The sequence below is a fragment of the Haliotis rubra genome, unplaced genomic scaffold, assembly GCF_003918875.1.
Source record: "Haliotis rubra isolate DU_JTF1 unplaced genomic scaffold, ASM391887v1 Scf510, whole genome shotgun sequence".
Taxonomy (NCBI): domain Eukaryota; kingdom Metazoa; phylum Mollusca; class Gastropoda; order Lepetellida; family Haliotidae; genus Haliotis; species Haliotis rubra.
Genome location: NW_025767203.1, coordinates 280,274 through 485,000, shown reverse-complemented (window position 1 = coordinate 485,000; position 204,727 = coordinate 280,274). Strand labels below are relative to the sequence as shown.

The 204,727-nt window shown below is 41.5% G+C and overlaps 7 protein-coding genes and 1 long non-coding RNA gene across 8 annotated transcripts; 4 read left to right on the top strand and 4 right to left on the bottom strand.

Annotated features, from left to right (window-relative positions):
* Positions 1–3,444: 3,444 nt before the first annotated feature.
* LOC124292264 (UPF0047 protein YjbQ-like) lies at positions 3,445–9,727 on the top strand. The gene is made up of 7 exons (XM_046729327.1): positions 3,445–3,671; positions 4,116–4,150; positions 4,910–4,929; positions 6,487–6,526; positions 7,142–7,183; positions 7,553–7,670; positions 8,869–9,727. Exons 1-7 carry the CDS (start codon positions 3,455–3,457, stop codon positions 8,913–8,915), a joined length of 519 nt encoding a protein of 172 aa, XP_046585283.1. The 5' UTR covers positions 3,445–3,454; the 3' UTR covers positions 8,916–9,727.
* Positions 9,728–10,786: 1,059 nt separating this feature from the next.
* Positions 10,787–15,577, bottom strand: LOC124292263 (hemagglutinin/amebocyte aggregation factor-like). Its single transcript, XM_046729325.1, has 5 exons — positions 15,066–15,577; positions 13,784–13,985; positions 13,306–13,452; positions 11,597–11,720; positions 10,787–10,904 (listed from the first exon to the last, which is right to left on the bottom strand). The coding sequence occupies exons 1-5, from the start codon at positions 15,135–15,137 to the stop codon at positions 10,850–10,852; spliced, it is 600 nt and encodes a 199-aa protein (XP_046585281.1). The 5' UTR covers positions 15,138–15,577; the 3' UTR covers positions 10,787–10,849.
* Positions 15,578–22,248: 6,671 nt separating this feature from the next.
* LOC124292270 (116 kDa U5 small nuclear ribonucleoprotein component-like) lies at positions 22,249–26,396 on the bottom strand (the record flags this gene model as incomplete). The annotated part of the gene is made up of 3 exons (XM_046729332.1): positions 22,249–23,686; positions 25,056–25,163; positions 26,286–26,396. Coding segments are annotated over 3 exons (315 nt in total), but the record flags the coding sequence as incomplete, so codon positions are not given.
* Positions 26,397–26,428: 32 nt separating this feature from the next.
* LOC124292262 (116 kDa U5 small nuclear ribonucleoprotein component-like) lies at positions 26,429–76,247 on the bottom strand. The gene is given in 26 exon segments (XM_046729324.1): positions 26,429–26,450; positions 32,852–32,946; positions 33,665–33,783; positions 34,933–35,020; positions 35,491–35,704; positions 36,736–36,826; positions 38,311–38,404; positions 38,837–38,977; positions 40,038–40,149; positions 41,235–41,428; positions 43,061–43,188; positions 43,585–43,720; positions 58,220–58,310; positions 58,749–58,794; positions 58,797–58,811; positions 61,910–62,037; positions 64,980–65,146; positions 65,311–65,393; positions 66,866–66,956; positions 67,703–67,738; positions 68,220–68,285; positions 69,213–69,288; positions 72,648–72,763; positions 74,458–74,574; positions 74,980–75,126; positions 76,145–76,247. Coding segments are annotated over 25 exon segments (2,574 nt in total). The 5' UTR covers positions 75,097–75,126; positions 76,145–76,247; the 3' UTR covers positions 26,429–26,437.
* A 415-nt stretch (positions 76,248–76,662) lies between these two features.
* Positions 76,663–85,204, top strand: LOC124292269 (rRNA N6-adenosine-methyltransferase METTL5-like). Its single transcript, XM_046729331.1, has 6 exons — positions 76,663–76,826; positions 79,504–79,624; positions 80,420–80,534; positions 82,211–82,275; positions 84,161–84,243; positions 84,380–85,204. The coding sequence occupies exons 2-6, from the start codon at positions 79,510–79,512 to the stop codon at positions 84,542–84,544; spliced, it is 543 nt and encodes a 180-aa protein (XP_046585287.1). The 5' UTR covers positions 76,663–76,826; positions 79,504–79,509; the 3' UTR covers positions 84,545–85,204.
* Positions 85,205–89,454: 4,250 nt separating this feature from the next.
* Positions 89,455–132,404, bottom strand: LOC124292268 (deleted in lung and esophageal cancer protein 1-like). Its single transcript, XM_046729330.1, is given in 38 exon segments — positions 89,455–90,223; positions 91,618–91,741; positions 92,526–92,679; positions 93,581–93,646; positions 93,741–93,809; positions 95,570–95,758; positions 97,113–97,188; positions 98,286–98,411; positions 107,400–107,421; positions 108,387–108,518; positions 109,096–109,166; positions 109,976–110,082; positions 110,926–110,993; positions 110,996–111,076; positions 111,719–111,792; positions 112,068–112,241; positions 112,728–112,858; positions 113,181–113,291; positions 114,386–114,539; positions 114,798–114,940; positions 116,026–116,181; positions 116,847–116,977; positions 117,956–118,049; positions 119,125–119,264; positions 119,730–119,967; positions 121,762–121,960; positions 122,565–122,727; positions 123,271–123,454; positions 123,595–123,728; positions 124,032–124,205; positions 126,127–126,214; positions 127,245–127,326; positions 128,308–128,525; positions 128,898–129,079; positions 130,080–130,190; positions 130,474–130,627; positions 131,278–131,534; positions 132,315–132,404. Coding segments are annotated over 37 exon segments (4,872 nt in total). The 5' UTR covers positions 131,506–131,534; positions 132,315–132,404; the 3' UTR covers positions 89,455–90,099.
* A 50-nt stretch (positions 132,405–132,454) lies between these two features.
* Positions 132,455–140,812, top strand: LOC124292274 (dynein regulatory complex subunit 6-like). The gene is made up of 3 exons (XM_046729335.1): positions 132,455–132,513; positions 134,171–134,241; positions 137,211–140,812. Exon 3 carries the CDS (start codon positions 137,780–137,782, stop codon positions 140,060–140,062), a length of 2,283 nt encoding a protein of 760 aa, XP_046585291.1. The 5' UTR covers positions 132,455–132,513; positions 134,171–134,241; positions 137,211–137,779; the 3' UTR covers positions 140,063–140,812.
* Positions 140,813–142,857: 2,045 nt separating this feature from the next.
* On the top strand, positions 142,858–155,145 carry LOC124292275. Its single transcript, XR_006902403.1, has 3 exons — positions 142,858–144,344; positions 144,378–144,696; positions 155,110–155,145. It is a non-coding gene; the product is annotated as an uncharacterized LOC124292275 (long non-coding RNA).
* Positions 155,146–204,727: the final 49,582 nt, after the last annotated feature.

Sequence of the window (204,727 nt, the reverse complement as noted above, 5' to 3'; positions counted from 1 at the left end):
TACATTATTGTTTTCTGTGTCCAAATTATGATAATTTATAGAAATGGATACAACTTCAAATCAGCCCTATATGGAAATATTGAGGCATTGTTAAATCTGCTCATTGTTTTATTGAAAAATCTTGTCGTTTTAAGATTTAAGGAATAATGTACCGAATGCAATATAATACAAAACTGAAACCTACTGTAAATGAATTTATTTCATTTGACCAAATTCAATGTCATTCTTTCTATGTGTTACTGTTGATATGTCAGATACATGTATAAAATCAGTGCTTTTGTATTGGATCGCCATTAAGATAAGCCTTTTGCTTGTTTGCCAATCCTGTTCATTATTCATATGAATAAAATTTGTTTAAACCAGATGTTGCTGGCGATATATAGCCCATTTTCACATTGTATTGTCCACACATAGTTTTCTACTTTTAAAGATATATGCTAGCTAGTTTTAACTCATTTTGTGATAATCTAGTAATTTTACTGTCCTTCGTTGACAGGGTTTTATATATTATATGTATGCATTATGAATTTAGAACTAGTTTTAGTCACGATATGGCTGAAACATTGCCAATGTGACTTTAAATTTTAACTCACTCACTCACTTAAACCAGATGTAACAAGTGCGCGTTGTTGGTTGGCTGGTATTAGAATTGGTCCACTACATGCTTTTCGTAAGAGGCGACTAACGGGATCGGGTGGTCAGGCTCTCTCTGACTTGTACCCCATCTGCGAAGATCAATGCTCATGATTTGATCACTGGATTGATCTGGTCCGGACTCGATTATTTACAGACCGCCACCATGAAGCCGGAATATTACTGAGAGCGGTCTTAAGCAACAAACAAACTACAGATTTAGTTGAGCAAACAGTGATCATATTTCTGGTGAAATGCAAGCGTCATCACTGAAGCAAGCTTTCTGTTCAACCAGAAACTATAGGATGTGAGTAAATTGGGTTCTTACATTACTTTAAGGCAGATGCGCCTTGCATAGATTGCTAATTTTGAAACTCATCAAGAATCGAGTATGAAAGTAATTACACACAGGTGTTGCCAAATGGCGGACAGGTAATCAGGAACAATAGATTATACTGTCACATGTTAAACATTTACACATGAATGAACATTCAAATCGTCATAACGTACAGAACGACTTTGGGGACTTACTCAAAGCATCAATATTAAAATTTAATAAATTTATTGAAATGAACGTATAATATAAAACATCAATGGCGGACAATAGCCAGGCTCGATTTCCCGATGAAACAGACAAAACAGCGGTGACAGTTATGTCATTGGATCACTGGATCACTGAAAATCTCTTATGAGTACTTGCTCTTGACGATCCGGGTTGGAATGTGAAATATGTTGATTTCTTTTCAGGGGCATTAAGATTTTTGCCCAAAGTCTCCTCTCTCTGGTGTAGTGGTTAGAGCGTCCGCCCGGAGAGCGGAAGGTCGCGGGTTCAATCCCCGGCCGCGTCATACCAAAAGACGTTAAAATATGGTACATGTTGGTCGCTCGGCATTAATGGGTACAACAAGGACTGGTCGGCTCGGAGTCAGTATAATGTGTCTGAGTGGGGTATTCATGCTTAACTGCGGCATGGTATCTCAGTGAGCTAGCACTATAAACCAGTTTAAGTCTAGTCTAGTACAAGCAGCCGCACATACACATACACACGCATGCACGTCGTCATATGAGCGAAATATTCTTAAGTACAACGTTAAAACTCCATTTCACCTCACCCCTTTACCAATATTTATCATACCCATGAAGATACCGGGTAAGAATTGATCTTCAGCAACCCATGCTTGACGTAAGAGGCGACTAACGGGATCGGGTGGTCAGGCTCGCTTGCTTGGTTACACGTGTCATCGTATCCCAGCTGCGTATATCGATACTCATAATTTGATCACAGGATTGCCTGGTCCAGACTCGATTGTTTACATACCGACGCCATTTTGCTGGAATATTGCCGTGTGTGACGTAAGACAAATAAACAAACGAAACGAATCTTATGACACCAGGTGTTTGCTGAAAGGGTCAGCATGTCCTGCACTACGGGTCGCCTAGCCACACACTCAGTTCTCCTGACATACATCGATTCCTTGTCTGGCGAACATCGCAAAATTTGAAATTACAAAACAAACTCAATTATATGTTCGAAGAAGAATATTGTATATTTTCGACAGAAAATGGCTTCAACGTAACAAAATAAAGAAGATTTACAAAACTTTACAATTTGTAAAGTTCATATTTACAAAAAATTACAAATCTCGTAAAAATGTTATTTACAAAGCTTGTACATGTTTGTAAATTTAGTATAGATTTTACCGCTACTTCTGTCAGTTTCTCCTGTTCCCATGTATCCAGTTTCAACGTCTCTCCAATTTCAAGCATCTTTTGTTCTGTTTGAGTTCACATTGTGCAAATACATAATGCTTCTTGCGTGACATATTTATACATTAAAACTGTAGGAACAAGCCGTATTTTAAAACTATCCATTTATGCTTTATGTTAATGCAACTGTATCTGACGCATGAAGAAATATAAATATTGTCTTTCAATACAGTTATAAAAGTAAGGATAAAGTTTAATGCAAGTATTTTGCTATTGGCATTCCTCTCTGATCAACTGGGAACCAGTTCTATAAATTATTCAAAATGTCAAACATTGATATTGACTGGATTATAAATATTAACAATGTTATATTTGCCACTAGTATGGCTGGTATATTAAAAAATACCATTTTAAGTGTATGATCTAGTTCTTATCCCACATACCCCTGAAGATCCGGGTTAGAATTCGTCTTCAGTAGCCCATGCTTGTTGTAGGAGGCGACTAACATAATCGGGTTGTCAGGTTCGTTGACTAGGTGCTGTCTGGTCCAGAGACTCCAGACTCGATTATTTACAGTCCGACGCCTTACACCTGGAAAATTGTTGAGTGCCGCGTTAAACAACAAACCAACCGAACCAACTTCACCCCCTTGTTTCCCCAGACAGTGTTATGTCCATGACTCCCCACTCACTGATCTCCGTTCTTTACTGACCCAGAGACTATGGTCTCTGACTGGTCCCATCTTTCACGGACTCCTCTGCTCGTCACGCCGAAGGTCCGAGTTCGATTCCCCACATGGGTACAATGTGTGAAGCCCATTTCTGGTGTCCCCTGCCGTGATATTGCCGGGATATTGCTACAAACAGCGTAAAATCCAGCTCATTCACTCACTCCTAGCTTTTACGAGGGTCCAGTGTTAAATAATCGTTCAAGACCGAGGTGAAGTTGACAGTTTGGTCAATCATGAATTATCATTTAGTTTGCATTTTGCGGTAAGCTACAGTCGTTTACTTTTTAAAACTGCACATTATTACTATAAATCAGTTCATAAAGCATCACAAACGCAGATTTTCCAGGTATTACTGCATATGTAAGGGACGTAACTCCAGTCAAAATGGCATTCGGAGGAAAGCACAGCTTTATCCGAGGTAGCCGAAACTTCATAGCATTGTTCCGATCGTACAATATGGCTGCTGGTGGACCGAGTATGTGGTATCAGAAGGAGGTAACGATAGCCGCAAAGAAACGAGGTTGTCATCTCATATCAGACGATATTGTGAAACAGTTTCCTGAAATAAAAAAGATATCCGTTGGACTCTTACACATTCACAGTGAGTTACTACCTGTCTGAGAGCATTCGTATCCACTTGTTCAGTATTCGATCACCTTATTTACCAACAAATTTACCAACCAATTTCAAGAATAAATATTACGTTGGAGATAGATCATAGAGCATTAAGTGGAAAGAGTTCCTTACGTACCCCCGCCTATTTGATAATGTACTTTTCATTACTTGGTTATCTTTGTATTTTTTTAAAAATTAGGTGTGGGTATCTACGTAAGGGGCCTCTTAGTCTTACCTATAGTATAAGTATTATCAGGACTTCAATCAATTACGAAACCCTCAATTTTAGGTAATATTTTAATTTGTGTACATGAAATTCGCCCAGTCCACACATTTGCATTTTGGAAAGAATTCCATGTTTTATGTTGTAATACAATGTTTAATGTGAGATGATGGAAAACACTGACAAAACTTTGTTCTTACTTTTAAGTCAAACATACGTCGGCAAGTGTGGCCCTGAATGAAGTAAGTAAATGCAATAAACCCTGCAAAAATACCATGACAGATACAAAGTCTTTAATTTATTTCATAAATAATGGTCTCAATTTATGTGAAACATCTATGTTCTTTACATCACTAACTCTGCATGAAAAGAAACACAAAAACATTTTTAATCAAACAAGATCATTATTGTTTCTTCATAAATACTGCGACCCGTGAAGATCCGGGGTAGAATAGGTCTTCAGCAACCCATGCTTGCCACAAAAGGAGACTATGCTTGTCGTAAGAGGCGACTAACGGGATCGGGTGGTCAGGCTCGCTGACTTGTTTGACACATGTCATTGGTTCCCAATTGCACAGATCGATGCTCATGCTGTTGATCACTGGATTGTCTGGTCCAAACTCGATTCTTTACAGACCGCCACCATGTAGCTGGAATGGCTAAAAACTAAACTCACTCACTCACTCATAAATACTGCATTTGACTGTTGCTAAAATAAATCTTGAAGAATAAATATACTGATTAAGACTTGATGTGATGTTTGGGTTATCATATATATGTCACAAGCAACCTATGCTTGTCACGAGAAGCGACTGACAAGAATGGGTGATCACGCTTGCTGTCTTAGTTGATTAAAGTTGTGTCTATTGATGCTCATGACGTCTATCACAAGATTGTCCTGTAATATAACTGGAATACTGGCCTCTTGAAGCAATGCTAACCAACAAACAACATGCTGAAACTCCTGTTTTGAAAGCTTTATTACTGTTGTTTTGTTCCAGAACTGGGACCCTGATGTCAGGTATGGACAGCGACCAGTAAATTATTATTATTATAATTGGATAGTGCATGCTCAAGGCGCTGGTATCTTTTTCCCACGATCATTGGATGTCAATCTCAGTGGCTCTTATTATCAATCTCAACTCCCTGGGGATCATACAACTCTTGCTGCCACAAGGTGCACCGAGTTATTGCGGCTTTCCCATCTTTTAGAGGTACCCATTCATGGGTGGTTGGACTGGGACACATAGTCACAGTACTTAGTCGAAGTTTACTGCACAATGCTGTACCCGCAACTAGGTGTTTGCACGTATTCATGTGGCCACCATCTGATCATATACCAACGGATTCGTGGGTTTTTTTAAGTGCACAGGGTTGTGTACTGTACACTAGGGGTTGTGACAACACTGAAAGAGCCTGCACACAAAGTTGACTCCAAGGTTTATAAACCCGGTCACAGGTAGGCTCGATCCCGGCACGTCATACTCGCTGGATCACTATTCTGGCGCCTTACCCAGCTCGCCCACCATGCCCCACTATGTAAAGTGTATTTTTTGTTCACATTCTCTGTACAGCTTCTCATTAGCCAAAGCTGTGCTGAACGCCTCCGTGGTGTAGTGGTTAGAGCGTCCGCCCGGAGTGCGGAAGGTCGCGGGTTCGATCCCTGACTGCGTCATACCAAAAGACGTTAAAATATGGTACTTGTTGGTCCCTGTCTGGCGCTCGGCAGTAATGGGTACAACAAGGACTGGTCAGCTCGGAGTCAGTATAATGTGTCTGAGTGGGGTATTCATGCTTCACTGTGGCATGGTATCACAGTGGGCTAGCACTATAAAACCAGCTTAAGTCTGGGCTAGTACAAGCAGCCGCACATACACATACACACTCATGCACGTCGTCATATGAGCGAAATATTCTCAAGCACGACGTTAAATCCAATTGGCCGTATGGCCTTGGATTACTTAGCCATTTAATTGCATGGACTAATTTGTCTAGGCACTGGATTTTCGGGTAATACTTTAGGTAGCATTTAAGTCATGTCACAGATTTAATTCTGTTCAAACAAACTGATTGTTCACATCATGTTTGGCTTTTAAGAATAAATATCACATTTTGAAAAATATTCATTTTCTGTGGTAGTCTGATGTTTTCTGGTTGTATGTCTGGTGAATGTAAGGGAGTGTTTTTGTCTTTGTGGTCTCAAGGACTGGCTAAAAAGATCGATAATTGGAAATATATCATCTTTGGGCAAAATTGTTATTGATTACCAATATGTAGTCAAACCCAAAACCGTTTGGATTTTGAATTCTGATTATATTCCTTTCAGGATTTCCGCTATGTTTTCCACACTGTGACGCTCTTCATATATAGCTGGAATATTGCTGAGTGTGGCGTAAAACTAAACTCACTCACTCCAATATTTATCAATAACTGATCGGTATATATTTGACCATTATCGATCAATATCGATTCGCAGATGTCGTTCTTTGAATATATATGTAATTGTATTTCTCTCAAGATGCATATAAAATACATACCCATGGTGTTACCATGGTTACCTTATTCTTTACCCTTCCAGGGTTGACATGGAAATGATGCTCAATAAAATCGTTCCTGAGGTTTGTAAACATTTTGTTATTAAAGCTTGGTGTGTTTGAAACATTTTGCAAGGTAATCATCACAAAAGATTTAAAGTATATTGGAAAGATAGACATATCACAATAATTGCTTATTGTCATGTGTTTGTTTTTAGGGATGAAACGATACGCTCTTTACCACTGTACAGTACATATGGTGGTACAAGGCCTTCGGTTCGGTCCATTTCGGTTTGGTATATGAGAACTTACTTCTGGGAAAATAGTGGCCGTCTAGCAAAGAAATGCATCTATTTTGATAAAATTATTCAATTTCTAGACTTTAAAAAGTATGTATTTATCGATATATAAAAATGGTTAATAAAATGACGGTACAAAAACCGAAAATTCTGAATTTTCGATTGCATTACGGTATACCGAACCCAAAGTATTTTTGGCAAAATACTGCGGTTCTACTAATACCGCAGTATACCGTTTCATCTCTGTTAGTTTTACGCTATGTTACATTGAATGGTACCCAACAGATTTAAGAAATCGTGGTAATGTAAAAGTGTTACTAGTTTCATGTTAAGGCATTGACTCCTATCGATTCCTGTCCTGATCAGGCTTGTTAAAGCATGTTTTGTTTTATGTTCTTAGGGAGCTGGTTACTTGCATTCCTGCGAGGGCTCAGATGATATGGTGAGGAATTTGTATATATGATAAGTTAGTTCTTGAACCCTGGAATCTCGATGACATGTGTAGATCCACCTTAGAATGGTCTTCAGCAACCCATACTTGTCCTAAGAGCGACTAACAGGATCAGATTTTCAGGCTCGCTGACTTGGTTGACACACTTTTTATAGTTTACCATTTGTGTAGATCGATGCTCATGGTGTTGATCACTGGATTGTCTGGTCCAGATTGGATTACTTACTGACCGCCGCCAAATAGCTGGAATATTGCTGAGTGTGGCGTTAAACAACAAACCAATAACATAGTAGCATTTGTCATAGAGCAAATATGTTGCATAAAATAACATTCCCCCTAAATGTGATGCCTGGGTTTCAGCCAGCACATGTGAAGGCGGCTCTGATCGGAAGCAGCGTCACAGTGCCGATCACTGACGGGAAGATGAACATGGGAACATGGCAGGGAGTGTGGCTGTGTGAACATCGCAACCGTGCAGGTCAGTTGGTGATTATGTCTATCATAGATGCAGGGCTCGATTTAAGCATGTAGAACTTGCACTGGTGCAACCTGAAACTGCTAAATGCAACCTTGTATTTATATCAACTTGCACCCAGTGCATGTTAATATTTTGTGTTCAACTTGCTTCAGCCAGAATGATGAGGAACTGGCTTAGAGCAGTGACTCTGACTGCTCCGTGAACAGCGACTGAAGGATTTACTTTACTGTTCATGAAAGTCTAGGAAGTAAGAGAACTAATCTTATCAGACCCAGATTTCTTTTGTTATAATAATGTTCTAAACCGTCTTTACCACAACTCAAGCATTGTATAAGATTTTATATTGAGCAGCACGTGCAGCCTGTTTTTGTTTGGTGCAACAAGGTTGGTTAGTGCTCCAGGGTCAGTGTTGGTGAGGTTTTTTCTTGGTTAAAATATGGGAAGAAAATCACAGAATTCTTCAGAGTGCTTTTGAGTTTCAATACACTATGCTGTTGTGCACCCTGACAAGCAATACTGTTGAAGATCAAGAAACAGTATCAGGTACACTTGGTTGATGTGTCATTCTATCCAATTTGTACAGATTGTCTAGTCCAGACTCGACTATTTTGCAGACCACCAAGAAGATCCTGTTAAAATTGGTCTTCAGCGGTAGAATGCAATGAAATTTTGTATTTGTACTGCTCATGTTTCACGTACTTCATATTTCCAATGTTTATCTTGAATTGACCTATCTTTTGAAATGCTTGTTCCTGCATCTGGATTCATCACCTCAGAAACAACTGGACCATTGAAGCTTAGACTATACATGCTATTCCCATCACAATTTGTTGACACATTTGTTAAAAGTCAATCTTTCTTGATATACTGAACTGTGTGGGTGGGTGGGGTAGCCTAGTGATTAAAGCGTTCGCTCATCATGCCAAAGACCAAGGTTCGATTCCCCACATGGGTACAATGTGTGAAGCCCATTTCTTGTGTTCCCCGCCATGATATGGCTGGAATAAAAAAATATACTCACTCTAACTGCATATCCAGATGAGCTATATGGCCTTGACAGTATGGTTATTAGTTCATATATGTCATTCTCTTATTATATATCATAACAGAATGAAGATATAATATGCGATAATACAGTAAAAAACAGTTCCATAACGAATAACAAGTTTAATAAGTGAAACAAATCTCTCATCTACAGGTTCTCGTCATCTGGTTGCAACCCTACAAGGAGCTGCGAAACAATAGCAATATAGATGTATAAAGAAGAATTCCACTGCACCGTTCCATGGCACATCGATCTTTTAGGTGCATGAAGACACTTGTATATATTCATGTTTTGTTAGGATTCTTTGTTAATGGATCCAAACGAATGGTTTGCGTACTTTCCTGTAACTAACAGNTCTGTAGAACAGTTGGCAGTGTCTGACAGTTAAAGTTGATTGTATTCTCTCCATAAAGACACAAGTTCACAGTTGCTTCCTGAAGGAGAAACATGCTACAACTGGTCTTCAGCAACAAATGCTTGTTGTAAGAGGCGACAAATGGGAGTGACCGGCGTGCGTGATGAATTGGTTGACACATGTCATCGTTTCCCAGTTTTGAAGGTTGAGGCTCATGACGTCAATCATTGGATTGTCTGTCATCATAGCTGGATTATTGCAGCATGTTGCATAAAACAAAACAAAAAACAACAGTCTGCCGAATTCTCCTCACAGAGGATGTCGAAAGAGGTCAAGTTTTTCTTAAACATTTGAGTTTATGGTTTTGAAAATATATTAGTAGAGCATTCAATTAATAGCTTAGATGACTTTGGTATTTCATGTTTGCCTGCAAGATTTTGAGGTAGAAATTTGGGAAAAAGCAACTGGGGTTACCAGGTAAAACACACATACAAGAGTTACTTCCCTTGCCTTATTGTTCACATTCAACTGACGAATTTTATTTTATTCTGTTGATGTTCTTGCTTAATAGCATTAACATTTTAAGCGACAGAATGTATTTCTGTATATAAGTTTATCACCTGAAATATTAATGACAAAAATAACTCATGTTATGTATGATGTTGTATATTGTGTATTGATAACAGGATCAATTTATTCCCCAAAAGAAAAAATGTTTCCAATAAAAAAAAATGTACTATTATGTGATGAATAACTGTCTGTGTGTGTGATGTTTATCTATGGCAAGAGTAGACAAATGGTCTGGAAGGGCTCTTGAGAACAATATGTTTGCACAAACTATAGATCCCTGAAGATCCAGCAAACCATGCTTGTTGTAAGAGGCGACTAATGGGGTTAGGTTGGTCTGACTCGCTGACTTGGCTGACACATATCATCGTATCCCATTTGCGTAGAACGATGCTCATGCTGTTGATCACTGGATTGGCTGGTCCAGACGCGATTATTTACAGACCGCGCCATATAGCTGGAATATTACTGAGTGCAGTGTTAAACAACATACCAACCGACCAACCATAAACTAAAGTCTGCCAGGAGAATGGAAGTGGTTTGAACCCTGGTCATGTCATGTGCAAAGACCATACAGGGATGAAGTTCCGACATTATGGAAACCTTGGCCATTCTTTCTGTAGCCATGGCCTGCCATGACTGTTGCAAGTTCTGGGACCCTTGAGGTTAGTGACAAGCAGCTACAGTGAAGGAGTGAATGACGCTTTAAGAAATATTTCAGCAATATCACGGAGACACGAAAAATGAGCTTCACAGATTGTTCACATCTGGGGAATCGAACACTTGTCTCCTGTGACAGGCGAACGCTTTAACAACTAGGCTACCCCATCGCTCTGTACAGTGAAGGAACATATGTGATCGTTTGACACTATCTTCGACAAAACTAGTTGACATCTAAAGAACGCATCTCTGTAGCTGACATTGCTAATCAGATGTCTCCTGGGCATGTAACCTAATTCCGATGTAGGCTGATAAGCTCACAGAACATTTAATAGCTTCACCACAAGGAGTGATAGAGTTTTATATAAGGCTGCCAGTAAGAGTGCTCAAAATAATCTGGCCAGGGCCAGACTCTATGGCAAAGCAGGTCTGTTTGACTATTTTTACTTATCAAAGTTCTCACTCCCAAACGAACAAAAAAGACGCCAAGAGTGTGTATTTTCCCGTTTTATTTGACATGGATACGCGCTGTGCTACCCGATGGCTGCTGTTCTACGACTGTCGGACAGGTACAGTGGAACACACTGTGAAGACCCAACGTCGATCCCTGTCGAAGGAAGGAGATAATGTTACAAAGTGACAGTATACAATGCCCACGAGGTTACGCGCAAGTCGTAATACCATTTTAACTCAACTTGGCACAGAATTAATTTCCCTTATAGGCGTGATTCGAATGGATGGCTGGGTTTGACAGCGTCATTTGAATAGAGCATGGTGATGCTTTTTGTCTGGGTCATTTAAGGAAGTCTGTGGATTTATTACTATACTGGACAAAATAAGTTAGGGATATTGGTATTTTTATAATTGATATTTTATTAGTGTGTCAATGAATAAATAGATTATTATTCATAATTTAAAAATTTACATATATCCCTAACTATTTTTGTCCAGTATACTTTGATAGGTGACCATGTATTTCAGCTTGACTTTGAGAGTTTCAAGGACCTCAGTCCTGCGTCACAACGAAAACACGTGGCACATGTGGTCTCACCTAAGGCAAGTGAGCTTGTTCAGCATTGCTATGGTCACATAGCCGAAAATGGGTACCCGGTGGGATACGTCCTATGACTATTAACCTTCTAGCGCCACACAGGCAGCTTGGGGTAATAATGCCCATCATGTTGTATGCGCTTAGAGCATGTCCCTGTTGTATCAATAACTAAATATGTGTTCGTGATTTATCACGTTTTCATTCTCAGGGATGGTAAACACGGTTCAAGTTTTGAAAACGGGACTTACTCTTTTTTGTTGTCATGGAGACTGAATGCCCCACGTAGGACCTTCCCGGCGGGGACCTTGAAGTCCATCGGTCTGTCGTAGTCGTTCTGCCACCCGGTGTAGGTACACTCCGTCAGCACCACGTCTACAAGCATAGCCATAGTGAGTGAGTGAGCGTAGTTTTACGCCGCTTTTAGCAATATTCCAGCAATATCATCGCAGGGGAAACCAGAAATGATTTTCACACATTGTACCCATGTGGGGAATCGAACCAGGTCTTCGGCATGACGACCGATCGCTTTAACCACCACCGGCCCCAACGTACCACGCTAGGTACATATGCATGATTCCATGACTCAGAGTCAGAGAAATAGATGCCAAAATATTTGAATTCATGAATGAATGAAATGTGTAGCGGGTATTAGACATTAATCACTTTGGGAGAACCCAGCCACGAGTGTGGATGTGGTGTCGACACACCTAGAAACAGACCGCCTCCATGGTGTAGTGGTTAGAGCGTCCGCCCGGAGAGCGGAAGGTCGCGGGTTCGATCCCCGACCGCGTCATACCAAAAGACGTTAAAATATGGTACTTGTTGGTCCCTGCCTGGCGCTCGGCATTAATGGGTACAACAAGGACTGGTCGGCTCGGAGTCAGTATAATGTGCCTGAGTGGGGTATTCATGCTTCACTGCGGCATGGTATCTCAGTGAGCTAGCACTATAAAACCAGCTTCAGTCTGGGCTAGTACAAGCAGCCGCCGCATTCACATACACATACACATGCATGCACGTCGTCATATGGGCGAAATATTCTCAAGCCTCACCCTCACGTACCTTAAACCCAATTTCACCTCACCTCACCTCACACCTAGGAACATGTCTACAACACTAACTAAAGGACCGGGATTGGAAAGCACGATCATAGATTTCTGGTACGGGTAAGGGACACAACTCTACACTGGTCAGTTGTGTACCATTTGACTAAAATGAAACTTAAAATCAAACAGGACTGTTTGACCTTCAACTAAGATGTTGTTTTAGATGATTCTTAAACCCACGTGAACTGGGTTCAACAACACCTACGTCTCTTTGATCACTGTCTCTGGTCCAGACTGCATGCCGTGACTATTGATGTGATAATGAACTGGGTTCAACAACACTTTTTCTTTGACTGTCTTGCTGAACAATTGTCGCAGATCGCACGAGTAAGTGAGTGGACACGGTTTTGCGCGGGGAAAAACAGAAATGGTGCCCATTCACACGTTGTACCCATGTTTGGTATCGACCCTGGGTTTTCAGGGGACGAGCGAACGCTTTAACCACTAGGCTACAGCACTCTATCGAATACTGAAATTATTGACATACATGCAAGTGTACAAGTGCCGCAGAACATAAACAAAGACCAATTCCCTGAAACCGACAGTAGTGAGTGAGTATGGTTTTACGCCGCGTTTAGCAATGTTCCAGCAATATCACGTCGGGGGCACCAGAAATGGGCGTCACACATTGTACCCATGTGGGGAACAGAACTCGTTCCTTCGGCGCGACGAGCGAACGCTTTAACCACTAGGCTTCATCACCGCCCCGAAACCGACAATAACTATGAGCAGTACCGGGCCGAATCTGAGAGTCTAATTCTAGATCAGCATATCCTGGGACAGTCAATATGACGTCATTTCTTCATATCTAATTCACCGTCTCTAATGGCTAGTTGACAAAAGCAACTCACTTGGGATGGCGCAACACCTGAACTTGAACTGTCTGTCCTCGCGACGGTTGCTATGGCGACTGTCTATCCCCGTGATGACGCCTTGCCCGCTGCATTGAAACAGAAGTAGTCCATCGTAGTTGTTGGCGTAGGAGTCGCTTTGGCTTGCTGCCCAAAAGAAGATTAATACACAATAGTTGGTTGGTTTGTTGTTTTACGCCGCACTCAGTAATATTCCATCTGTATGTCAGCGGTCTAAATATTTGAGTCTGGATCAAACAATCCAGTGATCAACAGCATGAGCATCGATCTACTGGGATACGATGACATGTGTCAACCAAGTCAGCTAGTCTGACCACCCGATCCCGTTAGTCGCCTCTTACGACAAGAATGGATTGCTGAAGACCAATTCTAACCCGGATCTTCACGGGTCTTTTGCAGAATGAATACTTACCCCGAAAAGGCGGACCAGCACTGGCCGTCTTGGCAACTCACTTACGTGTCCAGGCGCACGACTCCGAGGCTCCCGTCCTGGCACAGGCGAGTGACCAGCGTCTGTCCTCCTTCTTGTTGTCGTGCTCGCTGTAGATGGAGCTGAGAGACGTCCCTGACGGACACTGGCGTTTGAAGGACTGGTCCCAGTCATTGACAAATACCGCGTTACTCAGGCAAACCGTTGCCAACACAACCAGCACATATACCTGTTGGAATCGGTAAGAGACATGTTGGCACTACTTTAGTGTATATAATATATTATATACTGTAGCGTGGGTCGATCTGTATAACTTATTATCCACCCATCATCAGCCACCCTTAACACCAGCATCCCCCACTCCCCCTGCCCCTCCCCAACTCCCAATAGAATTACAGTATCCTGAAGTGACGGATCCAGAGAGGGGGGGTGTAGGGGTAGGGGTGCACACACACCCTTTTTTCCTGAAAGTTTATTAAAGACCACTGAAACACTCGTGGAAATGAAGTGTGTAAACCCCCATTCCCCACCATCCCCTTTCTCAACAGCGTGCACCGCTCCTTTCTCCAAAAGCTGTATCTGCCCTTGAGTGAGTGAGTGAGTGAGTTTAATTAAAGCAACAGTTGCTCAATATCTAGGTGGGTGAAACAGCTATAGGCCTCACTGTACCCACGTTTGGAACGTTTGCGTGAGTGAGTATGGTTGTACGCCGCTTTTAGCAATATTCAAGCAATATCACGGCGGGGGACACCAGAAGGCTTCACACATTATACCCATGTGGGGAATCGAACCGGGTCTTCGGTGTGATGAACGGACGCATTAACCATTATGCTACCCCGCCGAGCGGAGTATAAGGATACATTTCATGAGTGATGATTGATTGACAGAGTTCGCGTTAACGCAAACACCTATGTGTTTCATGCAAATAAATCTACATTTCACGCACGAAATTTTCTACCTGCGTGTTCTGCACTATGTTCTGGGAACAAGTAACCGAAAAATCTATTTGCCCATGGAAACAACAAAATAAAATAAATATTCTCTCAGCTAATTTGACTTGCAAATGAGGACAACATGCTCTAAAATGGAAGGGAATGACGTCTAAATTTCAAATTTGTTACAGGGGGACCCCGTACCCGACTAGAGACCTCGCTGCTTTCTGGCTGGGGCATACACCTTCGGTGCATGCACACGCAATATTCTTGGGGCTATGCGTTTTAGGAACGCAAAGCTTTTTTTCCTACCGCGAACACTGACCACAACAGTGCTGGAATTGGAAATATTTCATCTGCTAACAAAACAAACTTACCATAAACGTCATGTTTCTCTTGTCGTGAACGAAGGATGCACGCGCATTAAAAAGGCAGGTTGTGCTGCACATTTGCTCCAAGAACCTTTATATAGATTCACAAACGGATGTAGATGTATTTGCACGTGGAAACGTTACCTGTGTTTATCGAGCAATAATTAATTATTCGCCGAAATTATTTCTTTGATGGCCGTTATGATACCACCCTGTTCACATAAGGGATCCAAATATGGAAAAATAATTCGAACCACTCGTACTTTGACGACAAGGCTTTGAACATTATTTAATTATCCACGATGTGATTTTGTATTTTGTTCAATACCATGTAAATAATTTCATCGTGAAAAGTATGAACAGGTAGCTCGTGTGTCAATCGATGTATCAATTGCGACCATGTGGAGATGTGTATTCGGAAATTCATATATCGATTAGGTAAAATGGAATGTTTAAATCATGTTTGTTAATACGATCAAATTATATAGGTTAAAATCATTGATCAATAATAAATATATGTACACCTAAATTGTAAAATAAATGGAAAGGTTCTGGATCATTTATACACAGGGATAGACTAACATCTAGTCTCTGAAATGAACATATTTTTCACAAAAAACGGTTTATAAATAATAATTATGAAATATAATGAAAAGGAGCCTAGAGACATTGATAATTTAGACTTGCCACATATTCTAGACAATCATGGGCTGCATTGGGTATATTTGTTTCAGCATCTACATGCATGCCAGATTAACACAGGGCCTGCATGCACAAAGCGATCTTAGCGCCATACGATGATCGTAACTCTAACATAGAATTAAGACGGTCTGAGCTCTGCAATCGCTTTGTGCAAGAGGGCACAGGTCAATAAGGAAAGGTCGTGATGACAAGGTTTATCTGCCTATTACTACATTAGAATCTATGTCGAAACATCGCCTTTCACAGAATATAAAGAAGTTGTTTATCCATAAAATTATAATCATTTGTTCTCACTGAAAAACAGAAAGAGACCCCCTCATCAAGACCATTTTCAAAAGCCGCCACACAAGGGAAACATATCTCATAATTTGTGTGCGAAATTTCATAAAAACAAAATTAATTATGCTTATCAGATTATTGAAAACTGACGCAAAACTGTCACGTGGGGATTTCTAGAACATGACCCCCCAAATCTCATAACGTAGTTAAGAATATGTTCAAATCTTACAACTAAAATCCCAGATCCACCTCGTAGAATAGCGGTGAGTAAGTGAGTGAGTTTAGTTTTACACCACACTCAGCAAAATTCCAACTATATGGCGGCGGTCTGTAAATAATCGAGTCTGGACCAGACAATCCAGTGATCAACAGCATGAGCATCGATCTGCGCAATTGGGAACCGATGACATGTGTCAACCAAGTCAGCGAGCCTGACCACCCGATCCCGTTCGTCGCCTCTTACGACAACATCACATATAGTCCCTTACCACAACGCAATCCCAGTAGGTATGTAAGGAGTATCCATGGTCACCTCAAACCAGATTATAGATACCAAGATTAATTCCCAGCCATATGATGTCGCTAGTGGTCAGATGTGTGTTGTTTAATGCCGAACCCAAAGTATTCCATCGATATTCACACTGATATTCTCACGCCTCGACTATTGCAATAGCCTACTGTGTGGTGTGTCACAAGAATCTGTCTCAAAGTTACAAAAAATACAAAATACTGCAGCTCGAATTGTGTGCCTTGCTCTAAAGTTTGCACATATACAGCCACTTCTACGATCCCTACACTGGCTGCCCATCTCAGCTAGAATTGAGTTTAAAGTTCTTGTTCTCGCATACCAGTGCCTTAACGCTATCGCGCCATCCTATTTGTGTGAACTTGTAAGCCAGTATAATCCAACTAGAACTCTCAGATCCCAGTCACAAATTATGTGCACAGTGCCCAGATACAGACTAAAACGATTTGGATTCAGATCATTTGCCTACCAATCAGCTGTTCTATGGAATTCTCTGCCTGAAGATCTCAAAACAGCCCCAAGCCTGCACTCCTTCAAAACTCTCCTCAAACCGTTTTTATTCAAGAAGTACTTTGTCTAGACTCTCACCCAAATAACTTTACTTGTAGCGCCATGAGCATACCAGCTGGCGTGGAGATTGGCGCGTTACAGATTCACTCATTATTATTATTATATGACGGCGGTCTGGGTCTGAAAATCTCGTGATTAACACTACGAGCATCGATGTAGGCAACAGGGATGCAACGCCCATCCGATCCTGTTAATCGCCTTTTAAAACAAACATAGCTTCATGAAGATCAGTTGTATCCCGGATCTTCACGGTTCGCACTCCTTAGTGGGTGCCGGATCTATATTTACCTATTACCGAAATCCCATTGGTTTGACCGTTGTGAACACATGTTGGCTCGATCTTAGGTTGAAGAAGGTGCTTTGTATACCATACCCCTAGAGAACGGTTAGTCCAATTAAGGGCAAATTTAGATGTCCGAGATTATTAGTGATATTCCGATTCGTACAATGGCAATTATAATTCAACTTCCTAGGAAGCCGTAATCACTGGCAATATTGTTGAAATAAAAGAAGACGATTGACAAATTCAATATAATGTAAAATTTATTGACACACTGAAACGTTTGGCGTTGGCTCGTCACGCCGAAGACCCGGGTTCGAATCCCCACATGGGCACATTGTGTGAAGCCCATTTCAGGTGTCCCCCCGCCGTGATATTGCTGGAATATTGCTAAAAAGCGGCGTAAAACCATACTCACTCACTCACTGAAACGTTTGAAAGTGGTGAGGTATGTGTAATGTCCGACTAAAGCACTAATACACTCGTATTCAAAAGTCTTCACCAGTTCGTGAGATCGGTGGGTAGCCAAGTAGTTACAGTGTCCACTCGTCACACCAAAAGCTCGAGTTTGTTTCCGTACTTCCAGTTCTGTGGTTTGTTGGTGTATTCCTAAAATTGAGGTAAATAGTGAGCCCCTAGAGTTCGTGATCTATGAAGGTTGAAATTACACTTTTAGCCCAAACTTAGGAGTGTCTTATAACTACGATATCTTTGTGAAACGGGACATCCTAGGCCTGTAAATATCATATTGGCCTCGTTGGTGTACAAAGATGCCAGTGTGTGAGGCACAGGGAGGTAGAAGTCATCACCGTAGTGTCATCTTCATGTACTCCACCATCTTCCTCATGAACCAGCTCGTGGTCGTCAACACTTAGCCTCATCATCCGACTCTCCAACATAGAGGCGTCTTCATCTTCTTCATCAAGGTCAACCTGAAACTGCTCACTGTTCGCGCCTGCTTGCGTCCCCTGCCGTGCCAGGAAACTGTTGATGGCGTCCGTCTGTTGCAGAAGGTAGAGGCTATACATAAAGAACACGGCCTTAGTGATCTCGTACCGTTGACCGAGGAGCTCAGACCCAGATATATGACCAGACCTATTAGCACGCTGTTTCCGAGAGGATATGTTCTCCAACCGGGCTATTAGGTCGTCCATCTGGTGGTGAGCTCTTTGGGCGACCGTCTCCGCCCTCTGCACGATAGCAACGGTCTGAACGAGGGCTGTGATGGCGTCCAGGCGAGAGTTGAGGTCGTTCAACTGATGTAGATCTCTGTCAGTGAGAGGCTCTTGTCTTTGCATTATTGAGGGATGTGTGGGGCAAATTGGAATATATCCCGTAGTTGCGTTTTCGGGGACTCGCATATACTAATTAATTTGAAATGGAGCTACAGAGTGCGAAGACGCAATACCTGGAAGCGATCGTATAATTGTACACGTTAGGTGCTCAGACTGAATGAGCGAGCCCGGTGCGATTTTATATCAAGGAATTATTCAATCTCGTTACCTATAATCCACGTGGTGATCTCATAGCTTCTCCGAACATGTGATTCCTGTAATTGTCCTCAACCTATCAGTACATCAGTCGGAGACAATGATTGCGATACTTCTCAACCTGTTAATCCTGTAAATTAGTTATAATCTATTAACACTGTGTTTACAACTGGATACATGGTGCTGAAACCCGGATGTATCTCAAGGATGATGTTCGTGAGGAGACTGTGTGGTTCTTGACCGGGAATTCCACTTAATCCTTCGCAAACAGTCATTCTTATGCTCATTACAGCATATCCGTCTGTGCTCATTACAGCATATCCGTCTGTGCTCATTACAGCATATCCGTCTGTGCTCATTACAGCATATCCGTCTCAAGACAAAGATATCTGGGATTTTAAGTTCTTTGTTCTTTCAATCTGACATTGTCGGCCTCCTTATCAGCCAGTGCTGGTCACAACAGATTACCAAATACGAAATTGGGTCCACCGCACGTTCTCTCTTTGTATCAACTTCATTTTTTAACCTTTTATATGTTTATCATTATTCACTAAATAAATATGTTTTTAAACATGGGTTGGGTGTTAAAACAATAAATAATAACAATAACCATTTATTACACTACATCTACTAGTATATTAAATTCCAAATCTCTATTACCCTTTACCTATTTAATATTTTTTACCTTTTTAATTCGGCCTCACATTCAAATTTCCCTTATTACGCAGTTGTTTTTTTGGGCTGTTTTGGGGTTTTTTTTGGTAGTAACACCACTCTTTCAAAATTTCTTGTTTTTGTTCCCCTTCATTTCTTAATATGTGTACTACCCCGTCGCCGAAATACCTTAGTTGTGCGTGCGACGTTACATAAAGCAAATAACAACTGCATGCACTCGCTTTAAACATATTTATTTCCAAAGAAAGGAACCTGATTGGTAAACAAGCATAAGCTTATATGAAAACCGCTCCGGGATACAATGGAAGGAAGAGTAAACATGTCATGATGAATGTACAATATGAATGATATATAAATGTTGCAAAAACGAGAAATAACGCCAATCATTGTTAAACAGTGTATGTCATATGAAGAAATTATTTTGGATCAAATCTGCCTGTTAAATTTATAAACGAGTGCACTGTACTTACTATCGAAGAACAGCTTTGGTTTCCAAACAAAATTGATTTTAGGTGAAATCCTTTAGTATAAAAATACATAATTTGACGTATATCGTTGTAAATAGTACATGAAAAGAAATAATGAGCAGAGTCTTCATAGTTGTGGCCACAAGAGCAAGATGATGTTGGAGATATAAATCTTTCATATTTGTGCGCATTAAAGGTCACTACATTCAAGTCGGAGACGAGAATGTATGATTTGACAAAATCTGCTACCGAAATTTAAGTCAAAATGACTGTAGATATTAGAATCATTTAAAAGTACATTTTTGAAACTCGATAGGCACGGTGATGCTCTATGTTCAGCTGGTAATAAATTCCATAATTTAACAGTATCTGGAGGAAAGGACCTCGCATAATTTACAGATTTACAGTTTATAGTCTGAAGATTTGAATCACTGCGCAGATTATAACCAACGATATCTGATACTCTAGGCGGAACAAGGTTACTAAGGTAACTTGGCGTAGTGTTATTAACCATTTCGTAAAACATAGCCATTTTATGAAGGTACCTTCTACGACACAACGGGTGACAATTAGTTTCTTTGTATATTTTATGATGGCTGGTACCACGAACAGCACCACGCACGGTTCTTAGAGCATCAAGATTGAGCTTTTCAAGTATATCTGCTTGCTGTTTAGTACAATTATCCCATATATGGCTGCAATAATCAAAAACTGGTAATATGAACTGTTTGTACATGGTTTCAAATGTTTTTCGGTTTAAACGATATTTGAGACTTCTTAGACAATTCACCATTGGTGCAACTTTTTTAACACAGTCGTTAATGTGTTCATTCCATGAGCAATCATGCTGAAGTATAAGACCTAAATGTTTATGGCTTTGTACGGAATTAATGACATTACCATTCATGGTTAGGTTCGGCATTGGAGTTGGTTGCAATTTACGAGTAAAGCGTATTGACTCTGTCTTATTGGGATTAGTAATACTTGCCATTTTTCTGCCCATTCGTCATTTCGTTGTAAATCATCGTGCATTACAATAGCAGTTACCCCAGGATCATCAATGATCGCATTTAAAGAAGTATCATCTGCAAAAAAGGCGTATATTATTTTTCATACCTTCAACTATATCATGTATATAAACAATAGCGGCCCCAATACTGAACCCTCTCCAGCAAATACAGCTTTACTCCCTTGCTTCCAACCCTGGGGTGGGGTACTCCAGCAAAACCCGGGTTCGATTCCCCAGGGTACTTTATCATTTCTATCTAAAAGCTCCCTAAACTGCTTCAGACACCTCACATGGACACAGAGCGCATGTGCGTGTGCGTGTTTGTGTGTGCGCGTTGATTATGTGAAATGTGCGAATATTACGTCAAGAATAGTATATAAAGTAAAGGGTGCGGGGATTATGTCAAGAGATAATAGATTATACAGGTGGGTGTTGATTGTTTCAACTGTGCGTACATTCTGTAGTGCGTGTCTGTTATTTAGAAGAGCGTGGGTTACTTAAAGGGAGTACAACATAAAACATTGAGAGTAAAGTATGCCAAGAACGTGCATGCGTGTTATATTAAGTGCGGCTGCTTGTAGACAATGCTCAAAGCATATAGCCAGCGAGATACATTATGCAAACAGTCATGAACATGTAAAGGGTCGTAAACATGCAAACTCCGTGGTAAAGTCATGTGTTGTACCCATTAATGCAGTGCACAGGCAGGGAAACATGTAAACAGTGCATAAACATGTAAACAGTGCGGTAAACATGTAAAGAGAACTTAAAACATGCATGCTTTGATTATGCAAAAGAATGTATTGGTTATGATTCCTAAGGAGTCACAAAGTTAGCTTGCTTCATCATTGACACTTGCATTTCCCCGAAATATGATCCTTTGCTAAGCCTAAACTTTTGGTTTGGTTGTTGATTAAGGCCGCACTCAGTAATATTCCAGTTTCATGGCAGCGGTTTGTATATAATCAAGACTGGACCAGACAATCCAGTGACCAAATCATGAGCATCTATCTATGCACTTGGGATAGGATGACACTGTCAACCCAGTCAGCGGGCCTGACCACCCGATCCCCTTAGTAGCCTCTTACCACAAGCATGGGTTTCTGAAGACCAGTTCTAAGGCAGACTTCACAGGTCTGGTCAAGTCATAGTAAAATACTTGTTTGCTTCCAAGAAAAACAAAAAATGATACAATTTTCATGTTATTTATTGTTTCATGTATTTTACATATCATACACCTTCATAGTTGACTGAAACAAAAATGGGAATGAATCTGTCTCATCGGTTCCTTATGATTCATAGTGAACATTCCACAAAATGTCTTATTCTGAAAGTCTATACCAATAGAAAATGACCATTGATGATTTATTCACAGATGTGAATGACGGAGGTAATATACACAAGCTATGTACAAATAACACAAGACAGTGCTTAGTGTTCAATGTCCTTGGTCACAAAGTGTTACAGCCTGCACATTAATGTATATAATAAGTCAATATATTCCAAGTTTTCATGATTTCAATATCTGAAGTGACTTGAGGTTCAGAACTCCATGTCAGCTATGTAACAATCAATGATACAATTAAACTATACAGCTCAACACTCCATAGGGACATTGTGAAACTCTGATCAACACTGAGACATGTACTATTTTTATGCTTGCTGGTTTCACGCTGCTTTCAGCAATATTCCAGCAATATAACTGCGGGGAACACCAGAAATGGGCTTGTACCCATGTGGGGAATCGAGCCCGGGTCTTTGGCGTGATGAGGAGGACATTTTAACCATTAGGCAGCATCCCTCTGCCCCTCTGTTATTGTATGCATTCATAGATATTTTAACTTGAAATCAAGCTGAAAGTTGTTCGTTCCATGACTACTATTGAAAAGGCAATATCTCCAAAAAATAAGTGACATTCATCTTAAACATATGCTATCCCTATGGAACGTTGGGCAGTAAATTTCCAAACTGTGTGTCTGGCATTACAGTATTCATGGAAAGGTGTGGAGCCTTCCTGGAAGATGTCCCAATCAAGGTCTTGCTGTTGATGTGGATGTTCTGGGAAAGAAACCTTAAAAAATTTCCCACTTGACCACATGACCAGTGAGTGGACAATAATTAGTGGTCCTATCTGTACTTCACTGGTCCAAAATAACATTCGTATATTTACTTTAAAAATTCACTGGCCACCAGGACCACTGCAAATTTATTATTTAGTGGTCCTGATGAATCTTTACTAGCCAGGGACCAGAGGACCAGCGTAAATTTTGAACACTGATGTTGACTTGCCTAAGGTTACGTTACGGCTACCTCAAGGTAAAGCAACACTTTAGCTGTAGACAGTCACTAACGATTCTTGAAAAACACAGATTTGCTGCCCTCACACATCAGGCATACTATCTTGAATCTGGCCTCTTCATCTTAATTCATTTTCTGTTATCTTCTATGAAAAGTTTCCAATAGTCTTCTGGACCAGTATTAAAACGTCAATTTTCTGAGGCTGTGCACACACTGTGAGATGGGAGAGACGAGTCTACATGGGGTAGTTGAGCATCACGTCCTGTTTGGCCAACTCCAGCAACATAGGGTCGTCGAAGAACTTGTTGATGGATACATCCTCGCTCAGACCCTGGAGACAGTTTTATATTCACAATTAATATCATGCTGATCAGACGATTCACAGACATGGAACATCTTCATTGTATCACTTGCTAATGGTATAAATATCGTTCTTTGTGTACACTACAAAAGGATTGGTTGGTTGATGTGCTGTTTAGTTTTGCTCAGCAATATTTCGACTATGTAGCGGTGGTCTGTAAATAATAGCATCTGAACCAGACAATCTGGTGATCAACATCATGAGCATTGATCTTACACAATTAAGATACGATGACAGGTGTCAACCAAGTCAGTGAGCTAGGAGTGAGTGAGTGAGTGAGTTAAGTTTTACGCCACACTCAGCAATATTCCAGCTATATGGCAGCGGTCTGTAAATAATCAAGTCTGGACCAGACAATCCAGTGATCAACAACATGAGCATCGATCTGCGCAATGGGGAGCCAATGACGTGTCAACCAATCAGTGAGTCTGACCACCCGATCCAGTTAGTCGCCTCTTACGACAAGCGTGGGTTACTGTAGATCAATATTCTAACCTGGACCCAGTGAGCTCGGAAGCATGGTAGACTCAAATTATGGACAACTCCCTTATTCTACTGTAACTGCTTTTACAATAAATTACCAAGACTGTGTGGTGTGGTGTGGTGTGGTGTGGTGTGGTGTATGGTGTAGGTAATAGATAGGGGTGGGTATTGCAGAGAATTTTCATATTGCGATATATTGCGATGTGGAAGCATATATTGCGATTTATATTGCAATATATTGCAAGGATTATTTTTTTAACAAAACATACTTATAATCGAGTTAATGCTTGATTATAAAGCAAAAACACAACAAAATCACTATGATTGATTAACCTTTTATAAAAACTTTTAATCATGACAAAATAAAAATGTAAGTAACATTTGGCACTAATGAAACAGGGAAAAGAACAATTAATAAAACGGAAATATCCGAAGATTTCCGAGTGTTACGAAGTTTTCCGAATGCATGTCAAAATACCGGTTTTCGATCAGCGTATCGCAATATGTATCGTTTTCATGTCTGAACCGGTAAATACCGGTAAACCGGTTACATTGCGCAGTCCTAGTAATGCATGTTGTGTAATACTGTCATATTCAAGCTACATGAAATCATGCCAATCCAGTGATTGATAAGAAGAGCATGTCATCGGTGACCGTTGACACCTCGTCAACGAGTCTGACCTCTCTATCTATTAGGTCACTTCTTGACAACCTGGAGACCAATTCTAGTATCCATAGGTGATAACTAAGAAAGAACTGGGGACATTCTGGCACAGGTTTGCACTCCTTCCAGGAACACGACTCCATTTATCCTGCACAACAGTTTCCTTGTATCTGAGTAAAAAGTCTGTCTCACCTTGCGTCTCCTCGTCTTGATCATGAACTCCCGGGCGAGATGCGTTGCGGGCTGTGGTTCCAGGGGCCTGATGATGATGGACTTGTCCAGGGGGTCACCAGGTACGATCTGAAGACCACCACGACACAGGGTTATTGTCAGGTGTCTTAAATTGTGTAACATTATTAGGGCGTTGTGGTAGCCTAGTGGTTTAAGCGTTCGCTCGTCACGCTGTAAGATCCGGGTTCGATTCCCCACATGTAGCCCATTTCTGGTGTGCCCCTGCCGTGATATTGCTGGAATATTGCTAATAGCGGGGTAAAACCATACTCACTCACTCTATTGCTATTCATGTGGATATCAGTCAATGATAACAAGTATCCTTGGATTCGTTGTACAAAGCAGCATTAGCACTATGGAGGCATAGTTCCATGTTAAGGTGAAACTGGGTTTAACGTCGTGCTTGAGAATATTTCGCTCATATGACGACGTGCATGCGTGTGTATGTGTATGTGCGGCTGCTTGTACTAGCCCAGACTGAAGCTGGTTTTATAGTGCTAGCCCACTGAGATACCATGCCGCAGTGAAGCAGAAATACCCCACTCAGACACATTATACTGACTCCGAGCCGACCAGTCCTTGTTGTACCCATTACTGCCGAGCGCAGACAGGGACCAACAAGTACCATATTTTAACGTCTTTTGGTATGACGCGGTCGGGGATCGAACCCGCGACCTTCCGCTCTCCGGGCGGACGCTCTAACCACTAGACCACGAAGGCGGTCAGTTGCATGTTAAGTTAAGGGACATGTTAAGTTAAGGGAGTTTCGATCAGTTCAGTGCTAACATTGCTTTGTACGTAGACACCCAGGCCTGCTGCCATTCATTACTGTCCTTACTGATCAAAATATTGACAAGACAAAGTGTTTGTAGTTTAACACCGCACGCAAACAATATTCCAGCTATATGGAGTCAGTTTGTAATTAACCAAGTCTGGACCAGACAACCCAGTGATCAACACCATAAGCATTGATGACATGTGTCAACCATGTCAGCAAGCCTGACCACCCGATCCCGTTAGTTGCCTCTTACGACCAGCATGGGTTGCTGAAGACCAATTCTAACCCACATCTTCACAGGTCGACTAGACACAGTGATGCTCCCTAGCTAACAGTCTCCAGTGATGCTTTTCTGTGTCGATTGACCCCAGTGAACCATTAAACCCTCTGTTGATCGCCTCGAATGGACTCACCTGCCAGTGATGGAAGACCGAGAGACAAAACGCCTGGCCCTGTGTGTGTGTTCTCAGATCGGTCTCAAATCCAAATGAGTCGATCGCGGGGGCAGGAAAGCCTTGATCAGTATGTAATTTTTAGATCCAATTGATATTTTATACATCCTGGGTCATGCGTGACCTCTGAAACAGAAATTGTATGAATAATTAGTGATTTTGTATAGATATACTGTAATATTCTCCCCACGGAACTTCTGAAGCCTTTAGGATTTAGGATGTTTCCTGTATAAAGAAACCATAGGTTATATAAAGCCATTAAAGGGAATTACATTATGAATATATTGAACAATACATATAAATTATATATATATATATATAGGTGACTCTGATAGAGGGCACTGAAATTGACTATATTCAAGTATATGCTTTAGGTAGAATACTTAAGCTGAACATATATACATAGCCCTAAAACTCCTTAGAGTTATAAGCTAGATGAGTATGTATAAAATACATATTAATCTTGTGAGGCTAATATTTTAACGCCACGAGGGACTGTCAGTTGCTGGCGAGAGGACCAGTGGTCCTGAAATGGTGGTATGCCAGAGACATCTTCTGTAGTGATGTCTCTTAGGTAGTGATTAGCAAATACCATGTTAGATTTCCAATAGCATCCTTCCATAATCGTGTTCAAGGAACAGTTACCGTGTAGAGGCCGAGGGTAGAGGCCAGTGCCCTGATCTCATGTGGATTTGATGCTGTTGGTGGGTCCAAGCCTGCTGCCTTGTAGGCACGGAGAATGACAGTCCTTATCCAAATAGATATTGTAGGTCCGGTGACACTTGTTTGATTCAGTGGCTTATAATGGGATGAATAAACGTTTGAAAATCTTCTCCTTGTTTTGGATCGTCGTAAATAAACTTTGGCGCTCTTGCGGACACACAGTGATAGGTCTTGTGTATCTTGTGATCCGAGAATAGAGGATAGCCGGGATGTGGAATAATCTGTCTGGTTGACCTGGTAGTTGATTCTTTGCAATGAAATCCCATCTTAATCCGAGGTGCTGCTGTGTTATGATTGTCATCAAACTGTATCCTCTCGTAATCCAGTAGCGTGAATTTCAGACATTCTTGCTGCTGTGGCTAGCGATAGCAGAAACAATGTTTTCTGTGAGAGAAATTCAAAGTTTGTCGATTCCAAAGGGTTCATAGGCCTCACTGCGTGAGGTGTTGTAACACTACATTCAGATCCCAAGCTGGGGCGTGGAACTTCCGCTTTTGGTCCTCCAATCGAAAGCTTCGTAGTAAGGCCAGTAACTCTGGAGATCTTGTCAATTTGACACCGTTCTCATGGTGATTACAGAGCTAAGCTAGCGCAAGATATGTTGATATCGTTGAACCTTTTAAATGTTTGTTTTGGCGTAGGTAACACAAATAGTCTGCCACTTGAGGTTGTGAAGCCTCTCTTGCTGTAAACCCTTTCTTTGTTGCATAATTTTCAAACTGTGCCACTTGTCGCTTACATTACAAGTTCTGAGTTGAGTAGCGTAATGCGCAAGCGTGACTGCTTTTACCGCCCTGGCAGAATATCCTCTCTTGTTTAAAACACATTTGTATACAGTCCATACGCAGTAGTTGGAACATTGCTGGGTTTCCGTGCACTTGTTTGGTGTGAGGATGAATTAACAGGTTTGCGCCGCCACTAAGGTAGCTCCAGTGTTGGTTGACCGATTTCTTGAATTAGTATGGGAAACCGTTCTGGCCGACCAGTAGGGCGACCAAAGTGAGTTGTAGGCTCTGTGTTTGTCTGATTTTCTGTAATACTTGAGGTATTATTGCTGGCGTTGCGGAAGCGCCGCGACGCATTGAGGCCTTCCCATGATAGACTTAGAGCGTCCGTTGCCCGCTTGGGGGTCTGGGACTGGTGACACGAATGTCGGTAGCTGATTGTTGAATCGCTGGCGAATAGGTCTATTAGCTGCTCTAATTGCTTGATTATCTGTGCAAAAATTTCGGTTGATCATCCACTCTGTCGGGTGATGGTAGATGAGGCCGAGAGAAGCGTCTGCTAGTATATTTCTGGCTCGGGAATGTGCACTGCTCTGGCATGTAGATTTAGATCTTGTATTAAATCGAACAGTTGAAAACTTAGGTTCAAAAGGTTCATCGATCTCGTTGAGCCTTGCTTGTTTATGTAGAACATGCACTGTCGAATTGTCTGTATGGATCATTAGGGCGCATTTTGTAGAAATGTGCTCCAATGTAGAATGGCGTTGATTACAGCTTTCATTTCTAGACTGTTTATATGGAGTTTGCATTCTTGCTGATTCCATAACCCTGATATCGTGGTTGTTGGTGATGAGCTCCCCAACCTTGGAGTGACGCTGCGTCTACATACAGATGGGTTTTGTATTCCTGCTCTGCTAAAACATCCCTTCAAGAGACATTCGATTTCTTGGTCCACCATAGTAGATGTGGTCTGAGATGTTTCAGGTAGACTGAATGGTTGTACATCGCAGAGATGTCGTTGATGAGGACCTGTAGGGGACGTAACTGTAATCTGCCTGCCTGACAGTCATGTCTTGGGCTGATGTGAGAAGACCTAGTAGGCTCTGCCATTATCGCAGTGGTAACGGAGAGAGTAGAGCTGGTGGAATGGTCTGTTGTATCTTGAGCCAACGGTCTTCTGGTACCATAATACGGTTGCGATTTGTGATGAATCGAATACCTACAGAGACTGTAGGTCTTGGCGATGGTACTAGGTCCGACTTGCGTAAGTTTACTAACCAACCAACCTAGTTGTGTTAGTAGCTTTATGATGTAATTTAACTGTAGTTTGAGGCAGCAGTGGATCTTGATCTACTTGTATCCCGTCGTCGAGGTAAAACGACTCGTAGTGCCCTTTGACGATGTAGAAATTTGATAATCGGTTTACGTTATCCTCGGAATAGCCAGGGCTGATGATATTCGAATGGGAAGTACTTTCCACTGGTAATGTAGCCCTTCTAGAGTAAATCGTGGAGGTATTTCCTGGAATCGGGATGAATGGGGATGTGCAAGTAGGCATCCTGTAGATCTATGCTGCCCATGTAGTCCATAGGATCGAATCATCTGGCGAATCTGAGGTAAATGTATCATGCTTAAAACTTCGGTGGTTTCGTAGATAGTTCTTGTTGAAAAAAGCTCATGTTGTAGATGATGAGTCTGTATTTCTCGTGGAGTTTTCTTGGGAACTAGGAAAACTGGGGAGTAGAAACCTGGTTCGACGTTTGCTTGGTCTATTACTTCTATGGCCTGTTTGGATAGGGTGATGAGACAGCCTCTTTATCTTTGGTAGTTGTTGGCTTTGTAAATCGAACTTGGGGGTTTGATTGTCAGCGGAGGCTTGTCCTGTAGAGGGATACTGAAATCCGTGGTTGAATAATGTTGGAGACGTAAGGATCTTGCAGTATTCCCCAGTTTTCCCAGTGTAGTTGGAGCGTCCACCCACTTGAGCTGGTTGTACTGGAACGGCTGGGGTGGAAGACTCCAGTCGTTCGAACCTGTGTTTCAAAGCGTCTATAATTGCGGGGAACCTCTGGGTGTCCTGCCTCTTCCTGATCCTCCTCTATAGTTGCCATATGGGCGTGAAAAGAATCTTTACCTCTAGAGCTGGCTATCTTCCTGTCTCTTGCTCTTTGTAGGCCCGTGAACTTAGATCTGCCTGAGTATCTTTGTGAAGTCTGACGAATGGCGCTGGCTAGTGTGTCCATCGATCTAATCATAAGGACTTCCCTGGAATCCTTAGAGACTTCCTTTGGCGACCTTGTCGATTTCTCCGTCAAAGATGGATGTTGCTCCGACCACGGGCTGTATAAAGTGGGGCTGTAAAGTTCTCCCCAATTACAGGAGGCGTAGGAGGCCTTGACGACGAGCTAAGGTCAGTGCTGCTGAAACAGATGTAAGATGATCCATTAAAACTGCTGATCTTTCTTTTGCATAAGTAAGGCAGAATAAATCATTCTATCATCTTCCGCCGTGGAATCGAATCTAGTAATAAGAGTCTCATTGATCGTCCTAGATCTATTTAACCCAAAGAACATAATGTCTCGTCATGGTTTCTATATGAGCCAACTTAGCATCATCCATCTTGTAAATCTTGTTCTTTACATGCGCTGATGATCTTATAGTTCTCATCGATGTCCTGGGCCTTGTAGAAGGAGTCCATGTTATCGTGGAGAACTTCTTGGCTTGAAAGTTGGGTAGATGTGGTATCTGAACTTTAAGTAGCTTTCTGGAAGCTGCATCTAGATTCTGTGGCACTGCCGCAATCGGTCGATCGGGGTAGAGTGATTGCATCTGGATCATCTTCCTTCATCAAATCGTCTGAGCTGTATTGCCACTTTTAGATGGTGATGTGAGATCTAGGTTATTGACCATCCAATACCGTATCTCTGCATCAGAAAATATGATTCCTCCATCATCCTCAAAACCATCATCATTAATAAATTGTAGATGCTCTTCGGGACTGCGTGTAGCTGTCTGTATATCTGATGAGGTTTGTGGCGATCTAGTTGACTTGTCGCGCTCTATGTGGGAGATCTGATGGGTGATCGACCTGGTGATGAACGGAGTGGAGATGCGTCTATGGGATGATCTTCTCGGAGACTTGTGAGGTGAATGTTGATAGCTTCGCCGAAGCTCTTCGGCAGTCCCTCGATGTTCTTCTAGGCGATGAAGATCTGGAATCATATGTCCTTAGCGAATGCCTTAGCGAGAAAGCACTTCATTGCGTCGGTCCGGGGGATCGATGATATGACCTTAGCGAAGGCTTCGTGATGTCTGATGGTCTGAGTCCATATCTAGAGATGAAATCGAAGATGGTGATGATCTCTCCGCCTTAAAGGCCTTCACGAAGAGGCTGTACATCTAGGTCCTTCGTCAAGGTGGTCGCGGGACTTCCTTCAGCGAAGGTGACATCGTCTTGGCTGCTACGTTGATGAGGGGTGCCTCTGGGGTGCTGTCTACGTTGGAGCCTTCGCTGGCTTTCGGACCCTGCTAGCGCAGTTTGTAGTGGTCCTCCATGATGTTCATAATCTGCATCATGTCTTCTGGGATGATCTGTAGCGAAGTCGTCGGGCGTCTTTTCTGATGGGGTTCACATCAATGGCGTCTGGCGTCCGGTGTAGAGGCATCAGGCTGCATGGAGATCTCTGCAGAAGTCACAGTCGCTGACACCGGTCAGCTTCTTCTGCCGTAAGTCGGGGGATGATTATCGGCTGATCATCGTTAGAGGCCCAACTCTGCTGCTGGAACGATCTCGGCTGAGAAAGTTCTTGCTGTCTTCGTAGATTTCCCTTTGGAAGTCTGCGCTGCCCTGGGTGTCCTCAATCTGCGTTGAGGCGGCGATGAGAGCCCTCTTAGACTTAGTCTGCAATGGCGGGATGTCTGGGGAGGCCGGTCGTTTCTTGAGAGTAACGGACTCGCCCCCCACGTTCCTCTGCGCAGGGGTCTCTAGCAGAACACCAGGCGGAGAGGGTCGATCGCTAACAGCTGACTGGAAGGAATATCTGGACTCTCTGCCATGTTTTGCCCTTGTTTTGCGTGATCTATCTGCAGCACGTCTTAAAACGCAAAGATGATATTTATTAAATGCAGAATGAGATAAATTAATGCAGTAACTGCAACGTGAATTAAGCGACACGGCATTAGAACAACTAGGGCATATTACATGTGGATCGGAGGCAGAAAACGTAATCTACAAATCGTACAGATTTTCATGAGCGTAAAGCTAGCTGAACAATCACGAATACACGTGAATAAACAGTAGAAATCGATAATTAATCAATACAAATAGTAAAGGATACTAGCTATACCTCTATAGTAACCTATGAGAGGTAAAACTAAGAGATTATCAAAGGATATGTGTGTAAGGAGACACAAGGCGCTCTCACATCCTGCTCACTGGGCGAAGAAGGAGAGAGTGAAGCACATGGCCAGAGGGTGGCGACACCTTTTCCCGCCAGGGGAGACAAAGGGGAGCAACTCATGGTGAGTACCAATTAGTGATTTTATTTTGAAGGGAGCTTCAAATAAGGAGATACAAGTGTTCCACTATGTTCGCAAGAAGAAGAAGACAAGCAAAAGAGCATGAGTCAGGATAAGGAAAAATATGTAATTTTCTGAATAAAATTGATATTTTATACTTATCCTGACTCATGCTTAATGCTTGTCTCCCTTTTTCTTCCGAATGCTAGTGGAACACTTGAATCCCCTTTTGAAGCTCCCTTAAAAAAAGCGGACGTAAAATCACTCAACAGGAGTCATCTCCCTTCCCCAGGTTTTGGCGGGAAACCGGCGCCACCTGTCACCATGCTCCTCACTCTCTCCTGATTCGCAATAAGCATGAGTCAGGATAAGGAAAAATATGAAACTTTTTATGCCAGCCAAACCCCCAAACTTAGAATTCTGAACACAGAATGTCAAATATAACATGCATGATGTTTGTATAAATGCTTCTTTGTAATGTGTATATTTCCAGTTTAAACAACACGACCTCTCACTGCCTGTGCAGCTTGTGCTGTTTAATCGAGACAAGAATAATTTTACCTTCTCTTTGCTAACACTGTGTAGACCGCAGACACACAGTCAGCCGGCGCCATCACCTCCACGAAGTTGTAGGGCTCCATCATACGTGGGGTGGCCTGATGATCAGAAACACAAGGCAATCATTCTCTATTCTTCTTTTACAATACTGTAGCAAGATTACTTGGTTGCTAGATTAGACATACAGTACTGGTTACGTCAGTGTGATGGATTAAGGGAGTTATTGGTTTAGACAGGGTGATGGATTGTTTGAGGCAGGTTGGATAATGGAGGTATTTGTTTTGACAGGTTGGACAAAGACATACTGGTGACAACAGTTGATGGATTATAGCGACACAGGTAGAGAGAGAGGACTGACTACCCAGATTCTGGTATTGGCAGATGTTGGACAACACATATGTTGAGTTAGAAAGAGGCTGGATTACAGAGATACAGCTACAATGAGTGAGTGAGTGAGTGCTGCACTCAGCAATATTCAAGCTATATGGTGGCGGTCTGTAAATAATCGAGTCTGCACCAGACAATCCAGTGATCAACAGCATGAGATTGGGAACCGATGATATGTGTCAACCAAGCCAGCGAGCCTCAGCACCCATCCTGTTAGTCGACTCTTACGACAAGCATGGGTTACTGAAGATTCATTCTAACACGGACTTTCACGGGTTACTGCTACAGACAGGTTATTACACTAACATTGGTTTAGATAGAAACTGGATTATAAAGATGAAGAGTATTGACTGAGGATGGATTACAGAAATACCAGTTTAGACAGAGGTTGGGTTACAGAGACACTGAGTGTCCTGACCAAGGACTGACCATGAGGAAGGCAGAGTAGGCCACTCTCCTGGCTGTGGGGATGATCTGACCGCCACCTCTGTGTATCGGCTCCCCGGCAATCATGGCATCCAGGATCTTGAACTTCACGTTACGGATTGCTGAAACAACAGAGTCAACATTAACATAAGATCTTGTAGTGCCATGATGTAGGTAATACAGTATCATGAGAAGGGTAATATAGCACCATGACATGGGTAATACAGCATCATGACATGGATAATACAGTACCATGACATGGGTAATATAGCGCCATGACATGGGTAATACAGTACCATGACATGGGTAATACAGTTACATGATATGAGTAATATGGTGCCATGACATGGGTAATACAGTACCACGACAGGGGTAACACAGCGACATGACATGGGTAATACTGCACCATGACATAAATAATACTGCACCACGTCATGGGTAATACGGCATCATGACATGGTTAATATGGCACCATGATGAGTAATACGGCATCATGACATGGGTAATACTGTACCATGACACTTGTAATACTGCACCATGACGGGTAATACAGCACCATGACATGGGTAACACTGCACCATCAAATGTGTAATATGGCACCATGACATGGGTAATACAGTTCCATGACGTGTAATACAGCACCATGAAATGGGATATACTGCACCATGACATGGGTAATATGGCATCATGACATGGGTAATACAGTTCCATGACGTGTAATACAGCACAATGACATGAGTACTACGGCACCATGACACGGGTAATACTGCACCATGACTGCACACCATGACATGGGTAATACTGCACCATGACATGGGCAATACTGCACCATGACATGGATAATACGGCACCATGACATGGGTAATACTGCACCATGACATGGGTAATACTGCACCATATGGGCAATACTGCACCATGACATGGATAATACGGCACCATGACATGGGTAATACTGCACCATGACATGGGTAATACTGCACCATGACATGGGCAATACTGCACCATGACATGGGTAATACGGCACCATGACATGGGTAATACTGCACCATGACATGGGTATTCTGCACCATGACATTGGATAATACAGCACCATGACATGGGTGATACTGCACCAAATGGGCAATACAGCACCATGACATGGGTAATACTGCACCATATGGGCAATACAGCATGGGTAATACAACATCCTGAGATGGGTAATACAGCAACATGTTGTTTGACTGGAGCTGCAACTGGGTATTCAGATCAGATCAGTGAAGACATGTACGTACGTTCATCACATAGTGGCCCTTCTCTGGTTGCCCACTGGAATCCCTGCACGATGCTGTCCTTCACCAAACCCAGAACTGACTTGTCAACCTGAATACATCAAACACATAGCATTAAGTAAGAATAAGGAATGAACTCGTCATGGGTAGGTTTTCTTCTCTAAACTTTCTTCCACAACAATATAACATTTTCTGTATCTTTCAAACGAAACATTAATGCCCTATTCCATTACAGTTCTACATTCTTCACTAGAGTCTAGTAGACTGAATACAAGAACACCAACAACTAGAACACTGTGTTGTGGCAACTACTAGCAATGACGGACTGATCATAGTCATGTGAAAAAGACCTGTTTAAACCTTTTGGTTCTTCTGATTATTCTATATTGTTTTTTATTTCTTCTGAAAGACTACAGCAGATAATAAAAAAGCAGATGAATAAGCATTAACAAAAAATAAGTATGAATCAGCAAAAGTCTCATCTTGTATTTAATAACACTGTCTACCAAGTCAGCATTTAAGCAAACATTCTCCTGCTTCCCAGATATTCTATTCACTGACCTCAGATGGCAGAGTATCGTCCACCAAGATGTTGGGCCCCATGGCGTCAGGTCCGAAGGCCCAGATAGATCGAGCAGCCAGCAAATCCCAGTCATATTTTGTCTGGAAGAACTCTCCCAGTTTCTTCCTGGGCCACGTGATCTGCACAACCTCGTTCTCGATGTCCTCCGCCAACCCCTTCTCCAGGGGCTCAGCAATCATCGTCAACTTATTCCTGGCAAATGTACGCACCATATAGCATTGATTGTTTATAGTTTAACACCACACTCAGCAATATTCCAGCTATATGGGGTCAGTCTGCAAATAATCGAGTCTGGGCCAGACAATCCAGTGATCAACAGCATGAGCATCGATCTAAGCAATTGGGAAACAACGACGTGTCCACCAAGTCAGAGAGCCTGACAACCTAATCCTGTTAGTCGCCTCTTACGATAAGCATGGGTTACTGAAGACTGCTTCTAACCAGGATCTTCACAGGTTTTCCCGAAAGCCATGTAAATTTAACATAACATTTCACTTACAGACCATTTTACATCTTTTATTTGCCACCCTCAGAAATATTCCAGCTAGATGGCAATCAGCTGTTGTCTGGACCAGTGATTGACATCATGAGCATCAATCAACATAGTTTGGACACAATGTCCTTCATGAAGTAAGTGAGGGAGACTGACAGCCCAGAATCCCCCCTGGTTATAATAGAGTATAGCACCACAAAAGATTCTGCTTTGAATTTACATCACTAAAAGCATATCAAGTAACATAATCCTTAGCTAGGCCAGACCAATCTTATTTCTTGTTTTACGGATCCGCCGGTTGTACTTTTTCAAGAATAAGAAAAAAAATAAAAGTTAATTTTCCCTGCTCAAAAAAAATAATCCTAATGTTTTGGGGCTTTTATTGGTCGAAAATGTTAATATACAAGAAAAGGTTTTTTTAGATTGTGTTTTGCCCCATATACACTTTATAAATCGACAAAAGATAGATACTTTTAGCATTTATTTAGTTTTAATTTTTTTTTTCCTCCTGCTTTTAGTTTTTTTGAGTACAAAAATCTGTAAAACAAGAAACAAAATTGGTTTGGCCTTATTGAGATTTCACTGCAACGTTCAATCATGACTTCCACTTGAACAACAGATTTCCACAGTAATCTCAGCATTGATAAAGTTCTAGTTAAAACTAAAAGCATGAAAATATTTACAAAAAGAATTTAAACAGTGATCTCAATGAAAGTAATCTGTGGCTTACTTTTTGTTGGGTGTTTCTGCGAAGCACTTGAGTGAAGATGTTTCCACCACCGTCTCACAGAAGGACACAACTGGGTCAGCCACCTTGATGTCTGCGCGATAAAACAGCTGCTTTGGTGACAACAATCACTACAACTCATTTTGTCAATATGCATTTTCTAAATCGTATAAGCAGTCATATGTTTAAAATCAGTTTCTTTCATAGTGGTTCACCACCATACTCAGCAATAGTCCTGTGACAGTGGAAACCCACCAAACCGGCAGCCCTCCAATCCGGCATGCCCTCAATATCGGCACTAGAATTTGGTCCTAGCAGAAGCTAGTTAATTTATGATAGTTTACACGCCCTCTAATCCGGTGTCAGTCTATTCCGTATTTCGGCACAACAAAGACCGCCCAATTGACCCTTTGTACAGTAGTTAACTCTCTAAATCAGCATTCGGTATCTCGGCTCTCCTGTTAATTGGCTGATTGACTGAACGTGTATTAACAGTTTCGGACTTGAAACTTCGGAGTTATGAATTATGACGTAAATGTTCTGGAAGCTGTACTGAACACCTACATTTGTGTTCTATACTTGTATTTTTGATGTTTTCTTTACTGATGAATAAAGAATAAGATGACTATCAACACGTTGTTCAGTCGTATTTTACGGCACACAGAAGATCATTCTCAGGTTGAAAAGGGAAAAGTTATCTAAACCGTCACGCCCTCTATAGGGGAATTTTTTGCCGGTCCCAACGCATGCCGGTTTAGAGAGCTTCAACTGTATATGAAAGGAGTTTGTAAATAATATTGTTGGGACAAGAAAATCCAGCCTGAGGAATAATGTGCATTGATCTACTGACTGACTGACTGAGTTTAGTTTTACGCCGCTTTTAGCAATATTCCAGCAATATCACGGCGGGGGACACCAGAAATGGGCTTAACACATTGTGCCCATGTGGGAAATCGAACCCGAGTCTTTGGCGTGCCGAGCCAACGCTTTAACCACTGGGCTACCCCACCGCCCCGCATTGATCTACAAGACTGGGATACACTGACAAGACACAAGCAGGTCTGACCATCTCACAGCTACAGATAACTTTTCGGGTTATTGAGTTATGTACTCACTTGTGTTTATCTCAATTGGGTATCCTTATTTTCCTTTGAGGAACCAAATAGATTGAACTCACATCACTCAAACTCAATTGGGTATTTTATAAATATAATAAAGTTTGAATGTTAGTGTTTGTTATTTATATTTGATCTGTAATATGAGAAAGTATAAGGACTTTCATGTCCTGAAATAGAACCTCTCAATATACCTGTTATTTTATCTATACACTGGTATGCAAGATAAGATTTGATATTTTTGTGTATACGCATGTAAGATCACATTTATTGAGTATTTACAAAAATTGAAGCGAAGTTGTACTCAATAGACTTAATAGGACTTGAGTTTTCACATAAATATTTGCGTAATTTACGCAGATATGCAGCTTATCTGTACCTCTGCCATCTTATCCCATTATGACAAGCATGAGCTGCTGAAGGCTAATTCTGACCCAAGCCGCATCAAATGTGACGTACTGACCTATCTCGGAGTACATCTTGCGGAGGTCGTGCATGACACAGTCCAGGTACAGCTCTCCAGTCCCCAGGATGATGTGCTCGCCCGACTCCTCAACCTGGTACACAAAGTATTCACTGTAAAACCTGACATGACTGTTTAATTCCTGAACAATGAGCATGATATAACACCGCTTTTAACAATACTCAATGCATGGCAAGGGACTTACAACATGTTGTTTGTGTGTGTCTCTGCATGTGAATGAGCGTGTGTGCGTGCAAAATGCAAGATTAAAGCTGCTTCCACAATATTCCACCAAAATGGCTGTTGCATGTAAAAAATTGACCTGACAATCCACAGTGTGACTTTTCAATCCGACACAAAAAGATCTGAGTAGCAACAGTACTCTTCAATGTTGTCATGTTTTTTATATATGTCAGCAATAGTACATTACTCCACATATAGTCCATTTTAATGGGTCACTTGAGGTACAACAACTTGCAATCATACAGTTTTAACAGAGGAACAGACAGAAGAAGTACTGGCTTACTTTCGTGGTCAGGAGGGGATAACTCTTGTTGACCTTTCTCAGCCCGTCCAACATTTTAGGCAGTTCAGACGGATTCACTGGTTCCACTGCGATCTTGATCACAGAGCTTGTGTTGAACTTGAGAGGACGGAATATATACACCTACAAGACAACAGAGAATTGAAGGGTGGAAAATCTAACCAGGGTTTTCTTCTAGTTGCTAAGCCTGGCACAGCTATTTTTACTGGGGAATAGAAAACTAAAGCAGATGGAAATCTAACTAGGGTCTTCTTCTAGTTGCTAAGCCTGACAGCTACATTTGCTGGGGAATAGAAAACTAAAGCAGATGGAAATCTAACTAGGGTCTTCTTCTAGTTGCTAAGCCTGACACAGCTATTTTTACTGGGGAATAGAAAACTAAAGCAGATGGAAATCTAACTAGGGTCTTCTTCTAGTTGCTAAGCCTGACACAGCTATTTTTACTGGGGAATAGAAAACTAAAGCAGATGGAAATCTAACAAGGGTTTTCTTCTAGTTGCTAAGCCTGACACAGCTACATTTACTGGGGAATAGAAAACTAAAGCAGATGGAAGTCTAACCAGGGTCTTCTTCTAGTTGCTAAGCCTGACACAGCTACATTCGCTGCGGAATAGAAAACTGAAGCAGACTTAAATCTAACCAGGGTCTTCTGCTAGTTTCTAAGAATGACACAACCACATTTGCTGCGGACAAGTGAAAATCGAAAAAGGGTAGCCATTGACTAAAGCAAAAATTCTGAAGCAGTTCTAAATGCTTCAATTTAACTGCAAATTGGAACAGAATAAATTAACAGAAAATGTCATTACAGAAAAAACTGTTTCCATTCAAGCAGGATTAGCTACAAACTATGAGAACTAGAATATGGATGACTTGATTGATTGTTGTTGCTTAACGCCACACTCAGCAATATTCCAGTTATATGGTGGCGGTCTGTAAATAATCGAGTCTGGATCAGACAATCCAGTGATCAACAGCATGAACATCGATCCACGCAATTGGGACACGATGACATGTGTCAGCCAAGTCAGCGAGTCTGACCACCCGATCCTCTTAGTCGCCGCTTACGACAAGCATGGGCTACTGAAGATCAATTCTAACCCGGATCTTCACGGGTCAAATATGGATGACACCAGTCCTGGCCTGGAGTTGTATAACACAAATTTCTGTTGCTGGGTCTCCATACCTCCTCGTTGCTGGAAGTGTCTGTGATGGTGGAGGTCTTAACTATGGGCTGGTCGATGCCTTCTATCAACACCCAGTTCCCTGCAGGGACTCGGTTCACCTCCACCTTATACCTGCAACACACACACAGCATAATATTTACTATTATATAGTATTAACGAGGATGTTTTGTATGACGTTTTATACAATGTATTATGACAACAAATTGATGACATGGATGTTGTGTATGATGTTGTGTATGATGTTTTGTACAATGCATTATGACAACAAATTGATGACGAGGATGTTGTGTATGATGTTTTGTACAATGCATTATGACAACAAATTGATGACGAGGATGTTGTGTATGATGTTGTGTATGATGTTTTGTACAATGCATTATGACAACAAATTGATGACGAGGATGTTGTGAACGATGTTTTGTACAATGTATTATGACAACAACAAATGTATTTTGGGAAATACAAATACAAAAAAAAAAAAATAAATAAATAAATAAATAAATAAATAAATAAATAAATAAATAAATAAATAAATAAATAAATAAATAAATAAACATAAATAAATATAAATAAATAAATAAATAAATAAATAAATAAATAAAAAGAAACTAAATAAAATAAATAAATTAATATTTACTATTGTAGCAGGAAGCTTGTAAATGTTAACATCTTTAAACAGGCTGTAAGTAATGATACTATCTTACATAAGGAATAGCAGCTGGTGGGTGTTGTTTAGCATACTATAACAAATTTCAAGGAAATAGTGAGGGAGTTTGGTTTTACGCTAGAAATTGGCTTCACACATTATACCCATGTGGGGAATCGAACATGGGTCTCAGTCGTGACGAGCGAAGACTTTAACCACTAGGCTACCCCACCGGCCCTTCAAGGAAATAAACCACCTGCATATGCATTTAGAGTCTACCCTGATTATAATGCCTTGTTATTATTTGTCCAGGTAGATTTATTGTGGTTTTAACCAGTGATTGGTTGGTTGGTTTGTTGTTTAACACCCCACACAGCAATATTCCAGCTTTATGATGGATTTAACCCGGATCTTCACGGGTTGCACATGGGAAGCAAAAACCAGGCAATTAATACCGAGTTTCACCACCTGATATATGGAGGTGTAACAGCAAGACTACATTCCTTAAAACTAGTTCCAACCTGGAAGTCCTGATCTGAAGTCACCTCACCTTGCTTCTGCAATCCAAAGACGTCCGACCTGCCCGAAACGCGAGTCCTCCTCGTCTTGCAGCGTGTAGTTCTCGCCAAGAATCCTCACTTCCTGGTTGGAGTAGAGTGTTCCACTCAACACTCGACCAAACACGTGGAAGCTCGTCCCATCTGACGTGGGGAACAGTTTTGTGGTGTGGATCATCAGTGGGCCCTGGGGAGTAGATACATGTTACTGACTGACTGACTGGGTGTGGTTTCACACCACTTTTAGCAATATTCAAGCAATATCACGGAGGAAGGACACCAGAAATGGGCTTCACACATTGTACCCATGTGGGGAATCGAACCCGGGTCTTCAACATGAGGAGCAGACGCTTTAACCGCTAGGCTACCCCACACGTTACTGACACACTGTGATAAAATGCATGACAGATATAGTACTCGATACACAGTAGGGGTCAAATGGTACACTGATACATTGTTAATTTTCACGCAGCAATACAATATCCCAACACGAGCTGAATTCGACGTTCTGGTGATTTCGAGGATTGCATTGCTTGCGCTATATCGGGTGGGTATGTGTGCGATCGGAGTGCACAAACAGTTTCACTGGTAGGGTGGGTGCCCAGTCGCTGTCGCAACCATTTTATTGACAAAGCAAATCGGGAAATAAAGTTATATAAAAAGCAAACAAACATCAATATTCTTTACCCGAGATCGTTAATACCACTTCAGATACAAAATCAGTTGCCTTTATAACAAAAAATAGCAAGCAAAAATTCAGTAAGATCAGTCGTCTACTGGTGACAGGCAATATATAAATAGGAAGCCGCATGATCACAACACTCCCTCGCAGTGCGGAGCAAAAAGTATGGCTCATCGACAAAAACCCATACAAAATACCCGGATGTTACGAGCGGCCACTGTTTCGCCGATACGATGTCGTCAACGCTATTTTTTTAGGAAACACTTGATATTTTTGTGTGAAATAGATGAATATATCCTTTATCACTTGAGGTTAGTAAAATAAAAACTTTAAATGATATTACAGACAAAATTACGTTTTTGTCTTACATCGTCGAAAACCCCTGACACCGGGATACATGATACATTTTTTTCCTGTACCAATAAAAGCCGACACATTTGCTAAAATACATGTGATGACATTTCTATCCCACACTGCGTCAGTCAAATATGGCAAAATGATGTGGAACTTGTGTTTCAAGTCTACTACTAAAACAGCTATAGTTTCCTGTTCTGAAATGTTCAGTCAACAAGTAGGAGCAGAAATAAACACAGCAGGGCGATAACTTGCAACATGATACCTAAGGTGCTACATTAAGTACGAGTTAGGTGAGTGTCAAATGGCATGTTAGAAGGGTGAGTGAGTGAGGCTGATTGACTGAGTTTGGTTTTACGCCGCTTTTAGCAATACTCCAGCAACATTACGGCGGGGGACACCAGAAATGGGCTTCACACATTGTACCCATGTGGGAATTCGAACCCGGGTCTTCGGCGTGACGGGAGTGAGTGATAGTGCGTGAGAGTGAGTGAGTGAGTATGACTGAGTTTGGTTTTACGCCGCTTTTAGCAATATTCAAGCAATATCACGGTGTGGGACATCAGAAATGGGTTCACACATTGTACCCATGTGGGGATTCGAACCCAGGTCTTCAGCGTGACGAGCGAACGCTTTAACCACTAGGCTACCCCATTGCCCCATGTTAGAAGGGGCCAGCTAATTAATATTACTGGGCTTTGTAATTGGGAGGGACCCGATATACCAAACCTATTGCTGCATTATCCCTGGAGTTAAAAGTACACTGAAGTACAATTTGCTTACATCTGGGTCACAGTGCGACATTTCCTCCGCCAGCTCCGAGTCTGATGGGCCGGTGTAGATGTGTTCGATTTTACTTTTTGCATTCTGGACTGGTGAGCTGAGGTGCTCCACACACATGTCCACAAAACCTGGAACAAACACTGACAGGTAAATGGCTACTTCTGATTTAGACTAACGACTTTATAAGCTGCTATGGAATTCCTACCAATTCCTACCCACTGTCCATTTTAAATTCCCACTACTATGAAAGCAGTGCCTAGTACATCTATGCATCTTTACTTAGTCCGTTCAAACAAGTATCTTGCACATCATGTATTCTGCTTCTGTTGGGCGAAACAAGTATCTATTACATCGTCCCAATATAGTCCATTTTCTTGTTAATTTTTTAAATAAACAACATAATTAACATTGGAATATCAACTGGACACCGGTACAGTGTGATATACAAATTTGCTTGCCCGACAGAAAAAAAACACTGGACTCGGGCGTCGGGCAATGGGTTATTTCCACCCCTGATTCTGTACCTGTGAAGTCCCCGAAGAACCGGCGTCCGATGAGCCTCATCAGAGGTTTGATGTTGAGTTTCTGCTCTTCTTTAGTGAGGTGGATTCCAAGCTCATCACACACTCGCGGCAGACACTCATCAACGTCCCCGACAATCTGTCCACAAAAAACACATATCCATGGGAACTGGTAAACAATAACATCACTACATAAAGTAAACTGTCTTTGTAATGAGTGAGTTGTGTTGAACAGGGAAAAAAGCATATTGTGTTATCAACGTCTGGAATTGTCAACCATGGGTTTTATTTTACTAAATTGAATTTGGACAATCGTGTACATTTATGCAGATGTAAAATCAGTTCATCAAAGCACAAAATTTCAGAGTAAACTGTAATTAAAATTACACAATGCTAGGATATATTTCTTTGGGTTAAATATGTAATTTTCTGAGTAAAATTGATATTTTATACTTATCCTGACTCATGCTCTTTTGCTTGTCCCCTTCCTCTTGCGAACATAGTGGAACACTTGTATCTCCTTAATTGAAGCTCCCTTCAATGTAAAATCACTAATTGGTACTCACCCACGAGTTACCTCCCCTGCCGTAAGCGCGGGAACAGGTGTCGCCACCCTCTGGCCTCATGCTTCACTCTCTCCTGATTTTTGCGGGCCCAACACTTGAATTTACAGGAAATCCAAAGTGTTATGTGGGGAGGATGGGAGGGAGCTAACCTCATGAGTCAGGATAAGTATAAAATATCAATTTTACTCAGAAAATTTACATATTTTTCCTTATCCTGACTCATGCTCTTTGCTTGTAGAATCCACCGGAGAGGTGGTGGGTAAACAGAATACTTTGGATTAATTAGTGATTTAAGTAAGTGATATTGTAATAACCCCTCGCGGGAACTTCATAAGGCATTGAGACTTAGGATATTTCCTTATAATAAGCCATAGATATATACACTATAAGTGGGGTATTACCTTACTAATATACTGATATATCAATATATATATATAAACTGCTACTCTAACGTAGCTGTACACTGAATATAACTCAGTATGAGCTTAAGGTTGAATAACCTAAGCTAAATATGTACATAGCCCTAGAACTCCATGGAGTTATAAGCTAGTGAATATATGTATCATATATCTAATAATCTCGTGGGGTGAATATTAACTACCACGCAGGACTGTCAATTGCTGAGCCGAGGACCAAAGGACCGAAAATGATGAATGCCAGAGACGCCCCTCGGTGGTGATATCTCTGAGATAGTGATTAGCAAACACCATGTTAGATTTCCAAAAGCATCCTTCCATAATTGTATTCAATGAACAGTTACCATGAAGGGCGCAGGGTGGATGCCAATGCCCTGATTTCATGAGGATTTGATGCTGTTGGAGGGTCCAGTCCTGCTGCCTTATAGGCCAGAAATGACAGTTCTTATCCATATTGATATGGTGGTACGAGAGACTTCTGTCTGATTTGTAGGCGATAACGGATGAACAATCTTCTGAGCGATCTTCACTTTGTTTTGGAAAACGACGAAATAGATTATGAGAGCTCGTGACTCGGGCATAGAGATAAGTCCAATGTATCTTGAGATCCAAGAATTGAGGATAAGCGCAGGGATGTGAAATAACCTGTCTGGTTGACCTGGTAGTTGATTTTTAGCGATGAAATCCCATCTTAATCCCAGGTGCTGTCTTTTGATTTTCATCAAACTGTATCCTCTCATAATCTAGAGCATGAATTTCAGATATTCTGGCTGCCGTGGCTAGCGATAACAGGAAGACTGTTTTCTGTGAGAGAAATTCAAACGCTAGTCGATTCCAATGGTTCAGTAATCCTCACTTGTGAGGTGTCGTGAAAAACTACATTCAGATCCCAAGCTGGGCGCGGAATTTCCGCTTTTGGTCCTCCAATCGGAAAGCACGTAGTAAGGCCAGTAACTCTGGTGTTCTTGTTAATTTAACACCCGCTCTCATAGAAATCACAGAACTAAGCTGCAAGATATGTTGACAATGTCGAGCCTTTTAAATGTTTGTTTTGCCGTAAGTAACACAAATAGTTCGCCACTTGAGGATGCTGCGAGCATCTCCTCGCTGTAAAACCCTTGTTTGTTGCATAATTTTCAAACTTTGCCACTTGTCATCGCACAAGTTACGCGCTGAGTATCGTAGGCGCGCGACCGCTTTTGTCGCCTCTGGTAGAATATCCCTCTTGTTTAAAACACATTTTAATACAGTCCATACGTGAAGTTTGAATACTTCTGGGTTTCTGTGCACCTGTTTGGTGTGAGGATGTATTAACAGGTTTGCCGCTTGGGTAGTTCTAGTGCCGGTTGACCGATATCTTGTATTAAGGCGGAAATCACGCTTCTGGCCGGCCAATAGGGCGCTGACCAAAGTGAGTTGTAGGCTCTGCATGCTTGGTTGATTTTCTGTAATACTAGAGGTGATTATTGCTGGGGCGGAAACGCTGCGACGCATTTCGAGGCCTTCCCATGAAATGCTTAGAGCGCCTGTTGCCCATGCTTGTGGGTCTGGCACTGGTGACACGAGATAATGTCGTAGTTGATTGTTGAACCTTGTATGCAATAGATCTACTAGCGCGCTTCCTATTTGCTTGATTATCTGTGCAAATATCTCTGTATTGAGCATCCATTCTGTCGGGCGACGGTAGATGTGGCCGAGAGAGAGCGCGCCTGCTAGTATATTCCTGGTTCGAATGTGGCATGCTTTGACATGTAGATTTAGATCTTGGATTAATTCAACAGTTGAAAGGTTAAATTCAAAAGGTTCGGGCGATCTCGCTTGGAGCCTTGTCTGTTCACATAAAACGCCACTGTCGAAGTTGTCGGTATGTATCATCAGGTGCGATTCTGTAGAATGTTGCTCCAATGTCTTATGGCGCTTGATTACAGCTTTCATCTCTAATGCGTTTATGTGGAGTTTGCTTTCTAGCTGAGTCCATAACTCTGATACCGTCCCGTTGGAGAGATGAGCTCCCAACCTTGGAGCTGACGCTGCCTACATATAGATGGGTCTTGAATTCCTGCTCTGCTAAACAAATCCCTTCGCAGACATTCGATTTCTTTGTCCACCATAATAGATGAGGTCTGAGATGTATCGGTAGACTGAATGGTTGTAGGTCAGCCGAGATGTGTATTTGACGAAGACCTGTAACGGACGTAACTGTAATCTGCCTATGACTGTCAAGTCTTGGGCTGATGTTAGAAGACCTAGTAAGCTCTGCCATTGTCGGTGGTAGCGGTGACAGTAGAGCTGGTGGAATGATCTGTTGGATCTTGAGCCAACGGTCTTCTGGTACGACTATACGGTTGAGATTGGTGATAAATCGGATTCCTAGGGAATTGCAGATCTTCGCGATGGTACTAGGTCCGGACTTGTGTAAGTTTACTAACCATCCCAGCTGTGTTAGTAGCTTTATGATGTAGTTTAACTGTAGTTTGAGATGCTGTGGATCTTGATCTACTTGTATCCCGTCAGTCGAGGAAGAACGCGACTGGCGTGAGTCCCTTGACGATGTAGATAGATAACAATCGGTTTCGCTATCCCTCGTGAATAACCATGGGGCTGATGCTATTCAATGGGAGTACTTTCCACTGGTAATGTAACCCGCCTAGCGTAAACCGAAGGTATTTCCTGGATTCGGATGTATTGGGATGTGCAGATAAGCATCTTGTAGATCTATACTGCCCATGTAGTCCATGGGGCTTAATCATCTGCCAGCTGGCGTAGATGTATCATAGTGAACCTGGGTGGTTTGTTTAAGTAAGTCTTGTTGAAGAAGCTCATGTTGTAAATGAGTCTGTATTTCTCCTTGGAGTTCTTCTTGGGTACTAGGAAAACTGGGGAGTAGAAACCTGGTTCGATGTTTCCTTGCTCTATTACTTCTATGGCCTGCTTGGTTAGGAGTAATGTAACCAGCCTCTTTAACTTTAGTAGTTGTTGTGCCTCTACCCTAACTTGTGAGGGTTGACTGTTAGTGGAGGCTTGGCCTGTAGTGGGATAAATGAACTGCTGCTGAAGAATGTTGGAGACATAGGTGTCTTGAAGTATTCCCCAGTTTTCCCAGTGTAGTTGAAGACGCCCACCCACTTGTGACGGTTGTACTGGAACGGCTGGGGTGGAAGACTCCAGTCGTTCAACCTGTCTTTCAGCTGCTTATAGTTGCGGAACCTCTGGGTGTCCTGCCTCGCCCTGACCCTCCTCTATAGTTGCCATATGGGCTTAATTTAAAAGAATCTCTTCCCCTGAACTGGCAATCTTCCTGTCTCTAGCTCTTTGTAGGCCCGTGAATTTAGATCTCCCTGAGTATCTTTGTGAAGTCTGTCGAATGACACTGGCTAGCTGTCCATCGATTTAATCATCAGGACTTCTCTAGAATCCTTGGTGACTTCTTTGGAGACTGTGTCTATTCCTCCGTCAAATATGGATGGGGAAGACCACGGGCTGTATATAGTGGAGCTGTAAAGTTCTCACCCCAGTTGCAGGAAGCTAGGAGGCCTTGACGACGCAGCTAAGGTCAGTGCTGCTGAGACAGACGCCAGATGATCTGTTAAAACTGCTGGTCCTTCTTTGCATCAGTAGGGCCGAAAATCATTCTGTCATCTTCAGAGGTCGTGTTCAAATCTGGAGATAAGTGTCTCATTTATTGTTCTAGATCTATTTAGACCGAAGAACATACTGGCCATGGTTTCTATCTGAACCAATTTCCGCATCATCAATCTTGTAGTACTTGTTCTTGGCATCGGAGATCAGCTTATAGTTCTCATCGATGTCTTGGCGCTTTGAAGAAGGGTTCCATATTATGCGGAGAACTTCTTGGCGCTTGAAATTTGGCAGATGTGGCGCCTGAACCTTTGTGGCTTTGTTAAATGCTGTATCTAGGTTCTGAGGTACCGCCGCAATCGGTCGATTGGGGGTAGTGTAATAGCATCTGCGCTATCTTCTTTCATCAGATAAGTCTGCTTCTATTGCCACTTTGGAAGGTGATGAGAGATCTAGATTATTGACCATCCAATATCTTATCTCTGCATCTGAGAAAATAATTCCTCCATCATCTTCCATTCCATCATCATAGATAAGAGGTTGTTGCTCTTCTGATGTAGGGCTGTGTGGCTCTATCTCTATATCGCTTGACGCTTTGTGGAGATCTAGTTGTAGGCTTATGTGCAGACCTGTGAGGTGATCGACGGGTGATCGGGCGCAGGTGATCGCCTTGGTGATCTATATCGATAGGTTGACCTTCTTGGCGATCTATGAGGGGACTGATAGCTTCGCCGAAAAGCTCTTGTGTAGTCCCTTGCTGATCTTTAGATGAAGACGATCTGGGTTCAGGGTGTCCTTCGCTAACGCCTTCGCTGGGCTTCAGATGCGTCCGGTCCTGGGGAACGATGATATGACCTTCGCCGGCTTGGCATGCGGTGGTCTGGTGATCAGATTCCATATCTGAGATGATGACCGAAGAAGGTGATGATTCTTCCGCCGCTAAGGCCTTCGCGAAGGCTGTACATCTGGGTCCTTCGCCGAGGTGGTCTGTGACTTCCTCCTTCGCGGCTGCATTGTCGCGGGCTGCTACGCTGACAGATGGTGCCCCTGGGGTGCTGTTCACGTTGGAGCCTGGAAGGTTGCGACCCTGGGATGGCTGCTTCTCCAGTCTATAGTGGCCTTCCATCATAATCATGATCTGTTTCATAAGATCGCTTGGGATGATCTGGCGACGAGTAGATGGTGCCCTTTCTGCTGTGTTAGCTGCTGGGGCCCTCAGCGATCTCGCTCCTGACATCAGTGTAGAGGCATCAGGCTGCTTGTTGATCTCTGCTGACGCCACTGTCGCTGTCACTGGTCAGCTTCTTGTGGCGTGATGTCGGGTATGATGATCGGCTGGTCATCGTGAGAGGCCTAATTCTGCTGCTGGAACGATCTCGCTGAGAAAGTTCTCGATGACTTCGTGAGATTTCCCCTTGGAGGAAGACACTGCCCTGGGGGTACGTAAGCGCGCGCTGAGAAGACGCTGAGGCCCTCTTGACTTTGTTCATGCGGCGACTGGATGTCTGGAGAGGCCGGTTCTTAGAGGTGACGGACTGCATCCCACGCCCCTTCCGATGGGGTCTCAAGCAGAACACCAGACGGGAGGGGATCACTCGACAGCAGCTGACTGGATGGGCAATCCGGTCGTGATCGGCCATGTCTACACCTAGTTTGCGCGACCTATCTGCAACACGCCTCAAGACGCAGTAAAGATGGTATTTATCAAAGGCAGAATTGGTTAAATTTATGCAGTAACTGCAACGTGAGTCAAACGCAAGGCGAAGTACAACTAGGGCATACCACATGCGGATCCGCAGCAGAAAAACGTAATCTACAAATAGTACAGTTTTTCATCAATGTAAAACTAGCTGAACAATCACTTAACTCACGGAATAAACAGTAGAAATACGCATTAATTATTAACGCAAATAACTGAAGGATACTAGCTATACCTTTATAGTAAACTATAAAAGGTAACTAACTAAGAAAACCAAAGGATATAGTGTAAGGAGACACAGGCGCTTCTCACATCCTGCTCACTGGGCTAAGAAGGAGAGAGTGAAGCATGAGGCCAGAGGGTGGCGACACCTGTTCCCCGCCACACGGCAGGGGAGGTAACTCGTGGGTGAGTACCAATTAGTGATTTTACATTGAAGGGAGCTTCAATTAAGGAGATACAAGTGTTCCACTATGTTCGCAAGAGGAAGGGGACAAGCAAAAGAGCATGAGTCAGGATAAGGAAAAATAATAGTATTCTGTATTATATTTTACTGATGACTGCGTCAGAATTCATCCCGTTATATTATTGTGCATGTTTGAACTTGTTCGCCGGGAAACGTTTGCACAGCTGATTGCTATTTCCGGCTCAAATACACACGGTAATCTTAGTTAATTTATAGAGCAAAAACTGTAATTAAAATTACACAATGCTAGGATATATTTCTTTGGGTTAAATAATAGTATTCTGTATTATATTTTACTGATGAAGGCGTCAGAATTCATCCCGTTATATTATTGTGCATGTTTGAACTTGTTCGCCGGGAAACGTTTGCACAGCTGATTGCTATTTCCGGCTCAAATACACACGGTAATCTTAGTTAATTTATAGAGCAAAAACTGTAATTAAAATTACACAATGCTAGGATATATTTCTTTGGGTTAAATATGTAATTTTCTGAGTAAAATTGATATTTTATACTTATCCTGACTCATGCTCTTTGCTTGTCCCTTCCTCTTGCGAACATAGTGGAACACTTGTATCTCCTTAATTGAAGCTCCCTTCAATGTAAAATCACTAATTGGTACTCACCCACGAGTTACCTCCCCTGCCGTAAGAAGCTGAACAGGTGTCGCCACCCTCTGGCCTCATGCTTCACTCTCTCCTGATTTTGCGAGCCCAACACTTGAATTTACAGGGAAATCCAAAGTGTTATGTGGGGAGGATGGGAGAGCACTCATGAGTCAGGATAAGTATAAAATATCAATTTTACTCAGAAAATTACATATTTTTCCTTATCCTGACTCATGCTCTTTTGTTTGTAGAATCCACCGGAGAGGTGGTGGGTAAACAGAATACTTTGGATTAATTAGTGATTTAAGTAAGTGATATTGTAATAACTTCATGGAACTTCATAAGGCATTGAGACTTAGGATATTTCCTTATAATAATCCATAGATATATACACTATAAGTGGGTATTACCTTACTAATATACTGATATATCAATATATATATATAAACTGCTACTCTAACGTAGCTGTACACTGAATATAACTCAGTATGAGCTTAAGGTTGAATAACCTAAGCTAAATATGTACATAGCCCTAGAACTCCATGGAGTTATAAGCTAGTGAATATATGTATCATATATCTAATAATCTCGTAAGTGAATATTAACGCTTCACGAGGGACTGTCAATTGCTGAGCGAGGACCAAAGGACCGAAATGATGAATGCCAGAGACGCCCTCGGTGGTGATATCTCTGAGATAGTGATTAGCAAACACCATGTTAGATTTCCAAAAGCATCCTTCCATAATTGTATTCAATGAACAGTTACCATGAAGGGCTTATAGGGTGGATGCCAATGCCCTGATTTCATGGGGATTTGATGCTGTTGAGGGTCCAGTCCTGCTGCCTTATAGGCGCCAGAAATGACAGTTCTTATCCATATTGATATGGTGGTACGAGACTTCTGTCTGATTTGTAGGCTTATAACGGATGAACAATCTTCTGAGCGATCTTCGCCTTGTTTTGGAACGACGTAGAAATAGATTATGAGAGCTCGCATCGGGCATAGAGATAAGTCCAATGTATCTTGAGATCCAAGAATTGAGGATAGCGCAGGGATGTGAAATAACCTGTCTGGTTGACCTGGTAGTTGATTTTAGCTTATGAAATCCCATCTTAATCCCAGGTGCGCTTGTCTTTGATTTTCATCAAACTGTATCCTCTCATAATCTAGAGCATGAATTTCAGATATTCTGGCTGCCGTGGGCTAGCGATAACAGGAAGACTGTTTTCTGTGAGAGAAATTCAAACGCTTGTCGATTCCAATGGTTCGTAATCCTCACTCTGTGAGGTGTCAGAAAACTACATTCAGATCCTGCTGGGGCGCGGAATTTCCGCTTTTGGTCCTCCAATCGAAAGCACGTAGTAAGGCCAGTAACTCTGGTGTTCTTGTTAATTTAACACCCGCTCTCATAGAAATCACAGAACTAAGCTGCAAGATATGCTGACAATGTCGAGCCTTTTAAATGTTTGTTTTGGCCGTAGTAACACAAATAGTTCGCCACTTGAGGATGCGTGAGCATCTCTCGCTGTAAAACCCTTTGTTTGTTGCATAATTTTTCAAACTTTGCCACTTGTCATCGCATAAGCTACGCTGCTGAGTATCGTATGGCAAGCGCGGACCGCTTTTGCCTCTGGTAGAATATCCTCTCTTGTTTAAACACATTTTAATACAGTCCATACGCGAAGTTTGAATACTTCTGGGTTTCTGTGCACCTGTTTGGTGTGAGGATGTATTAACAGGTTTTGCGCCGCTTGGGTAGTTCTAGTGCCGCTGACCGATATCTTGTATTAAGGCGGGAAACTGACGCTCTGGCCGGCCAATAGGGCCACCAAAGTGAGTTGTAGGCCTCTGCGCTTGGTTGATTTTCTGTAATACTAGAGGTATTATTGCTGGGGCGAAACGCTGCACGCATTGAGGCCTTCCCATGAAATGCTTAGAGCCGCCTGTTGCCCATGCTTGTGGGTCTGGCACTGGTGACACGAATGTCGGTGAGTTGATTGTTGAACCTTGTGGCTTAATAGATCTACTAGCTGGCGCCCTATTTGCTTGATTATCTGTGCAAATATCTCTGTATTGAGCATCCATTCTGTCGGGCGACGGTAGATGTACCGAGAGTGCGCCTGCTAGTATATTCCTGGCTCCGGGAATGTGGCATGCTTTGACATGTAGATTTAGATCTTGGATTAATTCAACAGTTGAAAGGTTAATTTCAAAAGGTTCGGGCGATCTCGCTTGAGCCTTGTCTGTTCACATAAAACGCCACTGTCGAAGTTGTCGGTATGTATCATCAGGTGCGATTCTGTAGAATGTTGCTCCAATGTCTTATGGCGCTGATTACAGCTTTCATCTCTAATGCTTATGTGGAGTTTGCTTTCTAGCTGAGTCCATAACCCTGATGCCGTCCGGTTGGAGAGATGAGCTCCCCAACCTTGGGCGACGCGCCTACATATAGATGGGTCTTGAATTCCTGCTCTGCTAAACAAATCCTTCGCAGACATTTCTTTTTGTCCACCATAATAGATGAGGTCTGAGATGTATCGGTAGACTGAATGGTTGTAGGTCGCCGAGATGTGTATTGACGGAAGACCTGTAACGGACGAATCTGTAATCTGCCTATGACTGTCAAGTCTTGGGCTGATGTTAGAAGACCTAGTAAGCTCTGCCATTGTCGGGTGGTAGCGTGACAGTAGAGCTGGTGGAATGATCTGTTGGATCTTGAGCCAACGGTCTTCTGGTACGACTATACGGTTGAGATTGGTGATAAATCGGATTCCTAGGAATTGCAGATCTTGGCGATGGTACTAGGTCCGACTTGTGTAAGTTTACTAACCATCCCAGCTGTGTTAGTAGCTTTATGATGTAGTTTAACTGTAGTTTGAGATGCTGTGGATCTTGATCTACTTGTATCCCGCCGTCGAGGAAGAACGCACTCGCGAGTCTCCTTGACGATGTAGATAGATAACAATCGGTTTCGCTTATCCTCGTGAATAACCATGGGGCTGATGCTATTCCTAATGGGAGTACTTTCCACTGGTAATGTAACCCGCCTAGCGTGAACCCGGCTGTATTTCCTGGATTCGGGATGTATTGGGATGTGCAGATAAGCATCTTGTAGATCTATACTGCCCATGTAGTCCATGGGGCTTAATCATCTGTCAGAAGCTGCGGTAGATGTATCATAGTGAACCTGGGTGGTTTGTTTAAGTAAGTCTTGTTGAATAAGCTCATGTTGTAAATGAGTCTGTATTTCTCCTGGAGTTCTTCTTGGGTACTAGGAAAACTGGGGAGTAGAAACCTGGTTCGATGTTTCCTTGCTCTATTACTTCTATGGCCTGCTTGGTTAGGAGTAATGTAACCGCCTCTCTTAACTTTAGTAGTTGTTGTGCCTCTACCTCGAACTTGTGAGGGTTGACTGTTAGTGGAGGCTTGGCCTGTAGTGGGATACGAACTGCTGCTGAAGAATGTTGGAGACATAGGTGTCTTGAAGTATTCCCCCAGTTTTCCCAGTGTAGTTGAAGACGCCCACCCACTTGTGACGGTTGTACTGGAACGCTGGGGTGGAAGACTCCAGTCGTTCGAACCTGTCTTTCAGCGATTATAGTTGCGGGAACCTCTGGGTGTCCTGCCTCGGCCCTGACTCTCCTCTATAGTTGCCATATGGGCTTACTTAAAAGAATCTCTTCCCTGAACTGGCAATCTTCCTGTCTCTAGCTCTTTGTAGGCCCGCGGTGAATTTAGATCTCCTGAGTATCTTTGTGAAGTCTGTCGAATGACACTGGCTAGCGTGTCCATCGATTTAATCATCAGGACTTCTAGAATCCTTGGTGACTTCTTTGGAGACTGTGTCTATTCCTCCGCCAATATGGATGGGGAAGACCACGGGCTGTATATAGTGGAGCTGTAAAGTTCTCACCCCAGTTGCAGGAAGCTAGGAGGCCTTGACGACGAGCTAAGGTCAGTGCTGCTGAGACAGACGTCAGATGATCTGTTAAAAACTGCTGGTCCTTCTTTGCATCAGTAGGGCCGGTAAAATCATTCTGTCATCTTCAGAGGTCGGTTCAAATCTGGAGATAAGTGTCTCATTTATTGTTCTAGATCTATTTAGACCGAAGAACATACGCCTGCGTCCATGGTTTCTATCTGAACCAATTCCGATCATCAATCTTGTAGTACTTGTTCTTGGCATCGGAGATCAGCTTATAGTTCTCATCGATGTCTTGGCGCTTTGAAGAAGGGTTCCATATTATGCGTGGAGAACTTCTTGGCTGAAATTTGGCAGATGTGGCGCCTGAACCTTTGTGGCTTTGTTAAATGCTGTATCTAGGTTCTGAGGTACCGCCGCAATCGGGTCGATTGGGGTAGTGTAATAGCATCTGCGCCATCTTCTTTCATCAGATAAGTCTGCTTTTATTGCCACTCTTGAAGGTGATGAGAGATCTAGATTATTGACCATCCAATATCTTATCTCTGCATCTGAGAAAATAATTCCTCCATCATCTTCCATTCCATCATCATAGATAAGAGGTTGTTGCTCTTCTGATGTAGGGCTGTGTGGCTCTATCTCTATATCGCTTTGACGCTTTGGGAGATCTAGTTGTAGGCTTATGTGCAGACCTGTGAGGTGATCGACGCAGATCGGCGCAGGTGATCGCCTTGGTGATCTATATCGATAGGTTGACCTTCTTGGCGATCTATGAGGGGACTGATAGCTCAGCTGAAGCTCTTGTGTAGTCCCTTGATGATCTTTTTAGATGAAGACGATCTGGGTTCAGGTGTCCTTCGCTAACGCCAAGCTTCTTCGATGCGTCCGGGTCCTGGGGAACGATGATATGACCTTCGCGAAGGCTTGCGCGGTGGTCTGGTGATCAGATTCCATATCTGAGTATGACCGGAAGAAGGTGATGATTCTTCCCCGCCGCTGCGGCCTTCGCCAAGGCTGTACATCTGTCCTTCGTCGAGGTGGTCTGTGACTTCCTCACGCGAAGGCTGCATTGTCGCGCGGCTGCTACGCTGACAGATGGTGCCCCTGGGGTGCTGTCTACGTTGGAGCCTTCGGCAAGGCTCGGACCCTGGGATGGCTGCTTCTCCAGTCTATAGTGGCCTTCCATCATAATCATGATCTGTTTCCATAAGATCGCTTGGGATGATCTGCGACGAGTAGATGGTGCCCTTTCTGCTGTGTTAGCGGTGGGGCCCTCAGCCGCATCTCTCGCCTGACATCAGTGTAGAGGCATCAGGCTGCTTGTTGATCTCTGCTGACGCCACTGTCGCTGTCACTGGTCGCTTCTTTGTGGCGTATGTCGGGTATGATGATCGGCTGGTCATCGAGAGGCCCAATTCTGCTGCTGGAACGATCTCGCCTGGAGAAAGTTCTCGATGACTTCGTGATTTCCCTTTGGAGGAAGACGCTGCCCTGGGGTAACGTAAGTCTGCGCTTGAGAAGACGTTGAGGCCCTCTTGACTTTGTCTCTGCGATGACTGGATGTCTGGAGAGGCCGGTCGCTTCTTAGAGGTGACGGACTGCATCCCACGCCCCTCTTCCGATGGGGTCTCAAGCAGAACACCAGACGGAGGGGATCACTCGACAGCAGTTGACTGGATGGGCAATCCGGGACGATCGGGCCATGTCTACACCTAGTTTATGCGGACCTATCTGCAACACGCCCTCAAGACGCAAAGATGGTATTTATCAAAGGCAGAATTGGTTAAATTTATGCAGTAACTGCAACGCGGAGTCAAACGCACAAGGCGAGTACAACTAGGGCATACCACATGGATCCGCAGCGAAAACGTAATCTACAAATAGTACAGTTTTTCATCAATGTAAAACTAGCTGAACAATCACGAACTCACGCGAATAAACAGTAGAAATAATGATTAATTATTAACGCAAATAACTGAAGGATATTAGCTATACCTTTATAGTAAACTATAAAAGGTAACTAACTAAGAAAAACCAAAGGATATAGTGTGTAAGGAGACACAGGCTCTCTCACATCCTGCTCACTGGGCGAAGAAGGAGAGAGTGAAGCATGAGGCCAGAGGGTGGCGACACCTGTTCCCGCCCTTACGGCAGGGGAGGTAACTCGTGGGTGAGTACCAATTAGTGATTTTACATTGAAGGGAGCTTCAATTAAGGAGATACAAGTGTTCCACTATGTTCGCAAGAGGAAGGGGACAAGCAAAAGAGCATGAGTCAGGATAAGGAAAAATAATGGTATTCTGTATCATATTTTACTGATGATTGCGTCAGAATTCGTCCCGTTATATTATTGTGCATGTTTGAACTTGTTCGCCGGGAAACGTGTGCACAGCTGATTGCTATTTCCGGCTCAGATACACATGGTAATCTTAATCCCTGCAAATAATACAATGCCCAGCAAAAACAACTTATAACTTAAAAGGTAAATAATCTTGTCTAGTGATGTTTAATTGCAAATTTGACATCTCTACTGACAAAGTCGTCTTCTGTTGTTTGTTCACGCGAAGTGATACGATGTTGTTTTCTTACCCCTGGAAAAAAGTTTGACGAAAGCTTAACCCATGGATAAGACGACCCCCTTCTACAGACTGCTTTTTTTGGTCCTCAAAATTCGGCTTATAGACGGTCATATACGGTAACTAATTTTAACAGTATTTTCCTGAGTCAAGTAACAGTATTTCAGTCAAACCATGGCATGCCATCCTATGCAGAGGCTCACATAATGATTTATAATACTAAGATATGTTTAATGACAAAGAGGTGATGAGGTGAAATTGGGTTTTACGCTGTACTTGAGAATATTTCGCTCATATGACGACGTGCATGCGTGTGTGTATGCGGCTGCTTGTACTAGCCCAGACTTAAGCTGGTTTTATAGTGCTAGCCCACTGAGATACCATGCCGCAGTGAAGCATGAATACCCTAATCAGACACATTATACTGACTCCGAGCCGACCAGTCCTTGTTGTACCCATTAATGCCGAGCGCCAGGCTGGGACCAACATGTACCATATTTTAACGTCTTTTGTTATGACGCGGTCGGGGATCGAACCCACAACCTTCCGCTCTCCGGGCGGACGCTCTAACCACTACACCACGGAGAAAACCAAGTCTGATACTAATTTCAATTCCATTCATTTGAACTTTTTACTTAAAAGCCTTATCTTAAACCGCTTTTGTGAGACTTTGTTACATGATATAACTTCAATCTGATATTAATATGTCAGACCGTGAGGCCATCTTTTAACAGGGGTGATGGCTAACTTCCAACATATTTACTGATAAGGGATAAAGTTCTCTTCAGTGATTATTCTTCCATACCTGGGCAAATATCTTGTACAGGGGTTCCAGTATGAACTCCACAAAGCTTCTCTGGGACGTGTTGTGGGCTGGCTTCTTTGTAAACTTCCTCCTGTGTAAATAAATCAGTAAGTTCATCACTATGAAGATGACTGGCATAGCAACAGAACTGCACCTGCATATGCAGACTTTGTCTTTCAAGAAATATACCAATTCTTTTCCCCGATAACGCAACTGGAAAACCAAACAGATATGCACCAATCCTTCCACCATACAAAGCATGTGTATCTCTACTGATACTATATCAATCATTGGAGTTGTTTGTTTAACACTACACTCAGCAATATCCAAGTTATTGTAAATAATCAAGTCTGGGCAAGACAATCCAGTGACTGATGTCATGAACATCCTGTCATTTAAACAAATTACATTCGATGACAGGTCAACCAAAACAGCAAGCCCGACCACCCAATCTCTCCACTTTTACCGAGCCTGTCTGCTGCAGATACACTTATAACCTGTTGTAGTAGAGATTTGCAACTTACCGCACGCTTTACTGTTGAAATAAATGTCTCCCCATACAGTCTTCGCAAACCCTTCTCATTGATGCCACCTGGTATATAAGTGAGATAAAGTAGGGGTGCGAGACTCAAGTGAGATAAAGTATGCATAAATATAAGTGAGATGAAGTAGGAATACCGAGACGTACAAATATAAGTGAGATGAAGTAGGAATACCGAGACGCATTAAATATAAGTGAGATGAAGTACAAATATAAGTGAGATGAAGTAGGAATACCGAGACGTACATATAATATAAGTGAGATGAAGTAGGAATAAAGAGACGCATAACATATAAGGAGATGAAGGAATGAGGCACAGAGACATACAAACATAAGTGAGATGAAGTAGGAATACCGAGGCGTACACATATAAGTGAATAAAGAGAGGGTGCAGAGACATACAAACATAAGTGAGATAAAGTAGGAATACAGAGACATTACATAAGGAGATAAAGTAGGACACACATAAGTGAGATAAAGTAGGAATACGGGGCACATATATAAGTGAATATGAAGTAGATGCCGACATACATAAGAGATGAAGTAGACACAGACACAAGTGAGATAAAGTAGGAATACCGAGATGCATAAATATAAGTGATAAGTGAGATGAAGTAGGAATACAGAGACATACAAATATAAGTGAGATAAAGTAGGAATACCGAGATGATACAAATATAAGTGAGATGAAGTAGGAACCGAGAGATGCACATAAGTGAGAGGATAAAGTGACACATATAAGTGAGGATAAAGTAAGTATAAGTGAGATGAAGTAGTAATACCGGAGATGTGCACACATATAAGTGAGATGAGAGGCGACATACAAACATAAAGTGAGAATACACCGAGAACAAGAATAAAGTGAGATGAAGTAGGAATAATCGCGTGACATACAAGTGAGATGAAGTAGGAATACAGGGACGTACACATAAATATAAGTGAGATGAAGTAGGAATACAGAGACGTACAAATATAAGTGAGATGAAGTAGGAATACAGAGACGTACAAATATAAGTGAGATGAAGTAGGAATACAGAGACGTACAAACATAAGTGAGATAAAGTAGGAATACAGAGACGTACAAATATAAGTGAGATGAAGTAGGAATACCGAGACGTACACATATAAGTGAGATAAAGTAGGATACAGAGACATACAAGCAGGAACATAAGGAATAAAGAATACCGGGACGTGCAAATAGGAATAAGTAGGAGATACGACGTGCACATATAAACAAGAATACCGAGACGATACAAGTGAGGAAGTACAGAGACATACAAACATAAGTGAGATGAAGTAGGAATACAGAGATAGCAAATATAAGGTGAGATGAAGTAGGAATGCGACAGACACGGTACAAATATAAGTGAGACAGAAGTACAAACATAAGAGATACAAGAGACGACAAACATAAGTGAGATGAAGTAGGAATACCGAGACGTACAAATATAAGTGAGATGAAGTAGGAATACCGAGACGTACACATATAAGTGAGATGAAGTAGGAAAATACAGACGGCGAACACACATATAAGTGAGATGAAGTAGGAATACAGAGACGCATACAAATATAAATAGATGAAGTAGGAATACAGAGACGTACAAACATAAGTGAGAGATGAGTGTAGGAGATACAGAGACGCATACAAACATAAGTGAGATGAAGTAGGAATACAGAGACGCATTGACATATAAGTGAGGTGAAGTAGGAATACAGAGACGCACAAACATAAGTGAGATGAAGTAGGAATACAGAGACATACAAACATATAAGTGAGAGATGAAGTAGGAATACAGAGATGTGCACAACATAATAAGGGTATAAGGGAGATGAAGTAGGAATACAGAGACACAAACATAGAGTGAGATAAGTAGAACAACATACAAATATAGTGAGATAAGAGGTAGAGATGCATAACAGGTGAGATAAGTAGGAGACGTGACATACAAATATAAGTGAGATGAAGTAGGAAGAGACACTACAGAGATGTAGGACAAACAAATATAATCAATTGAGACATAAGTGAGATAAGTAAGGAGCAGTGACACACAAATATAAGTGAGACGGTGACATAATTGAGTAGAGATAGAGATGCACAAACATAAGTGAGATGAGTAGAATACAGTGGACATATAGTGACATACAAATATAAGTGAGACGGGAGATAGTGGAGAGACAGTGAAATATAAGACAGATGAAGTAGGAGATAACATAAGTGGAGATAAGTAGAGCAGTGACATACAAATATAATTGAGACGGCGAGAGATAGAGAACACAAATATAATTGAGACATAAGTGAGGATATAGTAGGAGATAGAGATGCACAAACATAAGTGACAGTGACATACAAATATAAGTGAGATCGATAGAGACGAGAGAGAGATAGGATGCACAAACATAAGTGAGATAAGTAGGAGCAGTGACATACAAATAGAGATAAGTGAGATGGAGAGATAGAGACAGCACAAACATAAGTGATGATAAGTAGGAGCAGTGACATATAAGAGATGGAAGTAGGGTACAGAGCGTACATATAAGTGAGGACGACAGAAGTCAGATAGAGATGCACAAACATACAGTGACATACAAATATAAGTGAGATGAAGTAGGGTACAGAGACGTACAATTATTAGTTCGATGAAGTAGGGTACAGAGACGTACACATATAAGTGAGATGACACAGGAATACAGAGACGTACAAATATAAGTGAGATGAAGTGAAAATTGTGTTTCAAGTAACAATGCCATCCATGCATAGGATGCTCAACACCTGCTAATTCTCACCCAGGCTTTCCAGAGAACATCACATATTCACTCACATGTATTTACACAAATCATAGGTGCTAACCAAATTTCACCCAACATCAATGACGATTTGATGATGAATAACATAAAAGTCAATATAGAATACAGAAAACATGTGAATCAAGGCATGGCAAGTACTAAATATGTCTTGTTTAGACCACAGAGAGTAGTTCAGACAATCCAGTGATTGACATCATGAGCATCGATCTGAAGCTATGACTGCTGTGATGGTTTGTAGAGGTGATTTGTATTTTTCTGATAACAGGACCAATCAAAACGAAGAGGTTTATAGATATATCAGCACCAGATGATTTTTCCCCAATTCGTTTTCAATGGGCACTCACCATATGTGTCGGCATAGATCTTGCCGAAGGACTTGAGTGTGAAGCAGAAACGGTAGTACGAGCTGGCAAAGCAGACGTTGCCCAGCAGCGGTGAGATCATCAGCCCATCCTCCTCCTCTGAGTACATGCTGTGTGGTGGAGTGAGCATCAATGAATAACATATCAAATATCACATTCATGTCTACTGATAGCCAATATATAAACAGTAGGGGTGGGTATTGCAGAGAATTTTCATATTACAATATATTGCGATTTGAAAGCATATATTGCGATACGTATTGCAATATATTGCAAAAATATTTTTTTCATAATAAAATTTCTTATAATCGAGTTAATGCTTGATTTATAAAGCAAAAACACAACAAAATCACTATGCTTGATTAAGCTTTAAAAAAAATTTAATCATGTTAAAATGAAGGAAACAAGGAAAAGAACAATTTAACATCAACACAGTGGTTACTAGTTTGAACTAGTTTCTCCACTCTCAAAAAAGCCCTGAGATTTTAGACAGCAACTTGACCTGGTCAGGTCATATCAGGGATCACTGGTCAGTAATGAGTAAATATATATATAACATTCAGATCGAAAACATTGCGAAACACTTGAAACTTAACTTGATTTCCGGTGTGAAAAACGGAAATATCCGAAGATTTCTGAGTGTTACGAAGTTTTCCGAATGCATGTTGAAAAACCGGTTTTCGATCCGGGTATCGCAATATGTATCGATTTCATGTCTGAACCGGTAAATACCGGTAAACCGGTTGTATTGCGCAGCCCTAATAAACAGCAACAGTGTTGTGTGTTGACATATTTGATGACAAAAATATGACTCAGGGTTAAGCATCTGTTCCTGAAAATGGTTCATGTATTTTGAATTTGATACATATTAAACATAATTTAACCCTTTCAACACCGCAAGCCGCTTAAGCGGCCACAAAGTTATGAGTCCCCAGACACCGGAGGCCGCTTTAGCGGCCAGGCAGTAGTCACGTCAAAATGAGACATAAGTTTAGGAACTTACCTGACTTATGATTCATATATTAAATCCATCACATTTCACAATGTCTGGAAACACTTATTAAATTTCAATTGATCATATATTATCGGCAGAATTAAAATTATAAACTATTTTTCGCAAAGAGCAAAGTAACGATGTTTCGAGGAAATGATTAAATAAATAGAATAAACTAATGAATAAAATCAACAACAGCATTCATAAAAGTTGTCAAACGTACATATAAAATTACTTTTTCCATCTTTTTGTGCGATCATGTAATGCAAGTCAAGTCACTGACAAGTGACATCTCGGCTCTCGCCGCCTCAATCTTCACGCTCGGACACGATGTTTAATGCGAAAATATATGCATGAAGCATTTTTGTCACAGGTCATAACCTAGCACGATACGTCCAATAAGTCCCATAATTTACGTATATGTAGCGATTTCTTGCTTAATATGTTCAGAATAGCATTATTTTACCCAAAACTTTCGCCTAAATCTAAAAGTTTTCGTTTTCACGAGGACGGTATCCATTGTCGTAATATGATTGGCTGCCTTAGGTCAATGTGTCTGATTTTGACCAATCACGACTCTTATAGCAGACTGTAGCTTAAAAGCGCCATTAGAAACCAATTTTTATCCAATAAAATCGCTTCTTACAACTGTGAAAATATACTCGGCAAGGGTTCAGTGATGTTGTTGATGTTCAGAGCTTTAACGATACCGACATCAGACGATTCGCCTCCCATGTTATTCATACGAAGCTTCAAAACGGAGGTATTTTCCGTTGTTATGTCATGTTACCGGTGCCGAAAGCCACAGATATCGGGAAATAGGCTTACCATACATATTATTTAAGAAATCTTTTATAATAATTTTTCTGATTACGTAAAAGTGAAAATATAAAAGAAAAAGGCACGGGCATGTTATGACATGTCACAAATGGAAAAAATCATTAGTTTTGCTTCTTTAAAATGGTTTATCTGGACGCTATAAATGTAAGCTTGCATTTTCATTCAAAATAATTTTATTTAAGTTGTAGTTGTATTATTTGAATAATATTATAAAAATAAACTTCATATTTATCAACAGTAGGATTAGATCTTTTAAATGGTGTATGGGATGTAGTAGCAATAACGTTTTACAAGCTTATAATTTCCTTCATAAACATAGGCTTCATCTATGACCTCAGAGTCTCTGGGAACTTGGTGTCATGGCAGTAAATGCCTCTGGTTGACTGGTGTTGAAAGAGTTAAACAATTAAGGGGTAGATTTTCTGCCTCCAATGGTCAACAGACTGACTGAGTTTGGTTTTACGACGCTTTTAGCAATATTCCAGCAACATCACGGCGGGGGACACCAGAAATGGGCTTAACACATTGTACCCATGTGGGGATTCGAACCCCGGTCTTCGGCGTGACGAGCCAACGCTTTAACCATTAGGCTACCCCACCGCCCCTGGTCAACAGACACCTTTCTATTGCAATTATAATATATATCTAATAAAGCTATCACATTATGCTTCTCTCGTGGTTAGAAAACGGAAGGTTTAAGTTCTGTTTGTTTGCCTCGCAGCAGTACTGCAACCATAATAATCAAGTCTCGACAGACAATCCAGTCATTCATTGTTTGTTTCTTGTTTAAAGCCACTCTCAGCAATATTCCAGCTATATGGCAGCGGTCTGTAAATAATTGGGTCTGGACCAGACAATTCAGTGATCAACAGCACGAGCATCGATCTACATAAATGAGATACAATGACATGTGTCAACCAAGAAAGCAAGTCAGACCACCCGATCCGTTACTCGCCTCTTATGACAAGCATGTGTTGCTGAAGACCAATTCTAACTGGATCATTCAGTCAATGATATCTGGGTACAGGTCACAGAGACTGACCGTCAACACATTCGATCACTGCTTATAACAAGCATAGGCTGCTTGGGACCTACACTCTCATCCAGAATCACCACAGCATTCTGCATCATTAGCATCTTAATCTTCTGACACACTGAATATACATATCCCCTCCTAACTGAGGCCTCACTTATGAGGGTTTCTCCTATTTCTCCTACCTAATGATACCATTGATCTCATCCAGGATGTTGCGTAGCTTGTAGTAGGCATCAGTTGGGGGCAGTTTTAGCTCCAGAATGACGCGGTCAATCTTGTTGATGCAGATGGTGATGGCAAGTTTTTCATGGAGAGCATGCTTGATAAGCCGCTCGGTATTCAACATCACCTGGGGATTGGATATAGACTCTTCAGTCACATGGTTCATTCAAACATTTAGACACCAAGCATGCTAATTTCAAGACGAAAGTGTAATTTCAAAGAGATTTATTGGGACATCATCTAAGCAGTAACCATGACATCATCTAAGCAGTAACCGTGACATCAACTCACCCCTTCTGCAGCATCGACAAAAATGCAGACACCATCACTGAGCCTCATGGCAGCTGTAGCCTCATCTGAGAAGTTCACATGTCCTGAAGGAAACAAAGGAGAAATGTCATAGTAATAGTAATAGTCCGCTTATATGGTGTTCATATCCAGGCATATTGCCTGCTCATGGCGCTTACATACATAATGTAAAGACAAACTTGGACAACTTCATCCTCTCTTCATTCCCACCTCCAGTGCTGCACACCCTTCCCCCTCCATTACCAGCCCCCACCTGCTAATATTGACCCCCACACACAAGCAATTCCTAATGCTTACACCTTCACCTTCTCATACTGATCATACAACTCTTAATACTGTCCTAAAACATTTTTGACAATACTGATCTCGCTCTCCCCAACACACACACATACAGTCAAATCCCGATGATTCGAATCGCTGGGGACCAAGTAATTAATTCGACTTATCGATGTATTCGAGACATAGGTATGTCTATTAGGGTAGAAAAAAAGATGATCCAGTCCTAATTCCTCTGCCTAAGCATTTGTTTACCTAATGATTTCCCTATCACTAATAGGGGCACCTTATCAGTTCCAGTCTGATTAGCACAGACAGTGATTTCCGTAAAATCACTAATCTGCCTTTTGAACTCACCTGTCAATGGCGGAAAGGTGTGAGCCACGCTTTTTTTTGTTAATTGGATCAGTTTGCTACACCAATCAACTTCTCATTGACTGACTTCGGCTTATGTATACAATATTGCTGTTGTTTGAATGTCATGGGACCAAATTTCCTTCTCGAGTCATCGTGTGTATTTATGAGACGAATTCGTGTAACCGGAAATCAAATGATGACAACTATAACAGGGAATGGTCGGGACCGACAGGTACTTCGAGTTATGCATAATATTCAAGACACCGGCATTCGACTAATCGGGATTTGACTGTACCTCCCAATACTGACTTCTATACCACCCGGGGCGGTGGGGTAGCCTAATGGTTAAAGCGTTGGCTCGTCACGCCGAAGACCCGGGTTCGAATCCCCACATGGGTACAATGTGTGAAGCCCATTTCTGGTGTCCCCCGCCGTGATGTTGCTGGAATATTGCTAAAAGCGGCGGCGTAAAACCAAACTCAGTCAGTCAGTCTATACCACCCCATACTTTCCCACCCACACTGGCACCAATGTCCATATAGATAGACACTTTCTTCTCTACCCAAGCTTGGAAGCGACTTACAAATTCTTGGAGGTAAAAAATGTCTCCTTGGTACATAGTAAAAAGTAACATTTGATACACTCAACAACCAATCAGTATGAGATAATTCAACATTCTGTCAAGTGATGACATTTACATCTTTCAGGTGAATCAATTCTCAATACAATTCATGCAAATCCCTTGAAACAAAAACTACAACTTCAGAGCTAATAATCAATCAAGGCATAACCTAAATATCCCTGTATGATGTCTTATTTATCCACCTCCACTTTTATGTTATGTTCACCATGCGACATGTTCAACTCTACATTCTACACCAATGACGTTGGTAGCCTTACACACCTGGCGTGTCGAAGACGTTGACCAGGTACGACTTGTTCTTTGTGTCCTGCATCACAACAGTGATGGGCGTCGACTTGATGCTTACACCTCGCTGATAACAAAAACAAATTTTGATTGTAGCATTGCATGAATTTATACACGTTATTATCCATGAAGATTTCATATTTCAGTCATCATAAACATGACCTACATACACTGGACGCAAAACTGTACAGATGTTGGATGTGTGTGCGTGTGTTTAGTTTTACGCCGCTTTTAGCAATATTCCAGCAATATCATGATTCTGGGGACAGCAGAAATGGGCTTCACACATTGTACCCATGTGGGGAATTGAACCTTGGTTTTCGACAGAATGATGAACACTTTAACCACTAGACAACCCCACCGCCCCAGATGTTGGATGATGGAATAATATGAACTGCAAAGGTTTGAAAAGTCACTATTTCGCAATGACGCCCCCCAAAATCAGTAAAAGCTGACCAGATATTTAGGCCTGAGATAATCAAACACATTATTATTGTACCATTTAGAATCTTACTTGTGTGTAGAGATTTACCTGACCACAAACAAACAAGGAAATCTACAAATGCACTACACACATCTTGTATTATATTTGCCGTTAGTACATTGGTCACAGTGACACATTTTAAAGCTTGTGATCCAAAAACTTGAATGCCAGTCTCCAGCGCCCTTCTTTTTCATGACAATTAAAAGGTGTTTACATATCAGGAATGTTAAGTTATACATTACTGAATTTTAGGGTCTGTCGACCTTACGGAATTTATTAATAAACACAAGCACAGGCAGTACTGTATAATATATATGCCTCATCCATACCTCCTGTTCTGTGAATAGAGTGTCAGTGTATCGCATCTGGAAAAGATAAAAACATGGATTAGTTTAAATGTCTGCTTGTACTTATAAAGATTCAGGTTGGACTTGTTCATGCTTGTTGAAAGAGTCAAATAACAGGATTGGGTGGTCAGACTTGTTGAAAGTCAAATAACAGGATTGGGTGGTCAGACTTGTTGAAAGAGTCAAATAACAGGATTGGGTGGTCAGACTTGTTGACTTGATCAATTCATGTCATCATACTCCAATTCGGCAACTGTGTACATTGATGTGCATGTCAGTCACTGGATTGTCTGGTCAGTTTCGATCTTTTAAACACTAGCACATAGAGCTTGAATATTTCTATTGACAGATACAGCAAATGTCTTTATCACATTTTTACTTAAAATCAACAGATTTATATTTTTACACATTTTCCACCCAATTTCGATCAGTGCTGTTAGGTAGCTTACGCTAAAACAATTTTTAAAAACAGCATGGCCTTGGAAGCCAGACAACTTACATCCTTGTCTGCCCGGCCCTGGATGTCGGGGTGAGTCTGCTCCAGGAGGCAGTCCACGAACGATGTCTGGAGACAGAAGACATCATATTACCTGATGATAGTTTACACCTAAACTGTAAAAACTTATCACTTAAACAGATATACTGCAACAAGTATAGGGAACAATATTTGTTCCGTTTGCATCATGTGAGTGGATAAATGAAATATACATTTGAAGGAACTTTCAGAATACAAACTATAGATTCTTCTTCACTTTTCTGAAATCAAATGTGTATAAATTTGTATTAATACTGTAAACGTATTATATATCACGCAGGTTTTATTTTCGTGCAAAATATTTTACTGCGAAAATTTATACACAACGAATAAACCTTTCATTCATTCACGACTGATAGTAGCATAAAGAATCATACGTAACTGTCGCTGTAATTGATTTCCCAAATCATGTCCCGACATGTTCTATTTTGACCAATCGTAGTGACAGATGGTTCGATACAAAACGGATTACCATGAAACGACTCGGAAAGAAATAATACAGCAGTATTTTATTTATTCATTAAAGCCTGACAGGTTAAGCCACTCTGGTTGTTTTCATTGCTATTAGAGGCGGCCTAAGCGACAGCTGGCAGTTCCGGCAATTACTGATTGCGCGAATAATTGACCGCGCGATGCAGTCTAAACTGTCAATTCCGCGAAATTTGCACCAAGCGAAAAAAGTATGTTTACAGTATTTTCTTTAAAAGATTGGTTGAGTTGGGTTTGATGCTACTTTTAGAAATATTCCAGCAAAACCACGGTGGGTAACACCAGATATGGGCTTCACACATTGTAAACATGGGAATTGAACCTGGGTATTCGGCGTGACAAGTGAACGCTTTCACCACTAGGCTACCACTCTGTCCCTTCTTTAAAAGAAGACAAGGAACAAGATATTCTTAGAAAAATGAAGCGTAAACGGCTCCAAGACAACATGAGCTGAAGTAGCTTGCTTACCTTGCCATGATGGAGGTGTCCACAAAGTGTGACATTTCGTATCAGTTCTGGAGAGTCCATCAAATCAGCCAGAAATCTACAACGATGCTCAACATGAAGAATGGGACAAGAACATATAAAAACAAGTTATCTTGCAAAGATTACGATGGAGGCCGATAATTTATACAAACCTGTAGAGGTTATGAATTCTTTGAAGAAAGTACTCCTTGGGGTACATATATGCGTTAAAATGTCCATTTTAAATCCTATGACAGTTGTAACTATATTTTTCAATAAAATATTTACAGACAAAAACTCGTTTTGTCCTGTGAGACCACCCCTTCAGGGCCCAACCGGGCCCCCTTCAGCCAAGAGCAGGTAACTCTCGCCGTCTACCTCGTACCTCACTTTTCGTGCTGAACGTATCAGGCAGAATTCAAAGAATTCATAACCTCTACAGGTTTGTATAATTCTTTTTCACAGAAGAAGTCCTCCTTGGGGTACATATAAGCATAAGACAGACTCCCAAAGATATTTGAGACGGGAGTGGCATTCTGTCTGGCAACAACTAAACCCGTGGTGGAGTGAAATCTACAACCGATACGGAAATAGAAAAAACACACTTACCAAGCCACCTGACCTCTGATGTCAATCAGGCTGGGGCGTGGCTAGGGCGGGAAATAGAGAGCCCAAGCTTATATGTCAATTGGCTCAAATCAATTATGACATAAAACCCCACCCCCAACCATTACAATGGAAAGGAATGTATGGGGACATGCCGAAACAACTTCCAACCTTAATATCCCGAACCAGAGAAGCGTGGCGAGAGGATAAGGGTAGGGAAAGCGTAAAAAACGCTTAAAAGCCAAGAACCTAGGAGTTGAGCTAATAAGTACTGCAAACTAATGCTCGAATGCACCCCTCCTGTTTGGAAGAAGGCTTGACAGGACCTCGATAAAACCCAGAGAAATTATTAGCCTCACTAAAAACTTTCTGAGGAAATAGAACGAGTACCAACGCCATGCATTGTACGAGTGAAAAGCAGGATAAAACACCCCCACCAAACGCTCTCAGCGTCAGGAGGGTAAGTGTAACCACCATCACCCAAAGTGCTGATTAACACAGACTCCCAAAAACCGAAGTCTCGGGAAAAGGAAAAAAACTGTTAGCGTACAAAAAAAAGAAGCTAAAAGCATAGCCGAACATGTGTTGGCTCACTATTACACTAACCTGGTCATGTGTGTGACATGCGGCTCGAAGAGAGGCATACCAAACAGTGACCCGTAGGGTGTTCGAACCCAATTCTGTCGCAAGACGGGTTAATAGCATATGACTGGTTATAGTGTTCAAAACCGGCCCCGCCCTCTCTTGCCTTTAAGTGAATGGGATGTATGTACACCCAAACCCGACCCAACCCGAATGGGTGGTAAGGCTTATACGATGTAGTGATATGAACCATATCGACATTGAACACAGAACCGATACCAATGACCAGTTACTAACTTGGTCAGGGTGGCAGGACACTCTCCACTGGAGAGAACCGAAAGACTGAACCGAGCACGATCCTCAGAATGCATGTCAAGTCGGTAATGGTGAATGAAGGCGTTTTGCTGGCTCAAAAGAGCGACAGAACCGATCTCTTCATTGAGCAGTGCCGTTGTGTATTGCCAACAAAGCGGCATCTGCCCTACCCAGTCTACCTTCTTCAACCCCTCGGGGGAAGGTAAACCATAGCATTGTAACCGAACAATTACGGAAATAAGCCAATGAGATAAAGTCCGCTTGTTAGCAGTCTCCCCAGTCTTCCCGCCACCAAACAGAACACATGGGTACCCGTATGGATCCCATTTGTTTATTCGTTATAGTCACTCCAACTGGTGAGCAATCGAAAGATCGGTCCCCGGTGTGGAAGGTTGGGTAAGGGGTGGAAGTTCGGCATGAGCAGTCACGTGGAAAGCAATATCGAACTGAGAGTGGTAGGTATCCGGGAGGCGAATACGGACATGATCAGTATAAAATACTGTCAGTGTCGGGTCAGTGGGTATCGCATGGATGTACCCGACCCTTCTACCAGAGCTCACTACCACAAGTAAAGCCGTCTTCCATGTCAACAAGTGAAGTGAAAGAGACGATATACTTGAAAACTCAGGGCCAGACAGCCAATTGAGAATAATTGGCAACTTCAAGGTGGGCTGGGTCGCTGCCGAGACGGTCGAACCCTGTTCATGCCAGCTTCGAAGCGATGTACGAGAGTGTGCTGCCTAGGCAGGGCACCATCGAACGAGGTGTGAAACGTGGAAATAGCCATGGAGTACCCGGGAATGGTGGAGGTCATAAGGTTCTCAACCAAAACGAGGTTATAGTAACTCCAATATCCAAACTAAATCCGCAGAGAAAGGGATTATGGAATCCCCTTATCTGCACACAAGCGCGCCCCACCTATCAACACACTGAACGGGTGTCGAATCCCGCCTCGAAGCCAGAATTGTGTCTGCAACAGCTGCAGGAATTCCGCATGTCTGGGGGTTAGATCCGACAGAGACCAAGCCCCCAATGAATCCGAGGATTCGGGTGTGGCGCCCTGTTCAGAGTGAGAATGTCTGGTCGAAAATGTAATTCGAATCCTGGCGTGCAGGATCGAACACCAACCTGACTGCTGTCAATTCCAGCACATTAATGTGCAGGTTGTGACTTCGACGTCAAGAGAGGCTGGAAAACAGAGAACCCACGGCAAAGTTAAAACAAAAGATGAATGACAATATCAACATATGAAGTCCGTAAAGAAAGGAACCATACATACCGATTGAGACTCTTTTACACTCATCGTATCGGTAGGAGAGCAAACTCAACACGAACACCACGCACGTCTATTCAACAGAACGACAGCATGAAAAGTGAGGTATGAGGTAGATGGCGAGAGTTACCTACTCTTGGCTGTAGGGGGTCTGGTGGGGCCCTGAAGGGGTGGTCTCAAAAGACAAAACGAGTTTTTTGTTTTGTAAATATTTTATTGAAAAATATAGTTACAACTGTCGTAGGATTTAAAATGGACATTTTAACGCATATATGTACCCCAAGGAGGACTCCTTCTGAAAAAGAATCATCTGTTCATGGAGCAGACAGTAGTCACAGAAATAAAAAAGTGAGTGAGTGAGTTTAGTTTTACGCCGCACTCAGCAATATCCCAGCTATATGGCGGCGGTCTGTAAATAATCGAGTCTGGACCAGACAATCCAGTGATCAACAGCATGAGCATCGATCTGAGCAATTGGGAACCGATGATATAAAATGTGATAGGAAAACATACTTTCCTGAACATAAAATATACCAGTCAAAGAAATGTCTACATTCTGACTTATCACATGTATTCTAAGTTTGGATTGGGCAAGAACTTTCATCACACTCAAACTATCGGGTTATAAAAAATACTTCACACAAATCCATTCCTAGACTTACTCCATATTGTAAGTAGTTTCTGGAAGATCTTGCTCAGCCATGGAAAACTTTTTCTTCTTCACCGGAGCAATGATAGGTTCTGTTAAAGGTTGTGTGTCCTCTTCTTGTACAATAGTCTGCCAACAGAGACAATATCAGACATTTTGTCAGACAGAAAGGGTGAGTGAGTGACTTGGGTTTTACGCTGCTTTTAGCAATATTCCAGCAATATCACGGCGGGGGACACCAGAAATGGGCGAACGCTTTAACCACTAGGCTACCTCACCGCCCAGACACAAAGAGGTGAAGAGACCTTTGTCATACATAACACAATTTGGGATGAATAGTATTTAGCTACAGGTTATGTTTAGTTTTGAAAGTTGAAACACCCGATTCCTGGTACCCAGCCCCTATCAGTCGAGGTTTGAGGAGTTGCAGGGGTTAAAAAAAGTATTAAGAAAGTAACTTGCCCTGACTAATTTTCCACTTGCCCTGATTTTATGACATAATCATGATGATGTAATTATGAAAGAAGAAATCAACATGGTATTTGATGTTAATGTTTACTGGATTATTTATTGAAAAGTGATAAACAGCAAAGAAAGATAACTCTACTTTATCATCATTGCGAAATTTAATAGCTACATTTTGAGCAGATATGAAATTAAATCAAAGTTTATTTTCAGTTTGAAACCATAAGTGGAAATTATCTAGTAGCCCACAGACAAGTAAGATACTATTATCTGATTGCCCGAAATGAAAACTGACTTGTCCCGGGCGTCGGGCGATGGGATTTTTGAACCCCTGAGTTGGACACAAAATGTCTCAATGGTAATGTTTTACTGGAACCCTTTGAAAAACACACTTAGGAACAAGCATAAAACGTTTGGCTCATGTAAATGCTGAAATTGATTGAAGCCTTGTCTTAACTCAAACATGCATAAGTCAGAAGAAAAGTGTGTTTAGTCAGAAAGAAATGTGAACATGAGCAGTCTGTTATGTAAACATGGAGTTTTATTGTAGTGTTTTAAAAAAATATATGTGTCTAAACACAGGTACCTGTAGTCCTATGGGTGCCTGGTCCTACCCATCCCCAGGGACCACCCAACCCCCACGACCCACCCACCCCTGTGTCCACCAGCCCGGAGTACCTGAGTAGCATTTTACGTCGCTTTTATCAATATTCCAGCAATATCACAGTGGGGGAAACCAGAAAAGGGTTTCACATATTACTAAGGTGTAACGATTCACTCGCATATTCGGTGAATCGAACCGTAGCCCTTCATGAATTCAATTCGTTATTCGTGGTCACCAGAACCGAATATTAACGAATATTTATGATTTTTTTTTAAGGGAGCATGTTTTACTCTTGAACCCTTGTGTACTTTTGGAAAGTGAGATATGCAAGAATATGTACTAGCATTGCAGTAGTGCAAGTCATGTCAGTTTGCCAAGGCCGCACATGGTACTGTCGACTATAACTATTACATACCAAATTTGAGTGTCATGAGATCACTGGTTATTGCTGTTACAAATCAAAACTGTCAACATGGGCGTTCCATATTGTACATCAATCACTTAACTACAATTTTGTATTCGTGAATAATGATTCGTATTCGTTACCCAATATTCATGATACACGCCACATAGTGTATTTGTTGCAGCCCTACATATTACCCATGTGGGGAATCAAATCCGGGTCTGTGGTGTGATAAGCAAACACTTTAACCACTAGGCTACCCCACTGCTTCCCTGGCACCCCAGTGACTCCCACACTAAAACATGGATATTTATTTCTGGCCCTCCTGTTATCACAGCTAGTCGCACCCACCTCCACGTCCGGCCCATACACCTCCTCCGCTGTGGGGTAGTACTTTTTGTCCTCATGCAGCACTACGGACATCTCTGGCTGGTCATCCATGTCATCATGATCTCCGTCATCATCATCCTGGCCAAATAACAATCAACATCACCATTTTGGCCTCTAATACATTTCAGACATTCACAGGTAAATTCGGACAAATTGACAACTTGGATCAACATTCACATTTTTCAAGATTGGAATAATTTTTAAAGTCTGTCTTCAAAATTTCAACAATATCAATGAAAAGCTTTAACTCAATATACTTTCATAGGTGTTAACATGACAAACTTTTCTCACATGATCAACTTTTCACAAATACTGTCCATTCATAATAATATGTTGTATTTTGTTTGTATTTTTGTTATCATTGGATATTTATATAGCGCACATATCCACGCAATAGTGCATGCTCAAGGCATGTTAGTTTCAACATTATCAGGGAATAGTGTTACTGATGTTCATAATATCCTTATCTTATCCTTCACTCACATCTCTGTCCATGTATTCCTCATCATCACGATCATCTTCATCATCATCGTCATCATCATCACTGTCCAGTTCAGGGCCAATGTAGTTGCCAAACTCATCATACAAATCTGCATCCATCTTGGAGATATCTCACAGAAGCTGAAACAACTGATTTACTGAGGAATGAACATGTTAGCAAAATAAAGAGGTCAGAGATATTGAGTAGTAGTGGGAATGTGTCCCTGTCAGTCAGACTTCAACATTTGATTTTTTCCATGGTGGCTGCCTGGCACCTACCAATATTATCTTGGCAGCCAAAAACATTTAAGCCACTGAATTTGCTGGACACACACTTTCTCAACCACAGACAGGAGCCAAATGCCAAGTGTGAAAGAAAACAATCTGTAGGTCAAAATATCGCCAAGACAATTACATTTCTAAAATTATCTAATTTCATTTCAGACAAAAATATATTTCTCTTAATCAAATTTGTGCTGCTAAACAGCATTACTCAACAAAGCATAAATTGGTTGACACTGGTATTGGTTATGACACATATTGAAACCATTTATATACTTCAAGATTTAGAAATGTCCTGAAATGTCTGATTAACAAACTATTTTTTCCAGAGTGTTATCCTTTGTGCAATGCTGTTTACATGACATGAATACCCAAGAAAGCAAATACATATTGCACTAAGGTTTGGAGTTACCAGGTTCTCAAATTGAGGTTCGAGACCAACAGACTGTGGTGTAATTATTCAAGAGACTAGATCAAGTCGGCAGTTACCCCTACATGTTCCACATAAGTAAATGTCCTGCGGCATTTACTACTTTCACTAGTTTCAGTGGTTGGCATAAAATAAATGTTTATCCTGTTCAAATTCCAAAGATAATTCTTTGAGGTTTATAGTTTCAAGAAGTAGTTATGTAGAGAAACAACACAAGGGTGGGAGAAATCAATCTACTTCGGACTAACGTTTTATAGAATCTGAAAACAAAACAACACTGAGCCAGTTCAATTCATTTGCTTGGTAGATCGAAAACCGCACATACTTATATTTCTTTGTTCAGAATAAAATATGAAACATGATCAACGGTGAATTCGAATAGAATAAGGAACAGATACATATGGGAATACTATGGAAGTAATTTAAACGATGTTTTAACAACTACACCAAACTTACATGAGTTTTTGAAGATAGACCGGCTTTTCCAAAACAAGCGTGGGAAAGAACCGGAAGTCGTAGCTGAATCGTATTTACAAGGGTATACCCGGTGATAACATTAATTAGAAATGTGGTTGTAGTAATAAATATCAATTTACAATCAAATGGAGGTCTTACCCAGTATTAAAAAGATATTCGGATGTGTTGAGGAGGTGTATTTTATGGATTTTACAATATTTTGCAAAATATGTAATAACACACTAATTATCACTTAGTATGTTGTGCACCGACTGTATTTGCGAGGATACACAACTCTGTTCGAAGAGGTGCGTTTCAGGAACAGTGTTCTAGCATTATATACTGTACAGAAATAACAATAGTTACAGTAAACGATTCACACAACAATTTACACTAATGGTATCTTCGAGACAGAGGTTCGAAGAAATAATCTCGTCAGATATCAAGTAAATCACACAGATAAATAATTCTCGTTCCAATAAATGTTCTCGGAACGAAATCATCCGTTAAAACACGGTCGAAATGGCGACTACTCAGTTTGAGCTGTATTGATGTGGTCATGTTTTGAGTCGCTGTTAGAAACCCTTCACGACTTTGAGCTGTAAAATTAATGTTATATCGAACCCTGTTATACGGTACCCTATCTACTGTTTTGGTGTGAACACGTGTCAATGGATTCACAGTGAGTAATCACACCCGACGCGGCCTTAGCTGACCATCTCACTAAAGCTGGAAAACAGCAAGGTGTGATTTGTGTAGATGGTTGATATTAGTGTTGGGAAGTTGTTGAAATCTCATAATTGATGATTGGTTCATCACAACCGATCGATCATCGAAAATAATTGGTTAGCGTCATTTATCAAATTTTCCTGATTATGTTTGTTCTTTCGATTTTTTTAGCAAATTGCAAAACATTTGCAAATTTAACATCTTAATTAAAGCATGACTAATATGTTAGGAACCTAAAGCTCCTGGAGTCTTGAAGATAAATTCAATCCTGGCTTGGAACGAGCTGGTTGTGCTTATGAAATGTAACAGACAAAACCAACCTTGTTAAAAATATTGTTAAAGCAAAATAAGGGTTCCAAAATTGTTTGTGTTTGATTATGAGAAAACATGATCGATTGCTTGGTCGTTTAGTCATTGCGACCAATCTTCGATTATTTCAATTAATCAGACCACCACTAGTTGATATAATTTATAACACCTATCCACAATAATAGTTATGATAACCAACCCCGTATGTTGTCCCCAAGTAAACGGTTTATTACGTCATAACACGTGTGACTATTGTTGTCCTTCAGAATACTGACCGCCTCTATGATGTAGTGGTTAGAGCGTCCGCCCCGGAGAGCGGAAGGTCGCGGGTTCGATCCCCGACCGCGTCATACCAAAAGACGTTAAAATATGGTACTTGTTGGTCCCTGTCTGGCGCTCGGCATTAATGGGTACAACAAGGACTGGTCGGCTCGGAGTCAGTATAATGTGTCTGAGAGGGGTATTTCTGCTTCACTGCGGCATGGTATCTCAGTGGGCTAGCACTATAAAACCAGCTTCAGTCTGGGCTAGTACAAGCAGCCACACATACACATACACACGCATGCACGTCGTCATATGAGCGAAATATTCTCAAGCACGACGTTAAACCCAATTCCACCACCACCTTCAGAATACTTGAATTTGAAAAATGTTACTGGTATGCAGAGTCAAAGCATTTGTTCTACCACTGACATGAGATGATAGTTCCATTTTGCCATTCCTCCCGTCTAATGATGTGATTATTTTAGATATTACATTGGCTATAAATCTAGGTCATGTCATGTACATGTAGTTCTAGTTGGGTGGTGGTTATATACGTGCCAGCCTCTTATAACCCCCTTGATCTACTTTGAGGCAAATGTTTGTGACATGGAATTCTTTCCTTGGCAATCTTGCAATCTTGCAAATGAATGTTTGGATTTGAATCAGACTAGAAATGGTAGCAGATATGAATAAAATTTGCAAGAAGGATGACATGATTGAGAGAAATGGCCAGCAGTATCCACTTTAAGCTTAACTTTAAGATGCTGATCAATCTCACATAATGCTGTTTTAAGAAGTCAGAAAAACACCTCTATTCATAGACAGATGGAATCCTATTGGTATGCTTCAGTCTGGTACCTTGCAGGATGCTGCTGCTTTTCAATTCAACAACAATAGAAACATCATTTGGCCCTTACAACAACATTTTCAGCAAAATAAGTTATTGACCATCCCTGTAGTTGAGCATCAGTAATGGCCCAGTGTCAAGACCATTGAATTCGGACCAGGCACCTCTGACACAGGTTCCAGCCAACTACTCTTACAGCTTGTACCATACCTAGCAACTGAGGTGCATCTGCGAGAACAATTCAACATGTATGCGACTGCGGCATCCGTGCAAGATGCCCAGCCCAAAGGCCAATTCTGATGAGAGAACATCAACGTTGTTGTCCTTAGTGCAGGGGTTCAATTTTTTATAAAACGCCACTTGCCACAGGGCCAGTCACTTTAAGAAAGTAACTTGTCCTGACTAATTTTCCACTTGCCCTGATTTTATGACATAATTATGATGATGTAATTATGAAAGAAGAAATCAACATGGTATTTGATGTTAATGTCAAGCTGGGGTTACTGGACTATTTATTGAAAAGTGATAAATAGCAAAGAAAGATAACTCTACTTTATTATCATTGCAAAATTTAATAGCTACATTTTGAGCAGATATGAAATTAAATCAATGTTTATTTGCAGTTTGAAACCATAAGTGGAAATTATCTAGTAGCCCACGGACAAGTAAGATACCATTATTTGATTGCCCGAAATAAAAACTGACTTGCGTCAGGCGATGGGATTTTTGAACCCCTGTTTAAGTGGTGCAGACAACACAATGGAGAGAGTGAGCGGAAAAAAGGCTGATGAGTCACGTTTCCTGCTGATACTCTGATTTGCACCCACTGAACACATCTTGGATGAAATGGAATGAAGTTTATGACATCATCGTAACACTTTTAACAATCATGCATGAACTGTGCCAAAATCCTTAATCCGATATGGAATGATCTTCCCGAGGACTTTCATTTACGTTAATGGCCTCAGTTGGCCTCAATGATGCGATGGAGCCAGGCTTGCATCAATGCACAAGGTGGACACACTTGTTACTGACTGTGTGAACTTGCTTGTGAAACAACTCTTGTGTTGTGGCTCATTTGCACATGTCAGGTGTTCTGTTGATTGCTACCATACCTTAACTCAACACTCACTACATTACATTGTGTTTGTGTGTCATGATAACTTTGGTCTTTGAGTATTATCACGAAGCAATCATCGCTGTGTTTCAGTCCGCCATGCCTCGTACCAAGATGAAACTTAAGGAGTTGGAGAGCCACCTACAGGATGTTGACGTGTTTGAAAAACCCAAAGTTGTGCTGGAGCAGTATCCCACCACCCCACATATTGCAGGTACTCAGATCACGCTACCAATATCCTCGCACCAGACATAATACAAATTTCAGTGACACAGATCACACTGCAGATAAGCAATCGTAATCAAGAAGTTTGTCCCCTTTACTGATGTTGACACCACCCAGTTCACTTTTTGTAGTGGTTTTAACAGATATTATATATACCTTGAATATATAATCTTTGATTATTTCCTTGATGATGGGCCAGGCAGAATGTCTATTGCATAGCATTGGCACATGTGATCACTGGTTTGAATCCTGGCTTCTTATCACTATACCCACGTCACGGGTTCAACAGAAGATGTAGAGCTGCATCACTTTGGGCTTTCTGCTGGATCTATAGCACTTAAATGTAGTGTTTAAAGTATCATTCAACCACATTTGTAAGAGAACATTTATTTCTGTCTCAAGGATATTATTTTTGTGAAAGACCCGTGAAGATCTGGGTTAGAATTGGTCTTCAGTAACCCATGCTTGTTGTAAGAGGCGACTAACGGGATCAGGTAGTCAGACTTGTCACTTTATCCAAATTGCGTAGATCGATGCTCATGATGTTGATCACTGGATTGTCTGGTCCAGACTTGATTATTTACAGACCAGCACCATATGGCTATAATATTGCTGAGTGCGGCCAATCTTTTTGACTTTGCCTTCACAATCTTGGCTTTCTGAAGAAATTTGACCCCCTGCTACTGATTGTGGAAAGATGATTTTCATATCAATAGGAAAAGAGACATGACATGATGCATCAGCGTTTGGGACGTGCCAGTAACATTACTGCTGATATGTACAGGTTGTATGCTGCATACCATCCACACTCGGTATGATGACATTGAGGACAAGCTGATAGCTGACCTGGGAGTAGGCTGCGGTGTACTCAGCATTGGGGCCATCATGCTCGGGGCAGGGTGAGTGAGGCAACTGTCATGTCATGCTTGGAGCAGGGTGAGTGTGGCAACTGTCATGTCATGCTCGGAGCAGGGTGAGTGAGGCAACTGTCATGTCATGCTCGGAGCAGGGTGAGTGTGGCAACTGTCATGCTCGGATCAGGGTGAGTGAGGCATCTGTCATGCTCGGAGCAGGGTGGGTGAGGCAACTGTCATGCTTGGAGCAGGGTGAGTGAGGCAACTGTCATGCTCGGAGCAGGGTGAGTGAGGCAACTGACATGTCATGCTTGGAGCAGGGTGAGTGTGACAACTGTCATGCACGGAGCAGGGTGAATGAGGCAACTGTCATGCACGGAGCAGGATGAGTGAGGCAACTGTCATGCTCGGAGCAGGGTGAGTGAGGCAGTCTGTCATGCTTGGAGCAGGGTGAGGCAGAGGATGAGGTTGCATCTGGGTCATGCTTGGATCAGGGTGAGTGAGGCAACTGTCATGCTTGGAGCAGGGTGAGTGAGGCAACTGTCATGCTTGGAGCAGGGTGAGTGAGGCAACTGTCATGCTCGGAGCAGGGTGAGTGAGGCAACTGACTGTCATGCTTGGAGCAGAGTGAGTGAGGCAACTGTCATGCAGGTTGCAGAGTGGTTGGAGCAGGGTGAATGAGGCAACTGTCATGCAGGGTGGAGCAGGATGAGTGAGGCAGTCTGTCATGCTCGGAGCAGGCAGAGTGAGGCAACTGTCATGCTTGAAGCAGGGTGAGTGAGGCATCTGTCATGCTCGGAGCAGGGTGAGTGAGGCATGCTTGGAGCAGGGTGAGTGAGGTAGTGATCATATTGATTGAAGGTTGAGTGATACACCTGTCGTGTGTGGTGCAGAGTGAGTGAGGCAGTTGTAATGCAGGGTGCAGAGTGAGTGAGGCAGTTGTGATGCAGGGTGCAGAGTGAGTGAGGCAGTTGTGATGCAGGGTGCAGAGTGAGTGAGGCAGTTGTGATGCAGGTTGCAGAGTGGAGTGAGGCAGCCAGGATGCAGAGAGGATCGAGAGGCAGTGATGCAGGGCAGAGTGGTGAGGCAGTTGTGATGCAGGGTGCAGAGTGAGTGAGGCAGTTGTGATGCAGGGTGCAGAGTGAGTGAGGCAGTTGTGATGCAGGGTGCAGAGTGAGTGGAGGCAGTTGTGATGCAGGGTGCAGAGTGAGTGAGGCAGTTGTGATGCAGGGTGCAGAGTGAGTGAGGCAGTTGTGATGCAGGGTGCAGAGTGAGTGAGGCAGTTGTGATGCAGGGTGCAGAGTGAGTGAGGCAGTTGTGATGCAGGGTGCAGAGTGAGTGAGGCAGTTGTGATGCAGGGTGCAGAGTGAGTGAGGCAGCTGTGATGCAGGGTGCAGAGTGAGTGAGGCAGTTGTGATGCAGGGTGCAGAGTGAGTGAGGCAGTTGTGATGCAGGGTGCAGAGTGAGTGCAGGGCAGTTGTGAGGGGTGCAGAGTGAGTGAGGCAGTTGTGATGCAGGTGCAGTGAGGGAGTGCAGTGAGGTAGAGCAGTTGTGAGGCAGTTGTGATGCAGGGTGCAGTTGTGAGTGAGGCAGTTGTGATGCAGGGCAGAAGTGCAGAGGAGTGCAGCAGTGAAGCAGTTGTGATGCAGAGTGAGTCTGGCAGTTGTGATGCTTGGTTTGGGATAGGTGAGGAAGTTGATGGAGTATTAACTTATCACAAGTGTTATACACAAGAAGTTTGACACGGTCATCATGAACCCACCATTTGGGACCAAGCACAATGCAGGTAGGGCTATACCCTATTACCTGAACACTGCAATAAACTTTACAGAAAATAAATGCATGTTGCAGTGTCTTTATTTGTGTTCTGGTTGAGAAATACAAATACTGAAAAAAATTAGGGATCATTAATATATACTTGGCTGCATTAAAAACCGCAATACCTATTTTTTTTATTATATAGAATTAGAATTGTGTCGTCGACAGTAAATTGATACAATCACACAAGTTTGTCAAATAACTTGGCAACGTGACGGTCAGTGTTTTGAAGTCGAATCCAAACTCTGAAAGATACTGTCCTTGCATAAGCATAAAATCACCAACTGAAACAAATCGCCCAAACACAACAGATTCCTGAAATGCATGGAGTGCATGTGCAATCCCCATACCTTGGCCCTATAAAATCATCCACTCCTTGCTCCCCATCACTTGTCCCAATCAGAGGAACCAGGCCATTGGGATGCTGAGTGCAGAGGGGACAGGAGGAGCAGTTGCCAGGCACTTTAATGTCCATCCATCGACCATATCCAGACTTTGAAACCGATTCAACACAACAGGAAACGTTGCTGACCGTCCACGTCCAGGTGCGCCACGTGTAACGACGTTACGTCAGGATCGAAACATTCGCCTCCAGCACCTCCGGAAACGATTTCAGACGGCTGCACCAACAGCACAAACAGCCATAGGGACAAGACAGAGAAGGATCAGCGCACGTACCGTCCGTAGGCATTTTGCTGGTCACGGTCTACGCGCCCATACATCGGTCAGATCCTGACGCCACGTCACCGCCGCGACAGACTCAACTGGGCCCAGAACAGGGGTACTTGGGCAACACTCCATGGGGAAATGTCATTTTCTCAGACGAATCGAGATTCAACTTAAGCTTCAACGATGGAAGACGTCGAACCTATCGACGCCAAGGTGAAAGACTGACGCCGAACTGCATTGGTGAAGTGGACCGAATTGCTGGCGTAGGCGTCATGGTATGGGGAGCCCTAAGTTAACTTCAGATCATCCTTGATTGTAATCCATGGACCCAGGGGTACATTGACAACTTTCTTCGGCCAACGTTGCTTCCGCTGATGGCGGCGGAAAATGGCCACGGTCAGCTCATCTTTCAATACGATAACGCCCGCCCGCCCCCATACAGCAAGGTTCACCCGGGCTTTCCTAAAAAACAACCAGTGATGAATTGGCCATCTCGATCTCCGAACATGAACCCCATCGAGCATTTGTGGGGTGAGCTCAGTCGCTGAGTTCGAGCCCTTCCAAACCCACCCATTACCATTGCAGAACTGACAGCAGAGGTCCCATGGTGGCGTTATGTCCACAGAGGTGCAATGCTTGTCTGTGCACGTATATGCGCAGCAGAGTGCGGGCTCTCATCAGGACTCAAGGCAGACACACAGAATACTGAAAATCTGTGACCCCCTGCTTGTTTGCAGTGATATGACGTCATAAAGACACTTATCTTCTGTACCATTTGAATTTTGTTTTGTTCACAAAGGATAACTTTATCATTTTACATATCATGTGCTGTGTTCAATGTCGAGTTGTATTAAATATCTTTTTTTGGAATTTGTATTGCGTTTTTAATGCTGCCAAGTATATTTTGGGATATGGTAATGAAATTGTGTCTTCACTACAAAACATATCCCTCAAGATATTCCTGATTCCTATCATTTTTCGTTCAGTATGTGACACAATGAAATTGATTGAACAGTTGATTGAAAACAGGAGAAAAGTGGGAGTGTTCTTGCTCCTCCCTCCCTCCCACTCACTCCCTCCACCCTCCCTCCTTACTCCCACTCACTCACTCAATCCCTGCCTCCCTCCCTGACTCACTCACTCAATCCCTGCCTCCCTCACTCACTCACTCACTCCTGTTCCAGGTATTGATATGGAGTTCCTGAGAGCTGGTCTTGACCTGTCCTCCAACGCTGTCTACTCCCTGCACAAGACTTCAACAAGGGAGGTGAGTATTTTCTTCACATCAGCCACCCATGTTGCCCAACTAGACTATTGCATCAGTCGTTAATAGCAGATACTGTACTCTTGTGTTGCACTTGTTTATAGATGTCTGGTGCAAGTATTCTGTCTTTTGTCACCAGCACATCACAAAGAAGGCAAGTGACTGGAACGTAGATATGGAGGTGGTAGCCGAGCTCAGATTCGACCTTGTTAACACGCTCAAGTTTCATAAGAAGAAGTCTGTTGACATAGAGGTGGACTTCATACGATTCTGTCACAAGACTGGTGCCATGTGTAAATCATGACAGACAGTCAAGCTGTAGATGTCTCAACACAATTTTCATGAAGTTAGGTCAGCTGATATCTGTCAATGAGGTAGGTCATCACTTGTATGCAGATGACACGCAACTAATGAAGATGTTTCGTGCCGCTACACTCTCAGTCGAATCTTCTAAACATGGATATCTGCATTGATGACATAAAGCGATGGATGGACTCAAATATGCTCAAACTGAATGACAGCAAGACAGAAGCTTTACTAGTGGGCACTCGTTCCAATCGTACAAAAGTGAGGGAAACGCAGATACGTGTGGGGGAATCTGACATTCAGTTTTCAGACAAAGTCAAGCACCTCGGAGTCCTATTTGACCAGGAACTCTCCTGGGAAGCTAATATCAGTCAGACGATCAGGGCCTGTCACTATCAGCTACGAAGCATTGGGGCTATCAGACACCTTCTTCCCACAAATGCGGCCAATGCTCTTGTGCACTCTTTGGTGTTATCACGACTGGATTATTGCAACAGTCTCTTGGCCAACGTATCAAATGAGCAACTCCAAAGGTTGCAGCATGTCGAAAATACAGCAGAGCTCCAGATAAGATTTAGCTCATGTGGGTACTGTACCCACTGTATTTTTTTGGAGTGGGTATTATCAATGTTGTGTGGGTATTACCCACTGCTTTCAAATATGTGCATATTTCAGTCATTTTACTCACCTAAGTATTATGTTATTGAGTAACTTTACTAAGCAGGTATGTTCTGCCTTATATCAAAATCAAATCAAAACCAACTGAAATATAATGGAAAGGATTTCATAAAAAATCACTCATGCTATACTGACAGTACAACACTAGTCCTATACTAACAGTACAACTTGATAGCAATCGATGTCTTTTTCATTACGCAAGCGATTTGTATAAATATATTCCGTTCGCATTTGTTTTAAACTTTTTGCGTATCTAACATTTTAAATGCGTAATTGGTACGCAACAATTATTTTTCAATGCGTAACTGGAAATTTTCTATGCATATTTTACCCGGATACGCAGCTTATCTGGGCCTCTGAGCCAGGATTGTGATGAGGTGCAAGAAATCATCCCACATAACTCTGATCCAGCTTCACTGGTTCCTGTTCATGCAAGAATTGAGTACAAGATCCTGTCCTTAGCTTATCAATGCTATCACCATTCTGCTCCTGCCTATCTGTCAGAACTCACAAAACACAATGAACATGGTCAGACGCATATCAGTCTGACCATGTCTACTTAATAAAAGACAGAAAACGTAAATCTGTTGACACTACACATTACACCAATAATGGTCACTTCCTCATTACAGGTATCTTAAACCACATGTAATTATCTCTGGTCATTGTTTAAAGTCACTCAAGCACGTCAGCCAGACCGGACATTCTCCAGCCACCTGTTTGTTGCACCTTGGTAGATGACTTGTGTCTTTCAAGTCGGATTACGTTTATACATGTTGTCATAAGACAAGTAGTAGCAAGGAATCACGTGATCAAACAAGGCAGCGTAATCAAAACATCGTCAGCTCATTTCCATTCATTGCTTAATAAGCTCAATTCAGGTTATTTGGTAAATAACAAGTGTGAAAAGAAAACGAACAACACCAAAGATTCAGGGTGTCACATATTATCATCAACACAGATTCCTGAGCTCGCATTAATTTCGTGACGCATTTTAGACTAGACCCTCGCAATCGCATTAAATTCGTGACGCATTAATTTCATGATTTACAGTATGTTGAAGTTCGCTGCGTCATAATGTGATCTTTGAGCTTTAATTATTGTACATCTATGTTACAAAGCAATGTCAAGTTTTCGATGTAAATTTTTGGATTTATAGATCATACACATTTCGCTTCACCTTGACTGTTTCTGGCTTGATGAGACCGTGATCTGACAGCGGTGTTGCTCACTTGATATATACTATTCAACAGAAGTTAAGGATCATCCAGTTCTCAACTGTGGCTACAGTTCATCTGTCATGCCACGACACCAACTTCTCACCTTCGAACCGCTTCTAACTGTCTTGAGCCTGGAGATCTTCTTTTGTTTCTCCATTAGAACTTGTCCACTGGTCCTCATCAGTATAGATGGATGCTACGCCATGTGGTACTGGGAGCCATGCCAATTTACATTTATCAGATTGGTACCAAATGTGATCTAGACTGCCAGTTCTCAGACTTCAATTTTTGTGGAAGCTGCTAGTGGTGGTCCGATTAATTGAAATAATCGAAGATTGGTCGCAGTGACTAAACGACCAAGCAATCGATCATGTTTTCTCATAATCGAACACAAACAATTCTAGAACACTTGTTTTCATTAACAGTATTTTTCACTAGGTTGGTTTTGTCTGTTACATTTCATAAGCACTACAAGCTCGTTCCAAGTCATGATTGAATTTATCTTAAAGACTCTAAGAAATTTATGTTCCTCCATACTAGTCATCCTTTAAAGATGTGAAATTTTGCCCCAAATCCCCAAAGAACTACATGTTTTTTTCCTTATTTTTTTGTGCATTAACACATTTCATAAATGACGCTAACCAATTATTTTCGATGATTGATCGGTTGTAATGAACCAATCATCAATTATGAGATTTTAACTAATTCCCAACACTAGAAGCTGCAGTGGCTGAGGGGGCTAGATCACTGACGGGATGTGCTGGCGAATAGGCAGCCTCACCTTGACATCGTGGATTCAAATCCTGGATCGGACACAGCCCCCAAGGCACAAGTCTGTACTTTAATGAGAACGTGTAATCCAAAATATATGGTGTAAGCTAAAACAATCCGGATTATGGAGTGTTGGTTGACACTTATGTAAATTGTATACAAATTTGTAAAAGACAATGTAAAGATGGTTGTTTTTCTTGTTACCTGGGTATTAGCACTTGGTAATTGAAATGAGGCCAATTTTGTGTGGTACATAGTACAAACCCTACTATTACCTGACATAAAACCAGTGAGTTCAAACAGATGATCACAAAGATAATGTTGATGTTCCACGAGAATCATTTGTAATGCAAGCTGAACACTGTGATTGGTCGGAATGCTCAGTGAAACCAGGCCTTTACATGATTTGTTTAAAAATAGCAGTGAGTGGGAAAGCAGTCTAGTTTGTACACAAGTGATGAATTGAGGGAATTGTAAAATATTGACAATGACTTAATCCTGATCTTTGTTTTGTTTGTCTGCAGATATATCTGTTTGATCAGTGTGTTCCTCTTGCCAGCAAAGTGTTGCCATGCTCAAAATGGAAGTAATGATCATGTGTCATTATAACGATGCCATGTTGTTTATACCATGTTTGGATCAAAGTTTGTTACTGATTTTGTCATTCCAACCAACATATTCTCCATGGTTGTATCATATTGATTTATCATATTGATTTATCATATCAGCTTCTTTATTATGAGGAATGTTTCAGAGTATATGCTTGCTTATTCCTTCTTCAGGTGAAGTTGACATCCATAAAACTCTCGTTCATATGTGTATCACTTCTAAATGCCATTCAAAGACTGGATTTATCTTGTATGTAATTATACCCATACAAAAAGTAAATATCATTTACGTAGTACGTATACTTATCAAGAAAAGTTATGTGATGCGCAAAATACCTTGAGCTTGACTTATGAAAAGACTATTGATTGGAAAATGGATGTGTTTCTCACTTTTCTTTTTGAGAGCTTTCACAAACTTCTTCATGACATACATGGTGAGATTTTGTGAGCCATGTGGTCCCACTTTTACAACTAGTGAATGACTGTCAAGACTGAAGCACTCCACATGCATGTCGCAGGAACTTTTGTTGTTGAGTATATTTACAAATCAATATGGCGTTATGGCAGCCATCTTTAATTTCATATGACCATCTTCACACATGTATACCTTTCATGTATATACTCTATTATTATGGAATAAAATGACATCTGTTTTAAGGTATGGTTTTCCTGTCTCTTATGCTGCAGTTGGTATGTTATTGAGTTTGTTATTGCTGTTATTTACTCAAGTTTATAACCACAATTCTTTATCCAGTCTGGAAAGAGTTTCTTCTGATGAGCAAGATTCGAATATACTTTTTATTTTTTCAAAGTATTTTTTCATTCTGGGACTAGCATGGGCCCAAGCTGGCCAACGTCTGAAGGGATGGTGTAAATCCAGCTAGGGTCCATGCTAGTCCCCATGGTCCCTAGTATGGTGATCTACCTTCTGTTGTTGGTGATCTATAGCCTGTTTTTTATGTAGTCATATAATTTTAAGTTAAATGCTAGTTGTAATATCTCAAATTGCGATATTCTAGTTGTTTTACTGTCCTTTCACAACAGATTTCATACTCTAATGACAACAGATTTCAAATACTCTAATGTTAACTATTTTTTTAATGCTGCTTTGAACAGTACATAACCTGTTCTAGTCATAATCTGGCTGAAAATATTGCCGATGTGACTGGTTAGAGCGTCCACCGGAGAGCCGAAATGTTAACTCAGAGTGAGTGGGTTGGGTTTAATGCTGCTTTGAACAGTGTTCCTGTTCTACCACAGTGTGTGATGCGGAATATAGTGATGCCGGGTTGGTCGTGGTTAAAACTTATGGGAATAGATCTTGTTAGTGAGTGAGTTAAGTTTTCCACTGCTTTTAGCAATATTTCATCAATATCATGGCAGGGAACACCAGAAATGGGCTTCACACATTGTACCCATGTTGGGAAAGATATTGCCAGACAACACTGGACAACATAACTGGAGTGAACCAGTATTCAAACACACTTTGACAGGTTCCTGGCATGCCAAAGGGACATAACTGTGCAATGCAGATTGCAGCACTTTATACAACGTGACAATCTATACCCAAGTATCACCGAACTCGTTGGGCAATGGGTTATTTCCACCCCTGGGATGGAAGAAAACAACAATTACTATGGATATGATGTCTCTTTATTCAAACAATACAACACAGTCAATAGTTGAGAACTTGAAGAACTTTGCTAAAATATGAAGTTTTATCACAGATGTTAAGCCTTGGAAACAACAAACATCAATAAATAGCTGAATATATAAATAATAATGTGATCAATGAACTACCAAAGTTTAAACAAACATCAACCTTATGATGGCTGGTCCTTAAGGACTCTGTTGCAGTATATTGGTATAATGCAACACGCTCTCAATATACCAAGCTGGTCTGGCTAGTCTACAGCTTATTTCAGATAAAAGATGAATGTGTTCAAAAGAGAGCGATGGACAAGTGGCTGCATCTATCCTTGCATGTATTTTAGCCATTTAGCTGTTCCAAGCAACACTCCTAAACCAGAGGCCTACCAGTGACCACAGATGACTCCATTGTCTAAAATTTAAAGACAATGCTGAAAAGTTTATCCTCAAAAGTAAAATCCTTGCATAGTCGAGTTATTACTTACACTATTTATCTATCACATACATCTTATGTTTCTCCAGAAATACACCAGTATAATATTACTTTTTGGCAAAGATTTAAAAAATCAGAATGAGTTTGTACAGGAGCACTGTTATGCCATATGTCGAACATACACGTTGATGGACTATATATTGAGCATAGCCTCATGTTTGCCGTCATATGACCCTTGACCTCTGACATACAACCTCTTGGAGGACTCTCCCAGGGCCCCCTGGAACAGGAAGACTGCTTCGTAGTTCTCCGCGTGTCTGGAAGGGAGAATCAGAACATGAGAAAATTGTCCAGTTGACAATGGCACAAAATCACAAAATTACTCCAAGGCCAATGCAGAGATAGCATCAAAATCAGGTAATATGATACACCTGGACCCAATTTCTCGAAACAAACTTAAGTCTGAGTTTTGACTTAAGTTAGAGTTTTTACTCAATTTTGAGAAAACACAGAAATATGCATTTTCCAGAATAAACTGAAATCAATATTAAACTCAAACATAGTAGACAATTTGAGTTTGGTAGATAGATTACTTAAGTTGTTTGGGCTTTTTTATTTTAAAATGCAGTTGAGTTAAAATTTGCTGTTTCAAATTGTTAAACTCAGTTTTGAAATTTGAGTAAAAACTTAAGTTTGTTTCGAGAAATCGGGGCCAGGCCTTATCACCCATACTGCACATCTTGACCATGTTGAACACTAGTGCTTGTCACCATCCATTAGACCAGACCCGTGAAAATCCGGGGTAGAATAGGTCTCCAGCAACCCATGCTTGTCGTAAGAGGCGACTAACGGGATGGGGTGGTCAGGCTCGCTGACTTGGTTGACACATGTCATCGGTTCCCAATTGCGCAGATTGATGCTCATGCTGTTGATCACTTGAATGTCTGGTCCAGACTCGATTATTTACAGACCAGCGCCATATAGCTGGAATATTGCTGGGTGCGGCATAAAACTAAACTCACTCACTCACTCCATTAGACCATGTGGTTAATATTCATGCAGTTGATCTATGAACAGGTGGACACTTTTTCACCAATCCGGTAAACCTTGTTTGTTTTCAGTAAATTGATACATTCTGTGGCTAGTTCCATGACAAGAAGAATTTTGGAGGGTAGGATGTGTCCTACTAATTACTGGATTACGCTTTACTGCTGCTGAGAGATCCTAAAAGATAGGGACTTTTCTTGTATTTGGATGAGGACTATACTGGAAAGAGGCACGAAAGAGAAACAGGTCTTGTCGTGTTGAAAGGTTAATGTTTGGTAGGTAGACTCGTCACGATATGGCTGAGATATTGCCGATGTGACGTTAAATATTAACTCACTCACTAATGTTTGGTAGGTCCCAAGATTTAAGCATTATCGCAGGAAATCTCAAGGAACCCTATATTTTCAAACACTGCCACCAGGTAAAGTAGCACTCAGTTTTGATGCAATTCACAGATAGTTTTTAATAATTTATTTGTGCATATTCTCTTAACCAATCTTACACATCCTGAATTGTTTAAAAATTGTGTCCAAAACTGAATACCTGAAAAGAGAATAGCTGGTGTTACATTTAGAGTCTTACTCTCTGGAGAAACTATTGGTTCTGTATTGTAAATGGTTGTACAACTATTGTTTCAATATACAACTGTTATTGAACCACTTACTTGGCTTTGAAGTGAACCTTTATCAACATCTTGCTGTTGCTGACATGAGTGATGTGGGCATCCAGCAGCCCACTAGAGGGCAGCACCTTGAACGTCTCGTGTACACACGTGTCTGAGGGATTCTCTGGAATAAGCAAAATGAATGTCAAGCCTATGGACAATCATGAACACGTACAGGGTTTCTTTGTAGAACAGAGTACATCATAGAATAAAGTTTTGGAGTCGGACTTGGTGACTTTGTTTTGTTTGACTTTGCTTTGTTTGTTTACCCATTTGTTGTTTAATTAAACCACTAGGCTCCTTTTAGCAACACATACAGCTATATGGAACAGAGTACATCATAGAATAAAGTATTGAGTCGGACTGGTGAAATAATGTCGAGTCTGGACCAGACAACAGCTATATGGCTAAAATAATCGGTCTGGACCAGACAACCGCGAAAGCTCCCCGTCGCCTCTTACAACTGGACCAGATCAATCTACACAATTGGTGTGACTTTGTTGATTGAAGGTAATTGTCCCAAGCCCACACATGCATTTTGACCATGATATCAATCACATTTGGATTGACCATGATATCAATCACTGGATTGTCTAGTCTGGACTTGATGAATTACCAGGCGGCTATCATATGGCTGAAATATTGCATAAAGTAGCATTAAACAACATAGGATAATTCTAGCCTCGATTTTAACAGGCCTGTAATAGAAAACACCAAGAGGAAGGGTCCCATCCCACAAAAACTTTGCTGAAAGTACAGGACTTAAGATCTTTATGGTACAGGGCCCTGGGGTGTTAAGAGCTAATTGTGTGTTACTGACCAATGGTGGCCAAGAAGAAGGGTCCCGTCCCACAAACTGACTCTTGCAAAACTTTGCTTAAAGTACAAGAGTTACGATCTGTACTGACCGATGGTGGCCGTCCAGAAGCTGTGGGAGGATGTGTGGTTGGTGATGAAGAACTCCAGGACCCTCTCCTGTCCCACCAGACACGTGCCGAAGTCCAGCGACAGCTTCGACAGCTCGATCTCGGGGATGGCCAGCGTGGCATTCAGCGGCACTCTCTGTAACCCACAGCACTAGAATCAGTCTCATGGAGAACAACATGTGTTTACCCAATTGCAAAATATACCGGTATTCATATTATGCACAAAGACTGTACCCATACCTAAATTATGTTCAGGAATGGGTAAAGATAAAACTGAGCAGGAGTCATCGCAAGATGACATATCCCTCTGGTCTGGTGCGATTAAACAAAGGAGGAGTTTGGCTACTTATACCCACCTTTGGTTCAGTGCTGTTTAGGGCTGCGCAATATAACCGGTTTACCGGTATATACCGGTTTAGGCATGAGAACGATACGTATTGCGATACGCTGATCGAAAACCGGTATTTTGACATGCATTCGGAAAACTTCATAACACTCGGAAATCTTCGGATATTTCCGTTTTTTAATTTGTTCCTTTCCTTGTTTCATTTGTTCCAAAACATTATTTGCATTTTTATTTTGTCATGATTTAAAGTTTTTATTAAAGCCTAATCAAGCATAGTGATTTTGTTGTGTTTTTGCTTTGTAAATCAAGCATTAACTCGATAAGTAGTTTTTTTTTAAAAGAATTCTTGCAATATATCGCAATATGAAAATTTCGGCAATACCCACCCTTAGTGCTGTTAGATACCTTCTTTAGCTCAAAAATGCTGTTCGGTAATTTTCAGTAGATGAAATCTTCAAAATGCACCAGTTCACCACTATACTGATGTGTATAGCAAGATTCATCCAGAAATATTCAACAGTTTGGGAGTTATGCTCCAGAAATGAACATCCTTAATTTTCAGTAAAGTCAAACTGGTCATGAAAAAACTCCAAATCAAATATGTTTCCCAACTCATCAATGTAGATCTGTTCACCTCCAGCCTCATCTACACAGAATATCAACAAGAAATATTCAAAGGTCTAGGGCTGACCTGTATGGTGGTGTTGTTGAATTCGATGAGCAGGTCATCCTGTATTTCCAGTTTGCGACCTGACGGCTGAGTGTCAGTTTATACCAGCAGCTGTGGCGCCTGAGTGTCATCGCCGTCCAAGTAACAACAAGTTGTGTTCAGTCAGCATATCATGGTGAACCAGCTTGGTTTTTAGTATGGGTATAATTGTGTCCAGCAGCTGTGTGGTTGTCTGGAACGCCACCTTCACCTGCAGGGGAGATAACTGTGGTTACCAGGCAATGTAAAAGCATTGCGCTACATGCATTTTCGGACCACTGATTCCATGAGCTGCCTCGCATTTAAAAGCAAAATGTCAAACTTAAGTCTGACTTACGAGTTTTTACTCAAATTTGAGGACAAGTAACAACAAGCTCTGTGTTTTTGTGTTCAGTAAGTTGTGTTCAACAATGTTGAACAGTATAAATCAGCATATCATGGTGAACCAGCTTGGTTTTTTTGAAACAGGGTCCAGCATTCTAACCCGTATCTTCACCAGGCATGATGCTACCCATTAAGATCCAGGTTAGAAGTGGTCTTCAGCAACCTATGCTTGTCGTAAGAAGCAACTAAGAGGACCAGGCTCGCTGACTTTGTTAACACATGTCATCATATCTTAATTGCATAGAAGGGCGGTGGGGTAGCCTAGTGGTTAAAGCGTTGGCTCGTCACGTCGAAGACCCGGGTTCGAATCCCCACATGGGTACAATGTGTGAAGCCCATTTCTGGTGTCCCCAGCCGTGATGTTGCTGGAATATTGCTAAAAAAACAAACTCAGTCAGTCAGTAATTGCATAGATCGATGCTCATGACGTTGAACACTGGACTGTCTGGTACAGACTCGATTATTTACGGACCGATGCCATATAGCTGGAATATTGCTGAGTGTGAAGATAAACTAGAAACTAATCAAACAGGGTAACAGGGCTGGATCCAGGAGGGCTCCACATAAATCATGAAGTCCAAAGGTTAGGGGGAAATGCTCCTCAGGGAAAACAAATTCGGGGGAGAAGGGGGCACACACTCCTGCAAATGATGCTGATAAGTGAAGAATCACAATCAGGTGGAACATGGAATAGTGAGTTATATCAAGTCCTTGTAAATTGTGACCACACCCACCCACCTGGGTTAGATTGTCATACTCAGTGACTTGACTGATTGTGTGTCGCCCTGACGATGTGGATCATCGAACATTATCTCAGAATTACATCAAACATTGTCAATCTATATTCTTTGCCAGCAGTGTTCGTTAGTGGTGTGACGATTCACCGATACACATCGATACATCGATCCATGGGCCGCTGATACAGTGAATCGATACAAAGTTTTACATTGTCGTATATCACGATACGATACTTCAATTGGGCAATGATACATCGATGTTTTAACTTTGAATATTACCGAATCGCGATATCTGTCAAGAAGAAAGACTCACTTTTGTTTGATTAAAATATTTGCTTATTTATTTTCCCTTCATAAGTAAATGTTTTCTCGGAAATTCTTGCGTCAAGAACTGTGTCAGACATAGCACTCACATGTTATTATCGTTCACAAAGTCTGTGTATAAACTTAATTATCTCGTTTCCGAATGAACATTGAAAAACGCTGGCGGAATTTGACGAAATACTTTAAATGGTTTTGTTTTGATATTCAGGTGTATTATAGTTGGTGTTAGAATTAAATATTTTAGTATCGTGATGCGTATCGTATCGTCACCCTTATATCGGGATTTGTATCGTATCATCACCCTTATATCGGGATTTGTATCGTATCGTCACCCTTATATCAGGATTTGTATTGTATCGCAGCTTCGGTGCACGATACTTTGGCAATATATCGTCGTGACTAATATTTTAGCATCGTGATGTATCATATCGCAAGTTGTATGCCAATACTACCACTAGTGTACAGCTAGAATATTGCTGAACACTGTACTTAACAAAACACAAACAAAATAACAAAACTTTCTCACCAGCAGGTTGTGTTGAGGTCGAAGGGTATGGAAGCCAGTCTCCATCGCCCTGGAAGCCTTCTCCGGGTTTGTTGCTGGGTTCAGGTCAACCAGCATGAAGGGATTGTTGACCTGAAGCCTGAAGATGAGAGGAGTCTCTGTGTTGTTGGACAGCATGGTGCTGCACACCCTCAGTGACTCCGGCAAAGTCTGGAGAAAGAATGAAGCAGCGATATCAGGACATTTTTATGATGACCCCTTGATTTTCAAGCTAACTTTTGGTTACTGACATAGTTTGTAGGGGTGGGTATTGCAGAGAATTTTCATATTGCGATATATTGCAATGCGGAAGCATATATTGCGATATGTATTGCAATATATTGCAAGAATTATTTTTTTAACAAAAAACTATTTATAATCGAGTTAATGCTTGATTATAAAGCAAAAACACAACAAAATCACCATGCTTGATTAAGCTTTAATAAAACTTTTAATCATGACAAAATAAAAATGTAAATAATACTTGGCACAAATAAACAAAGGAAAGGAACAATTTATAAAACGGAAATATACGAAGATTCCGAGTGTTACGAAGTTTTCCGAATGCATGTCAAAATACCGGTTTTCGATCAGCGTATCGCAATACGTATCGGTTTCATGTCTGAACCGGTAAATCGGTTATATTGCGCAGCCCTAATAGTTTGCAACTAAAGGGGTATGGGGTGTCTTGCTCCTGTCGTGTTTGCAGTTTAAATAAACTTAGACTCAGTATTATTCGTTACACTGCTATACTGAGTCTAACAAAACCTTGTGAAAGGTCGCGTCAGGTAACCTTTGAGCGACCTATGACCGTCCAATCAAACGCGAGACGGCCGAACGGATTTAACCAATCAGACAACAGCTACTATTTAGGGTTTGGCGGGACTTACAAAATGGATTTTCTCTTCCCCGTTCGCCAACACTGATCTCCCAACAAATGAAAATTGCATAAAACACAGATATTTGACCTGCAGTATATACGCTTTGGGGTTTCTGTTGACATGGCTATCATTAGCTAATATTTCAGCAAGCTGACATGCTTGAATACTGACAAAACGCTATTTTCAGCGACTGTTTACTCACTGCTGTGGCTACCTCACTAGGAACCGATCGTACGGAAAATAGCATTTGGAATCAAACTTTTGGAGGTAAAAGTTCAAAAGGTATGTGCGAATGTCAACTTTCGCGATTTGGTAAGCTGTGTTCTGATTGGTCAATTGGAAAGGTTATCTGACGCGACCTTCCACAAGGTTTTGTTAGACTCAGTATAGCAGTGTAACGAATAATACTGAGTCTAAGTTTACTTAGACTGGTCGTGTTTGGATCCAGGGACCCTTAAATCTTCATCTTTTAACACAAGGGCAATGACCAGCATCCCTTGATTTTCATGCTTAATTTTGAACACTTTCTTGTAAAGGAATAAGGAGAAACACCACAATATAATAAGTCTATTAGTATTGCCGTGAACCTCCTACGGAAAATCTCCATGGAAACTGTGAGTGATAGTATAGACTGGCTACTTTACCTGTCCATCTTCCAAGAGGTCACTCATCGTTGACCGGTACCTCATCCCTTCATCGTCTGTGTACTCGATGCTGAGTCTGGTGGAGGAAATGCATTCAACCATTTATGCATTTATTTTTTTAGCGTTATGGAAGTGAAGAATTTGGTTTCTTAGAAAGGGATATCTGTGATTGTTGAAAAATCCATCACATTCTAACATGGAATTGAAGGGACATCTGTGATTGTTGAAAAATCCAACGCATTCTAACATGGGGTTGAGCTAACAGGCCCTCGTGTCTTTGTGTAGATTAAAGATTTAAAACAATAATTTTTGTAGATGACCCCTGACTCGAAATGCTTCACAGTACAATACATTATGACAAGGCCGGACACTTCGGTGTACCTCACCCACCTGCTTTGCCGATCGCTACGCTACCATCGCACGCAATCGATTAAAACTTAATGTAAACATAATCATGGATGATTGGCCTATCGAGCACCACTCATGACACCTACCAATTCTTTATTGTTATTTCTGCAAGTCGATTGAAACCCGATTTTGACCGTCAACTAAACGATCTTGACACAAATGGATGACGATATGTTCGGACAAAACGGGAATGTGGTCGAAGCAAGCTCTCTGATTGGTCAACGCTTGCAAATCTGCACATTCTTTGTAAATTCGCTGGAATTTTTCCTTTCATCAACTGCTTAATGTAAGAATATTTTTTGAGCAATGACTTTTCAAAAGAAAGCATCAGTTGTAAACGTCTCCTTAACAAGCAACAACCAACCAGAGGGCTTGCTTCGAGGGCCTGTGTTTGAGCTGAGTTGAGTTGAGCTGAGTGGGGTTGAGGTGAGGTTGATGTTGTGTTGTGTTGTGTTGTGTTGTGTTGTGTTGTGGTGTGGTGTGGTGTGGAGAGTGGTGAGGAGAATGGTGTTTTAACATTGTGTTCAAGATTATTGTGTATGTCTGTGTGAAAATTTACAAATCAGAATGGGAGTTCAAAGCTCTATGAATGCATATTTTAACAAGGTTCCAAATTCTAATCAGAGCCATAGATCAACCATATCCTCTCAGACTTTCCTAAGCTGGTATGGCTTACAGTACCAACATTTAATATCCGGAGCTTACGACTCGACAGCGACTTGTATCGATGTGACAACATTTGCATGGAGGGTTGGTTCAACTTACAGCGCTGGTTTTAGTTGGCCAGTCATGTCCAGACGGGTGGTAGCGGCATCAAAGGCCTCGGGGCGGTAGATTCGGCTGTCGTTGCCACGGGCCTGAGTTATACAACATGAAAACAGGGCAATGATACTGATTCAATGTTTGACTGGCACTTCACGCAGGGATACAACACTTTTAAGGAATGTGTGAACTCCAGTCAGACAAGTCTTGTTGGGTAGTCTTGTAGGTTTGTTTACATTTATTATCCAAAACTGTGTTCCACAGGAGATATTGCTTGTGTGAGATCAAACGATATCTCCTAGTAGATATCGTTTTGACAGTAGATTTTGTACAATGCCCTGACAATACTATGACGTCATGAACTTGATGACGTCACAATGCTATGACATCGCTGTACTGCAAGTCTAATGACAGTACCGTGTTCAGATATGTACATTTTTCATTGAAAACTAATGAAGAGTGTTTCTGGATGATAAATAGAATCTCACCCTCGTGTCTTCTGATATCAAATATATCAACACTTGTTGATAAATGTTAAAATATCCTCGGCAAGCCTCGGATATTTGTAACTTTATCAACACGTGTTGATATAATTGATATCAGAAGACACGAGGGTGAGATTCCCTATATACTTCCCATCAATAGTTTAGATTTGGTTACATCGAAGATTGATTTCTCCACTAACTTGGGGGATCCAACTGCAAACCTTATGCAGATGAATTGCTCGAAGATCATGCATCAAATTGCTGAAAAGCATGTGCAAATATCGTGGATGTGAACAGCTGCGTTTTAGTGTAAAGGTTTGTTAAGAATTCGCCAATTTTCACTGATTTTTATCATTTATTGAACTCGGGACAATAATTTTTCAACGTTACAAATTTGTTTTACAATACATCAGTTCACGTGTAAACAGCCTACGTACCTTTAAACAGTATGGACTATTTTGCAAATTTAGTTTAGAACAGTTGCCTGAAGTAAGTGGCTATATTTACACTAGTGAGTCTAAACTTTTAATGGGAAGTATATTAACAAAATAGTTAGTTATAGTGTTGGAATACTATTTACACTTAATACACCCCTGATCAATTATAAAAGTCCTCCATGTATTAATGTTCAGTATGCTTTAATTTAGACATGGGGAGTTGGCCCCCTGCAACCCCTCTGGATCTGTGTATGTACCTCAAGGATGTTTAACTTTATTTACCTACTCAGATATCCAGCTATTCATGTGTTCAGCTATTAGGATATCAACCTACTCAGATATCAAGCAACTCCTTTATCCAGCTACTATCATATCCAGCTATTCATGTTTTCAGCTACTAGGATATCAACCTACTCACATATCAAGCAAACCCTATAGCCAACTATTCAGATATCCCGCTATCATATCTAGCTAGTCTTGTTTTCAGCTACTAGGATATCAACCTACTCACATATCAAGCAATATCCTATAGCCAACTACAGCTACTAGGATATCAACCTACTCACATATCAAGCAAACCCTATAGCCAACTATTCAGATATCCCGCTATCATATCTAGCTAGTCATGTTTTCAGCTACTAGGATATCAACCTACTCACATATCAAGCAAACCCTATAGCCAACTATTCAGATATCCCGCTATCATGTCTAGCTAGTCTTGTTTTCAGCTACTAGGATATCAACCTACTCACATATCAAGCAAATCCTATAGCCAACTATTCAGATATCCCGCTATCATATCCAGCTATTCATGTTTTCAGCTACTAGGATATCAACCTACTCACATATCAAGCAAATCCTATAGCCAACTATTCAGATATCCCGCTATCATATCTAGCTATTCATGTTTTCAGCTACTAGGATATCAACCTACTCACATATCAAGCAAACCCTATAGCCAACTATTCAGATATCCTGCTATCATGTCTAGCTATTCATGTTTTCAGCTACTAGGATATCAACCTACTCACATATCAAGCAAACCCTATAGCCAACTATTCAGATATCCCGCTATCATATCCAGCTATTCATGTTTTCAGCTACTAGGATATCAACCTACTCACATATCAAGCAAACCCTATAGCCAACTATTCAGATATCCCGCTATCATGTCTAGCTATTCATGTATTCAGCTACTAGGATATCAACCTACTCACATATCAAGCAAATCCTATAGCCAACTATTCAGATATCCCGCTATCATGTCTAGCTAGTCTTGTTTTCAGCTACTAGGATATCAACCTACTCACATATCAAGCAAACCCTATAGCCAACTATTCAGATATCCCGCTATCATGTCTAGCTATTCATGTATTCAGCTACTAGGATATCAACCTACTCACATATCAAGCAAACCCTATAGCCAACTATTCAGATATCCTGCTATCATATCTAGCTATTCATGTTTTCAGCTACTAGGATATCAACCTACTCACATATCAAGCAAACCCTATAGCCAACTATTCAGATATCCCGCTATCATGTCTAGCTATTCATGTATTCAGCTACTAGGATATCAACCTACTCACATATCAAGCAAATCCTATAGCCAACTATTCAGATATCCCAGCTATCATATCCAGCTATTCATGTTTTCAGCTACTAGGATATCAACCTACTCACATATCAAGCAAACCCTATAGCCAACTATTCAGATATCCAGCTATCATGTCTAGCTATTCATGTATTCAGCTACTAGGATATCAACCTACTCACATATCAAGCAAATCCTATAGCCAACTATTCAGATATCCGCTTATCATATCCAGCTATTCATGTTTTCAGCTACTAGGATATCAACCTACTCACATATCATCAAAAATCCTATAGCCAACTATTCAGATATCCAGCTATCATGTTCTAGCTATTCATGTATTCAGCTACTAGGATATCAACCTACTCATATCAAGCAAAACCCTATAGCCAACTATTCAAATAAAGAAAAACCCTGTAGTTCTTGGTTTTTTGCAAATTGCACAAAAGGCATTGGGTAAATTTCACATCTTTAAAGGATGACTAGTAGGTTAGGAACACTAATTTCTTGGAGTCTTGAAGATAAATTCAACCATGACTTGGAATGCGACCTTGTAGTGGTCATAAAATGTAACAAACAAAACCAACCTTGTGAAAAATATTGTTAATGTAAACAAGTGTTCCAGAATTGTTTGTGTTCGATTATGAGAAAACATGATCGACTGCTTGGTCGTTTAGTCACAAATGTAATTTTTGTTGAGTAAAATTGATATTTTATACTTTATCCTGACTCATGCTCTTTTTTTTGCTTGTCCCTTCCTCTTGTCATGCAACATAGTGGAACACTTGTATCTCCTTAATTGAAGCTCCCTTCAATGTAAAATCACTAATTGGTACTCACCCAAGAGTTGCCTCCCCTGCCGTAAGCTGAACAGGTGTCGCCACCCTCTGGCCTCATGCTTCACTCTCTCCTGATTTTGCGAGCCCAACACTTGAATTTACAGGGAAATCCAAAGTGTTATGTGGGAGGATGGGAGGGTTAACTCATGAGTCAGGATAAGTATAAAATATCAATTTTACTCAAAAATTACATATTTTTCCTTATCCTGACTCATGCTCTTTGTTTGTAGAATCCAATCGGAGTGGAGGTGGGCATAAACAGAATACTTTGGATTTATAATTAGTGATTTAAATAACTTATACTGTAATAACTTCATGGAACTTCATAAAGGCATTGACTTAGGATATTTCCTTTATAATAAGCCATAGGTTATATATTACCATAACTGGGGTATTACATTACTAATATACTGATATACCAAATTATAGATATAAAAAGCTACTCTGATAGAGAAGCTGTACAACTGAACATAAAACTCAGTATGAGCTTAAGGTTGAATAACCTAAGCTAAATATATACATAGCCCTAGAACTCCGTGGAGTTATAAGCTAAATAATGTATGTATAATATACATAATAATCTCGTGAGTGAATATTAACGCCTACGAGGGACTGTCAGTTGCTGAGCGAGGACCAAAGGACCGAAATGGTGAATGCCAGAGACGTCCTCGGTGGTGATATCTCTCAGATAGTGATTAGCAAACACCATGTTAGATTTCCAGAAGCATCCTTCCATAATTGTATTCAATGAACAGTTACCGTGAAGGGCGAGGGGTGGAGGCCAATGCCCTGATTTCATGGGGATTTGATGCTGTTGAGGGTCCAGTCCTGCTGCCTTGTAGGCGCAGAATGACAGTTCTTATCCATATAGATATGGTGGTACGAGAGACTTCTGTCTGATTAGTAGGCTTATAACGGGATGAACAATCTTCTGAGCCATCTTCGCCTTTGTTTTGGAACGACGTGAAATAGATTTTGAGAGCTCGTGACTGGGCATAGAGATAAGTCCAATGTATCTTGAGATCCGAGAATCGAGGATAGCGCAGGGACGGAAATAACCTGTCTGGTTGTCCTGGTAGTTGATTTTGGCGATGAAATCCCATCTTAATCCCAGGTGCGCTGTGTTTTGATTGTCATCAAACTGTATCCTCTCATAATCTAGAGCGTGAATTTCAGATATTCTGGCTGCCGTGGCTAGCTTATAACAGGAAAATTGTTTTCTGTGAGAGAAATTCAAAGGTTGTCGATTCCAATGGTTCATAATCCTCACTTGTGAGGTGTTGTAGCACTACATTCAGATCCCAAGCTGGGGCGGGAACTTCCGCTTTGGTCCTCCAATCGAAAGCACGAGTAAGGCCAGTAACTCTGGTGTTTTTGTCAATTTAACACCCGCTCTCATAGAAATCACAGAACTAAGCGCCGCAAGATATGCTGACAATGTCGAGCCTTTAAATGTTTGTTTTGCCGTAAGTAACACAAATAGTCTGCCACTTGAGGATGCGTAGCATCTCTTGCTGTAAAACCCTTGTTTGCTGCATAATTTTCAAAACTGTGCCACTTGTCGCCGCATTGCCACGCCAGTTGAGTATCGTAAGCGCAAGCTGACCGCTTTTGCCGCCTGGTAGAATATCCTCTCTTGTTTAAACACATTTTAATACAGTCCATACGCGAAGTTTGAATACTTCTGGGTTTCTGTGCACCTGTTTGGTGTGTGGATGTATTAACAGCTTTGAGCTTTTTGGGTAGCTCTAGTGCCGGGTGACCGATTTCTTGTATTAGAGCTGGAAACCACGCTCTGGCCGCCAGTAGGGCGCACCAAAATGAGTTGTAGGCTCTGTGTTTGACTGATTTTCTGTAATACTTGAGGTATTATTGCTGGGGCGGAAACGCTGCACGCATTGAGGCCTTCCCATGATATGCTTAGAGCCCCGCTGCCCATGCTTGTGGGTCTGGAACTGGTGACACGAATGTCGGTAGTTGATTGTTGAATCTTGTGGCTTAATAGATCTACTAGCTGGCGCTCCTATTTGCTTGATTATCTGTGCAAATATCTCTGTATTGAGCATCCATTCTGTCGGGCGACGGTAGATGTGGGCCGAGAGAGAGCGCCTGCTAGTATATTCCTGGCTCCGGAATGTGGCATGCTTTGACATGTAGATTTAGATCTTGGATTAATTCAACAGTTGAAAGGTTAAAGTCAAAAGGTTCGGCGATCTCGCTGAGCCTTGCCTGTTCACATAGAACGCCACTGTCGAAGTTGTCGGTATGTATCATCAGGTGCGATTCTGTAGAATGTTGCTCCAATGTCTTATGGCGCTGATTACAGCTTTCATCTCTAATGAGTTTATGTGGAGCTTGCTTTCTAGCTGATTCCATAACCCTGATGCCGTCCGGTTGGTGAGATGAGCTCCCAACCTTGGAGCCGACGCTGCCTACATATAGATGGGTTTTGAATTCCTGCTCTGCTAAACAAATCCCTTCGCAGACATTCGATTTCTTGGTCCACCATAGTAGATGAGGTCTGAGATGTTCCGTAGACTGAATGGTTGTAGGTCGCCGAGATGTGTGTTGATGAAGACCTGTAAGGGACGAAACTGTAATCTGCCTATGACTGTCAAGTCTTGGGCTGATGTTAGAAGACCTAGTAAACTCTGCCATTGTCGGCGTGGTAGCGGAGAGAGTAGGGCTGGAGGAATGATCTGTTGGATCTTGAGCCAACGGTCTTCTGGTACCACTATACGGTTGAGATTGGTGATAAATCAATGCCTAGGAATTGCAGATCTTGGCGATGGTACTAGGTCCGACTTGTGTAAGTTTACTAACCATCCCAGCTGTGTTAGTAGCTTTATGATGTAGTTTAACTGTAGTTTGAGATGCTGTGGATCTTGATCTACTTGTATCCCGTCAGTCGAGGAAGAACGCACTGCGAGTCCCTTTGACGATGTAGATAGGTGACAATCGGTTTCGCTATCCTCGTGAATAACCATGGGGCTGATGATATTCAATGGGAGTACTTTCCACTGGTAATGTAACCCGCCTAGAGTAAACCGTAGGTATTTCCTGGATTCGGGATGTATAGGGATGTGCAGATAAGCATCTTGTAGATCTATACTGCCCATGTAGTCCATGGGGCTAATCATGTGCCGTAATCATGTAGATGTATCATGGGAACCTCGTGGTCTGGCGAGATAAGTCTTGTTGAAGAAGCTCATGTTGTAAATGAGTCTGTATTTCTCCTTGGAGTTTTTCTTGGGTACTAGGAAAACTGGGGAGTAGAAACCTGGTTCGATGTTTCCTTGATCTATTACTTCTATGGCCTGCTTGGTTAGGAGTAATGTAACAGCCTCTCTTAACTTTAGTAGTTGCTGTGCCTGTACCGTCGAACTTGTGAGGGTTGACTGTTAGTGGAGGCTTGGCCTGTAGTGGGATACTTAAACCGCTGCTGAAGAATGTTGGAGACATAGGTGTCTTGAAGCATTCCCCAGTTTTCCCAGTGTAGTTGGAGACGCCCACCCACTTGTGACGGTTGTACTGGAACGGCTGGGGTGGAAGACTCCAGTCGCTCCAACCTGTCTTTCAGCGCTTATAGTTGCGGAACCTCTGGGTGTCCTGCCTCTTCCTGACCCTCCTCTATAGTTGCCATATGGGCTTACGAAAAGAATCTCTTCCCCTGAACTGGCTATCTTCCTGTCTCTTTGCTCTTTGTAGGCCCGTGAATTTAGATCTCCCTGAGTATCTTTGTGAAGTCTGTCGAATGACACTGGCTAGCGGTCCATCGATTTAATCATCAGGACTTCTCTGGAATCCTTGGTGACTTCCTTTGAGACTTTGTCTATTCCTCCGCCAAAGATGGATGGGGAAGACCACGGGCTGTATATAGTGGAGCTGTAAAGTTCTCACCCCAGTTGCAGGAAGCGAGGAGGCCTTGACGACGAAGCTAAGGTCAGTGCTGCTGAGACAGACGGAGATGATCTGTTAAGAACTGCTGGTCCTTCTTTGCATCAGTAGGGCCGAGTAAATCATTCTATCATCTTCAGAGGTCGTGGTTACGAAATCTGGTGATAAGTGTCTCATTTATTGTTCTAGATCTATTTAGACCAAAGAACATACTGGCCATGGTTTCTATCTGAACCAATTTTCGATCATCAATCTTGTAGTACTTGTTCTTGGCATCGGAGATCAGCTTGTAGTTCTCATCGATGTCTGGCGCTTTGAAGAAGGGGTCCATATTATGCGGAGAACTTCTTGGCGGAAAGTTTGGCAGATGTGGTGTCTGAACCTTCGTGGGCTTTGTTGAATGCTGTATCTAGGTTCTGTGGTACCGCCGCAATCGGGTCGATTGGGGTAGTGTAATAGCATCTGCATCGCCTTCTTTCATCAGATAAGTCTGCTCCGAATTGCCACTTTGAAGGTGATGAGAGATCTAGATTATTGACCATCCAATATCTTATCTCTGCATCTGAGAAAATAATTCCTCCATCATCTTCCATTCCATCATCATAAATGAGAGGTTGTTGCTCTTCTGATGTAGGACTGTGTGGCTCTATCTCTATATCGCTTGACGCTTGTGGAGATCTAGTTGTAGGCTTATGTGCAGACCTGTGAGGTGATCGACGGGTGATGTACGCGGAGATCGGCGCAGTGATCGGGCGAGGCGATCGCCTTGGTGATCTACATCGATAGGTTGATCTTCTTGGCTTACCTATGAGGGGACCGCTGGTAGCTTCGCTGGGCTCTTGTGTAGTCCCTCGATGTCCTTTTAGATGATGACGATCTGGGTTCAGGTGTCCTTCGCGAACGCCTTCGCTTCCTTCTCTGCGCCCGTCCTGGGGAACGGTGATATGACCTTCGCCGAAGGCTTCCGTGAGGTCTGATGATCAGATTCCGTGATCTGAGTATGACGCCGGCTTAGGGTGATGATCTTTCCCGCCTTCCGGCCTTCGCTAAGGCTGTACATCTGGGTCCTTCGTCGAGGTGGTCTGTGACTTCCTTCGCTGGGCGCATCGCCGTGGCTGCTACGCTGACTGGGGTGCCTCTGGGGTGCTGTTCACGCTGGAGCCTTCGCTGGCTCTCGACCCTGGGATGGCTGCTTCTCCAGTCTGTAGTGGCCTTCCATCATGATCATGATCTGCTTCATTAGATCGCCTGGGATGATCTGGCGACGTAGTAGATGGTGCCCTCTGCGCTGATAGCGGTGGGGCCCTCAGCCATCTCGCCTGACATCAGTGTAGAGGCATCAGGCTGCATGGTGATCTCTGCTGAAGTCACTGTCGCTGTCACTGGTCGCTTCTTGTGGCGATGTCGGGTATGATGATTGGCTGGTCATCGAGAGGCCCAATTCTGCTGCTGGAACGATCTCGCTGAGAAAGTTCTCGATGACTTCAGATTTCCCTTTGGAGGATGACGCTGCCCTGGGGTACGGTCTGGCGCTGAGAAGACGCTGAGGCCCTCTTGGACTTTATCTGCGATGACGGGATGTCTGGGGAGGCCGGTCGCTTCTTAGAGGTGACGGACTGCATCCCACGCCCCTCTTCCGATGGGGTCTCAAGCAGAACACCAGACGGGAGGGGATCGCCGACAGCAGCTGACTGGATGGGAACTGGCGTATCGCCATGTCTACACCTAGTTTGCGCGACCTATCTGCAACACGCCTCAAGACGCAAAGATGGTATTTATTAAAGGCAGAATTGGTTAAATTAATGCAGTAACTGCAACGCGAATCAAACGCACAAGGCGAAGTACAACTAGGGCATACTACATGCGATCCGCAGCGGAAAACGTAATCTACAAATAGTACAGTTTTTCATCAACGTAATACTAGCTGAACAATCACTTAACTCACGCGGAATAAACAGTAGAAATAATGATTAATTATCAATGCAAATTAATGAAGGATACTAGCTATACCTTTATAGTAAACTATAAGAGGTAACTAACTAAGAAAACCAAAGGATATAGTGTGTAAGGAGACACAGGCGCCTCACATCCTGCTCACTGGGCTAAGAAGGAGAGAGAAGCATGAGGCCAGAGGGTGGCGACACCTGTTCCCGCCTTACGGCAGGGGAGGCAACTCTTGGGTGAGTACCAATTAGTGATTTTACATTGAAGGGAGCTTCAATTAAGGAGATACAAGTGTTCCACTATGTTCGCAAGAGGAAGGGGACAAGCAAAAGAGCATGAGTCAGGATAAGGAAAAATAATCGAGTCTGGACCAGACAATCCAGTGATCAACAGCAACAGCATCAGCATCGATCTACGCATTTGGGATACGATGACATGTGTCAACCAAGTCAGCGAGCCTGACAACCTGAAGACCAATTAAGCCCGGATCTTCACAGGTCTCCCCAAAACAGAGGAATTCCCTTGATATATTGATATATTTTGATTAATCTATGTATGTACAAGATTCATTTCAGCAGTGGTGTAGCTTTTGCTGCTGCTGCTGCAGTTCTCACTCGGCATTGTGTTGTGCATTTGTTATTTGCATTTTGACATCTTCTGTCTACATTAACGTTATTAAATATATTTTATTAACAAACCTCAAAAGACATATTCAGTCACTTTGTTTTGACACAAAAAATAATGTGAACTACCATGGGTCAGAAATGACAAATATTGATTTCAGACTCTCATTACTGATAGCTTTATTTTCCATCTTTATGCATTGTGTCACATATGTTGTTGATATAGAACAAGTCAAATTGTGGTAGAACTATGTAGGGGCATATTTATATATGTATCCGTCTCACCATCTTCTCTCGGTGGAATCTCCATTCCATCTTCATCACGGGGTGGGAAGGGTCGACCGTAACACACATTGAGGTCAAGAAGTTGGTCATCCTGCGCGTCCACAAGGAAAACTCGCCAGTCAACACGGATATCTGATGGTCACAACGAAGAGTCAATCAACATGGAAGACATGCAAGCCAACATAGGACACTGTTAAGGCAGCTTGGGACACTTGCAAGTTTACATGGGACACTGTCAAGGCAGCATGGGACACTTGCAAGTTTACATGGGACACTGTCAAGTCAATAATGGGACATCTGCATGTTTACATGGGACAATGTCAAGTCAATATGGGACACTTGCAAGTTTACATGGGACACTGTCAAGTCAATATGGGACACATGCAAGTTTACATGGGACACTGTTAAGGCAGTATGGGACACTTGCAAGTTTACATGGGACACTGTCAAGTCAATATGGGACACTTGCAAGTTTACATGGAACACTGTCAAGTCAATATGGGACACATGCAAGTTTACATGGGACACTGTCAAGTCAATGTGGGACACATGCAAGTTTACATGGGACACTGTAAATCCAACATGGGACACTAAAAAATGTCTCACTCTCAGGAAGACATACCCAACCACTTGGCCATGACCTAGATCTGGCCTTCCAAAATGGCTTTCAAGTTTCTACAAATGCTACTGTCATGACAACCACACTGACCGTGGGGACTGTTGTTATTGATCCTCATTCCTCTCTTCACAGCAGCCACACCCGACACATGCGTCCCGAATCTGAACATAGAACACAGGGACATATGACTGTCGAATAACAAGGTCACTATGCATCCTCTGAAAACAAGTAAATTACAGATTTAATTTTAACATTTGTCAGAGGAACTCCTCTGTATATTGAATTGAATCATCAGACTGTTACAAAAATGTTCACTTGGAAATATTTATATTCATGAGTATTAAGATAGGGGAACAACATGTTTTATGCTACAACGCAATCCCTGCTGTGTTATGGATGGTATGCAACAAGTAAAATTCAGAGTTGGTACTGACTGACTACAAGATTGAGTTTGTCAACGAGGGCTTATACGAGTTCTGTCTATAAGAAACGCTTGCGCATCGCGCGGGAAAGGGGTTCTAGTTTTCCGAAGCATTTGCTTTGTGGTCATCTTGAGACAACGCCGCTGATTGCACAAGTATTACAGCAACATGAAAGGCTCACTAGCGGGGGACCACTACCGACAGATGTTGAATGGGCTTCTCAGCTGACAATTGTACCCATGTGGGTGCATAATCGAACAGATACAGCTGATGGCCAGACATTATTAACGCAGAATTGTACTGAAACGCTGCTGAATGTGCATGTGTCTATGTTGTACGAACTTCTAAAATGTCAGGGCGGTGGGGTAGCCTAGTGGTTAAAGCTGCTCGCCATTCACAGACCCCCGGTTCGATTCACATGGGTACAATGTGTGAAGCCCATTTCTGGTGTCCCCCGCCGTGATATTGCTGGAATATTGCTAAAAATGGCGTAAAACCATACTCACTCACTCTAAAATGTCACTCAAAGAAGTTACTGCTGACCATACCTGACCACTGGGTTCTGTTCCGGCTTGGCTGCAGTCATCTGAAACTGGAGCGGACAGCCCACAACTGTCATAGCGAGAGGCACCTCAGTTGGCGCCATGTCTCCAATCTGGAAAGTGTTCAAGGTCATTATTGCGACGATCCATCATGAAACTTTATCTATTGAGACAGACACTACTTGGCTATATTTATTTTATTCCAAATATATCATGGTGCAAGTTTCAAATACATCATAGATGTCATTTTCTTACCACCAGAAAAAAACAGTTCGATGAAAGTGTAACCTTCAGATTGACTGACTCCTTTCCACAGAATGCTTGTTGGTCTTAGAAATTTGGCTTCTCTGCGGTCATATGTGGTGAGGTGAGGTGAAATTGGGTTTAACGTCGTGCTTGAGAATATTTCGCTCATATGACGACGTGCATGCTTGTGTATGTGTATGTGCGGCTGTGTGTACTAGCCCAGACTGAAGCTGGTTTTAGAGTGCTAGATCACTGAGATACCATGCAGTGAAGCATGAATACCCCACTCAGACACATTATACTGACTCCGAGCCAAACAGTCCTTGTTGTACCCATTAAGGCCGAGCGCCAGGCAGGGACCAACAAGTACTATGTTTTTTGGTATGATGTGGCCAGGGATCGAAACCATGACCTTCCATGACCTTTTGGTATGATGCGGGGATCGAACTAGCGACCTTCCGGGTGGACTCTCTAACCACCACAGAGGCAGTCGTCATATGTGGTAATCAAATCTGGATAAGAAAATCCAGTGATTGATATCATGAACAACAAATCCATGCCATCAGGGTGAAAGGACACACCACTGTCAAACAGTCACCAAGTCAAGGACATTTTGCTGAGACCAAGTTAACATGGAATCCACCGTGGGTCCGACCAAACCTAAACAAACATGAAAATTAACATTCACTTCCTCTCATCCCCACACCAACCTTGACCACCAGCTTGTCCGTGTAGCTGCCCCACATGTCGCTATAGGCTGTGATGTCCAGCCTCTGCGTCCCAAAGGCCGCAGGATGCCTGTTGCTGGGGTAACTGCAAAGGCAGCACCATTGCCTTGGGACAACATGGCTCGTTTCAAGTCTGAATAACAGGAACAAACACATAGGCTATCATTAATCAATATACTCTGTGTCCACTCAAACAATACTTATCATTATTATTAATTCCAGGAAATACTGCCTCTATTACTTCATTGCAAAAATAATAATAAAATAACAGGAACAAACACATAGGTTATCATTAATCAATATACTCTGTGTCCACTCAAACAATACTTATCATTATTAATAATTCCATGACATACTGCCTCTATTACTTCATTGCAAATATAGTAATAAAGATGTTCTTGCTGGCACACACAAGAAAGTAAGAAGGAAGAAATGTGCCCTTAATGTACAATAGTCTGTCGGCAGCAGGCTACTGTTTGTTGTACAACTGATTATAAATAGCTGACAGTGAACAGGACTTCTGTTTAAATTTTTAGATTTTGTCGTGTGATGGCAGCCAAAATACAGGATATAATTGAAGACGGACATTCATAGCTATTATTAGATGAACAAGGCAGAGCAAAGGAGGGCAAGAGAGAGTTTGTTTATGGAGTCAATCATAATGGACAGCAAGATTTGATATTTTAAGTTTTGATCAAAGGCTAGATATCAATATCAGAAAAAAACAGGTTTGATTTAAAGGTGTGAGTTATTGAGATGATCGGTAGAAAATTACCTGCTTCAGCTTTCTCTGAAGTCTTACTGAAAGGGTCTGCCAAGTTTGGTGTGCGACCCAACAGAGTTCTACGACTAAAACGAAACAACAATGAATTATATTTTAAAAAATATTGGAGTATTTTTATGCTGTTACTGAGATCCTGTAATTTGAATGAAAACACTTTTCAGGTTCAGGTGTTAAATTAAATATTTGCCACATTTAGCTAACTTCTGCTGAAACAAAGTGTCTGTTACTTACTTTATCAAAGCTAATTTACACCAAATCTTCAATGTTTTCGGAGTTGTCTCCCCCTTATATGTACAAAAACTGTTCATAACATTTAGAACAAAACTCCTATGTGACCCACCTTATGTTAGTTTTCTCCCCTTGTTTCTCAGGTGGTGTAGGTGGCCTGGCAAACAGGAAGTCCACATTGACAGTGTAGGGAGCATTAATGGCAGTCTTGTTCTCGATGAAGAGATAACGCTGAGGGGAACTACCCAACTCCACAGCTTGACCAAAGTGCAAGATCAGTTGATCACTGAAAAATAAGACAATGCTGACTTAAAACCTGAGTGTCAGGTTCCAATTTGATTGGCTACAGTCATTTAATATCTTCCTAATACGCTGTTTGTTGTAACGTGTATCTGTTGCCTTTATCTACATCTCTCAACTAAACGTCTGCTTCGTAGAGAGCCGGTCTAATTCTGGGGAAGGTGGTAAGTTTTGGTCAGGGCTGGCAAGTTTTACATCTAACCAGCCCTGTGGTCTGGCTGAAATGTTGGTGAGTTTCATACCCTGGTCTAACCAGCTGATACAGTTAATCACATCGGATCTGAACAAATAGAATCATGAACAAACATAGCAAGATATTGATCTTACACAGCTTTTGTGACAGTTCATTTATCAGTAGTTTGTACATCAGACGTGGTTTTACATGACACAGATATATGTATCCAGTACAAAGTATAAACAGTTCTCCTCTCATGCTCAACACATAATGTTTATGTCCAAAAATGATACGTACCTCTTGATCTCCCCATCCTCTGATGTAGATAACTGAACAGACATTCCCCTGACGTCGCAGGACACACTGAACACCTGCGGCACCTCCATGCCGTCGACATACACCGGGAAACGCACGTCGGAAAACACACCCTGTTGATAAAAGATATCAGTGCTACTGAGGTGCAAAAATTCATTTCTAGACAGAACAAAAAATACAGACAGTGAGGTGCTGGTTCTATATTAGAGTCCCTTTCTTCAGTAATGAGCAAAAATGCATTTGAACCCAGAATTGAACCCAGGAGTTATCCAAGATCAGCAAACACACTACCTATTTAGCCACCCTTTTAAATCAGGTTTTGTAGAAATAAGACAAAAATGGTTAACAATTGTCATGCAAATGTTATGCGATTTTTAGTTTATATAATATCACTTAATGTTGTTAGATTTTAGTATATGAGCATGGAACTGGTACCTCTCTCATGGCGACAAAGTCAAGGTTGATGACACACTCTTCACGTGGTTTGATGAGCGCTGCTGTCTTGTCCATTTCCACACTGCACTCCTCCACATCCTCCCCCTCAACCTGAAGACATCGCATACCACATAGCAACTCACATAGGATATCAACTCACATGTATTGATTGGTACCTGGCTTGCTTTCATGACATAATTTTTCAGGTGATAGATAAAAAGTTTATTTTAATTTGGGTATCATGGTAATTTAGGACTGGCATTAAGTGGGAAAGCCTGGAAGGATTACACATTCATCGACTCATGTTGATATATTTGATATCAAAAGTATGTTTGTTGTTTAACACCACTCTCAGCAATATTCCAGCTATGTGGTGGTGGTCTGTAAATAGTAGAGTCTGGACCAGACAATCCAGTGGTCAATAGCATGAGCATTGATCTACGCACTTGGGATATGATGACATGTGACAATGATGTGTCAACAAAGTCAACAAGCCTGTCCACCTGGCCCCGATTTCTCGAAACAAACTTAAGTTTTTACTCAAATTTCAAACTGAGTTTGACAATTTGAGACAGCTGAATTTTTAACTCAACTGCATATCAAAAATAAAAAAAACCCAAACAACTTAAGTAATCTATCCACCAAACTCAAATTGTCTACTAAGTTTGAGTTCAATGTCGATTTCATTTCATTCTGGCAAATGCATGTTCTCAAATTTGAGTAATAATTCAGACTTAAGTTTGTTTCGAGAAATCCGGGCCTGATCCCATAAGTTGTCTCTTACGGGAAGCATAAATCGGATCTTCACATGTAAATATCAAAAGACATGAGAATAATATAAAAAGTACGAGGAAAGAGAGAAAGAGAAGGGAAAAAAAGAGGAAAAATCGAAGAGAAACAGATGGTTATTCTTTTATGACATCATACATATACCCAGATGATATACATAAAAATCTTATATCTTTCAAAGCAGCATGATAACATAAAATCACTATCTAATCAAACCAAACAACATGTCATCCACTTCCATCACAATCAAATAACCACACTTCTACCTTCCACATTCAAATTACAGTAATATGAAGACATATATCAATGCTTTCCTTCTATTGTTTTGTAAGAAAAGAGAGATTGCAGAAGAAACAAAGAGAGACAGAAAGGAATGGGAAGAAAATGAAGCATGGAAAGTGAGGATGATGACCCACCTGTCCGATGTGGAAGCGGGTCGGTATGAGACCCTGGTTGATCAGCACGACCTCTGACCTACACGGCACCCCCAGGTACACCTCGGGCAGGACCAAGCAGCTCTCCTTCAGGCACACTGATGGACTCTGAACTTCTGCATACGCTGCGATAGAGCTGTCACAAGCAGAACAGGTACATCGTCATATGAGCGAAATATTCTCAAGTACAACGTTAATCCCATTTCACCTCTCCTCATGTATATAAAGTCCGTTCTCAAACACAAAAATCTTGAAGTCAATTCTTATATAAGACAACAACATAAAAAGTTACAAAAGGTTGAGATCGATTAAGTCTTAAGTCAATAATGATGCAGAATCAGCATTTGCTCAGTGGAATACTATAGGTCAGTTTTACACACAGAGGCAACTCTACCTTTTGTTTCCATCCTCGATGTCTATCTCCAACACCCTCTTGACAGTCTGCGCTGATTTTGGGGTGAAGGTCACAGTGATGACCTTCCTCTCCAGAGGTCGAAGTTCACCAGACTCTGGACTGAATGTGAACTCACTGGGAGCCTGGATAATCAGGAAACAAATTGTCATGAAAAACTTCCCTTTGTAGCAGACACCAGAGGTTCTACAATGAAGCCTTCAAAAAGTAATCGTTTGATTTTCCTCACAGCCCATAAAACACCTTTACTCATCTACTGCCTTAAAAAAGAATTGTCTTACACACAGATAAATCATGATGTTTGTGCTTATAAAATTACACATATAGGTCAGTTTTAGAGTGTTAATAAATGTTCGTTTGTCTTGCATTAACATCATTGTCTTGAGAATCCACAGATATAGAGGAAACTTTATTGTCGAGGGTTACACTAGGCATGGGTAGTAAGCAGTAGTGGTGGTCCGATTAATTAAAATAATCAAAGATTGGTCGCAATGACAAAACGACCAAGCAATCGATCATGTTTTCTCATAATCGAACACAAACAATTTTGGACCACTTGTTTTAATTGTGAGTCGAGCGGAACAATATTTTTCAAAAGGTTGATTTTGTCTCGACATTGCATAAGCACTACAAGCTCTTTCCAAGTCATGATTAAGTTTATCTTAACAACTCCAGGAAATGTATGTTCCTAACACCCTAGTCATCCCTTAAAGATGTGAAATTTGCAAATACATTTTGTGCAATGTGCGAAAAAAACCGAGAGAACTACATGTTTTTTCTTTATATTTTTGTGCATTAACAAACATAACCAGGAAAATTTGATAAATGACGCTAACCACTTATTTTCGATGATTGATCGGTTGTAATGAACCAATCATCAATTATGAGATTTACACCAATTCCCAACACTAGTAAGCAGTTGGCCAGAGGATGTCACATGATGCTGTCACATGATGCTGTGTTATGACTTTATGTGGCACTGCAGTCATGACAGTTGACAAAATATGCATTTTTTTAATTCTATAATGGTGCCATGTTAGGGTGCGTAAGAAACACAATACTTCATACGCCTAATACCACCAATCTTGCATCTTGCTGTAACTTGCTGTCACTCTTTAGATACCTTCTGGCTGTAACTTGCTTTCAGTCTTTAGATACCTTCTGAAACAATGGTATCTGACTGACACACGTGTAATTTCTATGGACGTACCATCGGGTCATCAGACAGTGGAAGCGGTGAATCCTGTATGTGCCACTTTGTGATCAGCTGGGACTGGTTGTACAGGGTCACTGTCTGCTGTACCGTCTGGCCGAGTCGCACCAGGCCGAAGTTGACGTCAGGTTCCTCCACCGTGATCTCTGGACCCTGCATTGCGAGGCAAAATGGTTTAACATTGAGCTCATGATTATGAACTGACTAAGCAATGTGCTTGCATGTGTGTGAGCATGTGGTGGCGCTTGTACAGTATGACGTGATGCCAGTTTTATGGTGGTAGTACATTAAGATGCCAAGCTGCTGTTTACAGTAAAATAATATCGTTGTTGCGGTATGAAACAAATCTGACGACAGCTGCCAAGATCACGGCCATGTGACAGCATGCAAGTCATGACATGTAGGACTGAACACCCTTTCATCAGCGGACCTGGTTGCTCAGTGGGAAAACAAACGTGAAGATCTGGATTAGAATTGATCTTCTCAGGGGTGGAAATAACCCATTGCCCGACGCCCGAGTCCAGTGTTTTTTCCAGTCGGGCAAGCAAATTTGTATATCACGCTGTACCAATGTCCAGTTGACTTTCCAATGTTAATTATGTTGTTTATTTAAACAATCAACAAGAAAATCGGCCGGTATAGAGGAAAAATTATCAGGGCAAGTGATTTTACATGTGCCACTGTACCGGAGTACACTAGCAATTTGAAAGTTATTTTCACCCCTGATTCTGCAACCCATGCTTGTCGTAAAAGGAGACTAATGGATCGGTTGACAGTTGATGTATAGTCTACAGTTTTAGACCAGAGCCTGGTTGTACCTTCATGTCAGCCTCTATGTGGAGAGCCAGGGGGTCGTCCATGTTTAGGACCAAGCAGTACAGTGTGGTGCTGATCTTCCCCGGTTCCACACCAGTCAGACTCAGCTCCAGGTCCATCGCCATACCAGGGTCTGGGGAAATAAGGGAGTCAGTGAAGGATGGGGGTCAGTGATGGGGGACACATGAACATACCAGGGTCTAGGGAAACAAGGGAGTCAGTGAAGGATGGGGGTCAGTGATGGGGGGACACAGATGAGTATCATATACCTAGGTCTGGGATAACAAGGGGTCAGTGAAGGATGGGGGTCAGTGATGGGGACACATGAACATTCCAGGGTCTGGGGAAACAAGGGAGTCAGTGAAGGATGGGGGTCAGTGATGGGGACACATGAACATACCAAGGTCTGGGATAACAAGGGGGTCAGTGAAGGATGGGGGTCAGTGATGGGGACACATGAACATTCCAGGGTCTGGGGAAACAAGGGGTCAGTGAGGGATGGGGGTCAGTGATGGGGACACATGAACATACCAGGGTCTGGGGAAACAAGGGGTCAGTGAAGGATGGGGTCAGTGATGGGGACACATGAACATACCAGGGTCTGGGGAAACAAGGGGAGTCAGTGAAGGATGGGGGTCAGTGATGGGGGACACATGAACATACCAGGGTCTGGGGAAACAAGGGGAGTCAGTAAAGGATGGGAGTCAGTGATGGGGGGGACACATAGATATAGTATCATATACCAGGGTCTGGGATAACAAGGGGGTCAGTGAAGGATGGGGGTCAGTAAAAAAACAGGGATCAGTGAAGGGGGATACATCTAGGGTCTGCATGGGGAAACCAGAGTGACAGATATACATATTCCCTCAAATCCCCCATACGAAATGGTCACTTGGCTTTCCCTCTACAAAAAATAACGGATTGAATGAAGTCATAAACATTCATTAATCAAAACCAAAACAAAGTATATACCTAGACTTGGTAAATGTTCATGACACCCGACATAATACAGTCCTCAAACCCATGGTGAAAGTGATGTTTCAGCCCCCCTGACATTGAATGCATGTTATGTAGTTCTACCTGTCTGACAGGACATCAACTGACCTATTACCTAGTTCTCCAAAAGGAGGCTCCACCTCGATGATGTGCTTGTCGCTGTGAGGCTGCCACTGGAAGGTGATGGTGGAGAAACTATGGTTGGCCATCTGAAAATAAAACCCATGAAGTCAGTACGTGACAAAATAAGTCTAAGTAAACTTAGCCTAATGATTATTAGTTACACTGCTATACAGAGTCTAACAAAACCTTGAGGAAGGTCGCGTCAGGTATCCTTTGAGCGACCTATGACTGTCCAATCAAACGCGACACGACAGAACCGATTTAACCAATCAGACAGCGGCTACTATTTAGGGTTCGGCGGGACTTACAAAATGGATTTAATCTTCCCCGGTCGCTAACACTGATCTCACAACAAATGAAAACCCGCATAAAAGACAGATATACGACCTGCAGAATATAAGCTTTTGGGTTTCTGTTGATATGGTCATCATTAGCTAATATTTCCCCAAGCTGACATCCTTGAATACTGACAAAACGCTATTTTCAGCGACTGTTTACTGACGGTTGTGGCGTGCTCCATGTGCATCACTCGGAAGCGATCGTACGGAAAATAGCATTCGGAATCGTTCGGGTACAAAACCTTTTCGAGGTAAAAGTTCAAAAGGTATGTGCGAATGTCAACTTTCGCGATTTGGTAAGCTGTGTTCTGATTGGTCAATTGAAAAGGTTACCTGACGCGACCTTCCACAAGGTTTTGTTAGACTCAGTAAAGCAGTGTAACAAATAATACTGAGTCTAAGTTTACTTAGACTGGTGACAAAATGCACTCATCAGAAACAACGGATTATAACTTCATGCTCTGCAAATTATTCTGACTTGATCTGATATATATTTTCACCCTGTTATGACCAGGCCTTGAGAATTCTTCAGCATTTGCAGAACACAAAGTCAGACATGTTTCTTTACCCAAAGGATACCTTCAAATATGAACGTGATTGGCGAGTTTTTCACCAATTTAGAAAATGCAATAAAAACCAACAGAAAAGATGCTGGAAAAAATCTTTTTAACATTTTAATTATATTTCAATAAGTAAAACAATAGAACCAAATTAAGAAAAAACAATGACATGATTAAATTGACATAAACTAATGGGAAGTGGAAATCCCAAGAACTGTTTCTACACATATTGTTAGTTGCTAGGGAGATAGTATTTAACATACAGTGAAGAGTTTCTTGATGGTGGTGCCGATGGGGTTCTTCCCTGGCAGGAAGATGGCGTAGGGGTGGAGGACAACATTGAGGGGGACACTCTTCCCCTTCACCTCAATCTCCAGGCCAACAGTGTCACAGTAGATGGGACCTAAAAACACAAAATAATAACAAGTTGTAAGCCATCATTTGAGCCCTCGAAATTTGACTAGGTTCACCTCTGATCCACCATAACCCAAACTGTAGGGTTATTGACAGATACTCACTGGGAAGTGTGAGTATAAATATTGCTTGTATCAACACATGATCAAAAACGTGAATGTGAGACAGGTCTACTACCTTAGAGAGGGTCACTTAATCATGTGACCACCTCTCCATGGCAACAGATTCCTGCATGAAGCACAGAAATGTGTCTCCAAGATTTATCTATTGTAATATAAAAACTTAGCACAATTATTAAGAACCACTTATAGAATAACACTGATGGAAATGAACAAAGAAAATCCTAAATGTCAAATTTTGAGAAAAATATGCAGAAATTGGTCAAAATTGGCTGTAGTTTACATCAAATTTCTCTTTTAACTTAGCAGTGATGCATCATTAAAGGTCAACTCACCATCTATGGGAATGATGACTTCTCCATCTTCGTCTCCAGAGGATTCAGATGACCTGTCAGATGACGCTGACCTTGACCCTTTCATGTGTACCGAGCTCTCATTGCTTGACACTGACCTCTTCTGTGAAATGGCTGTAACTGACCTTGCACTTGACCTTCCAACTATGGCCCTCATGCTCTGGCTTGTGCGTGGAACTTGTTGAAGCACCATGTGGAGGATACTGTGGAAGGAGTTCAACTGGAACCAACAGTAACTCCATTAATGATGTGGAAATATTAGACACTATCACAACCAAACTAACTATGTAGTGTATTTGTGTGAGTTCTGGTCAGCATAGGGAACAAGTTCTAACCATGAATCCTGATATAAGTGTCCAACTGATAGTTTGACCAGGTCGTTATGGAAAGGTGAGGTGAGGTGAAATTGGGTTAAACGTCGTGCTTGAGAATATTTCGCTCATATGACGACGTGCATGCGTGTGTATGTATGTGCGGCTGCTTGTACTAGCCCAGACTGAAGCTGGTTTTATAGTGCTAGCCCACTGAGATACCATGCCACAGTGAAGCATGAATACCCCACTCAGACACATTATACTGACTTCGAGCCAACCAGTCCTTCTTGTACCCATTAATGTTGAGCGCCAGGCAGGGACCAACAAGTACCATATTTAAACGTCCTTTGGTATGACGCGGTCGGGGATCGAACCCGCGACCTTCCGCTCTCTGGGCGGACGCTCTAACCACTACACCACGGAGGCGGTCCGTTATGGAAAGATGCCGATGACATATGTCAGTAATGTCAACTGATTATAAGACTGACACATTTACATGTATCTATCATTGTCTATTCCCAGTACACACAGTGTTAAAATTTCACTTTGTGGCTGAGTATAAGTAACGGCGAGGGTAAAATGTCTGGCTCAGTTTCTTGAGTTGTCGCTTTACAAAAATCAAGTGTACATAATATTTCTGATTACACATGTTTGGATGATAGGGTCTAACAATAGAGAGCTGTGACGACATCAGAGGTTGTGTAGCAGCCATAAAATGTCCCAGTCCCATCCAGGGATTCGAACCACACCTTCTGACACGAAGTCGTACGTCTTGTCCACATGATCAAAGAGGTTAACCCTGTTAGCGAGCCCGCAGACAACATTACAAGAGATCAGCCCAAGTAGCTCCGCTCGGACGTTCGTTTTACATATTAACCTTGGAATGAGTTGCTATTTCCTACTTTCAGGGGTTCAAAATTTTCTTAAAAAGTCACTTGCATTAAGAAAGTAACTTGTCCTGACTAATTTTCCACTTGCCCTGATTTTATGAAATAATCATGATGATGTAATTATGAAAGAAGAAATCAACATGGTATTTGATGTTAATGTTTACTGGACTATTTATTGAAAAGTGATAAATAGCAAAGAAAGAAAACTCTACTTCATTATCATTGCGAAATTTAATAGCTACATTTTGAGCAGATATGAAATTAAATCTAAGTTTATTTGCAGTTTGAAACCATAAGTGGAAATTATCTAGTAGCCCACGGACAAGTAAGATACCATTATTTGATTGCCCGAAATGAAAACTGACTTGTCCCGGGCGTCGGGCGATGGGATTTTTGAACCCCTGACTTTTCACAAACCAATGGAGGTTGCAGGGCCATGTTCACAAAACAGTCTAAGCACTGTGATGACTGTATGTTATGTTCAAGAGTGGGAGTTAAAAATGTTTTGCTGAACTGGATCCAGGATGCTTGCTTGATTATAGTCTTGATCTGAGGGGGATGTGAGAGTGCGTCAGTATGGTTTTACGTCACTTTTAGTAATAGTCCAGTAATATGATGGCGGGAGACTCCAAAACTGGGCTTCACACTGGTCTTCAGCGCGACGAGCGGATGCTTTAACCATTAGGCTATCTCACCGCCCCAAAGGGGTGTGTGTGAATTACTACGAAATTGTCTGATACCAAACATGAAGCAGCTGGTTCGATGCTGTATTTATTACTTTGACAGTTGGACAAGGTTGTCAATACATACCAAAGGAGGAGCAAATGTGACCTTGAACTCCATCTTCTCACTAGCAGGAACCATTCCATTGTTGGGGCTGACACTGAAAGCAGTGTCAAGGTCAGGAATGCGATCTCGAGGTTCTGCATTTTCTGCATCAACAGACTCGTTATCCGGTGGATTTAGGTGTGGTTTGTAGGTCAGCCATTGGAAGGGAAGGTCAACATTCCTGAAAAAATATATTTGTATTAATTATTGTTTTATTTCTTATCATGTAGCTCATTGTGTTGCCTAAAAACACTTAAACTCTGATTTGAAACTGACGGCCAGCTGATCAATGGAGGACTAAAAGCCATAACATTGCACAGTAAATTGCAGCGTATTTCACTATACCCCGAACAGAGACAATAGCACATGAGGGAGTTGGGTTTAATGCTCACATAAACAGTATTCTAGATATATACTGAGGGAAACAAATAAGGGAACACCACTTCAAGGATGTTTCTTTATTTATTCTCAGATTTCCTCCAACAGCACTATTCAAAGCTGGTGATGAAAAATTGAAAATATTAAAGGAATGCTTGAATTTTCCTGTGTTCCCTTACTTGTTGCTCTCAGTATATAATGGTGGGTCAGTTTACTGTTGAAAGAGCACAAAACCTACGCAGGTCTATGAGATTTACCACTTTGGTGAAACCCAGAAGAAGCATGGTGCTGACAAACCTAAAAATATAATTGGTGCTAAACAGGATTCAAACACCTGATCATTGCACGGTAGTTTGTGGTGCCTTAGACGACCGAGGGAACAGCCCTTGAACAGAGTGTACACTTACGTCAGGTTCTGCACAGTGATGACACGGTCAGTGTAGGTGTATGGGTTCAGGTCATCAAACACTATGCGGTGCTGTGCGGAGAAGTCGGTCAGTTCACCTGGCAGGGCCTCTGACTCTCCTCTTTCCACCTGCTCCAGGGCGACCTGTGCTGTCTGACCTTCACCTGTAGTAGAGATGATATGTGAGTGACAGACTTACCTCCAAAGAGTGAATGACTGAGTATGGTTTTATGCTGCTTTTAGCAATGTTCCAGCAATATCGCGATGGGGGACACCAGAAATGGGCTTCACACATTGTACCCGTGTGGGGAATCGAACCTGGGTTTTCAGCCTGACAAGCGAATGTTTTAACCACTAGGCTACTCCACCACCCCATCAAAGTATGTACTGACGCTACATTAAACTTTGACATTTGGTTATTCATAAATAACAAGGAGTGAGTGACTTTAGTTTTACACCGCACTCAGCAATATTCCAGCTATATGGCGGCGGTCTGTAAATAATCGAGTCTGGACCAGACAATCCAGTGATCATGAGCATCGATCTGCGCAATTGGGAATCGATGACATGTGTCAACCAAATCAGTGAGCCTGACAACCCGATCCTGTTAGTCGACTCTTACAACAAGCATGGATTACTGTAGATCAATTCTAACCCGATGAAATAACAAGGAAGTCAAACAATAACTGATAGTGTCCCAGAATTACCTCTCAGCAAGAAGTGCTGTACTTGGCAGTTGTCACAGGCGATTGTAATCTCCTGGTTAAACACCTTGGCAGCGTGGGGGTTGAAGATCACCTCCACTATCCCGGACTGGCCCCTCCTCAGCTCAAACGTTGAGGGTCGCATGTCAAATGGAGGCATCACAACCTTGCCTTCGGATACCACTGACTGTCAGTAAAATAACTGTCATACAATAAACTATATTTACAACAAAAATGCTTATAGCGAACTGACAGATAAAATAAATTGTCAGAGATACAGTTATACACATTATTATTTCAGCTCGTTCAAAATTATCATTGTCTTACCTTAAAGTTAATAGCGGGCCATGCCGTCCTTGGCATGATGCAGAACCGGCCAGTGCCGCCTTCATTCTTGATGAAGAACTGGGCGACGTGATAGCCACCCACCAGACAGTGACCGGTGTCCAGTATTGGAGGAACTGTGGTGGACAGATAGATATGTTTGACTTGGTGGTACACATACAGGAAGGACATTCTTTGGGGTTTTATTGTATCCCAATTACACAGATCGATGCTCATGCTGTTAATCATTTGACTGTGTAGTCAAGACATGATTATTCAAAGATGGCCGCCATATAGCTGGAATACTGCTGGGTGTGGCATTAAAGAACAAACAAACATACCTTGGAGTTTTAAACTAATCCACTACATGTAGATCTGTTGATATCCAAAAACGATTCTTTACTCATACATTTATCCCAATAAGAGTGATGATGACTCACGTGTGAGAATGGGCGGGTCTCTTCGTCCACGCAGTGGGATGACGAGGGGGATGGCTGACTGGGTCTGGATCACAATCTCATCATCAAAGTCCTTCAGAGAGTCAGGGATGAAACGGATTGGGTACTTGCAGCTCATCCCTGCGGCAACCAGGCCATGTTCCCCTGGGAACTGACCTGCACAGAAAGAGCCAGCAGTGATAGATGAAATACATACCTACCCTATTAAAAAGGTTTTGTCCAACAGTCCTAAACATACAGTCTTACCCAAGTCCTGCAGAAACCTACTGTCCTACCTTCTTAGTCCTGCAGTCCCAAATCTGCAGTCCTACCTACCTGGACCTACAAGCCCAAACCTACAGTCCTACCTACCTGGACCTACAAGCCCAAACCTACAGTCCTACCTACCTGGACCTGCAGTCCCAAACCTACAGTCCTACCTACCTAGACCTACAAGCCAAAACCTTAAGTCCTACCTACCTAGACCTACAAGCCCAAACCTTAAGTCCTACCCACCTGGACCTACAAGCCCAAACCTACAGTCCTACCTACCTGGACCTACAAGCCCAAACCTACAGTCCTACCTACCTGGACCTACAAGCCCAAACCTAAAATCCTACCTAACCTGGACCTACAAGCCCAAACCTACAGTCCTACCTACCTACCTACCTGGACCTGCAAGCCCAAACCTACAGTCCTACCAACCTGGACCTACAAGCCCAAACCTACAGTCCTACCTACCTGGACCTACAAGCCCAAACCTAAAGTCCCACCTGGACCTACAAGCCCAAAACCTACAGTCCCTACCCTACCTACTGGACCTACAAGCCCAAACCTACAGTCCTACCAACCTGGACCTACAAGCCCAAACCTACAGTCCTACCTACCTGGACCTACAAGCCCAAACCTACAGTCCTACCTACCTGGACCTACAAGCCCAAACCTACAGTCCTACCCACCTGGACCTACAAGCCCAAACCTACAGTCCTACCAACCTGGACCTACAAGCCCAAACCTACAGTCCTACCTACCTGGACCTGCAAGCCCAAACCTACAGTCCTACCTACCTGGACCTACAAGCCCAAACCTACAGTCCTACCCACCCTGGACCCTACACCTGGACCTACCCCAAACCTACAGTCCTACCTACCTGGACCTACAAGCCCAAACCTACAGTCCTACCTACCTGGACCTGCAAGCCCAAACCTACAGTCCTACCTACCTGGACCTACAAGCCCAAACCTACAGTCCTACCCACCTGGACCTACAAGCCCAAACCTACAGTCCTACCTACCTGGACCTACCCCAAACCTACAGTCCTACCCACCTGGACCTGCAAGCCCAAACCTACAGTCCTACCTACCTGGACCTACAAGCCCAAACCTACAGTCCTACCCACCTGGACCTACAAGCCCAAACCTACAGTCCTACCTACCTGGACCTACAAGCCCAAACCTACAGTCCTACCTACCTGGACCTACAAGCCCAAACCTAAAATCCCACTTGGACCTACAAGCCTACAGTCCTACCTACCTGGACCTACAAGCCTAAACCTACAGTCCTACCAACCTGGACCTACAAGCCCAAACCTACAGTCCTACCCACCTGGACCTACAAGCCCAAATCTACAGTCCTACCTATCTAGACCTACAAGCCCAAATCAACCGTCCTACCCACCTGGAGCTACAAGCCCAAACCTACAGTCCTACCTACCTGGACCTACAAGCCCAAACCTACAGTCCTACCAACCTGGACCTACAAGCCCAAACCTACAGTCCTACCCACCTGGACCTACAAGCCCAAACCTACAGTCCTACCAACCTGGACCTACAAGCCCAAACCTACAGTCCTACCCACCTCGACCTGCAAGACCAAACCTACAGTCCTACCTACCTGGACATGCAAGCCCAACTTACAGTCCTTCCCGCTTTTAGTTCTACAAAGCCCAAAGCCACAGTCCTGCCCACTTTTAGTCCCAATGGCTCAAACTTACAGTTCTGCCAACCTAGTCCTACAGAGATTAAGCTAACTCCTACAGGCTCCAAAATGCTGTTCTCCCCACATTGTCCAACAGACCGAAGCAAAAAGTTCTACCCACCTAGTCCTACAGTGAAGTAGGGTGTTGAAGGAGGCAAGGCTCGGCACTGGCGGATCACTGTTGAGATGTTCTTCAGCTCCAACACAATCTAGTGAAAACATGAAATTATACATACATATGATTTGATGGTTGACCTAAGCAAAACAAGTGAAAATCTCTGAATCTTAATACCAGCACAAGACAAGTGTAAGTTGCTGATTGTTATATGTTGGTACCATGTTTCTTTCTGAAAAAAGACCCGTGTAGAACTGGGTTAGAATTGGTCTTCTGCAACCAATGCTTGTCTTAGGAGATAAACATCATGTGTTGACCAATTTCCGGGTGTTATTGAGTATTTGAAGCATGGGAATTCATTTGGAACCGACAGCGGCAGCCGGAGGTTTCAAATGAAATATTCCCATGCTTCAAATACTCAATAACACCCGGAAATTGGCCAACACATGATTCGACATTGTAAACACAAAAGTTAACCAAAAGGTCCACACACGTTTTTGTGTCTGCACTGATAGACATCAAGTAGGGATACAGCAGTGAAATGTCATCAGCCGGCCGTTTCGGCTGTCTCCCATGGTAGCATCTGGACCTGCTCATTTGTGACGTCATTCGGACTTTACGTCACAATATGATTTTAATGACGTCATCACAGCTGACGACGTAACAATACAATGGTGTGAGCGATGTTTGTATGTATCAATACGCAGCGAATTTCCGGGAATGGAATACCATTTGATCACGTTTTTCAACCAATCAGATTAAAGAACACAGTGACTTTTGGTTTACAATTAAGAAGCGACTAACAGGATTGGGTTGTCAGGCTCGCTGATTTGATTGACACATGTCATCGAATCCCAATTACGTAGAGTCAATGCTCATGCTGTTGATCACTGGATTGTCTGGTCCAGACTTGATTATTTACAGACCGCCGCCATATAGCTGGAATATCGCTGAGTGTGATGTGAAACAACAAACAAATACAATACTGTACAACCAACCAACCAATTTTTCTGAAAGCATTCATGATATGGTGAACACCTCCCCTGACTGGTGAAACTATTCTCCTTGTCAAACTTTTACCTTCATATTCCTTGAACACATCCCAGACAAGTGATACTACTCACCTCATAGACTTGTTCCACCTGATACTCCCGGAACACAACTTCTGGAGGGGACGCCAGGAATATTGGTGTCGGTTCCAGAGGACTACATCGGAAACAGAACAACGTTAACAACATTTGATGAGTATTTATGTAAATGCCTTCTTTGAGTGTTTGAGAACAAACTTTATGGATAAGAACTTCTTTTATTCGCGAGTGCGATGTTTCGATACAGATTCTTGTACCGTTGTCAAGCAGGAATATTCCTACTTGACAATGGTAGGCAGTTACATAATATAGAACAAACTTTATGGATAAGAACTTCTTTTATTCGTGAGTGCGACATTTCGATACAGATTCTTGTACCGTTGTCAAGCTATTATTCCTGAAGTTGAAATCCATAAAGTTTGTTCTATACAGTGGAAGCTGTCTAAACCGGCACATGTCGGGACTGAAAAAATAATCCGGTTTTGACAGCGTGCCGGATTGTAGAGCTGACACGGTTACCTACGACTAGAACTAAACGAGTTTTATCACTCTCATATACATTGTTGTATAACGTGGTTCTCTCAGTTTCTCTCTCAACTCACTAATTATATGTACAAGTAAATTAAATTAAATTATCTTTGTCGGCAACCATGTAGTTTCAACACAGGATTACTCCATGCTACGCGCCGGATTAGACAGTGCTGATTACTGTATAAACACATATTCGGGCGGCTCATTTTATGCCGAGATCCGGAATTGACAACTGCCGGATTGCAGAGCTTTTAAATGATGATAAATGTACTAGCCATGGACGGGACTGAGATTTTATGCCGATGTTGACAACTTGCCGGATTGGAGAGCTGCCGGTTTTGACAGCTTCCACTGTATATGTAAATGCCTACTGTTTGAGGTTCTCTTCTAATAATACATTAGGAGATCAAATCAGCAGATTTATTCTGAGGTGGTTATTGTGATTTGAAACTTTCAACTGAGCAATCAGAATCTAGTATTTGCGTAACTTTGGTAGAATATTCCTTTAAGTTTTATTACCACTACAGCAGGAATTATTACATGCAGATCTGAAGTCACCAGCACATACATTGAGTCTTCTGGTTTCAGTTCCACCCCAATCTCCTTGGGTTTCTTCTTGTGTGGCTTGATGAGGGTTCTGATACCAGGGGGCGCCGAACCTGACAGGAAGCGTTGGTTGCGGAGGTAGTTTGTCTTGGCATTGAGGTTGGCGAGGTCATGGCGTTCCATCTCACGCTGTTCCTCTGTCATGTGCTGTTTCCAGGCATCAACTCTAGGGAATGTGTTCTGGGACAAAGGGAAGCAGAAGACAATGAAGACACATGAGCCTGCATAAATGATAATTGTGGGAGTGAGCGAGTAAATTTAGGATTATGCGCTTTTAGCAATATTCCAGTAATATCACAGCAGGGGACATCAGAAATGGGCTTCACACATTGTATCCGAATCGAATCTTTGGCATGACGAGCGAAGCTTTGACAAATAGGCTACCCCACTGCCCCGATTTAGGGAGGAAAGCATAACGTGATGTAGCTCTCAGATATTTAACATTATGGTCAAACTGATGGCATTCAGCTAGGGCTGCAACGATTCACCTAGACCTCGATTCATTCGATTTTCGATATTGGACTATAATGCCCATCAAAGAAGGTAACTCACCAGATCATTTTCATACTCATTTCCCTTAGTCTCCATATCTTCGTCCGAGATGAAGCTAGGGAACTCCTCACTAACTGCCAGCTGGTCCCCCATAGGAAAGGGGGAATCCTGCCGTCCCTCATTACGCCGGCTGTGTTGCTGAGATGTCAGTGTTTCACGTGCATAACTCGGAACCTTTGGAGCTGAAACATAATGAAATAGTCATACATGATCAGTACCTGGTGAAGAGAGGAGATGCATTACTGAACAAAGAGCATGATTCAGTGTAACACATATCAGACAAAGTCACTAATGTTGTGAGTCAACTTTCACTTTATATCAGTTACACATATCAGACTTAGAACTGTCACTGAGTTCTACAGTTGCATCACAGTGTCAGAGCTTTATGTTAGTTGAACAAAGTTTTAAATTTGTCGTCATGACAGCTTGTCCTAATGAACAGTGAGCTTCCAATTTCACTTGAGTTTGTAGCTGGTCCTGCTGGAAGGAGACAACTGTGTACTATGTTCAGACTTTCTATCAGTTTTACTCAGTTTTTATTTGTCAACAAACTGAACAACTGAGAACTGGTTCAGGGTCCTGATCTACAGCCTCAGCATTTGTAGTACCACAATATTCGTAAGTCTATGGTAAACTGTAGAGTTACGACAGGTCGTAATGTTACGAACATTTTGTGGATCAGGACCCTTATTCTCGAAACATTTGTAGCCCTAAGAATTCTTAACCTCGATCGTAGCCCATGTGTTAAGAATGGGCTTAAGAAGTTCGTAGGGCTACAAACTTTCAACAATAGCTAGCCAGGACCCTAAAATATCAAATAGCCTTCAAATGTTTCAAGCCAAGGACTATCATTAATGGATTTTTCTCATCTTCAGCACAATTTAGTAGCTTCGGTCTTCGCCAGTTTGAAAGGTTGTAAAAGTCCCACGTTGACGAAAAACATATGTCACTGGGATCGATGACATGCAATCGGTTATGTCAGCAAGTCTGACTACCAGATCCAGTTACAACTTACTACAAACTTAGGTTACTGGGGATCTACATTCTTGCCTTATGAGCATTCCGATGGATCTCTGTCGACTTATAGTGACACACAGTGTGGCCCTCGATCCCCCGCCTTTGTGTGGCACACAGATATAGGAACTAATGAGAAGTGACCTGCTTGCCTCCCTCCCCACCTACCTTGGGGTGGTGGTACAGACATGGGGTCCTCAGTGGCGTAATCCTCGGGGGTCAGTAGGTTGTGTTTCTTCAGAAGATCCGTGTCAATACAGGAACGGAAATGGGATCGACCTGAGCATTAAATGTATGATAAATATGATGATAATGATGTCGACAACGGCGATGATGATGCCTTTCACAGATTACCAAATCAAGGCACTGCAAGCTCCTTACAAACAAAAATATCCTTCTCTAAAGATTGTGAAGTGGAATAGGGAATATCATTCCAGGATATTTCACTAAACAGTAATATGCATGTATGTGTGGCTGCTGGTACAACACGGAATTATCACGGTTTAAGTTTAGGATTTTTCAAGAAAAATTATAGACTTGAAATGTTGTCTACTGTACTAACCAGGTGGAAGTCCGAGATCGGGATATTTGTCACAACTTTGAGCTGTTCTATTCAACTCCCTCTCATCAGCTGACATTGCCCGTGCCTGGGCTTGCATGATGTGCCTTTCTAACATGGCTGCTTCATCCATACGTCTCTGCCACTCAGTGTAGACCTGAAACACTCACTTCAGTCAGTTCCCTTTGATGACATTGTGCAAATCATACCAACACATTTCTTTTTAATGTGAACATCATTGAACTTACTTAAGTTCCAAAGTTTACAGTTATTCAGCAGGATAATGAAAAACAATATCAGTTTGGGTTATTCAAATAATTTTCTTCTCCTTTATTTGATCATTATTTTGATCAATACGACAGAAAGTTGGAGAAGAAAACATAAAAAGTAAGATTTCCCCAGAAGGATTGATGCAAGTTAATTAAAATGCATATCTTGACATAAAAGTTTTAAACAACACAAACATAAAGATATGACCTGTTTTCAATGACAAACAATCATTTTTTGTTTTCATATTACGTTTCATAGAAACATATTTATCTGTTTCGACATACTATTATCAATTTACTGAAAAATAACTCTCCAAACCAAATATTCCTTGGAACTTTACCATAAAAAGAACATTTTTAATCAAATTCATCACTAAGACCTTGGGAACTCGAAGTGATGTCCTATGGATCCGATTGTTGGTATCGACTATGAAACTGCCATCGGCACACCCAGACTACAAACATCAACACAATGCATCTTCTTATTTAACCAAAAAATATTGTCAGTAAATTAAGTTTATAAATTTTCCCATATTACCTTCTGTAGGGAGTCAACATATCTCTCATGATATGGGTCATCTCCTCCTTTTGATACTTGAAGATTCTTCACGGTCTCCGGTCTTACAGCATCTCGAGTGTATAACTGCCGGAAACATTTGGCAAGGATGTGCCGCACATCTTGTGAGTGGCCTGTTGACGGCCTCTGTAGATACATTGGGGGCTCCTGACCTGAGGCATTCTGGGGCTCAGGATTTGTCTTTCCCATGCTTGTGGTAGTTGACAATTACTCTTGAACTAAAACCAAATGAACATCTACTAATCTAGCAAAAGATGTTATTGATAACACATTGATAATAGGTTTCTGGTGATTGTAATGTTTTCATTCTTAAATCTCCATATTACTATCATGATTGTGTTATATTACTGGTACTACTGATTGTTTAAAACATTATCAAAGAAAGTCATTAAATTTAGTATTTCTTTACAAACATGCTCTAATTATTATTATAAGAACTCTTTAGATTGTTCTAAGGAGAAGAATGGTTAGATTCACACCAGAATTGTAATGGTTTTATAACACTTTTGTCATTCTGAAGTGTTGTAGCAACTAAAATCCAACCAAGTCAAATAAAGACATTGAAAATGAAATAATTGGTTCAGTTCATTCAGACCAAACTGACGCAACTGTTGTACAATTCACGATAGGATCTATGACAAAAAATAAATTTTGCATCCCAAATATATACCTCTGTTCATGCACTTGGGCTATCCTAGTTGCGTATTGATTTGTGTCTTCAAGTAAATCAAACAAAATAACAAAATAACAAAAATAAAATAATTGGTTAACAAAACAGCAACAAGAGAATGCAATAGCAGTTAGTAACTTTATATCGGCATTAAGAAATTAAGAAGACATGAGCCTTGACTTTCAAGTAACTTTAAATTCAACAACTGGACTGAAAACAATTGACAAGTGCCCGTTTAGTATACCTTCAATAAAAGTGGCAAGTAATTCTGTAATATGCACTGAAAAAACCCCATCTCTTTGCATTAAATGTATTGATTTCAAAATACCTTTGACAATTATGCTTGAATGATAAGTACGATCAGTGTAAAGATATTTGCATAGCAGAAATCTCACTTTGTTGTCGGTGTTGTCAGGCACTTTCTTTCCTCCAACCCACTTCCGAGTACTTCCGGCAAGGGAGGTAACTCGCAATGAATTTGACAGCCAGCTGACTCACAAGAAGTGTTATATGGAGTTTGGTGATCGGTAATTGTTTGTTGTTTAACTAGATCGACACGTAAATCGTTTGGTATGGTGTGTGGAGCCGTCCAGGTGATCTCAATATATTTAAACTCTCTAACAATCATTTGTAGAAGTCTGATGATGTTCATTTCTGGTCGGCTATCCGAGAGCTGTCATCACCAGCAAACGTCACAAAGGACTTATTTAGTCACAGTTCACTTGCTAGATGTATATTGTATACAGTTAAACCTTGACTAACAGTTTCCTGATTATCTATCGGAAGCACACGGATATAATGTTATGTCAGTAAGCATACTAACCATACCCTCACTGTTGAAGTATATCAGCATCCTGCAAAATATATGACAGATCTATATAGTAAATCAGGAATTTTAGCTTGGGTTAGCCTTTATAGTTGGGTACATATCTCTGTGGATAGATTTCCAGTATCCTAATTGACATGCCCTTACATTTCAAGGTTATCAACCTATAGTCCTGCCTTATAAACATTAAGGTTAAAACAATGCATTAGTGCACTGGTGCTTTGTGTGTTTTCATTCGATGTCATGATACATTCCAAAGATGACTTCCTGCTCATTTAATGACATGATACATGATAAGGCTTTTCTGTATCGATACAAGAAGATACACTTGCCAAATTACTTCCTGCTCATTAAATGACATGATACATGATAAGGCTTTTCTGTATCGATACAAGAAAATACACTTGCCAAATTACTTCCTGCTCATTTAATGATGTTTCCGAAACGCAACCTTTTGTCAGTCAAATATTGCAAAAGGAACTGCGCCTGTGAGTGACAACGACCGAAAACTAGCGTAGGTAAACACACTTTACTCTGTGATAGTCAAAACAACAATTGCCGGGGGGGAACAACCGGAAACACGAGGTTGTCACTCAAAAGGGTTTTCCCAACAACTGCTGGCAACTAACATAATGTGAAGGGCCTCTACTGGCGCAACTTCCTTTTCTCTTGTATTCTGAAAAGTGGAAAAATATATTATAAAACAGGGGAAATGCTGATGATACTGCATTCATTCGGGCACATAATGTTCATGTGGAGAAGTCAATACGGATAATCCGTCACAATTTACGTGGAAATATCAAATGTCCATGTAATAGTCTTCAAAGCGTCTAGGAGGTTTTCTGAGTCTCTGTGGCCGCTTTGACTGCGCATCCTCCTCCTGATGAGAAGCATAGTTGGGAGTCTCACGAGTCTCACTTAATTAGTGGATTAAGTTTTTAGCGTTTTAGTCAAGAGGTTTACTGCTGGAAATAGCCACTCCAAATATGCATCTACAGCTACATGTATTTATTTCTTTGGAGCATCATCTGAAATCTTTAAACTCAAAATATTTGCACATGATTTGACATGAACATACATGTCGTATCCTTGCGGTATTGTTTGACTACCAGGATGCATCTCTTCCAGTGTAGGGGCGTTGGGGTAGCCTAGTGGGTATAGCGTTTGCTCGTCACGCCGAAGACCCGGGTTCGAATCCCCACATGGGTACAATGTGTGAAGCCCATTTCTGGTGTCCCCTCGCCGTGATGTTGCTGGAATATTGCTAAAAGCGGCGTAAAACCAAACTCAGTCAGTCAGTCAGTCTTCCAGTGTATGACTACACGGTCCTGCCCAATAATTATACATTCACTCTTCAGGTGCTTCAGATGGAGAGAGATGTAAGCAGGACATTCTCCTCATCAAAGGTCATCAATGATCAAGGCTGCAGGTAACCATGGAATCATTCATTTATGCATTTTCAGGGAATAAGTGAGTGAGTTTAGGTTTGCGCCACACTCAGCAATATTCCAGCTATATGGTAGCAGTCTGTAAATAATCCTGTGATCAACAGCATTAGCATCAATCTACGCATTTGGGATACGATGACATGTGTCAACCAAGTCAGCAAGCCTGACCACCCGACCCCGTTAGTCGCTTCTTATGACAAGCATGGGTTACCGAAGATCAAGTCTGACCCAGATTGTCATGGGTATTTTCAGGGAATAATGTGTACAGTTCTATGTAGAGGACATGTTACGTTATATATAACTACAGTCGAGCACCGTTGTGTCGAACTCTGATAACACGATATCTCGGTTGTCTCGATATAACATCTCGGTCCCAACAAGATCTTTCATAATTTGTCATTATTCAAGCTCTTTTAACTCGATACGGATGTCTCGATATTTTGGATATCTCGATATAATTTCATGGTCCCAACAAGCCAAAATTACCCTTTTAGTTCGATATTTGCAAAGAAACTCGATATTCGCCTACCTTTCATGGGCAAGTATCCCTCTGAACTGAGGTTGTCTCCACACGTTTACAAATGGTGTGGGATGAATCAAAGGGATGCAGCTAATTGAGTTGTTATTTAATTAGGATTAATTAAGAAGGAATTAATTAGGAAGTACTCACTGTTACGACTGAACACTACTGATAACGGATTATAGTTTCGAATCAAAACATACTGAGAAGCGTTTTGTTTTCTTTCATAGTGATATGTGATGATATGCCCTGGTCGGATGTCTCGAAGTTTGGATAACTCGATATTTTTTCTTGGTCCCATGAATATCGATACAACGGTGCTCGATTGTATTTCTATACCTGTACAGAAGGAACAATACCTGCTGTGTCATCTCAGTGATTATGAATGATATATTTTCAGTGTTTATGACTATATGTTGGCACAAGGGATGTAGGTACAAAGTGCTTGGAATGACAGACAAAATGAATATAGGTATCATATCACAATGTTTGAAGTTCAGCATGCAAGCCAAGAAGGTTTCTCAACCTGACCTGTCAGTCTTGGAGTTTTGTTCTTTAGGACTGCCCCACAGAGTCTAAATGATTGGTGTAAGCCATAGTAACTTGGTTAAGCTTTTGTCATGTTCAATAAAGATTTGCTACAAACTATGATGAGTTGTGAAATCATGTTTGTCATTGGTCATCTGCACAAGTCTCGGCAAAACAACTGACTGACTGAGTCGAATATGGTTTTATGCCGCTTTTAGCAATATCAGAGCGGGGGACACCAAAATGGGTTTCACACATTGTATCCATGTGGGGAATCGAACTTGGGCCTTTGGCATGACGAGCTAACGCTTTGACCATGAGGATACCCCACCGCCCCCTTGGCAAAACAAATTTCTAAGAATGTGAGGTTCTAAGATTCTGTTTGGTTTTACTGAAAATGGTTTTGATTCGAGTGTTACTAAATTGCATGACATGATCCACTTGTGTTTCTGACAAAGGTTCATGAACTCAGCTGAGTGGCATACTCATTTTACCAACACAAAGGCTTGCATCTGTTCAGACTTGCCCACATGAAGGTGACATGCTGCTCTATAGCAGAAATACTGCTATAACTGGTGTTACACCAAACTCAATCACTTTCTCCCAAATTATGGCAATGAATGATAGTGAAATTAGCCATTACTGTTTGATTGGTCTTCTAAGTTGGTCAGTAAATAAGATTAAATACAACTTTATGGAAACAACTTATGGTTTATTGTATTTCAAAATGTTTTGATTTAGATCTTTTCACATCTTTCAAGCTTGGTAAGTTCAAAAATCCAGTTATTATTCTTAAGTTGCATGTGTCCTTAATATATATAGACTGTCATAATATAGCACAATTGTAGAGCACCTCACTGATAAACCTGGTCGGATTCTATTTAGAGATTTGACTTTTTTCGCTGCTGTCACATAGATGAAACATTACTGAACTGGGGGGATTTGATATTCAACTCCAAACAAACATAACTTGAATGAAGCTTTGTAAAATCCTGTTTCTAAGCCCTGTTCTGATGGAACATAGTTATCTCCCTTTAACCAGGAACCATGCATTGAGACAAAACAAATCATTGGTTTCAAACTTCTGTTTATGTAAGGCAGTTCAATGAATCATGAATTTTATTTTTTTGTTTGAAAATGTTTATAGACAGTAATGGAAGGTCAATCAGGTTTATAATAGTCATAACTTGCCAGCAGTCATTCCATTGCAAGATGACTGATCCAAAGCTCCAGATAAGATTTAGCTCATGTGGGAATTGTGTCCACTGTATTTTTTTGGAGTGGGTATTATGAATGTTGAGTGGGTATTTCATTTTCCGTTACCCACTGCTTTCAAATATGTGCATATTTCAGTCATTTTACTCACCTAAGTATTATGTCATTGAGTAAGTTTATTAAGCAGGTATGTACTGCCTTATGTCATACCTAATCAAAACCAACTTAAATATAATGGAAATTATTTCATAGAAAAATCACTCATCCTATACTGACATTACAACACTTGTCCTATACTAACAGTACAACTTGATAGCAATCGATGTCTTTTTTATTACTCAAGTGATTTTTATAAATATATTCCGTACGCATTTGTTTTAAACTTTTTGTGTATCTAACATTTTAAATGCGTAATTGGTACGCAACAATTATTTTTCAATGCGTAATGCTATTATTTTACCCGGATACAAATTATTTTTCAATGATCGTCCAATTCTATCGTTATTTTACCGGATAATTTAGGATACGCAGCTTATCTGGGCCTCTGACTGATCCCTCATCAGGAAGCTCAATCAGGTTTATAACAATTATAATTCTCTCAGTCATTAGGGTAAGGACACATCATCAAAAACAATTCTACAATGAGTATCACAGGAATATTGTTTTAATACTGACTTTCTGTTTCAGATGGATGAGGGGGCAATCTCCATGGTTACAACACTGAATTTATCCCTGCAAGATAATCCGTGGTGCTCCACAAATCCTGTGTTAGACAGTTTGGCTTTTCAGCTGATGAGTTGGCTGTTGTTTGAAACTTTGTTTTGTTGATGTACAACAGCTTTCGACACTTAGTTCAGTACAAAATACTGAAATGTGCATTTTAGGGCCACTATGCCTGCTATTAAAAGGCTTTGTGTGAAAAGACATATATGTCTATATATTTCTTGTATATTTCATAGTGTGAAAGCATGCATTTTTATATGAAACATTTTCAATAGAGATATCTATTTTTAAACGGTAACCATAGTCTTTCATTGACTTTAGTGTGTATTGGAATGTCAAGACAAGGTATAATCGTGTGGTGAGGTCGTGTTTTGCTGTCAGACCGACCTGGTTTGTCGTGGATTCCTGTGTTGTTGTGTATCAAGATTCAGCTGATGTCAAGACATGAAGTCAGTTGCAAGACTTAATGTGATATCTGAACAAGCCAATGGAAACGTAACAAGAAGATTTTGAGGACCGATCAACAGAGGACAATGTCCTTCCCAGACAAATCCCTCGTCCTCTGTGATCTCCCTCACACCGTCCTCCTTCACATCTTCTCCTTCCTTGAGATCCAGGACATCATCAACACTGTCCGACAGACTTGTAAACTGTGGTATGAGCTCAGCTACGATCGCTACCTCTGGAAACACCTTGACCTTGACCATATCGGAGATCACCTGACGGATCAGTCGTTCCTCGCTCTGCTGGAGAGTGTTGCTCATCATGTTGAGAAGCTGGACTTTGGCATGGCTGTTCATCTCACTGATGTCTCCTTCATTCACAAGAACATATCGTGTCCTCAAATCAAATCGATCAACTTCAGTTTGACTACAGTCAGTAATGGAAGTGTTGCATATCTGGTTGAGAAATATCCCAATCTTGAAGGAATTGAGATTAATGACTGCAGCTATATTAATATCTACAACTGTCTGGCTTACCTGTCAACGTTGAAGAAACTCAAGTCAGTGTCCTTTGATGATTTCGGTTGTTCAGCTGAGCCGGAAAGGTTGAATAGAAAGCTGAAGGAGCTGTTTGTCTCATGTCCACGTCTGGAGAAGATTGTCATAGATTCAGAAGAACTGTCTGATGATGCTCTTGCAAGCTTGTTTGAAAACTGCCCGAATATTAAAAGTTTTGTTTTAGCTCATTGTCAGTATATCTCTCAGGACGCTTTCATTGGCATTAGAGGCACTGCCACAAATCTGGTCAGTGTTGGTCTTGCACATACTCCAATTGAGGACAAGGTGCTGAAGGTCATTGCAGAGAGTTCCCCATACATGAAAGAGCTGGATATTACAGGATGCATCCACATCACTGATATCGGTGTGGGACATGTAGCGGACAATTGCCCAAATCTGGAGAAACTTATCGGGAATCGATTACATCATGAAGGAGGCTGTAATATTACTAATGTCGGACTGAGTTCAATTGCAAGTGGATGTCCCAAACTAAAGATCTTGGACGTCAACTTCTGTGATGGTGTGACTGACATTGGAATCACTGCAGTAGCGGAAAATTGCCCACAATTGACTGAGATTGGGTTATCAGGATGTGGAGGGATTACGGACCTGTCTGTGATGGCTTTAGCTGAACACTGTCAATGGCTGTATCATGTCAACCTCACCGAGTGCATCCATGTGACTTCCAAGAGTATCATTCTCCTTCTAGCCAAGTGTCGATGGCTCAGTAATCTTTCCCTGGAGACCTGCCATTACCTTGCAAAGATAAATCTAGATGCTTACCTTGGGACAGGTATCAGTACAAATAAAAAAGAACAGGAACCCAAAACAATAACAGATGATCCAACAGAAAACAGAGCTCCCAGAGCTCCTGAAGAATCTTCTTTGGTATCAGTTTCTAAAACAAGTGCTGTTGTAACTGTCTCATCTCATCCAGATGAAGACAAGAATCTTGGCGCAGCAGCAGCAGCAGGGACTGATTGTAATCCAAGTCAGAAACGTGTCACTCAGTCTGAGGATGTTAAGAGTCCTACAGGAGTACAGACCTTCAGTACAATTGGATCCAGCTTGTGTATGGATCTTAATGGTGACAGTGGTTTGCCTGTAGTTGTACTGCCAAAGTCCATAGTGATAGACAAAGGAACAGGAATGTCTGCCTGCTGTGTGTCAGAGTGTTCGTCACCATCAGACACAGATCCTCCAAAACCGACAACACCAGAAGAAGATGCTTCCCAATTATCAGAAGTTGCCTACGTAAACAGATTCTTCCCTCATCCTAACCATTCCCATCTGACAAGCATTCACCTCAGCTTCTGCTCCAAGATTGCTAATGACTCTGTCAAACAGTTGGCAAAACACTGTCCAGATCTGATGTATGTGTCTCTCAGGGGCTGTTTCCTGATCACAGATACTGCTGTGGAGGTTCTTGTAAGGTCTTGCCATAACCTCCACTTTTTGGACATCTCTGGTGGTTCAGCCATCCAGTCTATGAGGCTTACAAATGGATCACTGATTGCTATTGCAAACTACAGCAAATCTTTGAAGAGCCTGATGATCTGTCGGAACAAACTCATCACCCTGGACGGCCTTCAGCGGATCCTCCGTGACTGCAAGCCTCTGATCGGGGTGTGGGTTAGTGTTGGGGATCAGCTGAGGATCACCTTCAGTGGGGTGCTGGAGCTGGTGAAAGACATTGAGGACAGGTATGTGAAAATCACTAACACCTCCCAAGTTGAGGCTAATGGTAAGCAGGGCAACCTCTGCATCTCGCTCATCCCCAAGAAGACTCCTCACATCCGACTCCTCCAGGTATGACAAGCTCCTACTTAGCTGAAACTCCATATTTTCAGCACCAAATTCTCTTTCATTGAAATTATTTGTTATCAGAAAGACCAATTAAAAGTTTTGTTTTTCATTTTTTTAATGAAATAGGGAAAATTTAAATAAATATATGACCATTTGAGACTAAATGTGTTCATTGTGCCTTTTTTCTGTGTGATTCTCATCTTTTTCAAGTCCATTTTTGGTAAAAAAACGTTGTCCATTTGTTAAGGTGAAATCTTTGTATGGAATGAGTTGAAGAGACAAAAAAGTTGTCAATAAGTGCCTGTAAAGGTTTTTTTAAGTCTAATTAAGCTGAGTCTGTTGTCACTCAAATCTATTGAAAATAATGTCAAGTGTGAGTTCTGGGTTGAGAAAATTTGACACAGCGCAAACGGAACAACTGAACCATTTTGAATTGTGTTAGTTAAGACATGGCAGTCAACAGAACTGACAAAGAAATGACAGAAACAGCTTTGAAGGATCGTACATTCAAGCATTTTTGTGTTTAAGGGTACAAACTATTTGTTCTATCTTTTCATTTGGTAATACTTGTTTTAAGGGTGTTTCTCTTAAGATTCTTTGTGTTCAAACTTGATTTTCAAGAATCTTTTAACGCAAACATTTTGGTTGCAAGGATAATTTGACGAGTTGTTTTCTTAGGCCAGACCAATTTTGTTTCTTGTTTTAAGGTTTTTGTCCTCAGAAAATCTAAAGGCTGGATGGAAAAAAAATATAAATAAAACTCACCAGTCGAAGTAATATTCCTTTTAAATACTAAAAGTGTTTTACTTTTGGCAATTTATGAAGTGTATATGGGGCTAAAAAACAACCCCAAATTTTTTTGTTGTAAGTTTACTTTTTTGGCCCCAAAAAACAGGAATTTTTTTTGAGTGGGGAAAATTTAAAAAATGTTTTTTTCTTTATTCTTGAAAAAATATGACTGGAGGATCCATAAAACAAGAAATAAAATTGGTCTGTCCTTTTCTTCAACTTGGGTATCAACATCTCCTGGGTAAGGGACTGTACTGGGTGTACTAGTATAAGGTAGAAGGCAGATAAATCTTGGTTTATGTTCAAAGGCAGCCATGTTGATTTATGATGCTACTGGGTGTGCTTGTTGTTGGTATTTGTGATTCGGTTCTTTCTCATCATGATAAAGGCATTAGTACTTCAAAGTTAAAGGATAATTTGTTGCCAATAGCGATCAGCTGATCGAATGAAGGCAAGGAAACTAGTATCAGATGCATACAACTCATTGCACTCATGGAAATATTTTAATAAGATACATGATGAAATTGAAAAAGGAAAGGCGCTTTTCACAGAAAATGTTGAAGTTATGGAAGTTATCATAAGAGTATTATGTAAAACATGTATAAATATGCAGCTCATTTACTACAATTAGGAATTCTAAACTTTTAGATGTCTCTCAAAGACTTTTAATTCTTCTGCACCAAAGAAAATATATTAAAAATGTCATCTCAAGTCTCGAGTAATTGGGCCAATCTGGATTGAATCAGTTCCAAACACGAATTGTTCTGAGCTCCTTTAGGAGTTTAATTATGTAGATTTTATTGAAGATATATATTTTAGAATAATATAACTGTATTATTGGACTATAAGTTAGTCAACTCAAATGTATCAGATGTAAATTACTGTCCCCCTGATTCTGCATCATAGTAGATGGTTTAGAAATGTACAAGACAAATACCGTTACATCAGATGTAAATTGTTGGTCAGAAAATGTGAATCACCTAACTTTTTGCTGTACCCCATACATTGGTATTTAATGTTGATATTTGTTTTTTTGTTAATGAATTAATTTTGGACAGCAGTTCTGAATATATTTTCTTGTCTTTTGTTATGTAATATTTTTGGGATCAGGTCTTTTTTTGTTGATAATGATCGAATTTGGTGAAGTTTGTAGTTAAGTATCATGACAGTGCTAATAGCCTATTGTTTCATGACTGGATGGCTGTTTCTCATTTTGTTGATTATTTCATGTATTATGTCATGGAATTGAGTTGTATTGCTCTTCTTTTTTGCTACATTTTCGAAGGGCATTTGAATATATGTTTGATCTATCTTTATTGATCAGTAGTAATTGATCTTTGCATTTATATACAGCTATAAAATCCTCATTTTATACCAACATTTTTTTCACAAGTAATAATAATTTTGACAAATACTCAGATAAAACCATGTAAAGACTGACCATGGGTAGCTAGTTTTATAATGCGGCTGGAACTTTACTCCTCGTTATTGTCAACTGCGGGTCCAGTTTCGGGTTTTTGCTTCCAAGAAGAAGAAAGTTGAATAAATATGTGAATAAATCATAAGTTAGAAACCTAAAATATGAATTCTTAAGGGCATATTAAATATAACAAACATTTGTGAAACCAAACATGCACTTCTCTTGTTAGTGTCTGAAGTTCTTGTGTGCTGATGACCATGATGTATAGTGTTCTGTATACCTATTTAGCGTTAAGGCACTGTTCATAATATACAGCAAGGGGGGTGCTGATGATTTTTATGCAGAAGCATGTACAATGTGAATGATCCCCTCCTAAAATTTACCAACAAAACAAGTAACCGCCCATGCAAATCATGTACAAATGAATGACCCGCCTCCCCCTTAATTTTTATCATTTCCTCCCCAAAAAAAAAAAAAAATAAATAAATAAATAAAATAAAATAATAATAATAAAAAAATATAAAAAATACATAATTTGAACAGTCCCTCAATAAGATGCAAGATGTTTGTAGATGTTGACTTCTCCACCCCTGCCCCAGACCATTGCCAGACACATCCAGGACTCCTAGACATTGTTGGAGGCCAATCTGAAGATATTACTGATGAGAATCAGGAAACAGGAGTAACCTAAGCTGTTATGACCCTGGTGGTCGGCCTATCAAGAAATCTGTTATTTTCATCAGAAGTCTTATGTAAATTTCAATTGGTATGGAGTATTTTTCTTACAATTTGGGATATTTAGATTTCTTTGGCTCCAAAGAAAATGTTAATTATGTCATCTGACACATTGATAATTCTATGCTGGGTCAAACAATGGTGCTGCAGTAGTTTAGGTATGTGCAAAACATGATTTTGAATAGTTTTGAGTTATGCCCCTTAGGCATCCTAGGATCTGCTGTTGATAATGTTATGACTACCGCATCCTTTGGCTATTGTTACCAGAAATTGGTTATTGGTTTGAAAATATGACCTGTATAAAGTTTCAGATCTTCTCACAATAACTGACAGTGACTTTATAACTTAATGCTTTTAAACATGTTCAAAGTGCCATGTTTAAATTCAGTTCTATCACTCATTGTGATGTCATGGATGGTGGGTTAGCTCAGTGGTCAAATCGCTAGCCTGTCATGTCAAACACCTGTGTTTCATTCGCCACGGGTACAATGTGTGAGGCCCTTTTCTGGTGTCCCCTGCTGTGATATTGCTGGAATATTGCTAAAAGCAGTGTAAAACCATACTCACTCACTCACTCACTCCATTATTATGTTGTTGTAACTACAACTTCCTTGTGGAGCCAAATGATGACAAACTTGGTTATATCTCTAAGCCAATGGGATGCTAGGACACAAACGCTATTCCTCAAGCGAATAACCATTGATAGATGATTAATGACATAACACTTGCAATGTTACTTTCATAAGTATGTATAATACAGAATAATTTGAAGACAGTATATTATTGTTTGACATTTTGTTCTGAGAAGCATGTTTTAGGTGAAATGTTCAAAGTATTGTATGACATCCTTTATTGTGTGATAGCCTTTATTGTTATGGCCTTTATTGTATATCCTTTATCGTGTGATATCCTTATTAATATGATATCCTTTATTATATGAGATCCTTTATTGTGTGATATCCTTTCTTTTATGATGATATCCTGTACCTCCATTGTAAAAAATCATTGGATCATGTAGTTGCTGAACCCCAGAAAAGAGATGTTATCCACAAAACTACTTATAAGGACAATTGCAGTTGGTGACTTGAGACAGATTTAAATTTAATATTGCTGAAGTATTGTGTTTCATATGAAGTGGAAGGTTGGTCTTGAAAGGCCTCGACACTTATGTAACAGGGTATTTGTACTATAGTTCTCTGGAGGAATTATTCCCATGGAAATTTGCCCATTATGCATCTGCACTGGCCATGTGTGTTCTGAATGGAACTTTTTTTCAGGTGGAACTGATCATCAGTGACACTTACTCTGAGCATAGTTGACTATGGCTCTTTAATTTGCTCCCCAACTGTTTGTCCCTTAGTTTTCAAAGGCATTCAGAAGATGGGTTTGAATCTGAGATTTGGCTGGTTCTATTCTTGTTATTTTCAATCTGTTGGTGGGTTTCATCACAGTGATATATGTCAGTGATCCTGAATCAGTTGTGGTTCTTCCATCAAACAGGCCCTGGGCCTCCTTTCACAAAGCACCAAGGTGATCGTAAGTCAATACAGTAACCTCAGTGCAGTGTTAAAGAATGGGAGTTAAGGTTAACCTTAGTTAAGGTTGCTTCGTGAAAGGAGCCCCTGATGTTACACAAATACTCAATCACTCTGCTAACTCCATCACATCACTTTGGTAGGATGATTCTTTAAGAGACGGGGTGTTCCCCCGCCGTGATGTTGCTGGAATATTGCTAAAAGCAGCGTAAAACCAAACTCAGTCAGTCAGTCAGTCTTTAAGAGATGGAGGCAGTGCGGTAGACAAGTAGTTAAAGCTTTTGCTGATCATACCGAAGACCCGGGTTCGATTACCCACATGGGTACCATGTGTGAAGCCCATTTCTGGTGTCCCCGCCGTGAGATTGTTTGAATATTGTGAAAAGCGGCACAAAACTAAACTCACTAACTTTTAGGTACAAACTCACAGAAACTGTCATCTAAATGTACCTGAGTTTTACTTTACAGAGATGGTTATCAGAATGATCACATGTTTAGTCGAATATGGACATGAAAGGAACTGTACATAAAGGTTCCAATGAATCCCAAGTGATTATTTAATACTTTGAAGTCTTTTAAGTCGTAGAAGGCAGTGATTGTTGTTTAATGAAAAGGAACATTTTGGAAGCTTTCCTGCACCAATGACTTTCAGCTGTGAATCATTGTCTTTCATTTGCAATATTGATATAGATATCAGGACACTATTTTGAAATGAGAACTTACATATTCTAGATAAATTGATGATGACCTATTATTATCATGACAGAGTTATGGTGCCGGTTTATAGAACAATATTTTAGACAGTTTTATGACTTTACATAGGAACTAGAAATGCCGTTGTGTGTCAAGAATCTTCCTTAACAGGAAGTTGTAGTAAAGTAATTATTTTTTGCTAAGCTATATAAGATAATTATTATGAAGTTTCATTTACGAATCTACAAAAATAAGATGTATTATAGCATAGGTAGGACATATGTTGTATCAATATTGTAATATTGTTTTCAGATGGTCATCAGATCATCAGTTATAGGCTGGGTATTTCTAGATATGGAATTGCTCTCAGTCTTTGGATTAAACACCAGGGCCTAGATTTTCGAAGCTCTCTTAACGCTAAGAGAGTCGTAAGTTAATGTTAATGTATGGCACTTGCGACTGTCTTACCACTAAGAGAGCTTCGAAAATCTAGGCCCAGGGGCCCATTTTCACAAAGCAATCGTAGTGATATGAGTGTCGTAAGTTAAAGTATGGGAGTTACGATCACCTTAGCGCTACGATCGCTTTGTGAAACGTGGCCCAGGGATAAAGAATGTACAAAACTGATTTAGGCCAGGGCCCATTTCACAGAGCTCTCGTAAGCCTTAGATCTCGTAACTTTTCTTGTAGCATTCGTACTTCCTATACTGTAACATTGACTTAGCGTAGTCGTAGCGCTACGAGAGTTTTGTGAAATGGGTGTAGCAGGGCGTGGAGTCTTCCCACAGAAGACATCTTTACCTTGTCAGCTTGCTGATGGGGTTAACCTCTTTGGTCATGTGGACAAGGCGCCTGACTTCTGATCAGAAGGTCCATAGTTTGAATCCAAGCATGGGACTTGGAACTTTTATGGCCGCTACACAGGGCCCAGGCATTTAGTCAAGATGAGTAGGAGCAAGGAAGGCTGTATCAAACAGATGTTGATGAATGTGTATATGTACTTTCTTTGTGTATACACATTTGTTTATTGACCATAACTGTCAAGGTGGAGTTTTTAGTTCAATATGTAGCAGATGTACGATTTAGTGATATTGGAATGTATATGTAATATTTTCTTGTCAAATCAGTTTGATAATCAAACAATTTTTGTGCCAAAACATATGTAATAGACTGCTTGACATTTTCTGTCACTTTGTGATGATAAATATGGGAAAACTGGTAAATAATGAAATGTCTTCAAAGTGTATTGTCCCTGATTTCTCTGAATGCGTGTGCTTGTGTGTTTCACCAAAGAAATAAACATCAATGTCCTCCATTACTTGGTGTTTTCCTTGGCTGGTTGGGTAGTAAAATGTTCAAAGCGTTGTTGGACCTGGTTTGATTATCCACATGGGAACACTGTGTGAAGCTGATTTCTGGTTTCCCTCAGGTTGCTGGAATATTGATAAAAGCGGTGTAAAACCATACTCACTCACTTTCCTGTAATGTCAACTGACATTTCCTAAGGTGAGTGAGTGAGTGAATGAGTGAGTTTAGTTTAAGCCAAAGGTCACCAATATTCAAAGCCAAACTCACCAATATTCAAGCTATATGGCGGCAATCTATATTACATGTGTAGCCTTGTGAGGATATGCCTTAGAAAATGGACCCGTGAACGGGTTAGAATTGGTCTTTAGCAACCCATACCTGTCATAAAAGGTGACTAACGGGATCTGGTGATCAGGCTCGTTGACTTGGTTGACACATGTCATCGTATCCCAATTGCCATGCTGTTAGATCACTGGATTGTCTGGTCCAGACTCCATTATTATTTACAGACATTCGCCATATAGCTGGAATATTGCTCAGTGCAGTGTTAAATAAGCGAACCAACCAACCAGGGGGTAAATCAAGGACTGATCGGTTCGGGTTAGCGCCCAAAATGGGAACGCAGCAACACCGGCATATGCACTTTGCTCTATCGAAGGACTAATCTTGAACGCGACCTTGAACCCTAATTCGCTCCACCACCTCAGGGGCGCCTCCGTGGTGTAGTGGTTAGAGCGTCCGCCCGGAGAGCGGAAGGTCGCGGGTTCGATCCCCGACCGCGTCATACCAAAAGACGTTAAAATATGGTACTTGTTGGTCCCTGCCTGGCGCTCGGCATTAATGGGTACAACAAGGACTGGTCGGCTCGGAGTCAGTATAATGTGTGTGAGTGGGGTATTCATGCTTCACTGCGGTATGGTATCTCAGTGGGCTAGCCCTATGAAACCAGCTTCAGTCTGGGCTAGTACAAGCAGCCGCACATACACATACACACGCATGCACGTCATCATATGAGCGAAATATTCTCAAGCACGACCTTAAACCCAATTTCACCTCACCTCACCTCAAAGGACTAATCTTGAACGCGACCTTGAACCCTAATTCGCTCCACCACCTCAGTTGCCATCGTCTAACTGATGGAAATAGTAGAATCCTTTGATAATACACATATGTCAGGATTAGGAAGAAAAGTGCCATGAATAAATAGGATATTGTATAGCGGTTGTCAATCAATACCTTTGACCTCAGAAAAACACATTGTTGTAAAGAGTTAATTACTTGGATGCCCAGGGCGGCTTATGTCTGACGCAAGACCCACATTGGGATGGAATACTGCTGGCACCGGAACAATAGTTCTCTCGTGTTTTGCTGCATTTTGACTATTTGAGAAGAATTAAGAATAGGCAAAAATCCTCGTTAAAACTACTTTGAGCTAATCTCCCTGCTCTCGAGCAGTCGATAAACAATCAGTTTTTGCGATTGATTTGTCAGAGAGCATTGGCGTATTACATGTATTTATGTAAAATAATGTTATCTTTTTATACCTCAGTGAATTCCATATATAATGTATACTAATAGTGCTACAATATCAAGGCGAACGGGTAGCCTGGTCTTCAAAGCGTTTGCTTGTCGCGCTGTAGGCCTGGGTTTGCTTCCCCAAATAGGTACAATGTGTGAAGCCCATTTCCTGTGCCCTCTGCTGTGATATGAACATAACTAAAATCAGCGAAAAACCATACTCACCACTCACTTTAAAAGGTGCATAAAAATCACAACAGTCACTTATTAATTTGTAATTTGACATATCTTAGGCTTTTCCAAATGGAAGGAAATGTGAGGTGAGGTGAAATTGGGTTTAACGTCGTGCTTGAGAATATTTCGCTCATATGACGACGTGCATGCGTGTGTATGTGTATGTGCGGCTGCTTGTACTAGCCCAGACTGAAGCTGGTTTTATAGTGCTAGCCCACTGAGATACCATGCCGCAGTGAAGCATGAATACCCCACTCAGACACATTATACTGACTCCGAGCCGACCAGTCCTTGTTGTACCCATTAATGCCGAGCGCCAGGCAGGGACCAACAAGTACCATATTTTAACGTCTTTTGGTATGACGCGGTCGGGGATCGAACCCGCGACCTTCCGCTCTCCGGGCGGACGCTCTAACCACTTCACCACGGAGGCGGTTGGAAGGAAATGTCACAGTGTAGGGAGAAGGGAGGTGTGTTAGCCCAGTGGGTAATGCGTTAGTTCTATTCCCCTCATAGTTACAATGTGTCAAACCAATTACTGGTGTCCCCCATCGTGATGTTGTTGGAATATTGCTAAGAGTGGTGTCAGACTCTGCTGTTCCGTGTTGAAGATACTCATGTCAGCAGTTTTAGGGAAGCTCACTTTGAAGTTGTTTTACCCAAGCTGCTTTTCAGACATTTAGTTAATGACGTTTCAAATGTATTGTGATTTTTTTAAATATTCGACCTGGGACGCCTGTTTTCTTCATTTTCGCTGATATTATACCGGAAGTCCCGAACAGAACAAATGACTACCTGTCAGTCATCAGTATACGTCAAATATTTTCATGCAGTATTTCAAAGAATTCCGGAAATGTCAAATTTGCCAGTTCCCGTGGGCTTCAAAGGGCTTTTATCCTGCCTCCTCCTTTGTACAACTGTCATTGCTTTAAAGTAGCGTGATATATATATTGAACTTTTGTGAGCGAGTGAGTGAGGTTAGTTTTACGCCGCACTCAGCAATATTCCAGCTATATGGCGGCGGTGTGTAAATAATCGAATCTGCACCAGACAATCCAGTGATCAACAACATGGCATCGATCTGCGCAATTGGGATACAATGGCATGTGTCAACCCAGTCAGCGAGCATGACCACCCGATCTCGAAAGTCGCCTCTTACGACAAGCATGGGTTACTGAAGATCAATTCTAACCCGGATCTTCACGGGTTGAACTTTAATGAAACCCGCGGACAAGACTGTGGGAATGATGAACAAGAAACAGAATTATTGATTGACTCGGGGAATGAAATCGATATTCCCATTGTGTCACTGGTCATAGATATCTGTGGTCTACCACAAACCATCTACCCGTGAAGGTCCGAGTTAGAATGAACCTTCAGTAACCCATGCTTGTCGTAAGAGGCGACTAACGGGATCGGATGGTCAGGCTCGCTGGCGTGGTTGACACATGTCATCGGTTTCCACTTGCGCAGATCGATGCTCATGCTGTTGATCACTGGATTGTCTGGTCCAGACTCGATTATTTACAGACCGCCGCCATATAGCTTGAATATTGCTAAGTGCGGCGTAAAACTTAACTCACTCACTTACTCATCACAAACCATCTAAGCATCGAACATCAGACGTCAACGCATGACGTTGCTTTGAGGGAAATGACTGATGGATGAGTTTAGCTTTACGTCGCACCCAGCAATATTCCAGTGATGGGTGACGTAAAGGTTACCTTGAAGTACTCACCGTTGCACTGGTATCTGAACGACCGATGATTTACAAAAAAGCTGTAAATGACTCCTAAGACAATCTAGTTAAAATCAGGTCTTTCACTCTCTCAGATGCTATAACCGATCTCAGTGAGGATCTGTGGATACCACCACAGGAGGTCGTGTCTAGTTATTTTTGACCCCTCAGTCTAAATAGAGGATGCGTGGGTTCTTCAGCTAACCAGATGCCAACTTTCTAAAACCATTCGGCTTTAATTCTTTAGCACCTCGATTTGGAAATTTCGATTTGTACAAAAAACACAAATAGGATACAAATACTGCTTAGAAAATACTCCCGGGTGCAATGGCGTTCGAGAAAGATTGGGTGTTTAAAATATCCACAAGCGCGACTTTTTATGGGCATTCGGACTATTTTTATACGGTTTCGAGATACAGAAATGAGATATTATGGTTCGAATGCTTCGCTGAAATGTTAAAGATAATTTAAAAGCCCGAGGATAATTGGCTGATTAGATAGTTCACCTGAGGAAACCAACGCCGGGGGAATCCTTAGATCACGAAGCTTAGAGGTAACGTATAAGGGTAAAAGATCTGAGTTTAATGAGATTGTCTCTGACACACTTTCACGGTTGTTTGAGCTGACGAGGCAGTGTTTCATACGCGGGTTTTCTTAACAGTTGTTTCTAAATATACCCAACAGTTTCTTGCTCGTGGTCTAGTGGGTAAGGCGTCAGCCCGGAGAGCTGATGGCGGGGATTCGATCCGCTATCACGTCATAACGAAAGGCGTTAAAGGTTCCGTGCCACTATGCTGTGTCGGATGTGTCTAAGCTAAACTGGCATCTCAGTTTCCGAAACAGCGTCTCGATCCACAATATAAATTTAATCTACGCCTGATACCAAGTGGTGTAAATATTAAGAGACTGTTTTTACAGTCAAACATTCTATTTAGAATTGGAACGATCCATTTGTGTCACATCATATAATAGTAGTATACAGAGATCATTTCATTCACACCAACCTCACAGAAATCATAATTTAGGTCGACACAAATGAACAATCATCAGGTTAGAAGAAGGTCGGGTGAATGTCTTAATCCTTTAGAAATGTAGATAAAAAATGAACGGGAGGAGTGAAAAATGCTGTAAAGATGTTGGGGATGGATCTGACCACGACGGGCACTGATCGAAGCCAACCAGATCGAAGCCTTGAGTGAGCGCTAGGAACTTAGTAGGAGAGCCTGACTTCTTTATTTGGTATATAGATGCTGGTAGGATGAAGGGGTGGGGGGGGGTGGGGGGGTGTGTGTGGCAGTTTTTATGGATAGATAACTTCTTTATTGCAATGGCTGGGACGTTTCGGTGTAGATCCCGGTACTCCTAGCATAGCACTGATATCAAGCAAATGATAAACAACATTATGAACAAGGAGAATATATGCATGAACGGCATTTGAGTTTATACAAATGAAGAGGTTGATGTACAATATGTTGACATTACTTCTGCTTGTTGTCATACAAATTATGATTGAAGCCAGATGGACAAAAGGCAGGAGACAGGTGAAACGTTCCGGCCCCTAAACATGAGAATCACAGAACATCAGACGTCTGTGACGAATAATACTCAGAATAAGCCATTTCCGGCCACACCCAAGCTCAGCAGAACCATACCATCCTTTGTAGCAACATCAACATCCTTGATGCCAACCGGTAAGACTACAAGATAAGACAGCTCTTAGAGGCAATCACCATCAAACGATTCAACCCGACAATCAACACAGATCAAGGTTATTACACCCCTACAGTTTACCATCATCTGATCAAGGAAATTCAGGGGAGCATGGCTTGAGCCTGGGCTGAAAGCATTCCAGAGTGATTTGAACCTCAAACTACTCTAAAGCGAATTTTAAGGACTGATTTGAACTTGCTTCACCAGCTTCCAATTGCTAGTCGCACAACCGAAACCAGGCCACGCTGCTGCAAAACCGCCGTCGGTGATGGCCACAGTATCACTTGCATCCACGTTCGAAACTCTAGCACGTGATTGCATAACGAAATATAAGGCTTTGCTTCGATGTGATGAGTCGACAAGAAATTTTCATTCCGTTACGCATATTTAAGCAGATCAAATGCCGAAATAAAACATTCATATCGCTCTTTAAGACAACAATCAAGCTGCTTAAAAGACGCTACAGAGCCAACAGTGAGAAGTTGGAATTGTGTGACAAAACACAAACTAATTACGTTCTGCCCGCAGAGATTTGATCTTATTAGGAACTGATGACACCCGTCTCCCGCGAGGAAGCGCTTTGAGGGTGGAATGTTTTCAAGCCTTGAACATTAGCAAAACAGGCCATTCAAGAGACGTAATTCAAACAGATGCCGTTTCCTGCAAAAAAGGTCACAACTTGCATCTAAATGCACAGTCAACTGGGTCAGAGTGTCGATTCCCCCATAGGAACGGTGCCAATCAACGAACCTCGTCCACAATCATTAAATTCGTTTAAATCCAAATATTGCATCTTAATGTAAATTGCGATTAAAGATCAGTGCGCATTGATATTCATAAGATACGCCCTCAGAGATATTATATCACTTTCCTTGCCTTGTCGGTTTTGTTTGATGTCACGTGACATCGCATTCTGCAGCCGCAGGTGCGTATCTTTGAAGCAGACGACTTCCGCAACAGACTTCTCTAGTTATTACAGGAATTCCTTATGATCAAACGCAGGTTTCGAAAAGATTGGCATTTCTTTGCAATTTCCATTAAATATCAAACACATGTAAATTTGTCTCAGAAGAAGAGTAACATTTTTCATTCTTTATAACCTTAATGAATTGTTTTACGTTTTGGCTGTTTTCTGCTGTGTAATTACCATGAAACGAAGCATAAGTGGCAGCCGTATGGACGGTGTGAAACTGGGGCTTCCAAAGGAGGGTGGCATGGTTTGGTACTTTAGCCGTTTCTCGATGCATCAATATTAACGATAAGTTACATGTGGAGCAAACCCCCATCAAGGTTCTGGTTGTAATCAACCTGGCATGTTTCCAACATTCTTTTTATATTCACTTCATCTGAGTTAGATTTTCAACGTTTAAAGACTTTTTTTCTCAAAGCTTGTTTCTTTAATTTTAGTTCCTGCTAAAATCCTTCATCCAACAGACTACGTGGAGTAAAGCTGTTCAATGTCGGGGAAGACGTTTCTCTTGGAATCGGTCGATTATTCCAGCGAAACTACGAAGACACTGCTTATGATATTAATTTCATGGATCAGCTCGGAGTGCTTTCAACAGGACAGGGCCTTGGGGCTGTTTACGCTTTGCCCAAAAGAGAAAAACTAATTCTCCACAATTTAAGCAAAATGGATGGTCCGTTGATGAGCAGTTCTGTTGTGTTTTCAGATGCCGAACGGGTCGAGCTTGCACCATTGTAAACCGAATAGTGAATCATACACCGAGGACCTTATCCTAAAACAAACAGCAATGTGCAAAAGAAAACGATCTACAGCAAAGGACAACAAATAACAATAACTTTCAACAGAAGACATCAAATCTACTTGTTAGCACCTGCCACACACAACAGTCTGCAAAGACAACGACGTGTGACAGAGACAGAGAACAACAACCTGCATTGAATCTACATGTTGGTACCTACCTTAACAGCTACAAAAGACAACGACCTACAAAGGGGTACACGTTATAGGAGAGAATAAAAAACTTATCATAGAGGAAAATGTCCTACAACAAACAGCAATCTACTTAAGACAACGTCCTACAAAGGGGTACACGGTATAACAGAGAATAATAACTTAGCATAGAGGAAAATGTTCTACCACAAACAGCAATCTACAAAAGACAACGACCTACAAAGGTACACCATATAACAGAGAATAATAACTTAGCATTGCGGAAAATTTCCTACCACAAACAGTAATCTACAAAATACAACGACCCACAACAGAAGCCAACATTGAACAGTGAATAACAACTGAGAATACAGGATATCTTCCTCCCACAAACAGCAGTCAAACGACAACGAAACCCCAGCCAATCGAGGACAAGTATCCGAGAACAATACCTTGCAACAGACGACATCAGATCTTGATGCACCGACCACAAACAGCAATCTACAAACGACAACGACCTAACTGTATACATCTTCCCACCACAAACACCACTCAAACGACAACGACCTAACTGTATAGAACTTCCCACCACAAACAGCAATCTACAAACGACAACGACCTAACTGTATACATCTTCCCACCACAAACAGCACTCAAACGACAACGACCTACAACAGATCAAGGGCAACAATTAACAGAACAACAACTTGCGACAGATGACACCAACGCACAACAGACATCAACCAAAATACAACAACGACATACAACATTGGCCGTGTTAAGTCTCACTCCTTCCCCTCGTCATATGAGCTGCCTTTACGGAGGTTAATCTACAGTCCTGGTGTCCTATAAATCTCCCTCTCTACGTAAATCAAGATTTAGCCCGTGCAGACTAGAGATTAAGCCTCCAAGTCAGTTGGAGGTCATGGCCCTGCTAGCTGGCCTTCACTTCTATGTGATCTTGACGAGTGGCCATATATTTACTGTGAGACAAATATTCTTCATGATCAATCTTTCTATTAGTGAGAAGCTAATACGTTAGAAAACCATGAAGTTTGGAATTACCCCATATCCTGTTTTCAATTAGGTTTGGATGAAAACAATTTTCAGCCCAAATTTATTTATGTAATAAGAATGACTTACGACGACGCTGAGTCACATTGATTCTCCTTGTCTGAGTTTCGTTACCCCCGGAAACAAGCAAGAGTGAGTATTGTTTTACGCCGCAGTTAGCAATATTCCAGCAATATCGCGGCGGGGGACACCAGAAATGGGCTTCACACATTGCACCCATGTGGGGAATCGAACCCGGGTCTTCGGCGTGACGAGCGAACACTTTGACCACTAGGCTACCCCACCGCCCCCATTGAACCATTCGTGCGGCTTCGGGATGAGAGATGCACAGATATTTATTGGAGCTTTAAAAAAACAATTTTATTGTTATTATTTATTTGTTTATCTACATGGTCTTTATGCAAGGGGCGGTGGGGTAGCCTAGTGGTTAAAGCGTTGGCTCGTCACGCCGAAGGCCCGGGTTCGATTCCCCACATGGGTACAATGTGTTCAGCCCATTTCTGGTGTCCCCCGCCGTGATATTGCTGGAATATTGCTAAAAGCGGCGTAAAACTAAACTCAGTCAGTCTTTATGCAAACAGATCGGACATAGCTGTTAAAAGCACAGCATGTGTACAAATATTCTGTAGTTTACTACACATCTTTGATCCTCGGTTCGAATACCACATTCGCCTTGATGATGTTTCTTGGTTTAGAACCAACATAATCGATCTCATGGGGTTTAAACCAGACTGGAAAATGTCTTTGTCTTTTCGTGAATCATACCCAGGCAAGAGAGTTATTTGACCATAACAGTGACGTTTCCACCCTTGCCGAACTTGGCTGGTATTTTGCAACTCGATCAAAGCGCCACCGTGCCAATCACGACTTATCTCCCTTGTATGTCCCTCCTTTTGACCAATCAGATTTCACATCACATCATTTGTATGTGTTTTGGTAGAATTATTTGAAATATTTGTCGACGCCAAGTACACAAGATCTCAAAATCCTGCTGACGCCTTGGGAATCTGTGAGTGAGTGATTTTTGGGTGGGTGGATGAGTGAGTGAGTGGACAGCTTTGTACGATTGCCCGAAACATCTTCCTGAGACAAGGGACATAACTCGCATGAGTTTTGGGTGCGGCATCATGCGGAAACGAACATACGTTTTATGCAAATGGCGATGGCTACCGGTAGGACAGACATACTTAGACTTTGCGCGAAGCTAGCCTAGTGTTTGAAGCGTTCTCCCGGCACGCCAAAGACCTGAACTCGACGTGACGTGGTAATGTGACTTTAACTTGCAAGCACTTTCTCGGGAAGCTCTGAAAGAAAATCGAGCGCGCACGTATCCGTTGACAGGGATAATAGAGATGTAACTCCACCAGCAATCACTTGGTAAGTGGACTTGGAGCTGTCTTAATTTAAATAGCTTTTAGTTAAAATAGTATTATATCCGATAGACAAGTCAATAGCCTCTTATAGTTGTGGTCTTTACTCTTTTGAGAAAATAACAAAAACCGATGGCTGTGAAACTCGAAACTCTTCTGACTCCAATAACTGACGTGCCAGAGTGAGTGAGGTGAGGTGAGGTGAGGTGAAATTGGGTTTTACGTCGTGCTTGAGAATATTTCGCTCACATGACGACGTGCATGCGTGTGTATGTGTATGTGCGGCTGCTTGTACTAGCCCAGACTGAAGCTGGTTTTATAGTGCTAGCCCACTGAGATACCATACCGCAGTGAAGCTTAAATACCCCACTCAGACACATTATACTGACTCCGAGACGACCAGTCCTTGTTGTACCCAATAATGCCGAGCGCCAGGTAGGGACCAACAAGTACCATATTTTAACGTCTTTTGGTATGACGCGGTCGGGGATCGAACCCACGACCTTCCGCTCTCCGCCAGAGTGAGTGAGTTAAGTCACATCGGCTGTATTTCTGCCATGTCTGTTGGTGTGTTTGTTGTTTAACGCCGCACTCAGCAATATTCCAGCTATTTGGCGGTCGTCTGTAAACAATCCAGTGGTCAACAGCATGAACATCGATCTACGCAATTGGGATACGATGACGTGTGTCATCAAAGTCAGCGAGCCTGACCACCCGATCCCCTTAGTCGCCTCTTACGGCAAGCATGGGTTGCTGAAAATTAATTCTAACCCGGGTTATTTCTGCCATGTCCTGACATTGACGTGTCAGAATTCGAAATGTATATGTTCCGCATATTTAATGGATATATTTATCACATTAATGCATCCTTTCTTTCAAATATGTATCCATATCTTATATGATGTCCTTGTGATTACTGTTTCAAGGAAACAAGGAAAATATAATACCCTGAACACCGAGGATGAGATGACCTGAAGGATAGGGTAGGACACCCCAAATCTTTTCGAGAACACCGTCAGTACATATAATTTGATTTTTTTTATCAATAAACACAAACAATTGACTTACCTTCCCCTGTGTTTGTGACAGTGCTGCCGGTAGAATGGGATATCCTAACCTCTTCGAGAACACCTGGTATCATCACTATCTGATTTTTATCAAAAAACGTAAACAATTGACTTACCTTTCCGTGTGTTTGGGACAGTGCTGACGATTTCATTTTTATCAATAAACGTAAAAGATTGACTTACCTGAGCGTGTGTTTGTGACAGTGTAGCCGGTAGGACACCTCAGTCTTTTCTGGAACACCTGGTATCATCACTATTTGCTGGTGTCTCAGAAACACATGTTTATTTTTATGATACAGTCCGGCTCCTACAGCAGACATTATTTACGTAAATAGTTTGTCGCTCTTAATTAGCGGGCGCAGTGGGGTAGCCTAGTGGTTAAGGCGTTCGCTCGTCACGCTGAAGACCCGGGTTCAATTTCTCTCATGGGTACAATGTGTGAAGCCCATTTCTGGTGTCCACAGCCGTGATATTGCTGGAATAAAAGCGGCGTAAAACCCAACTCACTCACTCACTGATTTACCGAGCCTCTTTGACATGGCAAAGTGTATCAACGAGCCTGTTATGGGGCATTTAGTCCGCGGATCAAGCTATAACTAATACTACAGATTAACCCGTCTGCTGAGGTTATCGAGCAGCACACTCTGGCAGAGTTAGATGTCTCGTTTATTGTCCTAATCACCACGGGGAGGTGAGTGAGTGAGTGAGTGATTGATTGAGTGAGTGAGTTTAGTTTTACGCCGCACTCAGCAAGATTCCAGCTATATAGTGGCGGTCTGTAAATAATCGAGTCTGGACCAGACAATCCAGTGATCAACAGCATGAGCATCAATCTGCGTAATTGGGAACCGATGACATGAGTCAACCAAGTCAGCGAGCCTGACCACCCGATCCCGTTAGTCGCCTCTTACGACAATCATAGTCGCCTTTTGTGGCAAGCACGTGGGTTGCTGAAGACCTATTCTATCCCGGATCTTCACGGGCCCACGGGGAGTTGATCCTGCACTGATGGAATGCCCGACCTCACCCAGGTGAAAGATCCAGGTTTGACACCATTGCCCAAACTCACTTTTCATCTAACATAAGTCCCTGACCCCCAACTGCAAACATAACAATTAGACATCGATTAGCTGGGCAAGGCAGCCCATCTTCCTGACCCGTCCAAATGTTGGAATAGAGGTTAGTGTAGAAACTCGATAAAGATACCGCCCATAACGATTGTGTCTTCCTTAAGGTTTGGTTGGTTGGTTGGTTGGTTGGTTGGTTGGTTGTTTTAACGCTGCACTGAACAATATTCCAGCTATGTGGTGGCGGTCTGTAAATAATCCAGTCGGGACCAGACAATCCAGTGATCACGAACATCGATCTACGCAACTGGGATACGATGACATGTGTCAACCAAGTCAGCGAGGCTGACCACCCGATCCCGTAAGTCGCCTCTTACGACAAGCATGGGTTGCTCAAGACCAAGAACGTGAGATACCAGTATATCAATTTTATTCATGTTTGGTCATAGTGTCACAACGATCTGGAAGGTACGTGGCATATAGATACCAGTGTATTTAATGTATTTGTGTTGGTCGATGTTGGCACAATAGGCAGCAAGAATTTGACATACAGATACCAGTGTATTTAATGTATTTGTGTTGGTCGATCTTGGCACAATAGGCAGCAAGAATGTGACATACAGATACCAGTGTATCTATTGTATTTGTGTTGGTAGATGTTGGCACAAAAGGCAGAAAGAATGTGACATACAGATACCAGTGTATCTATTGTATTTGTGTTGGTAGATGTTGGAAGAATAGGCAGCAAGAAAATGACATACAAATACCAGTGTATTTAATGTATTTGTGTTGGCAGATGTTGGCACAATAGGCAGCAAGAATGTGACATACAAATACCAGTGTATCTATTGTATTTGTGTTGGTCGATGTTGGCACAATAGGCAGCAAGAAAATGACATACAGATACCAGTGTATCTATTGTATTTGTGTTGGTCGATGTTGGCACAATAGGCAGCAAGAAAATGACATACAGATACCAGTGTATCTATTGTATTTGTGTTGGTAGATGTTGGCACAATAGGCAGCAAGAAAATGACATACAGATACCAGTGTATCTATTGTATTTGTGTTGGTAGATGTTGGCACAATAGATAGCAAGAATATGACATATAAATACCAGTGTATCTATTGTATTTGTGTTGGTCGATGTTGGCACAATAGGCAGCAAGCATGTTTCATACACAATTCAGTATATCTATTTTACTTGTGTTTCGTCCCATTGTCACAATGTGCTGAAAGCATGTGACATAGAATTACCAGTGGATCTTTTTCATTCGTGTTTTGTAAAATTGGCACAATAGGCGGGAAACGTGCTGACAATTGTAACTAGCTTACAGTTTCCTGAACACACGGCCATTACACGTGGTCTCAAGCACAGAGGCCGCGTGGCTCTAATCTCAAATTAACTTATACACAATCTTTATACTTAATAGTATATAGGCTGTATTTGGAGGACAGGCTGATAATTTGCGACTTATAGTCAGCCCGGAACATGTTCCTTTTCCTGAGCTAATACAGCCCTGAAACAATAGTAGTCCGCCCATAATCATTGTAAGCACGCATATGTTCATGGTACTTGGTAGTTAAAGGGCGACTTAAGACCCCATCAGCGTGTAGATCAGTGTCTCATCTCGACGCCCTGTGTGGATTTTGTCGGCCACGGTAGTGTGGTGGACTCGGTGATAGATTCATCCATTAAAAGGGCCGTTACGTTAAGCTGACTGACTGAGTTTTCGTTTTACTCCGCTTTTAGCAATATTCCAGCAACAACTGCGGGGGACACCAGAAATGGGCTTCACACATTGTACCCATGTGGGGATTCGAACCCGGGTCTTCGGCGTGACGAGCCAACGCTTTAACCACTAGGCTACCCCACCGCCCCCGTTATGTTAAGGATATATAATAATAGTAGGAATGATAATAATTGGCCACTTATACAGCGCTGACCTCCACACCACAGGGACATGCGCTAAGCACATACTACGTGATGGAATTATTACCCGGATAACCCAAGCTGCCTGTGAGACGCTAGAAGGTTAATAGTCACACGACGAATACCACCGGGTACCCATTTTCTGCAATTTTGAACACACTGACTTGCCTAAGGTGGGACCACATAGGTGCTTCGTTGTGGGGCAGGACGGACGTGAGTGGACATTCGTTGCATGCAGTGTACAGGCCACTGTGGTAATGTTTCTCGTGCATTATCTGTCTGCAAATACAACGCCATATTAGAGCATTTGTATGGTGGCTGATTAGGGCCATCGCTTTTCTCGCTTTCTCGCCTCCGAATTTTAAGCGATGGCCCTAATCAGCCACCATACATTTGGAACTTTTGTATTGTACGAGAAGTTGAGATGTTAGGAGAGAAACAACGGGTTGTTTTCCGTGTCGAACCTAAAAAACTCGAAGTATTAACGAAGGTGCCATCAACTTCGAGAAAACGGTGTTCTACTATAGATACAATAATCTTTTAAACGAGACATGATATGTCCATACAAGAGACAGGGCCATTAAACGTTTTCCTTAAAGCCACAGGTCTCCTATTTACGTTGCATCATTGAAAACAGGTGAAGATTCAGGTCAGGACTGACCGTCAATAACCAATGCTTGTCGGAAGAGGCGACTAACGGGATCGGGTGCTTAGGCTCGCTGGTTGATGCATCTCATCTTATCCCAGCTGGGGCGGTGGGGCAGCCGAGTGGTTAAAGCGTTGGCTCGTCATGCCGAAGACCCGGGTTCGATTCCCCACATGGGCGCAATGTGTTAAGCCCATTTCTGGTGTCCCCCGCCGTGATATTGCTGGAATATTGCTAAAAGCGGCGTAAAACTAAACTCAGTCAGTCAGTCTTATCCCAGCTGCGTACATCGATGCTCATGCTGTCAGTCACTGGGTCGTCTGATCGAGACTCGATATTTACACCCCGCAGTCATATAGCTGGAATATAGCGGAGTGCGGAGACTGCGAAGGCATATTGTATCTATAATTGACACAAACGAAAAATGGTGAAATAAGAAACCATATGACGGAAGCACTGTTTTGTTTCGAGACAACGGTATATTCGACACAACCGTCTTTGACTGTACTTTAACACCCGTGAAGATCCGGGGTAGAATAGGTCTTCAGCAACCCATGCTTGCCACAAAAGGCGACTGTGCTTGTCGTAAGAGGCGACTAACGGGATCGGGTGGTCAGGCTCGCTGACTTGGTTGACACATGTCATCGCTTCCCAATTGCACAGATCGATGCTCAATATCAATTCAATATCAATTCAATCTTTATTTCGTACTGAAGATGCCACAGGCCTATAGTACATATACATATATAATGGGGAATTACATAAATAAATACATTTACATTACAGTGATAAAACTTTTGTTCTATACAACATTGAAATGTGGATGAACTTTGCAAGATTTTGTAATATATTTTGATTTTTACTGCTTATAAGGGTAGAGAATTTTATGATGCTTGGATGGATATAGTAATATCTTTTAATGTATTTACAACGTATTGAATTATATGATGGACAGATGAGGAGAAAGTGATATTCATCTTCAATTTCATTTAAACGACAAAGTGTACATATTCTCTCTTCTCTTTTAACATTTTTTATCTGCCGCTTTCAATCAACAAATCGTGAGATGAACATCGGAATCTTGCTAGTGATCGCCTTAATTTCTTTATATTAACACATGATAAGTATACTTCATTGAATAGATCTTTTTAAAATTTTGAATAGTAAAAACATTTACTTGACAAAGATATTTTCTCACACCATGTTTGAAGATATATGTCTTTAAGTCTTATGGTTAACGACTGAAAGAATGACGTATGTGATTCTACATATTGTGCATTCCAAACGTTTCCGAAGCCAATAGAGAATAAGAAGTTCTTAACATGAGATGTCCCATGTCTTTGTCCATTTTCATCATACAATATCATCATATTATAACATTTTTTCGGTAACCGATATAGGCATATTTAACAGTTTTAACCAATATTTGACAACTTTCATGCTTGTAAACAATTGGATATCTGCCACATTCACCGTAAACTACTGCATTAACTGTATTCAATTTAACACCAAGATATTTCTTGCATGCATACAAGTGTATTCTTTCTATTTGATGAAAGTCTGCTAATCCCCAGATTTCTGCTCCGTACGTCAAAATTGGGCTTATCTTTGCATCAAAAATCTTAAAAAAAGTTTTGTAATTAATATCTCCATGTGTTCTTATTGTCTTCATAATACCGATAAGTGCTTTTTGCGCTTGGAGCGAAGCATATTTGACATGCATGTTCCAAGACAAACCATTGGTAAAATACAATCCCAAATATTTATAATAGCTAACACAGTCTAGATGTATACCCTTAAACAACCACTTTTCTTTTTTAGAAAGTTTACCTCCCTTTTTACAGACTATGATGTTGTTCACTCGATTATTTACAGACCGCCGCCATATAGCTGGAATATTGCTGAGTGCGGCGTAAAACTAAACTCACTCACTCACTGTACTTTAATATAGGCCCCTATATTATGACTAAAATGTTCCCTTAAAACGTCAGACTATTCGTACGACAGTCAGTCTAAATGAGGAGTAGTTGCAGCAGCGATCTTTTGTGAACGGTTCCTGGAAAATGAAGAGTTTGGTAAAGTGTTATCGATTAAGGAGTAATGACGGTGTCTGCAGAAGCTAGATAGATCTTGTTGTGATATTATGTAAAGAGATGAGTAATGGGAATGCATGCCTGTCGCCGACAGATAGCACCAGGTTCAGAGTTGCCATGTGCACGGCTTATTCACCACGGGCTACCACGACGATGCGATCATATTTCCTCCCAATGGGACCGACAATATGCCCTCTGTATTTCGACTGTGTAGGGAAGTCAAGAAGGGAGATTTGTCGTGATGTGAATCATTGTCAAACTAAATTCTATTATTCGAAATGGACTATCTATCTCATGCAAATCACGTTTTTTGGAAATCTCCATAAACGAAATGCAAGAAAACCAGTCCATTATGCAAAATAATAATTCAACGATATTCCTCAGCTGGAGTTTGACTCAGGTAATAGATTCCTGAGACAAATGTCCTCTGTTGGATCTGACTTAGTAGTGGAAGTAGTAGTAGTAGTATACAGCAGTAGTAGTAGTATACAGTAGTAGTAGTAGTAGTAGTAGTAGTAGTAGTAGTAGTAGTAGTAGTAGTAGTAGTAGTAGAAGTAGAAGTAGTAGTAGTTGTAGTAGTAGAAGTAGTAGTAGTAGTAGTAGTAGTAGTAGTAGAAGAAGAAGTAGAAGAAGACGAAGAAGAAGTACTTGTGTTAGTAGTAGGTCCAATGGTGCTAGTAGTAATAGCAGCAGTAGCAGTAGCAGCAATAGAAGTAGTAGTAGTAGCAGCAGTAGCAGTAGCAGCAATAGAAGTAGTAGTAGCAGCAGTAGTTTTCCACACCATTTTTGGCAATATTTCAGAAATGAGCTTCAACACAAGCAGCAACAGCAGCAGTAGCAGCAGCAGCAAGAGTAGTAGTAGTAGTAGTAGTAGTAGTGGTAGTGATAGTGATAGTGATAGTGATAGTGGTAGTGATAGTGATAGTGATAGTGATAGTGATAGTGATAGAGGTAGTGGTAGTGATAGTGGTAGTGATAGTGGTAGTAGTGGTAATAGAAAACGTGTCCATCTCAAGATCACAATCCGCCTCGGTGGAGCGTTGTTAAAATGGGTTTAGAACCATTCCTCCACTCAGGTCGTCCTATCACCAACCATATCGGCAAACGAACCATCACAAGGATGTAAAGAAAGAATGACAAATGACTGCCGTTATTCTCAATGCTGTACAGTATGGAGGATTCTGTTAATATTCCGTTGTAGCGTCCGTAACACCACACATTAGACCTTACATAAAGCAGACATCAGTTCCCAACTTAGACTGTGTTATTGCCTCAAGTTTCATGGCCAATAAACGCTTGTTTCGCTCTCTCAGGTAGTAAAGCCAAGTCTGGGGCTAAATAGAGTTTGTCTCAACACAGAGCCGTACGATAACATCCCACAAGAGCAGCAACCGGTGTTAAGACCGTGTTACCCATTAATTGCACTATAAACATGACGTTATGTTTCCACCTCTCATAAAACGTTAACCAGAAATATTTCCAATGGGGTCACCCAGACCATATCGTGTGCCTTTCTATCTTAGAAGTCTTTGCGCGAACTCCAGACGAAAATTGATCTCCAATAATCCTGTTCTTGCCCTTGATTTCAGCCATTACATCCCCGAGACTTTGTCACTGTGCCATAGAGTGGGGAATCCTCCATAGCTTTGATAAAAAACACCAGTGTTTCCAACCGTCTCCTATTAACATTCCTTCTTTTAATCATTATAAGCCGCCCGCACGTGCCCCACGAGGTGTCGTCTGCTTTCAAGAGTGCGCATGCATATTATCGTCAGTCTGTCAACTGTACGATGATCACGGACGACCGTGATTTTACCGCTTCATGGCCTCATATCAATATTACCACGAATCCTTGTAGGAAAAGCACTTTGAGTGATTTCACGTCAAGATCTGCTGCTCGAACAGCTCCGGTCACCTTTGGAGAGTTGGGAATTAAGTCTTTCTCCCAATGAGTTTTATTTGCTCAGTGAAGCGTATGTCATTGCTTCGCACCATCGAAAAATGATTACTCGAGTAATTGATAAATTGGGTATCTCCAAGCAGTTGGTCCAGGAACCGGGGAGGTCGCGTATAGCCAATAATAAATATGTAAAAATGAAGCGATTTGGGCACTTATGATTTCAGTCAGTGTTCCACTTCATTTATCACATACAACGCTTCAGTATTCGAGTTGACCAGAAAGTAGGTTATCACGTTGAATATTCGTAGTATTTTCATGCTTCGAACAAGTGACAGTGCTTGTCAAGCCGTTGCCATGATGATTACCTATGTGAATAAACCCTGGAAAATAAATAAAAGTATATGACATTAATTACAGACTTTTTGTTATGGCACGTAATATTCCCATTTGTTAAATGACGCGTCTCAAGCCAGGTAGATCAACACTCGTCATTCCGGGATCCGCCTTTGTTGAAGGTTTATGAAAGATGGGAGTTGTTATGGCTGGTGCAAAGAGGTTTCTCGGCAGGTCTTAAACCTAGTCTACAAAACCGTTGCTGGTACTCTTCCTAGACTGATCCCAGTGAAGGTGACACCCGTCTGACTTGGAGAGGTCATTCTGATGACTCCTGTTATTACGTAATTGAAACAAGCAGACAGTGACACATCGGGTCTCTGGTAAACTTATATCTCCTTCGGATATTAAACAGACATCGTTTTGTATGTCTGCACCCACACCAGTACCACACAGGATCCTAGAACAGTGTTAATTTTTACGGTAATTTATTAAGTGTAATAACGTATCTGATTCCAGTAAATGCCATCATGTTGATGAATGGGAAAGACTATTATCTGTCTATTGTTCCCGGTGTGGTAGTTCGACATATATTGATGGGAAACACCTACATTTGAACGTGGTCCTCTTCAGTGCTTTATGAACATATTCGGCAAACAATATTCCCTCAATCTTTATATGAATTAAAGAATGAGTGAGTGAGTTTACTTTTACGCCGCTTTTAGCATATTCCATCAATATCACGACGAGTGACACCAGGAATGGGCTTCACACATTGTACCCATGTGGTGAATCGAACCTGGGTCTTTGGCGTGACGGGCGAACGCTTTAACCACTTAGCTTCCCACCGCCCAATGGATTTAAATATTGTTATATTGAAGGGGGTTGTGAAGTATGGCCTTTCCCTTTTACCAATCCAACGAGAACCTCACTTAAACTCGATGCAAACAAAGGCGAGAGAGCCTTTTCTTCATTGCAGAACAGCATTAAATTTAACATTCCGTTTTCTTTCTTTTTCTTTGACCTAATCTGGGTTGGATTAATCAAATACTTGGTTGTTTCTTAAACCCTCTGACCCGTGAAGGTCCGGGTTAGAATATTGATCTTCAGTAACCCATGCTTGTCGTAAGAGGCGAGTTTGAGCAATGGTGTCACACCTGGATCTTTCACCTGGGTGAGGTCGGGCATTCCATCAGTGTAGGATCACCTCCCCGTGGGCCCGTGAAGATCCGGGATAGAATAGGTCTTCAGCAACTCGATTATTTACAGACCGCCGCCATATAGCTGGAATCTTGCTGAGTGCGGCGTAAAGCTAAACTCACTCACTCACTTAAACCCTCTTGCAGCATGTATGATATGTCCCCCCCCCCCTCACTCACTCACTCACTCACACACTCACTAACAAGGAGCGACCACTTCATTCAAGGTGAGGCGAAATTGGGTTTAACGTCGTGCTTGAGAATATTTCGCTCATATGACGAACTTCATTCAAGAGTGGAAAAAGAAAACATAAGGGTTAATGCCAACACAAACCCTCAAAACGTAAAACGCAAAAATTCATACGATGGAAACAATATTCCAGTGCAAGTGTCCCGTGCTGGGATTCGAACATCGGACCTTCTAACCAAAGAGGTTAACCCCGTCAGCTAGCTGAAAAGGTAAGGGTGTCATCTATGGGATGACTCCACGCCCTGCTACATACTCCCCCGTCAACAGAAGGCACGTCCCGAGCCGAATAGTTGGGTACTGAGACTTGTAGCGGCCATAGAATTTCCCAGTCCCGTGCTGGGATTCGAACATCGGACCTTGTAGTTCGAAGTCGGACGCCTTCTTGTCCACATGACCAAAAGAGATTAACCCCGTCAGCAAGCTCACAAGGTAAGGGTGCCATCTGTGGGATGACTCCACGCCCTGCAACACAAGTAAACTAAACTGAAAAACAGATTTCCGTCAAAGCAAGCAAGTAAAATAAAAAGGCTTAGACAGAATTGGACTCAGTCTCTTAATGATATATGACACCAGAGGTCCTCTGGGTCGGATGTACTGAGATGGAGGATGGTATGCTAGAAGAAACAAAACAGCAAAGTTTCCGCCTTTCAATCAAATCCCTCTTTTTTAGCCTAACGTTGTCTTCCTGAGGTACCATGAGTCATTGTTACATGTGACGACTCAGTCAGAAATAGCGCCTGGCCGTGATACCGTCAACGTGACAAATCACCTTGGACATTTACATCAGTCAGTAGGTGACGGCGGACGACGCTGGCCACGATGGTAACGTCATTACCACGTTAGACGGAAACGCAAACCAACACAGAAGTGATACAGATTTAGTCCATTGTGTTTGTATACTTTTTTAACTATTCAATATTTTTTAACTTGGGCTCATTCCTCGAAGCGATCTTAGCTCCAAGGCGGTATTAACTCGCACATGCTAAATTAAACGTTTGCAATTTGTACCGAACATGGCTCACGTTGTACAAAGCGGGCTTTGCCCAAAGATGACCTAAACTCCCATAATTTAGCAGCGATTTTTTTTTTGTACCGAACATGTCCAAGTTGCACAAAGTGGGCTTAGCTTTAAGGCGACCTTAATTCCCAATTAATTCATAGACGTGTAACATAATAGCGACTTGTAGTTTGTACCAAATATGGTTCCCGTTCAACAAGGCGATCTCAGCTCTATGGGGTAGGATCGTAAATCCCATCTTCCATATACGTTTACAGGTAGGTAAGGATTTATTGTTTGCACCTAACCTCCGAACTCAATGTTTCAACAGACACACGCTTATTTACACTCGGTTTGTTGTAATAGCTTTGTGCAACAGAGCACTGCGACATACAACCCGGCCATTGGTGCCAGTAGGGTCAATACCGTGTAGGTATGACGACAGTCAACATAGGCTCTGTCTGCTGGTAGGAGTTGTATCAGGGGCGGTGGGGTAGCCTAGTGGTTAAAGCGTTCACGCCGAAGGCACATGTTCGATTCCCCACATGGGTACAATGTAGGAAGCCTATTTCCGGCCCCGATTTCTTGAAACAAACTGAAGTTTTTACTCAAATTTCAATCTGAGTTTTACAATTTGAAACAGCTGAATTTTTAACTCAGCTGCATTTTTAAAATCAAAAGCCCAAACAACTTAAATATTCTATTCTCCAAACTCAAACTGTCTACTATTTTTGAGTTTAATATGGATTTCAGTTCATTCTGGGAAATGAGTTTTTCTCAGAGTTGAGTAAAAGTTGGAACTTAAGTCAAAACTCAGACTTAAGTTTGTTTCGAGAATTCGGGGCCTGGTGTCCCCCGCCGTGGTATTGCTGGAATATTGCTAAAAACGGAGGAAAACCATTCTCACTCACTGAGCAGCTGTATCAGTGCACCATCAGACAAACGCTTGGTCCATCTGTCAAGGTTGACAACAAAGAAGGTGAACCCAGCATCATGTATTATTGTTTGTCTTAAATGCCTTGTTTCGTTTATTTATATCATGTTTTTCTTGGCCTTAGTGTCCCTGTTTCTGGGAAGCCAATTACATCTTTGTTAGTAAGTAGTTCGAGAATTATTGAATATTTTAAAACATTCTAGAATCCACAAACATTCAGATTAAGAAAACAAATATTATGGTATGGTGGGGAGTATTGATGTGTGCTGCAGTACGATTACATGAATAAATTATCAACTTGCCGTGGTAAATTAGTGTTATATAGATGGAATTTAACCTTGTTAGAAATACGAGCACATGTACAATACATACAAACTTCCGGTATTTTTTGTGCATTATTTATACATACAGTGCACAGTAAACATTGTGATTCTTATTCACATTAATTACAAAACAATATTCTTCTATTCAAAGGACCCGTGAAGATCCGGGTTAGAATTGGTCTTCGGTAACCTATGCTTGTCGTAAGAGGCGACTAACAGGATCGGTTGGTCAGGATCGTTGAGTTAGTTCACACATGTCATTGTATTCCAATTGCTTAGGTCGATGCTCATGCTACTGATCACTGGATTGTCTGGTCCTGATTCTATTATTTACAGACCGCCGTCTGGTCTGAACCAGACAATCCAATGATCAACAGCCTGCCTTTAGAAGGATGAACCACTACTCTTCCACGAATAAATTTCGTTTGCTCTTGATGCCTGTTTTAACGGGACTCACCAAGCAAACAGATATGACCTTTCTAGCATAAGAATCACCATTACATCAATATATGTTTAAAGATTGGTCTCTTTAAGCTATATGCAACTTGGAAATAATATAATCCCTGTCGCACAATGGCATTGCACTGCATTGGTGGTCGAACATTCGTTTCAACTGCAAACTGCGAAAAAAACATCTCAGAACGAGAAAGATTTTATTGAACCTATGCTTGCCACAAAAGGCGACTGTGCTTGTCGTAAGCGGCGACTAACGGGATCGGGTGGTCAGGCTCGCTGACATGGCTGACACATGTCATCGGTTCCCAATTGCGCAGATCGATGCTCATGCTGTTGATCACTCGATTATTTACAGACCGCCGCCATATAGCTGGAATATTGCTGAGTGCGGCGTAAAACTAAACTCACTCACTCACTGTACTTGAATATAGGCCCCTATATAATGACCAAAATGTTCCCTTAAAACGTCAGACTATACGTACGACAGTCAGTCTAAATGAGGAGTAGTTGCAGCAGCGATCTTTTGTGAACGGTTCCTGGAAAATGAAGAGTTTGGTAAAGTATTATCGATTAAGGAGTAATGACGGTGTCTGCAGAAGCAAGATAGATCTTGTTGTGATATTATGTAAAGAGATGAGTAATGGGAATGCATGCCTGTCGCCGACAGATAGCACCAGGTTCAGAGTTGCCATGTGCACGGCTTATTCACCACGGGCTACCACGACGATGCGATCATATTTCCTCCCAATGGGACCGACAATATGCCCTCTGTATTTCGACTGTGTAGGGAAGTCAGGAAGGGAGATTTGTCGTGATGTGAATCATTGTCAAACTAAATTCTATTATTCGAAATGGACTATCTATCTTATGCAAATCACATATTTTGGAAATCTCCATAAACGAAATGCAAGAAAACCAATCCATTATGCAAAATAATAATTCAACGATATTCCTCAGCTGGAGTTTGACTCAGGTAATAGATTCCTGAGACAAATGTCCTCTGTGGGATCTAACTTAGTAGTAGTAGTAGTAGTAGTAGTAGTAGTATACAGTAGTAGTAGTAGTAGTAGTAGTAGTAGAAGAAGAAGAAGAAGACGAAGAAGAAGCACTTGTGTTAGTAGTAGGTCCAATGGTGCTAGTATAGTAATAGCAATAGTTGTAGTAGCAGCAATAGAAGTAGTAGTAGTAGCAGCAGTAGCAGTAGCAGCAATAGAAGTAGTAGTAGCAGCAGTAGAAGTGAGTGAGTGTAGTTTTCCTCACTATTTTTAGCAGTATTTCAGAAATGGGCTTCAACAGAAACAGCTACAGCAGCAGCAGTAGCAGCAAGAGTAGTAGTAGTAGTAGTAGTAGTAGTGGAAGTAGTAGTAGTGGTAATGGTAGTGATAGTGGTAGTGATAGTGGTAGTGGTAGTGGTGGTGGCAGTGGTGTAGTGGTAGTAGTAGTAGTAGTAGTAGTAGTAGTAGTAGTAGTAGTAGTAGTAGTAGTGGCAGTAGAAAACGTGTCCATCTCAAGATCACAATTCGCCTCGGTGGAACGTTGTTAAAATGGGTTTAGAACCATTCCTCCACTCAGGTCGTCCTATCACCAATCATATCGGCAAACGAACCATCACAAGGATGTAAACAAAGAATGACAAATAACTGGCATTATTCTCAATGCTGTACAGTATGGAGGATTCTGTTAATATTCCGTTGTAGAGACCGTAATACCACACATTAGACCTTACATAAAGCAGACATCAGTTTCCCAACTTAGACTGTGTTATTGCCTCAAGTTTCATGGCCAATAAACGCTAGTTTCACTCTCTCAGGTAGTAAAGCCAAGTCTGGGGCTAAATAGAGTTTGTCTCAACACAGAGCCGTACGATAACATCCCACAAGAAGGGCAACCGGTGTTAAGACCGTGTTACCCATTAATTGCACTATAAACATGACGTTATGTTCCCACCTCTCATAAAACGTTAACCAGAAATATTTCCAATGGATGACACCCAGACCATATCGTGTGCCTTTCTATCTCAGAAGCTTTTGCGCCGACTCCAGACGAAAATTGATCTCCAATAATCCTGTTCTTGCCCTTGATATCAGCCATTACATCCCCGAGACTCTGTCACTGTGCCATAGAGTGGGGAATCCTCAACAGCTTTGATAAAAAACACCAGTGTTTCCAACCGTCTCCTATTAAAATTCCTTCTTTTAATCATTATAAGCCGCCCGCACGTGACCCACGAGGTGTCGTCTGCTTTCAAGAATGCGCTTGCATATTATCGTCAGTCTGTCAACTGTACGATGATCACGGACGACCGTGATTTTATCCGCTTCATGGCCTCATATCAATATTACCACTAATCCTTGTAGGAAAAGCACTTTGAGTGATTTCACGTCAAGATCTGCCGCTCGAACAGCTCCGGTCACCTTTGGAGAGTTGGGAATTAAGTCTCTTTCCCAATGTGTTTTATTTGCTCAGTGAAGCGTATGTCATTGCTTCGCACCATCGAAAAATGATTACTCGAGTAATTGATAAATTGGGTACCTCCAAACAGTTGGTCCAGGAACCGGGAAGGTCGCGTATATCCAATAATGAATATGTAAAAATGAAGCGATTTGGGCACTTATGATTTCAGTCACAGTACCACTTCATTTATCACATACAACGCGTTCAGTATTTGATTTGACCAGAAAGTAGGTTATCACGTTGAATATTCACTGTATTTCCATGTTTTTAAACAAGTGGCAGTGCTTGCCAAGCCGTTGCCATTATGATTACCTATGTGAATAAACCCTGGAAAATAAATGAAAGTAAATAAATAATTTCAACGGTAATTCATTAAGTGTAATAATGTATCTGCTTCCAGTAAATGCCACCATGTTGATGAATGGGAAAGACTATTATCTGTCTATTGTTCCCGGTGTGGTAGTTCGACATATATTGATGGGAAACACATACATTTGAACGTGGTCCTCTTCAGTGCTTTATGAACATATTCGGCAAACAAAATTCCATCAATCTTTATATGAATTAAAGAATGAGTGAGTGAGTTTACTTTTACGCCGCTTTTTAGCATATTCCAGCAATATCACGACGGGGGACACCAGGAATGGGCTTCACACATTGTACCCATGTGGTGAATCGAACCTGGGTCTTTCGCGTGACGGGCGAACGCTTTAACCACTAAGCTTCCCACCGCCCAATGAATTTAAATATTGTTATATTGAAGGGGGTTGTGAAATATGGCCTATCACATTGACCAAACCAACGAGAACCTCACTTAAACTCGATGCAAACAAAGGCGAGAGAGCCTTTTCTTCATTGCAGAACAGCATTAAATTTCACATTCCGTTTTCTTTCTTTTTCTTTGACCTAATCTGGGTTGGATTAATCAAATACTTGGTTGTTTCTTAAACCCTCTGACCCGTGAAGGTCCGGGTTAGAATATTGATCTTCAGTAACCCATGCTTGTCGTAAGAGGCGACTAACGGGATCGGGTGGTCAGGCTCGCTGACTTGGTTGAAACATGTCATCGGTTCCCAATTGCGCAGATCGATGCTCATGCTGTTTATTACTGGATTGTCAATTATTTACAGACCGCCGCCATATAGCTGGAATATTGCTGAGTGCGGCGTAAAACTTAACTCACTCACTCACTTTAACCCTCTTGCAGCATGTATGATATGTCAACCCTCCCCACCCCTCACTCACTCACTCACTCACTCACTCACTCACACACTCACTAACAAGGAGCGACCACCTCATTCAAAGTAGAAAAAGAAAACATAAGGGCTAATGCCAACACAAACCCTCAAAACGTTAAACGCAAAAGTACATATGAAGAAAACAATATACCAGTGCAAGTGTAGCGGCCAAGAAATTTCCGAGTCTCGTGCTGGGATTCGAACATCGGACCTTCTAGTCCGAAGTCGGACGCCTTGTCCACATGACCAAAGAAGTTAACCCCGTCAGCAACCTGACAAGGTAAGGGTGCAATTTGTAGGATGACTCCACGCCCTGCTACATACATGTGTACTCCCCCGTCAACAGAAGGCACGTCCCGAGCCGCATAGTTGGGTACTGAGACTTTTTTTGTTCAAATTGGATATGAACGTGCTCAGCCCCACGTTGGGCGCCAATGTAGCGGCCATAGAATTTCCCAGTCCCGTGCTGGGATTCGAACATCGGACCTTGTAGTTCGAAGTCGGACTCCTTGTCCACATGACCAAAGAGATTAACCCCGTCAGCAAGCTCACATGGTAAGGGTGCCATCTGTGGAGATGACTCCACGTCCTGCAACACAAGCAAACTAAACTGAAAAACAGATTTCCGTCAAAGCAAGCAAGTAAAATAAAAAGGCATAGACAGAATTGGACTCAGTCTCTTAATGATATATGACACCAGAGGTCCTCTGGGTCGGATGTACTGAGATGGAGGATGGCATGCTAGAAGAAACAAAACAGCAAAGTTTCCGCCTTTCAATCAAATCCCTTTTTTAGCCTAACGTTGTCTTCCTGAGGTACCATGAGTCGTACCATACGTTGCTTGAGTATCACAGCGGCTTTAACATGGGCTCATTCCTCGAAGCGATCTTAGCTCCAAAGCGGTATTAACTCGCACATGCTAAATTAAACGTTTGCAATTTGTACCGAACATGGCTCACGTTGTACAAAGCGGGCTTTGCCCAAAGACAACCTAAACTCCCATAATTTAGCAGCGATTTTTTTGTACCGAACATGTCCAAGTTGCACAAAGTGGGCTTAGCTTTAAGGCGACCTTAATTCCCAATTAATTCATAGACGTGTAACATGAAAGCGACTTGTAGTTTGTACCAAATATGGTTCCCGTTCAACAAGGCGATCTCAGCTCTATGGGGTAGGATCGTAAATCCCATCTTCCATATACGTTTACAGGTAGGTAAGGATTTATTGTTTGCACCTAACCTCCGAACTCAATGTTTCAACAGACACACGCTTATTTACACTCGGTTTGTTGTAATAGCTTTGTGCAACAGAGCACTGCGATATACAACCCGGCCATCGGTGCCAGTAGGGTCAATACCGTCTAGGTATGACGACGGTCAATATAGGCTCTGTCTGCTGGTAGGAGCTGTATCAGGGGCGGTGGGGTAGCCTAGTGGTTAAAGTGTTCACGCCGAAGGCTCATGTTCGATTCCCCACATGGGTACAATGTAGGAAGCCTATTTCCGGCCCCGATTTCTTGAAACAAACTGAAGTTTTTACTCAAATTTCAATCTGAGTTTTACAATTTGAAACAGCTGAATTTTTAACTCAGCTGCATTTTTAAAATCAAAAGCCCAAACAACTTAAATGTTCTATTCTCCAAACTCAAACTGTCTACTATTTTTGAGTTTAATATGGATTTCAGTTCATTCTGGGAAATGAGTTTTTTGTCAGATTTGAGTAAAAGTTCGAACTTAACTCAGACTTAAGTTTGTTTCGAGAAATCGGGGCCTGGTGTCCCCCGCCGTGGTATTGCTGGAATATTGCTAAAAGCGGCGGAAAACCATACTCACTCACTGAGCAGCTGTATCAGTGCACCATCAGACAAACGCTTGGTCCATCTGTCAAGGTTGACAACAAAGAAGGTGAACCCAGCATCATGTATTATTGTTTGTCTTAAATGCCTTGTTTCGTTTATTTATATCATGTTTTTCTTGGCCTTAGTGTCCCTGTTTCTGGGAAGCCAATTACATCTTTGTTAGTAAGTAGTTCGAGAACTATTGAATATTTTAAAACATTCTAGAATCCACAAACATTCAGATTAAGAAAACAAATATTTTTGGTATGGTGGGGAGTATTGATGTGTGCTGCAGTACGATTACATGAATAAATTATCAACTTTTCGTGGTAAATTAGTGTTATATAGATGGAATTTAACCTATGCACATATACAATACACACAAACTTCCGGTATTTTTTGTGTGCATTATTTATACATCCAGTGCACAGCAAACATTGTGATTCTTATTCACGTTAATTACAACACAATATCCTTCTATTCAAAGGACCCGTGAAGGTCCGGGTTAGAATTGGTCTTCGGTAACCTATGCTTGTAAGAGGCGACTAACAGGATCGGTTGGTCAGGCTCGATGAGTTAGTTCACACATGTCATTGTATCCCAATTGCTTAGGTCGATGCTCATGCTACTGATCACTGGATTGTCTGGTCCTGATTCTATTATTTACAGACCGCCGTCTACTCTTCCACGACTAAATCGTTTGCTCTTGATGCCTGTTTTAACGGGACTCACCAAGCAAACAGATATGACCTTTCTAGCATAAGAATCACCATTACATCAATATATGTTTGAAGATTGGTCTCTTTAAGCTGTATGCAACTTGGAAATAATATAATCCCTGTCGCACAATGGCATTGCACTGCACTGGTGGTCGAACATTCGTTTCAACTGCAAACTGCGAAAAAAACATCTCAGAACGAGAAAGATTTTATTGAGCGCCCATCTTTGCTAAGCCATTTCAAAACGTCAAACGGGAGACCCTTGGCGAAACTGTTTCCTTTTGCGGAGTAATTTGGATTTTGTTATGACGCATACGCTGTCATCTTCATCATAAAGGCCACTTACATATGTCATAGGATTTGAAACGCCTGTTACTTGACAATGGAAATGAGGTCATTGAGACGAGTTAGTTTCCTGCACCGCGGGAAAGTGTCGTCTGCTGCTCGTTCAGATCACTCCGCAGAGCGCGGCAAAGTGGCAGAAAGAAGCAGACGTCATTGTGGCCAGGAGATGAAGGACGGGCAATCGCCGGCAGTGTTATGGCAAACAGTCCCCAGAACACTGATATAAGACACTTAACGCTGAAATATTCCTTGGGATTATACCAAGTGCCTTGATGACCGGACAATAACGGCTTTGAAATATTTCAGAGTGATACGTGAACAGTCAGGTAGTCGAGATGATTGTATGTGCTTTTGAGGGTGCTGAATTTTGAATAGTTTCAAAGACGCTGATGCTCGTTGTGAGCCATACGAATGAAGTTTAGCTATGGAGAGAAGTCAGTCAAACAGGGATTACCGATACCAGGCTTGAAGAATGTTTCCTGTACAGAAGTTAAAAACATCGAGAAAACGTTTCCGGGAATAAAGTATATGTTACAATCAGAGGCAGTAACGGACTCTATATATCCATTATAAATATTTTGATAAATACGAAATGTAATAGCACAAATAGATGCACGGAGAAAGGAATTTGGTTTGGGACTTCACACATCCAATGTGAAGAATAATTACACTGGAGCCCTTCCTGCAACAAAAGACCAACAAATAGAATTCTTACCTATATTCGGAATAGAAATACTATAAGGGAAAGTTTTCAGCTTCTTGGAAGCATACTACAGTTTGACAAAGATACCCTTCTTAGCCCCTTAATGCAGGGTAGCACCAACTTCTACTGTGGTGGGGTGGTGGGGTAGCCTAGTGGTTAAAGCGTTCGCTCGTCACGCCGAAGACACGGGTTTGAATCCCCACATGGGTATGATGTGTGAAGCCCATTTCAGGTGTACCCAGCAGTGATATTGCTGGAATATTGCTAAAAGCGTCGTCAAACCATACTCACTCACTCACTCCTACTGTGGTATGACACGGCAGGGGAATCGACCCACCTACCTTCCTTTCCCCAGGCAACTGCTCAATCCACTACGCTACAGAGGTTGTCTGCAAATGGAATGAATATTGGCTATATAATCGATGCTAAATGATCGATGGCCACACAGCATCTCAAGAGTACTATATTCTAGAAATTTATTACATTATTCAAAGACATCGGTACTGTCAGTTAGATGAATGTTGTTTTTCGATTCTTAATTCCAGCAATACCGTGCATATTTGTATGACGTTTCGTACGGTTAACAGGCCCAGTTTATGGTATTTAAAGGAATTTCACTTTTTCCTAAAATCAAGATACTCGTTCTACGGTTCCTCCCAGTTCCTCTATTTTGCGAGGGGCGGTGGGGTAGCCTAGTGGTTAAAGCGTTGGCTCGTCACGCCGAAGACCCGGGTTCGATTCCCCACATGGGTACAATTTGTGAAGCCCATTTCTGGTGTCCCCCGCCGTGATGTTGCTTGAATATTGCTTAAGCGGCGTAAAACCAAATTCAGTCAGTCAGTCAGTCAGTCTATTTTGCGAGGTGACAGCATAACGTGCTAAACGTTGAAAAATCACTTGACACTCTATGGTGAATTAATCCAACTTCTTTACAACCTTAACACGCCATCTGGTGTTCGTTCTCGCGCAACTCCGAAGGGAGATAACTCCACCTGGACCGAGAAATGCGATACCAGCAAATCAACTTTCTCCAATAAATGTAATTAAGTTATTCATAGGAATTGAACAATCTGTTTCATCTATGTGAAATACATACTCCCATCGGATTGAAACACAACAGGGGTTGCTCTTAATGGAGTTACAAGGGTCACGTGACAGATATATACGTAATGCCCATAACCGCCTCGTCTCCGGGGAGCAGGTCCAATCATAATTAGTCACACAGATCCCCCTTTTCAACTACATTGCGTTTTAACAGCAATCGTTCATCATGTTCCAAACTGTATAATATTTGGCAAATTAGTTCATATTTCGTGTCCGTGAAGGTCCGGGTTAGAATTGGTCTTCAGTAACCCATGCTTGTTGTACGAGGCGACTAACGGGATTGGGTGATCCGGCTGGTTGACTTGGTCGACACATATAATCGAACTCAATTGCGTATATCGATGCTCATGATGTTAATCACTGGCTAATTTATGAAAAGTATTGAAAATCAAAATGAAATGGTAGTTATGGTAAGGTAGATATGGTTTCGTCTTGAAAAAAGTTGGGGGGCCAAGCCCAAGCCCCCCTGTTCCTACGCCCCTGGTGCTGGCAAACCGTGAAACAGGATTAGAGATGAGAGAATCCGGGATACCAAAACACAATCGTAAGATTCAGGCACGTCTAAGGGAGACAACTCTGCAAAGTATACAGTGGCGCTTCAGATGTCTGGGAGCCGTCCGGGGCCATGGGGTAGTCGTCAAGCCGAAGACCGGGATTCGATTCCTCACATAGGTACAATGTGTGAAGCCCATTTCTGGTGTCCCCCACCGTGATATTGCTGGAATGTTGCTAAAAGTGGTGTAAAACCATACTCATTCACTCACTTCCTCGTCGCCGAAACCATGTAGGTGGCTGACGAATGCGATTCTAGTAAATTCCAAAGTGGTGAGAGAGTGAGAAAGAACCTAGTTTCCAACACCTGTGCACCGGAAACACGTGCAGTGAAAGGGACTTTTGTCCGTCAACGAGGGACAGGTAATTGTCAACAAACATGTCCAAGTAAAACTTACGTCGATATAACGTCGGAAACGTGCGATTATGTCACGGAAACGCCCGATCGTGAACCGGAAATTCCCGGAGGTAAAATCACGCTATTAAAAAAACACTTCCTCCGTAAATAGAAGTCTGTTAACGGCCTCGCAACAATACGACAATGAGATACTGATCTTTAATCATCGTTTCTGATGGACTGCGTGCGTTTTATCTGCACTAAATGTGGCAGGATTATTACAAATAAAAAGCAATATCCTGATGCCTATATTTGATTTATAATGCCCAATCCGTTCTGTTATCCAATAACATTTTTCAATAGACAGTATATAAAATGACCTTGAATCTTCTTTTGATATGAATATGTTACGATATTGTATTAATAAACAATGTATATTTAATATCAACCTGATTCTCCTTATGAAAGTTCTATAAGGTACCATTGATAGGCAACTTCCATAATCTTTCTGTTTATGAAACGAAAATTCCGTAATATTTTTATCATTTGATCACGAAAAATTTGGTTTTACGTGGATTCAGTATGACATAATACAAGATATGATATGCACGTGCAACTTCTTTATTATAATGTCTTTAATCTAACGGTTTTCAGTTACGGTTTTCTTATGTTTACGTTCCGGTTTTGCATTGGGGTCCTTGTCTAAAAGTTGGTAGGTGGAGCTAATCCCAGGAACTTAGGTGTGTGTCCATAACAACAGCTTCCTGTACATACTATACATACCTTTCTAAAACAACTCTGTGGCTTCCTGTACATACTAATCATGTATAAATACCCCTGTAACTATGGGGGTGGGGTGGTGGTGGTGGGGTGGGGGGTAGCCTAGTGGTTAAAGCGTCGGCTCGTCACGCCGAAGACCCGGGTTCGATTCCCCACATGGGTACAATGTGTGCAGCTCATTTCTGGTGTCCCCCGCCGTGATATTGCTGGAATATTGCTATGAGCGGCATAAAACCAAACTCACTCACTCACTGTAACTATGGACTGTCATTCACCTGATGAAGGGGCAGGCATTAGCCCAGAAACGTCGTGAGTAGATAAGGAGTTGCACATCCATATTAAGTGTATTACCCTACCAACTTCTAAATGCCTGTCAAACATCAGTATGACATAGATATAAAAAAACTGCTTGTGTAACTGGTAATATGCCCCATTATCCAGTTAACCATTGCGTTCATTGAGTATGGAATTACGCCGACAGTGGCTACCAGAAATGGGCTTCACACATTCTACCCTTGTGGGAATCGAACCCAGGCGGTCGGTAGGGAGGGGACCCTTCAAGCACTAGGTTACCGCCACACACTGAACATTGCTATGTGCTTGTGATATAAACGGTTAGGGAATGAAACTTATTAAATCCCTAAACTGGGTCAGAATAGATTACCTTTTAGCAGTCCCGTCGGAAACATATTCTTTAGTTCTAAGATAAGACAGCTTTGAAATCAATGTTTGTTTATTCGTTCGTTTGGTGATTTGTTTGTTGGTTCAAAAACAAAACGAATGGCATGCCTTGAAGTTCACTAATATAAAGTCAAGTCTCTAAGAAATATCCAGAGGTATCTATACTCATCATTGAAATGGGTGAATGTAGATCAGGTGGTCACAAGTTGATCTTTGCGTGTCATCTCAACCTTAGATTTTCAACATTGCTCATAAACTCAATCACTGGTCTGTCTGGTCCAGACTTTCTCCATTTTAATATACCAACAATATAAACTTTCGGGAAAAGGACTGACTGACTGAGTTTGGTTTTACTCCGCTTTTAGCAATATTCCAGCAACATCACGGCGGGGGACACAGATATGGGCTTCACACATTGTACCCATGTGGGGATTCGAACCCGGGTCTTCGGCGTGACGAGCCAACGCTTTAACCACTAGGCTACCCCACCGCCCCTTCGGGAAAAGGAAGCATACACACTTGTATTGACTATACATGAAAGAAACAAGGGATGGGTTCATGGTTATAGTGTTTCAAGTTCCATAGTTGTATTTTGGCGACTGTTTTCAGCCAAGCTATAGTAACGTTGCCATAACGTTAACAATTTGTCCGTCAAATCTAATTTTTATACCCCGCCGCGCGTTTAGCGCGAAGCCGGGGATATAGTATTAGGCTCCGTTTGTCCGTCCGTACGTACGGGGGCGGTGGGGTAGCCTAGTGGTTAAAGCGTTGGCTCGTCACGCTGAAGACACGGGTTCGATTCCCCACATGGGCACAATGTGTTTAGCCCATTTCTGGTGTCCCCCGCCGTGATATTGCTGGAATATTGCTAAAAGCGGCGTAAAACTAAACTCAGTCAGTCAGTCAGCCGTACGTACGAATTGGAATATCTAAAGAATCGTTCACTAGATTCTTTTCATATTCGGTACCTAGGTTCATCTCAGTATAAGAAAGGTCCAAGTCAGGTTTGGTGACCTTGACCTTCATTTCAAGGTCACAAGGGGACTTTAACGTTTTATCTGCATGTTAAGCTATCTCAAGAACCGTTACCTGGATGTTCTTCATATTTGACACCAAGCTTTATCTAGGGAAGGCGCAGGGCCCAGTCAATGTTGGCGACCTTCAAGTAATTTTCAAGGTCACAGAGACACTTTGAAGATTTCAGCATATTAACCTGCATGTTATGCTTGTCAGCGAGATACCTCAAGAACCATTTACTTGAGTTTCTTCATATTTGACACCAAGCTTCATCCAGGGAAGGCCAAAAGCCCAGTCGATTTTGGTGACCTTCACTTAATGTTCAAGGTCACAAAGACACTGAAGATTTCAGCATGTTAAATTGCATGTTAAGATAGTCAGCAGGATATCGCAAAATATATTCACTGGATTTTCTTCGACACTTTGACGACACTTTGAAGATTTCAGCATGTTAACCTGAATTGTCAGCAAGATATTTCAAGAACGGTTCACTGGATTTTCTTCATAGACTTTCAAGACTTCCCTTGAATGTTTTTCAATAAGCAATTTCATTAGTATAGTACTATTTTTTCATATTTCATACAAAGTCAGTCTTGGAAATATGTGTGTGTTTGAACAACTACAGAGCAAGATATCAAGAGAGGTTGACTGGTCCTGTATTTGTTGATATATAACTTCATCTTAAACTTTCATTACTTTATAAGTTTGATTTGATAATTTGCGGCGGGGGATTATGTCACCCTAGTGATAATGCTTGTCAAATGTACACTTTCTGTATCACCAATTTAACTGAATGCGGCGCTAAACAGCATTGGCTAACAATTGTATATTGATACATGATGCTGGGTTCACCTTCTTTGTTGTCAACCTTGACAGATGGACCAAGCGATTGTGTGATTGTGCACTGATACAGCTGCTCAGTGAGTGAGTATGGTTTTCCGCCGCTTTAAGCAATATTCCAGCAATACCACGGCGGGGGACACCAGAAATGAGCTTCACATATTGTATCCTTGTGGGAAATCGAATCTGGACCATCGGCGTAAAAAGCTAACGCTTTAATCACTTGGCTATCCCACCGCCCCTGACACAGCTGGTACCAGCAGACGGAGCCTGTATTGACTGTCGTCATACCTACACGGCATGGCCAAAACTTCTGGCACCAATGGCCGGGTTGTTTATCGCAGGGCTCTGTTGTACAAAGCTGTTACAACAAACTGGGAGTAAATAGACGTGTGTCTTTGTTGAAATATTGGAGTTAAGAACTAAAACCGAAGTTTTAGTGCAAACAATAAGTCTTTACCTACCTGTAAACGTGTATGGAAGATGGGATTTACAATCATACCCCATACAACTGAAATCGCCTTGTTGAACGGAACCATATTTGATACGAACTACAAGTCGCTATTATATTACACGTCTATGAATTAATTGGGAATTTAGGTCTCCTTAAAGCTAAGCCCACTTTGTGCAACATGGACATGTTCGGTACAAAAATAATCGCTACTAAATTATGGGAGTTTAGGTCGTCTTTGGGCAAATACCGCTTTGTACAACGTTGCCCATGTTCGGTACAAATTGCAAACGTTTAATTTAGCATGTGCGAGTTAATACCGCCTTGGAGCTAAGATCGCTTCGAGGAATGAGCCCAAGTTTAAGCCGCTGTGATACTCAAGCAACGTTGTCAACAGCATAACCAGACATCGAGTCAAAGAGGAGGAGTAAAAAAAGTATACAAACACAATGGACTAAATCTGTATCACTTCTGTGTTGGTTTGCGTTTCCGTCTAACGTGGTAATGACGTCACCAACGTGGCCAGCGTCGTAAATGCCCAAGGTGATTTGTCACGTTGACGGCCAGACGCTACTTCTGACTGAGTCGTCACATGTAACAATGACTCATGGCACCTCAGGAAGACAACGTTAGCCTAAAAAGGGATTTGATTGAAAGGCGGTAACTTTGCTGTTTTGTTTCTTCTAGCATACCATCCTCCATCTCAGTACATCCGACCCAGCGGACCACTGGTATCGTGTATCATTAAGAGACTGAGTCAATTCTGTCTATGCCTTTTTATTTTACTTTCTTGCTTTGACGGAAATCTGTTTTTCAATTTAGTTTGCTTGTGTAGCAGGGCGTGGAGTCATCCCACAGATGGCAACCTCACCTTGTCAGCTTGCTGACGGGTTAATCTCTTTGGTGATGTGGACAACATGTTGTCAACAACATAACCAGACATCGAGCCAAAGGAGGAGTAACAAATATTGATTGTTAAAAGTATACAAACACAATGGACTAAATCTGTATCACTTCGGTGTTGGTTTGCGTTTCCGTCTAACGTGGTAATGACGTCACCATCGTGACCAGCGTCGTCCGCCGTCACCTACTGACTGATGTAAATGCCCAAGGTGATTTGTCACGTTGACGGCCAGACGCTACTTCTGACTGAGTCGTCACATGTAACAATGACTCATGGCACCTCAGGAAGACAACGTTAGCCTAAAAAGGGATTTGATTGAAAGGCGGTAACTTTGCTCTTTTGTTTCTTACCATGTTCCAATCCAATACACCCGACCCAGAAGACCGCTGGCATCATGTATCATTAGGAGAATGAGTCCAAGTTTATCAATACCTTCTTATTTTACTTGTTTGATTTGATTGAAATCTGTTTTTTCATTTGGTTTGCTGGCATTTGGCATAGTGTTTCCTTTGTATGTAGTTTGTTGCGTTTTAGCTTTTTGTGTGTTTGCGTTTGGATTCGTGCCTGCGTTTTCTTTTTTCTACTTTGAAGGAACTGGTTACTCCATGTTTGAATGAGTGAGTGAGTGAGTGAGTGAGTGATATCACGGCGGGGGACACCACAAATGGGCTTCACACATTGTACCATGTTGGGAATCGAACCTGTGAAGAGCGAAAGCTTTAACCACGAGGCTACCCCGCTACTCCATAATGATTGCGAGTGAGTAAGGCTTGAGGCCATTTTGAACAACTTTCAACTCTATAGTTGACATATCATATATGCTACATGAGGTTTTATGAAACAACCCAGAACTTGATTAAAGATTGGGTCAGTGAAATGAAACAGAAAGAAAACGGAATGTGAATTTTAATGCAGGTCTGAAGTGACGAAAAAGCCTTTGTTTGCATCGAGTTTATGTGAGTTTCTCGTTATTGGTCTTTGGATTGATCATAGGGATGGGCCATATTTCACAATCCCCTTCCACATAACCATATTTAAATTCCTTTAATTCGCAAAAAGAATAAGTGATTTGTGTTTGCCGAATATGTTCATAAAGCACCGAAGAGGACCACGTTCAAATGTAGGTGTTTCCCATCAATATATGTCGAACTACCACATCGGGAACAATAGACAGATACTAGTCTTTCCCATTCATCAACATGATGGCATTTACTGGAAGCAGATACGTTATTACACTTAATGAATTACCGTAGAAATTAACACTGTTCTAGGAATCCTGTGTGGTACTGGTGTGGATGCAGGCATAACAGACGATGTCTGTTTAATATCCGAAGGAGATATAAGTTTACCAGAGACCCGATGTGTCACTGCCTGCTTGTTTCAATTACGTCATAACAGGAGTCATCAGAATGACCTCTCCACGTCAGACGGGTGTCACCTTCACTGGGATCAGTCTAGCAAGAGTACCAGCAACGGTTATGTAGAGTAGGTTTAACACCTGCCGAGAAACCTCTTTGCACCAGCCATAACAACTCCCATCTTTCATAAACCTTCAACAAAGGCGGATCCCGGAATGACGAGCGTTGGTCTACCTGGCTTGAGACGCGTCATTTAACAAATGGGAATATTACGACGTTGTGCCATAACAGAAAGTCTGTAATTAAAGTCATATGCTTTCATTTATTTTCCAGGGTTTATTCACATAGGTAATCATCATGGCAACGGCTTGACAAGCACTGTCACTTGTTAGAAGCATGAAAATACTGCTAATATTCAACGTGATAACCTACTTCTGGTCAAATCAAATACTGAACGCGTTGTATGTGATAAATGAAGTGGTACTGTGACTGAAATCATAAGTGCCCAAATCGCTTCATTTTTACATATTCATTATTGGATATACGCGACCTTCCCGGTTCCTGGACCAACTGCTTGGAGATACCCAATTTATCAATTACTCGAGTAATCATTTTTCGATGGTGCGAAGCAATGACATACGCTTCACTGAGCAAATAAAACTCATTGGGAGAAAGACTTAATTCCCAACTCTCCAAAGGTGACCGGAGCTGTTCGAGCGGCAGATCTTGACGTGAAATCACTCAAAGTGCTTTTCCTACAAGGATTCGTGGTAATATTGATATGAGGCCATGAAGCGGATAAAATCACGGTCGTCCGTGATCATCGTACAGTTGACAGACTGACGATAATATGCATGCGCACTCTTGAAAGCAGACGACACCTCGTGGGGCACGTGCGGGCGGCTTATAATGATTAAAAGAAGGAATGTTAATAGGAGACGGTTGGAAACACTGGTGTTTTTTATCAAAGCTATGGAGGATTCCCCACTCTATGGCACAGTGACAGAGTCTCGGGGATGTAATGGCTGAAATCCAGGGCAAGAACAGGATTATTGGAGATCAATTTTCGTCTGGAGTTCGCGCAAAGACTTCTAGGATAGAAAGGCACACGATATGGTCTGGGTGTCATCCATTGGAAATATTTCTGGTTAACGTTTAATGAGAGGTGGGAACATAACGTCATGTTTATAGTGCAATTAATGGGTAACACGGTCTTAACACCGGTTGCTGCTCTTGTGGGATGTTATCGTACGGCTCTGTGTTGAGACAAACTCTATTTAGCCCCAGACTTGGCTTTACTACCTGAGAGAGCAAAACCAGCGTTTATTGGCCATGAAACTTGAAGCAATAACACAGTCTAAGTTGGGAACTGATGTCTGCTTTATGTAAGGTCTAATGTGTGGTATTACGGACTCTACAACGGAATATTAACATCATCCTCCATAATATACAGCATTGAGAATAACGCCAGTTATTTGTCATTCTCTCTTTACTTTGATGGTTCGTTTGCCGATCTGATTAGTGAAAGGACGAAAATTCCCGCAATAAAATCTAGTCGGATTGTGACGACACGTTTACTACTACGTTTACCACTACTACTACTACTACTACTACTACTACTACTACTACTACTACTACTACTACTACTACTACTACTACTACTACTACTACTGCTACTACTGCTCCTGCTGCTGCTACTACTATTACTACTACTACTACTACTAAAACTACTACTACTGTTCCCACTGCTGTTGCAACTACTACTAGTACTGCTGCTGCTACTATTTTTGCTACATCTCGTACAACTGCTACTACTCCTGTTGCCACTACTTCAACTACTACGACTGCTGCTAAAGACGTTGGTCTTCATCTGGTAGTAGATGAAGTTGGGCTACTACTAATGTTACTACTACTGCTTCTGCTACTGCTACTGCTACTACTGCTGTTACCATTACTGTTATTACTTCTAAGCCTGCTTCTGGAAACGTTGGTCTTCATCTGGTAGTAGATGTAGTGGTGGAAACATCTGTAGGAGTTACCGTTGTAGTAGTCATGGTAGCTGTAGTAATATATGGCAGCCTCGTCCCGCTGGAGACCCGGGTTCGATTTCCCACATGGGTACAATATGTGAACAATATGGGTACAATTTCTGGTGTCCCCCGCCGTGATATTGCTGGGATATTGCTACAAGCGGCATAAAACCAAACTCACTCACTCACTATGGCTGTGGCTGCCTCACTACTTCTAGTTTTAGCAGTTGACGGTACAAACTATGATATGGGATAACATATATATTAGGCCAGTAGAAACTGCACAGAACCTAGACATTTCTGATCCAAATTTGTGTTTAACCTGACCAGAAGGGTGTTATTGGTCACCATAAAAAAAAAAAAATTCAAGGTTGGGGAAATATATCTTTTGTGCATGGTTTTGGGGGTGGGGTCTATTGTAACCAGTGTTAAGTGTTATCCTAAACCCCCTTAGTCATATCTCACATGGGAAATACGTCCCAGGACTCCATTACATGAGCCATGCTCCAAGAATATCGTTGATTTATTATCTTGTATAATGGACTGGTTTTCTTGTTTATCGAGATTTCCAAAATAGTTCATTACCAATAAGATCGAATTTAGTTTGACAATGCTTCACATCACGACAAATCTCCCTCCTTGACTTCTCTACATATTCGAAATACAGACGGCATATTGTCGGCTCCATTTGGAGAAAACATAATGGCATCCGTAGACCATGGTGAATAAGCCGTGCACATGACAACACTGCACCTAGTGCTATCTGTCGGCGACAGGCATGCCTTCTCATTACTCATATCTTTACATAATATTACGACAAGATCTATCTGGCTTCTGCAGACACCGTCATTACTCTCTAATCGATAATACTTTACAAAACTCTTCTTTTGCCAGGAACCATTCACAAAACATCGCTGCCGCAACTACTCCTCATTTAGACTCCTGCATACCACCCCTGTACATGACACTTTTTAAAAGTTAGTTGGCACATGACGTACCCCTCCGTCTGAATGACGTATCCTAGTTCACAAAACGAATGACGTACGATAGTTTTCCAAATAGTTCTCCAGATGCAAGCAGTACTCCAGTTGTTATTGTTTTATGCCGTTCTCTAATGTTTCCACGTGAATGGCAAATCCTTTATAAATTTTCGTATAGATCGCCAACTGTTTGGGTACGCAGTCATTATTGTGTATCATTACCACATGCGAAACCTTATCTTGTAATTTGACATGAAGGAATATTCCAGCTATATAAGGGCAGATTGTAAATAATCGAGCCTGACCACCCAATCACATTAGACGCTTCTTACTACCAACCGCCTCTGTGGTGTAGTGGTTAGAGCGTCCGCCCGGAGAGCGGAAGGTTGCGGGTTCGATCCCCGATCGCGTCATACCAAAAGACGTTAAAATATGGTACTTGTTGGTCCCTGTGTGGCGCTCGGCATTAATGGGTACAACAAGGACTGGTCGGCTCGGAGTCAGTATAATGTGTCTGAGTGGGGTATTCATGCTTCACTGCGGTATGGTATCTCAGTGGGCTAGCACTATAAAACCAGCTTCAGTCTGGGCTAGTACAAGCAGCCGCACATACACATAAACACGCATGCACGTCGTCATATGAGCGAAATATTCTCAAGCACGACGTTAAACCCAATTTCACCTCACCTCACCTCACCTCACCTCACCTCTTCCCACCAGCATTGGTTGCTGAATCCCTTTTCTAGCCCGGATCTTCACGGATCTTAACGTAAAAGAGTTACATGACTGCATACGAGAATTACGATGATATGGAGAACTTCAAACCACCTGCACAATATGTCTTTTGCCGCCTGGCAGGATGAATGTATTTGTCATCAAACACACGAGAATCAACATGGGAACACGTCAAATAAGGGATTTTTTTCAAACCTTTTGTGTCACTGATGCGTTGAATGAAAGCATCAATTTTGTTAAAGTTTCATTGAGACCTTGAATATTATAACCCTATACACCTTTTGTACAAGAGTCGGATGGAGGTCTTTGAAACCTTCGTGGATAGAGAATGAAAGTTCGATTGTACTTCAAAAGTACGTACATGTCTGAAATATCGACACCAAATGAGGAGCGGCTTTAATGTCACTCGTCACAAGGGGATATGTCTGTTGGAATGGTGAAATCATTCTTCACGCTATAAAGTCTTGTTGAGATACTTTGGCACCCTGAATATTTGTGCACATGCCCATGGGGAAGACAGCGTCTTGCCTAAATGTCTTATCATGAATTTCAACCACTGGAATTGATTTTATGTATATGGAAGTAAAGCGGTGTATATGCTTTATATCACTTAACTTCTGATGACATGTACTTTCACTTGAGACACATTGTCCAGAACTTTTGGAGACGGACAGTAGATGAGGTGAGGTGAAATTGGGTTTTACGTCGTGCTTGAGAATATTTTGCTCATATGACGACGTGCATGCGTCTGTATGTGTATGTGCGGCTGCTTGTACTAGCCCAGACTGAAGCTGGTTTTATAGTGCTAGCCCACTGAGATACCATGCCGCAGTGAAGCATGAATACCCCACTCAGACACATTATACTGACTCCGAGCCGACCAGTCCTTGTTGTACCCATTAATGCCGAGCGCCAGGCAGGGACCAACAAGTACCATATTTTAACGTCTTTTGGTATGACGCGATCGGGGATCGAACCCGCGATCTTCCGCTCTCCGGGCTGACGCTCTCACCACTACACCACGGAGGCGGTCAGACGGACAGTAGTCACATCTGTGGTCAGCACGTTACATTTTCCATCCCTCTTGGATAAAGCAATTGTGTTTTTCTTCGCGTTTGTCGTATGGGATACTACCGTACGTACAACGTAGAAATATCAAATGTTTTGGCATAAATAAGCTTTGTTCCTTTTGAAAATTAAGCACATCACGAAAGCATTGCCAAAAGCATAAGCGTCATTCTATTCAAAACAACTCAAATCAAAAGCAAACCCGGAATCGAACCCCGATCTTTGGCTTGATGAATGAACCATTAGACTTGCCCGATGAGGGTTGGCAGGGTAGCCTAGTGGTTAAAGCGTTCGTCCCTTCCCTCGAAGATCCAGATTTGATACCCCACATGGGTGCAATGTGTGAAGCCCATTTCTGGTGTCCCCCACCGTGATATTGCTGGAATGTTGCTAAAAGTGGCGTAAAACCATACTCATTCATTCACTTCCTCGTCGCCGAAACCATGTAGGTGGCTGACGAATGCGATTCTAGTAAATTCCAAAGTGGTGAGAGAGTGAGAAAGAACCTAGTTTCCAACACCTGTGCACCGGAAACACGTGCAGTGAAAGGGACTTTTGTCCGTCAACGAGGGACAGGTAATTGTCAACAAACATGTCCAAGTAAAAGTGATGTCGATATAACGTCGGAAACGAGCGATTATGTCACGGAAACGCCCGATCGTGAACCGGAAATTCCCGGAGGTAAAATCACGCTATTAAAAAAACACTTCCTCCGTAAATAGAAGTTTGTTAGAGGCCTCGCAACAATACGACAATGAGATACTGATCTTTAATCATCGTTTCTGATGGACTGCGTGCGTTTTATCTGCACCAAATGTGGCAGGATTATTACAAATGAAGCAATATCCTGATGCCAATATTTGATTTATAATGCCCAATCCATTCTGTTATCCAATAACATTTTTTCAATAAACAGTATATAAAATGACCCTGATTCTTCTTTTGATGTGAATGTGTTACGACATTGTATTAATAAACAGTGTATATTATTAATCTGATTCTCTTTATGAAAGTTCTATATCGTAATATTGATAGGAATCGTTCATAATCTTTCTGTTTATGAAACGAAACTTCCATAATATTTTATCATTTGATCACGATATCCAAACATGGGGTTTTACGTGGATTTAGCTTGACAAAGTAAGAAAATGGAAAAAACTATAAAACTGCAGTTATAACTGGTAATATTCCCCATATCCGACAGTGACTATTGTAAATTGGCCTCACACATTCTACCCATGTGGGAATCGAACCGTAAAATCCGTAATCTTGTTCAGAAATATTCACCTTTTGGCACTCATGTCAGAAGCATGTACTGTATGTTCTTAGATAGGTCAGCTTTGAAATCAATGTTCGTTCTTTCGTTCAGTCCTTTGTTCGTTCGTTCGTTCGTTCGTTTGTAAAAAAATATAATCGTATTTAAGAAATACAACAGAAACGAACAGGATGCCTTAAAGTTCGCTAAGAGAAACAAATCAAGTCTCACAATACCATGATAACAATGGTGTAGTTGTATAAACATCAAAACAAAACCCTTTTGTAAGTTCAAAAAGCAAGAGTAAATATATCTATGTCTCGACAAAAAACCCTAAGTTAACATAGAAAATATAAAATACATACCACGGGATTTCTCGAACGCTCTGACGAACGAAAAAAGATATCGTTGAGCGTGAGATTGATACGGTTTATGAATATTATAAAGAAATGTATCAAGAGAACCATACAGAGACAATTATTGACGATGAATCCCCAGATATGGATGTCAACAATGAATAGTGATGTAACTCTAGACAAAACAAGTAACGCTGACCAACAAATGAAGAAACATAAAGCCCCGGGTCTAGACCTTATTGTAATGAGTATAATGTAAAATCACTTTGAAGTACTTGATCCAATTTGTTTTGTTTACTTCAATGCAGTTTGAACTAAGGAGAAAGTTTTTAATTGTGTTATGCCATGATTTACATGCTATTCTGTCCGAGTCCATACAGGATAGTTTAAGCCAGAGTTTAAATGATTCACTCTTATACATCTCCATGTATGGAAAACAGCAATAATTAACATTATCCAGCCTCATGTAAGAATGTCGAGTTTTGATTGGTTCACGTGACTCTGATAAAATACCATGTACACCCGTCACGATCCGCGAGCAGGGAGTACAAAAGTCATATCATCCCGCCACGCCTCGGTGACCACGCGAAGTGAGAAAAGCGTGCATCGCCAAGCCTTTAGTAACGTGCGCTGCATTGAGGTCAATGGATCAGCTGGTGTCAACATGGTAGCAAGGAAACGTTTTGCAACAACTGAGAATGAAATTGATGCGTATTGTTTTCTTTTGATTTAGTAAAAACATTCGGCTAGATAAATGCGTTATCACATAACTTATAATGTAAAGTATATTAGGTGCCATGTCGATCCAGAAAACAAAAATACAGAGAACTTGACGGTAGACTATAGAGAGAAAGAGACCATCTTCAAGCAGGAAGGAATACCATGAAGAGCATGATATGAGTATGTTGAGACTGTCAATTGTTATGAACCATCATTGTGGACATGATTGTGATCGTGATTAGTGCTTTATCAATTTTGTATGAATCAGTTACATAATGTGTGAGCAGTTATGATTATGTATGATTGTGATTAGTGCGTTACACCCCAGTCAATTAAAACAACACACGGCATTTACCTGTCTGGCATAATGGACTGACCCAAAGAGAGATTAGTGCTTAGAGTATACATATGCGATCAAGGGAGGGATTAATCTGTTGTTTAGTTTTTTGTGTCAAAGAAATTTGGGATTAGCTAAAAGTTGTTTTAGCTTCATGATGAAAGATAAACCTCTGGTGAGTAGAACAATTTTACAAATTGAACAGTGTTTTGTGTCAAGGAAATTGGATAGTGTGTAGGTTGTTAAATGTTGAAATTAAGCTGTTTTAGTGCCATGATGAAAGATACACAGTAATATTGAGAAGTGGAGGGAAATGAGAAGGTGAGATGAGAAAGTAAATTGAGATAGTTCCGTATAGTATATAGCTGTTGACAACAAACTAACATGGCATCAACATGGCTGGTCTGCGTAATGTTGAGTTTGTTATGTCACGGAGAGGTAGCCCCCAAGTCCTACTTGATGGTTATCTTCACACTAAGAATGTCGAGAGACAGTCTTGTGTACACTGGAAGTGTGTTCAGTCAACATGCAAAGGAAGAGTCACAACTGTTGGCAATGCTGTAAGGAATACGACAGAACATAATCACCCACCAGAAGATAGTCAGAAGGTTCGATTTGTCAGCAACCTGAGGAAGAGAGCCAGGGAGGAGTCAACGCCGATGCGCACCATCTACAACGACGAGCTCACCAACATGACCGATGATGAGACACGCACGATGCCATCCTATCCATCCATGAGCAGCGCCCTGTACCGCCAGAAGACGATTCCTGTTTTACCACAGACGAGATCAGAAGTCGACCTTCAAGATCCCTGGACGCAGACAGCAGATGGTCGACCATTCCTCCTGTTTGCTGACGGCGATGATGACAAAATCTTGGCATTTCGCACCCAAGAGAGCCTTCAGGCTTTGCAGTCAGCCGAGAACACCTACATGGATGGAACATTTACTGTCTGCCCTGCCCTGCACTGTGGAATCAAGTCTACATTCAATCTTTATTTCAGTACTTAAAAAGGCCACAGGCCTGTAGTACATTTAGAGTTTACATGAGTAGATAGAAGTCATTTATAAATTCTTTTCTGCAACAATACTTTTTTCTTAATCTCATAGCGAAATAGATGTACATTGCCAGATTCTGTAATATTGATGTGGTAGTATCTGTTAATAGTGAAATTAATGTTCTTACACTTGGATGCTTATAATAGTATGGCTTTAAGTAGTTCGTTCGTAGAGTCGTATAAACAGGACAGATTAGAAGGAAATGTAGTTCATCCTCAACAGTTCTCATATTACATAACTGACATATTCTGTTTTCTTTGTATACCTGCATACCTGCCAGTTTCAATAAATAATTCATGGGAAGAGCAACGGAAACGAGAGAGAGCTATACGGAACTTCTTTACGCCGATGTTTGTTAAATAGTCTTCAAAACGTATGTCCGATTTCCATTGATTATAGTATAAACATTTTGTGGATAGAAGTAGTGATTCCAACCAAGACTGGAAATAGATATCTTTCATTCTTTGTGTAAATGATATGATAAAATTGGTATGCAACTGAACATTGTGATTACACCACACATAACCATAACCAGTTTTGTACAACAACTCCCTAATATCACTCACCCAATTTCTTTTCCCATTTTCGTCATACAATTTCATCATATCATAACATTTTTTCGGAAACCTATGGCATGGCATATGCAGTAATCTTACCCAATACTTTAAGGCTTTAATGGAAGAGTATATAAACAAGGGGAATCTACCTAATTCTCCGTAAACCATCCTATTACATGTGTTCGGTTTTACACCAAGAAACTTTTGCATGCATATAAATGAACTCTTTCAATACTGTCATATTGTTGTAATCCCCATATTTCAGAGCCATATAGAAGTATTGGACTTATCTTCATATCGAATATTTTAAAGAATGTGTTAAAGGACATTTCACCCAACGATCTCATATTTTTACAAACACCGATTAAGATTTTCAAGGCTTGTGCTGACGCTTGTTTTGTGTGTTTGGACCAGGAAAGGCTATTACAAAAATATACACCAAGATACTTATAAACACTGGTAGTTTTAGTAGTTGCCCTTCATAATACCATTTTTCTAATTTAGAGAGCTTTCCACCTTCTTAAAGACGATAATTTTGGTTTTGTCTCTGTTTACACACAGTTTATATTGGTCAGAAAATTTGTCTAATTCATCTATTTGTTTCTTGTAAACCGCTAACAGTACTAGAGAATAGTACAATATCATCGGCAAAGAGTAGCAGAAATAGTTGTATTGTATCTGGGTGTAGTTGAATCCCATTCGTACATGTGTCACATATTTGTATTGCTAATTCATTAATGAAAACGTAAAAAGGAAAGGGCTTAAAATACAGCCTTGTCTAACACCTAGTTCACTAATGAAAGGTTCAGATAATTCATGCTGATTCCTTACACACACTTTAACATTTTCGTATATACTCTTCAACATTTTATTCATTTTACTACTAAGACCGTGCGATTGTAGAAGTCCCCATAGATTATCCCGCTGCATAGAATCGAAAGCCTTTGCAAAATCAACGAATAGTGCGTAGAACTTTCCACCTTTTGAGCTGAGGTATCTTTGTATTAGGCTATACAGTATAAAGATATTATCTGTTGTTGTATATCCCTCCCTAAAGCCCGCTTGACCCTCGTATATCTGATCCATGACGTCAGTCCATTTAACTAATCTTTTGTTGATAATGTAAGTAAATAACTTGCCAAATATACTAAGTACAGTTATTCCACGGTAGTTATTGGTATCTTTATGGTAACCCTGTTTATAGACTGGAACAAGAATGCCAACTGACCAAGATTCAGGAAAGTTCCCAGTGTCGAGGATAATATTGAAAATAAGCTCAAGATATGGAAGTAAAAGATCAGATGAATGTTTGAAAAATTCCGGGAGGATGTTGTCTAATCCTGGTGACTTATTACACTTTAGATGTTGTATACTGTTAAGTATTTCATCTCTACTTATTGGGGCATCCAATAGCGTCGGAGGCTACACCTGAAATACATGAGTAGACTCAGTATCATTCACATAGTCTTGTCTATTTGGATCTGGGTTGTTATCAGAGGTAGAGAATAATGACTGAAAGTAATTGAACCATTCGTCGATTTCAATGTTATTATTTTGGCTTTTCTTAGGATTTAGTGTTTTAAGTTCATACCAGAATTTTTTTGGCATCATTTATATTATTTTCTAGGTTTTTCTTTTCTGTTCCATAAATGCCTTTCTTTTTTCCTTGCAGGTTGTATTATATCTGTTTCTAGCTTTGTGATATCTCTCCAGGGATTGCAAGGTTTTATCTTTTCGGAAGGAGTTAAGAAATTTACACCGTTCTTTTTTTAAATGATTACATTCTTCATCATACCAGATATTCGTATCATGTTTTTCTGAAAAGGGGCGTATCCGTCTTTTCATATCAAAAGCAGCTAGACACAATGCTTCTACGACATAATCTACACATTGTCTTATATCAGTGAATGCTACATCAACAGATTTATCAAATAAGTCTTGTATATCATCCGATAGTAGATTATTTCTGAATTGCGACATCTTGCTATTCCAAACAAATTTGTATGCTTCATGATCAGATTTATATTTACCACTCATAGTCTTTGGCTGTACTGGTGGGTGATGCGCACGTAAATCTAAGGTTAACGGGAGGTGAGAGGACTCTGCTTTAGTAGGTATAGCAAAATCTAGCACTTTGTCAAATAAATGTGCAGAAGCTAAGACATAGTCTATGACGCTTGTGCCATTTGTACCTATAAATGTAAAATCCCCTAATTTAAAATCTTTACCACATCTGCCATTCACAATATGTATATTTAAAATGCTACATAAATCTAAGAGGCATCTACCAAAATGGTTTACGACTTTGTCACAGGAGAACCGTTCCAGGTTAAAATGATCCAATATGAAATGCCACATGGAATGATCTTTACTTTCCGTAAGATATATTATGTCATCATCAACAAAGTCGGGAAGCGTAGCTGTCCGAGCATTAAAATCATCCCCACAAAGCAAGTATATATCTGGTAGATCAGACATTTTATCCAACAGTTTCTCCTGGAAAAGTGAAATACCATTTTTACAATGTCCACTAAATTTCTCATACCAAGATGATCCCTCTGGTTGTATATACACACAGCTATATAAAAGATCTCTATCGATGTCAAACAGTGACTTCTCAAACAATATATAAACTGCATTTTCCGTGATCTCAGTACATTTGATATATTTAGTTAGTGTTTTTCTTACCATTACAGTTATTCCACCAGAGAGTCTCCCAGTTGAGGCTATCTTATCTCCATCTTTATTCAAACAGGCAAAATCTGTAAATACGTCATTTGCACAATGATCATTACTCCAAGTCTCTGTTAAACCAATGATATCAAACGATTTGATAAAGTTAACAAAGTCGATGTCATGAAGTTTCTGAGTAATACCCGAGATGTTCCAGAATATGAATTTTATGTTTTTACTACAGTCTTTCGTGTTGTTTACAATGTCATTCTCGTCCTCTTGAAGTGTCCTACAATCACACACCCCGGATCGCACACTAGATTGCGTCCTAGATTGCACATTTGGTCGGCCCGTGCCACACCCCTAACGCGACTGACCCCGAGTCCCAGCACGGTAAGTAGATCTCAGTGGTCGCGACCTACTTTGGGTAGGATTTTGTCCTCGGTGCAACAAGACGTGCAAGACGTGCAAGACGTGGAACCACAACATATCCCCACATCTTCGCCTTACTTCCCGACCGCCAGACCACGACCTACACCAGACTCTTCAGACTCCTCAAGGATGAAGTTCAGCAGAGACTCGACAGGCCGCTTGCCCCATCCTGTATCCAGACAGACTTCGAGGTAGCAGCAATCCACGCCTTAGAGACTGAATTTCCAAACTGCTGTCGTGAAGGGTTGTTTCTTCAATTTCTGTCAAGCCATTTGGAAGAAGGTGCAGGATCTTGGACTGGCTGTTGCCTAAAAAAAACCCCCGAAGTCACCAAGTGAATCAGGACAGCAGCTGGGTTACCTCTGCCCCTTCCAAACACGGTCCAGTACACGTGGGTTGAAGCCATGGACGACACTCCAGATTATTGTTAATCCTTATTAAAATCTGGATGATGACAAATGATGATGTCAACCTTCATTAAAATCATTCTCTCAATCTTTTAGTTGTGTGTTGTCATGTCTCTCGAGTGGATTAGTCCATTGTATGTGTTTGGTAACAGGCAGTGGATTTACAGTGCAAGCAACCGTAAACTTTGTTGTTACAAGCTGTAGGGGTAGGGGCATGTAGGAGTAATGGGGGGTTACCGGTGATCCTCTTACTCCTTAAAAATGAGGAAAAACCACGCAGTCTCTATTGCCGCCAACATACCGGCGGGTGCATGGTTAACTGGTGTCATAAAGTCGATCTTCAAAGCGACAGGAAACACGCTGAATCCAAATTCTTACAGACAAATGGAAATTTTAAAGTGGTTCAGGGTAGTTATTATAAACATTTTTAATACAGGTTTATAAAAAAGGTCCTTGACGACAATAATATTCTGCCTTCAACACAAGCTATTCTACAAGACATAAATAGTGTTCCCTCAGAATCTAAAAAGGGCAGGGCGACAGAATTTCAAAATTGAAAGTGGAAATGTGCAGCTACTTGTCGTTGAGACATTCCCCCACGGACCATCCCAATGGCCTCATGACGTTGTGCAGACGTGAGCCTTGGCATGCTATGCGTTTCAATAGCCGTTTAATTTTTGAACGATCGCAAGGGCAGGGGTTGAGCTTTCCAGTATTGTGTGGCATTCATTTGCTCTGTTTCTCTTTCCCGGAATGCACGTGCATCAACGTATTGCACGTCTCAAGGACGAACCCACTGACGTCACGGAACGTGGCACGTGCATGCATGTTGGATACATGTGACTAATCTCTGAGTTTAAATCCTTATGTGCCTACACAGGTTTGATAAATTTAGATTTTAAAATTTTGTATGCACAGTTTCTTTATGTGCCTAGTATATATCCTTAAATAATAGCTGATTTAAGGGGTTCGTCTCCCATTTTATCATGTGTGGGGAAATAGGCAGGCAGCCTCTCAGCATAACAATATCTATACGTGTAGATAAATTCTGGAATAAGACTGTACCTTTATGCCAAAAAAAGAAACTTTCCCAAAAGTTTTAATATGAATCATTGTGCAACCACGCATGGCGACTGTGGATTCTTGAAGGAACAGCTACAGTTGGCTGGTTCGTCTAGAGTGTTCATCGAAACAGACTCAGACGAGGCCAGAGTTGTGTTCAAACAATCATTTCCTGAACATTTCATCGAAACTGAGGGTGGGATAGTTCACATTGACCAGATACACGGGGTTGGTGTTTGTTCTGGCATGGAGAAAGCTATTTTAGATGATCATATCCTCTCAACGTGTGACACTCTGATAATGTCGAGGAGTGGTTTCAGCCGAATGGCTGCCATCTGATGAGAGACTATTTTATGCTACCCAGAAGAACACACTACATGTACGTTTGTGACATGCAGCGTTTGTTATAGTTGGGATCACATTCCTTTGTAAGTACAGATCCGGGTTTCAATTCCACACTGAGAGTTAGGTACTATGTCCAGTCAGCAAGGCTTGAGAATTTTGGACGCGGTCATTCATTCGTGAAAACAACTGTTTGTGTAATACCCACTTCACACTTGATGCAGAATGAGCCGGAATGCCGTCGGAATGAAAATTCCTGGAAATTCGAGCTGCATTCGTGATCTAGTACATTTGGAATGAGTAAGAATCATTCGAGCCGGGTTCGAAGTGCGTTCTAAGTATTCCAACAGCATTCTTACAAAGCTTGAAAAATGGTTTATTTAGACATTCTCTCCCGAATGCAGTTCGAATTTTGGAAATATGTTTTTTCTTTCTGATTCTCCTTGATTCCTGTCAATTCGAAATAAGTGTGAAGGACCCTTAAGGCTCAGTGTACCTGTTACCGAGCCTGTCAGTATCCTTCTGTGAATCAAGTGATTCGCCGGTGTCAGGGACCTTTGTATAGACATTTATGGATTTTTGATATTATTATTCCAGCATGCACTCTCTGTTATACGTTTATCCCCGTAGGAATTTCGGTTTTGATAATAACTTCACTTACAGCACTGTCGTTTGGAAATGACGAGCACGTTCAGCTATGTGTCCTCTCATAATTTACCCGATCAGGAAAATATTTTGTCTGTTATGACAGTGTTCGCGTTAACGCAAAAACCTGTGTGTTTCACGCAAATAAATCTACATTTCACGCACGAAATTTTCTACCTGCGTGTTCTGCACGGAAAGCGTTTTGTGTTCTTGGAACAAGTAACCGAAAAATGTATTTTGCCCATGGGAACAACAAAATACAATAAAGATTCTCTCAGCTAATTTGACTTGCAAATGAGGACAACATGCTCTAAAATGGAAGGAAATGACGTCTAAATTTCAAAATGTTTACAGAGGGACCCCGTACCCCCCCTAGAGACCTCGCTGCTTTTTGGCTGGGGCATACACCTGCTGTGCATGCACCCGCAAGATTTTTGGGGCTATGCGTTTGAGGAACGCAAAGTTTTTATCCTACCGCAAACACTGTATGATTAATACATGAAGTCTTAGTCACAATATGTCAGAAAAATCGCTGACATGACTTTTGATTTTAACTCTCTCGTAACACTGCGTGTAACTTTAAACAAGAAACGCTTTTTGGAACCTAACTTTACAGTATCCCACCATCAGGAAAGTGACTCCCTTGTGGCAACGACCCTTCAGATGGAAACTTGCTAAGGTGTATATTTGCATACTGTCAAATACCAGCATGTTTTGACTGTATGATTTGATCAATGTAGGATTCACTAAGGAAACTGTCAACAGCTAAAGAAGACAGTGAAACAGCTCTCCCGGACTCCAGCCATCAAATTCAGTCTGACAAAGTCGAAATCTGTTCCACCAGACAGCAGGACTTGCTCCAGATATGGTTTCATTTAGTGAGCTATTTGCAGTTCTCACTTCACATCTGGCTTCATCGGATAATTGGTTATTCATCTCCTGTTGTTGTTAATGTTAATCTGTTCTTTATCACAACGGATTATACGTTATGTTTGTGAGTACACATTCTTAGTAGAGCACTAGTTCTAGGGATTTCAACAAGCCCTATATATGCTGGCGACTGTATGCCTCACTCTGTAACGGACCGCCTCCGTGGTGTAGTGGTTAGAGCGTCCGCCCGTAGAGCGGAAGGTCGCGGGTTCGATCCCCGACCGCGTCATACCAAACGACGTTAAAATATGGTACTTGTTGGTCCCTGTCTGGCGCTCGGCATTAATGGGTACAACAAGGACTGGTCGGCTCGGAGTCAGTATAATGTGTGTGAGTGAGGTATTCATGCTTCACTGCGGCATGGTATCTCAGTGGGCTAGCACTATAAAACCAGCTTAAGTCTGGGCTAGTACAAGCAACCGCACATACACATACACACGCATGCACGTCGTCATATGAGCGAAATATTATCAAGCACGACGTTAAACCCAATTTCACCTCACCACCTCACTCTGTAACGTGATCTGTTCATTGTAAAAGCTTGAACGTTCAAATGGATAAATAATCAATGCAACAATTCTAATTTAACTGTGCGTGCGTGAGTGCGAGTTTGTTTATATATGTATATCGTGTCGGTCGCATCTCGTCGCATCGCATCGCATCGCATCGCATTGCTGTATGATTATTTCATTCACTTGAAACACTGCTGGGCTTTGAGACTTCCGATCTCCACGTCAACTCCAGTTCCGAGTGCGCCACAGTCTTCCCTTGGTGATGTATATCTATCGTAATAGATACAGAAAGGTAAAATCCCATTTGCTCTGACATTAACAACTGATAAAACATCACGACAATGCGCCCACCGATAATGTGTATGTTGCCTAGCAACATTTTATATACGTAAAAGAAGAAACATCTCGATGACGTTCATACAGAGTGACGGCTTGACACGATGGAAGATGAAGGTCAAATTTGCAATTCATTTCATATTGAACTCTAAATGACTTTCAAAATAATGTTCCATTAAAACATGATTGTCTCAGTTTCCATAGCAACAATAAAACCGCCGGGCTGTGGTTTAGAACCATAACGCTGTTAATAGAATTTCAGAATGAACACGCAAAACAGCAATGTGCGTGATGAGTGTTCATTTGTTGTAAGAAGAAGTATTTTGGTGATCATAGATTTGACGGATAATACAGGTTGCAGATCAATGTGAAGGCAATCCATGGTACCTCCCCCGTCTTCGGAGTCTTCTAGAGTATCCCAGCACCATTAAAGATGGGAACTAATACGGGACGTCATACCCGTGTAGCTAGCACCTGTAGTCCGATCATGAGAAAGCAGTAATTCATTGAGGGCTTGTTAAGTTCTTTAACTTCCGTGAAGGATTGAATATTGTGGCTGGTTTCAAAGTAATTACTTTCCATTTATGGAACCGGAGCACGCAACGTTGGCGTCTTACAACAATGTATTTTAACACAACAAACTTTACTGTTTTCTTAACAATATAATAACAACAGAAGAAGCTAAATCGGAATTTCAACGATGTATGTTTTGTGTCGTTAACGTTAACGATATTTAGATGATGTTTGTTTTGAAATGGTCGTAGGCGTCGTGTGGCTTATTCATACCAACAAAATCATTGTTAAATGTTATAGTTATAGAGTGAGCTGATGCAAAGAATGAAATATGCTCCGGTTCCTTAATCGTTTCGACGTAAGTTGCACGTTAGGTCAATTTGCAGAAATTCTGCAAAACAAATAGCCACATGTAGTGTATCAAACGTTCGGATCAAATTTAGTAGCTTCTCAAGAATACCTTACACGTGCAAGATCACTGAGTTGTATATCTGTCTTCGGTGTTATTAAGTAAACTGTAGCTTCGTAGAATATAGTTGCCAAACTAGATATTATGGAAGCGTATTAGGGTCACATAGAACAAAATAGTATCTCCTTATTAGGACTTAATATCTCCCAATTAGGACTGAATATCTCCTAATTGGGACAATTAGGACTGAATATCTCCTAATTAGGACTTTATATCTGCTAATTAGGACTTAAGGATCTTAACTCAGTGAGTGAGTTGGGTTTTACGCCGCTTTTAGCAATAATCCAGCAAATATCACGGCGGGGGGACACAAGAAATGGGTTTCACACATTGTACCCATGTGAGAAATCGAACCCGGGTCTTTGCGTGACGAGCGAACGCTTTAACCACTAGACTACCTCTCCGCCCCTAAACATCTAATAGCCAATGACACAGCGTATACGAAACGAAAGCAAGCTGAAAAGGTCACATGTCACTTTAAGTAACATTTTCGTGAAACTTTTCATTTATTGAAATCGAAGAATTTTTATCATTAATATACATCATTTTAAACTGAATTACTGATGAATAAATACCGACATTTATGGAAAGAAAAAGTTTGGAGAGATCTTAAAGGGCAAAGACTTTCAACTTTGTAAAAACTATAAATTGAAGTAAAAGAGATCTTTAAGTTTCCAAATAATCCTTTCCAATACCCTCCAGCACCGACGGTGAATAGTTAGTTCTGTTCTGTAGAGGACAGCTCTTACAAGGAGGCCTCAGGCTATGAGCAAGGCTTTTGAATATCCGACAACCAAAGGTCAAATATACAACCCTGATCTTTGTTTCAGTTGTTAAATAATCTCTCGAGATTTGCCGAATCAATCTGTTACCGATTCAACAGAACAAACCCTATAATGAACAAAAATAGTATGATTCTATGTTCGCCCTCGTTGAGCTCCTATCGGTAGTCGCTAAAACCTATGTTCTCCAACCCGATTATCGGTTCCGATTTATGTATCTCCCGATTTTCCTCCCGATTTCTGTAGGTATTACATATTTCACGAGACTGAACTTTGGTATCATCAAATAAATAAGACGGGCAATTAGAAAGACATGTCCATCTATGTTTTGAAAACCACGCATGTGTATGACAAGACCCTCCTTTAAGCTCATTCATATTAAACGAAATTGATTGTTCAAAAACGGCATTAGCTTCAGAAAAAAATACATTCACAAAATCTGAAGAGGACACGTGACAACGCTCAGTATAATGTATCGATTCCGAGTCGCAGACACCTGAACATCCGGGTTAGAACTGGCCTTCAGTAACCCATGCTTGTCGTTAGAGACGATGAACGGGATCGGGTGGTCAGACTCGCCGACATGGTTGACACATGTCATCGTATCCCAATTGCGTAGATCGATGCTCATGATGTTGATCACTGGATTGTCTGGTCCAGACTCGATTATTTACAGACCGCCGCCATATAGCTGGAATATTGTTGGGTGGGGGGTTAAAGAACAAACACAAACATCCCCCCAAATTAATAACCAAAAACAAAAACAAACAAAACAACCCCCAAAAAAAAACCGAATCGCAACCGACTTTTGTTTGTGTGCATGCCGGGCTCCATAACCGACCGAACGTGTGTTTGAAGTTTTACTAAATATCCATCGTGAATAGCCTAAAGAAGGTCTTTCTTCGATTCTTCAAAAAGAAACACTGCATTGATAGTTTCTCGAAGCACGTCTTGAGCGAGATGGAAACAGGATCTATATTTGGTTTCAAGACATTAGCGCAAGGGTATTAAACAGATATGAAGCGACACAGAAAGAGAAGTTGGGCTTACAACATATCTCTTTGATATTGAGCAAAGCGCGTGTTTAAAGATTGTCAGTTATTTTTAAAACAAGTCATAAAACTTATGGTAATGGAGTATTGATGGAGTTCATGAGGAGGTATTCTTCGAATCCTTGAGATGTTGGAATCCCAGTTGTCGAGATACTGATGCAGGTGATATGTGTAATATTGGCTACAACTTTGTATTCCTCTGTCTGCCGATGATTGAGTGTATGAATATTTGGCTTACGTATGTGTCTGTCTGTCTGTCTGTCTGTCTGTCTGTCTGTCTGTCTGTCTGTCTGTCTGTCTGTCTGTCTGTCTGTCTGTATGTTTGTATGTGTGTGTGCGTGCGTGTGCGCGCGTGCGTGCGTGCATGTGTGTGTCAGTGTGTGTGTCAGTGTATGAGATAAGGCTCGTCCGACCGCCCGAGACGGGTTAGATTTCAAACGGACGGTCTAGATTTACAGCTAGCCAGCCCTATGGTCTGGTAAAAATTGAGATTTTCTGGTTAAATCCATTTTGGACTGGTATCATAGGCTGTTTGTGTAGTACATGTTGTAGAAGGTGTCGGTGTGGTAGATGTTGGTGTAGAAGGTGTCGGTGTGGTAGATGTTGGTGTAGAAAGTGTCGGTGTGGTAGATGTTGGTGTAGAAGGTGTCGGTGTGGTAGATGTTGGTGTAGAAGGTGTCGGTGTGGTAGATGTTGGTGTAGAAGGTGTCGGTGTAGTAGATGTTGGTGTAGAAGGTGTCGGTGTAGTAGATGTTGGTGTAGAAGGTGTCGGTGTAGTAGATGTTGGTGTAGAAGGTGTCGGTGTAGTAGATGTTGGTGTAGAAGGTGTCGGTGTAGTAGATGTTGGTGTAGAAGGTGTCGTGTAGTAGATGTTGCTGTAGAAG

Coding starts and splice junctions, on each gene's coding strand:
- LOC124292264 (XM_046729327.1), top strand. CDS start 3,455: ATGGCATTCGGAGGAAAGCACAGCTTTATCCGAGGTAGCCGAAACTTC. Junction 6,527..7,141: donor TCAATAAAATCGTTCCTGAG/GTTTGTAAACAT, acceptor TTATGTTCTTAG/GGAGCTGGTTACTTGCATTC. Junction 7,184..7,552: donor GCGAGGGCTCAGATGATATG/GTGAGGAATTTG, acceptor CCTGGGTTTCAG/CCAGCACATGTGAAGGCGGC.
- LOC124292263 (XM_046729325.1), bottom strand. CDS start 15,137: ATGTGCAGCACAACCTGCCTTTTTAATGCGCGTGCATCCTTCGTTCAC. Junction 13,986..15,065: donor AGAGAAACATGACGTTTATG/GTAAGTTTGTTT, acceptor CGATTCCAACAG/GTATATGTGCTGGTTGTGTT. Junction 13,453..13,783: donor GGAGTCGTGCGCCTGGACAC/GTAAGTGAGTTG, acceptor TCTTTTGGGCAG/CAAGCCAAAGCGACTCCTAC.
- LOC124292269 (XM_046729331.1), top strand. CDS start 79,510: ATGCCTCGTACCAAGATGAAACTTAAGGAGTTGGAGAGCCACCTACAG. Junction 80,535..82,210: donor GCCATCATGCTCGGGGCAGG/GTGAGTGAGGCA, acceptor ACTTATCACAAG/TGTTATACACAAGAAGTTTG. Junction 84,244..84,379: donor ACAAGACTTCAACAAGGGAG/GTGAGTATTTTC, acceptor TTTTGTCACCAG/CACATCACAAAGAAGGCAAG.
- LOC124292274 (XM_046729335.1), top strand. CDS start 137,780: ATGTCCTTCCCAGACAAATCCCTCGTCCTCTGTGATCTCCCTCACACC.